The 287,384-nt window shown below is 42.9% G+C and overlaps 6 protein-coding genes across 17 annotated transcripts in view; 3 read left to right on the top strand and 3 right to left on the bottom strand.

Moving 5' to 3' along the window:
* Positions 1-82,989, bottom strand: part of Stim1 (stromal interaction molecule 1) — a 184,083-nt gene extending 101,094 nt beyond the window's left edge. For both annotated transcript variants that reach the window (XM_042687881.1, XM_042687871.1), the window contains exon 1: positions 82,252-82,989. In XM_042687881.1, the coding sequence (XP_042543815.1) occupies positions 82,252-82,390 (139 nt within the window). In that variant the 5' untranslated portion in view covers positions 82,391-82,989. The remainder of the gene's footprint in view (positions 1-82,251) is intronic.
* Positions 82,990-98,708: 15,719 nt separating this feature from the next.
* Rhog (ras homolog family member G) lies at positions 98,709-112,022 on the top strand. 3 transcript variants are annotated; one of them, XM_042687810.1, is made up of 3 exons: positions 98,740-98,792; positions 99,949-99,994; positions 110,812-112,022. In XM_042687810.1, the coding sequence occupies exon 3, from the start codon at positions 110,880-110,882 to the stop codon at positions 111,453-111,455; it is 576 nt and encodes a 191-aa protein (XP_042543744.1). In that variant the 5' UTR covers positions 98,740-98,792; positions 99,949-99,994; positions 110,812-110,879; the 3' UTR covers positions 111,456-112,022. The 3 variants fall into 3 exon arrangements, with proteins under 3 accessions (XP_042543735.1, XP_042543744.1, XP_042543725.1); XM_042687801.1 differs by lacking the exon at positions 99,949-99,994 and having other exon boundaries at positions 98,709-98,792; XM_042687791.1 differs by lacking the exons at positions 98,740-98,792; positions 99,949-99,994 and adding an exon at positions 99,359-99,474.
* Positions 112,023-112,657: 635 nt separating this feature from the next.
* Pgap2 (post-GPI attachment to proteins 2) lies at positions 112,658-131,332 on the bottom strand. 7 transcript variants are annotated; one of them, XM_042687748.1, is made up of 8 exons: positions 131,257-131,332; positions 130,667-130,784; positions 126,790-126,964; positions 115,612-115,864; positions 115,346-115,452; positions 114,014-114,122; positions 113,465-113,619; positions 112,658-113,381 (listed from the first exon to the last, which is right to left on the bottom strand). In XM_042687748.1, the coding sequence occupies exons 3-7, from the start codon at positions 126,952-126,954 to the stop codon at positions 113,489-113,491; spliced, it is 765 nt and encodes a 254-aa protein (XP_042543682.1). In that variant the 5' UTR covers positions 126,955-126,964; positions 130,667-130,784; positions 131,257-131,332; the 3' UTR covers positions 112,658-113,381; positions 113,465-113,488. The 7 variants fall into 7 exon arrangements, with proteins under 7 accessions (XP_042543682.1, XP_042543695.1, XP_042543674.1 ...); XM_042687761.1 differs by having other exon boundaries at positions 115,358-115,452; positions 130,979-131,316; XM_042687740.1 differs by having other exon boundaries at positions 130,979-131,315.
* Positions 131,333-145,806: 14,474 nt separating this feature from the next.
* On the top strand, positions 145,807-265,319 carry Nup98 (nucleoporin 98 and 96 precursor). 3 transcript variants are annotated; one of them, XM_042687605.1, is made up of 33 exons: positions 145,807-145,953; positions 163,775-163,878; positions 166,527-166,628; positions 166,741-166,917; positions 167,227-167,366; positions 171,230-171,337; positions 172,221-172,398; positions 175,142-175,305; positions 181,035-181,172; positions 183,160-183,223; positions 190,357-190,452; positions 194,038-194,178; positions 200,078-200,211; positions 204,686-204,873; positions 206,506-206,622; positions 208,548-208,843; positions 212,958-213,071; positions 214,473-214,611; positions 218,632-218,809; positions 221,454-221,618; positions 231,450-231,632; positions 232,854-233,007; positions 236,415-236,844; positions 238,131-238,360; positions 243,231-243,497; positions 244,330-244,487; positions 247,059-247,202; positions 250,066-250,208; positions 255,864-256,085; positions 260,602-260,843; positions 261,346-261,500; positions 263,879-263,990; positions 264,085-265,319. In XM_042687605.1, the coding sequence occupies exons 2-33, from the start codon at positions 163,803-163,805 to the stop codon at positions 264,300-264,302; spliced, it is 5,373 nt and encodes a 1,790-aa protein (XP_042543539.1). In that variant the 5' UTR covers positions 145,807-145,953; positions 163,775-163,802; the 3' UTR covers positions 264,303-265,319. The 3 variants fall into 3 exon arrangements, with proteins under 3 accessions (XP_042543539.1, XP_042543532.1, XP_042543523.1); XM_042687598.1 differs by having other exon boundaries at positions 183,160-183,247; XM_042687589.1 differs by having other exon boundaries at positions 183,160-183,298.
* A 7,051-nt stretch (positions 265,320-272,370) lies between these two features.
* On the top strand, positions 272,371-279,537 carry Chrna10 (cholinergic receptor nicotinic alpha 10 subunit). Its single transcript, XM_042689756.1, has 6 exons — positions 272,371-272,431; positions 272,763-272,912; positions 274,964-275,109; positions 275,463-275,617; positions 276,639-277,171; positions 278,831-279,537. The coding sequence occupies exons 2-6, from the start codon at positions 272,852-272,854 to the stop codon at positions 279,277-279,279; spliced, it is 1,344 nt and encodes a 447-aa protein (XP_042545690.1). The 5' UTR covers positions 272,371-272,431; positions 272,763-272,851; the 3' UTR covers positions 279,280-279,537.
* Positions 279,538-280,851: 1,314 nt separating this feature from the next.
* On the bottom strand, positions 280,852-286,215 carry Art1 (ADP-ribosyltransferase 1). The gene is made up of 4 exons (XM_042690448.1): positions 286,153-286,215; positions 285,035-285,815; positions 283,095-283,136; positions 280,852-280,946 (listed from the first exon to the last, which is right to left on the bottom strand). Exons 1-4 carry the CDS (start codon positions 286,213-286,215, stop codon positions 280,852-280,854), a joined length of 981 nt encoding a protein of 326 aa, XP_042546382.1.
* Between the last annotated feature and the right edge of the window lie 1,169 nt (positions 286,216-287,384).

The following is a 287,384-nucleotide window of genomic DNA, read 5'->3' as shown; positions in this document are numbered from 1 at the left end:
AGCAGGGGAGGAAGACAGAGAGAAAAAGAACAAAATACCAAAGCCTGAGGAAGGGTAGAAGGTTGCCTAGAATTATTTCTTTTAGCTCCTCATGTTTAAGACTTGCTGGCCCTTCAAAGCCCAGCCTGAAAAATAAAACAAAAACGAAGAACTATTGTACTTAGGAAACCTTTAAGCACTGGAGGCTCTCTGAGACCCCTCTGAGATCAGACTGCTAAGCCTAGGCTACACTTCCCATGCTGCAAAGGCTCTTCAAACCATAAGGAACTCTGTCTCCAGCTGGCCTATTCAATCTTCTGGAGCTGGACTTGAGAGACTCTTTAGTTTCTCGCAAGAACAGAAATAAGTACATTATAATGGCTGAGGAAGGAAAGGAAGATGAACATGTTAGGAATTGTGTGGAATACTTCCACATAAGTTATTCCTTTTACAATTTTGTGAAACTAGTGCTTTTATTATCCCCAATGTGTGGAAACAGGCCCAATATACTAAATTGCTGTCCAAGGTCATACAGATATTGAAAGCAGGGCTAGAACTTGAATACTGTCTGTCTCCAAAGTCTGGATTAGAATAAAAGTATGCCAAGCACGAGTGGCTCAAGTTTTGAAGCCAGCCCAGTCAGGAAGTCCAACAGACTCATCTCCAACTAACTACCAGAAAACCTGAAGTAGCAAGGTGGCTCAACGTGGTAGAGCACTACCCTTGAGCAAAAGGAGCTCATAGAAAGTGCCCAAGCCCTGAACTTAAGCCCCCTAACCGACAAAAAAAAAAGAAAGCAAAGAAGCTCCTTTCCAAGGTAGAGTGTGTGGAAGAAACAGGTTAAATAAAAAGCCCTCCAGGGAGAATAGAAGGTAGGCAGATAGTCACATCCTTCAACACTGGAGTCATAAAATCTCACTAGCTAATCTTTCTGGCTTTTCAAATGAGGAAACTGAACTGTAGGAGAGGTGGTCATTTGCCTGTGGCCACACATCACAATAGAGACTGATACCTTCCCTCCTGCTTCTTGTTTTTTGCCTTCTGCCTCCTGCCTTCTGCCTCCTGCCCCCTGGCCCCCTGCCTCCTGCTTCCTGCCTCCTGCCTCCCAAGTTGGCGCCCATTTTGGCCTACTCTGTACCAGGCTGTGGAGTAAGTACTAGAATACAACCTGTCAGGCCTGTCACTAAGCTCAAAACTCAAAGGCTGTAAACACAGGAAATGGGCTGGGATGAGGTTCAGCAGGAGCAGCAACCTTTGCCAAGTTAGAAGTGTTCAAGGGTTTCCTGTTCACAACTGTTAACCGTCACAGAAACTCTCCAGAAAGCAATTCAAGACAGAAAAAAAAAAAATTAAAAAGAAGAAAACATTCAGGTCTAGGTAGGACTTTATAAATTATTCAGGCCAATTTACTTGTTTTATATATAAGAAAAATGAGGACCACCCCCCCCCCCGAAAAAAGAGAAATAGTTTGTTCCTAAGGACTCTTAGAAACCACTTACTTGGTTCAAATCCTTATTTTTTAATGATGAAAAGCCTGAAACACAGAGAAGACAAGAGCCTCATCCAAGGCCACACAGTCAGATACTGGCAGAACTCAAGTCTTCTACCTCACAGGCCAGTATGCCTCCCCTGGGTAGGGAGAAGCAGATAAAGTGATGTAGTGTTATTTCGGTCCTGGAAAAAATTCAGGTCAGGAAACTCAGTATAAGCAGGATATGCTAATGGTTAATGAAGAATGACAAGAACTAAACAGAGCCTGTTTAAAAGAGCCAAAATAAAACTGCTTCTGGTTGCTTAAGACACTTGGAAAACTGAGAGGTAAAGAAATATTCTGGCTATTTTAGGAACTAAGAGTTCAAGGAAGAATAAGAGGCAGTCAGACAGCAAAAGCCAGAATGGTGGTACATGCTTATAATCCTCAGAAGGCTGAGGCAGTAGGATCATGAGTTCAAGGCCAGTCTAGGCTACACAGTGAGACCTGTCTTAAAAAAGAAAAAAGGGGGCAAGGAAGAAAAGGCTAGAAATGCTAAAGATAATCTTGAGGTACCTCTTCTTTCCTCTCTCCTAAGCCAAGTATACAAAAAATAGCAGCTCACACACAAGCATGCCTAGGTTGAACAGCCCACTATGGGAGTAACACAGTACCTAGCAAATGACTGGGCCCCACACATCACACCTGGCAGGTGGGGAAAGGAATGATATTTAACATACCATCTGGCATTTCATCTGTGTTTGATGCTCACTCCAGCCTCATAAGGATTATGACTCCCATTCAAGAGATAAACTACAGCTTAGAGAAGTCTCTTGCTCATCGTCATAAAATTTGTACATACTGTATACAGCAGATATATTACTCCAATGTATATATTTTTTTCAAGAAATCTTATCAAGTGCCTGCTATACCAACTCTGTGGTAAGTATGATTAATGAAATAAACATAGTCCTTGGAGAAGAGCACTGGTGGCTCACACCTGTAATCCTGGCCACTTAAGATGCTTTAACAGAAATGTTTTCAACCCATAGCTGGTACAGGTAGTATTGGCATTTAAACTAGAGTCTTGCAACTTGAGTCATGCCCCTAGTCCTTTTTTTAAGAAGGAGGGAACTTTAAGTGTTTTGTTTTGTTTTGTTTTAGATAAGTTCTTGTAGTTTAGGTTGTAGGCCTTTTTGCCTAGGCCATTCTGGACCACAATCCTCCTATTTATACATCCATGTAACTGGTGTTACAGCATGAGCCACCATGCATTGTTTCTTAGTTAAGATGGGAATCTTGCTAATTTTTGTCTTGCTAACCTTGAACCATGAACCTCTTATAAGCATGGGTGTCTCCACACTCAGCCAGAACATATTCTTTTTTATTATAATTTTTATTAGTATACACTAAGTAAATGACAGAAAAGTTAAACAGGCTCTGTTAGGAAGCAAAACATAGTGGAAGGGGTGAATGGAGACAGTGAATGAGAGTAAATAAGATCAATGATCTTCCAAGAACAGAGTCCAATGATTTTCTCCTCCAAGGACAGGAAGGTTCTGGTAATGATGGCAACCAGAGGTACAACACTCCTTTACTATACCATCACTTGTTATGCAGAGCTTTCTCATCCAACATCTCACCAATCCTCACTACAGACCATGAAGTCAAACAAGGCAGAGACTGCTGATCACACTTGACACAGAAAAAAATAAATCCCACAGAGCAGCAGTGTTTGTGGTGGTACAGCTAAGTTAGTGACAAAAAACAGTCTCTTGGGCTTCTGCCTTTTGTATGAGTTCACAGCAAGGAAGTCCAAAACATGGTTTAAATAAAACAAAAACAAAAACATGATGCTGAGGAAAAGCCTAACTCTAGCTTTCTCTGACCATTCTCTTCACTTTACCATCATTCCCTTCCCTACCCCTCTCTGCTCCCACCAAACAAAGTTCTGCCTACTTAAATAGACAGAGGTTCCCTCCCTTGGTGTGTCTCCAGAGGTCAGTGATTCAATCAGTGAGTTAATCAGCCCACAAAGCCCTGGCTGCCATTCTAAGCCACGTCCTCAGGGAAACATTCTCCTCTGTCAGCTCATCCACAGCATACAAATCAATTAAAGAAAAGAGAAGAACGCTAAAAAAGGAAAGGCTAGGGCTAACACCCGGTGAGAAGAGAACATTTCATACTATCTTAAGCCTGTACAGAAGATGGAATTTGGCCCCAGCTTTATTTCTATCCACCAAATCAACTGAGCTGAGATTTTAAGCACCAAACAAGAAAAGAGAGTGCTAAAAATCCAACACTAACTTATAGTCTTCATTATTAATATTTGTTCTATATAAAGCCTTTGTTTTGTTAGGTTCTAGAGTCACCCAACTTCATTGCCTTAAAAAAAACTTGACCTAGCCAGGCGCCAGTGGCTCATACTTGTAATCCTAGCTACTCAGGAGGCTGAGATCTGAGGATCTGGTATAAAGCTAGTCCGGGCAAGGAAAGTCCATGACACTCTTATCTCCAATAAACTACGAGAAAACTGGATGTGGTGCTGTGGCTCAAGTGGTACAGCACTTGCCTTGAGCTGAATTGCTGAGGGACAGCATCCAGGGCCAGAGTTCAAGCCCTATGATCAAAAACAACCCCAAAACTTACCTAAGTTAGGATCCAGTGGTTCATGCCTATAACCCTAGCTGCCAAGGAAGCTAGATCCAATAACTAAGGTTCAAAGTCAGCCCAGGTGCTAGCTTTGAATGAAAAAGCAAGTGAGAGCAACAGACCCTAGGTAATGCCATGCTTTGAGTAACTCATTTGCTTCTATTACCTATGTGAACTGTGTGTACAGAAGTGACAATTTGCTTTTTCTCAAGTCAGTGATAAGGCCTATATACTGAGAGAAAGAATTAATGGAAAGTTGTATTACTATTTGTTCCTTACTATACTTCCCCATCTATTCCAGAAAAAGTTTTGTCTTTTGTTTTAGAAATCTGAATTCATGCTGGAGGCATGACTCAGCCTAGGATCTGCCTAGGAAGCACAAAGTCTTCAGTTCAAATCTCAGTAGTGCCAAAAAGGGAAAAAGAAAGGAAAAAGAAAAAATAATCAGAATTACTATATAGCTTTTGGGGGGGGGGGAAATGCTTAATAGTTAATAACTTTTGTGTGTGTGTGTGTTGGTCATGGGGCTTGAACTCTGGGCCTGAGCGCTGTCTCTCAGCTCTTCAGCTCAAGGCTAGTCCTCTACCACTTGAGCCACAGCGCCACTTCCAGTTTTCTGGTGGTTTATTGGAGATAAGAGTTTCAAGAACTTTCCTGCCCGGGCTAGCTTTGAACCGTGATCCTCAGATCTCAGCCTCCTGAGTAGCTAGGATTAGAGGCATGAGCCACTGGCACCCAGCTAATAGTGAATAATTTCTAAATTAAAGTATAACATCTTTCTTCTTAGGAAAAAATAGTTTCTAGCCTACTAGCCTTTACCATCTTGTAGTGAAGCTACTATAATCAAGGGCTATATCAGGTTCTGTGGAAGCAAGATTCCTAACACTCTTGTGGGAATCAGGGAAAGGCTTCCAAAAGAGGTTTTCATAGCTTGACTTAGGAAACATGATACATCTAGTATCAAATGCAACTTTTAGAGGTTTTCATCTTAAACTGGCAAAAGATGAAGGTAAAGCTTTTTAATGCTACATAAATACAGAGCAAATACCTCAAATCCAGTAATCTCTCCCATCCTACCACGCACTAAATTCACATTCTAGTTAGGCTCAAGATAGGTACATAGCACAGACAGCAAAGGATAGAGGAAGGTTTTCAGGCCTTCCTCTAAAGCATTATCCAAACAGAAGAGGGTAGTAGTAAACATGATACCCTTCACACACTGGTAACCCTACCCACAGAATCTCAGCTCAACTTGGTCCTTGTGGAACCCGGAAATGTTGCAAAGAGGCTAGAAAATGTGCTAATCAGGCACCTTAGACCATTTTTCTCAGGAAATAAAGGCTACCTTCATCATTTATATTTTGGAATTTCCACATGTACCTAGATATCATATGGCCATGTAAGGAGCTCTCTGCAGAATTCAGTGGAATACAAAAACTAGGTTGAAATCTTAGTTTGGCTAACTGAATAGATACTACAGTCATTGCTATCACCATGTACTGCCCCTTGCTGATCAAATCCTACTCTACCTTCAAACTCAATCCAACTAGCGCTTCCTAGATCTAAGGGGACCTTCTTGCCTCCTAGTCCTCAGTAATCACTCTATCTTTATTTTATTCACTCTATCACATGAATAGATGTCTTTCATTTTACTTTTTGGTTTTTGTTTTTTTGAGACAGGCCTCATGTAACCCAAGCTGGCCTGCAACTATGTTTCTGAGATTGACCTCAAATTCACAATCCTACCTCAACCTCTTAAGAGTTGGGATTATAGGCAAGAGCCACCAACTCAGCTCTTAGATGCTTTTAATATGGCAGAACTCTTTCTAGGAGAGAGAAAAAAGGCCATTTCCAACTGTCCTTTTGATCAGATTTGTTTGTTTAATACCATTTTGTACAGGCCTCACCTCAGTCATCATGTCGATGACTTTTCATTACCTGAAGCTGATGTGTTCAAACTTCAGGTATCAATTCCTCAGCCAGTGGGTCAGTTCTTGTTTAAATTATCAGAGAGCATCAGGAAGAAATGCTCTTTTTTGGTATAGGTTTGTTTCATTTAAATAATAATTACAACATCTTATGTTTACATAGCATGTGTTAGGGACTAAGCACTTTACATTTGTTATTTCACTTATCCTCATGACAACCCTATAAATTATCATGAGTACATCTCCATTTTTCAAATCAAGAAACTGAGGCATCAAGAAATAAGTCAAGTGATGGTATAAGATAATCTTGCTCTATGGGCTGGGAAGGTAGCTCAGTGGTAGAGTGCTTGCCTTGCATGCATGAGGCCCTGGGTTCGATTCCTCAGCACCACATAAGCAGAAAAAGTCAGAAGTGGCACTGTGACTCAAGTGGTAGAGCGCTAGCCTTGAGCTGAAGAGCTGAGGGACAGTGCCCAGGCCCAGAGTTCAGGCCCCATGACTGGCAAAAAAAAAAAATGAAAAAGATAATCTTGCTCTAGAGTTCAAAAATTACACTACACACTACAAGAAGAAATCTTTTGGGAAGGGAAGGGAATAATTTTCATTGTATAAAACAAGGGTGTTCATTTGACATTTTCATATATGTATATAATGTACTTTGATCATATTCATCACCCCATGACCCTCATCTGTCTCCCTTATCTTACTGGCTCTCTTCTCTCTAAGTAATCAAGAAAGGGGTGTGGAGGGGGGGGGGTGTACTGATCCTGTGTCTGGAAGTTGTCCCTGAACTATTTTGCTCAAGGCTAGCAATCTACCACTTGAGCCGCTGCACCACTTCCAGCTTTTTTTTTTTTTTAAGCCAAGAATCTTCTGAACTTTCCTGGCTAGGCTGGCTTTGAACGACAATACTCAGATTTCAGCCTCCTGAGTAACTAGGATTATAGGCATTAACCACCATTACCTAGCTCAAGAAGAGGTTTTATATACATATGTTTGTATGTGCATGGCTTAAAAATGTCTGTCATTGCTGAGCACAGTGATATACATCTGTAGTTCATGCTACCCTGGAAACTGATGCAGGACGATTACTCAACCTAGAGGTTCAAGAACAGCCTCAGTAACAGAGTGAGACATCATATCTGTCTCTCTGTCTGCCTCTCTTTTTTTGTATTGCTAGAGATGGAACTCAAGGCCTCATGTGTACCAGTTAAGTAACACAGAGCAAATTTCCCAACCCTTGTTTTTTTTTGAGACAGAACCTGTCCATGAAGCCCAGACTGGCCACCTACTCTTGATCCTCCTGCCTCCTCCACACCTATCTAAATGTATTTTGGAGGAAGTAGTAGTGATAATTTGAACCTAATAGCACATGCATTGTAGGTAAGCCCTCTACCACTGAGCTACATCCCCAACCCTGACATTCTATCTCTTAAAAAGAAAGGTGGGGTGAGGAGGTGAGGTGATAGTGGCTCATGCCTGTAATCCTAGTTACTTAGGAGGCTGAGAAGTCAGGATCACGGTTCAAAGAAGCCTGGACAGGAAAGGTGGCTCAAGTGGTAGAACACAAACATACACACACACACACACACACACACAGAGAGAAAAGAAAAAGGGAAGCAGCTGGGCACTAGGGGCTCATGCCTGTAATCCTAGCTACTCAGGAGGCTGAGATCTGAGGATCACGGTTCAAAGCCAGCCCAGGCAGAAAAGTCCAAAAAGTCCGTGAGACTCTTATCTCCAATTAACCACTAGAAAACCGGAAGTGGTACTATGGCTCAAGCAGTAGAGCACTCAACTTGAGCTAAAGAGCACAGGGAGATCACCTAAGCCCAGAGTTCAAGCCCCACAACTGACAAAAAAAAAAAAAAAAAAAAAAAAAAAAAATATATATATATATATATATATAAAGAAAGAAAAGAACAAGAAAAAGGAAGCAATTTGCCACAAAATATATCTTTTAAATAAAATCCAAACTTTCTTTCATGTACCCCTCAACTTCCACCAGACTGACATACTCTGCAGGACCTACCACTACCCCTTCATTCATAGCATGCTATTTTCTCTCAAATTGTTGGTCAAGCTTTCAAGTGCAATTCCTCCAGGAAGGCTCTTTGAAAAAGAACAGGGAAGGATTTACCAAGAGTTTTCTGTATCGCATGTACCAGTCACTGTGTTGGTACTTTATGCCACATTACTTCAGTTAATCTTCACAACCCTGTGATGTGGTTATTATTACTCTCTTTTTCAGATTAAAAAAAAATGGTAGTTCTAAGAGTTATATTTATTTTTCAGTGGCCCACAGCTCTAAAGCATGTGTCCTTTCCACTATATTATGACTTATTCTCCATGTGTAAATACTTATATGTATATATCCTGATTTTACATTTTATTGAAAATTATCTCAAACTCTTTCATTATTTATGTATGTGTTTTATCTCCCTACCTGGATTTTTTTTCTTTCTTTCTTTTTTTTTTTTTTTGTCAGTCATGGGGTTTGAATTCTGGGCTTGGATGCTGTCCCTCAGTTCTTCAGCTCAAGGCAAGTGCTCTACCACTTGAGCCACAGCACCACGTCAGGTTTTCTGGTGGCTTATTGGAGATAAGAGTTTCATGGACGCCGGGCGCTGGTGGCTCATGCCTGTAATCCTAGCTACTCAGGAGGCTGAGATCTGAGGATCGTGGTTCAAAGCCAGCCCGGGCAGGAGAGACCGTGAGACTCCTATCTCCAATAAACCACCAGAAAACCGGAAGTGGCGCTGTAGCTCAAGTGGTAGAGCGCTCGCCTTGAGCTGAAGAGCTGAGGGACAGCGCCCAGGCCCAGAGTTCAAGCCCCACGACCGACAAAAAAAAAAAAAGTTTCATGGACTTTGCTGACCGGGCTGGCTTTGAACCACAATCCTCAGATCTCAGCCTCCTGAGTAGCTAGGATTACAGGCGTGAGCCACCAGCGCCCGGCTTGGATTTTTAAATACCTCTTTCCTCACCCCAAAAGCTTCCCCTATAATCCTAACACATAGTTAGGCACAGTGTTTTATCAATCCATAAGTCCAGGCCCAGCTAGAAGAAAGAACTATGGTGTCCTGCATAATACAATAAAACAACTGCATCTTAACCATATATAAAAATTAGGAATTTCTTTTAAAATGAAGGGAAAAAAACTCTCTTAACTGAGAAAAATCACATAGCCAAGTCTATGAGTCACGCTTGTCAGCAATGATATGAAGATCCCAGAAAACAAGTAACAAAAAAAGAATTTCAGTGGGTGTAGTGTTTTTTCCCTTCCCACTCAGTGGGAAACACAACTTAGATGATGATCTCTAAGAGTACACACAGCTCCAGCTACAGATGAGGGAATCCCAAAGAGAAGATCAACAAAACACAGCCAACCAGAAAGGTATACCACCCGGTATGCCCCAAAGGGGCTAAGAAAAATATGAGAGGAAAAATACTGCCCAAGGAATCACAAAATCTGGGATCCAATTCTGAGTCTTTCATTTATTTAACAAATATTTATTGAAAGAAATAAGAATATTGGCCAATCTGGTATGCAATTTGTACCACATAAATTATTTCCCCGGACCTCAATTTCTTCCTCTCTAAAATGACCTTACTAAGCACTATATTGCCAACATAAGAAAATATTTATTGAGTCAAATGAGAAAGGACAAGCTACTATTGTGGGACAAAGAATAAGGTTGTGGGGCTGGGAAGGTGGCTCAGTGGTAGAGAGCTTGCCTTGCATCCATGAGGCCCTGGGTTCAATTCCTCAGCACCACATAAGCAGGGGGGGAAAAAAGCCAGAAGTGGCACTGTGGCTCAAGTGGTAAAACGCTAGCCTTGAGCTGAAGAGCTGAGGGACAGAGCCCAGGCCCAGAGTTCAGGCCCCACGACCTGACCCCCCCCCCAAAAAAAAAAGAATAAGGTTGTATCTTCTTGTATGTTTGTATATATGTGCCAGTCCTAGGGCTTGAACTGAAGGCCTGGGTGCTGTTCCTCAGCTTTTTTGCTTAAGGCTAGTATTCTACCACTTGAGCCACAGTTCCACTTCTGGCTTTTTTATGGTTAAATGGCTATGTCTCACAGACTTGAAGCCCAGGCTGGTTTCAAACAGTTATCCTCAAATATCAGCCGTCTGGATAGCTAGCATTACAAGCATATGCCACCGGTACCTGGCCAGCTATATCGTTTAAACAACTAAAGTACAAAAGAAATTCATTTTAACAACTGAAAAGACATTAGTCCAAGATGATGATATATTTCATATCCACTTATGTCCAATTTTTCCAAAATACATTTCACTGTCCCTGTGAGTTCTAATTCTGTCTTCTAAAGCCACAAAGAAAAATAAGTTAGTTTTCTCTTCTGAGGAAGAATAGCCTTTCAAGGAAATAAAGACAATGAATTACATTTCTTTCTTCAGGGCATCTAATCCTGGCTCCCTCAGCCCCTTCTCTAATGATTTGATTTCAAGGCCTCTCCCATCTCGATTTCCCCCCCTTCACAAATATTTTGGTCTATCTATGTTGTCTACAACCACACGGCCAGAACTGGCTTGCAGCCTCCTGTCAAGATCACTTACAGAACATGAGACTATCATCTGTTCTCATCCTCTGTACATTTGTACCTTAGTTATATAAGGCTAGAAGCCAGCCCCTTTATCAGATACTATAATCACACTTGTCTTGGCTCCCTAATCCACCCCTTTCTTCATAGGCCTAAAAAGGCAAAGGCTGGACAAAGACAGGCAAGTCTGCCTGATCTTTAAGCATAGTGAATTGTCGGGCTATCTCATCCCTCCTCACTGCCTATCTCTAAACATCTTGTTCTCCAAAACCTTCCTTTAGTGCTTAAGACTTTAAAGGCTAAATCATCTTATTCCTTTTAATGTACTTGTCCATCTGGGCAAGAAGGGCAATGGTTGGACAACAAATGAAAAGAAAAAAATAGTAGAAAAGCATAGTAGTTAAGAATAGAGGTACAGAACTTGAAACAATGGGTATACTTGTAGTCCCAACTATTTGGGAGACGGAGGCAGTAGGATTTCTTGAGCCCAGGAGTTTGACATTTGCCTAGATATATAGCAAGACCCTTCAGAACATGGGATGTAGAGCCTTATATCCAGTGTTCAAATACTAGTTCTACTGCTTACAAGTCACTTAATTTCTTCCTGCCTCAGTTTTCCCTTTTGTATAATGAGTTCAATAATAGTAACTATAGATTTTTTTTAAATCTGTATCTTGATTGTAGGAAAGAACTTGCACAGGATAAACATTTCTCAGAACTCAATACATAAAGTAAGTGCATTTTCTATGTAAATTATATCTGAACAATGTCAATTTTTTTTTAATTAGCAGTGAAATCAATTTGGGGAAAAAAATGGGAAGAGAGGTTTTACTGAAGTTTGAACTCTGGTCTTCATGATTGTTAGGCTGGCAATCTACCACGTGAGCCAGGCCTCCAGTCTTGCTTTTCACTGATTATTTTGAAAATGAAGTCTAGCAAACTTTCCTGCCTGAGCTGAATCGAAACCCAAGTTCTCTATATCTCAACCTCCTAAAGACCTGAGTCACCAGCACTGGGTTGAAGTTTTTTTTAATGTAGTTACTACTCATGGAAGTTTGTGAGGATTAAAATAGAATTTGGAATTGGAAAATATCCAAAACATAGTAAAGAACTCAACAAGTATTATGTATTTGTAGAAGACTTTTCAGTCCCTCACAACTGTGTGTGTGCTGTACTTGCTTCTGGGGAATAAAGAAGAGTGACCTAAAGGCCCATAAGCATTCCCCAGCTTGCTCAGATATGGTACATACCCAGAAGTTTTACTACAGGTCTAGCTTTTGCTAGGTAAAATACTAGCATGACAAACTATAACTCTTCAGTGCTCCAGCAAAGGTTGCACTTGACACAGGGAAAGCCAAAGCACAGGAAATATCATCACAATTAAAGACATTCCAGTGAAACTGGGAGGAATCTGCTTGCATTAGCCTTCCTTGGCTTAGACTGTAAGGTCTTACTTTGTCAACTTTGGCCTTTTGTTTTGTTTTGTTTTTTCTTTGCTGGCCCTGGAGCTTGAACTCTGGGCCTGGGCACTGTCCCTAAGCCATTTTGTGCTCAAGGCTAGTGCTCTACCACTGGAGCCACAGTGCCACTTCCGGCTTTTTCTGATTAGTTTATTAGAGATAAGAGTCTCATGGATTTTCCTGCCCCAGCAGGCTTCAAACTGTGATCCTCAGATCTCAGCCTAGTAGCTAGGATTACAGGTTGAGTCACCAGAACATGGCTCAAATTTGTTTTTTATTCAGCCCTTCACTAAGTTTATCCTGGATGTCTTCTGTGCCCAGATGTATAGGAAGTAGGAGGAGACAGAAGGGAAAGATACCAGGTATCCTGGTTAATTCATCCTCATAAACTTTACCATCTACATTATTTACAAGCAGGGAAAATACAGTGAAGGGAGTGCCTTGCAGAGAGCTAGAAGACCAGTGTCTGGCCTTAAGTGAAACAAGTCAAACAACTTCATGCCCACTGTGAATCTTAGTATCCTCATTTATAATGCAAAGGAAAGAAGATAACCTCACAGCCCATGCCCTAATACAGGTAGGAAAAAAAAAAGTGAAGTGAAGGACCACTTGCTTCAGACTCTCAGGCCTGTGAGAAATCTCAGGCTAAGCAAAATGGACCAACGCAGAAGGGCTGGTCTTAGACCAGAACGTAACTCAGGGAGTGCTTCTTTGTGCATCAGCAACACAACTGCAGTAATAATCTGAAGGAGATCCCTTTCAGCTGCTACTACAGGGAATGGGTTCAGTTCCATTTTCGCACCCTGCATGGCCACACAAGGCCAAGCCTGTGAACCAAAGAGTCAGGCTGCCAAGAAACGCTCATTCCTGGCATTTCCTTCCTACTCATTCCCTGGGCTCAGCCCAGGAGCTTAGAAGAGCTTCACAAGGTAAAAGGCAAGGTAAGGCAAACCAGGCAAGGATAACATCTGTTCTCTTTGGAAGTCAACAGCTGCAATTCATGTTGGGAAGACTGTGGGGCCTTGATGATACACAACTCAGTGAATTATAGAAAAGAATCTTTTTGGTTTATGAAGGTACATGACACAGCAGCACTCAACCATCTGCTTTTAGTTTGAGCATCAGAACACTGATGTGCAGATATACTACAATGAATTGAATTATTCAAACTAGTAATTACTGATATTCTAATCTCTCTCAACCTGAGCTTGCTGAAGACAGATAAAACTAACTCAGCCTCTTATTCTTTTCGGGTAACATTTTTTATGTTTTTATTATCTTTATTAATTGTACAAAGGAGTTGCCATTCAACAAAGCAGTTTATGAATACAGTGTGTGTGTGTGTGTTGATCAATGTTACCCCTTTCAACCCACTCACCTATCTCTCCCAGCCTACCCCTTCCCTCACTTTTCTTAATTTTGAGGCTATAAGAGGTTAAAGATGGCTACATAGCACTGAGAAAGCTGGGGCAGGAGGATTTCGAATTTGAGCTCTCCTGGGCAACACAGAGAGGCCTTTATGGGGTGAGGGGGGGATAACAAAGCATGGGGAGAGAAAGACAGCTACATGAGCAATCATAATATAAGAATACTATAAAGTACTATGGAGGCACAAAAGTGGGTATAACTACCTCCATAGTGGGAAGAGATCAAAGGCAGTGTCAATGAAAAGCTGGCATGGAAACTGGGTCTTGAAGGAATAAATGGGTCTTGAATAAGTTGAAGAAGAGAAGGGTATGCCTGATAAAGAGAAAGTACAGAGAAGCTTGAGATATAAAAAGGTAAGTCATAGTCCATGAACAGCAAGTAAACTAGTAGGGTTGGAACACAGAATATGTGAGTTTAGCATCATGTGCTATATAGGACCTTACTTCCAGGCAAAGTCTTCAAAAGAAAGGAAGAGAAAAAGAATGCTGAAATGTAGATGATGGCATGAATAACACACCCCACATCTTCTCCCATCTTTCCCTGAATTTTGTCTTACATATATATATATTCTTCTCCTGTATCATAGACACTTAGGACACCACCAAAAGGACAGAACCCTCAGTCTAAGGCCAATAGTTCAAGAATCTTTAGTTGAGGGGCTGGGAAGGTGGCTCAGTGGTAGAGCGCTTGCCTTGCATGCCTGAGGCCGTGGGTTCAATCCCTCAGCACCACATAAGCAAAAAGAAAAAAGCCGCAAGTGGCGCTGTGGCTCAAGTGGTAGAACGCTAGCCTTGAGCTGAAGAGCTGAGGGACAGCGCCCAGGCCCAGAGTTCAGGCCCCACGACTAGATTCCCCCCCCCCCAAAAAAAAAAAAACCTAATGGAGCCCAGCACTGCTGGTTCACACTTATAATCCTAGCTACTTGGGAGTCTGAGATCTGAGGATCGTGGTTTGAAGTTAGCCTGGGCAGGAAAGTCCATGAGACTCTTATCTCTAAGCAACCACAAAAGCTGGAAGTGGAGCTATGTAGAGCACTAGCCTTGAGCACAAAAGCTCAGGGATAGCACCCAGGGCCAGAGTTCAAGCCCCAGTACCAGAAACAAAAAAAAATTCAACATATGAATATGGAATTCAGGAGCACAAGCATTCAGCCTGCAGCAGAGTCCTATCAATCAAGGATCTAGTGTGATCCAGGGTTAAGAGAAAAGGCTACAAGTTTCTAGTTGAGGTCCATGTCCTCTCTCCTTGACAGGTGGACCAAACACTCAAGGGCATGTAGTTTCCCTAATGGTGTTAAGTCCTGTCACATGGGACCCAGGAGACTTAGTCCAAGATCTAGGGTGACCTTAGCACCATGGTTACCAAGAAGTGACATCACTTCTCCTGACTGAGTTTCTCCAGGGCAGATAAGAAGATTGTGTCTGTTTTTATGTCCTCAGAACCTAACATGCTGCATTATGTAATACAGATGTAAACAGTTGCTAAATAAATGAACATGGTTTTTATCCTTACTGCCTGGCCTTTCAGTCTTTTTACATATTCTTCTTGCTACTCAGAACTATTTTTCTTGCTGGGTGCTAGTGGCTCATATCTCTAATATGGGAGGTTGAGATCTGAGGATTACAATTTGAAGCCAATGAAGCAGACAAATTGTTGTTATTTCCAATTAATCAGCAAAAAAAAACAGAACTGGAGATGTGGCTCAAGTGGTAAATCACCAGTTATGAGTAAATCCCTGAACTTGGTCCAGTACCAGCACACGCATGCTCACGCGTGCAAACACGCGTGCACATACACACACACACATGCATGCACACACATACAGACACACACACCCATACACACACTATTGTCTTTCTTAACATTTACCTAGCCAGTTCTTCTCAATTTACAAGTCTTAAGTCATTTCCTCAGATAATGTCAGCTCTTTCCTGACACAATAAACAGTATTAAGTTCCCCTGCTACGTGTACTCTCTCATCACATCCTGGATTTCCATTTCATGACATTCATCAGACTTTACTGTGTTTACATATCATGTTTGCCTTCCCTCCTACACCATATGCTCTAGGAGAACAGGAACCATATATGTCTTGTTCATTACACTGATTCCCATTGCATAAGACAGTATCTGGCACAGAGGTAATACCAAATGTTAAAAGGCAGAATAGATGAATGAATGAATGAATGAATGAAGGAATGACAGAACTCTAATCCAAAATAGCTCTAGGATTCAAAACTGTCTGCTCGGTCTGAAACTATAATAGTTCTTTTTTGACTAGAATCCTAACAGCCTACACATACCCATGCTTGAAAGAGGACAGTATATTTAATGAACAACAGAACAAATAGCATTTGTTTGAGAGTAATGAGGGTTATAAAGCAGAAAGCTCACCTCTGAAAGCAGTATGTGCCATGCTAAAGGAATATGACTTATTAACTACAGAATTTGGCTCATATGGACCTATAGTAGTATCTCCTATCTACTGAGCAACTTTTGTAACACACAGTAACAAGCTTTCTTTCTGACCTTTCAGGTTTGCCCCATTTTCTTGAGCTATATGAGATAATTCAATAACACAAGTGTCTCCAAAAACAAGTCTGTCCCAAAATTGGGCCCAATTTTCCTATAGAACATTATAAAGTGAAGGCTGTTGTTTTAAGAATGATAGAATCAAGTCTTGCCAGCTGTATGACATTTGGTTATTTCATCATTCTTTCTGAGTTTTAGAAATCCTGAAAAATAGGAATAACCTATTCAAAACGTTATAGGGAAGACTATGATAACACACACGAATGAAAGAAGAGAAGAAGGAGAGGGGAAGAAAGAGGGAGAGGGGGAAAAGGAGGGGAAAGGATAGCATTCAGGGCATAATTGCATGGGGGTCATAAGGGTATTATTTCCTCCTAAACACTAGGCACTTTCACTTGACCTGAAGCATCACAGAGACCCATGAAGTCAGAAGCTACTCATATAGTCTTGGACCTGCACTGCCTCCTAAAAGGGGATGGGCAGACTGCCCTGTTTCCATTCTGTATCCAGCTGCCAGGGCAATGAAAAAAAAAAAAAAAAAACCTCCCAGCAGGCAGGCTGCTGGGGGCAAAGAGGAAGGAGGATGTGGGGGAAGCTGAGACGCTCCCAGAACTTCACATCTATTATTAGCCTGGTCACGTGTCCAGAGAGGCACAGAACTGTTATCTGCAAACTTGGTAATCTATGGAACAAGACAAGCAATTTAAGACTGGGGTGCATTTCAGAACAAAATTGGAGCTCAGATTCCATCTGAATAATGAAATGTGGGATCAAATCAAAGCAAACAGAAGTTTAAAAAAATATCCAGAAGGGTTACAGTTACATGAGGAAGGTAATGAGTACATTTCCTATTGAGCATTTTTACTCCCTCCTTTGTTTTTCCCCTACTATCCCTTCCTTCCCCATCTCTTCAACTCCTCCCTCCCCCTCAGAAGTTGTAAGGTTCATTTGCAACACAGTATCTTGTACATATCATTGCTACAATGGGCCTCTGTACAGTATCTTTACATTTAAAAAAATTTAAACGGATGGCAAAATATTGTAGTACTGGGGATGCTATATTACACTTCAGAAGCTGAGGAAGGAGGATGACAAATTTGAGGCTAGCTAGGGCTACATGGTGAGATACTTGTTAAATAAATGAATAAAATATATGTGTACATATTTTTAAAAATATCCAGAGGTGTTGGTGCAGGGAAGGAAACAAAGGATTAAACTCTAGACCCTTCCCAGCCCTGCTAGCTTTTTGTACAGTATGCCTCAGGTGGGGCTTAGCCTTTTCTGGGATTTCAATTTGCCTCTAGAAATGCCTTCAGATGCCAGGTGCTGGTGGCTTACACCTGTAATCTCAGGAGACTTTTATCCCCAAATAAGCACCAAAAAGTCAGAAGGAGAGTTGCATGGCAGAACACTAGCCTTGAGTAAAGAAGCTAAGGGACAGCACTCAGGCCCTAATTTCAAGCCCTAGGATTGGCATCCACATACCAAAACAAGTGTCCTTCATGGAGCTGGGAAGGTGGATCAGTAGTAAAGTGCTTGCCTTGCATGCATGAGGCCCTGGGTTCCATTCCTCAGCACCACATAAGCAGAAAAAAAAAAAAAAAAAGCAGGAAGTGGCTCTGTGGCTCAAGTGGTAGAACACTAGCCTTGAGATGAAGAGCTGAGGGACAGTACCCAGGCCCAGAGTTCAAGCCCTACGACACACACACACACACACACACACACACACACACACACACACACAGTGTTCTTCATTTGGGAAGTTGGTCACCCATGAAGTTGAGTAAAAGCCAAGTCACAGATACATATTTGGCAGTATTCATCACTCTACAAAGATGTAGGTTCTATCCAAGAACCTACATCTTCCCAGGCACTATCATAGGTCCTGGAAATACAGTAGTCATGAAACTCTCAACAGGAAAGGACTCAATCTAAGTTCAAACATTCAAGTTGCACTTCTATGACATTTCTGCCCTGCTGTGAGACACAAAAGCATCAGGCTAATGAAGGTGTTCAATCAACTAAGTTGAGAAAAACTTACTCTGCTAGCTCAGCAATTGAAACAGATTCTACCTAAAATGGAAAAATAACTTGTCAAAAGAGTTATTCAAACTCATGTAGAGAAGTGGAAAACCAGAGATGGATGCCAAGAACAACACCTAAAACCAGGTAGCAGAACTAGTTTGATTAGAGCATCTCTCTTCTAATGCTGACCTACACTACCCTAATCCAGGATACCATCACTGCCATGATTGCTCCAAGAATTGGGTCTTGCTACATACATCATTACCACAGCATCCTACTTCTTTGTATCCAAGCTCTTCAAAGAGTCAAAGTCCACAGGGAGTAGCTCAGACTAAAAGAACCTAGAGTAAGCTGAAAAAGAGGTTGAAAGTAATATCTGATATTTTAGCTGAAGAAATTTTTCAGGAAACACAGGAAAGGGTAATAAATATTAGTTTTAGTCACATTAGCATATATTCAAAACAATAAACTTATCTGAGTAACATATCTAATTCAGTCTACGTTCACCACAACCTTTATAATTAGGATTCAATATTGCCATCTCAAGGCAGAAAATATATTAGTCACATTCATATAGATAATCCAGTATGTGATTGTTCTCTCTATAAGGAAAATTGAAAAGCTGACATTTTAGTTTTGTTACATCAGCCTAATGAACTTGGTAAATATGAGATAAATGTTCTCAGTGAATTGTCAAAATCTAAACCTGCAAAAAGTTAACTTTTAATCCTCTCTGAACACTTCACAAGTGCCATATTCTATTCCAAGCATTTAATATGGATTAACTAAGTTTTCATAACAACCTTGTAAGTTGGATACTATTGGTCCCTATTTAATATATAAGAAGAACTGAGATACAAAGTGACTAAGTAAATTTACCCAAGAATATACAGCTAAAAAAAATCAAGGAGGGGCTGGGAAGGTGGCTCAGTTGTAGAGCACTTGCGCTTGCCTTGCATGCATGAGACCCTGGGTTTGATTCCCCAGCACCACATAAGCAAAAAGAAAAAAAGCCGGAAGTGGTGCTGTGGCTCAAGTGGGTAGAGTACTAGCCTTGAACTGAAGAGCTGAGGGACAATGCCCAGGCCCAGAGTTCAGGCCCCACAAACGGAACCAAAAAAAAAAAAAAATCAAAGAAGCAACCCAGATTTTGAACTCAACCTAAGAATAGCTGGGCCCCTGATGCTCTACCTGTAGCTGCTCACAGTAGTGCAATGGCATGTATCTATCATCCCAAGATACATAAGGAACTGAGTCTGAGAGTATAATAGTGCCAGGCCAGGCAGGAAAAGTCTTCAAGACTCTTTCCAGGAAAGGAAGCTGGGCTCAGTGGTACATGCCTGTGATCCCAGCAATAAAAGGAAGCTTAAATAAAGTAGGTGGATTGCTGTCCAGCAGTGGCTCAATAGTATTGCACCAGCACAGCAAGCACCAGGGTCCTGAGTTAAATGCCCCAATACTGTCAATTCTTTTAAAGGAAGGAAAGAACAGTCAGGTAGTCCTGAAGAACAACAAGCTGATGAACTTATAATAGCAAATATCAAAAACACTTACAATAAAAATGTGTATAATGTGGTAGTGGTGCCGAATTTTTTAAAATTACCAATAGAATAAAATAGTCCAAAAATAAACCTACATATATTATCCCCTGGTTTGAAAAAGGAGACATTACAGTACAGAAAGAAAAGAATAGTGTTTTCAATAAATGGTGTTGAATCAACAGAACATCAACACTGTGAAGTACCTTGACTTTTATCCCAATACACACACACACACACACACACACACACAAAACTTCACATTAGACTTCAGATCTAATGTGAAAGATGAAATAATAAAGGCTAAAAATTTTTTAAGTTAGAACAGTTTTATGATCTTGAATGGGGTAAAAGTTTCGTGAATAGGATGCAAAAAGAAAAGGTCTAAACGTTAAAGAATAAATTTATAAACTAAAATGTTCACAATGCATATATGGCCCAGAATGCATAGAAAACATGTTAAGAAATAACCACACTGACATGGAGGGACAAAGGGTGAACAAATGCAGCATGATACTCACTAGACACCATGTTGAAAATGAACTATACAACTTGTGGGTGGGAATGGGAAGAAAAAACTGGGGGAGAAGAAAGGAAAAAAATGTACGTTCAAAAAAAAAATGTACATGGGCTGTGATGGCACACGCCTGTAATCAACGAGGAGTATGAGGCAGGAGGATCACTAGTTCAAAAAGAAATATACTTATTACCTGACTTATGTGGCTGTAGGCCCTCTGTACATGACCTTTATAACAATAAAAATAAAAATTATCAAAAAAAAAGAAACAAACAAATAATCCCCTGGAAAACTTGGTAAAAAAAAAAAAAAAAAAAAAACTTAAAGAGGGCTGGGAATGTTGCTTAGTGGTAGAATGCTTGCCTAGCATGCATTAAGCCAGGGTTAGATTCCTCAGTACCACATAAACAGAAAAACCCAGAAGTGGCACTGTGGCTCAAGTGATAGAGTGCTAGCCTTGAACAAAAGCAGCTCAGGGGACAGTGCCCAGGCCCTGAATTTAAGTCCCAGGACTGGCCAAAAAAAAAAAAAAAAAATCAACAACTAAAAACAGTCCACAAAACAGATGCTGAAGGTATAAACTCAGTGATAAGAGTACTTGCCGAGCATGAACAAGACTCTGGGTTTGATCCTCAACAACAACAACAACAACAACAACAACACACACACACACACACACACACACACACACACACTTTGTTTTTATCTGATGGCTCATGCCTGTAATCCAAACAACTCAGGAAGCTGAGATCTGAGGATAGTGGTTTGAAGCCAGCCTGGGGAGGAAAAGTCCAAGACACTCTTATCTCCAACTAAAACCATTAAAAAGACAGAATTAGAGCTGTGGCTCAGGGGGTACAGGGATAGCCTTAAGCAAAAACCTTAGAGACAGTGTCCAGAGCCTGAGTTCAAGTCCCAGGACCAGCATAATAGTAATGATAATGATAATAATAATAACAATAACAACAAAAAGAGAAAGACTATATCTATCTTATACATATATCATATAGCTAGGAAACTATCATAAAGCTGGGCATGGTAGCACACACCCAAAATTCCAACACTCAGAAAGCAGAGGCAAGAGGATCATAAGTTTCAGGTCAGCCTGGGATATGAATGACTGACTTCCAGGCCAGCTTGGTCTATATAGAAAGATCCTGTCTTAAAATAAAACAAAAATGGAAAGAATAGGAAACTGGAAGGCAACTGCAGGGCAGGAAGAAGACAGGAAGGAAAAAATAAAACTCTTTTTTATCTTTTTTTTTCCAACTGAGACAAAAAGGCAATCACCAAGTCAATGGCCACATACCACATTATAACCTGCTCTAGCAAAGACACCACATTTTTTACAGAAGTCACAATGCAGCTACTAAGTTAAAACTTGCGGTAGTCTAGTCATTCTCCTGGATCAATCCACCTTTTCCGGATAAAAACTAATTGATTAAGTGAAGACATAATAAGGATTCACCATCTTGAATCCTTAAAGTATCCTTAGAGTAACACTAATCTCTGCCAGAAGGTGACGATGATTTTGTATTTGTGTGTGTGTGTGTGTGTGTGTGTGTGTGTGTTCTGGTGTGTTCAGAGCCTAAGTGCTATTCCTTAGCTTATTTGTTCAAGGCTGGCACTCTACCAGTTGAGCCACAATGCTACTTCTGGTTTGGGGGTGATTAATTGGAGATAAAGAGTCTCGTGGACTTTCCTGCGGGGCTGGATTGAAATTGTGATCCTCAGATCTTAGCCTCCTGAGGAACTAGGATTGGAGTTGTGAGCCACTGGTGCCAAGCCATTATATTGATTTTAATTCACTATTGGCAGTACTAGGGTTTGAACTCAGGTCCTGTCATTTGCTAGGCAGGCACTCTGCCTCTTAAACCCCTCCATCACCCCAGCCCTAATTCACTGCTTTAACCAAGAAGCAGAAAAGAATTTTTCAAAGGCTTCTAGTTGGCCTTCTCTACTATGATAGCTACTCAGTAAGCCAAGGACCTGATGTGGATGCTGCTCTAACTGCTGAGGTTGTCAGTTCCAATTACATACTTGAGGATAGGGAAAATGACCACTTGGTAGGTCTAGGGGATAATCTTCTTAACAGTGTCATAAACACAGTAACAAGATAAATATATATTAACACTATATTAAATGAACAAAACCAGACATGATCCTGCTTATATGAAATGCCCAGAATAAGCAAATTCATAGAGGTAGAAAGTAGATTAATGGTTTCCAGGGGCTAGTAAATGGGGAATGACTGCTTTAATGAGTATAGAGTTTCTTTTTGGAATGATAAAAATGATCTAGAATTAGACAGTAGCAATGGTTGTGTGAAGTTGTTTTATAAACCACTGAATTAGGCCTAACATGGTAGTATATGCCTGTAGTTCCAGCACTCAGCAGGTTGAGACAAGAGAGCCTCAAGCTTGAGGCCCAGCTAGGCTGTAACAGAAAGACCCTGCCCACCCCTGAGAAAAAAAAAAGAAAAAAGATTGCAAGTTACATATGTTAAATAATAAAAACTTATGTTAAGTTTATCTAAAAAAATACCGAATAGTTAGTTGTTCACTATCTGATGCTCCGGCTGGTATGCAGGTCGCTTTGACCTCACTCAGTTTATCATAACTGATAGCACATATAGCATTAAACCTTGCCAAACACTTAAGATAGAAGCACATTTCATCACTCACATTAGGCAATGTATTGTAAAATAATTTCTTCCTGTTCTCTTTGAGTTTCTATTTAAAGTAGACTACTTATAGCTTCTTAAAACAAAAACATACAATTTGGGATCAAGACTAAAGGATAAAAAGTTCCTTACTACCTTCAATCCAAGACAGTAGTTGGCTCTGCTATTTCCCTCCCTTTCTCTGATTAGAAAGAAAAGACCATCTCTATTACAAAGGCCAGAGAGATAGAAGAAAAAAATTCAGACACTATCTCACCTCACGCAAATACTCACTGGGTAAACTGTCCAGCAATTTTCAAATTATGCTCTGCAGACTCCTCAGACCCCCTAACAGGTTTCTGGGTAATATCTACTTTTTCAAGTAGAGCAGCTGTACTTTTGTTGAGTTTTAAATATTCGGAACACATTTTTTAATTAATAAAAATGTCTCAAGTAAATAGTAAGATAGTAGACATCTATAAATTTTGTTGACAATTTCCCCATTTCCCATCTCTCTTTCAGCAAGTACATCTTGATCTTCTTCCCATAGGAAACTATCCCTTCCCTACTCTCATTCCACATGGTTTCAGAAAAGCCTCCCCATAATTCTGTTAGCCAATGGTAGACTTGATTCTCCAACCACAGTGATTACTTTGGGGTGGGCACATGGCTAAGGCCAAAATCATATTCAAAATGGTGAGAAAAGAGGTATCAGCTCTCAACAGTAGTAGAAGTACCATCTTTGTCTCTTTCAATTACCCAGTACAAGAAATTTTCAAATCTGTTATATCTTTTACATTACATGGATACATGGATGAACATGTGGGACGAAGGGAGGAAGGAAGGGAAAGGAAGGAGGGAGGAAGGGAGGGAGGGAAGGAAGAAGGAAGGGGAGGGAGGGAGGAAAAGAAGGAAGGAAGGAAGGAAGGAAGGAGGGAGGGAGGGAGGAAAAGGGAGAGAGGGAGGGGAAGGAGGGAGGGAGGGAGGGAAGAAAAGGAAGGGAGGGAGGGGAGGGAGGGAGGGAGGGAAAGGAATGAAGGAAAGGAAGGAAAGGGAGGGAGAGGAAAGAAGAAAAGGAAGGACAGAAGGAAAGGAAGAACAGAAGAAAAGAAAGGAAGGAAGGAAGGAAGGAAGGAAGGAAGGAAGGAAGGAAGGAAGGAAGGAAGGAAGGAAGGAAGGAAGGAAGGAAGGAAGGAAGGACAGACAAGCAGAAAGAACCTACCATTATGATCTAAAAATAGATCTACCTGCTTGGCACCAGTGGATCATGCCTACAATCCTAGCTACTCAGGAAATTGAGATCTGAGGATCATGGCTTTAAGCCAGCCCAGGCAGTCCATGAAACAAACTCTTATCTCCAATTAACCACTAAAAAAGCTAGAAGTGGAGCTGTAGCTCAAGTGGCAGAACACTAGCCTTGAGCAAAAAAAAAAAAAAGTTCAGGGACAGTACCCAAACCCTGAAATTAAGCCCTAGCCCCCCACCTCCCCGCCCCCCCCCCCCCGCCACCTCTGAAAGAAAAAAAAAAAAAACCTTAGCAAAAGCTCTGGGCCCCAACTTCAGGCCCCAATATGTCAATATTGCAAGGGACTGGAGGGGTTGGGGTAAGAGGCTGCATTTAAAACCATAAAAAGTGTTAGAAGAAAACAAGTCTTAAGAATAACTGGACATAGTGCAACATGCCTATTATCCTAGCATCTATAAGTTGAAACAGGAGGACTGTGAGTTCTAGGCCAGACTAGGCTATATAGCAAGTGCTAGCTAGCCCTAGGCTATATTGTGAGAATCTATCTCCAAAAAACAAAAAAAGTAAATAAGTAACACACTACTATTCATCAAAGGAAATTATCAAGAAAGTAAAAGGTCAACCATAGGAAAGAATATTTGCAAATCATATACATGACAATGGTCTAATATGCAAAATATATAATCAGATAGATAGATAGATTAAAGATAGATAGACAGACAGACAGATACAAAATCAAAGCAAGCAACTCAGGGCTGGTAATACGGCTTAGTAGTAGAGTGCTTGCCTAGCATACATGAAGCCCTGGGTTCAATTACTCCATACCACATAAACAGAAAAGGCTGAAGTGGCACTGTGGCTCAAATGGTAGAGTGCTAGCCTTGAGCAAAAGCAGCACAGGGACAGTGCCCAGGCCTGGAGTTCAACCTCAGGACTGGAAAAAAAATTAGCAACTTAACAAAAATTCAAATAGCCTAATTTTAAACAAAGTATCTAATAATACTGAAGGCATTTGTATAACTTCTCCATAGACATGAATAGCCAACTAGCAAATGGAAATATAATCAAAGTCATTAGTCATAAGGAGTACAAATCAAACCACAATGAAATACCATTTATCACCCAATAGGATGGCTATAATTAAAAATAAAAACAAAAAGAAAGAGAAACACCAAATTTGGTGAGAAATGTGGGAAAACTGTAACTCTGATACTTTGTTGATGAGAATGCAGATCAGTATAGCCACTATGGAAGAGTCTGTTGGTCCCTCAAAAACTTGATTACCATATCACTTCACAATTCCTAGGTATAGACTCAAAAGAACTGAAAACACGTGCTAAATACTAAGTGAAATAAACCAAACCTAAAAGGCCAAGTATTATGTGAGTCCACTTCTACAAATATCTAGAATAGATAAATTCATGGAGATAGAAAATAGATTACAGGTTAACAATGGCTTGGCAGGGAGGAAATGGGGAGTCATTGCTTAATGGGTACAGAGTTTCTGTTTGGGATGATGAAAGTTTTGGAAACAGTAATAATTGCACAACATTATAAATATAAATAGCATCATTACATTGTGTATATCTACTAATGATTAAAATGACAGACATATTCAATCACCAAAAAGTATTTTCAAAAGGAATGAAGTATTGATACATTTGTAGATGAACCTCCACACTACTATTCTAAAGTAAAGAAACCAGTCACAAAAGGTACAAACTCACTGATACAAAACACTCAGAAGTAGATGCTAGGGTATAAGAAAATGGGGGAGGGATAGGAAGGTGGCTCAGTGGTAGAGTGCTTGCCTTGCATGCATGAGGCCCTTGGGTTCGATTCCTCAGCACTACATAAGCAAAAAAGAAAAAAACCGGAAGTGGCGCTGTGGCTCAAGTGGTAGAGCGGTAGCCTTGAGCTGAAGAGCTGAGGGACAGCGCCCAGGCCCAGAGTTCAGGCCCCACAACCTACCAAAACAAAAAAGAAAAAGAAAATGGGGGAGAAACTGCTTTGGAGTTTTTGTGTACTAGGTACAACCAAATTTGTTCAATTTTAAATGGCTATTTTTATATTAAAGGAAGTATAACCCCAATAATATTGTGTGGGTATGAGAGAGACACAGACAGACAGACAGACAGACAGAGACAGAGAGTGAGGGTGTGTATATGTGTCAGTCCTTAGGTTTGAATTCAGGGCCCAGACACTATCCCTGAGCTTTTATGTTCAAGGTTAATGCTCTACTACTTGATCCATAGCTCCAGTCCCAGATTTTGGTGGTTAATTAGAAATAGAGACTCTCATGAACTTTTCTACCTGGACTGACTTTAAACCACAATCCTTAGATCTCTGAGTAGCTAGCATTAGCCACCAGCATCCTGCTCAATAATTACTTTAGTATGTAAGGGAATTCAAGGAATTGTCTTGGCATTAGGAATTATGGCTAAGGAACCCAGTAAGCAGTTGAACTGACTGATACCTAAGAATAGCAGCAATAAAAACCAACTTGAAGCTGGTCACTGGTGGCTCATGCCTGTAATCCTAGTTACTCAGGAGGCTGAGATCTGAGGATCACAGTTCAAAGCCAGACTAGGCAGGAAAGCCTGTGAGACTCTTATCTCCAATTAACCACCAGAAAACTAGAAGTGACAATGTGGCTCAAGTGGTAGAGTGCCTTGAGCTGAAGAACTCAGGGACAGTGCCCAAGCCCAGAGTTCAAGCCCCACAACCGAAAAAAAAAAAGCAACTTGATAGTAAAGTGACCTAATGCCTCAGGTGTACTGGTAGGGATAGAGGTAAAACTTCCATTATAAAGAAACTCTTAAATGTACTAAATTAAACCAAATAGATATAATAGTTTGGTGCCAACCAGGTGCCAGTTGCTACTTAGGAGACTGAGATCTGAGGATCATGGTTCAAAACTAGCCCAAGCTGTAAAATCCATGAAACTCTGATCTCTAATAAACTATTCAGGAAAAGCTGGAAGCTGAGCTGTAGCTCAAGTGGTAGAGCTAGCCTTGAGCCCAAAGAAGCTCAGGGACAGTGCCCAGACCCTTATTTCAAGCCCTAGGACTGGCAAATAAAACAGCTTGGTGCTGAGTAGCCTGAGGCTGAGTGAACTTTGCCTTCCTTGCTCAACATTAAGTTTTCATTTCTGGGACCAAAAAAAAAATCAAACAAACCATGCTGTAGTTCTCACCATCTCCCAGCCAGAAGGAAGGGATAAAGGGGTAAGGGAAGCACTGTGTATTCTTTATAATGCCATACCCTAAATAACAACTTCTACTCGGATTCCACTAGTTAGACGTGTAACCATAATTCAGTAGAGCAAGAGAGGCAGGGCAGCTATGTGTTCTGATCATACTCAGGTGTTCTATTCTTAAAGAAAAAAAATGAGTTAATATTTGCAAAGAATCTTTCACACTCACCTCAAATAAACAAACAAACAAACAAGGAAGGAAGGAAGGTAACAAGGAAAAGAGGGTAAAAGGAAAGAGATAAAGGAGGGAGGATAGAAAGGAAGAAGGGAGGGAGGAAAAAGGTACGCTTTCTCTCACAATACTGATCAAAAGCAAAATAGCCTTTTTACTTGATATTATTTATCATAGACATAAAATCTCTGTGGACAGACAGACAGACAGACAGTTGTCTCTATCTCTGCAAGAGTTACTCTCTTCGAAACACTTCCAATCTTGTATGGCAATCATACACAGCAATCACAATGCAGCAAGATAACTAACAGACATATAAAGTAAATGGGAACTGGCTGCTTGCTTTTGAAAACTTTGAAGAGTGGCAACACTAAAACTGAGTGTTACGAGATAAAGAATTTAAGACATTCCTAGCAAAATGGAAAGAAAGCATGAACAAAAGCAGAGAATATTTAGTTTAAAAGACAGTATATAGAATCCAAAACATAAAATGTAATGAACACAGAACAAGGAGCTTGGATTCTATAGTCTCTGGGAATGGGAAAGCAACTGAAACGTCTGAGCAGAAGTGGGCTACCGTTAGACTAATTTGTTAGAAAGATGATTCTAGCAGCCAATTGGAAGGATAGACAAGAAGACATAGCTTGGACTAGCTTCTCTGGTGCTATTCCTGTCCTTAGCTGACCAATGCCACCACGGATAAGCCACTCCTACAAAGACTCAAGAAGGATGAGGCCCTTAGTTTTTGTTTCCAGTGTTTTTTATTGAAGTGAAATTCAGATAACAAATAATAACTATTTTAACGTGAACAATATTGTACATTCACTAAGGTTCTCAGATTTTTGTTTGGAAGCATTTTTTAGAGAGGAACTCACTGTATCACCCAGGTTGATCTCAAATTCCTGTACTCAACTGACTCTCCCATTTCTGCCTCCCCAGTAGCTATGACTATAGATATACCATGATGCCAGGATAGAAGTTCTTAGTTTTTGACAAGGACCTAGGAAAGCCTCTATTGTTTGCACAGGTACCGATTTTATTCCATTCCCAGATATCTCTACTAAGACTAATAGGCCTGATATCCTGGTTTTTTGCAAGCATCTTCCTACTCCTAGACTACCATACCTTTTCTAGCTTTTCCTGATGTCAGCTTCCCAAGGAACTCAGATCATTGTGACCAAAAGCCAACATATATGTGTGTATACATATACATATATATGTATTTAATACTTTTCAATGTTTCTGCGTTGCCCAAAGAATAAATTCTCAAATTCTTAACAAGACCTACAGGGCTCTCTATCATCTGGCAAGTGCTTATTTCCCTGTCCTCATCTCTCAAACATGCTACCCTCACATTCTTTCCTTTCATTATGTTTCTCTTCTTACTCATAGCTGACCAAACATGCTATTTTTTTCCCCTCTTACCCTGGTGATGATGTTGTCACCCCAAATGCCTTTATTTTGCCTGTCCTGGGGCTTGAACTCTGTGCCTGAGTGCTGGCCCTCCCTTAGTTTCTTTTGCTCAAGGATAGTGCTCCATGAGCCATAGCTCCACTTCTGGTTTTCTGGTGGTTAATTGGAGATAAGAGTCTCACAGACTTTCCTATTCAGGCTGGCTTTGACCTGCAATCCTCAAATCTCAGCCTCCTGAGTAGCTGGGATTACAAGCCTAAGCCACCAGTGCCTGCTTGTTTTATCTTGACCACCCCAAACATTCTATCGTTGAGAAAGTCATACACCAGCAACCCTTAGGGATATTACACACTCTGGTCTTGGCTGATAATACACAGAAAAGAAAAAAAATGACATGAAGCAATTGGCCCAAAGTAATTCGAGTATCTTTCCAAAGCAGGCAAAAGGGGTCTCCTTTGGGGAAAGTAAAAAACTTCCAACTAATCAAACTCTGCTGGCTTCATGGGTATACAATTCAAATGTGTCTAATGGTGCACAGGAAGGTCTAACACAAAAGGTCTATAGCTTCTAGATGTAGCAGAGTCAGAGGAAGCAGTGTGTAAAATAAATGAGCACGGTCCAATTTAGGACATTTAGACTTTGGCTTTCCTTGGGTTTGTAGGCCTGTGGACAGCAGAGCAATAATTTTGAGATGCCATCCCTCAATAACATTTTATTTTAACTTGGCAGTGTATTAAACAGAAGAGACATAGGTTTTACAACTTTCTAGTCATGCAATCTTGGGCAAATAACTTTCCCTATTTGTAAAATGGGAATAGCAGTAGTATTCTGCAGGGATCCTCTGAAGAAAAGTAAATACATATATAAATCATTGACAAATATACCTGGCCTACTTAGAGTAGGTTTTCATTCTATTTCTTCATTTATCCAGTAAATATTTACTAAACATAAGGCTAAAAAAAAATGTCAGATGGTGGAGAGTAAGAGAAAAAGGAGTTTCAGTACCCTGAGGAGGGGGACAGATACTTTTTTTAATGGATTGGTGAAAGGTCTTACCTGAAGTAAGTGATCAACTGATCACTTAGATTGGAACTCAAGTCTTCCAATTCTCAGTTCTTTCAATAATACCAAAATAATTCAACTCAAACAAGAATACATATCAGGAAGAGTATTTGTGCCTGCCATGTGTCCTATGCCAAATAGAGTATCATCCTGGCCCCTTCAGGGCTCAGTTATGCTCTTTCTTTATGGTCAAATGGTCTTTCAAAAACACTAAACTACTGGATATGGTGGTACACACCTGTGGTTCCTGCTACTCAGAAGGTGAAGATAAGAGGATCTAAATCCAAAGCCAGCCCCAGCAAATTTAGCACAACATCTTATCTGTGAAACAAACTAACAGCAAAATGGCTTGGGGCAGAATTCAAGTGATAGAGTGCTTACCTAGCAAGCACAGAGGCCCTGAGTTCTATTCGTAGCATCATGAGAGTAAAGTGAGGGGGAGAGACTATGAACAGTCTATAACATGTAGCAGTTGGGACTTTAGACATTAGAAATTACAGAAAGATGGAGACAAAATAAAACAAAAGCCTATAGTCACTAGGACCACCATCTAAGCGAAGAGATGGCAGAGAAATGGCACATCAGGACCTTCCTCTCTTATTACAAAAATGAAGCCATGTTTTCTCCAGGATAACATTAGTTTCTGACCTCTGTCTTTGACCTTCTGGACCACCAATTCCTGCCCCCAGTAAGGATATCTTTAGAGTCTCAACATGAAGCCCCTAATAGAAAAACAGCACTACAAGGCATAAGGCACATGCCTTGGAGTCCTGCTGACCTGATAGAAATTTTGGTTCTACCACTAACTAGCTATATGTTTCTTTTTTTTTTTTTTTTTTGGGGTGGGGTGGGGTGTCCGGTCGTGGGGCCTGAACTCTGGGCCTGGGCGCTGTCCCTCAGCTCTTCAGCTCAAGGCTAGCGCTCTACCACTTGAGCCACAGTGCCACTTGTGGCTTTTTTCTTTTTGCTTATGTGGTGCTGGGGAATCGAACCCAGGGCCTCAGGCATGCAAGGCAAGCGCTCTACCACTGAGCCACCTTCCCAGCCCCTGTTTCTTAACTCATCTGTTTTTGCACCTGGAAAAATGGTGACAATGGTTACTTCTTGGGAATTGTAGTAAACATTAGGTATGTGTCTATACTTAGATAGAAAAATGCCTGGCATGGAGAGGCAAAGCACCAATTAATGCTGCTGTGATGACTTATTATTAAAGACAAGGTTTCCCCAATCTGCCAACACCCTAGCAACAACAGACTTCTGAGAGCAGCATTGTTTAGGGCTGTGTATAATGTTCCCACCATTATATACAGTACCCTGAGAGCAATAGAATCTTCACTGGCTGTATGTTTCAGTCTCTCCTTCTTTGAATCTTTATCAGATCAGGTCTCCACTCCAGTCTCCCAACTTTGAAAAAATAAAACCTTTAAACCTTCCCTGCTTCAAAATGTTTTGGGAAAGTTGATGTTTCTGAGATGCTTATGAGTGGTCAGTGAAAACATCTGCTACTTGGGGGAGGAATGATGGCATATACATGATAATGCAAGCCACTAACCCCTTTCTTTCTTCTTCTCCTACCCGTTCTTCTCAAATGAGAAGTCTCTAGGTGCCTTTATATTCGCACTTCATACTCCCTAAGCCACAGCAGTGTCATTTCCGTCCCCACCCCTCCACAAAAGCTCTTATCAGTAAAATTACCAATGACTCAGTATCCTCATCTCAAAGCTCACCCTACTTGTTCTTTGCTGCAAGAGACACTATTGTTCTCTTTTAGAAACGCTCCTCATTTCTGGCTTCCCAGGAAGTACTTGCTCTGCCTCTTTGATTATTCCTCCTTAGACTGCCTAACTTTTCTGTCTAATCACATCAAAGTTCCTTGTGCTCTATCCACATCCTGTGCTTTTCCCTTTCTTATGAATTTTACTCAGATTATCTCATCTACTTCTATGGTTTCCACTATCACTTACATGCACCATTCCTATATTCATATTCCTCCCCCAACTAGCAGATAGTTTTCTCTGATTGTCACTTGCAAATATTTCAGAAACCTTACCTATAAAACTCTAATAAGTTGTATCTCTAGCTCTCTTCTCTTTCTCACCCTTGTCATATTCCATGTGCTAATAGTATCACAGTCATAGTCATACTACCTCTTCATCATCCAGTCCTACAATTAATTCGCTTGCCATGACTACTGCCTTTGTTTCATTATCATTCGCTACTGCAACAGTGTTCAGTGTTCCAACTGGCTTCCCTGTTTCTACTTACTTTTAATCTTTCCACCCGAAGAACAAGTATAAGGGATATCTTTTTAAAGAACCCTACTTGCCATGTCATCTTTAAGTATCTATAGTAAAGTTCAACTCCAGTAATAATTGTTAAGGTGTTTTTTTTTTTGCATAAAATACAAAGCCATTCAGGATCTGACACTCTCTACATATCCAGGTTCATCTACTGCTGCTCTAAGCACATTGACTCTGGCTCAAGGAACCACTTACCATTCCCCCAAAAGGCCATGTTTTTCTATATTCACACCCTCAGAATTCCCCTACTTCCTTGGCCCTCTCTTCCCAGTATGCTTATGGTCACCCTTAAGATATAGCTTTGACGCCCTGTCTAACACACACATTCCCAGCCCCCTTTCTCCTGTGATATTAGAGTCTGAACCCAGGGCTTTTGCGTGCTACACAAGTATTCTGTCACTTAAGCTATACCTCAAGTCCTTTGTGTTTTGATTTTGAGAAAGGGACTCACTCAAACTAACTTGGCCTCAAACTCAAGATCCTCTTGCCTTCACCTCCCAAGTAGCTGGGATTATAGGCATGAACCCAACCCCCACTCCCAGCTCTTCCCTAACTCTGTCTTGATTAGTATTTAGACCCCCACTTCCTTTTTCTCTGATTTTTTTCATTTTCCTCTATTATAGCATTTGTGACACTGTATTACATGAACGTGCTCTGTACTTCCAGTACAGGGATAGCAAATTCTAGGCAACAGAAAGTCTCAATAGGTTCTACTTCCCCTCTTGCAAATGCTCCCAGATGCTGGACTCAGAGGAGCTATTCCTAACTAAAATCCCACTGTCCTTCAGCCAAGAACCACCTGTGAGACAGAGAGAATTTCCTTAAGATTAAAAATATTGTTGGGACCTCGAATAAAGCCTACAATCCTAGCTACTCACGAGTCTGAGCTCTCGAAACACAGCTTGAAGCCAGTCTGGGGAGGGCAATCCAAGAGATTCTATCTCCAACTAACCAGCGAAAAGAACTGGACTGAAAGTGTAGCTCAAGTGGTAGAACACTGGCTGTGAACAAACAAGCCAAGTGAGATTGCTAGACACTGATTTTAAACATGCCCATTTGGGAAAAAAAAAAGTTAAAATTCTTTGGAAAATAATTTCTGAAATTAGCTGAGTACTGGAAAGACAACTACCAGATACATCTCAGGAACAAATTTCTGAAATAACTTTAAGACATTTATACACCTTCAAAAGCATTGGATGATAATTACAACAGCCTGTGGCTTATCTTGCCTTCAATTCATCCCTTAGGATAGTGGCCTGTATCACAATATTTACAACAAATTACTATAGTAGGCAGAAATCTATGACAACTTCTCATTGCCTAAAACTGTATAACTGAAATTAAAAGCAAAAACTCTGAGACTCTGAAAATGTATCATCTAGGCTTGAATTCCAACTCTATCATCTACTAACCATATGAATTTAAGCAAGTTAATCTGTCTGGACCTCAGTTTTTTTCATCTATAAAACAATGAAACAGTAGTACCTACCTTCAATGGTTGGTATAAAGATTAATAATGTAATACCAAATAATCTAATATAAAGATTAAATTTACCATTAAAATGCTAAGAATTATCCTTGATGCATAGTAAGAACTTAATAAATTATATTGTAAAGCTGTTCATGTTTCAAGACCCTCTGTTATTCATACTCTGGAAAGAGAATTATTGCCTTTCCTATGCCTCATTATACAATCCACCAGCTCACAGTCCTTGTAAGTTCTGATTTCTTTTATAAACCTTTGTCTCTACCCACAACATCCCACAACGTTTGCTATCCACTCAGCTCCTCCCTCCATTGTTAGCTGTAAATTCCCTCTCTGGCAATACTATCTTCAGCTAACCAAGAACTATCTCCTTCAATAATATCCCACATATGATGGCATGCCTAAAAGCAGTAAGCAGAACACCATCTTCTCCTGAGGAGTCTGTTCTCTATGCTCTCTACTACCTGCGCTCAGGTCAAGTTCACTATACAACTATCTCCTTGAGCTTCTGCAGTATTAAAACATTGAACAGACTGTAGGAACTAGTTAAGTGGCACCATCACCAGGAAGTCTACAGTGACTCATATAAGTGTCTGCTGTCCTTCAAGTATTAAAGTGTTAATCTTTTTTTTTTTTTTTTTGGTCATGGGGCTTGAACTCTGGGCCTGGGCACTGTCCCTGCACTCTTCAGCTCAAGGCGAGCACTCTACCTCTGGAGCCACAGCATCACTTATGGTTTTCTAGTGGTTTATTGGAGATAAGAGTCTCATGGACTTTCCTGCCCGGGCTGGCTTTGAACCAAGATCTTCAGCCTCCTGATTAGCTAGGATTACAGGCAAGGGCCACTGGCACCCGGCTTAAAGTCTTAATCTTTAGCATACATTTCCACCTGCATACCATTCAATCATCTCTATTAGATTTAATTCCATAAAGAAGTTATGTCTTCTGTCACTATATCCTCATTACCATAGAAGAGGGAATAGATCATAGTAAATGTTTAATAAGTATTTATTAAATGTAATTAGTCTCTTCATCTTTCTACAAGAAAATCAAGATTCAGAAAATAGAAATATTTCACTAAGAGCAAACTAAAATGGTAAATGCAAGCTCCCAAAACTTTGGAGACACACCCCTGGCTGAACTTAGTATTGTTTCCTTGAGGTAGGACACTTTCTTCACTTCCAGACTCGACCAATTATGGATGATATTAGCTAAAGAACCCGCTATTGAGTCTGAAACATAAGGAAGGGCTGTTGGATTAACCAAGACCTCCAACTTCAAAACCCAGTCTTAGAAAAGAAGGGAATCCCCGAAGGCACCTTGCCAGACAAAAGACAGCTTGCCATATGTTTCTCCAAACCCTGCTAACAAAACACAGGGCCCACAATGTACTCATTGCCTAACTGGGTTCCATGGATCACTGTTGACTTATCAAATGTCAATTAGTAGGGTATTGTGGGATTTTTTTTTGAAGATTTTTTTTTAATCCCATGATCAAAAAAAAAATGGAGGTAATCTTGCTTACTTTTCCTTATCACTTTGAACACTCCCAGGTTCAGAGCTGGAGGCATGGCTCAGCATGAGGTCCTGAGTACAAACTCTAGTGCCACCAAAAATAAAATCGTTTTTAAGTTTTAAAAGCAAAAAAGGGGACCAGGAAGGTGGCTTAGTGGTAGAATGCTTGCCTAGCATGCATGAAGTCCTGGGTTCGATTCCTCAGTACCACATAAACAGAAATAGCCCAAAGTGGCACTGTGGCTCAGATGGTAGAGTGCTAGCCTTGAGCAAAAGAAGCTCAAGGACAGCGCCCAAGCCGAGTTCAAGCCCCAGGACAGGCGAAAAAAAAAAAAAAAGACTTAGATTGGAATTCAGGTTCAGCTATGTCATAGTTTTATATCTTGGGAAAGTGACTTAATCATTCTGAGACTCAGTGGTCCTATGACTAAAATAGAGATTAAATTTTTGACCATACAGTGATTAAAGAAAAAACTAAGCTAAAGGTTAGGAATGTTGCTTAGTGGTAGAATATTTGCCTGGCATGTGCAAGGTTCTGAATTCAATCCCAACACAGAAAAAAATACTAAGTTAAGCACTTTACATAGGGCCTCACATGTAAAAATTGCCCAATTTCATGTATCATCCTTCTCCTTTCCCTTTCTACATATGCTGGCAGAATGAGCACTGGTCTGGAAATCCAGAGTCTAATTATCAATAATCTCAGTTTAAGAACTTCTTCTGACCTTCAACATCCTCATCTGCAACTCATAGAACTGTTACCTCAGAGCAAATTAAACTTTCCAGAGTGGCTAAGTAGTGCTATCATGCTACCTTTCTGGTTTATAAAATCAGTCTTAAAACAACATGCAGAGAATTTTAAAGCTCCAAGCAAAAGACTTAACTCTCAGAGATCTAAAAGATATAAAAGGAGGGTATATTTGCACTGTCACTAAGAGGAGGAGCCAGTCCCACAAAGTAGCTGAGGAATGACACTGCCAAGAGGCTTTGTTCCAGGAGTCCCTAGCTAATTAAGGCCTTGCTCTCTTGCCCTGCCTGTCTATGACCTCTACAAATGCTAGGGAACACTAAGTGCTCCACAGAAGCTCTCCTCTTGGCCAGAGTGACATAAGGCATTGCTGGCTAAGTATCACCCAAATCTATTGCTAAGAAGTCCATGCCCTTGCTCTTCCTTAGAACAGAGTGAAAACAGGGAGCCCTTCACTCCTTTACCTAAGATTACCTACTCAAGATTCCTAGCAAGCCATTAAAACTCATCTACCTGAACCTGGGCCTGGGTCATGTCAGGTATGACACAACTGATGCTAGTACCTTTGGACAGAGGAGGGAGCCATCTTAGGGTGTGGAATATTGAATAAAGAATAGGGTCTGAAGCCAGGTACCAGCCAGAGGCTCACATCTGTAATCCTACTCAGAAAACTGAAAGAAAAGTCTAAGACACTCCATCTCCAATATAACCAGCAAAAAGACAAGCTGGATGCATGGTTCATGTGGTAGAATGTCAGCAAGCAAGCTCAATGCCCTGAGTTCAGACCCAAGTATTGACAGAGAGAGAGAGAGAGAGAGAGAGAGAGAGAGAATAGTCCAGCAATGCTCAGCTAACAGTATCTAAATTTAGTTGCTCCCAAGGTCACTTTTCAGTCTCTTCTGGCTATATAGGCCCTAGGGACTTAACCACTTCCTTTGCTCATTAAAGTGTAATTCCTGCTCCCTTTCCCAAGCCTGGCTCTAAAGTGAGATGGCATCCACTTTCAAAAGGTAACACACGTGGGCTCTTTCTGTTGCAAGGGTTTAACTGTTTGATTGGGAAAGAATGAAGGCCAAAAACAACACACATGAGGAAATAAACCAAGGTTTAAAAAGTTTAACAAGTTAGCCACTGTCTCTGTTTCTATTTCATAGTTCCTGGTTTCTGAGACAATAGTTTTCACAAATTTCTTTTCATGCTACACAGTATTTTATAGCATATGCTACTATACAAAGTGAGAGATGTCATCATGGCATTTCCATACATACCTTGATCATATTTACCCTTTCCATTACTCTTATTTCCCATTTTCCTTTCCTTCTACCTCCCAATTAATCCTCCTTTTACTTTCATGCCTTTTTTTTTATTTTTCCTAAATTCCACAACTGAGCGAAAAATGTGACACTATACACACACACACACACACACACACACACACACACACACACACACACACATCATGTTCTCTGTATCCCTTCACCTACTAATGGACACTGAGTCTCCTAAAGCCATTGAGGGGGCAGGAGAAAAAAGCTGATAGGAAGCTAGGTGTTGTGATACCAACCTGTAATCCCAGCAGGTGGGAGCCTGAGGCAGGAGAATCACAAATTTGAGACCAGTTGAGCTGTATGGTAATATCATACCTTTTAAAAAAAAAAGAGCTGATAGGAAATACTTAAATGAACAGATCAGGATGATAATACCTTAGCTCATTCATTAATCTTCACAAAAGAAAATTAGATATGATTGGACATTCTTTAAAAAATGGGAGGGAAGGAGAAGAGAGAGAAGGAAGAAGGGGGGAGGAAGGAAGAAAAAGATTATAAATCTGATCAAGCCTTAAAATCCAACTGCCAATTTACAGAAAAGACAGAGGACATATTAAATTAAATGACATCATGGAGAGATGATTAGCTAAACCAAGAAATCTAGAAAATCTTCAAAACAAATGACCAGCTTCTTCAATATAAAATTGCAATGAAAGAAAAACTATAAATTTAAAGAGATTTAAGATTTAAAGGCCAGGATATAGCTCAGTGGCAAAGTGCTTAGTAGCACTCACAAGACCTTGGGTTCACACCTGTATCCTAGCTACTCAGCAGGCTGAGATCTGATGATGGTTGCCAGATTCCAACAAGACAGGAAAGTCCATGAGACTCTTAATCTTCAATTAAACACTGAAAAGCTGGAATAGAGCTGTGGTTCAAAGTGCTAGCTTAGCCAGGTACTGGTGGCTCCCACCTGTAATCCTAGCTACTCAGGAGGCTGAGTTCTGAGGATCATGATTCAAAGCCAGCACAGGCAAGCAAAATCCGTGAGGCTTTTTTTATCTCCAATAAACCACCAGAAAACTGGAGTGACACTGGCTCAAGTGGAATAGTACTTACTTTGGGCTGAAAAGCTGAGGGATAGCACCCAGGCCCAGAATTCAAGACCCACAACTGACAAAATAAATAATAATAATAATAACAATAATAATAATCCAAGATGGGCCAGAGGCATGACTAGAGTGGTAGAGCACATCCCCAGTAACAATAATAATAATTCAATACAGTAGGAGAGTCAAGATGAAACAAAACTGATAAGATTGGTCATTAGTACATACTGTAGATGATGACTCATAGACACATGAGGGTTCATTATACATATTACACAACAGTTTTTACATAATATTTATATAACACCTCCTTGGTTTAAAATATGTTTAAATTTGTCCTTAAGGACAAATGGGGCTTTTGGGGGGGAGGGGATGTTTTTTGTTTTTGCCGGTCCTAGGGCTTGAACTCAGGGCCTGGGCACTGTCCCTGACCTTCATTTGCTCAATGTTTTTTGTTTTGGTTTGGTGTTTTGGTGCTAAGTATAGTGGTAGTCAAGCATTCTACCACTGAGCTACATTCCTAGTCATTGTTTTCAGGGCTTTTTTTTTTTTTTTTGAGAGAGAGAAAGAGGTCACTTGCTATGTAGTTTAGGCTGACCTTATAGTTGCTATGTAGCCCAGGCTAGCCTTAAACTCCTTTTCTTCTGCCACTGCTTCCCAGTGTAGAACCCAAGTTTCTAAACGCTTAGTCCCAAATCATAAAACCTAGTAAGAAAAAGGCACTGTGATAAAGGCTGTCTATTAGGGGAAAAAAATACTTAGGCTTAGTGACAGAGTTTAACTGTCTATTCTTGACTAAGAAAAAAAACAAGACTTCTCCATTATCCACACTTAAGTTTATCCTCTACAGCTCCTCGTATTTTGAGGGATTTTGTCTATAAATAAAGTATATTTACTGGCAAAGAATTCAACCTATCCAGCTGTGTTTATTATCACTACTTTTCTCTTAGAAATGTTGATCCAGATTTTAACCAACCATACACAAGTATCAAAGCTTCCTGATAACATTGTTAAGGGCTAATATTGCTAATAAACAAAAAAATGAAAGTAAACATACAAACACTGAAGCATTGGGCTACCAGGTGTTTATTTTGGCTCAATACTTATACTCAGGGTCATTCACTCACTGAACAGGTTTATGTCCTGTCAAATGTCAGGTCAAAGAATCAATCAGCATGGAATTATGTTGGAGAAGTAAACCATTTTGAAGAGCTGTGGGTTCTTCATGTCCCAATAATAGCCCCCTCTACACTTCACTAATTTTTTTAACTTAAAAAAAAGTCTTTTGGTCATTTATGGTGGCACATACCTGCAATCCTAGCACTTCGGAGGCTGAGTCAGGAGGATGGTAAGTTTGAGGCCAGCCTGGACTACATAGTGAGACCCTGTCTCAAAAACAAAAAAAAAAAAAAAAGCCTCCAATAGCCAAGTGTTGTGGAACATAACCTTTGGGAGGCCTTTGGTTCAATACCTAGTATCAAAAGAAAAAAAATTACTAAGAATTCTTGTCTATCAATGTTAGCTAGGTACTAGGGACAAAATTAATAAGACCTAATAGTCCATGGCCTCAGGGAATTCACACAAACATACTGCCCTAGTGATTTCATGGAACCCTAAGGTTCCTGAGACCAGGAGGTGACATGTTTATCCTTTTAGGAACATAAATAACTTGCCAAAAGGCAGCTTACTCCAGAAATTTACCCCTTCAAAATTACAAAACTATCCTGGATATACAAGCTGGAAAATTAAGAAAAGAGTTTCTCCAGCCATGCCTACAATCCCAGCACTCAGAAGGCAAAAGCAGGAGGATTCTGGGTTCTAGGCATCCTAGGTTATGTGGCACAACGGTACCTTAAAAAAAAAAAAAAAAAAAAAAGCCAGGCATTGGTAGCTCACACTTGTAATCCTAGCTGCTTAGGAAGCAGAGATATGAAGATGGAGGTTCAAAGCCAGCTGGGACAGGAAAATCTAGGAAACTCTTATCTCCAATGAGCTGCCAGAAAACTGGAAGTGGAGATGTGGCTCTATAGCACTAGATTTGAGCAAAAGAGCTCAGAAACATAGCGCATCCCTGATTTCAAGCCCCATGACTGACCAAAAAAAGAAGTCTGTACATGAACTGTGTAACAATTTTAAAAATTACAAAACAAGCTGGGCGCCAGTAGCTCACGTCTGTAATCCTAGCTACTCAGGAGGCTGAGATCGGAGGATCACAATTCGAAGTCAGCTCGGTCAGGAAAGGCCATGAAACTAATCTCCAGAAAACCAGAAGAGGCTCTGTGGCTCAAGTGGTAGAGGGCTAGCCTTGGGCTGAAGAGCTCAGGGACAGCACCCAGGCCCAGAGTTCAAATCCCACAATCAACAACAATAACAAAAAAATTACAAAACAAAAAACAGTCAAATGCTGGTGAATCATAATGGTAATCTTAGCTACTGAGGAGGCTGAGATCTGAGGATCCTGATTTGAAACTAGTCCAGGCAGGAAAGTCTGTGAGACTCTTATCTTCAATTAAGCGTCCCCCCGCCCCCCCAAAAAAGCAAGTGGAGTTGTAGCTCAAGTGGTAGAGCACTAGCCTTGAGCAAAAAAGCTCAGGGACAGCACTCAGGCCCTGAGTTCAAGCCCCAGGCCAAGTACTAAATAAATGAGGAGGGAGAAAGAAGAAGGGATAGGGGAGAGAGAAAGAGAGAGGGGAAGAGCGGGAAAAAGGAGAGGGAAGAAGAGGGAGAAGGAAGAGGGGAGGAAAGGAGGAAAAAAGGGATGAAGAGAAAGGGAAAAAGATTTCTGAGATCAAGGTCATTTTCTATAACCCAACAAACATTTACTGAATTTCTATTCTGCCATTGGAGACTAGGCTGTGGCCCCTCAGGACAAATCATCCCAACACCTATTTGGGTTTTTTTTTAATGCTTTCTTTAGTAAGAACAATACCAAATGATTTATTTTTTTAAAAAAACACAAAATTAAGCATCCTATGATTTACAAATACCACAGTTCAGAAATAAAGAAGAAAACTTAAGGCAAAACAGAAGTACACTGAAAAGAATAAACAGCACACAGCCCATATACAAAATCAAAATCAGGACTCAGATCCTAGAGGTACATTTCTCCACATACAATAAACATATGGATGCATTTTTATAAAATGTAAAGCAGTATGTAAATTTAAACTATTATGAATACACACGTTGAATTTTATACAATGGATGCCAGAGCTGCAGTGCCTTGCAAGATCTCTATCTCAAAAAGATTTGTGAGAAAGATGACTTCATCTACCTCTCCGTCCAGTTTTCAGGATCACTAAAATAAATGTCATTTCTAAAAGACAAATGAGAGAGAGAGAGGAAACAGCTGATACTAAGTAAAAGGAAAGAGGTATACATATCACTCGATTTGTAAGAAATAGTTTTACCGATAAAGTTTGTAGAGTTCTAAGCTTTGTAGATTAAGATGATGATTATCATTGTAAAGATTAAAATGTGTTTGTGGCTTTAGCTAAGTATAAATATGAAATTTATGTAGTCAAGTAATCTCAATAAAGAAATATTTGAAGAAAGAGAAATGAGAACGATAAATAAAAAATAAAAGACAAAAAAATAAAAAAAAAATGGCTACATATGATCAAAATGGCTAAAATATACATGTCTGTAGCCGTCTATTTTTTTTGTGTGCTGGTCCTTGGGCTTGAACTTAGGGCCTGAGCATTTTTGCTCAAGGATAGCCAACACTTATTTTTGTAAATAAATTTTTATTGGAACAGAGCCCTACACATCGATTTACTTATTTTCTACAGCAGCTGTCCTGCTACAACTTGGTGTATGGCTCCATCAAGTTCTGAAATACTATTTGGCCCTAAACAGAAAACATTTGTGTAGTCTTTATTAGACTCTGGAGATACAGAAATATATCTGTATGTTGATCTAGAGAGACATTACAGATCTGTATATACTGGTAAAAATTCATCAGGCATTTGATTAATTTTACTGTATTGTTATTGCTATAACAATATGTTTTTTGGTGTTTTTTTTTTTTTGAGGGGGGAGGTAGCAGTCGTAGGGCTTTAACTCTGGGCCTGGGCACTGACCCTCAGCTTTTCAGCTCAAGGCTAGCACTCTACCACTTGAGCCATGGTGCCACTTCCAGTTTTCTGGTGGTCATTTTGGAGATAAGAGTCTCAAGGATTTCCCCGCCCAGGCTGAACAAAAATCCTCAGATCTCAGCTTCCTGAGTAGCTAGGATTACAGGCGTGAGCCACCTGTGCCCGGCCATATAATATGTTTTAATGAAATAAATAGTAATCAGTTCCTGCTCTCTAGCAATTTAAACCCTGGTAGGAAGATATAAAAGTAAATAATTATTTTACAATGGTAGTAAGAATTACAGTTAAGGGCTATGCTAATTTTTGCAATGGCACAAAAGGGAAAAATGAATAACCTAGGAAGGCATGCAAGGCCAAATTTTTTTTTTTTTTGGTCCGGTCGTGGGGCCTGAACTCTGGGCTTGGGCGCTGTCCCTCAGCTCTTCAGCTCAAGGCTAGAGCTCTACCACCTGAGCCACAATGCCACTTCTGGTTTTTTCTTTTTTGCTTATGTGGTGCTGAGGAATCGAACCCAGGGCCTCAGGCATGCAAGGCAAGCGCTCTACCACTGAGCCGCCTTCCCAGTCCAAAGCCAATTTTTATAGACAAGATAGTTAAAGTATACCTTGATAAATGAACAGGTAAATTTTTTTGTTGTTTTTGTCAGTCGTGGGGCCTGAATTCTGGGTCTCGACACTGTCCCTTAGCTCTTCAACTCAAGGCTAGTGCTCTACCACTTGAGCCACAGCACCACTTCCAGCTTTTTCTGCTTATGTGGTACTGAGCAATTGAACCCAGGGCCTCATGCAAACAAGGCAAGCACTTTACCACTGAGCCACCTTCCCAGCCCAAATGAGTAGTAAATTTTTAAATAAGAAAAATGTTAACTAAATTAGTATCTGTGTTACCTAACCAGTACCTGACAAACAAGAATTCTAAAAATAAATGTCTTGAAAGAGCCTGATGAGACAGTAACCATATTATCCTCTTCCTAATGAAGCAACCTGACCCACAAATATATAATCAGCATATATCCATGAATGCTGGAAAGACCACATAACGGATTAGTTTAAAAAGTTTAGGGGGAGCTGGGTGCCGGTGGCTCATGCCTGTAATCCTAGCTACTCAGGAGGCTGAGATCTGAGGATTGCGGTTCAAAGCCAGCCCTGGCAGGAAAGTCCGTGAGACTCTTATCTCCAATAAACCACCAGAAAACCGGAAGTGGTGCTGTAGCTCAAGTGGTAGAGCGCTCGCTTGCCTTGAGCTGAAGAGCTGAGGGACAGCGCCCAAGCCCAGAGGTCAAGCCCCATGACCGACCAAGAAAAAAAAAAAAAGTTTAGGGGGCTGGGAATGTGGCTTAGTGATAGAGTGCTTGCCCTGCATGCATGAAGCCCTGGGTTCTATTCCTCAGTACCACATAAACACCTCAGTACCACATAAACAGAAAAACCTGGAAGTAGCACTGTGGTTCAAGTGGTAGAGTGCTAGCCTTGAGCAAAAGAAGCTCAGGGACAGTGCCCAGGCCCTGAGTTCAAGCTCCAAAGGGGCTGGGAAGGTGGCTCAGCGGTAGAGCGCTTGCCTTGCATGCCTGAGGCCCTGGATTCGATTCTTCAGCACCACATAAGCAAAAGAAAAAAGCCGGAAGTGGTGCTGTGGCTCAAGTGGTAGAGCGCTAGCCTTGAGCTGAAGAGCTGAGAGACAGCGCCCAGGCCCAGAGTTCAGGCCCCACAACTGGACCGCCCCCCCCCCAAAAAAAAAAAACACAGAGTTTAGGGGCCAGGCACCAGTGCCTAATACCTGTAATCTTAGCTACTCAGGAAGCTGAGATTTGAGGATAATGGTTCAAAGCCAGCCCACACTAGAAAGTTTATAAGACTCTTATCTCTAATTAGCCATCAAAAATGTCAGAAGTATAGCTGTGGTTCAAGTGGTAGAATGCTAGCATAGAGCAAAAAAGCTCAGGGACAGCACCCAAGCCTGAGTTCAAGGCCAGGACTGGAAAAAAAACAAAAACAAAAAGCAAAAAACAAAACAAAACAAAAAAAGGAGGCTTTAGGATTAGAACATGAAATTCCAAGTTAGATTTCAGTCCTAGTTCTACCAATACTAGATAACATAACTTCACATTCCCCATCTATAAAATGATATAATAATAATGTCTATGTCATTTGCTGTTATGAGACTTAAAAGTATAATGCTATCTGACAAATATTCTACCTATATTTGGTTTTGTCAGAATTAATCATATTAATTGTCTAATTAGTGGTGAACTTGGTGGTACCTTAAGAATTTCTATGATTTCCTGGTAGTGCCCCCCCAAAAGACCCAAGTTGTACCCATACTGATTATTTTATAAATATAGATTTTTGTTGTTGTTGCTTTGTGGGTCATAGGCTTTGAAATGGGGGCCTGGGTTCTGTCTGAGCTCTTTTGCTCAAGGCTAGCTAACCCTCTACTACTTTGAGCCACAGCGCCACTTCCCCTTTTCTGATGGTTAACTGGAGATAAGAGTTTCATGGACTATCCTGCCAGAGCTGGCTTTGAAACATGATCCTCAGATCTCAGCTTCCTGAGTAGCTAGGGTTACAGATGTGAGCCACCAGCTCCTGGCACAATTTAGACTTTTTTTCCCCCCAGAACTTAAACTTCTATCCCACTGCTAGAAAGGTGAAAATCCAAAGAATGAAGTGCAATCTCTCTTTTCAAACTATACCTTCCAGAGGTAAAATCAAGAAACCATGATCTCTAGTTGACCCAACAAATAATGAAAGAAACCACAGTAGAAAATGTCTTTAAAACTGGTGTGGTGGCACATGCCAGTAATCCCAACCGCTTGGGAGGCACAGACAAGAGGATCTTGAGTTCCAGGCAAGCATGGGTTACACAGTGAGACCTTGTCTCAAAATAAACCAATACACTATCTTCTTGAACTTAAAACCTTAGTGTCAGGCCAGTCATGGCGCTACACACATGTAATCACAGCTACTCAGGAGACAGAAACAAGAGGATTATAAGTTTGAGGCCAACCCAGGCAATGTTAGACTATGCCTCAAAAACAAAATAAAAATGAAAGGGTTAGGGATATAGAACTACACATGCACATACACCACACACACACACATACACACACACACACACATGCACACACACACAGAGTAAAGCCTAGCCACTAGAGTGTCAAGAAAAAACAAGGATTCCGATGAACCCCTCAACATTTCTTTAAAGACTAGTGGCAGGGCTGGGATGTGGCTAAAGCACTTGCCTAGCAAGTGCAATGTCCTAGGTTCAATCCCCAATACCAAAAAAGAAGAAAAGAAAAGAAAAAACAAAAAAATACAGTTTAAAAAAAAAAAAAAGACTAATGGCAATTTAAAGGCAATGTTTCAAACTAGACACCATCTCTGTTTAGGAACTTGGTGGTAAACTGAATATGCACCCTTACATTTCCTATACTACCCATTGAAAGTGAGGGAAGTGTTTCTTCCCTTTAGTACTCCTGGGAAATGGCTGGGCACAAACCCTAGCACACAGGATCTAACAAAAGCACCACAAAAGCATCTCAATCATTCCACCTTGCTGGGCTTAAGGCTGAAAATAGCCCCAAATGAGAAACAAGCCATGTGGACTACTTATCCAATTTCATGGCAAACGTAGATCTTACGCTGGCTGAAGAAGACAATCTCTCACTCCTCAACTCAGAGATAGAAGTCTCACCTGTTTCCGGCCCTGTGGCAACTGGCATAGCTCTGGCAACTCTCAGACTTCATCTTTCCAAAACATCACTGGAGCAAATGCACAACAGGAAATGGCCTTCTGCAGTCCATCCAGCACTGCTGGAAGGCACGATGGAGAAAAAGATTTCTGAACACTGAGCACCAAATCTGAAGTAGCTCAAACCTCAAAAGAAGCATTCTTCATCTTCTTCATTTTCTGGCATTAAGGTTACCTTAATGCCAAAAGAGAAGATGATCCTTTCCAGGCCCTCTCCTAATGCCTACTCAAAAGCAGGCTTACCTAATTCCAAGTCAGTCAGTCTACAGTCTTAAATACCAAGACTACCATTTGTCTACTATACCCCTTGACCTATAACGGTAGAGTTCATTGTTTTCCATAGTACATTAGGCTCTTCTAAAGGCAGAGCCCAAGTTTCATGCCCATGCTTACAGTTCCACCAGTGCAGAGCCAGAGGCTCAGAAAAGATGTTAGTTGTACAGCAAAGCTGAGCAGAAAATTGTAACACGACAGGAAGCACACACATCCTGACATCGCTCCTGGAGACATACACCCTGCATGCTGCTCTAGCTGAGAACAAGTTTCCCTGTCTACTTCTCTTATTATCACAACCATCTCCTTCCTCTTACTGTGCACAATCCTGAACTAGTCTTTCTCTCTCTGTCTCTCTGTCTCTCTCTCTCAATCAGTCCCGGGTCTTGAATTCTGGGCCTGGGCTCTGTCCTTCAGCTTTTGTGCTCAAGGCTAGCACTCTACCACTTGAGCCACAGCCTCACTTCCAGTTTTCTGGTAGTTAACTGGAGATAAGAGTCTCATAGACTTCCTGCCTGGGCTGGCTTTAAACAAACATTCTGAATGCTCAGCCTCCTGAGTAGCTAAGATTACAGGCTTGAGCCACCAGCACCTGATGCCCTTCTCTCTCTTATTGCAGAAAACACAGGAAGTCCACCAATAGCTGTAGACAGATGAGGAAAAAAAATTTCCTTTCAGCCTGTAACTGTTGATCTATGAAAAAGTAATTTAAAAATGTGTCAGCTGGGTACAATGGAAATGTGTCTGTAGTTCCAAATATTCAAAAGTCTGAAGCAGAAGGATCTCTTGAGCCCATGAGTTTGAAACTAACCTAGCAATGTAACAAGATCATGTCTCAAAACCAACAAACAAAATATATCATTGGTATCTCTCACTGGTTGTTCCTGCAGGCTTCAATTATCTTTTCCATTTCTTCAGATGTTCCCAAGGAATTCTCCACAAAGAATTCAGGCCAGGTAGCTTGGAACCTATGTATGGCCTACAACTATATGATACACAAGATGTCATCAGAATGAGATAACAACCTATTCTTCACATCACACAACCTTCAGATTGGTAGAATGACTCATCCATGCCAATCCTTAGCCAAAGGCGGAAAACATTCCCTTGAGCCAGAGTACTATTGCTCTCCCCCTACCCACTGGTGGGCTCATACCTAAAATCATGTTCAGGCTCACATGCAAAACTAGAATAAGGCCAATAAATCCTAATGTCCTAAAGGAAGATCTCCAATTAGAAGAGAAAATAAAATATTATTTCCTACAATTGTGTTAAAATGAATAGGTTTTAGCAGACCCAATGGATCTTTGTTTTTATTGAGCTATAATGCTCACAGTTATGGTTTAGATATGGTTTGTCCCCTACAAATTAGAAGCTTGGTTTCCAATATGGCAAAGTTGAAGTAATGCAACCTTTAAGATATGGGCTCTAGCTAAGTGCCCTGGCTCATGCCTGTAATCCTAGCTACTCAGAAGGCTCAAATCTTAGGACTTAAGTTCAAGATGCCACAGGCAAGGAAAGTCTCTATCTCCAATTATCCAGCAAAAGCCTTAAGTAGAGCTGTGGCACGAGTGATAGATCATCAATCTTGATCAAGTTCAAGCCCTAGGTATAAGCACACACATACCCAAAAAAGCTAGTGAGATCTTATCTCAGACATGGTAGCTCACACCTGTAATCACAGCTACATAGGAGGGTCATTGTCAAAGTCTAGCCTAGAAAAAAAATGCAAAATAATATCCAAAATAGAACTAAAGCAAAAAGGACTTGGAGATATGGCTTAACTACTATTTTCATAGCCAAGTACAGGTCCTGAGTTCAAACTTCAGTATCACAGGAAAAGACAGATAAGATAGATCAATCTAGTATCTAGAAGACTACAATTCAACAATAAAAAGGAAAAAAGCCTAAAAATGGACAAAGGCCTTGAACAGACATTTCTCTAAAGAAGATATAAAAACAAATGGTCAACAGCACATTAAAAGATGACCAACATCATTAGTCATCAAGGAAATGCATATCAAAACCATGAGGCCTCAAAAGCACAGGAAACAGAAGCAAAAATAGAGAGAATTACACAAAACTAAAAGGATTCTACATAGTAAAGGAAACATCAAGAAATTGAAGATACAACCTTCAACAGGGGAGAAAATATTTGCAAACTATTTATCTGACAAAGAATTAACATCCACACTATCTAAGAACATAAACAAATCAATAGCAAGAATAATAATATAATTACAAATGGGCAATAGACTTCAACCAACATTTCTCTAAAGATGAAAAAATATTCAACATCACTAACCATCAGGGAAATGCAAATCAAAACCACAATATCACCTAACTCCAGTGAAAATGGCTATTATCAAAAAGACAAAAAATAATGAGGTTAAGAAGAATGTGAAGCTAGGTGCCGGTAGCTCACGCCTGTAATCCTAGCTACTCGGGAGGCTGAGATATGTGGCTCATGGTTCAAAGCCAGCCCAGGCAAGAAAGTCCGTGAGACTCTTATCTCCAATAAACCACTAGAAAACCGGAAGTGGCGCTGTGGCTTAAGTGGTAGAGCGCTCGCCTTGAGCTGAGGAGCTGAGGGATAGTGCCCAAGCCCAGAGTTCAAGCCCCATGACCAACCAAAAAAGAAGGATGTGAAGAAAAGGGAACTCATATACTACTGGTAGGAAACATTATGGAAAACAGTATAAAAGATTCTGAAAAAATTAAGAGTAAGGGCTGGGAATGTGGCCTGGCCTAGTGGTAGAGTACTTGTGTATCATGCATGAACCCCTGGGTTTGATTCCTCAGCACCACATAAACAGAAAAATCCAGAAGTCGCAGTGTGGCTCAAGTGGTAAGAGTGCTAGCCTTGAGCAAAAGAAGCTCAAGGACAGTGTACAGGAGTTCAAGCCCCAGAACTGGCAAAAACTAAAAATAAAAAATAATGAAGAGTAAGACTATCAAATGACCCAGCAATCATTACTGATATGTGTCCAAAGGAAATAAAATCAATATGTCAAAAAGACATCTTCGCTACTTAGTTTATTGCTGCTCTATTAACAATAGCCAAACAAAGAAAAACAACCAGGTATCAATTAATGAGTAGATAAAGAAATGCTGTACATATGCTATACAGAAATGCTGTAAAATATTATTCAGTCATTTAAAAAGGAATCCTCTAATTGCAAAAGCATGAGTAGTTGAAGTCATTACATGAAAGTGAAAAAAAGAGAGGTACAGAAAGACAAACACTGCAAATTACCAAAAAATATGTGGAGCTTAAGAAAGCTAATTTCGGGCTGGGAAGGTGGCTCAGTGGTAGAGTGCTTGCCTCGCATGCATGAGGCCCTGGGTTCGATTCCTCAGCACCACATAAGAAAAAAGAAAAAAGCTGGAAGTGGCGCTATGGCTCATAGTGGTAGAGCACTAGCTTTGAGCTGAAGAGCTGAGGGACAGTGGCCAGGCCCAGAGTTCAGGCCCCACAACCGGACCCCAAAAAAAAAAAAAAAAAAAGGTGTGGGTTTCCTTTGAAATAATATAAGTGGCATCCAACTAGATAGAGGTGATAGCTACATATTATGAATTAACTAAATGCCATTAAATTGTGTACTACAAGATGGTTCATTTTATATCATCTGACTTTCAAACTCAATTTTTAAAAGAATGACCTTACATGAAAAGGAAAATTCAAGTCACATACGTTTTCTATCTAGCTACCCTTCCCTTCAGGGAACCTAGGCCCTCTCATCCCATAGACATCTGAATCTGCCATTTTGGCAATGACTTATGCTCCCTTGGTTAGAGTTTCTAGTTATTTCCAGTATGTCAGGTAGTCTGAAATCCCGTGAGAAAGAAAGCTCCTTTGTTGTTGCTGTTGTTTCCCAGTCCTGGGCCTTGAGCTCGGCTTGCACACTGTCCTTAAGCTTTATTGCTCAAGGCTAGAGTTCTGCCACTTGGAGCCACAGTTTTCTAGTAGTTAATTGGAGATAAGAACTTCATAAGCTTTCTTGTGGGGACTGGCTTTGAACTGCTATCCTTAGATCTCAGCCTCCCGAGTAGCTAGGATTACAGGCATGAGCCACCAACACTCAGGGAAAGCTCCCTTTTAAACAGGGTCCAAGTGATCCATGTTTGTGTTTCACCCTATTTCCTCTGCAGCACCGACAGGTCACAAATGGGAAAGGAGCTGACTGACCAATCCTAAAGCAGCAGTTGAAAGTCAAATCTGCCAACATCATACAAAGGTCTGGATCTGATTATCTTCCTTTTGGGGAGGGTGGGAATTCAGGAAGCATGGCTTTAGAGCCATATCTAGTTCCAGCAATAACTAAAATTTCTAAATAACAATTAGGTTCTTGACTTTCCAGAAGCAATACTCCTAAAGCTAAAGTCTTTCATTAAAAAAAGAATTTAGCTACCAATGTTTCATGAAACCATGCCCCCAGCTTTCCACAAGCTGTTTTGGTTGCCCTCAAGAGGCATAGGAAACCTTGTAGCCCAAGGTGTCCTTAAATTTGCTATCCTCCTGCCTCAGCCTCTTGAATTCAAGGATTACAACATGTATCTATTACACAATGCCTGGCATTCACTGCTTCTTAATCCTAGCAGTCACAGCCACAAGGACAGAACCTCTCATGGCTAACAGTAACCCAGGACTGACACTGATGCCACTGAGTGACATCTGAAATTGCTATCTAAGCTACTCTGCCATTCCTAGGGTCACCAACCAATCCAAAAGAAACTCACCAAGTTTTCTGAATGGCCTTTGAAGGGGGAAAATCAGGCACAATCACAACTATGGAAAGGACTGCAAACAAAATATTAAACCAGGAATCAATAGAACTAGTTCTGTAACAGATATATAGCCTTGGGAAGTTGCCACCTGTCTTCTTCTAGTTGCTTTTTCCACTATGATATGGAGAAAACAATTTTCTGCTGTCATATCTCAAAGTTGCTGTGGGTATGTTGAACAAAGACCCATCTTGAGTACAGAAGTGCCTGGTAAAGTGCAGAGAACAAATCCATCTGGGGGGTCATCAGCTGGCTGGAGAGAAGATGTCCCTGTGACCAATACAAAGTGAAACAGTAGAAAACATGGTACCAAATTACATGGTACAGACCAAGAAGTCTGAAAAGAGAAATCTCTGGGATTAAACAGAGAAATTACAGAAAAAAAAAAAATGAAAGAATGGACAAGATTGGAGAGTGATGCAGAGCAATGGCAGGAACAAATGTAGACAGGGATAAACAAAAGAGGAGGAGAAGCAGGAGAGTAACAGTGCTGCAGTGGAATCAGGGAGTTCACAAAGAATAGGCAGGGTAAAGTAAAACTAGGGAGTGAAGAGAGGAAGCTAGAGGCTGGTAGAGGGAGGGAGCTACTGCAGATAACATGAGCTTTGGCAGACAGCAGGGCTACATATCATTGCAAACATTTACTGAGTGTCAGCAATGTGGTAGGCATTGTCAAAGGTTATGGGAATACAAATGAAAGTAAGACAAATGTTCTGCTCTCTTGACTCTGCATTTGAATTCCTGCTCTTCCTCCTGCAGAATAACACTGCCATCGAGAAAGTAAGTTTTATAATCAGATAGACCTAGTTTCCAGTATCCTCCCCCTTACCTCATTCATAGTGCTAAAAGAGTGACTCCATTAGTAATCAAAGCTAATTCTATTTTCTTTTTTTTTTTTTTTGGGGGGGGGGGGGGCTGTCCGGTTGTGGGGCCTGAACTCTGGGCCTGGGTGCTGTCCCTCAGCTCTTCAGCTCAAGGCTAGCGCTCTACCACTTGAGCCACAGCACCAAAGCTAATTCTAATGCAAAAAAATTTTCCTCTATTACAGAATTAAAAAAAGAAAACTTGGCATTTGCCTTCCAAGTGCTCAATAAGTAATAATAATTATTGTTATTATTATATCATTTACTAGCTCTGTGACCTTGGAAAGGTTATTTAACTACTCTGAGCTTCAGTTTCATCACCTTTTTTAAAAAATATTATTTCTTTTGGTGGTATTGGGGTTTGAACTCAGGGCCTTGTGCTTGCTATACAAGTGCCCTACCACTCAAGTTATACCCTTAACCTTCATCACTTTTTGAACAAAAGTAATGATATCTACACCTCATAAGACTGTCATTAAAATAAAAGAAAAAATGATATAAATCATCTAGCATGGTAAACAGCTTCCCCTTCTCCCAGTCCAATTTGAGATCTCCCCTGTGACAATACTCAGATCCCCAAGGAGGGCACAGAAGACATACCAGACACTTACTGATCCCATACTTACAGAGCATCAGACCCAGTAAGTCCCAAACCAACTTCTCTAATTTAGCCAATGCTTGATCACTACTATCCAGAAATTTTGCTCATATATTTCTTACAAGTGTCTTCAATTCACAAGCAAAAAGCCCTTTCTGTCTGATGGATAATTCCTCCCTTGCTTATTCATTCTCCCAACATCTAAAATGCTAGTCAGAGAGAAGACAGTAGTCTTCCCAGTACTTTAAAGCTATATGATAAAACAAAGAAGTTGGGACTGGGAAGGTGGCTCAGTGGTAGAGTTCTTGCTGGCATACATGAGGCCCTAGGTTCAATTCTTCCATACCATATAAGCAAAAAAAAAAAAAAAAAGCCAGAAGTGATGCTGCAGATCAAGTGGTAGAGCACTAGCCTTGAGCTGAAGACTGAGGGATAGTACCCAAGCCCCAGAGTTCAGGCCCCAGACCAACAACAACAAAAATAAATAAATAAAATTTGTGGCTCCTTGCTCGAGGGTGAATAAAATTCAATGGAGTTTGTGAGGATCTGACAAAGGCAGGCAATTCTGCCACAGTTCTACTAGTTCCAAGAATGCCCACAAACAGGCCCTGAACCTACTGGAGTCACTCAGGCATGAGGGGGAAATTAGATTTTCACTAGGAAAGGTCAACTCAGAAATACCTGTTAACCCAAGTTCGCTCTAAGTCTTAAGAGAATTTACAGCTCATCCCGAACAGGAGTCACGGTGAACCCACGTTTTCACAGCCATAGCTAACGATTACTGAAAGGCTGGAAGCGAGGGTAGAACTGTTAGTTCGTTTTTCATAAGTTATATAATACTGTGTTTTAGCAAATTCTAGTCATATATAAACCCAGTCCTTATTATTTCCAAAATTTAACCATTCGTGTGTTTGTTTTAACAGAGACCTATTGACAGCTATTACTACATGCCAGGTACTACTCCTGGATGATTATATTGCAACATAGGAGACAGAAAAAAAACTCTCTAGAGTTTTCCTTCTACACCAAGCCACCTCTATAGTTTAGCATGACATATTTAGTGGGTAGATTTATCTCTCACCCACTAGGCAGGCCTCAGTAATAAACACACATTGGAGAAATGAGTGCATCCTTTTCCTTCGCCTCACAGGAATTCCTCTCAGCCACTGCCCAAACAGCATTTAACGGTGTATCCATCAATTCTGCATCCTTCCTTCTTACGTCAAGCCATATCTTAAATCAAAAACTTCCTTGCAGTGTTAGTGAGCTCCAGCCACCGAGTTAGTAAGAAAATAGTACTTCAGAGTTAACCAGATACTTTCACTTTCTCATAAAATTAAACAAGGTAGGTATTATTCCCCTTTATCTGACATCTAGAAAGCTTAGTAACACAAGGACATACCAAACTACAACAGCTCCCCCCAGTTTCAGAATGCATTCTTCTCCCCTTCTCCTAAGAACATTCCGTGACCCTACTCTCCCCATCAGAGAAACCAATGGAGTCTTGTGTCACTATCTAATTCATCTCATTGACTAAACTATTTCAGATTTAATACTGCATCAAAACAAAACAAGTAAAAACAAAAAAGACCCACATTGTTTCATCCTATTGTGAAATTTTCATTAGTATGTTACCACTTTCCTCATTTAAGTGTATTTCACTATGTTCACACTAGACATTTATTCCCAAAGGAACAAACTTAAATTTAAATAAAATTTAAATATATATTAAAAGTTTAATATATACTTAAACATATATTAAAATTTAAATATATGCTATATGCATAGAAAAGGCCTAAAAATACTTTACTATAATAATAATTTTCAAGTCATTGAGAAAAAAAATTCAACTTTAAAAGTGCTTTTACATGTGCTTCCTTTCTCCAAGTAAGCCCTTTTTTTCCTTTGAAGTGATGTGTTCCAGTAGACAAAGGTTACAAAAACTAAAACCCAAATTCTGGATTAAAAACTCAGTGTTGGAGCCAGCACTGGCAACTCACCTGTAATCCTGGCTACTCAAGAGTCTGAGATCTGAGGATTAAGGTTCAAAGCCAGTCCAGACAGGGAAAAGTCCATGAGACTCTTACCTCCAATTAACCACCGAAAAGCTGGAAGTGGAGCTCAAGAGGTAGAGTGCTAGCCCGGTGCAAAAGAGCTCAGGGACAGCACCTAGGCCCTAACTTCAATTCCCAGTATTGACACACACATAAAATAAATAAATAAATAAATAAATAAAAATCCCTCAGTGTTAAAGCCAGGCACTGGCAGCTCATCTGTAATCCTGACTACTCAAGAGGCTCAGATCTGAGGACTGTGGTTCAAAGCTAGCCTGCACAGGAAAGTCCATGAGACCCTTGCCTCCAATTAACCACCAAAAAAGGTAGAAGTAGACATGTGGCTCAAGTGGTAGAGTACTACCTTGAACACAAAAGCTCATAGACAGCAACACCCAGGAAAGCCCTGGGGCCTGCATGCAAACGCACGCACGCACGCACGCACACACGCACACACGCGCACACACACACACACACACACACACACACACACACACACACAAAAGAAAAACAAACAAAGAAAAAACCAAGCTGGGCAACAGGGGCTCACACCTGTAATCCTAGCTACTCAAGAGTCTGAGATCTGAGGATCGAGTTTCAAAGCCAGCCAATTCAAAAAAGTCCATGAGACACTTTCCTCCAATTAACCAGCAAATGATAAAAGCAGAGGTGTAATAAAAGTGAGAGGGGGGAAAAAAGGAAAAAGAAAGAAAGCTGAGCAAGAACACAGGCCCTGAGTTCAGCAACCAAGGCCGAGGCTTTGTCACACCACTCTACCTCTAAGAGCATGAGCCTAGTTTTATTGGTTGCAAGAAGACTACAAGAAAGAAACAAATCCTAACCACAGAGATCAAGAAAAATAATCTAAATGAAGCAATGCCTGCACCTTTAGGAAACCAGAGGCCCCCTGCCAGAAACTCATTGCCTCAACAATAGAGCAGCCCACTGAGCAAATCAGGAAGACACAAGCCTAGCTTTATTCTAGTGGTAGCCAAGACTCATGACACCTAAAATTCCATTGCTACAATTTCATTCTGTTCTTTAACAAATACACCCAGAGTGTCACACCTTGCAGAAATGGGAGTAGTCAGATGAAAAAGGCACAGGAATCGTTTCCTGGCTGAAGGAATTAGAGAATTTTCTGGAGGTGAGAACTTAGCTAGGCTTAGAAGAATAAAAGGACATAAAGTCAGGTATGGGGTAAGCATGCAGTCTCAGCTACTTAGAAAGCTAAGCAAGTAAGAGGATTGTTTAAGCTCAGGAATTTAAGACCAGCCTAGGCAAAGGACCCTGTTTCAGAAGGAAGCAAGAAAGAGAAGGGAGGGAGTCATTTGTACTACCTTAGAAAAACAACCAAAAGCTTGATTTGAATTCTGATTCAGATGTGAACAAAGAATAGGTTTCCTGTAATGATCAAGATATTTTCCTTCTCCAAATCTATTTCCTCATCAGTAAAATGGTCATTATGAAGCATACTTCAACCAATAGCTGTGTAAACTACTAGCCACAACCTGGCACATGATAAGGCATAATATCTTATCTACCCTGGTTAGAACAGGAACACATACTAGGGAAGGATACTCCAAGACAATAGAAATGATCTGCAAGCTCAAAGATTAGGTCACTGGGGTTAGGTGGGAGATGAAATAGGGAATCAACCAAAAGGTCTCTTAAATGTCTGGAAGTAGTAAATGCAGACCATATCCAGGTAATAGCCAACACTACTCTCCACCACCAGATGTTTGGCAGTCCACTCTGAAAAGTGTCACCTCACAGATGAAGAAATCTCCTCAGCTCCACAGGAAAGACAGCCCTGTACCAACTGCTGATATTCCAGGAGGCTGGAACAGAACCTAGTGCACGGAAAGTATTGAGTCCAGCTGCCAACAGATTTTAATTAGTCCAACCTCAAAAGTCTATAAACATAAGAGATTAAAAGGAGTCCCCCGGGAAAGCCTCTGCCCTTCACACAGTTCAGTCAATTAGATCTATTCAAGTGCCCTAATTTTCACCACTGAATTCTTTGGGGAATAAAACTCACCAAGTTCTGAAATCTGTCTGAGAATACAGGCACTTGTTCAGCTCAGGAAGAACAGCTGGCTATAGTCTATTAGGTAGCATAAAGTATGCCCTGAGGCACTGGCATCTTTCCTGTACAGGTGAAGTGGACTAACAGAACTTTCCTTTTGCCAGGCTCTATCCCCCGAATGCAGAGTCCTGCTGTGACCCATTCTCCCAGTAACTATACACCAGCCTAATTCATATTAAAATGATAGCAAAGGCAAATGTGAATCCTCAAATCAGAAGGAAATCTCAACACAGTAATACTTGCATTTTAAAAGGGTTGGGGGGAGAGGTAGTATCCATCAAAAAAAAGTGAATTCAAGACTCAAAAGAAGCATAGTGATAAACTTGGTGACAGATGTGAAAATTGAGGCATAAAGGGGTACAAAGATGTGTTCAAGTTAATAATAAGACATATTATGCCAAAGCCAATGAATTTTATATTTCCTCCAAGTTGTAAGTCTACCCCTTTCAACAAGACCACTGTTACTATACTTTTCCAATTATTAAAAATTTAAAAACAGACAGATAAACCAGGTACCAGTGGCTCACACTTATAGCCCCAGCTACTCAGGAGACTGAGATATGAGGATCAGGTTTTGAAGCCAGCCAGGGCAAAAAAAGTCCACAATACTCTCATCTACAATTAACAAAAAGCCAGAAGTAGAGCTGTGGCTCAAGAAGTAGAGAGCTAGCCTTGAGTTCAAAAGTTCAGGGATAGCACCCAGGCCCTGAGTTCAATCCACAGGATCAGCGTAAGAAATATTAATAATAAAATAAGGCAGGCAGTGGGCAGATGTTGTGGCACACACCTAGAATCTTAGCACTAGGGATGCTGAGGCAGATAGGTAAAGAGCTCAAGACCAAGGCCACACAAGCTACATAACAAGATTCAGTCTCAAAAAACAAAGGGCTGAGAATATACCTCAGTGGTAGAGTACTTGCCTAGCACTTGAGGACTTGATCTGATCCCCAGCAGTGGATGGATCAGGGCTAGGGGTAGTGAAGAGTTAAAAAAAAAAAAATCAAGGCTACATGAAGTAGGAAAAGGACTGGGAATGTGGCTTAGTGGTAGAGTGCTTGCCTAGCATGCATGAAGTCCTGGGTTCCATTCCTTACTGCCACATAAACAGGAAAAACCAGAAGTGGTGCTGTGGCTCAAGTGGTAGAGTGCTAGCCTTGAGCAAAGGTCAGGGACAGTGCCCAGGCCTGAGTTCAAGCCCCAGCAAAAAAGCAGGAAGGAAGGAAGGAAGGAAGGAAGGAAGGAAGGAAGGAAGGAAGGAAGGAAGGAAGGAAGGAAGAGAGGGAGGGAGGGAGGGAGGGAGGGAGGGAGGGAGGGAGGGAGGGAGGGAGGGAGGGAGGGAGGGGTGCCGAGAGGGAGGGAGGGAGGGAGAGGGAGGGAGGGAGAGTGAAAGAAAAAGAAATAGAAAAAAATCAAATGGTTGAGTCAAATAATTGTGAAGAATAAAGTCAGATAATGGAGAGAAGGAAAAGTGGATGATGATGATGATGATGATGATGATGATGATGATGATTGATGATGATGATGAACTGCTCGTATAAGACTAAATGCTTGGGGCTGGGAAGGTAGCTCAGTGGTAGAGCACTTGCCTTGCATGCATGAGGCCCTGGGTTCGATTCCACAACACCACATAAGCAAAAAAAAAAAAAAAAAGACTAAATGCTTGTTACATTACATCATAAGATCTGCAAATATCAATCTTGTAAGATATCCCCACAATACTTAGCAAGGTTGAGATCTGGACAGGTCAATTACATCATAATCCATATATCTACCTAACTATTTCTACCTAACTCCAAATCTAGTGGTCTTTTTTCTTAACTACGTATTCTTCCAAGAAAACTGGGAAGACTCAAGAAAACCAAGCTAAGAAGAAAAATTCAAGAGAAACAAATGGAAAAAAATTTAAACAGAAGCTACAAGAGAATAATCGACTATTTTGTTAATTAAAAAATCTTCTTGTAGGGGCTGGGAAGGTGGCTCAGTGGTAGAGCGCTTGCTCAGTGGTAGAGCGCTTGCCTTGCACGCATGAGGTCCTGGGTTCAATTCCTCAGCACCACATAAGAAAAAAAGCCAGGAGTGGCGCTGTGGCTCAAGTGGTAGAACGCTAGCCCTGAGCTGAAGAGCTGAGGGACAGCGCCCAGGCCCAGAGTTCAGGCCCCACGACCGGACCAAAAAAAAAATCTTGTAGCTGGGCATCGGCCGGTGGCTCACGCCTGTAATCCTAGCTACTCAGGAGGCTGAGATCTGAGGATCACAGTTCAAAGACAGCCAGGGCAGGAAAGTCCATGAGACTCATCTCCAATAAACCACTAGAAAACTGGAAGTGGTTCTGTGGCTCAAGTGGTAGAGTGCTAGCCTTGAGCTGAAGAGCTGAGGAGCAGTGCCCAAACCCAGAGTTCAAGCCCCACAACCAACCAAAAAAAAAAATCTTCTTGTATTCCTTCTCTCACACAGAAACACAGAATGTATGTGACTAGATATCAGACATAACAGTCATTTTATCCCTATTCAGATGACAGAGAGCTGAGATAATCACAGCCATAGTGCCTAACAAGCAGCCTACTTGACTCAGAAACCAGTGTATTAAGCCAAAGAGATGATCACACTAGTCCAAGTCCCCAGAATGACACCAAAAAAATTAATAAAACAAGTTCTACAAAGTACCTTTCTTCCATTGCCTCCAAGTGGTAGGGATTTATACAATGTGGACACTGAGGTTCAGAGAAAAAAAGTAACCTATTCAAGAATTCATAAAACAGCAAATAGCAAAATTGGAGCTGAACTCAATTTAACTATCTCTAAGACTTCTCTCTCTTATATCCTAGAGTGAAGAGAAGACCCAACTTTGTTATGAAGCTTAATAGATAAAAAGCAGAGGCTTGGATTCTCAAGCTTAAATTTTCCCTTATTTGCAATAACTAGTATATGTCTGAGTCAAGCAGAAAAGGTCAGATAAGTTGATGTTAGGGGAATGGACCCCAAGATAAGGACTCAAATGTTTTTTTTTTCCTTTCATGCAATTGTTTCAAACACATTTTTTTTTTTTTTTTTTTTTTTTTTTTTGGGTCCGGTCGTGGGGCCTGAACTCTGGGCCTGAGCGCTGTCCCTCAGCTCTTCAGCTCAAGGCTAACGCTCTACCACTTGAGCCACAGCGCCACTTCCGGCTTTTTTCTGTTTGCTTATGTGGTGCTGAGGAATCGAACCCAGGGCCTCAGGCATGCAAGGCAGGCGCTCTACCACTGAGCCAACTTCCCAGCCCTCAAACACATTTATAAGATGATTTCTATGTTGCTTTGTATGTTCCTCCCCCACGGTATAACCCCTGCTTTCACTGTATTTGATGTTGGTATAATTTGTGGAGGGGAAGGGCAAAAGCAAATCGTTTAACTAGGGATACAGGTGGACCCATTGTAACAGTAAGATGTACAAATCATTATGCCAAAAAATGAACTTTACAACTTTGGCTGGGGCGGGGGTAGGGGGAAAGGGGGTTGGTGGGGAGATGGGAAGGGATGGGAAGGGGAAACAAAGAGGAGGCAACAATGCTTGATAAGAAATGTACTCGTTATCTTGCCCATGTAATTGAAACTCCTCTGTACAGTATTCACACAATAAAATAAATAAATAAAAATTTTACCATGGAGTTACTGTATGATGTTTAGGGAAAAAAAAATCACATCATTTCTTTGGATGCCAGAAAACTTATCTGCAAAAATACAGCAATATGAAACAAGCACAGAAAGAATTGTTTGGTTCCCAGAATACTATGGAGTGTGACCCCTGGCTTAGTACTTTAAATAAGGTCAACTACTCATTGCCCCTTGACACTTGACCCTTGGACTGTCATACATTTTTTGTTAATGGTACCACCAATCCCTTATTACCATACTCAAAACACTGATATAGGGCTGGGAAGGTGGCTCATTGGTAGAGCGCTTGCCTTGCATGCTCGAGGCCCTGGGTTCGATTCCTCAGCACCACATAAGCAAAAAAAAAAGCCGGAAGTGGCGCTGTGGCTCAAGTGGTAGAGTGCTAGCCTTGAGCTGAAGACCTGAGGGACAACGCCCAGGCCCAGAGTTCAGGCCCCACGACCGGACCAAAAAAAAAAAAAAAACACTGATGTAGCTTTAACTCTCCTTAAATCCTACTGACTCTGCCTCCACAATTCACTCTGATCACTCTACTCACAATTTTGAAGTCTCCTCTCTAGGCTCTTGCCTCCGATCTTCTACCAGTGCATTATGCATGTTCTGTAAGATTTAATCTTCCTAAAGCTAAAACTCAGATCATGTCACTCCTCTGCTTAAAACCCTACTTATTACCTACATAATAAAGTCTAAACTATTTACCTGACATTTGGGGCTCTCTGTAATCTCTCTTCAATTAATCTTTTGACCTTATTTTATAGCATTTTTCTGCAGATACATACCTGCCTGAACTAATGTCCTCCAAGAACTCTTCAGTTTTTCCCTTTCCATACCTTCATTTGAGACATTTCCTCTGAAATATTTCTCTCAGCCTTTCTTATATTTCTGCTTAAAGTACTAGAAGATTTAACTAGGCTGCTACTTCCTCCACAAAGCTTTTCTAACTTCTCTAGGCAGAAGTGATCCTTTATGCTTTCAAACAGAACTAATAGTATCAACCATAGGACAATGAACCTAGACAATGCCTTGCACAATAAGCTATAGAATAGGAGACCTGTTTTAAGGATTAAATATTATCATGTATGCAAGAGTACTTACCCAGTCCTTATATAGTATAGGTTCACATTAAAACAGAACTCTTGTTATAATGTAAAATTTAGTTATCAAGCACTTCATTTAGCAGCAAGGTATCATTATATAGCCCAGGTATGCATCACAATGCTCAGCTTAGATATACATCTTAACCCTTGTATTGAGTCCTTCTAATGGGGCAGGGATTGTCATATAACCAATAGCAAACAAGCTAAATGCTGATAGAGGAGGTAAAAGAGCTACATACTCAGAGCCCCGTCCCAAGGGGAGCTCAACCAGAGTGCTATTTTTGGAAGATACAAACTGAATATACACAACCCTGTAGCCAAGTGCTTCACAAACATGGTATGATCCACTCACAATTCATAGGTGAAATACAAACCTTCTTTCTTTCTCCTTAACCCCCCCACCAACTCTAATTCTAGATTTTTCCAAGCCACTTATAAGATGGACTAAACAAATGCCACTAACAGTTCTATAGTTTCTAATTAAAATGTGTATCTCTATCTAAATTCATATAGCTGCTTCTTTCCCATTCTGCAAGTTTTTTTTTGTTTGTTTTGTTTTTTAAATTTTATTTTATTTTATTTGAGAACATACTGTACAGAGGGGTTACAATTACATGGGCAGGATAATGCATACATTTCTTACCAAGCATTGCAGCCTCCTCCTTTGTTTACCCTTCACCTCCCTTCCCAGCCTCTCCCCTCCCCCCCACCCAATCATACCCTCCCTCCCCCCCCCACCGACATTGTAAAGCTGGTTTTGACATGACATTTTGTACTTCTCATTGTTGCAACAGGTCCACCTGAATCCTTAAACGACTTGTTTGTCCCCGTCTCCTCCACATGTTATACTGACATCAAATATAGTGAAAGCGGGGGTTACACTGTGGGGGAGGGGCATTCTGCAAGTTTTGTTTTGTTATTTTTTGTCTGTCGTGGGGCTTGAACTCTGGGCCTGGGCGCTGTCCCTCAGCTCTTCAGCTCAAGGCGAGCACTCTACCACTTGAGCTACAGCGCCACTTCCGGTTTTCTGGTGGTTTATTGGAGATAGGAGTCTCACGGTCTTTCCTGCCCTGGCTGGCTTTGAACCGCGATCCTCAGATCTCAGCCTCCTGCGTAGCTAGGATTACAGGCGTGAGCCACCAGCGCCCGGCTCCATTCTGCAAGTTATTAAACAAAAAGAGAAGCAGTTTTGGTTTGGGGATCAGATATAGTTCAATTCAAATCCTGGGTCAGCCAACTTTGGGAAAAGTTATCTTAAAATATCTTAAAAGTTATCTTAAATTCTTGGAGAAAATTATCTTAAACTCCTGAAGAAAAATATTGACCTATAAGAGTTGTCCTATACTTGTAAAGCACTTATCCAGTTGCTCAAAAAACTGTAGCTATCATCATTATTCTTATCATTAAAGTTACTTGAATATGTATCACTTTAGAAGAGTTCAAGTGACCTTTGCCCTGATCAGCAAAAGTCTCTTGAAACAAGACCTCCACAAATCTGACCTCCCCCCAAAATAAACACAAACCAAAAGGAAAACACTGTTTGCTAATCTGTATATGTATATTGTATCTGAGGGGCACCCATCCTCCCTGGCTACTGCATTTCAGAAGCTGGCTCTTAGAGCTTGGCAGATATAGACACATTTGTTTTAACATGCGCTGTAGTGATGAGAGTTCTGAGAGCTTCCTAAGAGGCCTGAGATAACCCAGAGAGGCCAAACAAGAGCAAGCTATTGAATCACACTTCAAAATTTAGAGACACATGAGATTTGTAGGTCTGTCTGACTGCCAGCCAGTGAGATTTCTTGTCATTACCTAGGCCAGAGCTCAACATGAGGCAGCTCTGTAAATAGGCTAAGAGAGGAAAAGAAGAGATCTGTCCTGCATAGGCTACATTGACAGGATAGTTTGACTCTTACTCATTGACCTCTTCTAACAAGTCTGGAAAAAAGATCCTCCTTAATGCCTTGAAGAAAAGCTAGTGGGATTCTAACTCTGCTCAAGCTGGCATTCTCAGAAGCTCAGGGAGTTCTCAGCAGCAGAGATAACTTTTTTTTTTTTTTAAGCCAGCTACCAAAAATAAAATAAAAACTCAGCTATCTTGCTAGGCACTGGTGTCTCAAACCTGTAATCCTTGCTACTCAAGACAGTGAGATCTGAGGATCAAGGTTTGAAGTCATCCTAGGCAAAAAAAATCTGAGAGACTCTAACCTCAATTAACCAGCAAAACAGTTAGAAGTGAAGGTGTGGCTTAAGTGGTAGAGGACCAGCCTTGAGTGAAGAAGCTAAGCAAGAGTGTAAGGACCTGAGTTAAAGCCCTGAATATCAGCACACAAAAGGAAGGAAGGAAGGAAGGAAGGAAGGAAGGAAGGAAGGAAGGAAGGAAGGAAGGAAGGAAGGAAGGAAGGAAGGAAGGAAGGAAGGAAGGAAGGAAGGAAGGAAGGAAGGAAGGAAGGAAGGAAGGAAGGAAGGAAGGAAGGAAGGAAGGAAGGAAGGAAGGAAGGAAGGAAGGAAGGAAGGGCAGACAGACATCATCCCAAGACTATACTATCTCCCTGCTACACAAGCCCAGCAGTGGGAACCAGAAAAGGTTCCTTCCTCCATCCCATAAGCCAGGCTAAGAAAAGCAGTTAAAGTTCATTCTGTTCATTTGGCTGCCTCAAGTTTGACCTGAGGTAAACCCATGTGGGCTGTGGAACTAAAGACAGGGAGCAGCAGCATCCAAGGAGGCCTCGCCCACAGGTGTCAAGTCTTTCCTTACTCCACTCATAATGTAGCCACTTGCAGAAGCCACTGAGGTAGTGTACAAAAATGCCAGCCATTCCAGATGCTGTTGGCTCACATCTGTAATCCTAGCTACGCAGGAGGCTGAGATCTGAGGGTCTCGGTTCAAAGCCAGCCTGGGCAGGAAAGTCTGTGAGACTCTTATCTCCAATTAACCACCAGAAAACTGGAAGTGGTGCTGTGGATCAAGTGGTAGAGCACTAGCCTTGAGCTGAGGAGCTAAGGGACAGCGCCCAGGCCCAGAGATTGAGCCCCACAAGGTGGGGAGGGGGCGCGCACGCATGGGAAAATGCCGGCCAGAGTCACTAGCCAAATAATTCCATAGTGTGATTGAGAACTATCAATGAGCACAATAAGTAGTTGCTCAATAAAAGGATAAAGTAGGGCTGGGAAGGTGGCTCAGTGGTAGAGTGCTTGCCTTGCATGCATGAAGCCCTGGGTTCAATTCCTCAGCACCACATAAGCAGGAAAAGTCGGAAATGGTGCTGTGGCTCAAGTGGTAGAGCACTAGCCTTGAGCTGAAGAGTTGAGGGACAGTGCCCAGGCCCAGAGTTCAGGCCCCACAACCAACCAAAAAAAAAAAAAAAAGGATAAAGTAATAGGTCAGATAGAAAAATCATCCCCACAAAACTTCTCAGAAGGGCTAGGAAGGTGGCTCAGTGGTAGAGCGCTTGCCTTGCATGCTCAAGGCCCTGGGTTCGATTCCTCAGCACCACATAAGCAAAAAGAAAAAAGCCAGAAGTGGTGCTGTGGCTCAAGTGGAAGAGCGCTAGCCTTGAGCTGAAGAGCTGAGGGACAGCGTCCAGGTCCAGAGTTCAGGCCCCACGACCGGACCCCCCCCCCAAAAAAAAAAGCAAAAAAAAAAACTTCTCAGAAGCGGGGCACTGGTGGCTCATACCTGTAATATTAGCTACTCAGGAGGCTGAGATCTGAGGATCTCTGCTCAAAGCCAGCCCTTGAGCTAAAGAGCACAGGGACAGCACCCAAGCTCAGAGTTCAAGCCCCACAACCCACAAAAAAAAAAAAAAAACTTCTCAGAAAATCCATCATGTTCAGTTCAATCAATACTGGAAAAAGTAAATAAGCAAATTTGTTTAACAAATACATCTCTTGGGCAGCACACATTCTCTGACCAATACTGTGTAATACACTGTGATAGAGTATAAATACTGCAGTGGTAGAAAAACTAACATGGTTCCTGTCCTGTAGAGAAAGGGAAATGTATAAACAAAAGAACTTTAAACTTTATACAACCCTCTCATACACAGTAACTTTTTATTGTTTTTTTTGTTTCTTGTTTTTCATATGTAACTTTTTAATATAACTTTATTGTTATTATTAAAGTATAGTACAGTGGAGTTACTGTTTCAAAATTCAGAGAATGTATACATTTCTCTTTTTGACAATTTCACCTCTTCCTTCACTTCCCTCAGTTTCCCCCTCCAGTTCCAGCCTACATTGTTCATTTTCTACATAGTGTATACTTGACATATGTAACTTTTTTATCTCCATTTTTCAAGTGAGGAGAATCTGAATCACACTCTCAGCAAGGTCTAAAGCCATCAAACTGCCTCTCACTGAAAGGCCAAAGCAAGTCATCAAATGCAGACTACTGCAGACAGTAAGTACCAGAAACTAATCAAAGATGAGAGGATAATACTGAGAACTGAGAGATTGGGGGAAAATAAAGAAGGATGGAGAACACTCAAGAAGGAATGTAAATTGACAGGAAAAAAGGAGTAAAAGAAACATAAATAAGCTGGGCGCCGGTGGTTCATGCCTGTAATCCTAGCTTCTTAGAAGGCTTAGATCTGAGGATCGTGGTTCATAGCCAGCCAAGGCAGGAAAGTCCATGAAACTCTTATCTCCAATAAACCACCAGAAAACTGGAAGTGGTACTGTAGCTCAAGCAGTAGAGCACTCACCTTGAGCTGAAGAGCTGAGGGACAGCTCCCAGGCCCAAAGTTCAAGCCCCACAACCGACAAAAAAAAAAAAAGAAGAAGAAGAAGAAGAAGTATAAATAAGCCAGGTGCAGATGGCTCACGCCTGTAATCCTAGCTACTCAGGATGCTGAGATCTGAGGATCACGGTTCAAAGCCAGTCCAGGCAAGAAAGTGGAGCTGTGGCTCAGTGGTAGAGAGCTAGTCTTGAGCTGAAGAGTGAGGGACAGCACCCAGGCTCAGAGTTCAAGCCCCACGACCAAAAACAAAAAAAAAAAAGTCTTCAGCTCTATTCCATTGGCCCTCAGGTCTGTTCTTGTGCCAGTACCAAGCTGTTTTGATTACTATGACTTTGTAGTAGAGTTTGAAATTTGGTATTGATATTCCTCCAGTTATTTGGGGGTCTTTTATTGTTCCATATGAATTTTTGGATTGATTCTTCTATTTCACTGAAGAATGAGGTTGGGATATTGATAGGTATCACATTGAATTTGTAGATAGCCTTTGGCAGTATTGCCCTTTTCACAGATAATCTTCCCAATCCAGGAGCATGGGAAGTTTTTCCATTTCCTTAGTTCTGCTTTAATTTCCTTTTTCAGGTTTTTAGTTTTCATCTATTGAGATTCTACCTCACCCCAGTTAGAATGGCTATAATCAAGAAATCTATTAACAACAGATGCTGGAGGGGATGTGGCCAAAAGGGAACCCTACTACACTATTGGTGGTAGTGTAAACTTGTTTAACCACTCTGGAAAAAAAGACTACACATAGAGTTCCCCTATGACCCAGCAATCCCACTTTTGGGCATTTACCCAAACAGTCACAAACAAGACCATACTAAAGCTACCAGCACAACTATGTTTATCACAGCATTATTCACCATGGCTAAGATATGGAATCAACCCAGATGCCCCTTAGTAGATGAATGGATCAAGAAAATATGGTTTGGGGGGCTGGGAAGGTGGCTCAGTGGTACAGTGCTTGCCTTGCATGCATGAGGCCCTGGGTTCGATTCCTCAGCACCACATAAGCAAAAAGAAAAAAGCCAGAAGTGGCACTGTGGCTCAAGTGGTAGAGCGCCAGCCTTGAGCTGAAGAGCTGAGAGACAGCGCCCAGGCCCAGAGTTCAGGCCCCATGACTGGACTCAAAAAAAAAAAAAGAAAAAGAAAAAGAAAATATGGTTTGTGTGTGTGTGTATATATACATACATACACAAATATATATATATATATATATATATATATATATATATACACAATGGAATTCTATGCTCCCATCAGAAAGAATGACACTGCCCCATTTGTTAGGAAATGGAAAGACTTGGAAAAAATTATATTAAGTGAAGTAAGCCAGGCCCAAAGAAACATAAGTCCCATGGTTTCCCTTATTTGCAATAACGAGTATACGTCTAAGACAAGCAGAAAAGGTCAAACGCTATGTACATATGACTATATAAGATGATGCTAAGCAAAATGAACCCCAAAATAGGGACACAAGAGGTTTTCTCTTTCTTGCTGTTATTTTTAATGTACTATGTGATTTTTTTTATTTCTTTTCTACTTTCTTCCTCCATGGTGTAACCCTTTTTCACTGTATTTGATTCCAGTACCCTGCATCTTGTATGTACATTTTTCTAATTTGAGGAGGGGAAGGGAAATAACAAAATGCTGAAACAAGGATACAGGTTGACCCATTGTAACAATGAGATGTACAAGACACTATGTTCAAAATGAACTTTACACTTTGGGGGATAGGGAGAAGTTTGGGGAGGTGAGGAGGGAAGAGATGGTAGGAGAAAAACAAAGGAGGGGGGTAACAATGCTTCATAGGAAATGTACTCTTTACTCATGTAACTGTAACCCCACTGTACAGTATCTTTACAATAAAAAACATACATTAAAAAAAGAAAGTCAGGGGGGTGGGGGGGAGGATGGGGGGGAGGATGGGAAGGGATGGGAAGGGGAAACAAAGGAGGAGGCTACAAAGCTTGATAAGAAATGTACTCATTATCTTGCCCATGTAATTGTAACCCCTCTGTACAGTATTTTCACAATAAAAAAAAAAAAAAAGAAAGTCGGGCACAGGTAGCTCATGCCTGTAATCCTAGCTACTCAGGAGGCTGAGATCTGAGGATCACGGTTCAAAGCTAGCCTGGGCAGGAAACTCCATGAGACTCTTATCTCCAATAAACACTAGAAAACCGGAAGTGGTGCTGTGGCTCAAGCGGTAGAGCGCTCGCTTGAGCTGAAGAGCTGAGGTATAGTACCCAGGCCCAGAGTTCAAGCCTCACGACCAACAAAAAAAAAGAAAAAAAGAAAAAGTAAAAAAGCAGTATAAATAATGGTGTGTTCTGTAGAACAAGTCCTATATGAAAAAGAAAAAAAAAAAACTGGGCCACCAAGAATGCAGAAAGTAACAGAGAAAGATCAAGTAAGTAAGTGTTCTGTGGTTAGAACCCTGAGATTTTGGAAAAGCAACCACTACCCAGCAGAAAACAAAGTTGCTGTAGAGTACTGTTGGCTCATTTCAGGTTTTTCTTTACATGGCCTTTCACACAAAATGAATCTGTTTCACTGATAAATATGACAGACACACAGCCATCCCTATTCAAATCTCACCTGCCCTGGAGAATTGTCTCCACACCATTCTCAGTACCCAGAAAGCTTCCATTGGCATTTTCCGGGTGGCCACAAGTAACTCCACAAGGCTTTAGATACACTTACCTTGCCTGTGGAGACTCCAAATCTGTAATACAACTTGCATATGGCATATGGCATGTAAGACATGTGACATAAGGCTCTGACCACATCCTTCAGATGCTAACTCAGATGCTAACCCAACAGGGAGGGATCTCTCATTCCTCAGAACTGATAATGCCAAAAGAGAGGCACAGAGCTGCCATAAGCAAAGGATATTACTGGGCATTTTTTTCTAACATAAATGCTCCCTAGCTGGGACCCTAGAAGCACCAATTTCTGTGAATATAATGCAATATTATGGACAGCTTTTTTTTTTTTTTGGGGGGGGGGGGGTCCGGTCGTGGGACCTGAACTCTGGGCCTGGGCGCTGTCCCTCAGCTCTTCAGCTCAAGGCTAGCGCTCTACCACTTGAGCCACAGCGCCACTTCCAGCTTTTTTTTTTCTTTTTGCTTATGTGGTGCTGAGGAATCGAACCCAGGGCCTCATGCATGCAAGGCAAGCGCTCTACCACTGAGCCACCTTCCCAGCCCCTATGGACAGCTTTCTGCTTCTCTTCTATGTAGGTCCCAGACCCTAAAAATGCAAAGTGTCTACATTATGATAGATAGAAAGGCTCTACAACCAAGTAGGGACAACAACAACAACTGAAAATCAGAGAAAAGTAATATCCTAGCCCTCACTTAGCAAAGCCTTGGGAAAGTTTGCTCTTCTCATATGTACAGTGAAAAGTTTGGAAGAGATGGCCTCTAAAATCCCTTCTATCTATGACATATTGGAATGTTTCATTCCAACACCTAATACCAAGCAAGGGTCTAAAGAGTCATGGATAGCCAGTCTCAGGCCTGCAATCCTAGCTACTTAGGAGGCTGAGCTATGAGGATCAAAGTTTAAAGCCAGCTAAAGCAGGAAAAGTCTGTGTGCGACTCTGACCTCCAATTAACCACCAAAAAACTGGAAGTAGCCAGGCACTGGTGGCTCATGCCTGTAATCCCAGCTACTCAAGAGGCTGAGATCTGAGGATAATGGTTTGAAGCCAGCTTCAGCAGAAAAGTCTGCACAACTGTTATCTCCACTTATTCACCTAAAAAGTAGAAATGGAGCTCTGGCTCAAAGTGGTAGAGCACTTACCTTGAGTAATAGAGGTCAGGGACAGCACCTCGTCCCTGAGTTCAAGCCCCAGGACCAGCCCAAATGTAAATAAATAAATAAATATTTCCCTTTTCTTTCTTTTTTTTCTTTTTTGCAATTCTAGAGATTGAATCCTAGGCCTCATACGTGTGCTAAGCAAGAACTCTACTACTTGAGCCACATCCCCAGCTCTGAGCAAGTCTATCATCTATTACTGTATGAATTCTAACACAATGCCATCTGTAAGTCTAATTTTCAGAAGCCAAGTAGGACTGGTAAAGGCTCCAAGATCAATAGCTATGCAAGAGACATCATAATCAAGGTTATCAAAAAAGAAGTTGAGAGACAGGACTAAAGCCTACTTAAAACTAATTCAGGATTGGGCTGGCTTCAGGAGAGACTAAAAGACATAGAGGGAATATAGCAAAGCAACCAGTGGCATGATACCAAAGAAATACAGAGAGATTTCATGAAGCTCTAAGAAATAAGCAAAGTAAAAAAAAAAAACACCTGAAAGGTCACAATACTTAGAAGCTATTGTCCCCAAATGAATGGTTCTGGTAATACTGGGGGTATTGTTTAAAATGGCTCCAGTAATTCCTGCCCTCCTGGTGTTGAGTGACCTTATTATGTAATCCTATCTCCTTGACTCTGAAGTGGACTTACTGGCTTGCTTCTGACAAACAGAATATGGAAGAAGTGGTAGCATACATATTTCAAGATTAGACAATAAAAAGACTGGGACATTCATCTCACTCTCTCATGCTCTCTTGGATCACTTATTTTGGGGTTAGGAAGCCAACTGTCATGTCATAAAGCAGCCCAGTAGAGAGGTCCATGTGGCAGGGGACCAAGGCCTGCCAACAACCATGTAAATTAGCTTGAAAGCAAATACTCTTTCCCTAGTTGAGTTTTCAGCTCCAGCCAACAGCTTGACTGAAATCTCATGAGACCTTGAGCCAAAAATGCCCAGGTAAACTGCACCCAGATTCCTAATCCACAGAATCAAGGAGATTTAAGAAAAAAAAAAAAGTAATACCTTAAACCTCTAATTTTGTCATAATTTGCTATGCACCACTAAATACCAACCCAAGTGGGGACCTGGCCCATCTGCTCAGCCATTTCAAGACCACAGGTGGGACTAAGGAAGCGGTTATATACAGAAAAGTGAAAGGAGTGTAGGCCAGAAATTAGGTTAAATACTAGCACCTAGACTTTATTAACAATTTTCCTATGGTCTAGAGTAAGCCTTGAAGAAAAGCCTGGCTTGGCATACCCAAAGCCTATATATCCAGTGGGTATACTTGAAAAAAAACAATGGAACTACAGTAATTCAGAACGCAACTACCCTCAGAGACTGGTACTATAAGCAGATATATAAATTCTAAGCTTTTTCGGAAATGAAAAAAAAAGGCTGAGATGACTCAACTACCTATGTATCATTTTATAAAGATCCTTCATGAACATTGTCTTTTTTGGGGGGAAGGGGTCTGGTTGTGGGGCCTGAACTCGGGGCCTGGGCGATGTCCCTCAGCTTTTCAGCTCAAGGCTAGCACTCTACCACTTGAGCCACAGTGCCACTTCCGGCTTTTTTTTCTGCTAATGTGGTGCTGAGGAATTGAACCCAGGGCCTCAGGCATGCAAGTCAAGAGCTCTACCACTGAGCCAACTTCCCAGCCCACATTGTCTTTTTTTATCCTCACCTCACCACAACTTTTTTTTGTCCCTGTGCTAGGGTTTGAACTCAGAAAATGGGTGTTTTTTCTCTCAAAGCTGGTGTTCTACCTCTTACGCCACACCTCTACTTCTGGCTTTTTGCTGGTTATTTGGAGATAAGAATCTCATGGACGGGCTGGGAAGGTGGCTCAGTGGTAGAGCACTTGCCTTGCATGCTCAAGGCCCTGGGTTCGATTCCTCAGCACCACATAAGCAAAAAGAAAAAAGCCGGAAGTGGCGCTGTGGCTCAAGTGGTAGAGCACTGGCCTTGAGCTGAAGAGCTGAGGGACAGCGCCCAGGCCCAGAGTTCAGGCCCCACAACCGGACCCAAAAAAAAGAATCTCATGGACTGCCTGGGTTTGTTTCAAACCTTTATCCTCAGATCTCAGTTCCTGAGTAGCTAGGATTACATGTGTAAGCCACCAGCACCTGGCAAGCCACTAACTTTATTAGTTAATCTTATTCCTTTTTTACAAATGAAAAGTCTTATATACAATGTTGAAAATGAACCATACAACTGTGGACAGGGATGGAAAGAAAAAACTGGGAGAGAGAGAGGGAAGAGGTGACACTGTCCAAAAAGAAATGTACTCTGACCTGACTTATATAACTGTAACTCCTCTGTACATCACCTTTATAATACCTTTATAATAATTTAAATTTTTTATAATGACAATACAAAATTTAAAAACAAAACAAGAAAAATCTAAGGTTGAGAGAGATGAAGTGATTTATCATCCACTGGATAAGCAGGCTAATAAGGAAAGGGTCTAGAATTCTAAAGCTTTCAAGAAATCAGATATTTATATGGGTGTGGCCACCTTAGACCTTTCTGTAAACCAAAAGCAACATCACACTTTATACGTCTAAGCTTCTATCCAGCCATTTCCCCTAATTTCCCAACTTCCTAAAATAGGTCTTCTGGAGAATTAAAGTTTCACAGATGCCTTTTTTGTTGTTTTTTTTTCAAACAAATACATCCATATTACATTCATCAAGCATCAGTAGTAAATAATAAATAAATGTAAAGCCTATTTTCACCTAACTCCTTTCAAAGGAAGTATTTTTCAACTTTCAATCAGATACTTCAAAAATTATAATAGAGTCAGAAAAATAGAGTCAGAACCAGATAATATATACAGTTTAACTCAATTCTACAGACTTTATAGTACATGAAATATGCCACATGCAAAACCTTGTGCTAGGAGCTTCAGTAAAAAAGTTGAACATCCAAGGGAAGGATTGACATTATTCAAAAAGAAATATACTCTTTACCTGACTTATATAGTTGTAACTCCTCTGTACATCACCTTTATAATAACAATTTTTAAAAGCTGAACATCTAGGGCTGGCAAGGTGGCTCAGTGGTAGAGCGCTTGCCTTGCATACATGAAGTCCTGGGTTCGATTCCTCAGCACCACATAAGCAGATAAAAAAAAGCCGGAAGTGGTGCTATGGCTCAAGTGGTAGAGCACTCGCCTTGAGCTGAAGAGCTGAGGGACAGCGCCCAGGCCCAGAGTTCAGGCCCCATGACCGGACCCCCCCCCCCAAAAAAAAAAAAGCTGAACATCTACTAACCTAACTCTTGAGGAGTTTAGGGTGTAGAAGAGCAGGCATGCAGGCAGGTACATAAAGAGGTAACCGCACAGCATAGCTGCTAACGCTATAGAATCAATTATCTATCCTCCAAAGCAGCACTGCTTTGTAATGAGTGACTTTGCTATTCAAATATCTTTGTCCATACAGGTATGGACAGACTATTGAGGACTGAGGCTTTGAGTGCCAGATCTTTCTTTAGGTTATGCTGTCAGGTAATATGTTTTGGTAAAAATAACACAGGCTAACTCCACTGATCCTGCCACTTTTTAACTATGTCATACAGAAAACAATCTCTCTGCTACAAACTCATCGACTTTAAAATGGCAAAAATCAGAGTTTAAAAAAAAAGTTGAAAAGGGATAGGCAGACATAAACTTAATGCCAAGCACCCTGGATAAAAAGCAATATCTCGGAGCTGGAAAGGTGGCTCAGTGGTAGAGTGCTTTCGATTCCCCAGCACCACATAAGCAAAAAGAAAAAAAGCTGGAAGTGGCGCTGTGGCTCAAGTGGTAGAGCGCTAGCCTTTTGCTGAAGAGCTGAGGGACAGCGCCCAGGCCCGGAGTTCAGGCCCCACGACCGGACCCAAAAAAAAAAAAGCAACATCTCCAAAGACTGAGAAAAGGCCCCAAATGTATTCTAAAACATCAAATAAAGGAGAGAAACTAAGATCTATTAGACTTAATTGCAGTTTTTCAGCAAATTGTAACAGAAGTGAGACAGGACACAATCCACCAAGATCTCACAATTCTGAAGGAGCAGATATATAGAGAACGTGCTATGTGTACATCAGAAATTTATACAAAGTGTTCATGGGGTAATAAAGAAAGCTCTGTATTTTTATTTTATTTCTTTTTGTTGTTGTTATTCATGGGGCTTAAACTCTGGGCCTGGGCGCTGTCCCTCAGCTCTTCAGCTCAAGACTAGCACTCTACCACTTGATCCACAGCACCACTTCTGGTTTTCTGGTGGTTAGTTGGAAATTAGAGTCTCACAGATAAAAATATATATATTTCCATACCATATATTGTTGCAAGATATCACAAAAAGCCGGCACTTGTGGCTCATGCCTGTAATCCTAGCTATTAAGGAGGCTGAGATCTGAAGATCATGGTTCAAAGCCAGCCCAGGCAAGAATGTCTGTGAGACTCTTATCTCCAATAAACCACCAGAAAACTGGAAGTGGTGCTATGGCTCAAGTGGTAGAGCGCTCACCTTGAGCTGAAGAGCTGAGGGACAGTGCCTAGGCCCAGAGTTCAAAAAAAAAAAAAAAAAAAAAGATATCACAAAATATTGACATTCATCTTAAAAAGTAAGGCAATTGCCCAACATCAGTGGCTCATGCCTATAAGCCTAGCTACTAAGGAGGCTGAGATTTGAGGACTGTGGTTTGAAGCCAGCCTGTGAAGGAAAGTCCGTGAGACTCTTAAATGCAGTTAACCACCAGAAAACTGGAAGTGGTGCTGTAGCTCAAGTGGTAGAGTAGTCGCCTTGAGCTGAAGAGGGCAAGGACAGCGCCCAGGCCCAGAGTTCAAGCCCCACAACCGACAAAAAAAAAAAAAATTGAGGTAATTATTAGAATCACCACTAAATTACACATGACTGCAATCATCCTACCTGCAGGTACTCATGTGAGGTAGTTAGCTAACAGTGAAGTAATTCTGCTCAGTTACCAGCCACTAAACAGTGAACTACCATATGATGATACTAGTAACTCCAGACATCTACAATACCTGACTGACTCCTGATTCTCTTCTGCCTTCACCAAACCTCTCACTCTAAAAAAGTCCTCCTTAGCCATCTTAGCCTAGCTCAGCCCATATAAACCTCTTTCAGCCCTTTGCCTACATTTCAATAAGCTTAGGCATTACATTATATTTATTATTTCCTAAATATATATGGCCCTACAAGACTCAGATTTCTTTGGTAGACCTAAGTTTCTTCCACAGTACAAAGCAAGCAACATTCATTTTTCTCACTTATAAACTCAGTAACTAATTCAGGATCCCTATTCAAATGTCTAGTCTAGTGTTCTACCATTAACCTACTATGAAACTTGTATTTAATGCCTAAGTATCAATTTCCTCACACATAAAAACAAGTAGGCTGAACTGATATTTCAGTCTCTTAACTTTTTAATTAAATGGCCTATTTTTTTTTTTTTTGTTGGTCCTAGGGCTTGAACTCTGGGCCTGGGCACTGTTGCTCAGCTCTTCAGCTCAAGGTAGTGCTCTACCACTTGAGCCACAGCGCCACTTCCGGCTTTTTCTGCTTATGTGGTGCTGAGGAATCAAACCCAGGGCCTCATGCGTGCAAGGCAAGCGCTCTACCACTGAGCCACCTTCCCAGCCCTAAATGGCCAATTTTTATCACCTCGATCACCTCAGGATCTTAGAAAAATGATAGGGGAAACTATAGAGCCTCCCTCAACTCTCCCAGATACAGTCACTTGTTCCTCCGGGCTTCCCACAGTTTTCTGTGTATGTACGTATGTATGTATACATACAATACACCTAAAACAGCATTATCACAAAGTTTTGATAGAGTTTCAGGATATAAAGGTTAATTGCTGAAGGAGAGGTAAGGAGACTTCCTGGACTCAGTCTCTGACTCTCTTTACTAACTGTGTAATCTTGGGCAGTTTTTAACCTTACTATGACTTCATTTTCTCAACTATAAAATGAAAAGAACATCTATCACACAAGACATTTGTTGATAAGAGTGCCTGTCACATAATAAGCAACAAAAAACTGTCAGCTTGTTAAGATTATTTTTGATACTACTTTACTAGACATTGAATGCTAGATCTCTATTTCTCCCATTTGTGTTGTTTTCCACACCACAATATGCATATATGTATGTGTTTATTTTCTGTCTTCCCAATAATACCAACTTCTAGGAAGGAGGGAAGACATCTGCTTTGTTCATCCTTAACTCTCCACAGAAAACATAGATAGTAGCTGACCCAGAGCAGTCACTCAAATACTTGCTGAGTAAATAGGCCATGAGCTGGCACTGTTCTCTGCTTGCTGAATCAAATAACCCAGCTAAAGGTGATTGTCAAAGCTGAGGCCTTCAAACAGATATATCCAGGCTGTTCCAGGATTAGGGTGTCCCTCTCCCCAGCTGTGTTAACTTCAGGCAAGCCCCACCTACCTGCTCTTGGCCCCATCCCAGTTCTAGGAACAACCCTCTGCTAAAATTAGCATAGCTACCAAGATGGCCAACCCATTTATAGCCTTGGAGGCAGCAATAACTAACTGGGTAGGCAGACAGGCTCGAGCCTGACACTCCATCAGATGATTGAGAAGCTAGACTGCACCATACACACTGCCTAGAGTCCTATCTTCCGATACCTGCTTCTAGCTAAATGAACCAAACCACAGTTTCTGATTAGAGATTTTCAATACTCCAACAATGGCAGCCACAACTGCAGATGTTCCTTAGTCTTCACATATACTCTACAGAAAATATTTTTTAGTTTCTAGAAGCAATGAGCCTACAGAGTAACAGGGGTTCCAAGTACCCATTTCAAGTCATCCTCAGAAATGTAGGCACTAAAGTAGTAGCCAGGCACAGTTTGTTTTTTGTTTGTTTTTTTTTTGTCAGTCGTGGGGCTTGAACTCTGGGCTAGGGCACTGTCCCTGCGCTCTTCAGCTCAAGGCGAGCGCGCCGCTTGAGCCACAGCACCACTTCTGGTTTTCTAGTGGTTTATTGGAAATAAGAGTCTCACGGACTTTCCTGCCTGGGTTGGCTTTGAACTGAGATCCTCAGATCTCAGCCTCCTGAGTAGCCCGGCACCAGGCACAGTTCTTTACTGAGAAAGCAATTTAGCACAGCTAAGTGTGAAAGTATAAAAAAGACAGCAAGTGTCAGGGTTCTCTTCTGCCCAACAAGACAGTCTTCAAGCAGAGTCATGGGTTTAACAGTATTGAGTTTATGCAAGAGAATTTCACAAACATTTGTATTGGTGAGGAGGTTGGTATGAGGGACTAAACCCACAGCCTTTGCATGCTAACCAAGCACTCTGCCACTGAGCTATACCTCCAAGCCTACCATAAATATTGAAACTAAATCTTTTTGGGTGGTTTGTTTTGTTTTGTTTTGTTTTTTTTAACGGAGGAGGCACTACTGGGCTTTAAACTCAGAGCCTCACACTTGCTAGGGAGTTGTTCTACTAATAAGCCTTATTTCCAGCCCTTTTTATGCACTGGCATAAACTCTGGGCCTGGGCACTATCCCTGCGCTCTTCAACTCAAGGTGAGCGCTCTACCACTTCCAGTTTTCAGGTGGTTAATTGGAGATAAGAGTATCATAGACTCTCTTGCCTGGGCTGGCTATGAACCACAATCCTCAGATCTCAGCCTCCTGAGTAGCTAGGACTATAGGCTTGAGCCACTGGCGCTCAACTTATTTTATTTTTTGGCCAGTCCTGGGGCTTGAACTTGGGGCATGGGCACTGTCCCTGGCTTCTTTTGCTCAAGGCTGGCACTCTACCATCTGAGCCACAGTGCCACTTCTGGCTTTTTCTGTGTATGTGGTTCTGAGGACTCAAACCCCGGTCTTCATGCATGCTAGGCAAGCACTCTACCACTAAGCCACATTCCTAACCCCTGGCTATTATTTTTAAGAGAGAGTCTTGCTTCCTACCTAAGCATGCCTGGACCTATTTTAGCTCCCTGTCGTAGCTGGGATAACAGGTGAGTGCCACAATGCCCAGCTTCTTCTAAACAATGGCAGCCACAACTGCAGCTATCCCTCAGTCCTCACACACATTCAAGAGAAAATGTTTTTTAGTTTCTAGAGACAAAGAGCCTACAGGCTAACAGAGGTTCCAAGTATCCATTTCAAGCCATCTTAAGAAACGTTGGAGATGGGGGTCTCGTGGGCAACTAAACTTTTTTAAAAATCAAATTTTGTTAAAATTAATAGCCAAAAAAATCAAATTTTGGGGCTGGGAATGTGGAATAGTGGTAGAGAGCTTGCCTACCATTCATAAGGCCCTGGGTTCGATTCCTCCGTACCACATAAAAAATAAATAAAAGATGGGCCTAAGAATGTTGCTCAGTGATAGAGTGCTTGCCTAGCATGCATGAAGACCTGGGTTCAATTCTTCAGTGCCAAATAAGCAGAAAAAGCCAGAAGTAGCACTGTGGCTCAAGTGGTAGAGTGCTAGACTTGAGCAAAAGCAGCTCAGGGACAGTACCCAGGACCTGAGTTCAAGCCCCAAGATTGGCTAAAATAATAAGAAAGAAAGAAAGAAAGAAAGAAAGAAAGAAAGAAAGAAAGAAAGAAAGAAAGAAAGAAAGAAAGAAAGAAAGAAAGAAAGAAAGAAAGAAAGAAAGAAAAGAAAAGAATACATTAAAATGAGTTTTATTCAAAGTGGCGTGCACAACCTGCATTCCGGTAAAGAAGGAAGGTTTGTGACACCTTGCTGTGCCCCAATAAACAATACTAACCTGCTTAAAAAAGAAAGGAAAAAAAATATTTTTAAAAATCAAATTTTGCCACACAACTCATGCGCTGAGATGGTAGGGAGAAAAGGAATAGGAGAGAATAAGAGAATAGATGATACTATGCAAAAGAAAGGAAATGTACTTATTACCTGACATATGTAAAGGTAACCCTGTTATATATCACCTCTAAAACAATATATTTTTTTAAATCCAATTCTGGGCTGGGAAAGTGGCTCAATGGTAGAGTGCTTGCCTTGCATGCATAAGGCCCTGGGTTCAATTGCTCAGCACCACATAAGCAGAAAAAGCCAGATGTGGCACTGTGGCTCAAATGGCAGAGCACTAGCCTTGAGCTGAAGAGCTATGGAGCAGCATCCATGCTTAGTTCAGGCCCCACAACAGACAAAAAAAAAAAAAATCAAATTCTGTAACTGACTAAAAGGAAATAGATGAGTACAACATATTTTTTTTAATTGATGTTTTTAATATAGTCTCACTGGGCACCAGTAGCTCACCCCTGTAATCCTAGCTTCTCAGAAGGCTGAGATATGAGGATCATGGTTTGAAGTCAGCCTGGGCAGGAAAATCCATGACGCTTTTGTTTCCAATTAACCACCAGAATGCCAGAAGTGGAGCTCTAGCTCTAGTGGAAGTACACTAGCCTTGAGCAAAAAAGCTCATGGACAACACCCAAGCCCTGAGTTCAAGCCCCAGAAATGGTGCTCCCTAAAAAATGTATTCTCTGAATCCCTAAACACACTTTCCAGTGGAGAAAAGGGCAACTCTATTCTAGGGTCTCAGCTATAGTGTTACCGGTCCTGCCTGATTACCAGAAGAAGAGCAATATTCTCTAGGCCCCACCTAGCACTCCTTTAACAGGACAGGACATGAGAAGATGGAAGAAGGCCAAGACTTAGCATCAGAAGACTTGCCTACAAGACCAAGCACAGGACCCAGTTTTTTCACCCCTAGAAATAGGAATATATTATCTAGCCATACATTCTAATTGAGACATTGTGAAGTTCTATAGAAAACTTGAACAGAAATGTTCAACACATATTAAATATGACTTAGAAAATGGTAGCTTTAGGAGCAGTTACAACTTCTGTGTTCTAAAGATAAAAAGGGGTGGCTCAAGTGGTAGAGCACAGTCCCTGAGCAAGCAAACCATGAGCATGAAGTCCTGAGTTCAAGCCCTAGTAACAAGCACAAAACAAAACAAAAGTAGGGGAATTGAAAAGGTCTATAAGAGGTTCTAGCTGCATAGAAGTGTTTCCCTCAAAACCCTTTTGCAGAGCCTGGTCTGTGAGCCACCTCTTGACAAAAGTAAGTCTGAGTCAAAGCCCCAGAAAGAACGAAAGGGATAACCTACCAGAACCACAGTGGGGACACACAAGTTCCCACACAAATCATAAGCATTCTCCTACAGTCTCTGTCCAAGACGTTTTCTGCCCTGGAATTCACTGTTATTGTAACAACAGGAGCCAGTTTCTGAACTGAGAGAGTGGAAAAGAAGAAAAAGTCCATTTTTCCTTGTTTCATTCATCCTGTTACTGTGATCTCTGCCCAAAGCTGTGACATGCAGAGCGGTGGCGGTGGCGGTGGAGCAGTGAAGAGGACAGCACGGTTGTCTGGATGATGGGCTGATTCTAGGTGGTGGAATCAGCAGAGCTAGGTCCCTGAAATATGATGTGAGTGCTGTCCCTATAAGCTCAACCTCTGCAATATTCCTAAGAAATGCCAGACTGACTCTCTAGGTAAAACTTAAAACATACACACACACACACACACACTTCCTAATAGCTGATACCTAAAATTCAAAACTTCATCCCTTTAGCTCATGTCTAAAATCTAAAACACCTCCTCTGTCAGGCATTCATATTTTAAAGTTTAAAATATATATATCAGCAAAAATAGTTGTCACTGGGACAAGAGAGATGCTACTCGGGGCCTACATAACAGTTCCACCTGTCTTTCCTTTCACAGTCCAATGAAACCAAGCTCTGAGCTGGGTTTCAGAGGCCTGAGCAACTGCAAGGTTAATTTGTAAGAATGATCTATCTTGAACTCAACAGACTGAGTGCTACATTAGTACACAAGCCTCATTTGAAAGTCTGTTCTTGGGGGAGATGGAATCATATCCAGCCCAGCCATGGAAACTAAAGGGTGGCTTCCCAAGAAAAGGTCTACCTCGAATATCAGCCTCCGGATCCATACATGAGACACCTCACCCATGAAGACCTGAACTTCCTTTTCCTACTTCTATCAGCAGATACTCAAAGAGACATTCCCTCACTTGAGCTTGCTTAATGTCAAAACAATCCACTATAAACTCTTTCCCCACCCTACTTATACCTCCCCCACCTCTACCCTCCCTAACACACACATACACACACACACACACACACACACACACACACACATCTGCACAATACCGTTCTTCAGGCCACAGCTTTGGGCAGATCAGTTACAGGATGAAATAACTGAGAAAAGATCAACTACATGTTCTGCTATATAACTGTATTTTAAAAGGGCTCCTTTCTACTTCAAGCGTATACCAGGGATCCAAATGCCTGACAAGGCTTCACAAGTGTAGAGGGGAAGGAAATCAGGACATACGAAAAATAACACGGAATTCCCTACTCTGGCAGAAGAACCAGAATAAGTCAACAAGTGGTCCCAAGAACTATACTATGTCAAAGTCAAAAAAGGCCATTTCACTCCCTACTGGTAAATAGGATTCCATCTAAGGACTTGCTTTGATATTTCATACGGGCAGAGCTAAGAGACAGCAGATCTCCTTAAGGGAAGGGAAGGACTACGATTCTCATAGTAAGAAGGATTAGAAAGGCACACCTGAACGATAGGCAAGAAGCCCAACATAGCTGGCCCAACCCAAATGTTCTAGGTCCCTGCCCCCCCCCCCAGCACACTCGTGCTCCTAAGTGCTAAAACTTGGTGGGGGGCGGGGAGGGGGGAAGGAAGGTATCATCTGGACAGGGCATTCTTTACACAAGTAGTCCTGAGTGGGGTCTTGCCTTGCTGATCTGCTACAGGGCGATGTGCCCCCAAAGGCTTCCCACCGCCAACAAAAGGCATTCTGAGGAGGGATGCAGAAAGTTTATTCGGGAGACACACGTACCATTAGCCAGTGCAACGAAACAGAAAAAGAAAATAGAAAAAAACAAAACAAAACTTCTCAGACTAGGACTAGGCAGGGCCATGTGTGGACCCTCCACTAACCCACGGGTATCCATGTAGATTCCAACGGCCCGCTTCAGGTCACTGGGCTGGGAGTCAAAGCCCCCAGCCTCCGTCCGGCCCGCGCAGCAAGGCCTTCCTTACCTGCTGCAGTGGACTCCTCGTTAGTCGCCCCGGAACCGGCTCCTGCCGCCTTCTCGCTGTGGCTGTGGCTGAGGCTCTGGCCCTGGTGCAGGAGGAGCCCCCAGAGAAGCCACAGGGCAAGACGGGCGCACACCTCCATGACCGTCGGTCTCAGTCACCATGCGCCTGGTGTGGACACCTTGGGATCCCGGAGGCAAAGCCAGGAGCCCCGGGAGCGCAGCCCACAGTTCCTAGGCAAGCTGCCCTCGCCGCGCCGCAGCTGTCCAGCCACCTGCGGGCCTGCCTCCTCCGACAGCCAAAGGTCAAGTGCTCCCAAGTTTGGGCGCAAAGAGGGTCCCACGGTGTGGGTCGGGCCGGGCTTGGGCGGCGGCGGCCTCCACTCCGGCCGCTTCCGGAGAGTTAGGACAGGGTGGCCGCGGGGCCGCAGTCGGCTCCGCAGCCGGCCGACGCGGGAAGGGGCGCACGGGCTCCGCCGGGGTGGCGGAGGAAGCGCGAGGGAGACGAGGTGCGAAGCGGTGGCACCTGGCCTCGCCCCGCCGAGGAGGAGTCCGAGCCACGGAAGCTCCGGAGGGAAAACGTGCGACCCGCAGGCCCCCCAGGGGGCGCGGAGGTGCCCGGGATCCTCAGACTCCCGGGCCGAGGTCAGTGCACTCACTCAGTCCCGTGCCCAGTGGGCCCGCGCTGCCCCGCTCCAGCAGGCGGACGCACACGGGCCAGGCCCGGGACAGCGGCTCTCGGGCGGGCCGACAGGCGGGCGGGCGGGCGGGCGCGGGCCGGGCGGGGCGGGGCGGGGCGGCCCGGGGCGGCCGCGGGCGGGCGGGGGCGTGCTCTCCGTCGAACCCGCCCCGCGCCGCCCGGCCCCCGGACAAGCCCAGACCCGCCCCAGGGCCGGGGCTCAGCGAGGAGGAACCTGTGGGAGGCCGGGATCTCCTGACCGCCCCCCCCCCCACCCCACCCCAGCTCAAGATCTTCGTCCGGACCCCTACCTCAGCCTCCCTCCGCCGCCCCCCGAGTCTCCCGCGCTAACCGCCCGCCTATCGGAGGGCCCGACACGCAGTTGCTCAGGTAACCTAGGCCTGCGGTGGCGGCGGCGGCGGCGGTGACAGCAACTGCCCCGCCCAGATACCCGGGCCGCGGTGCTGCTCCACTCGCCTCAGCGCTAGATCCCAAGCTGGACCAAGGACCCCACGCAACGAGAGTCGGCCCGGGGCGTCGCGGGAGGTGACTACGGCCCCGCTGCGTTTGGCCTGGGGGCGCGCTCCCCCAACCCCCCCCACCCACCCACCACCCCTACTGGCCTTCCAAGCCCCGCCCTCCTTACGACCTCACAACCAATCGGCTTCCGTCTCTCTGCGGCTTTGGAACCAGTGCACGTAGGCTCCCGTACGTAGCGACCTCTGGTGGGAAATTCTAGGTACTGCAGTCCAGATGAGCTCCCGGGAGGCCCGGGGTCTCTTGGCAGAAAGGGTTGAGGTGAGAAACTAGGATCCGCCCCTAGAGGTTCATGAAGAGTCTGCGAGTCTTTCCAAAGGAAATTATTGCAAAAAGCCAACTAGAATGTCCAGACCACTCTGGATAAAGTTCCACTTATACAACTGCCTTCTTGACACCCCCCAACCCCCCCCCCCCCGTTCCCTCCTTTTCAAGCTAAATCGGATGCCCTTGCTTAACACTCCCTGTCCGTTTTCCTACCTGCCCCTCAAGGCTCCACCCTCTTGAGGTTTTTGCGGGAAGGGCCTGTGGCCAGTTCCCCCATGCATCTCACTCTCCCTGCCCATGGAGCCTGGTGGGGGGAAGTGGCAGCGACTTGAGAATGAGAGCCCCAGGAAAGAGCAAGCCGGGCCTGAGCCTCCTTCAGCAAAGCTGCATTTCCTGCTCTCAAGCACACCGTCAGCAAATCTTTACGGAAACCTCTGCGCCCTACCCTGTCCTTGCCACCGAAGGCAGGAGAAGGAATCAGGCCCAGTCGTTCCTCTGACAGTAATAAACCAGCTCTTGTTCTAAGGAAAGCCTTTGAACACTAGAGCGTGGATTTGTCCAACAGCTGCCTGGCTTAATGGGTAGGCTGTTGATATAAAAATACATATCCAACGTCAGCTACTACCACTCTCCCCACTCTAGCTGGCCCTGACACTGACTTGCTGGCTGGCTGGCTTGCTCTCACTCTCTTGCTCGGTCTCTTTCTCTCCCCTCCCTCCCTTTCTTCCCTAGTAGTGCTGAGGATCCAAACCCAAGCATCAGGCTTGCTAAACAAGCATTTCACCACTGTGTCACACCCCCATCCTAGAGCCTTCTGTGAAGTTGCCAATGCACACCTAACTCTTGGTGCATTCACAGCCTCGATTTCTGTGTGCAGCTGCTTCTGCCTGAAACTTTCCTCCCTATCCTGAAGCTCTTCATATAGCTGTTCTTCCTTTGAAACTGCACACCTTCCGTGGCAGGTGGCTTCCATCAATAATCTTTAGCTAGCATGGAGGCTGAGATCTGAGGATCAAGGTTAGAAGCCAGCCATGTAGGAAAGTCAATGATATGCTTATGTCCAATTAACTAGCAAAAAGCCAGAAATGAAGATATGGCCTGTACACACAAAAGAGGGAAGGAAAGGAAGGAGAGAGGGAAGAAGGAGAAATGAGCAAGTGCTGAGGTTGTAGCTCAACTGGTAGAACACTTGTCTAGTAAGTGCCAAGTCCTGGGCTCAATCCTCAGTACCACATCAAAAAGAAAAGAAAAGAAAAACCATTTTGTTTGCTGTGTTGGAACATCCCTGTAATCCCATCACTCAGGAAGTGGCACCAGAGGATTAAAAGTTTGAAGCCATCCTGGATAACAAGACCCTATCTCAACATAACAAGACCCTATTTCAAAAGCACCAAAATAGAAATTTTTTATAAGTGCAAAGTAAAGCATGCTTAACACAACTTCCTTCAAATTTGACTACATCATTTCCCTTAGCCACCGCATGATTTCTTTGGGTGTATGAGTACATGACCTACTTGGCACAAAAAGTCTGAGTCTTAGAAACAAGAAACCAGGGTCAGCCAGTTACCAATTTACATCAAGACTTTGAATTTTTCAGAAATTTTTACATTTCCTGTGAGGCAAAAAATCACATTTTCCATCTAAAAATAGAATTAGCAAAGATCCAATTTATATTCCTTTGGGTGTATACCTGAAAGTAGTGAAAGTTGGGTTTCAAAGAAATATTTGTACAACCATGTTCATAGCAATATTATTCACAAAGCCAAATATTCAAAGTAACCCCGGAATCTATAGGGAAAGGACAAACAAAATGTTAAGTACATACAGTAGAATATTGTATAACCTTAAAATTCTGGTACAGGGGCTGGGAAGGTGGCTCAGTGGTAGAGTGCTTGCCTTGCATGCATGAGGCCCTGTGTTCGATTCCTCAGCACCACATAAGCAGAAAAAGCTAGAAGTAGTGCTATGGCTCAAGTGCTAGAGCGCTAGCCTTGAGCTGAAGAGCTGAGGGACAGTGCCCAAGCCCAGAGTTCAGGCACCATGACTGGCAAAAAATAAAAAATAAATTAAATAAATAAATAAAATTCTGGTACAGTAAATTCTGGCACATGATAGAACATAGATTAGGAAAAGTAAGTAAATAAGTAAATAAGCCAATCACAAGAGAAAAATATATCATGATTCCAACTCCAACCCCTGTGGCTTACGCCTGTAATGTTAGCTACTCAGGAGGCTGAGATCTGAGAAGAGAGGTTGGCACCAGCCCAAGCAGGAAAGTTTGAGATGCTTATCTCCAAATAACAACCAAAACGCTGGAAGTGAAGCTGTAGATCAGGTGGTGAAGGACCAGCCTTCAGAAAAAGCTAAAGGACAGTGACCAGGTCCTAAGCTCAAATCCAGTACCACACACACGCAGAAAAATAATACTCATTTTTGGCTTTTTTGCTTAAGGCTGGCACCCTACCACTTGAGCCATGCCTCTAGTTCTGATTTTATGTTGGTTAATAGGAGATGAGAGTTTCTGGATTTCTGGGATTTGTCTGCCTGGGCTGGCTTTGGTGCCCAGGCAACCTCATCTTCTTCCTTTTTTTTTTTCTTTCCTCTTGTTGGTCTAGAACTTAAACTGAGGGTCTAGGCACGATCCCTGAGCATGGCTGAAGTGGTAGGGTGCCAGCCTTAAGCAAAGAAAGCCACACAAGAGTATCAGGCCCTGAGTTTAATCCCTAGTACTCAAAAAGAAAGAGAAGATGGAAAAGGAAGAGGAAGAGAAGACTCAACTTTAAAAATTCATCTGTTTGCTTTGGGGCTTTTTATGGGGAGTAAAGGAAGGGTACAGAAAGGGAAGGAAGAAAAGTGAACAAATGCAATCATGCTATTCAGCATACAGTATGTGGAAAATGAACTATGTAACTTGTGGGCAGGGACAGGAGGAGAAAATGGGGGAAAGTGAAGGAATCGGCATCATTGTCTAAAAAAAGAAATGTACTCCTTACCTGACATGAAGCAATAACTATTCTGTACAACACAATAACAACAAAATTATATTAATTTTAAAAAGAATTCAATGTATATCCTACAAAATTAAGAAGAATGATGGGAGGAGTGGGGAGGGAAGGGATGTGTGAGAATGTTGAAAGAAGTGACATTGCTCAAGATGCATGTATTCACAAACTGCTTTGTTGAATAAAACCGCCTTTGTCTAACTACTTGAAGATTGAAAAAATAACTTAGGCTGGGAATGTGGCTTAGTAGTAGAGTGCTTGCCTAGCAGGCATGAAACCCTGGGTTCCATTCCTCAGTACCACCTAAACAGAAAAGGCCAGAAGTAGCATTGTGGCTCAAGTAGTAGAGTGCTGGCATGGAGCAAAAGAAGCTCAAGGACAGTGCCCAGGCCCTGAGTTCAAACCTCAGGACTGGCAAAAAAAAAAGCAAAAAACCTTTAAAACATCATCTGTTCCTTTGGTATCTTCCCAAACTTGTCCTATCTCTTCAGACTTCTGCTATATTTTATTGTTTTGTTTTTTGGGTTTTTTTTGGGTCCGGTCGTGGGGCCTGAACTCTGGGCCTGGGCACTGTCCCTCAGCTCTTCAACTCAAGGCTAGTGCTCTACCACTTGAGCCACAGTGCCACTTCCGGCTTTTTTTTTCCTGCTTATGTGGTGCTGAGGAATCAAACCCAGGGCCTCATGCATGCAAGGCAAGCACTCTACCATTGAGCCACCTTCCCAGCCCGTCTGCTATATTTTAGAGTACTTATATAACTGGTTTATTTTTTAGGTAGTTGTATGAAGGAGTGCCATTCAAAAAAACAATGCATTTTGGTCAATGTTATTCCTTTGAACATTCTCACTCCTCCCTCCAATTCCACCCCCCTTTCCTCCCTTCTCTTAATTTTGTAAGATATACACTGAATTTTTAACTGCATTTTCTACCCTTCCTTCTCTTCATTTGACTTGATTAGCTAGTATCTATCGCCTCCTGTCAGCCCCTGAGCTCATAAAGTACTGCATTTCCTACATCTTTATATTCTCATAGGCTATGTTCCCCATACCTAGCAGGTACATAAACATTTTGCTTAAAGTATGGACAAACGATATGCTCTATACAGCAAACTAAGTGTCCTTCCTCTATACCGCAGGGTTTCTGATTATCCTTTAGAAACAGAAGAAGTGTTGAACAGGAGATTACACTTGATTAAAATAAAGAGATTCAGGCTGGGAGGTGTAGTTCAGTGACAGATCACTTGCCTAGTATTTCACAGGCCTTAAGTTTGGATCCCTAACACCATAAACCAACAAAAACAAAACAAAAAGTGTCCTACATCTATCTGCTCAGACAAGTTTAGGAATTGTTGTTTGGGCAGCATTATTACTGGCGCCCCTTGCTGTCCAAATGAAAGAATAGCTGTTACTGGGAACGTGCCCAAGGTCTGGCTTATTTAGCTTCCAGAAACTGAATTATCTCCCCTTCTAATACCACATCTAGAATCTTACTGCTAATATTCACTCATTCATTCATTTAATATCTACTGGTTATCTATTTATGAAAATCTCATTCCTGCCATCAAAGCAGTTTTATACATACATATATGAGGAAACAGTACTTAGTGATAATGTTTTGAGAGATAAAGGGGTAGATAATGGATCAGAGGGTGGACAAACTGCTAAAAGCAGCCAAGGATACTGTGCAGGGACACAGATTTCATGTGTGTTGGTGTGTGTGTGTGTAGGGGAGGTCTGGAATTGGACTGCCTAGATTCCCATCTAAGCTCTGATGTTGATCCTGAGGAATCTATAAACCTCTCTGGCCTCAGTTTCCCATATAAAAATGGAATATTCTGTAAGCTTAGAATATCTGTAAAGCAATTAGAATAGTGCCAAGCATAGAGTGATATGCTCAATAAATGTGGACTCAATATTCTGCAAGGAATTTAAATTGGAATCTTTACCAGGCATCCATGGCTCCTTCCTATAACCCTAGTTACTTAGGAGGCTGAGATCTGAGGATCATGATTTGAAGCCAGCCTGCGCAGAAAAGTCTGTTATATTCTTATCTCCAATTAAGCACACACACACCCCCCCAAAAAAAAAAAAAACAGAAGTGGAGCTTTGGCTCAAGTAATAGGGCACTAGCCTTGAGCAAGAAAGTTCATGAACAGCACAGGCCCTGAGTTCAAACCCCAGGACAGACACAAAGAGAAAGAAAAGGAAAGAAGGAAGGAAGGGAGGGAGGGAGGGAGGGAGGGATAATTAAAAATAGAGAGAAGAAGAAGGAAGGAAGGAAGAGAGAGGAAAGGAAAAGAAAGGAAAGGAAAGAAGGAAGGAAGGAAGGAAGATGGAAGGAAGAAAGGAAGGAAGGAAGAAGGGAGGAAGGAAGGAAGGGTTGGACACTTGACTGTCCCCCCTCCCAATGTGGAGTATGGCTAGCCAAGATCCTAGCCTCAACAATACACTTAGAATCAGGAATCAGGAAGCCCCTGAAAACTCTCCATCTCCTAACAATAATAACCCTGAATAACCATGGACGACCTAGGTTTATCAAAAGCTAAAGTCACAGACTCCTCGACCTGTGAGCACTAGAGGACTTGAAATTCCTCTTCAAGAAAACACACCGTTCAGCCAAGCACACTGGTCACAGTGGCTCACACCTCTAATCCTAGATATTCAGGAAGCAGTGATCTAAGGATCGCAGTTCAAAGCCAGCCCATGCTGGAAGATCTGTAAGACTCTTAAAACCAATTAACCACCAAAAACTCCAGAAGTGGATCTGTGGCTCAAGTGATAGAGCACAAGCCTTGAGCAAATAAGCTCAGGGATAGTGTCCAGGTTCTGAGTTCAAGCCCTAAGACCTCCACAAGAAGAAAAAGAAAAGAAAAGAAAGAAAGAGAGAAAAAGAAAAGAAAGAAAGAAAGAAAGGAAAAGGAAAAGACCAGATTCACCCTGATATTTGCCCAAATTATGTACTTTGAAGAAGAACTTTATCTTCAGGTCCTGACCATCTGGATCCTGATCATGATGTGGCCGCCAATCAGTGGAATTGCTACTAAATGAACTTCCCAGGGGTTTCAGCCTGTGCTCCCAAGTGCCTGGAATCTTACTAACATTGTTCATAGAGAACAACAGCTCATACATCTGACAACTTACAGCCTCCTCCTCCTAGGGACAGAGCAGGACCAGAAACTGGATCACTAATAGAAGCATGTGGGTTTTTCCCCCCTGTTTCACTCTGTGAGAATCTAGTGGCAAACTCAAAAATGTAAAAGGCCATCCTACGACTGGACCCCAGAGTTTCTAACTCTCAAGTACGTGTACAGTGAGCCCCCAGAAATTCAGAGCCTGTGAATATGTAGCCTTAACTTGGTAATCCTGATGTGGTGGAAGGTCCTTAAATGTAGAAGAGGAAGCAAAAGAGCCATTAAAAGGGGGTACAACAGAGGGTGGAGCTTAACCTGCCATGGCTGCCTTAGAAGATGTAAAGAGCCATGGGTCAGAGAATGAGAATAGCTTCTCCAAGCTGGGAGAGCTTCAGTTTCCCCATTGTGGTGAGTTGTAACTAAAGGTTAAATTGAAAGCGCTTATAAGTGAGTCTCTCAAATATTCTAGACCTTGGGAGACAAAGCCGCATGACTGCTTTTCTGGTTTGGCCTAATTAATTCTCTCTTCATTGGTATCCTTTGATTCACATATTTCAAACATATAACATAATAACCATTTTCTATTTTAAAAAAAAAGAGAAGAAGATTTACACCAAAACTGACTACTTGTAATTTGGAGAGATCGTTCTAGAGATAACACTGAGAACAGATCAGAGGGGATTTCAACCTCACAGCCCCACAAATCACTTGGTATTTGTCATTTCCTTTTAAAAATGAAACTAAGCCTGAGAAGTTGGCTCTTAGAGCATTCTGCTTTTATATGATGGAGACAAGTGAGGTGGTCAGACAAACCTGGGCTAAAAACCAAGTTTATCTTCTTATTAAAAGTATAATCTTAGGCAAGACCTGAGGCATAATATGAAGTCTAAGCAATAGTAGTTTGAACAGAGGTGTTTCTCCAATTTGAGAAACAGACGGTGATTAATTAGCTAACCAGGTGAGGAATGAAGATGAATCATGATTATAATAGCTGTGACTTTAGAAAGTACCATTATGTACTAGGTATTATGTTAAGCATGCTAAGTTCAATTATCCATTCAATCAATGCAGGGAATTTATATACCAGGTACTATCCTAGGCACTGGGGGGAATGTAGCACTATATCAAGCAATATTTCTTGATCTCATGGAATTTATGTATTATCTCATATAATTAGTGTTTACAGAAATCTGATGTTGTAACATAATTTAGATCCATCTTATAAAGGATTAAAATTAAGACTTTTTTTTTTTGATTGGTTGTAGGGCTTGAACTCAGGGCCTGGGCACTGTCCCTGAGCTCTTTTGCTCAAAGCTAGCACTCTACCACTTTGAGCCACAGTGCCATTTCCTGTGTTCTTGTAGTTAACTGGAGTTGAGTCTCCTGGACTTCCCTGCCTGGACTGGCTTTGAACTACTATCCTCCGATCTCAGGCTCCTGAGTAACCAGTATTACAGGCGTGAGCCACCAGTGCCCAGCAAAATGAAGACTTCTCTGAGTCTAGGAAGTCATGCTGTGGCTCAAGTGGTAGAGTGCTAGCCTTGAGCTGAAGCACTGAGGGACAGTGCCCAGGCCCAGAGTTCAAGCCCCATGACCAACAACAACAACAGAAAAGACTTCTCTGAGTCTAATGTTCTTCCCACCTTTTCCCCACTATATAACTGCAGATAAAACCCAAGTCTGCACACTTGCTAGACTTGCCACCAGCAGGAAGTGTTTTTAATCCATCAAATAGAGGTTATAATATCTGCCTCATAGAGTTGCTACTCAATAAGTGTAACACATATTTGTGTTGCCAGGGACAGGTGCCTCATGCCTGTAATCCCAGTACTCAGGAGGAGATCACAGTTCAAAGCCAGCCCAGGCAGGAACGTTCATGAGACTTTTATCTCCAAATAACCACCAGAAAAACTGGAAGTGGCACTGTGGCTCAAGTGTTGGAGTGCTAGCCTTGAGCTGAAGAGCTGAGGAATAGCACCCAGGCCCAAAGCTCAAGATCTACAACTGACAAAAAAAAAAAAAAAATTGTTAAAATGTGCAGTAATACCAGGTTCTGGTGGCTCATTCTGTAATTCTAGCTACTCAAGTGGCTAGGATCTGAGAATTCTGGTTTGAACCTAGCCCAGGCAGCAAAATTCTGGAAACTGTGATCTCCAGTTAACTACCAAAAAGCTAGAAGTGAAGTTGTAGCTCGAATGGTAGAATGCTTTCCATAGCACAAAAGCTCAGGGACAGCACCTGGGGCCTGAGTTCAAGCCCCGGGTATGGCGCACACGCACACACACACACACACACACACACACACACACACACACACAAATTCAATAATGTTCTCTTAAGGGGACGTGGCTATTCATGCCATATTCATGCTGTTCATGTTATATCATTCCAGATAGTCAGGAGGCAGAGAATAGGAAGATCACAGTTAAAGGCCAGCCCAGTAAAAAAAAGTTGTTAGTCAGACCACCATATCAACCAATGAACCAGATAATAGTAGTACACATCTATGATCCCAGCTACTGAAAGCATTGGTAGGAGGTTCACTGTCTCAGGCTAGCCAGGCAGAAAGCAAGACTCTATCTGAAAAAAAAAAAAAAAAAAAATCAGCAAAGAGGGCTGGGGAGGCCGAGAATGTGAGAATGTGGCTTAGTGGTAGAGTGCGTGCCTAGCATGCATGAACCCCTGGGTTCGATTCCTCAGTACCACATAAACAGAAAAAGCCGGAAATGGTTCTCTGGCTTGAGAAATAGAAGCTCAGGGACAGTGCCCAGGCCCTGACTTCAAGCCCTAGGACTGGCAAAAAAAAAAAGGGGGGGGGGAGTGGGGAAGGGACTGGAGATATAGCTCAAGTGCTATGATACCTCCTTTACAAGCCCAAGGCCTAGCCCTGAGTTCAAAACCCATACTATATATATAAATTTTAGTCGGGTACCAGCTGTAATCCTAGCTTCTCAGAAGGCTGAGATCTGAGGATGGTGGTTTGAAACCAGCCCAGGCAGGAAAATCCATGAGACTCTTACCTCTAATTAACCACCAGAAAAACAGAAGTGGTAGAGTGCTCACCTTGAGCTGAAGAGCTGAGGGACAGTGCCCAGGCCCAGAGTTCAAGCCCCACGACTGACAAAAAAAAAAAAAATTACAGAAGGAAGGGAAGAGACAGGGAACATGAATCATTTAGACATCTATAGAGGTGAGTTGTTCTTGGAACACCCAGACTGAAGGAGAAGGAATTTCACAGAAGGGATTATGCAAGATAACCTGGGTACCACCCAGTTTGGAGAATATCAAACATATACAGACGTTTTAGTAAACAGGAAAATTATTGTACTGCCTGCCTTGGAGGAGGGACTGCTGCTCCTGAAGGACAGGACATGACTATTGGTTCCATTCCCTCCATCTTCTTAGTTCCTCATGGAAGTCAAGAACAATGGATTCGGGTTAGGAATGTGGCTTAGTGGTAAGAGTGCTTGCCTAGCATGCCTGAAGCCCTGGGTCTTCCTCAGTATCACATGAATAGAAAGAGCCAGAAAAAGAGGTAAGCGGGGCTGGGAAGGTGGCTCAGTGGTAGAGCGCTTGCCTTGCATGCCTGAGGGTTCGATTCCTCAGCACCACATAAGAAAAAAGAAAAAAGCCGGAAGTGGCACTATGGCTCAAGTGGCAGAGTGCTAGTCTTGAGCTGAAGAGCTGAGGGACAGCGCCCAGGCCCAGAGCTCAGGCCCAACGACCGGACCCCCCCAAAAAACAAAACAAAACAAAAATAAAAACCCAAAAACAGAAGAAGTATGGCTCCAGTGGTAGAGTGCTTGCCTTGAACAAAAGAAACTCAGGGATAGTGCCCAGGCCCTGAGTTCAAGCCCCAGAACTGACAAAAAATAATTTTTTTAAACAATGGATTCAAGGATGTTTAACTTGTCACTTCCCTTATTAATACTTACTGCTGTTTCCTGTCTTTCCTATCAAATCCCATAGAATGAAACATCAAGCTCATCTTTGGCAGTATCTGTAGAAGAGTAATAAAGGGACTACTTACTCTTCAGAAAGGCTGAGAGCCCGTGGTGGCTCCCATCTATAATCCTAGCTACACAGGAGGCTGAGATCTGACCATCAAGGTTCTAAGCCAGCAGAGGCAGGAGAGAAAACTCTTATCACCAATTTAACCACCAAAAATCCCAAAGTGATGGTATGGCTGGAATGATAGCCAGACTTGAGTTTAGAAAGCTGAGTCAGCACCCAGGCCCTGAGTTCAAGCCTCAGTATTGACAAAAAAAAAAAAAAAGCTGAAAAAAATATGATAAGGGGATCAAGAAGAGTCCATGAAGCCTCAGTAGAAACAAGAGAAGAATTCAGACTTAGTATCAGAAGAGGCTAGGGACTAGGGCTAAGCCGAAGACTTTTGTGGGCAGCTGGTAAACTATAAGAACTAGAGCTCAATTGCTCACTAGGGCTTGGAACATCTATTTGGGTTTTGTTTTTTTTGTTTTGTTTTGTATTTTTGGGTCCGGTCGTGGGCCTGAACTCTGGGCCTGGGCTCTGTCCCTCAGCTCTTCAGCTCAAGGCTAGCGCTCTACCACTTGAGTCACAGCACCACTTCCGGCTTTTTTTCTGCATATGTGGTACTGAGGAATCGAACCCAGGGCCTCACGCATGCAAGACAAGCGCTCTACCATTGAGCCACCTTCCCAGCCTGGAACGTCTATTTGGAAGCCAGCAGAGAACAGGTGAGATCACACAAAGCTTTTCATTCACTCCTCTGCCTCGGTCCATACTTCTCTTTCAGAGAAATGGAGTCAGATTGATTTAGTGCTGGTACTGGGGCTTGACCTCAGGGCCCTATGCTCTCGTTTGACCTTTGCACACAAGGCCATTTGAGCCATACCTCCACTTCCAGCTTTTTGCTGTTTAATTGGAGGTAAGAGTCTCACAGACTTGGATCAGGTGGTAGCGCACCAGCCATGACTGAAAGTAGTAGATACCAAGTTCAAGTCCCAGTCTCAGGGGAGGTGGGAGGGGGCAGGGAGAGATGGAGGGAGAGAGAGAGAGAGACAGAGAGAAACAGAAAGAGACACAGACAAACAATCTCACAGACTTTTCTGCCCAGGCTGGCTTCAAACCACAATCTTCAGATCTCAGCCTCCTGAGTTGCTAGGATTATAGGTATGAGCCACCATCAACCTGGCTGAGTCAGCTTAAGAGCTTTCATTTTGAGAAAAGGAAAGGAAAAAGTGAAAACATCATGAGGGTGTGGAAAGTCATGTTCAGTTGTTGTAGCATTGGGGAATTTATTAGCCATTTCAAATGGATAATTTCACTTAATCTTACAATTCCACAAAGCACACAGGGCTTATCATTCCGTGTGTGTGTGTGTGTGTGTGTGTGTGTGTGTGTGTGTGTGTGTATGTGTGTGTGTGTGTGTAACAGTTCCAATACCTGAACTCAGGTCCTTATGTTCTCACTGGGCTTTTTTCCTCATAGTTGATGCTCTACCACTTGAGCCAAATGTGCCACAAAAGTTACTCCAAGTAGGGGGCTGGGAAGGTGGCTCAGTGGCAGAGTGCTTGCCTTGCATGCTTGAGGCCCTGGGTTCAATTCTTCACCACCGCATAAGCAGAAAAAGCCAGAAGTGGCTGGCTCTGTGGCTCAAGTGGTAAAGCGCTAGCCTTGAGCTAAAGGGCTGAGGCCCCCTGACTGACAAAAAAAAAAAAAAAGGTACTCCAAGTTACCTAGACGCTAGTGGTTTTACACATATTAGTAATTTATTAAAGTAATTTAATTCCATAGATGTTTACTGAAATTAAATGTTTGCTTGGGCTTGCCTATGGCAGGCCCAGTGGGTGGACACAGATGAATCAGACCCAACCTCAAAGGATTCACAGTCAGTAAGCTAGACAGACATTAGACACAGATACAATTTACTACTGTACAAAGCACAATGACTTAAGTGATATTAAAGGACTATGAGCAGTATGCTCTATGCATAAACCTTAATGACTTAATTATTATTCTCCACTGTATATCATCGAAGGTCAGAGCTCAAAGGTATCATCTAGTTTAATCCTTGTTTTTCACTGGAAGAAGCTGAGACCCAGAGACAGTCATAGGATCTAGCGTAAGATCTTACTAGTCTAACTGGCTGAGCCAAGACTAGACTCCTGAAGCTCAGCCCTGGGCTCTTTCCTCCTGTGGTAGCTTCATGTGCAACAGTCCCATAACCCACTAAACCTTGAGATCCTGGAGTAGTTCTTCCTCCTGAACTAGGGGGATGGGGGAGCCAAGCCTATGACAGAGGCTCTAACCTTAGACTGCCAATCCATTCCATCTTCCATCTTTCCTTCCTGATGGGATTACAGGTGGATATCACAAAGTATACACTGCTCTCACTGCTATGACCCCTACATGGATTTTTCATATACAAATATATTCACATATATATGCTTAAATCTTATTGTTTTCAGTGCTAGTACACAGCCTTGTATGTGCTAGATTACTGAGTTACATCTCCTGCTTGACTTTCAAATACTTGTTTGAGGAAAAAAACTGTCATGAGCTCTTTAATCAAGATACCAGGACACTGGATAAAGGGGAAAAAGTCCAGAGCCTATTATTTTCCTCCCTATTTTCCCTACTTTCCTATTGTTTTCTTCAGAAAGAAATGGTAAAGGAGGGGGCTGGGAAGGTGGCTCAGTGGTAGAGTGCTTGCCTTGCATGCATGAGGCCCTGAGTTCGATTCCTCAGCACCACATAAGCAGAAAGAGCTGGAAGTGGCGCTGTGGCATAAATGGTAGAGCGTTAGCTTTGAGCTGAAGAGCTGAGGGATAGTGCCCAGGCCCAGAGTTCAGGCCCCAGGACTGGCAAAAAAGAAAGAAAAGAAAAAGAAAAAAAGAAATGCTAAAGGATACAAGTCCTGAGAAGGACTGTAAGGAACACAAACTCAAAACTCTTTGAGCAAAGCTGGGTACTGGTGGCTCATGCCTATAATCCTAGCTATTCAGGAGGCTGAGATCTGAGGATCAAGGTTCAAAGGCAGCAGAGGCAGGAAAGCCAAGAGCCTCTTATCTCTAATTAACTATCAGAAAACCGGACATGGTGCTGTGAGTCAAGTGCTACAGCACTAGCCTTGAGCTTCTCAGGGACAGCCCCCAGGCCCAGAGTTCAAGCCCCACAACTGACAAAACAAGGAACAACAATAACAACAAAATAAAACCAACTCCTTTAGCCAGCATGGTGGTATATATACCGGTAGCACAGCTATTTGGGAGGCTGAATAGGGAGAATCACTTGAGCCCAGGAGATGAAAAACAGCCTGGGTTGGGTAGCTACATAACATAACAAAAATAACAACAAAACACCCTAACTTTGTTGTAAGACATAATTTTTAATGGTTTCATAGAAGCCACTTAACTGTGTGGTCCACCTCTGAGCCCTTGTTATTTTATGGGACTTAACAATCTTCTCTTCATTAAACACCAACACTAAGTCCGTAAAAGGTCCCTCTTGTTCTTCCTGTCTTCCTTTTCCCCCAGGGAGGAGTGTGAAGGGTTTTAAAGACCAGAATGAGAGAGCAGCCCACAGGCTGCTTGGGAGGGGAGAAGGCTCCGGAAGAATGCCTTCATCTACGCAGCTTGCATCTGATCCAGCCTTTAACTTCACTTTCTTTACACTAGCAACACACTGACCACCCTCAGACGGAGAAGGTATGATTATTACCCAGGACAGAACGGCTCAACTATTTAGGAATGGATCTTCATCTTTATGTAGAAAACTTCTAGAAGACAGGGACCCTTGTCTTTAACTCTCAGTTTTGTGGGTGTTTGGTTGCTTTCCCCCCTCCTCCCCCCTTTCCTCCACTGCACCTAGCACCGAGCTCTGCACGTGGTTGGCGCTCACTCAGAAAGTTCGTGCAGTACCCAGGATGTGAATTGTCAAGTCAAAACTCCGCGCGCCAGGAAGGCGGGGACGCAGAGGCGGCAGAGGGCGCCCACGAGGCCGCCCGCCCGCCAGTCCCCGGGGCCCAAGCCGGACCTCAGGCCTGGGTGCGGCCCTCCTGCTCCAAACATCTGCCCCCCCAGACATCGAAGACAGGGACCGCGAGCGAGGACAGCCCCCCCCAACCTCCCGACCTCGGTCCGCCCCGTCCCCTCCCCCGAAGAGCGCCGAGTCGCGGGGTGCGGAACCACGACGTGACATCCTGTTTTTGGGGCTCGCGGCTCCGCCTGCGCCTCTGGCTGATCAAGCGCTGACGACAGCTCCCCTGCCCCCCCCCCCCCGCCTCCCCACCCTCCCCAGGGGTCTGAGACCTACCCGTTGCTGAATCACACTCCCCCCACACACGCACACACTTCTACCAGCGCTCCCCGGGGATCCGAGCAGCGGGGTGGGGACTGCCCCGGCCTGACCCAGGACGAACGTCCCCTTTCCCTGGCCAGCCGCGGCCACCGCTGGGGCTCGGCGGCAGACACCTAGGCCTAGGGACCGGCCTTTCTCTGCCTTTCCCGCGGAGGTTGGTGGGGTGAGATCCAGAGGACGAGGACAAACGTCCAGTGCCCAGTTTAAGGCCCGGGCTGGAGGCAGGATGGCCAGGCGGAGGCGGGGTGATCTGACCTTGAGAGGCCCGATCTGAAGGATCCCCGGGGCCGCCCGGCGCGGGGTGAGGTAGTGGGAGGGGAAGGGGGAAGCGGGGAGCACAGGACTTTTGTTTGAAGACTTGGGGGGGCGGGCGAAGCCTGCAGAAGGGGCCGGGGCGGAGAGTGGCGGGGAGCGCGCCCGCCGACTTCCTGGTTGCGCCCCGCCCCGGCCCGCCTCCGCACCCCGCCCCGGCCCACCGGCCCGCCCGCCCACCCCCCCACTTCCTCCAGCCTCCCGCTCTCACTTCCTTCTCGAGCCCGGAGCTGCTGCCGCCGCCCCCAGCTCCCCCGCCGCGGGGAGGGCTCCAGGTGAGGCCCGGCCACGGCGGGCGGCAGGCAGGGGTGGGGGGGTCTGGCGGAGAGCAGTCCGACCCACCGGGGATCGGGAGCCGAGCGCGGGCCGGGAAGCTCGTTTGCCGGAGGCCGCGGGGCGGGAGGGTTTTGCTCCCCCCCCCCCCCCCCCACTCGTCGAGCGGGCGCGGCCGGCCCGGCGGGCGGGCAGGCAGGGCGGAGATGGGGCGGCTCGGAGAGTCGGGGGTCCTGGCGCCTTGCCGAGGGGTCCCGTGACCGCAGAGGGACCCCTAAAGTTGGAGCCAGGAGAAGGGTCTTTAAAAGTGGGAAGGCTCGGAGCTGGGAGACGTGGGGCTCCAAGGCGAGGTGCCCTAAAGTTGTGTGTGTGGTTGGGGGGGGCGGTGTTCATTAGTGGGTGAGGGGAGCGGGCCTTTGGGCTGGAGGGGGGCGCTGCTCCCGCCGCCCCGCGGTACTGACATTTGCAAGGCTAGGAAGGGGGCTGATGTCTGGGGTTTGGGGGGAATTTGTTGTTTTTTTAACCTTTCCCTGGGAGATGGATGTCAAACCTCTCAGGCTGCCACCCCAAGGGTCCCTGGCAATCCGGAGGACTCGGTGGGAAGCGCTGCCAACCTGCCTCCTCCTCGGGAGTGTCTTGTTTTTATGAGCTCCAACCTCTTCATCCCTGGAAGCCAAGCAACAGGTATTTAGTGCCTCACTGACCTGAGCCTGGCCTTGTTCTTTGGGGAGTAAACCAAGGAAGGAAAAGGCCTGATCTTGCCTGGTATAAGGGGTTGGAGGGACTCATGTAGAGATATTGAGAGTTACAGGGCTTTGGGGGAGGCCCCAGAGGCTCTGGCCTCCTGGAAGGACTTGACAGCCATCTCCTAGTGTTTTCTCTCCTATTCAGTGACAGGATTCTACAGATGTCTATCTTGTCTTCCTCCACCCCTTTAATGTCTACCCACTCTCTTCCCTTTCGGTCTGTTTTCCCACCTTCCTTCCCCCCCCCCCCCCCCCAAATACACAGACAAACTAGGCCTTGATGGCCTCTCAGTTGTCCCTCTGTTCCTCTTGGTCCCCTGCAGCCTCCCTTTCCCCTGCCTCTGGTGTAGCACACATGCAGCCTCTTCCCTTCATCTCTCAGCCTGTCACCTTCTGTCTCCTTCCCTTTCAGCCACTTATCTCCAGCTTTGGGGTCAGAAATTGCTGTAGAAGACTTGGTGAGTTGTGTGTGTGTGTGTGTGTGTGTGTGTGTGTGTGTGTGTGTGTGTGTGTGTGTGTGATTTTGTTCTTCTAGTTTGCTTTTTGGAGACAAGGCCTCCATAGCCAAAGCTGGTCTCAGCCTCTTCATCTCCTTTCAGCCTCTCAAGTGCTAGGATTACAGTTGTGAGCCACCACACCTGACTACTTGGGAGTTTGAGAGACTTTTCAAACCTTTCTAGTGTAAAGAGGTAGGCTGCAACCTTAGTGATAGAGATGATTAAAGGGCTGGCAATTTGTGTACATGCATGCAAGAGCATGAACATGCAAGTGCTTGTGTGTCTATATCTGTATCTCTTGGAGACAAAATAGCTGCCCTCAGCCTTGAGAGGGCCCAGAAGCTAACAGAGTGAAAGGGACTTGGAGTGGGTGACTTTGTGGTTAAGTAGGAGGAAACTGTAACAGTCAGGGTAGGGTAAGACAGGAATAAAAGTGATGAGAGAGGCCCTGGAAAATCAAAATTACCCCATTTGGGTGCATGATAAAGAAGAGGCTTTGACTGGGGGCTGGGAGAATAGACTGCAACACCTACTGGTTTCAGTATTGTCTGGTGGTGGGTAGACTGGGCAGAAGAACATTCTGGTGTGGTGAAAGGAAAGACATAGGGCACAGATGGGGATTCTAGAGGGAAGACTGCAGCTGCTCTAACTTTAGTTTTAACTTTGAATCAGGAAAAGAAAGATAGGAGGTAAAGGTGTCTGTCCCTTTTTCCCTGCCGATTTCTGGGGCTTGTCCCAGCTGGGTACCCACATATTCTTATCTGCTTTAGGGCTAAGGTTACCAGGAAGCCCTCTGCTGACCTTTGTTCCTTTAGGCATCCTTAATATATCCTCTGCCAAGGACCCTCTCTGCCCTCTCTCTGAAACATTTCTCCTAAGTCTAACTTGAGTCTCTCCTGGCTTTTTCAAGTGCTTGTCTACATTCTAGAGCTGCTCCCTCAAGCCTTTGGGCGGCATGCTTAGAGATCTTGTTTCTCTCCACCTCCTGTAACCTCTGTATTCATTCCACTCCACTAGAAAAAAAAAGAGGGAGAGAGAAGTGGAGGGGACCAAGTGAAACATTTTGGGGATCTCTAAGGCACAGCTAAATTTAAGAGCTATCCTCCTTCATCCTATCCTCTTACCATCTCACAGTTGTTCCTCTCCCATAAATTGTCCCTTCTTCCAATCCTGCCCTTTACTCTTTTCTGGGATGTACAGAGAGAGGTTCAGGCCCAGTAGGAAATCCAAGGGATCTGTATTAAATCCCAGCTCAGGGAATTTGTGTGCATACAAGGCACTTTCCCAGCATCACAGCTCAATAAAAATCCCCAGGAGTCCTGATTCCCAGCCTAGCAAACCTGTACTTATTTTAGTATTCGGCATAACTAAGCAACCTGCTGAACTCTGAGAGTGAAGATAAAGCAGAAGAAATAGATTTTTTTCCTGGGCTTCATTGAAAATTTGAACCAATTGCCAGAAAATCAGTGCTGGAAAAATATGACCAGAGTGAAAGGGATCTAAATAGTATGTTACAACTGAGTATGAGACTGCTGTGGAGGACTTAGCTAAAAAAGTAGGATTGATGGTCTGGGAATGTGGCTTAGTAGTAGAGTGCTTGCCTAGCATGCATGAAGCCCTGTTCCATTCCTTAGTACACATAAACAGAAAAAGCCAGAAGTAGTGCTGTGGCTCAGGTGGTAGAGTGCTAGCCTTGAGCAAAACCAGCACAGGGACAGTGCCTGCCCAGGCCCTGAGTTCAAGCCTCAGGACAGGAGAAAGGGAAAAAATAAATAAAAAGTAGGACTGAGATTGTGACACTTCATGAAAACAAAGTAGTGGTGTGAGATTGCTACATATCCTGCTTGGGAAGCTAGGATTTGGAGAGTTATTTCTAGCAAGAGGTTAGGGCAGATGGGGTGTTTGCTCTGAGCTTTTAGGTGGTGATGAGCGGGAAGATAGGAGAAGCTGCAGCTATAGTGAGACGATTGTGACTATATTAGGCTGATAGTAGCTGGGGAACTGTAAGTAAGAAAGGGGACTGGACTCAAGCCAAAGACCCTTTACTCTATATGCAGTGTGGATCCATTAGAAAGGGAAGGGTTATAGGGGTCCGTGAGAAGAGCTGAGAAGGGAAACTAAAGACAAAGCGTGAGCCACCTCCCCAGATCAGACTGGTTTTCCTGTCCAGGGTCCAGCTTCCTCTTTTGTCCTCATCTGATATGGGGGGAGGTCATCTCCCCAGGAGCTAAAGGCCAGAGGAGGAGCTTGGCTGCAGCAGGGCCAGGATAGCTGGCTGTCCAGTCATGATAGTGCTAACTCATGAACACTACAGGTTGGGCTAACCATGGTGGCCTAGAAACTTAGAAGCCTAGAGCTCAAACATAGGCTAACCTGCCTCCTTTGGCCCTTTTCACAAACCATGGTAGGGCCCTCTGAATGAAGTCAGAGGGATGGTGGGTCCGTTTCCAGGCTAGAGTAACACATTTTCTTTGTGGAACTCAAGGTTAGGAGATCCAGGACTTGTCCTGGGCTTACGATCAACCGTGTAAAATTTACTTTCTCTTGGTTCACTGTCAACAGTGAAGAGTTGGATTATCAATACTTCCAAAGTGCACAGTGAAAGCTTTGACTTTCCCTTCCCACAAAAGATTCCTAATAACCGCCCCCCCCCTCCCTCTCAATACCTCTTCCCCCCCCCCACCTTCCTTCTCAGTTAACCTTGATCTGCCAGGCCTCTATGTATATGTCAAAGGCAGAACTCTATGGCTCTTTCCCCAAAGCACAAGGATTAATATGAGGTCAGGCAGAGAGTGTTGGGGATTTCACAGGGGACAGCAAGATTGGGGAGTACCCTGTCCCACTGACCGTGGAAAACAGATAGTGGAGTTTCCTCCCTGATGTTATTTTCCCTTGTGGAAAGCCCCCTCAGTCCTTGGGTAAGCCTAAAGAGACTGGGCAGCCCTGGGTTTCTCTGTGGGTATTTTCGGCTAGCGGGCACAGGATTTGGTAGTCTGTGTAGCCTTGTGTGTAATGAGGAAAGGCAAAGGAGGTGCCACTTCACAGGCCTTTCATGGGGCCCAGGGACTGCTGAGCTGCAGCTAGGGGGGAGAGGGGAGGAGAAGAGCTTTTTTCTTGGTGGTTTGGTGGGGGGAGGGAGGAGGAGTCTCCCCGGCTTCCCCAGCCAGTGCTGTCCTGGCCCTGATGCTCCTCACTTTTTGTAGAACACCCAGAGCACTAGGAGGGCCAGAGAAAAAGGAAGGGATTCGAGAAAGGATCTCAACTCCCTATATCTTGGTCAGGGACACCTGACCAAGTACCTAAAGGATGGCATCAACTTCTCTTCCCCTAGTGGCTGCAGAGCAGGATCCTCTGTAGGTACTGAAGGATGGAAAATGGGAACATGTAGTAGAGTCCTGTAATATGAGAACTAAGCTCTCTTGAGTTCTTCCCTGCTTATGAGAAGGGGAAGAAAAGAGAGACTCAGCCCTTGGCCTGGTCCCAGCCCTACACTGACCTCATGTCTCCCCCGGCCGCTTCCTCCTCCCAGTCCAGCTGCAAGCAGCTGCAGCCCCTGTAATTCTCCTTGTGTCACCTCTTCTCTTTCATCCCTTCAAAATAAACAAATTTGTAGAACCTTTCCAAGAGTGTTCTGTCTCTACCATAAGGGTCTTCAGACATTCTAATCCAAACCTTAGCTTTTTTCCAATCTTCAACCCTAGCTCTGACTCCTTTGCCCCTTATTCTTCAAGCTGAAGACAAAGTAAACTAGCTTACATGTTGTTCATTATCCTAACTTCATGCTCCTCTGAGTGAGGAAGAAGTTGACAACCTTTGTCCTGTGTCTTTTGGTCATAGAGAATTTCCTTATTCCCAGCTTCAATGTCTGGATTGATGGAAGAAGAAGAGGTGTATGTCAGTCCACAGTTTTTGCTTAGCCCTCTGCTTAGTCCTATGAATTAAAATGACAAACTCTCCTCTCTGTGAAGCATCTAGTTAGTTTAGCACAATCATCAGAAGGAAAGGTACGCAGAGGAGAACTGAGCCTTGGAGGGCAGAAAAAAATCTGAAGGGACAATCAGCATTTCAGAAACAGGAACAACCTCGTGTGAAGACAGAGGACTGGTTGAGTTCACCGAGTTATTTTACTGAGCCCAGCCTATGTGTGCTGGGCTTATCCCAGGGAGATAGAAATTAGCCAGGACCTTGCCTTCTAGGCTCTCCCAATGGAATGACAGGAGATAAGGCTCAGGTCAGAGCCCTGTGCTGGTGGCTCATACCTGTAATCCTAGCTACTCAGAAGGCTGAGATCTGAGGATCATAGTTCAAAGCTAGCTAATCAGGAAAGTCTATGAGACTCTTACCTCTAATTAATACCAGAAAACCAGAAGTGGAGCTGTGGCTCAAAGTGGTAGAGCCCTAGCCTTGAATTGAAGAGCTCAGGGATAAGGCCCAGGTCCAGAGTTCAACTGACAAAAACAAAAAAAACCTAAAAATAAAAAGATTCAGATCAGTCTCCCAAGTGATCCAAGTAAGTACCTGTGAGAGAGAGACAGGCATCAGACATTGGATAGGATAAGTCATGACATGGATAGTTTATAAAAAATTTTCCTGCAGCAAGTAGCAGTTGTTTGGTTCTATGAATATTTCTACTTGTGTTTAGGGAAGAGAATATGGAAGCTACCTTGTAGATCAGGATGGTGTGGCCAGAGGTAAGGGTTGGAATGTCTAGAGGTATATTATGGTGAGAAAGGTGCAGGGAGATCTGCAGAGGACCTCTAGAGTAGAGGCAGATTAGAAGGCTGTAGTAAGTTCCCATGTCATAGAGCCCATCCTTCCCCTCCCCCACTCCCAGTTGGGACACTTCCCCTGCTCTAACCGCCACAGAGATCTGGCAATCAAGAACACTTCAGTGCTTCCTTTTCCTCCTCCCTCTAGGTCTGCCTGGGCTACACCCCAGGGCCAGGACTAAGTAGATGTAAGCTGGGCATCAAGGACCCCACTCTAGTAGGGTTGCTTCTCCTCTCCCCGCTCCATGAGCTGTGCTCCCGCAGACTCTGCTGGAACTAGTTTAGGAAGAGTGACTTGCCCATCCTTGCTCTCTATTAAGATTTAGCATTTCTGGGGCTGGGAAGGTGGCTCAGTGGTAGAGTGCTTGCCTTGCAGGCATGAGGCCCTGGGTTCGATTCCTTAGCACCACATAAACAGAAAAAGCTCTACCACTGTGGCCCAAGTGGTAGAGCAGTAGCCTTGAGCTGAAGAGCTGAGGGACAGTGCCCAGGCCCAGTGTTTTGACCCCATGATAGACTAAAAAAAAAAGATTTAGCATTTCAGGTGTTTAGTTTTGGGTGCCAGAAGGGGTCTGTTTCCAGGCCTCAGTTATGAAGATAGGTGGTAAATCACAGTGTTTTACACTCCTGTGTGTCCCACTATATAGTCATAGCTTTTTTTGTGAATGAGTTGAGAAAAGCTAGGCCTATTATTTAAGGATATCCACAGTTGGGTAACTTTATATGATTCTTGGAGTTATAGGGCTATATGATGGAAATTTAAGGAATTCAGTAGCCTCGTGGAATGATGAGACTTAAATTAGGCCTCCAGGAGTCCGAATGTTAGAGAAGCAAGAGGGATTGTCAGCAGAGACCTTGAGGATCCCTCGGGAGCAAGATGGGAACCCACTTACAAAATATCTACATTGAGCACATATATTGTATATTAATGCATTTAATCCTCATAGCAACCCTATGAAATAGGTACTGTTGGGACTCATTTGAAAGCTGAATTGAAGCTTAGAGAAGTAACCCTTCATAAGTTCAAGGTCACACAGCTGATAAGTGGCAGAACTATGACTTAAACCTTTGGCATCTTTGTGACTCCAAAATTCCTTTCAGAATATGAACAACTTTGAACAACAAAATGATATGAATTAGGGGCTGGGAAGGTGGTTCAGTGGTAGAGTGCTTGCCTTGCATGCATGAGCACCACATAAGCAGAAAAAGCTGGAAGTGGTGCTGTGGCTCAAATGGTAGAGCACTAGCCTTGAGCTGAAGAGCTAAGGGACAGCACCCACGCCCAGAGTTCAGGCACCATGAATGGCAAAAAAAAAAAAAAAAAGATATGAGTTAAATTGGAATAAATACCAGAACAAGTTTGGCTATACAGTACAAATCTGCAAATATCAACTTATTTGCTAGACAAAAAAAAATTTTTTTTAAGTTAGTGATAAGTCAAAACACAAGCTCAGGCAGGCTACTCCTAGTTCAGCATTAATACCCCTTCTTCCTATCTGGCAGCTTTAGCATATGAACTATGGGAACTTGTTGAACCCAATTCCTGCCAAAGGATTTTAGAGAAAAGAGTTGTCTTGGGAGAGAGGATGAGGGTCTGAACTGGATCTGAATAGGGAGAACTGGACTGATGCCACCACTCAGACATATGCAAACTCCGTGCTTCCTGCCTCTTGGGATGAAAAGCTTGCTACAGTCACCTCCTGTGTTCACAGCACATCACAACTTACAAAAGCAAATTCATTCTCATTCTTAGTTAGGATCCTCAATGCAGTCCTGTGAGACTGGCAGGGCCAGCTACTGTTATACAGATGAAGAAACTAAGGCTTCAGGAAGAAGAATGATTTAACTTGCTCAAATTCACACAGTTGGCTGGTAAGGGATAACTTGGAGCTGTGTGATATATTGAGAAAAACATAGGACCTTTGGATCACAAAACTGGGTTTGTGTCCTATCCTCTCATATTAGGTAGCTGTGTAACATTGGATTAACTACTGAATTTGTTTCTTTATTTGTAAACTGGTAGTAAAGATTAAATCACATAATACTAGGCTAGCTAGTTGTTGTTGTTTTTTGTTTTGTTTTAACCATATGAGGGCTTTTTATCAAGGGTGCAGATCAGAAGATGTGCCCAGGTCAGATGCAGGTATTTGGTGCTCTAGCTTTATACCACACCTTGTTTTGGACATACCTCATTCATAATCCTTTTCCGGTGTCAGTCCCTGTTCCTTTGCCAGCTAGGAAACTACCCTCTTCCCTTTCCCATCTCCTTTGAACATTGATTTACTGATGGTTGGTTGATAAGTACCTTCCTAGAGCCTGTTGTACTTTCAGTCTTGAGCCAGAGTTCCCTCCATGCCTTCCTGCCTGGGCCAGCCCTCTGCTGGGCTTGTCTGGGAGAGGTCTCAGGCATACTGACACACCCACTCATTCTATGGAACTAAAAACTACAGCCTCTTGGCCACCCCCACCCCCTCCCAGTTCTGTGGGATGCTAGGCCCTCCCAAACAATCCACTGTATACAAGTAAAGTCTCCTAGTGTTTTTGTCATAGGCTGTGTGTGTGTGTGTGTGTGTGCCCCAGTTCTGAGGACTGAGCTCAGTGCTATCCCTGAACTTTTGCACAAGGCTAGCACTCTGCCACTTAAGCCACACTACCACTTCTGGCTTTTTCTGAGTAGTTTATTGGAGATAAGAGTGTGAAGGACTTTTCTGCCTTGTCTGACACTGAACCGCCGTTCTCATATCTTGTCTCTTGAGTAGCTAAGCTTACAGACATGAGCCATCGGTGCCCAGCTCTTTTGTTTTTTTTTTGTTTTTTTTGTCGGTCATGGGGCTTGAACTCTGGGCCTGGGCGCTGTCCCTCAGCTCTTCAGCTCAAAGCGAGCGCTCTACCACTTGAGCTACAGGGCCACTTCCGGCTTTCTGGTGGTTTATTGGAGATAGGAGTCTCACGGTCTCTCCGGCCCGGGCTGGCTTTGAACCATGATCCTCAGATCTCAGTCTCCTGAGTAGCTAGGATTACAGGCGTGAACCACCAGCGCCCGGCTTCTTTTGTTATTTTTTTTTAAAGGCAAGGTCTTACTACACAGAACATATATAGAAGGATCTCCAACACATGATCCTTCTACCTCAGCCTTCCCAGTGCTGGGATTACAAGCATGTGCTTCCATACCCAGTTTGTTATTTTCATTTCCTGAAAGGAAAACAAACTAAGACGCAGAGAGAAAAAGTGTCTCAGTGAGGCTGGGCATGTGGCTTAGTGGTAGAGTGCTTGCCTAGCATGAATGGAGCCCTGGGTTCCATTCCTCAGTACCACATAAACAAAAAACGGCTGGGAGTTGTAGCACAAGTGGTACAGTGTTAGCATTGAGCAAAAACTGGAGCCCAGGCACTGAGTTCAAGCCCCAGGACTGGCAAAAACAAAAGTGCCTCAGTATCTTAAGTTTGGTAGTAGTCAACAGAGCTGAGGCTCAAACTTGGGTCTTTGAATTTCTTCCCTGACTACTCTCTAAATGTCTAAATGACATGAAGTTATGCATATACACAGCACACTTTTTAATGCAAATAAGATGAAAATAATGTTAATGGGAATCAAAAGAGGTAATTTCATAGATTGAAATCATTTCCCTTCCAGCTAGTCCCACAGGAAGCTGTGGCTTTTAGGACAAGCTTGTGTCATTTGCAGCCCCTACACCACCAGTGTTCGTTTTCTGCTTCGGTAGGGGATTCCCCTCCACTGTTACACTTGCACACTGTCTGATTTTTTTTTTTCAAATTTTTTATTGTGATTAAGTGGTTACATAATTTCCCAAATTTCACAGTATTGTGGGATAGTGATGCTCAGTTAAAGTCACAAACACATTCTAACTTTCCTGGAGCAAATTGTCTATCACGGTCTATAACATTTATGAGTTCTATGAGCTTTGCCATAGTTATTTCTTCCACATTGGGTGGTATGTACATTTCTTTTGTTTTGCATAACATCAGCTGTTCCCTCTTTCCCACTTGTTCCCTCCCTCCCATCACTGTCATTAAGTTTCTTAGTTCATTTTGGTCAATGTCCAGTGCAGCTGATGGGTCACACTGTTATATGTTTTCCCCTGATTCCCTCTAGTTCTGTGTCATCTTCCTGGTTCCCCTCAGGTGTGCACATATATACCATACATGTGATCAGAAGCATGGGGTTATTTAGTAGTGATTTGACTAGATGAGTGGAAGTCCTTTGTTTCTTAAATCCTGTTAATTTTGTTGTATCACCTAACATTTTGGATTTAACATCCACTTATCAGGGAGACCATGTACCATTTGTCTCTTTGCTCTTGGCTTACCTCGCTCAACATGATTTTTTCTAGCTCCATCCATTTCCCTGCAAATGCCATTATTTTGTCGTTTCTAATGGCTGCATAATATTCTATTGTGTATAGATAGCACAGTTTTAGGACCCATTCATCTGAGGTGGGACATCTGGATTGTTTCCATATCCTAGCTATTGTGAGCAGTGCTGCAATAAACATGGAGGTGCACGTGTCCTTGTATACTGGTTCCTGTTGTTCAGGATAGATGCCTAAAATGGTATGACTGGGTCATAAGGGAGGTCAATATTTAGCTTTCTGAGGACCCTCCAGACTGCTTTCCAAAGTGGTTGTATAAGTGTACATTCCCACCAGCAGTGTAATAGGGTTCCTCTTTCTCCTCATCCCTTCCAGAATTTGTTGTTGGCTGACTTTAGGATGTGGGCCATTCTGACTGGGTAAGGTGGTATCTCAAGGTTGTCTTTATTTGCATTTCCTTCACAGCCAGGGATGGTGAACATTTCCTCATGTGTTTCTTTGCCATTTTTATCTCTTCATCTGAGAAGTCTCTTTAGGTCCCCTTGCCCATTTAGTAATTGGTTTGTTAGGTTTGGGAGGGATTAGTTTCTTGAGTTCCCTGTACATACTGGATATTAATACCTTGTCTGATAATATTGCTGGTAAATATTTTTTCCCAATTAGTTGGTTGTCTTTCTAGCTTGGTTGCAATAGCTTTAGCTGTGCAGAAGCTTTTTATTTTAAAGTAGTCCCATTTGTCGAGTCTCTCTCCAATTTGTTGTGACCCTGGGACTCTATTCAGGAAGTTCTTTCCTGTGCCTATAAGTTCAAGTGTCTCTTCTACTCTGTCCTGCAGTAGTTTCAGAGATTCAGGTTTAATGTTAAGATCTTTAATCCATTTTGAGTTGATGTTGGTGCATGGGGATAGGCTGGGGTCCACTTTTAGTCTTCTGCATGTGGCTGCCCACACTGTCTGATTTTTGAGGTTTCTGAACCAATGATGAGAGATCAAGCTGGTGGAATGGGTCTACTCTCTACACTTGGGCACCCTCCTTTGTCTATACTGCCTAGGGAAATGGAAAAATGGCTAATATTGTGGGGAGCTACTGGGGCTCAAACCTGTAAAACCTAGCTTCTCAGGTGACAGAGGTCTGAGGATCATGGTTTGAATTCATCCCAGGCCAGTAGGTCCATGAGACTCTTACCTCCTAGTTAACCACCCAAAAGCTCAAGGACAGTGCCCAGGCATTGAGTTCAAACCCCAGGATGCATGTGTACACCCCTCCCCACCCAACAATACTCTTTGACCAAGTATTCTAAGTGCTTTACCTGTATTAATGTATATTATCCTTATAACCAAATGAGATAGGTATTACTTTATCCTCATCTTACTGAATTACAATAGGCATGGGGAGGGAAAGTGATTTGCCTACTGTTACAGCTGAAAAATAGCAGAACGAGGATTTTTCCTTTGGTCTGGCACTTGACCCTGTGTGCTTCCTGCCACATTATACTGCGTCTTTATAACATCTTGCTCAATACCTATCAATGTCTGTCTGTCTCTCTGATGTCTGTCTTACTGAGATTTTGGAATCCTGTCAAGTTAACAAAACAGGAGTTGGTTTCTCTCTGTAGCCCCAATTTTTCTTTGCAATATGTATCGAAGCCTAATTAGGAGTGTCTTTCTTACCTCTTCACAGGTCATTGCTTCCAGAGGGGCCCAAGAAAGGGAGGAGGCACCGCCTCCCCTACAGCAACTTCACCCACAATGCAGAGCATCAAGTGTGTGGTGGTGGGCGATGGGGCTGTGGGCAAGACATGCCTGCTCATCTGCTACACAACTAATGCCTTCCCCAAGGAGTATATTCCTACGGTGTTCGACAATTACAGCGCCCAGAGCGCAGTTGATGGGCGCACAGTGAACCTGAACCTATGGGACACTGCGGGCCAGGAGGAGTATGACCGCCTCCGCACACTTTCCTACCCTCAGACCAACGTCTTTGTCATCTGTTTCTCCATTGCCAGCCCGCCCTCCTATGAGAATGTGAGGCACAAGTGGCATCCAGAGGTGTGCCACCACTGCCCTGATGTGCCCATCCTCCTGGTGGGCACCAAGAAGGACCTGAGAGCCCAGCCTGACACCCTTCGGCGCCTCAAGGAGCAGGGCCAAGCACCCATCACACCCCAGCAAGGCCAGACACTGGCCAAGCAGATCCACGCTGTGCGCTACCTCGAGTGCTCGGCCCTGCAGCAGGACGGCGTGAAGGAAGTGTTTGCTGAGGCTGTCCGGGCTGTGCTCAACCCCACACCGATCAAGCGTGGGCGGTCCTGTGTCCTCTTGTGACCCTGGCCCTCAGCTTAAAGGCTGCCCCTGCCCCCCCACCAGTTGTGCCTTGGCGCCTTGTCTGCCCCCAGCTGTGCCTTAAGGACTAATTCTGGCACTCACTTGCCCCCGGGAGCTCCTGGAATGCCTTTTTCTCCTTAAGGAGGCCTACAGGGAAAGGGGCTTTGGGCCCTGCCCCAACCTGCTTGGGAACATCAGGTATTCTCATGAGCTTACCCAGGCCAAGGTTGATTCTCCCAAGAGGCCAACCCAGTGCCATCCCTCCACTTTCCGCTACTGACCAGTTCATCCAGCTTTCTATGACATGCCTACTGTGGTGCCTCCTCTCAGGTTAGGGGCTCAGCCATCTCTAACCTCTGCCCTTGCTGCTCTTGGAATTGCCCTACCCCAAACCTCGAAGTGCTCTCCCTTCATCAAGGAAGGAACTACAAGACCTGAGAAGATAAATGTGCCCTAACCTGCTCAGTGTGTCCAAGCCTTACGCATCTGCTGACTGACTCAGCCCCCCGTGCTCCTGGGGGCCTGTCCTACCCCCATCAGCATCAATAAAACCTCCTGTTTTCAGTGGCCCTGCCTCCTCCCTGTTGTGCTGGGCATTAGGGGGTGGGCATGGGCTAGGGCTCCCCAGAGACTGGGAGTCTTTTGTTTGCACTAAGAGGGGACAAGTGACAATAGACTTCATTGTTGATCTCCCCCAACCCCCAATTTTCCTAACAAAGCTCTGAGCCCAGCCACTGATGCTATAGTGAATTAAGATGCAAAGCTTGAAGAAAGACTTCCTGGTTTAAGACTCAGAAAGAGAATGGGAGCCATTAGCTTGAAACCAGGTGCTCATGCATCTGAACTGTCCCGGTAATATATACTTCTAAGAGGATTCATGGTGGTGGGGGTTCTAGGGCTTGAACTTAGGACCTCACACTTGCTAAGTAGGCACTCTACCTCTTTTCCTATTCCCCATCCCCTTCCATGGGACAGATCTTAACTCTGCCTGAAGTCATTACAGTCACTCCAGTCACGATCACTAAAATGGAGGCTTATATTAGCCTTAAGAGACAACCAGATTAAAAGTGGGGGCCAGGGTGAGTGATGGGTGCCAGATGGAATAAGACCAAGGTGGACTTATTCACTCCCTTCTGGAGCCCATCACCTACCTCAGGTCCCATTATGGAAGTGGGCCCCAAGACTTGCATGCTTGGCCTAGATTGTTGGCAAAAGAAAAAAAAATTTATTGTTATTTGCAATAAAATGTACAACCAAAAGAGCTCAGAGTTGGTCTGAGGCTGTAGGGAAAATGGAGAAACACCAGGGAACCCATTAGGAACTATGCCTCTGACCCATCTTCCTTTGGAGAAGAGGAAGAGTCCATAAGCCAGTGACTTCAGAAGGAAAGGGAAATACATGCAGTGCTTGGGTTCTTCTCTGGGATGGGTCATCCTCCAGGTACAGAACACCTCCATCCGATGAGGTTAGAGCCACACGAGCAAAGCCTTTGGCTATTTAACAGCCCACCTTCCCCCATCGTACACAGGGATAGACATAATGAGAGGCTGACAGGGAAAGGTATACACCCTGGAGCCACACCAGATCAAAGTGGTGAAGTCAGAGCTGGAACATGTAGGGACACTCAGCAGAGCACTATGGCCACAGGCCTGGATGCACACAGTACCTCATTAGACACAGTTAAGTAAATGACCTGGAGAGAAATGACTGGTTTTCAGGTAGCAGCCACTGCTCAGTAGTCTCATACTCAGTCAAAGGTTTCTATAAAAAGGCCATAAACTAGATGGTGGTCATGAGCCTCAGGACTTTGTTGTTGTTGTTGTTGTTGTTTAGCACCAAATGGTGGAGCTTTTGTGCCAGTTTAGCTTCTTAGGGCTTCTCAGTTAAGGGTGATGTTGCTTGAAAGCCTCTGTGCCTAGGTGAAGGCTGAGAGAAGCCATCATTACTGGGGTCAGCCTTGTCTTATACCCTTCTCCCTCGCCCAGTTTTGTTTCTAAACAGTTGTATACCTTTTCCTAGCAGCATAGAAGGATTTAGAATCTTTTCTCCTCAGGTTGAGAGGTTACGAGCAGCTCTTTGTTCCCGAAGTCCCACCAGGCTGTCATGTGGAATGCCATGTTGGTTAGGACAACAGTGTACTCCAGGACAGCAAAGATGGTGTACACTGTTGTAAGGACACAAGGAACAGAATGGTGAACCTTCTGTTACCCTCTTTCAGGATCCTCTTAAGACTAGCCCACACTGGGGTTGAACACACTGGCGGCAGCCATTGCCCGCTATCCAAAATCATCACAAGTGCTGGTGCCTAGGGCTCATGCCTGTAATCCTAGCAACTCAGGAGGCTGAAATCTGAGGATTGCTGTTCAAAGCCAGCCCAGGCAAGAAAGTCCATGAAACTCTTAAATCAACCACCAAAAAAAAAAAGACAAAGTGGAGCTGTGGCTCAAGTGGGACAGTGCCAAGGCTCTAAGTTCAAGCCTGAGAAAAAGCATGAATGAATGAATACATCACAAGTACTCCATAGTGATTTATGATTATGGATGCTAGTCTTGTCTCACCTCCAGCCTCACAATACATGTTGTGCCGAAAGTAGACAGCCAATGCCGAGAAGAAGGAGACGAAGTTGATGATGAAGAGCCGTTGTTTCCAGCTGTAGGACTTGCGATCCTGGAAGAGGAGCTATCTGATCACACTGTAGCTTGTTGGGTATATATGGGTAGCCTTCCCTCTCACCCCAGCTTCTAAGGGACCAGGCCTTCCTCCCTTAGTTCCCACAGCAGTCACGGAACGGGGCACAGGCAGCGGGAGTGATAAGCATCTTCACATCCCTGCATTCGGGGAATGATGAGGAGCAGTGGCATTTCTCCCCTCCCATTTCAGGGAGACAGAGTATTAAAAGTACTTAAAGTGGGCTGGGAAGGTAGCTCAGTGGTAGAGCGCTTGCCTTGCATGCATGAGGCCCTGGGTTCAATTCCTCAGCACCACATAAGCAAAAAGAAAAAAGCCAGAAGTGGTGCTGTGGCTCAAGTGGTAGAGCGCTAGCCTTAAGCTGAAGAGCTGAGGGACAGTGCCCAGGCCCAGAGTTCAAGCCCCACAACCGGACCCCCCCCCCCAAAAAAAAAAAAAAAAGAAGTACTTAAAGTATGACAGGCACTAGTGGCTCACATCTATAATTCTAGCTGTTCAGCAGGCTGACATCTGAGGATAATGGTTCAAAGCCAGCCTGGGCAGAGAAGTCAGTGAGAGACTCTTATCTCCAATTAGCCACCAAAAATTTGGAAGTGAAGCAAGCTGTGGCTCGAATGATTAACCAGCTAGTCTTTGTTTGTTTGGGTTTTTGTTTTTTTTTTTTACTTTATTTTTTTTGTCTTTTTTGGTACTGGGGATCAAACCCAGGACATTGCACTTGCTAGGCAAGCGCTTTGCCACTGAGCTACATCCCAGCCCAGGCAGCTAGTCTTGAGTAAAAAAAGCTAAGCGATAGCACTCAGGCCCTGAGTTTAAGCCCTAGAAGTGGCACCAAAAAAAAAAAAAAAAAAAAAAAGCACACACAGAATGACCCACCAACCAACACCTCCAGGTACTGTGGAAAGAAAGGAACATAAGTGGGTGGGGTATTACTTCTACAGCACAGTGTTCCTAACCCACAGGGGCCTGGCTGTTATCTCTCTTTCTACCCCCATTTGGAGCTCTCATCTCTTCTCCCATACTGCCCAAACACAGTCCTGGACTTTGACAAGTCAATCCCTTCTACTTGTCCCCCACCCAGTCCTCCTCTGCCAAGGTACCCAATGGAACCCCAGTGCCCATCTCGTCATTACCGGTATCCAGAGGATAGATGTCCTTGATTTGAACTGGGCCACCTGGTGCCCAGGTGGGGCAGGCCGTACCTCCTGACTTACTGTGTGCTTCTTGGTGAGCCGCCAGAGAATGCAGGTGAGGAGCATGTGACTGAGGGATGCTGCGATGAACACAATGAAAGCATTTTCGTGGATGGCTGGAGGGGAGAAAAGGAGGGTGGAGAGTGCTCATAGCGGGCAGCGCCCTCACCCCTACGCACGAAGGACCATGTGTGGGAAGGAACAGGATGTGTTCCTGGTTCCCCCCTTTCCCAATCCCTTCTCCCTCCCTCCCCCTGTCTCATCTGGGCACCCACTGAAGTCCTCGGAGGAGGAGACATAGGTGAGCACTAGCAGTGCGAGGTTCTCGATGACATTGAGGATAAAGTTGAGGCGACAGAGCTGGCGGTAGCCAGGACATGGTGAGGCACAGCTGAGGTAGTGGTTCCAGTAGGCAAAGGCCGCCAAGAAGCGGGGTGCTGAGTGTAGGCCGATGCAGAAGCGCCACACGTAGCGCTGGGGCACCTCCCCGCCGATGGCCGAGCTCACTGACGGCAGGTAATTGGGCACCTGGAGAGAGTTATGAGGGGGTCTAGGTATAGCCTTCACCAGCCCCTCCCGTCCCCTCGCACCAGGAGACCCTTCTCCTCCCCATCTGTCTTCAAAGTCAATGACCTTCAGGAAGGCTGTCTCAGCCCCTTCCCTTTCCAGGAGTCCTTCAGGTCACATCTAGAGCTCTCCCAAATCCTGCCTGTAGCCACTGTGCGTGATTCTCATTCCCAAACAGACCGGGATTTGTGCAGGGGCAGAGTAGGCCTTGTCTATCTAACCCCAAACTGGAACCTATGTGTTTGGGCAGGCTGGTAGCTCATAGCTGGCCTAAGAGAAGATCCTGTGGGAGTCCCTGGAATCCCAACACACTAGATTCAATCCTGAGGACAAGGAGGAGTCACAAAGATGAGTCCTAGAACACCTGACCTTTAGAAAAGTAGTGCTACCCACCTGAACTGGTATTTTTACAGCTCCCCACTTCATTCATTCCCCTGAGTACTGTGAGATCCTGGGAGCTAGGCCAAAGACTACCCCTATCCTGGTCAGGTTTAAGGACTTGAGTGATCCTAACTTTCCGTATAGTTTGAGAAGTCCCTGGTCTTATACATCATCTCTATTCATCTTTGAAACTCATTCCTTAAGGTGCTGTAGCCTCACTTTTTTTTTTTCTGTTGGTCATGGGGCTTGATCTCTGGGCTTGGGCGCTGTCCCTCAGCTCTTCAGCTCAAGGCAAATGCTCTACCACTGGAGCCACAGCTCCTCTTCTTGAGTAGTTTATTGGAGATAAGAGTCTCACAGAGTTTCTTGCCTAGGCTGAATTTGAACCGTGATCCTCAGATCTCAGCCTCCTGAGTAGCTAGGATTACAGGCATGAGCCACCAATGCCCAGCTGTAGCCTCACTCTTCAAGAGAGGAAGAGCTGGGGCTAGTAGCTCACACCTGTAATCCTAGCTACTCAGGAAGCTGAGATCTGAAGATCAAGGTTCAAAGTAGAACAATCGGTATGACTCTTATCTCCAATTAACCACCAAAAATACAGAAGTAGAGCTATGGCTCAAGTGGCAAAGCACCAGCTTTGAGTGAAAAAGCTAAGGGATAATGTCCAGGCTCTGAGTTCAAGTCCCACTATCAGCAAGAGTAAAATATGAAAGAAGACAAACAGGACTGGTATTGCTTAGCTAAGAGGTGGACAAATGGGGTAGTTCAGATGGGGCCGGGAAAGCCAGTGCTTTGCAAATTTTAAAATACACATAATTCACTAAGGGACTGTGTGAAAATGCAAATCTTGAACCTGAGAATCGGCACTTTTTAAATACTTCAACAGGAAGCTGCCAATCCAGTACTCACACTTTCCATAGATTATTTTTAGACCGGGGCAGTGCTAGAGCCCAGCAACCCAGCAAGGGAATGATCCTGTTATATTTATGGAGGGACTGGTGTTCAGAGATAGATCCCTTCCTTTCTTTCAATGGAAATATCGAATGGGTATCTGGAAGCTAAGAAAGTAAGCAATATGGGAGGTAACTCATATTGAGCCAGGATGGGCATGATGGAGGGTCGGCCAGGCACTTCACAGCTCACAAAAAAGGAGCTAGGTTCTCTTCAGCACTGTTAGAAGAAGCTAAGTACAGAGTTCTCTAAGAGAAAGCACTGCCCTCAAGATCATGTTTGAGGTACCATGGCTTGAAACCAGGCTCATTCCCAAACAGTAGTGTGGGGGCTTTGGATCCCAGCTCTGCCTTTAGTAGCTGTGTGTGTGTGTGTAGTAGTAGCTCTGTGCGTACACGTGTGTGTGTGTGTGTGTGTGTGTGTGTGTGTGCTGGTCCTAAGGGTTGAATTCAGCCTGGATGCTATCCCTTAGCTATTTTGATTCAAGGTCAGGACTCTACCATGTCTACCACTGGCTTTTTCTACTTCTGGCTTTTTGGTGGTTAATCAGAGATAAGAGACTCTGCCAGAGACTCTTTACTTTCCAGGCTGGTCTTGAACCTGAGCCTTAAATTTTTGCCTCCTGAGTAGCTAGGATAACAGGTGTGAGTCATCAGTGTCTGTCTAGAGCCTGGTGATTTCAAACAAGGCACTTCATCTCTCTGAGCTCCAGTTTACTCATTGGCAGCACTGGTATAACACATCCTGTCTTGCAGAGTGAATCAATTTTAAATACATTTTGTGTGAAATACCATCAGTGTTGGGCATACAGTGGGTACAGTAAGTATTGGCATTAGAGGCAGACTTCCCTACAAAGACACTGAGCCACTTGGCCACTGAGCACAACAAAGGTACTTACAGGGGAGAGGGAGGACACCAGACATAGTAGAATCTGTAAGTCTCCATACTTAATTTTTCAACCTCTGCTCCCCAGAGTGAAATGAAAGTGAGAGTGCTACCTCTACTTCCTGGAATATTTGCTCTGAAGACTGCTTCCTCTACTCAGCTGCTTGTGAGTAGCACTCATGGCACTTGTGGCTCACGCCTGTAATCCTAGCTACTCAGGAGGCTGAGATCTAAGATCACATTTCAAAGCCAGCCTGGGCAAAGAAAGACTGTGAGACTCTTATCTCCAATTAACCACTAGAAAACCAGAAGTGGCGCTGTGGTTCAAGTGGTAGAGCGCTCGCCTTGAGCTGAAGAGCTGAGGGGCAGCACCCAGGCCCAGAGTTCAAGCCCCACAACCACACACACACACACACACACACACACACACACACACACACAAACAAAAAAGAAGAAAAGAAAAGAAAGGCAGAGCCAGACATCTTAGGACAGCACAAAACATTCAAGGGCACTGAATCCTGACTGGTTCTGGGAACAAGTATTGAGCAGAGATGATATAGAGTTGGGGGACCTCAGAAGGAACAGAGTTAGGATTCTGTGACTAGCAGTCAATCTTCATAAACTTCTCTCTGATTAATAGTGGGGGCAGAATTTTAAGAACAGGGCTTACCATGTCTGCCCATTATGTGCACACAGACAGACAGACACACACACACACACACACACAAAATCCAATAACTAAACCCCTACTTCTACTCCCATCCCTAGCATGTAAGTTTCATACTCACCAACTGGGCCAGCAACAAGAAACATTAAGAGCTATTAGAGACTAGATTCATACACAGCTTACTCCAAACCTCCCCATTAGCCCAGTACTACAAGATGGGTAGACAAACCCCTTTCTGGCAGGGCAAGAGAAGTTTATAAAAGGAAAATAAAAAATGACAACAACAACAAACAATCTTATATCTGATAAGATTTTATCACTAGAATCATTCCTTTGGCCACTGATGAAAGTAGTCTCAAGTTATAGATGACTTCTGTTCTCTCTACTCCTTGCCAAATGGACCAAAACTCCTGTCAATTCTACTTGCTACTTTTCAATGGACTCTATCCTTTCCTCTTTTTTTTTTTTTTTGGTCAGTTGTGGGGCTTGAACTCTGGGCCTGGGTGCTGTCCCTTAGCTATTCAGCTCAAGGTGAGCACTCTACCACTTGAGCCATGGTGCCACTTCCAGTTTTCTAGTGGTTTACTGGAGATGAGTTTCATGGACTTTGCTGCCTGGGATGGCTTTGAACCGTGATCCTCAGATCTCAGCCTCCTGAGTAGCTAGGATTACAGGCGTGAGCCACCAGTGCCCCGCTATCCTTTCCTCTCTATCCTCACAGGTCTCCAGCAATATAAGCCACTGCACGAGGCTGGGAAGGTGGCTCAGTGGTAGAGCACTTGCCTTGCATGCATGAGGCCCTGGGTTCGATTCCTCAGCACCACATAAGCAAAAAGAAAAAAGCCAGAAGTGGCGCTGTGGCTCAAGTGGTAGAGCGGTAGCCTTGAGCTGAAGAGCTGAGGGACAGTGCCCAGGCCCAAAGTTCAGGCCCCACGACCGGACCTCCCCCCCCCCCCCAAAAAAAAGCCACTGCACTAACCTCCTCACTGGTCTTCCTAACTCTTGTCCCTACCCTTAAATCTATTTTTCAGTCAGAAAAGCTGGAATGATCTTCTAACATCTTTTTTTTTTGGTCATGGGGCCTGAGCTCTGGGCCTGGGCGCTGTCCCTCAGCTCCTCAGCTCAAGGCTAGTGCTCTACCACTTGAGCCACAGCACCACTTCCTGCTTTTTCTGCTTATGTGGTGCTGAGGAATCGAACCCTGGGCCTCATGCATGTAAGGAAAGCACTCTACCACTGAACCACCTTCCTAGCCCCTCTTTTATGATCTTATTACATCTCCTTTCCTGCTTAGAATCTTTCCAAAGCTCTCCACTGCCCTCAGGATAAAATCCAAAATGTCAGCCTGGCATTCACACTGATCCTTCTTCACCTCCACCCTCATCTTCTAGCAACAAAAGCCTCTCCTCCAGGAAGTCTTCACCAATATCCAAGCTGGGTTAAGTATCTCTTCTGAACTTTACAGTCCTTGCATTCATTCCCTTTTATTTTTTTTTCATTCCCTTTTAGTACAATAAAAATCTCAATTCATGCTGTGCACTCGTGGCTCATGCCTGCAATTCTAGCTACACAGGAGGCTGAGATCTGAGGGTTGTGGTTCAAAGCTAAACAGGTAGAAAAGTCCTTAGGACCCTTACCTCCAATTAACCATCAAAAAGCTGGAAGTAGAGCTATGGCTCAAGTAGTATAGCACCAGCCTTGAGCAAAAAATCTCAGGGAGAGAGCACAGGCCCTGAAATCAGGCTCCATGACTGCATACACAAAAAGAATCCCAATTCACTATGTTGTGACTGTCTAAGGACAGTCTCTTGCAGGAATGAGAATGCTAAGGGCAAGTCCACAATCAACTCCATGCTTCTGACATAGAACCTTTACCCCTAGGCTGTCAGGAAAGACCTAATGGACAGATAGATATGAGAAGTTCTGGGTTTCCAGCTAGCAGAACTCTGGGCTAAAGCTGCCAGTAGGGGGCGGGTGGGTGGGGGAACAACCTATGGTCCCCAAAGAAGGGCTATGGATATTCCAAGGAAAGTCTACTGATCTGGTCTAAAGCCATTCCTCTCCTGGCCTTATTGAATCTCCTCAGTTTTGGTTTCCTATCCAATCTGGTTTTTCTTCAGCCTCCTCTTCCCTCTAACAATTTCTACTGTTGGGTCCCAACCCCTTCTCTTCTCTCCCCACTTCCTCCCACTCCTTTACACCTTCTATAATCCTTTTCTAATCCTTTTTTTTGGGGGGGGGGGTGGGGGGGAGGTCGGTCATGGGACCTGAACTCTGGGCCTGGGTGCTGTCCCTCAGCTTTTCAGTTCAAGGCTAGCGCCACAGCGCTGCTTTTTCTGGTACTGAGGAATCGAACCCAGGGCCTCATGCATGCGAGGCAAGTACTTTACCACTGAGCCACCTTCCCAACCCATTTTTCTAATTCTTAAAGGATTGTGTCTCTATGCTCTGAGCTTCTGCCCCCAAATTCTTTAACCCTGACTTGTCCTCCCAATCTTCTTGTGCTGTTTCTTTCTCTGACACTCTCTTTTCTCCTGCTGTCCCCTGACCTGGCCTTGACCCAGGTGCTGCGGAGCCTGGCACTCACCCCACAGTCAGTGGCCACCGTGTACTCAAAGTGGAACAGCAGGGACCAGATGATGCAGAAGAAGAAGCCGAACATGGGGAAAGTGATGACCCACAAGACAAAAGTTGTGAAGCGGAGCCGGAACACGGTCCCATCGGAGTCCAAGGGTAGGGAGGCCGCAGAGAACATCCTGTAGGGAGTGACCCAGGCAGGGCGAGGGACTCAACTTGGGGTGTGATGAGATGGTTGGGCCTGGAAAAGTGGAGGCTTTTCCAGAGCTGGCTCCTCAGAGTAGGAGGGAAAAGCAGAGTAGAAGGAGAAGAAAGGAACTCTGTGCAGAGGAGGAGGAACAGAGGAAAGTGGGAAAGTAGCAATAGAGACAGACAGGGACAGCTCTTAGGAATCCCCTGGCAAACTAGCCTTCTCTCAGGTCCTCCTTCTGAAGAGGCTGGACAAAGGAGGAGGCTCCCAGGGATCTGGACAAAGGAACTCAGGGCTCATCTGGAATGGGTATTTCTACTCCACAGGAGAGTGACTGAGGCCCAGAATTGGGCCAGGATTGGATGGGAGGGGTACTAATGCCTCTTGCTTTGTGTAGCCTCTTGCTACATGACAGCTTAAGTCAAGGTTTCCTTCAAACCAAGTAACCTAGACAAAGGACCCTTGGTTCAAACTGGCTACGGCTCTCTTCCTACTGACCCTGTCTGACTACATTCCTCCTCCTCAACCATGTTCAACTAGGAACAACAAGAGTACGCTAGAACCTATGTTAGTGGGGTCACAAGCTACTAGTTATCCCACCCCCAGGGTCTGAATGAGCCAAGCCTCAGGCCAGCAGCACCTTGATCCTGAAATATAAGGGTCCCTGTCGAGGCCTAGTCCCTCAGTGCATTCTCCTCTCAGGAGACTACATTACCTAAAGTATGGAGGAATCTGAGGGTCATGGGAACCTTCTCTACTTAGCCTCAGCCTGCTATTCTTGGCCAGATCCAGGAAGCTTTTGTCCAGGTTGGATGCAAACTAAGGAAGCTGGGCTCCCAGTATTAGGTAAGCTGGGGAAGATCAGAGATGGCTTTGTATTAAAAAGCCTACAATGGAACTTCCCCCTGCAACTCACCTCCCTCCATTAAGGAGACCCCAGTCTACCCCAGTCTAATCCAGCTCCTCTTCTGGGATAGGTAGAGGGAGGGGGCTCACCAAGCAACACTCACACTGGGTTCTGAAGAATCCGGGGCTTGGGTTGAGGACTCCAGCCAGACTGAGACTGCTCCAAGATGAGAGGGTCCCACCCCCAGCTTCTCCAGGCCTGCCCTCCCGCCCACAAAGCCCAGTTCTCCACGCCTGCCCAGGCACACAGCCTTCCCAGAATCAACAAGGCCACCTCATAAATCCCAGAACACTCTGAAACTGTGAGAAGTGATAGTGGTTGAGGTCAACTCATGGTAGCTTCTTTGCCAGGGGTGGGGGTGGGAACCTTTCTGAGGGCTATGTCCAGGGACACAGACAGGTTTCTAGAAAGGGAAAGAAAAACAGAATGGAATAATCCCGCTCCTTTCTCTTTTTTTTTTCTTTTCTTTTGCCAGTTCTGGGGGTTTGAACTCAGGGCTTCGTGCTTGTTCAGCTGGTGCTCTACCACATGAGCTATGTCTCCAACCTAGCTTTTTTTCTTTGGGGGGGGGGGGTCCGGTTGTGGGGCCTGAACTCGGCCTGGGCGCTGTCCCTCAGCTCTTCAGCTCAAGGCTACCTCTCTACCACTTGAGCCACAGCGCCACTTCTGGCTTTTTTTCTTTTTGCTTATGTGGTGCTGAGGAATCGAACCCAGGGCCTCAGGCATGCAAGGCAAGCGCTCTACCACTGAACCACCTTCCCAGCCCCTCTAAACTAGCTTTTTGCTGTTTATTTGGGAGATAGAATCTCCTGGACTCTTCTGCCTGGGCCAGCCTTTAACTGCAATCCTCCTGAGAAGCTAGGATTACAGATATGAGCCACTGTCGCCTGGCTGATAGGGCCCATTCTGATTAAAGCAAGACTAAGTATATTTGTTCAGCTACATCAGAGAGTGGCCTAATCCTGTGATAATAGAATGAGGATCCAAATGATATTTAGTCAAGCATGAGTATGAGATATTAATGCGTAGCCTGTAGCTGTGCAGAAACAGCTAATGGCAACTCAGTGCATCAATAGAACAAACAATACTGTTTCTTTTTCTTTATTCTGTCCTGCCCAGGCCACCTGGAGTCTGATGCCCAGAAGGACCAGCTTAGAGAAAATAGTTACCAAATGGGCCAAGTCCAAGTCTAAGAACATATTCATGCTGGGCGCTGGTGGCTCACGCCTGTAATCCAAACTATTCAGGAGGCTGAGATCTAAGGATCGCGGTTCAAAGCCAGCCCGGGCAAGAAAGACCGTGAGACTCCTATCTCCAATAAACCACTAGGAAACCGGAAGTGGCGCTGTAGCTCAAGTGGTAGAGCGTTCGCCTTGAGCTGAAGAGCTGAGGGACAGCGTCCAGGCCCAGAGTTCAAGCCCCCACAATTGTCAAAAAAAAGAAAGAAAAACAGAACATATTCATGATGAGGGCGAGGATGAGATTAAAGACTCAGTCCTATAACAGTTGCATGAAGAGACTAGAGTTACGCTAAGACAAGGCTCAGAAATCTCCACTATTGCTGCCTATTTTTTTGGTCGGGCTGAGCTAAAGTCAGAAGGAAAAAGTAGCTCCATGACTATCAAAACAGAGCCAGAACCAACCACAACAGAGATTCATTTAAAAAAAAAAAAAAATTAAAAAGTCTAGCTGGAGCTGGGTGTCGGTGGCTCACGCCTATAATCCTAGCTACTCAGGAGGCTGAGATCCGAGGATCACGGTTCAAAGCCAGCCTGGGCAGGAAAAGTCCGTGAGACTCTTATCTCCAATTAACCATCAGAAAACCACTGTGGCTCAAGTGATAGAATGCTCACCTTGAGCAGAAGAGCTGAGGGACAGCGCCCAGGCCCAGAGTTCAGGCCCCATGACCAACCAAAATAAAAAAAAAGTCCAGCTGGTGGCAACTCAGGAGGCTGAGATCTGAGATCTGAGGATCTAGGTTCAAAGCCAGCCTGGGCAGGAAAGTCTGTGGGACTCTTATCTCCAATTAACTACTAAAAAGTTGGGCTGGGAAGGTGGCTCAGTGGTAGAGTGTTTGCCTTGCACGCATAAACCCCTGGGTTCGATTCCTCAGCACCACATAACAGAAAATGCTGGAAGTGGCGCTGTGGCTCAAGTGGTAGAGCTTTAGTCTACCACTGAGGGACAGTGCCCAAGCCCAGAGCTCAGGCTCCACGACCGACCAAAAGAAAAAAAAAAAATCTAAAATGCTGGAAATAGCACTGTGGCTCAAAGTGGTAGAGCACTAGCTATGAGCAAAAAACAAACTCAAGGACAGCGTCCAGGCTCTGAGGTCAAGCCCCAGAATCAGGACAAAAACAAAAAACAAAACTGTATTCATCTTAAAAAACTGATTGATAATTGCTAGTTAGTATACCTCTTTAGAATAGGACCTAAAGCATCACTAGAGATGTGCAAGCAGAGGCAAACTCATCAATTATAGATGTGTTGGCTGAGCATGGAAGAGCAAGCCTGTAATCCTAGCATTTAGAAGGCAGAGGCAGGAGGATCACAAGTTCAAGGTCAATCTGGGTTACATAGTGTGTTCCAGGCCAACTTGGGCTTCATAAAGAGACTGCATCTCAAAAATAAACACAAAGAACTTATAGATGTGTTAGCCTAGGCTGCTTCTAGCCTCAGGACTCACACTGGCCATTCTGGGATATTCTAGATGGGAAATTGAGAGCATATATGAAAAGCCTCAAGTGAACTCAACAGAAGAATTCTAGGGAGTGAGGCTAAAATATTCCCAGGGTCAATATGTCTAGTACTACTAAATGGGGACCTTCCTATAAAGGAAGCTTGCTGTGAGCCTTCTGAGTACTTGCTGAGGTCAGCTCAAGGGTTATATCCAAGCCTTACCTATTTTCCACCTACAGCCCTAGGCTAACTTCATCTCCTGCCCTGCCTTCCAGCCTGACAGTCTCTTTCTTCTCCTCCTCCAGCTCTTTATCTTTCATACTCCCAAACCACCTTCCTGTCCTTCCTCTATGTGGACCACTATACTAGCTCTGGAAAGGAACAGAACAGGAATTACTGGCCTCACCATAGACAATGGGAAATTGAAGTTCAACAGAGTTGGTGTGAATGAATTGTACAACAGAGGTCAACACAGGTCTCACCACATTTACTCTAATATTACTCTGATATGGAGAATGGATTTGTGTATCTTTGTGTGTGTGTGTGTGTGTCAATCATGGGGCTTGAACTCTGGGCTTGGGCACTATCCCTCAGCTCCTTAGCTCAAGGCAAGCGCTCTACCACTTGAGCTCCAGCGCCACTTCCGGTTTTCTGGTGGTTTATTGGAGGTAAGAGTTTCACAGACTTTCCTGCCCGGGCTGGCTTTGAACTGTGATCCTCAGATCTCAGCCTCCTGAGTAGCTAGGGTTACAGGTGTGAGCCACCGGTGCCGGGCTGAATTTGTGTATCTTTCTTCGTGGCCCAGGCACCTATATCTCTGCCAGAGATGGACAGTAATCTATAGAACTTTGAAGAGTATGGGCCCTACCTACAAACACAAGTACAAAAATCAGGCATAAGCCGGGCGCTGGTGGCTCACGCCTGTAATCCTAGCTACTCAGGAGGCTGAGATCTGAGGATCCAGGTTCAAAGCCAGCCCGGGCAGGAGAAACTGTGAGACTCTTATCTTCAATAAACCACCAGAAAACCGGAAGTGGCGCTGTAGCTCAAGTGGTAGAGCGCTCGCCTTGAGCTGAAGAACTGAGGGACAGCGCCCAGGCCCAGAGTTCAAGCCCCACGACCGACAAAAAAAAAAAAAAAAAAATCAGGCATAGATATGGTTTTCTCCTCTATATATATCTCACTTAAAGCCATTATATAGTCATATCCCTTACAATTACACACACACACACACACACACACACACACACACACACACACCTATATAATCACATTCCTATAAAAACAGGCACAAACCCACAGGCCCATATGTGACCCAAATGCCCTGTAGTCCAGTCCCATTCTCTCTCTACCGTTCGAAAATCCGAGGGCTCCTAAATTTGCCCTCTATGAAATAATTATTGAGTCTGGGTTTTGAGGTCATTGAAGTGACCTCAACCCCTAGAACATCTGCATGGAACATGGAGGAAAACCACACTTGAGATTACAATTTGCAAGCATCCTACCCTCTTCCCTGCCACTAGCCCAGTATGTTTAACAGACTCCTCTGCAGAGCTGGCTAATCCTGTTAAAAGTGAATCAGAATCCCCCCACCCCAAAAAGATCTAGATAGGCCTGAACCTGAAGCAACAGTGTCCAGTAGGCCCTACCCCACAGTGTGTAGACGTTGTCTCCTTGAAGTGGAAGAGCAGGGACCAGAGGATGCAGAAGAGGAAGGCGACAAGTGGACAGCAGACTGTGACCAGGGCCACCATGGTGAAGCGGAGCCGGAACAGAGTCCCTTCCCGGTCCAGCGGCAGTGGGACCTGGTACATCTTGTTAGACCTGGAGATGGAGTGGTGTGCTGTCAGGGTCTCAGGCATTGTGGCTGGGAATCAGTGATAAAGTCAACCTTTGTGCTCAGTCCTACATGTAGCTGTGCTATAAGGCAGGGAATCTAATGAGAATGTCTTCTAAACTTGAACAGCTCTTGCCCTGGGTGAGAAAGATTCAGAATCCCAATACAATGTTCAACTTGAATTTCAGGGAGAAGACAATAATCCCAGTCTGTTAACAGGATGAAACAAATAGATTGGGAGATCTCTCCCCTCTAACCTCTCTTGACAGACCTAAGACTGCAGAAGCTAGTTTCTCACTGTTTCAAGAACTAAACCTAAACTCAACCAGAGGACAAAATGGTCCATCTCCTCCCCCAAGTCTCTGGGCCTCAAGGCCTCCTTGCTTCACCCACCGGGCTTGGGGGTACTCCTGAACCTTCAGCCCCTTCCCAGGCTCTGTGTTCTGTGTGGGAGCCCAGCAGTCCATTGTAGCAGGGGCTCCATGGAAGCTGACAGAACCTTGAACCTCTGGTTTTCTCTGACTGCTGCCTCACGTGCTCTGAGGGTGAAAGGCTTTGCAGAATCAGGCCTGACACTAGCCTGGGCTTGCTGTTTGCCGGATAGAGCTGCTTGGTCAGCTTCTGGAAGTTTCCCAGTACCCAGAGGCTTGGTTCACCCCCCTCCTGAGACTAGGTAAGAGCTTTGAGCACTGTGATTTCTCCCTCAGACAAGGGTATCTAAGGTGGAGAACTTTAACACCAGCAATCCCCCCCCCCCCCCCCCCAGAGTATAAAAGGGAAAACAGGCAGAAACCTAGTCAGGGTCACACAGCAAATAGAAGAACCATCAGTAGGAAGATGTGAGGGTCAGAGTTATATACTGAAACTGGCCTGCCTTGACCCTCTTCTCTCTGGGCCTGAGCTCTGGGCAGAAAGGACAGATTAAGACTGGAGAGGGGGAAGGACAAGAAATTTTAAAAAACAAACAAAAAAACCCCCAAATCCTACAAGGGCTAGTGGTTCACACTTGTAATCCTAGCTCCTCAGGAAACTGAGAGCTTAGAGGGTCATAGTTAGAAGCCATACCAGAAAGAATAATCCATGAGATTCCATCTCCAATTAACCAGAAAAATGCCAGAATGGCATGATTCAAGTGATAGAATGCCCGCACTGAGCAAGAAAGCCAAGAGTATAAGACTGTCAGTACCACCACCAACAAAAATGAAATAAAAAAATTTTAAATAAGTTGAAGTGCCTGTTGGCCTTATTCCCATCGTAAAGATGGAGAAACCAAGATGCAGAACTTTCCTCCAAGCTGCTGAACTCGAAGGAAAATCAGAAAACCTGGAGTTTAGGTGTCTGGGGGTTTAGGCTTTTCGGTGCCAAGACACAGCTGGCTCCGGAAACATAAAAAACCTGCCCTTCTGGTCTCAAAGTCCTTGCCAAATTGAGTCATAATCTTCCTGGCCCAGCCCTCAGGAAGAACTCTGACCTCAGATAGGCTGGCTTCTTGGCATTCCGGAACAAACCAGGTGAACACACCTCTGCAATTTCATCTACCCTTACCACCTGCTTCTCCGCCAGACCAGACAAGTCAGCTTCCCCCATTCCTCAAGTTTCTCTCTCCCTTTGAGAGGGGGTACTGGGAAAGGGAAATTGGAAATGGCACTAGTGATCCTCCCAGATACAATACTTCCTTGGGCTCATCCCTAAATAAACTCCAAGCCTCTCAAGGACCTAAATGGGAGGACCTTCCTTGCCCAGCTAGAGTAGACCTAGTCCCTTCTCCCAATGTATTTCCCCGAAGCCAGCATCTCCTGGGATACTCTAATGGAAGACCAGATCTTCAGGGAATGAACAGACCCTGACCCCAGGTAGGTGGCTAATGAGGAGAGAAAGAAGTAACCAAGACCAGGCATAGTGGTAAATATCTGTAGTCCCAGCACTTCGGAGGCTGTCAGGAGGCATTCAAATTCAAAGTCAACCTAGGCTACACAATCAGACTTGAAGAAGGAGGAGGAGGAGGAGGAGGAGGAGGAGGAGAAGAAGAAGAAGAAGAAGAGGAGGAGGGGAAGGAGGAGGAGGGGGGAGAGGAGGAAGAAGAAGAAAAAAAAAAGCCGGATACCAGTGATTCATGCCTGCAATCCTAGCTACTCAGGAGACTGAGATCTGAGGATCACTGTTTGAAGGCAGCCCAAGCAGAAAAGCCTGTGAGACTCTCATCTCCAATAAACTACCAACAAAGCTGAATGTGAAGCTGGGGTTCAAATGGTAGAATGCTGCCTTGAGCAAAAGAAGTTCAGCAATAGCACCAAGGTCCTGAATTCAATAGCATCTAGGCCCTGAATTCAAACCCCAGGATAGTCTCTCTCTCCTCTCTCTCTCTCTCCCTCTCTCACACACACACACACACATACACAGAGCCAAGTGCCCATGGCTCATGTTTGTAACACTAAGCTACTTAGGAAGCTGAGATCTGAGGCACACAATTTTTTTTTTTTTGGGTCTGGTCGTGGGGCCTGAACTCTGGGCCTGGGCGCTGCCCCTCAGCTCTTCAGCTCAAGGCTAGTGCTCTACCACTTGAGCCAAAGTGCCACCTCCAGCTTTTTTCTTTTTGCTTATGTGGTGCTGAGGAATCGAACCCAGGGCCTCAGGCATACAAGGCAAGCGCTCTACCACTGAGCCACCTTCCCAGCCCCTGAGGCACACAATTTGAAGCCAGCCTGGACAGGAAAGTCTGTGAGACTCTTATTTGGATTAAAAAACAAAAAACAAAAAACAGGTTTTGCTGGATTTTTTTGTGTTTGTTTGTTTTGCCAGTCCTGAGGCTTGAACTCAGGGCCTGGACACTGTCCCTGAACTTCTTTTGCTCAAGGCTAGCACTCTACCATTTGAGTCACAGCATCACTTCCGGCTTTTTCTGTGTATATGATACTGAGGAATCCAACCCAGGGCTTCATGCATGCTAGGCAAGTATTCTACCACTAAGCCATATTCCTGGCCACCACCACCCCTTTTTTTCTGCCTTTTCTTTTTTGGTACTACAGATGGAACCCAGGACATTGCACTTGCTAAGCAAATGCTTTGCCACTAAGCTATATCCCAGCTCCCATGAGACTCTTATCTGTAGTAAACCACCAAAAAGTTGGAAGTGGAGCTGTGGTTCAAGTGATAGAGCACTAACCTTGAGGAAAAAAAAAAAGAAAAGCTAAGCCTTAATAAACAAACAAACAAAAGACAGTTTGTACTACTGGAGGATAGAAGCCAGAGATCTTTCTTTCAGCTGTGTAACCTTGAGCAAGTGACTCAACCGCTCTGGGTTGTTTCCACAGTTGCGCAACAGGGGATCCTGTTCACATTACTGAAGTTCATCTTACTGGTCAGGCTCTTCCAACTTGTTGACTCTACTCCACATCTGAGGACTGAAGGATCACTACATGAAGTCCGGCCCCCAGACAGCTTTAACCCCCCTCACAGGTATAACTTAGCTCAAACCTGTTTTCTTAGTCCTATTCCAGCTTCATCGCATGTCCTTAAAGATGTCTCACTGGCCCAGGCAGGCTGAACAGATCCACATCGTGATACACTTCATCCATTAATACACACTTGTCTTTTTAAATCTTAGAATTCTGGGAAGTAGGGGCCATACTCTGTGTTTCCATTTTACAGAAGAGCAAACTAAGACTTACCCTGCTTAAAAAAACACTTACTCAAAGTGACCGGCTAATCAGTGCAGAGCTGGAGCTCGAATCTAAGCGGTGGGGATCCAAGGCTCCCCCATGCCTCCATCCACCGCACCTGGAGGAATGCTGACCCTCCGGGCAGGCCCTGCGGAGTAAAGAAGGGCGAGCTTAGTCCCAGCACACATGGGCAGCCTACCAAGGAGAAAGCAGGGCGGGGGCTCTGTCCTGCCTGCGGAACGCCAGCAGATCCCCCAGAGCTTGAGGCCTGGCCCGTGGAGGCCGGACCGCATGGCCGAGCTCCCCAAAGGGGCGGCGCGGAACAGCTACCCCCATACTCACCCAAGCGGTGGCGGTGAGGAGGGCCTTTCCTGCGCAGTCCGGGATCTGGGGGACCCCCGGGGAACCCGGGTTGAGCTGGAGGGGTGCGGGGGGGGGGCGGGTAGCAGCCGGGGTCGCGCTGGAGCGGGGAACGCCAGGGCGGGGCGGGGCTGCGGGCCTGGGGCGGAACTTCGGGAGGAAACTGAGCCTGTCTGCAGTGCGGGCTCCTCCCCGTTTCGGGGGGACCCCCGACCCCCTTACTTCTTTCCCCCTTAACTTGGTTTCTGCTGAATCCAAACCTCCGCAGCTCTGCTCGGCCCCCGCTGACTCTGGCTGCGTCGGGCACCGGAAGAGCGCGGGACCCGGGATCCTGACTTGTTGGGTAAGCCTCCTCCGGGTCTGCCCACCTCTCGCCCGCATGCCGTCACCTGTTGAAGGACACACAGAGATCAGTGCGACACGACCCTTATTTCTCACCTCCTGGTCCCGAGGGTCTCCTGACCTCCACCCCACACCACGTTCTAACCGAATTCTCCAGCTTCGCCCTGGCGTAAAACATGAGCCATTTTTGCCGCAGCCTCGACAAACTTGGCTCCTCCGTGCGGGGTTGCGGCATTGCAGCCAGGGTTCTCAAGATAGCATCTTGCAGGTTAGTGGGATCCTGGTCTAAACGCCCCCTCCCCTCTTTCCATCCCCCCCCTCGCCGTCCCCCAAACTGAGCCAGTGCTGGTCCCACCTTTGATCAGGAGAGGGCGCCCTCTCCCATCAAACGTAGCAAGGAGAGCCTATCTCTGGCCTCAGCCTGGGGGGCGGGGGTCTCTTCATAATCAGAAAGGGTTGATCCTCAGAAACTAGCTCCCAGAGTTCTCATCCTGACCTTGACCAACCCATAAAGGGGGACCCTTTTCCAAAGGTCATCCTGCCCCCAACAAGGAAGCACTGTGAAGGGACGAAAGATCCCTCCTGCGGGAATCTTGGCGACTCCAGAGACCAGGTGACATACTATGGAGCTAGACATGGTTACCATCAGACCTCTCCCATTTAAATCCCCACAGTAATAATGAACATATTCTGAGTACCTCCTATATCCTAGGAGCTTTTCATGTTAGTTCATAAAAGTCCTATGAGGGATATGCTATTAGTATCTCCACTCTACCAATGGAAACCATAGAAGGTACATTACCTGTTCACACAGTAAATATCTGAATCAGGATCGAAACTTTACACAAGGTTATTTCCTTAATTACTATATATTGTTCATCCTTAATGACTACAGATTGCTCATCTCAATGTTGCTAGTTTGCAAAATAGGAAATGCAGGCCCAAAAGTGTTAACTTGCCAGAATTCTTTCATTTCATTAGTGGCATTTAAGTCTGGAGCAAAGGGGTCTTACTCTAAAAAACATCTCTTGTTTGAATGCTCCCATATACTGTTCTTTAGAGTTGCAGGATTAGTAAGAGTTTTGTTTTTGTTTTTGTTTTTTTGAGGTGTTTTGTTTTGCTGTCCTGCAGGTTGAATCTAGGGCCTTGTTCATGATAGGCAAGTAGGTAAAAGTTTACTAAAAATAACTTCCAGCAGGGTGTACTGACACATACTATAATCCCAACTATTCAGGAGACAGAGATAAGAAGGATCTCTTCCCTTTTTTGGGGGGGGGGAGGGAAGGGGTCCAGTTGTGGGGCCTGAACTCTGGGCCTGGGCGCTGCCCCTCAGCTCTTCAGCTCAAGGCTAGCGCTCTACCACTTGAGCCACAGTGCCACTTCCAGGTTTTTTCTTTTTGCTTATGTGGTGCTGAGGAATCGAATCCAGGGCCTCATGCATGCAAAGCAAGTGCTCTACCACTGAGCCACCTTCCCAGCCCCATCTCTTCCCTTTGAGGTCAACCTTGGTAAAAGGTTAGCCAGGTCCCCATCTTAACCAACAGCTGGGTGTGATGGCACACACCTACTATCCTAGATATACCGAAGGCATAAATGAAGGATCATGCTCCAGGACCACTGGGCAAAAAAAGCTGTAAGACCCTATTCTCTTTTTTATTTTAATTTTATTGTCAAGTGATGTACAGAGGGGTTACAGTTACATGAGTAAGGTAGTGATTACATTTCTTGTCTAACTTGTTACCTTCTCCCCCATTTTTCCCCCTCTCTCTCTCCCCTCATCCCCCCCCCCAAGTTGTACAGATCATTTCAAACATATTGTCTTGTGAGTATTGCTGTCCCTTTGTCCCTTGTCTTAGCATTTTGTTGTTCCCCTTCCCTTCCCTAGTTCAGATAAATATACATACAATAGCCAGGGTACCAAAATCGAGTACAGCGACAAGAGGGGATAAACTATAGGGGGAAAAACACAAAAGAAAAAAGAAATCAATACATTAAGAAAGGTTAGCCAGGGGCTGGGGGCTTATGCCTGAAATCCTAGCTACTCAGGAGGCTGAGATCTGAGAATCACAGTTCAAAGCCAGCCCGGGCAGGAAAGTCCGTGAAACTCTTATCTCTCCAATAAAAACCACTAGAAAACTGTAAGTGGTGCTGTGGCTCAAGTGGTAGAGCACTTGCCTTTAGCTTGAAGACTTGAGGGATAGCACCCAAGCCCAGAGTTCAAGCCCCACGACCTACAAAAAATAAAAACAAAACAAAACAAAAACAAACAAACAAAAAAGGTTAGCCAGGTCCCCATCTTAACTGACAGCTGGGTGTGACAGCATATACTTATCCCAGATATACCGAAGGCAGAAGTGGAGGATCATAGTCCTGGACCACTGGGGAAAAAAGCTGTAAGATCCTATTCTAAAAAACAAAACAAAAAGAAAAGGACCACAAAGTAGTGCTGGGATATAGCTGAAGTGGTAGAGCACCTGTCTAGCAATCATGAGGCCCTGAGTTCAAACTCCAGTACCACCAAAAACAAGAACAAACAAAAAAACCCAACTACTTTTACTTAAGTGATGCACAAAGTCCTCCATTTATCTATAATAGCCATAATGTGTAAACCTATTGAGACAGAATGTGGATTGGTGGTTATTAGGGGCTCTGGAGGAAGAAAACATGAAATAGTGTTTAGTGGATAAGTAGGTTTGTCATTAAGCAAAGAAAATGTTTAGAATTACAAAGTGATTGCTGTAGAACATTGAAAATGTACAAATAAGCCAGGTGCAGATGGCTATAATCCTAGCTACTCAGGAGACTGAGATCTAAGGATCACAGTTCAAAGCCAGCCCTTATCTCCAGTAAAACCCCAGAAAACCGGAAGTGGTGCTGTGGCTCAAGTGTTAGAGCCCTTACCTTGAGCTGAAGAGCTCAGAGACAACACCCAGACCCAGAGTTCAAGCTCCACAAAACACTAAAAAAAAAAAAAAAGAAAGAAAGAAAGAGAAAAGAAAATATACAAATACCACTGAATTGTTTTCTTTTTAAAATGCTTAACTGAAAAGAATTTATTAGCCAGGCACTGGTAGCTTACTCCTGTAATCCTAGCTGCTCAGGAGAGTGAGATCTGAGGATCACAGTTCAAAGCCACCCCGGGCAGGAAAGTCTGTGGGACTCTGATATCCAATTAACCACCAGAAAACTGGAAGTGGCATTGAAGCTCAAGTGGTAGAATGCTTGCCTTGAACTGAAGATATCAGGAACAGCACCCAGGCCCAGAGCTCAAGCCCCACAACTGAAAAAAAAAATTATTGTAGGGCTGGGAAGGTGGCTCAGTGGTAGAGTGCTTGCCTAGCATGCATGAAGCCCTGGGTTTGATTCCTCAGTACTACATATACAGAAAAAGCCAGAAACGGCATTGTGGCTCAAGTGGTAGAGTGCTAGCTTTGAGCAAAAGAGGCTTAGAGACAGTGCCCAGGCCCTGAGTTCAAGCCCCAGGACTGGCAAATCTATCTATCTATCTATGTAAAAGTGATGTACACAAGAGTTACAGTTACATGATCCAAGTAAAGAGTACATTTCCTTTTGAACAGTGTCATCCTCCTTCTAAAATGCTCAATTTTATGTCATATTAATTTCATTTCCGTATTTAATTTTATTTTTGTGCTGGTACCATGGCTTGAACTCAGTGTCTGGCATTCTTGCTTAGCTTATTTGCTCAGGGCTGGCACTCTACCATTTCAGCCAAGCCTACAATTCCTCAATTTCATAAAAATGAAAAAAAAAATCAACATGCAAATTTTAAAAAGCATTCAACAGCTGTGAGAAAAAATGCTGAATATAGCATTACCACATATCGCAGCATTTCCACTCTTAGATATCAAGTCAAGAGAATAGAAAATACATGTCCGCAAAAAGCAAAAACAAAACCTGCAAACAACCCAAATGTTTACTAATAGACAAAAAGTGGTATGTTCATAAAATGGAATATTAGTCAACTATAAAAAGAAATGTAATGTAATAGATACATGCTATCCATATCGATGAGCCTTGAAAACATTATGCTAAGTGAAAGAAGTCAGACACACAAGCCATGATTGATTCTATTTAAATGAAATTACACAACAGGCAAATAAATACAGAAAGGAGATTAGTGGGTGGTTGTTGGGCTAGGGCAAAGGGCTACACAGTGATTGTTAATGGATCTAGGATTCTTTTCAGGAGTTAAAAAGTAAAAAGTGTTCTGGAATTAGATAGTGGAAATGGCTATACAACTTGGCGACTACGTTAAAAATTATTGAATTCTAATTTTTTTTCTTGTCAGTACCAGAGTTAGAACTCAGGGTTTTGTGCTTGTTCAGTTTGTTTGCTTGGTTGGTGCTCTACCATTTGAGCCATTCCTTCAACCAGCTTTTTACATATTATTTTGGAGAGTGAGTCTTGAAGCCTTTTCTTCAAGACTCGCTCCAAACTGAGAACCTCTAGCCTTGTTATTAGCTAGCATTTCAGGCATGAGCTACCAGTACCTGGCTTGAATTATACACTTTTAAAAATGTACACCTAGTGCCTGTGGCTCACGCCTGTAATCCTAGCTACTCAGGAGACTGAGACTTAGGATTGTGGTTCAAATCCAGCCTGAGCAGAAAACTCTGTGATACTTATTTCCAATAAAATACTCAAAAAAGCCAGAAGTGGGGCTGTGGTAGACCGCTCACCTTGAGCAAAAAGAAGCTCAGGGACAGCACCCAGGCCCAGAGTTCAAGCCCCAGGACTAACACACACACAAAAAAATATAATGAATTGGAGTTTATCTTAATCTACCAATAGATGGGCCTCAATAAATGGAAGCTACTATTACAAAAACTAAAATGAGAGAATAGGTTGAGCAGACAAGTATAAAATGTTAGATGAAGCCGGGCGCCAGTAGCTCATGCCTATAATCCTGCTACTCAGGAGGCTGAGATCTGAGGATCTCGGTTCTGGGCCTGGGCACTGTCCCTCAGCTCTTCAGCTCAAGGCTAGTGCTCTACCACTTGAGCCACAGCGCCACTTCCGGCTTTTTTCTTTTGGCTTATGTGGTGTTGAGGAATCGAACCCAGGGCCTCATGCATGCAAGGCAAGCACTCTACCACTGAGCCACCTTCCCAGCCCTCCCTGAGACTCTTATCTCCAATAAACGACTAGAAAACCAGAAGTGGCACTGTGGCTCAAGCAGTAGAATGCTCACCTTGAGCTGAAGAGCTGAGGGACAGTGGCCAAGCCCAGAGTTCAAGCCCCACAACCAACAACAGCAACAAAATGTTAGATGAACTTCTGTGTATACCAGCAAATTTATTAAATGCAAAGGGCTAAATGTTCTGGTTCAAACTCAAAGGTCAGCCTGGCATCAGTGGCTCATGCTTGTAATTCCAGCATAGGTGGCTGAGATCTGAGGATCATGTGTCAAAGCCAATGTAGGCAGGAAACTCTTTGAGACACTTATCTCCAATTAACCACAAAAAAAAAAAAACAAAAAAAAAACACAAGTAGAGCTGTGGCTCAAATTGTAGAGTACCAGCCTTGAGTGAAAAATCTCAAGGACATTGCTCAGGCCTTGAGTTCAAAACCCCAGTACCAGCACACAAAAAACCTCAAAAGGTTTTCCCTTCTAAAGGATTCCTGAAAATCAAATAATAAGCTACTTGTGAATGTCACATTTTCTAATCAAGTTATGGAAAAAGAAGAGATCAGCAATTGTTGAGTTGTTACTATTGACCAAACATGTCCTCAGTGCTTTTGCAAATTCCATTATTTCATTTGACCCTCATAATTAGCTTGTAAAATATAAAGAATTGTGCTCATTTCTTAGATGAGGAATATAGGGTATAGTTAAATATTTTGTGAAAGATCTGAAAGTTAGCCATTCTAGGATTTGAACTTTGTGTGTGTGTGTGTGTGTGTGTGTGTGTACACGGGGACTTCAACTCAGGGCCTGCATGCTATCTTAATGTTTTCACTGAAGCCTTGTGTTGAGTCTCTTGAGCCATCATTGGAGATAAGAGTCTCAGGCTTTCCTGCCAGCTTGGCTTTGAACTGCAATCCTCAGATCTTAGCCTCCTGAGTAGCTAGGATTACAGGTGTGAGCAATGGGCACCTGGCTTTAGCTCTGTTTTGACTCTGGTTCATATAAGAAATCCATCACTTCAGAACTACAATTCCATGGTCCTAACATGGTCCAAATCTAAAGATGGGAATATGAAGGATTGACACTCACCCTATTATTCCAGGCACATACAGATGCCAGGCAAAATCCCAGGTATGTGCAGACTGCCTGACACCTAAGTCTAGCTGTAAACATTCCTTTGTGGGGCCAATGGAAAATCCCCCACCTCCTTTGGCTTGTTTAATTTTTAAAATTTTATTTTATTGCCAGTCCTGGGGCTTGAACTCAGAGCCTGGTCACTGTCCCTAAGCTGCTTTTGCTCAAGGCTAGCACTCTACCACTTGAGCCAAGCACCACTTCTGGCTTTTTCTGTTTATGTGGTACTGAGGAATCAAACCCAGGGCTTCATGCATGCTAGGCAAGCACTCCACCACTAAGGCACATTCCCAGCTCCATAATGGCTTTTTCATTAACCTCTGCCTCCTTGCTTAGACCACATAAAAACCCAATTCCTAAACCCTCTCTTGGCATGGTCTCCAAGCCCATGGAAAGGCTGGGCTGCTGGCTGTTCTAGACTGTTGAAGATGGAGTCTGGCTTGTTTCCTTCCTTTCTCCTGCATTTTCCTAACAATGAGCACTAATGTTTTTCAGCTACACAGGATGAGTTCTCATGTTACATATGTGAGAGGCTTAAGTGCTCCTAGGACAAAGCTGGCCAGAGCAGAGTATTATTCTATTATTCTTCAGATATCTGGGCTCCTAATGTTTGGAACCAAGGTTTGGCTCAGAAAGCTTTTGTACATTTGATCCAATTTCCTTATCTTTAGAGTGGAAGCAGAAGATTAACAGTGTGTGTGGGCTAGAAAGCCCTGGTTCCACAAAGATGTATTTCCCAGTCAGAAGTCCCTGGGAATGATGACCTATAGGCCACATGCCAGCCCTAAGGTCAAGACCCAGGATTGGCACAAAACAAAAACAAAAACAAGGATCCTCAGAAATCACAGTGGTCACAGGAAGTTCTTCCCTAAAGCAATCCTCCTGGGAGAATGGTAGAATGGGTGACATTGATCAGGATGCATTGTATATATAAATTGACATGTTGAGTCACAATTATTTATTATTGCACAATTATTTAAATATAATAAGCTGGGTGCTTATGACTCATGCCTGTAATCCTAGCTACTGTGGAGGCTGAGATTTGAAGGGTTGCAGTTCAAAGCCAGTGAGCTCAGGCAGGAAAAGTCCTAGAGGCTCTTACCTCCAATTAGCCACCAGCAAACTGGAAGGGGCACTGTGCCTCAAAATGATAGAGCAAAGGAGCTCAGGGACAGTGCCCAGGCCCTGAATTCAAGCCCCATGACAGACAGAAAAAAACCCCAACAACAACAACAATAATAACAACAAAGCAGTCCTGTTGCCAGGGGCCAGTGTTTCATGCCTATAATCCTAGCTACTCAGGAGGCTGAGATCTGAGGATCACAGTTCAAAGCCAGCCCAGGCAGGAAAGTCCATGAGACTTTATCTCCAATAAACCACCAGGAAAGGAGAAGTGGTTCTGTGGCTTAAGTGGTAAAGCACTAGCCTTGAGCTGAAGAGCTCAGGGACAGCATCCAGGCTGAGTTCAAGCCCCATGACTGAAAAAGAAAGAAAGAAAAGAAAAGCAGTCCTCTAGTCCTTTTCTAGTCTTCTGACCAATGTGCACTATTTGAAGAATCTAGTTTCTACATACTTATTACTACTTTGAATGTGCTCATCTTCTCATTCATTCAAGACATATTTCTGAGCTGTGTTTCTTATTAAAACCCATAGCTTAGACTATTTATAATGGCAGTGCCTTGGCTTTTATTTATTTTTTGGTGGTACTGAAAAAGGGTGATTGCGTCTGGCCAGTGCTATCTTGGCCACATGGTGGATGGTAGGGTCTGGAATCTTATCTTCAGGTGATGGAGGCAGGGGTGGGGACTTGGCTGATAGGTTATTAAACCTGTCAGTCCAGTACCTAGTATTGGTAGTTTCTTGTGACCCTGCCCCCTGACCTGACCCTAATTAGGCCCAGACCAGCTCAGAAGTGAGGATGCCGTGCCACATGTCTACATGTTTGTGACCTGTCTCCTGTCTCTTCTCCAGTCACCATTGTGTCTCAATCCAGCTCTCCATTGGAGCTGAATTGGTTTGTTGGTATTGTTTTTGTTCTTTTCTTTCCTCTCTGGCCATCATGGCTCAGTTTCCTAACAGAGTTAAGTATATTTGCTGGCTGCTGGTCTTTGAGACAGAAGTCTACCATGCAGTCACTGGCCTTTTAATAAAGACTCCAAAATCCAACCTCTCAAAATGTGGCTTCTCTGTTACAACACTATTGGAGTTTGAACTCAGGACCTTGAACTTATAAGGCAAGTGTTCTACTGCTGAGCCATGCCTCTAGCCTTTTTTTATGTTGGTTGTGGGACTTGGACTTTGGGCCTTGGCACTGTCTCTCAGCTCTTCAGCTCAAGGCTAGCACTCCACCACTTGAGCCACAGTGCTACTTCCAGTTTTCTGAGTGGTTTATTAGAGTAAGAGTCTCACAGACTTTCCTGCCTGGGCTGGCTTTGAACCGCGATCCTCAGATTTCAGCCTCCTGAGTAGCTAGGATTACAGGCATGAGCCACTGGAGCCTGGCTGCCTCTAACCTTTTTTTTTTTTTTTTTCATTGATTATTTTGAGATAGGGTCCAGCTTTTGGCCCAGGTTTGTGCCTGAACCCCAGTGTACTTATTTTATACTTGCTGTTGTAGCTGGGGTGACAGGCAGTGCCAATACACCCAGCTTATTCTTTTGAGATGGAATTCCACAAAAGGGTTTTTGTCTCTTTTTGACTTGGACTGTACTAGAACAGTTATATGTCTAATTTCAGCTTCAGTGTAGTGGAGATGACATGAACCACTTCATCCAGCTATTTCTTTCTTTTTTTTTTTTCTTTTGTCGGTTGTGGGCTTGAACTCTGGGCTTGGGCGCTTCCCCTGCGCTCTTCAGCTCAAGGTGAGTGCTCTACTGCTTGAGCCACAGTGCCACTTCCAGTTTTCTAGTGGTTTATTGGAGATAAGAGTCTCGGAGCTGGGAAGGTGGCTCAGTAGTAGAGCGCTTGCCTTGCACGCATGAGGGTCTGGGTTTGATTCCTCAGCACCACATAAGCAAAAAGAAAAAAGCCGGAAGTGGCGCTGTGGCTCAAGTGGTAGAGCACTAGCCTTGAGCTAAAGAGCTGAGTGGACAGCACCCAGGCCCAGAGTTCAAGCCCCATGACCAGACCCCCCCCCCCCCCAAAAAAAAAAAAAGTCTCACACACTTTCCTGCTTGGGCTGGCTTTGAACTGCAATCCTCAGATCTCAGCCTCCTGAGTAGCTAGGATTACAGGTGTGAGCCACCGGCGCCCAGCCTCATCCACCTATTGTTAAGAAAACCTCTCCAGTGTTATGGCTACACTGGCCTCAAATTGTGACACTCACAAATCTTAGCCTCGGCATGAGCCCACTGGCATAGAGCTCAAAATGTTTTCTGTGAGTTTTTTTTGTTGGTCTTGGGGCTTGAACTCTGGGCCTGGGTGTTGTCCCTGAGCTCTTCAGTTCAAGGCTGGTGCTCTACCACTTGAGTCACAGCATCACTTCCGGCTTTCTGGTGGTTTATTGGAGATAAGAGTCTCGCAGACTTTCCTGCCTAGCTGGCTTTTTTTTTTTTTTTTATTGTGAAAATACTGTACAGAGGGGTTACAATTACATGGGCAAGATAATGATTACATTTCTTATCAAGCATTGTAGCCTCCTCCTTTGTTTCCCCTTCCCATCCCATCCTCCCCCTGCCCTTCCCCCCTACCAAAGTTATAAAGTTCATTTCAACATAATGACTTGTACATCTCATTGTTGCAATGGGTCCAACTGTATCCCTATTTAAAGGATTTCTTTTTTCCCTTCCCCTCCACAAATTATAACAACATCAAATACAGTGAAAGCAGGGGGTTATACCGTGGGGAAGGGACATACAAAGCAACAAAGAAATAATCTTATAAATGTGTTAGAAACAATCGGATGAAAGAAAAAAAACATTTGAATACATATCTTAGGATTCATTTCCCTAACATCAACTTATCTGACCTTTTCTGCTTGACTCAGACATATACTACTTATTGCAAATAAAGAAAACTATGGGCTAGCTGGCTTTGAATTGTGATCTCAGCCTCCTGAGTAGCTACGATTACAGGCGTGAACTACCAGCACCCTGACTTTGTTTTGTTTTGAATTATCTATTTAACATGCTTTCCAAACATATATAGCTATCACATGGGGAAAAGAATATATTTTAGGTGCTGGGAAGTTGGCTCAGTGGTAGAGCTCTTGCCTTGCATGCCTGAGGCTCTGGGTTCGATTCCTCAGCACCACATAAGCAAAAAGAAAAAAGCCGGAAGTGGTGCTGTGGCTCAAGTGGTATTGCACTAGCCTTGAGCTGAAGAGCTGAGGGACAGCGCCCAGGCCCAGAGTTCAGGCCCCATGACTTGATCCCCCCCAATAAAAAAAAAAGAATATATTTTACTGGGTTCTCAAAAAATAAGGGAATATGATATCAGATTTCTTCTTTACTAGGGTCTTTGCAATTAGTGAATTTCATATTTTTAAATAGTTTTCCCATGTTATCTGTACAAATACAAGACAGAGACAGATTTTAGCATCTAATAGATTCTCAGTAATTATTTAGTAATTGACATGTGGATTGTACCACTTGAGATTGTTAATATTAGATCAGTTGAAAATTGGCTGTAATTATTAAAGTATATTTCCAGTTGTACTACTCAGAATTTATGATATTATGATCTTAATTTTCTTTGATTATAGTTGTTTTCTAGAGAAATGAATAATATAATAGCCTCAAAAATTATCAAAATCATATCTATCACTTATTGAGGACACTCTGTATTTAATTTCTTAGTCCAGTGAGGCAAGCAAAATTCTAAGTCCCACTTTACAGAATTGAAATTCAGAGGGGTTAGGAAATTTGCCCACTGTTCATACAACTAAATCATGATTGGACTCAGATTTAAACCCAAGGTTCTCTGACTCTAAAATCTACTACTACTATCACTCACTTATGCATCAAACATCTAAAGTACACCCACTGTGTGCCTGTCCCTACAGATACCAAAATAAATAAGTAGAGGATGGTTTAAACATGGTTAGCTTTGAGCCCAGCACTGGTGGCTCACTCCTGTAATCCTAGCTACTCAGGAGGCTGAGATTGGAGGATCGTGGTTCAAAGCCAGCTGGGCAGGAAAGTCTGTGACTCTTCAATTAACCATTAGAAAACCTGAAGTGGTACTGTAGCTCAAGTAGTAGAGCACTAGCCTTGAGCTGAAGAGCTGAGAGACAGCACCTAGGCCCAGAGTTCAAGCCCCACCACCGACAAAAAAAACCCAAAAACCAAAAAACATAGCTAGCTTTGATAGATTAGAAATCAAATGTTTAAGATTGAAGTGGAGAAAATACAGTAACTAGGGAAAAGTAATAGCTTTTTTTTTTTTTTTGAGACTTTGTCTGGAAGAACTGTAACGTAGAGGCTGGGATTGTGGCTTAGTGGTAGAATGCTTGCCTAGCATTCATGAAACCCTGGGTTTGATTTCTTGGTACCACATAAACAGAAAAAGCCAGAGTGATGCTGTGCTAGCCTTGAGCAAAAGGAGCCCAGAGGCAGTGCCCAGGCCCTGAGTTCAAGCCCCAGGACTGGCAAAAAAAAAAAAAAAAAAGTAGCCTGGGTTAGCCAGAAACTGAAATCCTCCTGCCTTAGTTTCTTGAGTGCTGAGATTACGGTATGTACCTCTTCACTCAACAAAGGCAGGGGAAGGTGGTAGGGAAGCCAGGGGTGTTTGGACAGAGGAGTAAAGTGAGTGTGGCTATAGTTAGGTATTTAAGTTAGCCTTCCTGTTTGGTTCTCCATACATTACATTTACTTAATACCTACAATGTATTATATGTTTCCCACTGTCTTATCTCTACAATCTCTGTGTGTGATCTTGGGTTTGAATTCAGGACCTTGACCTCACTTATCTTGCTTGCTTGGCTGGTGCTGCTCTACCATGTAAGCCAGTCCTGCTTTTTGTTTGTTATTTTGGAGGTGGAATTTCATAGACTTGTCTTCCTAGAGAAGCTCTGAACCTTGGTCATCTGGATCTCAACCTCCTGAGTACTTAGGATCACAGGCACGAGCCATTGTCATCCAGCAACCATTCCATTTTTTTTTTTTTTTTGTCGGTTGTGGGGCTTGAACTCTGGGCCTGGGCGCTGTCCCCCAGCTCTTCAGCTCAAGGCGAGCGCTCTACCACTTGAGCTACAGCGCCACTTCCGGTTTTCTGGTGGTTTATTGGAGATAGGAGTCTCACGGTCTCTCCTGCCCGGGCTGGCTTTGAACCGCGATCCTCAGATCTCAGCCTCCTGAGTAGCTAGGATTACAGGCGTGAGCCACCAGCGCCCGGCTAACCATTCCATTTTTAACAAGTAAACCATCTCTCTCTCAATTTATTTTTGGTAGTACAGGGGTTTGAACTTAAGGGTTGGTGCTTGCTAGAGAGGAATTCTACCACAGATGCCATTCCAGCCCCTTTTCAAACTTTAGGTTTTCATGCATTTGCTCTATTTTCTTGATTGCAGTCCTCCTACTCATGGCTACAGCTGGGACCAAAGGCACCTCTTGTCTAATGCATATTGGTTGAGATGGAGATGGGTGGTCTCTTTTTCCCTGTGCTAACAGCTTGTACTGTAATCCTCCCAATGTATGCTTCCCAAGTAGATGGATTATAGATGTGAATTACCTTGCTACCATTGAAAACCAGCATTCCAAATTTTGGGAAAAGTTAATTTTGTGTTGATATTTCAGGAGGTGGTGGTGAAGCATCACACATTTCAGCTATTTTTGTGTGTGATCTTTGGCTACTAATAAGGATTTTATTTATTTTTTGTAGGTAGTGGGACATGAACTCTGGGGCCTGGGTGCTGTCCCTCAGCTCTTCAGCTCAAGGCAAGCACTCTACCACTTGAGTCACAGCGCCACTTCCAGTTTTCTGAGTGGTTTATTGGAGATAACAGACTCATGGATGTTCCTGCCGGGGCTGGCTTTGAACCCTGAGCGTTGGACCTCAGCCTCCCCAGGAGCTAGGATTACTGGCGTGAGCTACTGGCGCCAGGCAAGATAATTAATTTCACACCCAACCCACCCCCTTATACTACCAAGTTTCTGCTCTAGGCTAAACCACAGGAAGAAAGGGTCTCTACGAGAGTAATAATGTGGTTGGGAAGGCCTGCAATCCTGGAAGCTGGGCAAGAGTATCTCAAGTTTCAGGCCAGCCTAGGTACAGGACTCTGTTTCAACAAAAGTAAATAAAATTAAAAAGAAAACAAAGCTCTAACTTCCAAGACCCCAGGGCACAGAATACAGAAAAAGAATGAATAGGATACAAAGTGACAAGGTTCTAACAGAGGCCTCCACAAACATTAGCTCAACTCAGATGAGCTGTCAAATCATATCCTAGAAATGACAACATTAGAACCATTCCTCACAGAAGCTCCAAGAATTCTCATTTGCATCAGGCTCTATAGCAGACCATTCCCTAGGGCATTTCTAAAATGCAGGAAATCAGTGGGGTGTGTGTGTGCTGTGGCTGGCAGGGGTCGGGAGCAAAGCAGGCGGCGATTTGGGGCCTTAGAGCCACCACAGACAAGGTACATAGTCAGATGAGGCCTCCCAGGACTGTCTGTCAGTCCCGCACGTGGTCTAGCCAGGAAGCTTGTGGAGGGTGACTAGGAAGCCTTCCCGACACCGCCCGCGGACTGGGGCAAGAGAAGGGTAGAATAGTTACCATGCCATCCTCGAGCCTTCCCTCTGATTGGCCGGAGCTTCTGCAGCCCGGAGTCTGAGCGCTCCAATGAAGGGGGCGGGGCCTCCTTACGGCGTAACCACTCTTTTTCCACACCCCGCCCCTGCGCACGCCAATCTAACCACTCACCAGTCTATTTCGAGGGCCTCTCTGTGACGTCACCACGCTCCTCCAGCCAACCGCCGCGGCGAAAGGGTGGGACTCCATGTCCCTCCCACGGCTCCTCCCTCTTTCCTTCCCCTTACTCCTGACGCCCCTCCTCTTCCTCCTCGCTCCTTTTCCCCCACCCCCAAGGCCGCCTTCACGCTCCGTTTCAAAAGACTCGTTGACCAATGAGTAACGGGAAAGTCCTAGAGTGGCGGCCGCGCCTGCCAACGCGCAGACGATAAGGGCGGAGCTCTGAGAGCGAGCCTCTGACGGCGGGCTGCGTGTGACGCAGTCGGGCCCTCTGCGCGCTACGCCCGAAGCGGCGGTCGGTAACGGTGGTGGCGGTGGGCAGTGGCGACGGTTTCCTGGCGGCCGCGCGCTGCTCTGTGAGCGGCGGGTGGCGGTGGGGCCTGAGCCCTCACTCCTGACGCTCCCCCTCCCCCAACGCCTCACGGTGAGTCTGGGGCGGAACGGCGGCGCCGGGTCCGGCAGGCTCCTCCTCCCCTCAGGGCAGGCGGGTGCGCGGGGCGTCCCGGGGCCTCGGAGCTCCCGAGTCTCGCGCCCCGGCACGCACCTTCTGGCTTTGGGGAAGGGGCGGGGCCCGCGATCCCGCGGCTGGGCTCGTCGGGGCTCGGGGCAGGGAGTGGACACGGGTGGGGTCCCGACTCGGGGAAGGGGGGGGTTCCTCCAGTGTCAACCCACGCCGTGGGGGCGTCCATTTCTCTAGTAGTGTTCATTCATTTGCTGGGTGGAGACTCGAGGAGCCCACGATGGGTTAGCCTACGCGGGGGCTGCGCTTTGGGTCCCGAGTTGGGGTCTTCCCTCGTGTGTGATGGGCTTGAAATTCCTGACTTCTCCGTTGGAGGTTTGAGGACAGCCCGAGCGTTAGGATGGGTGAGTCTGAGTTCATTAGTTTTTCTGAGGCTTAAATTTTGAGGTCTGATCGGTAAGGGAAAAAAAAAAAAAAAAATATATATATATATATATATATACATATATATGTATATATATTTCCTGTTCTTCAAAAAGTAAGTGGGTTTCTAGATTACTGTAACCAAAAGGGCCTTAGAAATTTATTTTAGCCAATTCTCCTACGCTACATCCCCCGGTAAGTTTTGAAGAGGAAGATGAGGAGGCCCAGAGTAAAGAGACAGGATTAACGAATGTTCGATTTCCACGACTAAAGTCTAGAAAATTTTCTACTATTTCACTTTGTTTCTGTATTCGGTATTCTCCTTGGTGGGGGGAAAGTTACAGAGGCGTTTGATAGATGTAGACTTGGTCTGGAGGAGCATTTCTTCTTAGTTCTTAGCATCTCTGTTCATGTTAAGGTAGAAGCGACGTTAGTAAGTTGGTACCAAAGCTGTATTTTGAGATTGCATAAAATTAAGTACAAGTTGGTTAAAGAATGTCAGTTTGGTACAAGCGCCAGGTCGCTCACGACTGTAATCCTAGCTATTTAGGAAGCTGAGATCTGAGGATTGCGGTTCAAAACCAACCCGAGCAGGAAAGTCCGTGAGACTCTTATTTCCAATTAACCAGCAAAAAGCCTGAAAAGTGGGGTTGTGGCTCAAGTGGTAGAGTGCCGGCTTTGAGGGGGGCGGGGAAAGCTCAGGGCCGCTTAAAGCCCTGACTGGGGGGAAAAAAAAGTTTTAATGTTTTGGAGACAAATCAAGTCTTTGTTTCGTTTCTGGTTCAAAACGTCAGTTTCTGATTTGTGTCAGCTGCTGGAGACTAAAGGAGAGTCCAGTTAGTGACAAGACTTAAAAAGCTAGGCAGTAGTTACTTTGTATTTGTACTTTGGAATTCATGGCTACATTCAGGTCAGAATTCAAAAAGTATTGTAAGTTTTAAGTTCAGGAAATTAAAATCCATTTTGTAGGAAGAAACTAGAAGAAAGAAAAAAAAGTGGGGCGTATTCTCTAATGACAGTTAAGAAATTTAGATAGTAATGCTAGTTAACTGGGTGAATGTTTACATGATAGAAGTGGTTAGGACATTTAAAAAGCAAATCCAAGCTGGGAATGGAAGGTGTATTGTAGGGCCAGCTACCTGGGTTTCAGGAGGGAGGATTGCTTCAGTTCGGGAACTGGAGGACAGACCCAACATAAATAAGTACAAACTAAAAGAAAATTAGAGTTTGGATAGAAGTACATTGCTAGATGAAATCATTTATGACTGAATTAATTTAACTTTGAATTTAAATTTGGTGACATGAACTTAGTTGCCATTTTAGTCTATATCACATTGTCACTTTATTGTTACTATAACAAAGCATTGTTTAAAAACTAACAGTGCCTAAGAGAAGAAGAGACCTGCTTTCTAAATATTAAAATGTGAGTAGGGTATATTTTGTCTAATGTTTTCTCAGTTCAAGCATCACCCTCTTCTGGGAAGCCTTTCCTGGCATTTTCCCTTATACATTTTCATAACACCCATTTGGTATTTTTATTTATAACACGTTATTTGTATTTTCTCTGTTTTTATTAGATTATGGTAACTTGTTATTTTTATAGGTTATATGGCACAGAGTAAGTAGGTCCATAGTAAGTTGTGTTTGCTGGAATGAATAAATATGGAGAAATTGAACCTAAAAAATAGTAAAGATGCAAGATATTTGTGAGCCGAAATATGTGGCTCTTGGATAAAGGGACCCATACTGTTTATGTTGCATAGTATTTTGTATCATTGTTGACTCCCAGTAGCTCCTAGATAACTATGCAAGTAGAACTTGTAGTAAACCAAACACAGTTTGGAAAATATTAATGATATTATGTTGTGGTAGCTAATCTAGAAAATATGTAGTTGTACTGATTTGATTTCTAATAGAAAAATTAATTATGCAATTTGTTGGAAGATTAAAGAAATTGAAAGATTGAACTATCAAAATTAGTTTTAGAGGCAAGGTATGAAAATGTTTTCTGAAAATTTAGTGCATTGTGTTTGGAATTCATCTATGTGTTTGGTACATAATATATCTGTAGAGCATGATTTCTTAGCTTTGGTACTATTATATTTGGGCCAGATAATTCTTTAATATGGATCTTCCTTGTGTTTAGCAGCTTTCCTTCCTACCTGAGAGATAACTCATGTCTCCATGTTTTAATAGCCAAGAAAATTCAAGAAATTGTCAGATTGTCCCGGTTGAAAAGAGTGCTGTAGGGATAATATATTTCCAATATTTTCTTTTTTTTTGGGGGGGGGGAGGGTTGGTCGTGGGGCTTGAACTCGGCTTGGGCGCTGTCCCTGTGCTCTTCAGCTCAAGGCGAGCAATCTACCGCTTGAGCCACAGCACCACTTCCGGTTTTCTAGTGGTTTACTGGATATAAGAGTCTCATGGACTTTCCTGCCCAGGCTGGCTTTGAACCTCGATCCTCAGATCTCAGCCTCCTGAGTAGCTAGGATTACAGGCGTGAGCTACCGGCGCCCGGTTTATATTCCCAATATTGTAGTAAAACCTCAGCTTCTCTAGCTTTTGAATTTTTAGGTGTGCATCACTATATTGACTTTCATGAACACTCCCCCACCCCCCCCTGTTGTGGGGCCTGGGCCTGGGGACTGCCCCATAGCTCTTCAGCTCAGGGCTAGCTGTCTACCGCTTTAGCCACTGAACCACTTCTGGCTTTTGCTGCTTATGTGGTACTGAGGAATCCAACCCAGGGCCTCATGTAGGCAAGCACTCTACCACTGAGCTACCAAAACCTTTTTTTTTTTGTCTTTTTTTGTTGGGCATGGGGCTTGAACTCTGGGCCTGGGCACTGTCCCTCAGCTCTTCAGCTCAAGACTAGCGCTCCACCACTTGAGCCACAGTGCCACTTTCTGTTTTCTGAGTGGTTTATTATGTGTGCAAACAAAAACACCCCATGTTAACAAAAGTAATTTTATGAAAAAGTTTAGTGAGGGCTGGGAATGTGGCTTAGTGGTAGAGTGCTTTCCCAGCATGCATGAAGCCCTAAGTTCAATTCCTCAGTACCACATCATAAGAAAAACCCGGGAGTGGCGCTGTGGCTAAAGTGGTAGAGCACTAGCTTTGAGTTGAGGAGCTCAGAGACAGCATCCAGGTCCAGAATTGAAGCCCCACAACCGACAAAAAGAAAAGCCAGAAAAAGTTTAGTGAGAAAAAGCCTAATCACTGATGTATCAAATCTTAACAGTTGACATGTTTTTCTTGAAGTGTGTGAAGCAAACAGCCTCAAACTGATTAGTTGGAGAGTGGAGGAATATATATATATATATATATATGTAATTTGTATATAGATAGATACATACATACATACATATAAAATATTCCCTCTCTCCCCCATGGGGCGGGAACTCAGAGCCTGGGCCCTGTCTCTAAGTTCTTTTGCTCAAGGCTAGAGCTTTATCACTTTGAGCCACAGCACTATTTCCAGTTTTTGAGTAGTTAATTGAAGACTAACAGTCCAACAGGACTTTTCTGCATAGGGTTGCTTCAAACCACAATCCTCATATCTTAGCCTCCTGAGTAGCTAGGATTATAGGCGTGAGCCACTGGTGCCTGGACGAGTATTTTAATGATCTTTTTGATAAATATTTTTTGAAAATATAATTCAAACCTTTGTATAGATTATTTATTTTTTGTTCCTGTCGTGTAGCTTGAATTCAGGGTTTTGGCACTACCCTTGAGATTTTTTTTTTTTTGTCTTTTCTTTTTTGGTACTGGGGATCGAACCCAGGACATTGCACTTTGTAGGCAAGCGCTTTGCCACTGAGCTACATCCCAGCCCCCTTGAGATTATTTTTGCTGAAGGCTGGCATGCTTATCACTTGAGTGAAAGCTCTACTTCTGGCTTTTTGGTGGTTAATTGGAAATTAGAGTCACCAACTTTCCTGCCTGACTGGCTTCAGCCCCCTACGTAGCTAGGATTACAGGCGTGTAATCCTATAATACTTAATCTGAAACAAAGATACTGAATTTATGTGTAATCTACTTTAAAATTTATTGTCCCTGGGCTGGGAAGGTGACTCAGTGGTAGAGCACTTGCCTTGCATGCATGAAGCCCTGGGTTTGATTCCTCAGCACCACATAAGCAAAAAGAAAAAAGCTGGGAGTGGCACTGTGGCTCAAGTGGTAGAGCGCTAGCCTTGAGCTGAAGAGCTGAGAGACAGCGCCCAGGCCCAGAGTTCAGGCTCCACAAGCAAACCCAAAAAAAATAAATAAATAAAATAAAATTTATTGTCCCATTTTGCACTTTGTATCCTTACTCATACATGATATTATAACATCATGTATTGGGTCATTTGGAAATACTAGCTCATTTCGTTACAGATTTACATGTTGACAAATTATACAGTTGTTGCTATTTCTGTCTACCTCATCAGTTGTTTAAGATTTGGAAAGTGGGACAAGTTTGTGGTGACAATTACAAGTTTTTAAAATACAGTTTTTGCATTAAATCTTAGTAACCATAGTTTGTCAAGCATTCTGTGAAATGTTCTACGAAAAAAGAGCTAATTCAGCTTTCAAAAGTTGATTCCTTGAATCAACCCTTGCTTCAGTATGCACAAGTGCTTTTTGAGAACTTTTTCTTTAATCCTAAAGAATAATCATACTAAGTCTTAAAAAGAAGTGCACTGAAATGTTGAGAATTGATACAATAAGTAATTTTCACTGCTACATTGAGGACATTCTTTTTTTTTGGGGGGGGTCCAGTCGTGGGGCCTGAACTCTGGGCCTGGGCACTGTCCCTCAGCTCTTCAGCTCAAGGCTAGCGCTCTACCACTTGAGCCACAACACCACTTCCGGCTTTTTTCTTTTTGCTTATGTGGTGCTGAGGAATCGAACCCAGGGCCTCGAGCATGCAAGGCAAGTGCTCTACCACTGAGCCACTTCCCAGCCCCACATTGAGGACATTCTTAAGTGAAAGGTTTTGTACTGTAAGTTTTTGACAGTGAAGAATTCAAGGGCCTAGTACAGTTTGGAGCCATTTCCTTGATTGTTATTCAAGGTCCAGCATTTTTTTTTTTTTTTTTTTTTTGGGTCCAGTCGTGGGGCCTGAACTCTGGACCTGGGCGCTGTCCCTCAGCTCTTCAGCTCAAGGCTAGCGCTCTACCACTTGAGCCACAGCGCCACTTCCGGCTTTTTTCTTTTTGCTCATGTGGTGCTGCGAACCCAGGGCCTCAGGCATTCAAGGCAAGCGCTCTACCACTGAGCCATCTTCCCAGCCCAAGGTCCAGCATTTCTTATACCCTACTGCTTTTTTTTTTTTTGGTGCCTGTGTTGGGCCTTAAACTCGGGGCTTGGGTACTATCCTTAAGATTTTTTGCTAGGGGGCTGGGAAGGTGGCTCAGTGGTAGAGCGCTTGCCTTGCATGCCTGAGGCCCTGGGTTCGATTCCTCAGCACCACATAAGCAAAAAGAAAAAAGCTGGAAGTGACGCTGTGGCTCAAGTGGTAGAGCGCTAGCCTTGAGCTGAAAAGCTGAGGGACAGCGCCCAGACCCAGAATTCAGGCTCCACGACCAGACCCAAAAAAAAAAAAAAAGATTTTTTGCTAGGGCTGGGAAGTTGGCTCAGTGGTAGAGTGCTTGCCTCGCATGCATGAGGCCCTGTGTTTGATTCCTCAGCACCACATAAGCAGAAAAAAAAAGCCGGAAGTGGCGCTGTGGCTCAAGGGGTAGAGCGCTAGCCTTGAGCTGAAGAGCTGAGGGACAGCGCCCAGGCCCAGAGTTCAGGCCCCGGACCCAAAAAAAAAAAAAAAAAGATTTTTTGCTAAACTTCTGGCTTTTTGGTGGTTGGTTCAAGAAGAGAGTCTCATGGACTTTTCTGCCCCTCTTGGCTTCAAACCAAGATCTTCAGTTAAGCTCCCTGCATAGATAGGTTTACAGGTGTGAGCCACCCAGCCTTAAACTCTTTTGCTTTTGCATCACAGTTTTTTGTTTTTTTCTTGTTTGCTTTTTTTTGGTTGGTCATGGGGGCCGAACTCTGGGCCTGGGCACTGTCCCTCAGCTCTTCAGCTCAAGGCTAGCGCCCTACCACTTGAGCCACTCCCGGTTTTTTTCTGCTTTTGTGGTGCTAAGGAATCGAACCCAGGGCCCCTGCATGCAAGGCAAGTACTCTACCACAGAGCCAACTTCCCAGCCCTCTTGTTTGCTTTTATTTTGTAATTTATGAAATGGGATCTTGCTGTGTTGCCCAGGCTGGTCTTGAATGCCTGGTCTCAGGAGAGGATCCTCCTTCAAGACTTCAAAGTAGATAGGACTACAGGCCCTGGACATAATAACTGGCTTACTGTGTCTTAGTTTTATTATGAAAATAATTTTGGCTTTTTAGATCAAGTGAAAAGGAATCTTGGGTACTTCTAGAGGTTTGGGGGTTCTACTTTGAAGATCACTAACCTAGAACAGTGATTTTTTTCATGCCATTTCATGAGCCCTATGCTTCTTTGTAGGGCTGAATTAATGCAGTTTTATTGAATACCCACCATCCTTTAGCCAGAGGAGCTTCTTCTTGTTTGTTTAAAATTTTTTTTTTAAATTTTATTGTAAAGGTGATGTACAGAGGGGTTACGGTCACATGAATAAGGTAATGAGTATATTTCTTGTAGAGCATTGTTTCCCCCTCCTTTGATTTTCTCCTATCCCTTTTCTCCTCCTCTTGTCTGTTTTATGTGTTCGGTTCCATAGCTAAAAATGTTTGAAAATCATTGGTTAGTGGGTGAATTGAACACTTGAATTAGGGCTGTCTACTCATGAGAAACTACCATAAATATGTATTGGAACTACTCATCACTTAGCGCTTCTTTTAGTCCTATGACAGAAAGGTCAATATATATATTATATATATATATATATATATATATATATATATATATATATATATATATATATATATATAAAATGTGTATACTTTTTTTTTTTTTTTTTTTGGCAGGGGAGTTTGAAGGTTTTAACTCAGGGTCTTGAGCTTGTTTGTCTCTCCCTCTGCCAATTGAGCCAGGACTCCAACCCAGTTTTTTATTGGTAATTTTTTTTTACACTTTTTTAAAAAATATATTTTTATTGTGAAAATACTGCACAGAGGGGTTACAATTACATGGGTAAGATAATGCCTCCTGCTTTGTTTCCCCTTCCCGTCCCTTCGTATCCCCCCTACCCTGTCCTCCCCCACCAAAGTTGTAAAGTTCGTTTTTCGACATAAAAACTTGTACATCTCATTGTTGCAATGGGTCCTCCTGTATCCCTGTTTTTACAATTTGTTTTTTCCCTTTCCCTCCACATATTTTATTGGTAATTTTTGAGATTAGGTTTTTGCTCATGATGCCCTACTTTAGGCCTATGTCTTTTCTGGGATCGTAGACATAAGCTACTGTTTCCCTTCTTGGATATGAAGTCTTAAGACTTTTCTGGCCTAAATTGTGATCATCCTAATCTTAGCCTTTTACCTAGTTTGGGATGACCAGTGCATACAACTGTACCCAGCTATGGGTTGAGAAGGGATCTCATGAATTTTTTGCTTGGCTGGCCTCCCATTCCTAGCCTCCCAAGTAGCTAGGATTACAGGTTTGAACCACCTGTGTCTGGTTAAGGATTATTATTATCTTTACATCTATCTGTACTATTATCTGTACATCAGTACTCTTCTACTAAAGTAGACTTTTTTTTTTGTCCTGGGGCTTGAACTCTAGCCCTGGGCGCTGACCCTCAGCTCTTCAGCTCAAGGCTAGTGCTCTACCAGTTGAGCCACAGCACCACTTCCAGCTTTTTTTGTTTATGTGGTACTGAGAAATCCAACCCAGGGCCTCATGCATGCAAGGCATGCGCTCTACCACTAAGCCACCTTCCCAGCTCTAAGGCATAAGGGAATTAATTTATAAGTAAAAAAAGGTAGATAATTGGGAATAAGGATAGAAATGTTAGATGAATGGAGTTTGTAAAAGAAAATGATGATTGAGAATAAGGATAGAAATGTCAGGTGAATGGAGTTTATAAATAAAAAAGACAATTGGGAATAAGGATAGAAATGTCAGATAAGTAGAAGAGAATAAGCACAGAGTAATCAGAGTATGTGTGAGAGTGGGTTTGAAGATTTGTTTTTTATTGTTTACGGTGGTGATTTGTGATTGCACTAAATGGTTAATGAATGACACCTGCTGGAAAATTAGAACCCATTGTGTGTGCAGTTATAAGTAGGCACTGATAAACCTAGGTTTAGAGTAAAGGGGAAATTATTATGCTTTTCTAATTGTAGAATATCTGTTGAAGAACTAAACAACCCTGCTTTTATTTTTTATTTATTTTTTGTCGGTCGTGGGGCTTGAACTCTGGGCTTGGGCGCTGTCTATGTCCTCTTCAGCTCAAGACGAGTGCTCTACCACTTGAGCCACAGCACCACTTCCTGTTTTCTAGTGGTTTATTGGAGATAAGAGTCTCACGGAGTTTCCTGTCCGGGCTGGCTTTGAACCTTGATCCTCAGATCTCAGCCTCCTGAGTAGCTAGGATTACAGGCGTGAGCATCTGGCGCACGGCTCAACCCTGCTTTTAAAGAGTTCTGTTTGAGCCAGCTTTGTCCTGACAGCCTGGAATGTAGGCTGTATGAATCCTTGTTTAGAGAAATTGAGGTCTAAGGGATAAAAATCTCACGACTTGATAAATTATACAATAACAAATGTCAGGGTTTTTCTTTATTTTTTCTTTATTTTTTTAAACTAATTTTAGATTTATGGACAGTTTTAAATGTAGTAGTAAGTAGCAGAGAGTTTTAAGCATAGATTTGGGTTACTCCAAAGCTAATATTTTCATTGTTTCTAAAATGACAAGCATTATGTAAAGCCTTAACAGTTAAGAGGATAAAGTGCTATGAGAAAGATATTATGAATATTTAGCATTAATTTATGCATCATTGAACAAAGTCAAAATGCTTTTTATCAGGGGGGCTGGGAAGGTGGCTCAGTGGTAGAGTGCTTGCCTTGCATGCCTGAGGCCCTGGGTTCGATTCCTCAGCACCACATACGCAAAAAGAAAAAAGCCAGAAGTGGCGCTGTGGCTCAAGGGGTAGAGCGCTAGCCTTGAGCTGAAGAGCTGAGGGACAGCGCCCAGGCCCAGAGTTCAGGCCCCACGACCGGACCCAAAAAAAAAAAAAATGCTTTTTATCAGAGCAGCAAACAGCATTACTTTCTCAAGTGTCAGGTACAACATTAAATATATTTCATAACTAAGAACAGCTGGGAGATACTAGTTTATGTAATAGGTGTGGAAAGGGGGCAGGGAAGGGGAAGTGTTTTTATATTGGTAAGAGCCTAAAAGGTCAATCTGAAACAGTCTCATGAAGCAGGTGGTGCTTGACCAAAAGTTTTTAGAAAAAAAAAAGGAACAACTTTTAGAAAGGACAATTGGTATTTCTAATCAAGGTTGCAGCTTGACCAAGGGATTTATCAAAGGAAACAAGAGGTTAGCAGGTAGTATCAGGTGATCAAGACTGGGCTAATTTCTTCAGGAATACTGCCCAGCCCTCTTTTCTACTCTTGTATTTCTCATCCATGGCAAAAATTACAAGTCATATTTTCATTTAGTTTAACTGCAAATGGTAATTCCTGCCTTTCTTAGTATTTTCATGAAGATTAGAGAATATTTGAGAATGTGATTTGTAAAGTGGAAATGACTCTACTTGTCCATTCACCTAACAAAAAGTTATTGTTTATTCTTTCTGTTGATTTTGGTGAAATGGGAAGAAAAAAATTACTTTCCATTTGTATAACTTTCTGAAGTTACAGAGCTACAAGCTAGAATGTTCTAGAAAACTTGCTTAGTCACTGAGATATAGTACTTAAGGTTAGCAGTTGCTTAAAAAAAAGGTTGCATTAGTTTTCTTCCCTTTCTCTTTCTTTTTTTTTTTTTCCGTCAGTTGTGGGGCTTGAACTCTGGGCCTGGGTGCTGTCCCTCAGCTCTGAATTCAGCTCAAGGCTAGCACTCTACTACTTGAGCCACAGCACCACTTTCATTCCTTTTCTGTGCAAAAAACTAAGTGTGTGAGCTTTTTCATTCAAGGCTAGCTCTACCACTTGAGCCATAGCTCCACTTCTGGCTTTTTATTGGTTAATTGGAGATAAGAGTCTCATGGTCTTTCAAATGGCTTTGAACCATGATCCTCAGATCTCAGCTTCCTGAGTAGCTAGGATTACAGGTGTGAGCCATGGGCGCCCAGCAGGTTTGAATTGTTATATGACATTTTTCCCCCCTGCTGGGGTGGAGGGCCTCATGAATGTTGGACAAACAGTCTACCACTGAGTATCACATACTCCGTATCCATAATGTTTGTTGTCTTAATGAAGTTGGCAACTGGAACCTATGCATTGAGGTAGGAAGTGTGACCTTGGATTAGACAGTCTTCAATGGAGGCATTTCTGGCAAGAACTGACAGCTGAGGGCTGACTTCTGGTAGTGTTTTCCAGCAGCTGATAAAACAGATCCTCCAGAAACAACGGAAAATTTGTGTTTTATTGTATTCATTATAGAGATGTTGAGTTGGGGTCAGGATATATAGAAAGAGATCATCGGGGCTGGGAAGGTAGCTCAGTGGTAGAGCACTTGCCTTGCATGCCTGTGGGTTCGATTCCTCAGCACCACATAAGCAAAAAGAAAAAAGCCGGAAGTGGCGCTGTGGCTCAAGTGGTAGAGGGCTAGCCTTGAGCTGAAGAGCTGAGGGCCAGCGCCCAGGCCCAGAGTTCAGGCCCCACGACCAGACCAAAAAAACAAAACAAAAAAAAACCCATAATATGCTGTGGAAGTTCAGGGGATATCTTTGTTAAAGGGATGTCTTGAGGAATATGACATTTGAGCTAGGGTTTTGTTTTTGCCACCCTGGAGCTTGAACTCAGGACCTGATTCCTGTCCCTGAGCTTCTTTGTGCTCAAGGCCAGCGGTCTACATCTTGAGCTACCACACCACTTCGGCTTTTTTGAACAGTTTATAGGATTCTCACAGGGATTTTTTTCTGCCCAGGCTGGCTTTGAACCATGGTCCTCAGATCTCCGCCTGAGTAGCTAGGATTATAGACGTGAGCCACTGGCACCTGACCGAACTAGGTTTTGAAAATGATTTAGAAGATTGTTGGGGGCAAGAGCAGAGGGGGACAATTTTCACTGGGCCAATGACATTTACATAATATATTTACATAGTAAGGATAATGAATAATTTGAAGAGCACAGGAACTACTATCTATTTTAGCTTCTATGGTGGTGACCAGAGGTTTTCCCCAAAATGTTGATTTGCTTCCCTGTGATAATTTTAGGAAAATACCCAATATGAGATAATGGTAAGTTTACCTTTGCCAGAACTAAGAGGATAGGCTGGGTTTGAGTGAGAGGCTTTTTCCCCCCTGCATGAGTCTATAAATTGGATTTATTTCTTTCATTGGGGTCTGGAATAAATTTGTTGCTTATGAGCTAGGATTGAGGGTGTCCATGGGAAGTTAGTATGTAGATTAGAGTTCCACTTGCTTACTTTTTTTTTTTTTTTGTGCCGGTCCTGGAGCTTGAACTCGGCTTCTGCACTGTTACTGAGCTGCTTTTACTTAAGGCTAGAACTCTACCACTTGAGCCACAGCATTTCTTCTGGCTTTTTCTGTTTATTTAGTATTGAGGAATTGAACCCAGGGCTTCATGCATGCTAGTCAGGCACTCTACCACTAAGCTACATTCCCAGCCCCTTACTTACCTTTTTGAATTTATAAAACTTGTTAAATAGCTTATCCATGGTACAAATTGTGATGCCTAATACCAACAAACTTTAAAAAAAAATTGTTGTCGACTTGATATAGAGGCTTGTAGCTACATGAATTAGGTAATGAGTACAAGTATTTTTTTTTTCCCCCTCGGGTCTGGTCGTGGGGCCTGAACTCTGGCTTGGGCACTGTCCCTCAGCTCTTCAGCTCAAGGCCAGCACTGTACCACTTGAGCCACAGTGCCACTTCCGGCTTTTTTTTTTTTTTTGTCGGTCATGGGGCTTGAACTCTGAGCCTGGGCGCTGTCCCTCAGCTCTTCAGCTCAAGGCAAGCGCTCTACCACTTGAGCTACAGCGCCACTTCCGGTTTTCTGGTGGTTTATCGGAGATAGGAGTCTCACAGTCTACCCTGCCCGGGCTGGCTTTGAACCGCGATCCTCAGATCTCAGCCTCCTGCGTAGCTAGGATTACAGGCGTGAGCCACCAGCGCCCGGCCTCCGGCTTTTTTTTTTTTTGCTTATGTGGTGCTGAGGAATCGAACCCAGGGCCTCAGGCATGCAAGGCAAGCGCTCTACCACTGAGCCACCTTCCCAGCCCATGACTAGGTTCTTATATATTTATCTTATATATTTATCTAGTGAATGTGCAATACCAGCAACTTTATAGTTATTGAGTCAATGTATAAAATAACTTGTAAAGATTTACTACTACCTATTAAATTGTATGTAATAAGAAGTTTCATCATAGCTTTTTTTTTTTTTTTCTCCCTTTGGGTTCTGGTCCTGGGGCTTGAACTTAGGGCCTGGGCACTGTCCCTGGGCTTTTTCACTCAACACTGGCACTCTACCACTTGAGCCACAGCTCCACTACTGGCTTTTTGGTGGATAACTGCAGATCAGAATCTCAGGACTTTCCTGTTTGGGCTGGCTGCCATCCTCAGATGGTTAGGATTACAGGCATGAGCTATAGCTCATCATGACATTTTTTTGTACATGAATTGTACTTTGGTCATATTTATTCTATTACTTTCCATCTTTCCCTTTCCTCATCCCCTTTTACTCTCATAACCTTGATTTTGTTTTTGTTTTGTTTTCTCCTAGTTCCCACAAATGAGAGTAAACGTGATACTAGTTTTATGGGACTGGCTTATTTAACTTAACATGCTAACCTCTCAGTTCTGTACACTTGCCAGGAAACAACATAATTCTTTACAGCTGAATAAATTTCATTAAATATAAATACCACATTTTCTGTATCTTTCTATCCATTGATTAGCACCTAGACTGACTCCAAAATGTGGCTTTTGAGAATAGTGGCATGATTAATACGTTATACAGGTATCTCTATAGTGGTTGACTTAATTCTCTGAGTCTACACGGAAGTGGTATGGTTGAATCATGTAGATATTATAGGCCTGCCTGCCTGCCTGCCTGCCTTCCCTCTCTCCCTCCCTCCCTGCCTGCCTGTCTTCCTTCCCTCTTTCCCTGCCTGCCTGCCTGCCCTCCCTCCCTCCTTCCCTCCCTCCCTCTTTCCCTTCCTTCCTTCCTTTCTTTCTCCATCCTTTCTTTCTTTCTCCCTCCCTCCCCTTCCTTACTTCCTTCCCCCCTCCCTCTCTCCCTCCCTCCCTTCCTTTCTTCCTTTCTTTCCTTTCTCTCTTTCTCCCTTCCTTCCTTCCTTCCTTCCTTCCTTCCTTCCTTCCTTCCTTCCTTTCTTTCTTTCTTTCTTTCGTTCATTCGTTCGTTTGTTCTTTCTGGATCCTGGGGCTTAAACTCAGGATCTGGGACCTATCCCTTAGCTTTTTGCTCCTGGCTGGCTTTTTACTACATGAGTCACAGGTCCATTTCCAACTTCTTTTAGTGGCTAAGCTAATTGGAGTAAAAGTCTTAAGGACTTTCTTTCCTGGGCTGGCTTTGAACTGTAATCCTCAGATCTTAGCCTCCTGAGTAGCTAGGATTACTGGCACTTGGCTTATTTCCTTTTTTTTTTTTTTTTTTGCTCCTCTTGGAGCCTGAACTCAGAGACTGGTACTGTCCCTGAGCTTCTTTTGCTCGAATCTAGCACTCTCTAGCACTCTATCACTTGAGCCACTGAGCACTTCTGGCTTTTTTTATATTTATTTATTTATTTATTTTTATGGTACTAAGGAATCAAACCTAGGGCTTCAGGCATGCTAGGCAAGCACTACCACTAAGCCACAATCCCAGCCATTTCCAGTTTTTTGAGGTGCTTCGAAACTAGCAGTTAATAATAAGATGACCTCCAATTTGTCTGTTTCTTGATTGTTGCCATTCTTATTTTAGAGTAAGGTGGAATCTGTAGTTTTGGCTCATGTTTCTCTAATACTTAAGGATTTTTTTCCCCCTCACATATTAGCCAGTTTATTTGCTCATTTATTGATTGGTCCTATAATAATACTTTACTACTACTACAAATATGTGAAATGTATTATTAATTGTAGGTTTCTGTTTTAGGGTAAGATTATTAAAAAACTACAATTGAGACTGTAGGAAAGGCTTATGGGTAGAATTGCCTGCCTTGCCAAGCTCAAGCCATGAGTTCAAATCCCAGTACTGCCAAAAAGTATGCATTTGATAAATGTGGAATAAAACATCTGTAAAACCTAATATATTCAGACCCCAAGTTAGTGCTCCCTATTGTATTACTCAACTTTTGAATTGTGTCAGGAACCCTGCACAAAAAGGTGTCACATTTGCATGAACAGATATCTGTTAATTGGGATAAATAAGAAAATGGATGGAAAATTGAACATTACTAGATTATAGTTGAATGTTTTTATTTTACTGATATTAGATCCAAACTCTTAGTCAATACCAGAATTTGAACTCAGTGCCTTATATTTGATAGCCAGATGCTCTAGTACTTGAGCCATGTCCCAAGCTACAACTATCAATTGGAATGGACTGTTGAAAAGTCAGTATAATAGAAGTGTAGACTTCTGTCAAGTACTTCCAAGAGTATTTCCCCGGGAATGGGAGTCAATGTTACTTTGTAGTGTGTAATAAGTTGGGAAGTCAAGAAACTCAAGGTAAATCTCATTAGATACAAGATGATTATATGAAATAAAACCTTGAGTTATGAAGGCATGCTTTAGTCACTTGAGCCTTTCCAAAATGCATGTCTGCATTCCACCCTGAAATTTTGGTTCAGTCCCTCCTTTTGTCCTCCCCATACTACATTTGAACTCACGGCCTCATACTTGTTTGGTCATACTTGCTGGTATTTTAGAAATACAGTCTTAGACTTTTCTGCCTGGGTTGGCCTGAAACTGCAATTCTTGATCAGCCTCCTGAGAAACTAGGATTTCTAGGCATGAGTCGCTGGCACATGGCTTGGTTCAGTATTTCTACAGTGGGACCTAAAAGGTTGTATTTTGAAAATCTTGCCAGCTAATTCTGTTGTGGTACTCTACTAGCTAGTATATTTGAATGAGCTTTGGCCTTACCCCCTAGGATATTTTAGAATGTCAGTTTTCTATAAAGGATCATAAATTTTAAGGGACAGCCCCCTCTTTTTCAATGTGCACAAAGTATTATGAGTGTTATAACATCTTGAAGTGCTTTTTTTTTTTTTTGGTCAGTCATGGGGCTGAACTCTGGGCTTGGGCGCTGTCCCTCAGCTCTTTAGCTCAAGGCTAGTGCTTTACCACTTTAGCCATAGCGCCACTTCCAACCTTTTCTGTTTATACAGTGCTGAGAAATCAAACCCAGGTCCTCATGCATGCAAGGCAAGCGCACTACCACTGAGCCACTTTCCCAGCCCAGCAGCTTTTTTTTTTTCTTTTTACATACTGTCCTGGGCTTGAACTCATAGCCTAGCTACTATCCTGAGCTTTTTTGCTCAAGGCTGATGCTCTACTGTTTGAGCCACAGCTCAACTTCATGAGCTTTTCCTGCTGAAGCTGGTTTTGTGGTTTTTTTGTTTGGTTTTGTGGTTTTTTTGTTTTGTTTTGTTTTTTGTCGGTCTTGAACTCTGGGGCTTGAACTCTGGGCCTGGGCCTGGGGGCTGTCCCTCAGCTCTTCAGCTCAAGGCCAGCGCTACCGCTTGAGCTACAATGCCACTTCCTGAGGCTGGTTTTGAACCTTGATTCTTAGATCTCATCCTCCTGAGTAGCTAGTATTATGGGTGTGAGCCACCAGGGCTCAGCAAAAAATATAATCCAGACTATTCCATTATGTGCTTATAATATAGAAAGAATGTTCTTGTCTCAAAAGTCCAGTAAATATAACTGACTCTTTTTAGGTTTGATATTACAAAGTGCTTCACTTATTTTCTTGTTAGCAAGTAAATGGCAGCATGTATCTTAACTTTTTTTTTTGCCAGTCCTGGGGTTTGAACTCAGAGCTTGGGCACTGTTTCTGAGCTTCTTTTGCTCAAGACTAGCACTCTACCACTTGAGCCACAGCTCCACTTCTGGCTTTATCTGTTTATGTGATACTGAGTAAGTGAACCCAGGGCTTCATACATGCTAGACAAACAGTCTACCACTAAAGCCACATTCCCAGCCCCATATCATAACTTTTAATGAATATTTATTCAGGGAGAAAGATCTTTTTTGTTTGTTTGTTTAGAAGAACATTTTTATTGTTGGAGGGTGTCCAGACAAAACATAGGGCCAGTTCAATATTACATTCAGTAATTCAGGGAATTACCATTTAGAATATGTCTGAATGAAGCTATTACATTTGAATAAACTATACTGGTAGTTTGCTTTTATTCAAAGCAAATGGGAAAACCCCTCCAAACTTCCTTTTACAGTTGTTGGAATAGTTTAACCCAATTAAATGTCTAGAGCATAATTTGGATACTAGAGGGAAATCATGTATATGAAATGAGAAGTTTGTTTTTGCTGGTTTGTTATTTTGTTTGATTGGTTGGTTGTTTAGGTGCTTAGGGTTGAACACAGGACCTTGTACATGCTAGATAAGCAGTCTAGCATTGATCTATATACTCAGACCTAGGGGGATTTTATCACAGAATTTCGGTGATTAATGTTCTCAGATGTTGAAGACGAGGGACCATATAGAGAACAGTATTTATTATGCTCAGAATATCAGGGATTTGGATAGTTTGGCAAACATTTTTATTTTAATATAGAAAAATAGGAAAAAATAACAAAAGCTTCCTAATATCAAAATTTGGTCTTAGACTAGAAATCTTTATTAAAAGCATAAGTTAGGTTAAAAGCAAAACCAACCACATTGTGGGCTGGAGCTATAGCATAGCTCAGTGGTACAGCATTTACCTTGTACTTTTGCGGCCTTGGTTTAATTCTCAGCAACTCCACCACCCCCAAAAAAGTTAAAAAAACATTTTTAAGGTATGGCTGTGGTTGTTGCTAAGAACTGGACTTTAACCTCAGATTATAATACTGGCCATCTCAAGAGCAGCATGGATTAAAGAACATTATATAACACGTAGAGTTTTAGAACATTTAATAAAAGTATATGTTGTAGTTTCTGGAGGCCTTACTAAATTTCTAGAATGATAGGTTTCTTTCTTTTCAGAACAATAGCTTTCTTGGAACCATAGTATTGTGTGGCCTTTAAAAACTGATATTTTTTTTTTCTTTTTTCTAGCTTTCTGAAGCAAAGACTTATTTTGAAGATGTTTAATAAGTCATTTGGAACCCCCTTTGGGGGTAGTACAAGTGGCTTTGGTACAACATCAACATTTGGACAAAGTAAGTTTTTAAAAAGAATTGAAGGGGAAAACTTAGCCTGTTTTGAGTTTTCCTTGAGAGAAGGGGACAGAAGGGAAACATTATCCAGACTTGGTACTATTTAGTATCAAACTTTCCAGTTCTCTGTGTGTGTGTGTATGTATGTGTGTGTGTGTGTGTGTGAGAGAGAGAGAGAGAGAGAGAGAGAGAGAGAGTGTGTGTGTGTGTTTGAGTGAGTGTCAGTATGTGTTAGTCCTGGGGCCTGAACTCAGAGTGTGAATGCTGTCCCTGAGATTTTTTTGTTCAAGGCTAGTTCTCTACCATTTGAGCCACAGCTCTACTTCATGTACTTTTCCTGCCCTGGCTGGCTTTGAATTTTGATCCTTAAATCTCAGCCTCCTGAGTAGGATTACAGGAGTGAGCTACTGGTCCCCAACTCCATTTTTTTTTTTTTTTGGGTGGGGGTCGGTCTTGGGGTTATAACTCTGGGCGCTGTCCCTCAGTTCTTCAGCTCAAGGTGAGCTACAGCACCACTTCTGGTTTTCTGAGTGGTTTATTGGAGGTAAGAGTCTCATGGACTTTCCTGCCCAGGCTGCCTTTGAACCTTGATCCTCAGATCTCAGCCTCCTAAGTAGCTAGGATTACAGGCATGAGCCACTGGCGCCCAGCCCAGCTCCATTTTTAAAAATTGTTATTAATGAGACAAAGAAACATTAAAGTATAACTCATATATAGGAATAAGGAATAGACTACAGAAATAGCCATTGAGAAGACCCAGTTGTTGGTCTATCACATAAAGACAGAACAACTACTGCAAGTATTTTTTAAAGAAAGGGAAACTATGCTTTGAGAAGTAAATGAAGCTGGCCAGGACAGGAACGTCTGTGAGACACTTTATCTCCTATTAACTACCAGAAAACCAGAAGTGGCACTGTGCCTTAAAGTGGAAGAGTGTTAGACTGGAGCAAAAGAACTCAGGGACAGTGGCCCAGCCCCCAAGTTCAAGCCCCATAATCGACCAAAAAAAAAAAAAAAGAAGTAAATGGACCTGTGATTCAGGAGGCCATGATTGAGGATCTCAGTTTAAAGCCAGCCTGGGCAGGAAACTCTATGAAACTCTTACCTCCACGTACCACCAAGAAGCTGGAATTAGAAACTGTAGTTCAAGGGGCTGGGAAGGTGGCTCAGTGGTAGAGCGTTTGTAAATTTTATTTACCATTCCAGTTCTTATCATTTGTTCCTGTGAATATCAGTGGTCACCTGCTGTCAATTTATGGTGTGCTACTTTTCTCATCCAACTCTTTTGTATTTTTTCCCCCAAATATATTATGCCTTCCTTCCTATGTAATAAACCCAGAAATAGACAGGTAAATAGCTAAGAACTGCTTTTTTTTGATGCCAGTACCAGGGCCTGAACTATGGGTTCAGCTTACTGTACAAAACTGGCACTTTACAACTTGTACCATATCTCTAGCCCTGCTTCTTGCTGGTTAACTGGAGATGGATCTGACATACTTTTTCTGCCTTGGCTAACTTCAAATATTGATTCTCAGAATCTCAGCCTTTTTAGCCATCAGTGCTCAGCTTAAGAACTACTCTTCAATAAGGAAAGTAAAGGAGAAACCTATAATTTAAAATTTCCCTAACAAGGGGCTGGGAAGATGGCTCAGTGGTAAAGCGCTTGCCTTGCATACCTGAGGTCCTGGGTTCGATTCCTCAGCACCACATAAGCAGAAAAAGCCGGAAGTGGCGCTCTGGCTCAAGTGGTAGAGAGCTAGGCTTTTGGTTTTTGGTCGTGGGGCCTGAACTCTGGGCCTGGGCACTGTCCCTTAGCTCTTCAGTCAAGGTTAGCGCTCTACCACTTGAGCCACAACACCACTTCCTGTTTGTTCGTTTGTTTTCTGCTAATGTGGTGCTGAGGAATCGAATCCAGGGCCTCATGCTTGCAAGGCAAGCGCTCTATCACTGAGACAACTTCCCAGGCACCCCCCCCCCACGTCCCCCCCTCCCCCTGCTTTTTTTTTTTGTCATGGGACTTGAATTCTGGGCCTGGTCACTTGAGCTCTTAAGCTCAAGGCTAGTTCTCTACCACTTTGAGCCATAGCACCACTTCCAGTTTCCTGTTGGTTAATTGGAGATAAGAGTCTCACTGACATTCCTGCCTGGGCTGGCTTTGAACCATGATCCTCAGATCTTAGCCTCCTGAGTAGCTAGGCTTATAGGTGTGAGCCACTATTGCCCAGCTTTCCATTAGTTCACATTAGTTGGCGAGAGGGAGGGGTTATTGTGACATTTTCATACCATGGATTCAACGTATATGGATTAAGCTTACCCCTTTTTATTATTCTCCCTTATCTTCCTCTTCCCCTTTTTGTTTAGTAATACTTTGAGGAAGTTTTCAAATCAGATAATAGTCCTATTCAGATGCATAATGTTAAAGATACTGAAACTAGCTGGGCACCAGTGGCTCATGCCTATAATCCTGGCTGCTCAGGAAGCTGAGAATCTGAGGATCTTGGTTTGAAGCCAGCCCAGGAAGGCTCTTTTCTCCAATTAACTAGCAGAAAACCAAAAGTGGTGCTCAAGGTAGAATGCTAGCCTTGAACAAATTACTTACCTGGTTTAGCTTTTATTCTAAATTCTAAGTATGGGATTTGATTTGTTTTCAGACACTGGCTTTGGCACCACTAGCGGAGGGGCATTTGGAACATCTGCATTTGGTTCTAGCAACAATACTGGAAGCTTATTTGGAAATTCACAGACCAAACCAGGTAAGATATTTCTTTTCTTACTTTGTTTAAATTCATTTATTGTTGGTACTTTATTTAGTAACTGATCTGTTTTGTTTTTTTCCCCCTCTCCTTCTATCACCTATCTCCTTAGGAGGATTATTTGGTACCAGTTCATTTAGCCAGCCAGCTACCTCCACAAGCACTGGTTTTGGGTTTGGTACATCAACAGGAACATCAAATAGCTTGTTTGGATCTTCAAGTACAGGGACCAGTCTCTTCTCATCCCAAAACAATGCCTTTGCACAAAATAAACCAACTGGCTTTGGGAGTAAGTAGGACATTATTGGACTTGTGCACCTGACAGTTTGATTTGTATATTGATTTTATACTATTCTTTCTTTCTTCCCTATGTTCACCAACTTGATTTTCCCCTAAAGTGTCAAAAATATAGAAACTTCAAATTTTGGGGCTTGTATGTTTGATTGAATATGTATTTGCTTAAGAAAATGCAAAGTTAGAAAATTTGAGAATATGAAAGTACTGTTGCCAGTGCTATAGTCCATTTCCAGAGTGTCTTGTAGATACTTAAAAGTATTTACTCCTCAGTTTCATTTTTTTTTTTCTTTCTAACTTACAGATTTTGGAACAAGTACAAGCAGTGGGGGACTCTTCGGAACAACAAATACCACCTCTAATCCTTTTGGTAGTACCTCAGGCTCCCTTTTTGGGCCAAGTAGTTTTACAGCAGCACCTACTGGGACTACCATTAAATTTAATGTAGGTATTTCTCCTAGTGTTTGTGCAATATGTTTCTTTCTCATTTTAATTTTTTAAATACTTTTTATTATAAAGATACTGTACAGAGGGTTTACAGTTACATGAGTAAGGTAATGAGTACATATCCTATTAAACATTGTTACCCCCTCATTTTATTTCTTTGTAGGATGAACTATAAAATCACTCTCTTCAGTTATGAGTATAGCTCTTCTTGGAAGATTTTTTTTTTTTTTTTTTTGGTCCAGTTGTGGGGCCTGAACTCTGGGCCTGGGCGCTGGCCCTCCGCTCTTCAGCTCAAGGCTAGCTCTCTACCACTTGAGCCTCAGCACCACTTCTGGCTTTTTTCTTTTTGCTTATGTGGTGCTGAGGAATCAAACTCAGGGCCTCAGGCATGCAAGGCAAGCGCTCTACCACTGAGCCACTTTCCCAACCCCTTCTTGGGAGATTTTTAAATAAAGTCTGTAAATACTTATACAGTACACAGGAAAAGTTGTAAAACACAAATTTAGGTTGTGATATATATTTGAATAGCAGTAATCTCAGTCAGATTTGTATGTGGAAGATGAATAGAATAGCTATTTAGTGTACTTATTTAGAGTAGCTCTTGGGGCTTGAATTTGGGCACTGCCCCTAAGCTCTATTGCTGAAGGCTAGTGCTCTTACCACTTTGAGCCACAGTTCCACTTCCCGGTTTTCTGATGGTTAATTGGTGATAAGAGGCTCATGGACTTTGCTGCTTATGCTGGCTTTGAACTACGGTCCTCAGATCTAGATCTCTGCCTCCTGAGTAGCTAAGATTATAGGCATGTACCACTGGTGCCCAGCTAGAGTAGCTTATATGAGATAAAACTTTATTGTGTTCATCATTTATCCTCTGATAATTTTTTTTTATGTGTGTGCCAGTCCTGGGGCTTGAACTTAGGGCCTGGGTATTATCCCTGAGCTTTTGTACTCAAAGCTACTGTAAACTACTGTTACCACTTGAGCTACAGCTCTTATTTCTGGCTTTTTAGTGATTAGTTTGTACATAGTCTCAAGAATTTGTCTGCTGAGCTGGCATCAAACTCTGATCCTCAGATCTCAGCATCCTAAATAGGGTAGGATTATAGGCGTGACCACCAGCTCTTGGTTTTTTTAAATAGAAATACATAATAAAGGGCAAAGCATAGAAAAACAAAAATGAGGCTTTTTTGTTTAAGGAGATATATGAGCTAAGTAAGGTAGCTATTGCAGAGACAGAGATCATGAGGATTATGGTTTAAGGCCAGCCAAACAAAACCTTCAAGATATACCTCTCCCAACCATTTCAGCCAATAAAAGGTAGATGTGAGTCAAGTGCCTGTAGCTCCCACCTATAATCCTAGCTCCTTAGGAGTCTGAGTTCTGAGGATTATGCTTCAAGGTCAGCCTGGGCAGAAAAGTCTATGAGACTGTTATCTCCAGTAAACTACTACTCAGAAAAAGCTACAAGTGGCACTGTGGCTCAAATGGTAGAGCATTAACCTTGAGCACAAAGATGCTTGGGGATAGTGCCCAGGCCCTGAGTTCAAGCCCCAAGACTGGGGTAAAAAAAAGGTTGGGGGCTGGAAAGGTGGCTCAGCGGTAGAGCGCTTGCCTTGCATGCTCGAGGCCCTGGGTTCGATTCCTCAGCACCACATAAGCAAAAAGAAAAAAGCTAGAAGTGGTGCTGTGGCTCAAGTGGTAGAGCGCTAGCCTTGAGCTGAAGAGCTGAGGGACAGTGCCCAGGCCCAGAGTTCAGGCCTGACGACCGGACCCAAAAAACAAAAAGGTTGAGTGTGGTGGTGTGCACCTGTCAGCCTAGCTACACAAGATAAGTAAATTGGAGGATTATTGTCTTGACTAGTCAAGGCATAAATTGGAGAACCTAATTGATAAAGTGAGATGGCCCAAGGTATTTGGCTAAAGTAGTAGGGTGCCTGCCTAGCAAGCAGGAGGCTTTGAGTTCCAACCCTGATACTAGAAGGGGAAAAAATTTTAGTAAGTTATGTAAGGTGATTCATACGTAATAATATTTCAAGATAATGCCTAATATTAATTTTAGAATTTTGACTTTAAAGTTAAATATGACAGATAGTGAAAATTACCATATGCTGAAACAGTAGTTGAGAAAACTGGCCATGTAAGTAGGAACCTTTATTTTTTTTTATTATTATTGTAAAGGTAATGTATAGAGGGGTTACAGTTACATAAGTAAGGAAATGAGTTCAATTCTTGTCAAACATAGTTGCCCCTTCCCTCATTTTCTCCTACTAGCCCTCTCCCTGGCTTTTTCTGTTTATGTGGTGCTAAGGAACCCAGGGCCTCATGTATGCCAGGCAAACACTCTTACTGCTGAGCCACCTTCCCCACCCAACCTTTTGTATTTAAGTGCAGTCAGTCATGAAATGGGTGGTAGAACTTAGATGTAAAAGTTGACAAGTAAGGGTCTGGGAAGGTGGCTCAGTGGTAGAGTTCTTGCCTAGCATGCATGAGGCCCTGGGTTCGAATCCTCAGCACCACGTAAGCAGAAAAAGCTTGAGGTGGTGCTGTGGCTCAAGTGGTAGAGTGCTAGCCTTGAGCTGAAGGGCTGAGGAACAGCACCCAGGCCCAGAGTTCAAGCCCCACAACTGATTAAAAAAGAAAAAGAATTCAAGCCCCATGACCGACCAAAAAAAACAAAAAAGAAAAAGAAAAAAGTTGATAGGTAAATCTTGAGTAAATTGGTAAACTTTTCTTTCTTGCTTTCTTCTTTTTTTTTTTCCGGTCATGGGGCTTGAACTCTAGGCTTGGGCGCTGTCCCTGAGCTCTTCAGCTCAAGGCTAATACTCTACCACTTGAGCCACAGCGCCACTTCCGGCCTTTTTTCTGCTTATGTGGTGCTGAGGAATTGAACCCAGGGCCTCATGCATGCAAGGCAAGCACTCTGCCTTCCCAGCCCTGGTAAACTTTTTCTATGCATATACATATACATATGTTTTATTATATATATTTATATAGAATATAAATGTGTATAGAATATATACATATATATATATATATTCTGTACATATATTTTAGCATGTAATTCAGTGATATAGGTTATGGGATTAATCCTTGGATTTGTTATCTATTCTGATAAGCTGGATACAGAATGAATTGAGAAATGCAAAATACTGTAATCAAGCACCCTTGAAACCAGCTTGTTTTTTTTTGTTTTTTGTTTTTTGGTCCGGTCGTGGAACCTGAATTCTGGGCCTGGGCACTGTCCCTCAGCTCTTCAGCTCAAGGCTAAGCGCTCTATCACCTGAGCCACAGCGCCACTTCCGGCTTTTTTCTTTTGGCTTATGTGGTGCTGAGGAATTGAACCCAGGGCCTCAGGCATGCAAGGCAAGCGCTCTACCACTGAGCCACCTTCCCAGCCCTGAAACCAGCTTGTTTTAGGTGTTTTTTTTTTTTTTTGCCTAGGGTCCTAGGGTTTGAATTCAAGGCCTGGGCAGGGTTCCTGAGCTCCATTTTTTGCCCAAGACCAACACTCTACCACTTGAGCCACAGTGCTACTTTTGGCTTTTTCTGTTCATGTGGTACTGAGGAATCAAACCCAGGGTTTCATGCATGCTAGGCAAGCACTCTATCACTAAGCTACATTCCCAGCCTAGATTTTGTTCTTGCTTTGTTGCTCTGGTTGATCTTGAACTCTTGGGCTCAGCTGATCTTTCCTCCTCAACCTCTAGTATATCTGTGACTAAAGTATGTCCTACAGCCAGCACCTGGCCACATTTGGTATTAAAAGTTCTAGTTACTGGTTTTATTATAATTCAGAGGTTAGGGAATTGTGTCTGTGGAAGTAAGCTTAGACTTAGAAAATGTATTTCCTTCCTTTGCAGCCTCCAACTGGTACAGATACTATGGTTAAAGCTGGAGTTAGCACCAACATCAGTACCAAGCACCAGTGTATTACTGCTATGAAAGAATATGAAAGCAAGTCACTAGAGGTCAGTAAAACACAGTATAAAAAAGTCATCCTAACATTTCTATTCTATTGGAAAGCAGCTTTTTAAAAATATTTTTAAGATTAAGTAGGCCTAAGTAAAAATCTAACATTAACCAAAAGATTTTGTGTTACTTATAGATTCCTTTTTCTCTCGTACACTAGGATGACATTCACTTCATTTATATCAGTGTTCCCTTGTAATCGTCTGTTATGATTAAAAGTTGTTTACATTACATTGGGCGATATACCTGTGTTTATGCACATGAGTTTTTAGTAAACTTGTTCAAATTATAAGCAAAAGGGTTCAAATTAAAAATAGTATAGCCAGTCATTAGTATAGTCCCATGTTTCTCTTCTTCATTGTCCCTCCTTATAGTCTTCTTCGAGAAATAGCCACTGTCTTGACTGCCCAGGTTTTGCTCACTGTTGAACTTTTTATAGAGAATCTCTGTCATTCAACATTACAATATTTATTCTCATTCCTCCATAATAAACTGGTTTGCATTTTGACTGTCACTGTTGAATGTAGCAGTAGTTGCTTCTTATATCCCAAATTGCTTGTTTTACTCTGAAGTGCTCAGAAACTACTAAATTATGAAACAAATTACTAAACTTCTTTCCCCTAAATTTTCTGAACCTCCATCCTTTATCAACTAGGATTATATACTTAATATGTAATACGTTATGTATAATATATTAGATATACATATATAGGGAAATACATAACATATATATATAGAAAAAATATAGAGAGCGTGTGTTTTGGGCTGGAACTGTCTTTACAAAATCATACTTGCTATGTAAACATAGAATTTGAATTTCATTTAGCCTCCTAAAGGATTTTGCATATTAATACTGGAATAATACATTTCACCTATTTTCAGGAACTTCGTTTAGAGGATTATCGGGCTAACCGGAAAGGTCCGCAGAATCAGGTGGGAGCAGGGACCACAGCTGGCTTATTTGGATCTTCACCAGCCACCTCCAGTGCAACTGGACTCTTCAGCTCCTCCACCACTAATTCAGGCTTTGCATATCCGAACAAAACTGCCTTTGGAACTAGTAAGCACTTTATTGGACTGTATTAACGAAAGAAAAGCAAAATAATACATAATTGTCATTCTGTGATTAAGTCCTGTGGAGAAAAGTATTTTATGGATACTAGAGGAATAATACCTGATATGTATGTACGGGGTGGGGAGAAACAGATTTACCTTTAAAAGATGACTTTTGAGCAGTGGTCAGGTGAACACAAGTAGCCATAATTAAGTTTTTGCCAGAGAGCTAAGGGTAAAGATACAGAGAGGTGTTCCCATGGGATATGAAAGATATTTTTAAGAGATTTTGTGGGTCTGTATTAAAACTTTTTTATTTGATTTGGGAAGAGTTGTTTTGGAAGAGAACTCATAATAAAACAATTGTTCTGAAGGCCTTTGTGTGAGAGTAGATTATAAGGGGATAAACAGATTAGTTGAAAAACAATTTTATTATCCACGTGAGAGATGATGGTGTCTGGACAAGTATAATAAGTCTGAGGCTAGAGGCTAGCTCAAATATAAGCCTCGACATGGATGAAGCCCTGATTTTATTTTATTTTTTATTAGTTGTGAGGGTTGAACTCGGGGCCTGGTTGCTGTCTCTGAGCTCTTTTGCTCAAAACTTGAGCTACAGCTCCACTTCCTGTTTTCTGGTGATTATTGGAGATAAGAGTTTTATAAGGTTGAATGCTGGTGGCTCACACCTGTAATCCTAGCTACTCAGGCTGAGATCTGAGCTGATAAAGGTTCTGTGAGACTGGTCTCCAACAAACTACCAGAAAACGGGAAGCAGCACTGTGGCTCAAGTGATAGAATGTTTGTCTTAAGCTGTAGAGCTGAGGGACAGCCCCCAGGCCCAGAATTCAAGCCCCACAACTGAAACAAAAAAAAAAAAGTCTAACAGGCTTTCTTCCTGAGCTGGCTTTGAATCATGATCCTCAGATCTCAGCCTCCTGAGTAGCTAGGATTACAGACATGGGCCACCAGTGCCCAGCTAAGGACCTGCTTTAAATTCCCAATATTAAGAGGAAAAAAAAAGATTCCAAACTTTATTCAGTTTTATAACTATTTTGATTTAATAAGAGATACAGAAGACAGTATGTCAGGATGATGACTGAATTACTTTCTAAAAATACCACTATATAACCAAGTATGTTCTTTTCCTATTTGCCTCACTTAGCTACCAATTTTTCTCTGTAGAGACTAACAAAAGTTACATTTTTTCATAGCTTTTTTTTTTTTTTTTTTTTTTTTTGGGGTCTGGTCGTGGGGCCTGAACTCTGGGCCTAGGTGCTGTCCCTCAGCTCTTCAGCTCAAGGCTAGCGCTCTACCACTTGAGCCATAGCGCCACTTCCGGCTTTTTTCTTTTTTCTTATGTGGTGCTGAGGAATCGAACCCAGGGCCTCAGGCATGCAAGGCAAGCGCTCTACCACTGAGCCACCTTCCCAGCCCTTTTTCATAGCTTTAAGAGAATACTTAAATATATACTTATATATAAATATGTTTATTAAAGTGACATTTAATATTCTTTTAATCAGTATTTTTTGTAACAATTTTGGTCTGGTTTTGAAACAGAGTCTCACTGTGTAGGATAGGTGGGCCTGGAAATTGATTGTCTTTTTTTTTGGGGGGGGGTTCGGTCGTGGGGTCTGAACTCTGGGCCTGGGCACTGTCCCTCAGCTCTTCAGCTCAAGGCTAGTGCTCTACCACTTGAGCCACAGCGCCACTTCCGGCTTTTTCCTTTTTGCTTATGTGGTGCTGAGGAATCGAACCCAGGGCCTCAGGCATGCAAGGCAATCGCTCTACCACCTTCCCAGCCCCTGGATTGTCTTCTTAAATGCTGAGATTATACACTATCTTACCTATAGCACTTACTTATTCTTAAGTATTTTGTGTCAGACTCTATGCTGGATAAATTAAGTCTCATTTTCAAGAATGATTAAATGTAAAGAGATTAAAACAACATAGACTTTTAATATGCTCTTTTTATTTTTGGCAGAGAAAGTCTAATTTATTATTTTCTTTGCTGTGCCCAGAAAACCTGTAGTAGGAAGGGCAGCCATTAGGATTCTTTCTTTATATTTAAGTAATTGTTATGAAACTATTAAAAGACTGAATAGGGGAAACATTAGGGTTCGTGGGCACAGATAGAAACTTTCTGAGTAAAGATCCAGAAGCACAGTAAATTGAAGAAAGACTTGATCAAACTAAAATGTTGCTGCACAGCAAAGGATGTAGCGTAGCCAACAATCTATAAAGATAGCCTACAGGGCTAGGAAGGTGGCTCAGTGGTAGAGTGCTTGCTTGCCTTGTATGCATGAGGCCCTGTGTTCGATTCCTCAGCATCACATAAACAGAAAAACCCAGAAGTGGAGCTATGGCTCAAGTGGTAGAGTGCTAACTTTGAGCTAAAGAGCTGAGGGACAGTGCCCAGGCCCAGAGTTCAGGCCCCATGACTGACCAAAAAAAAAAAAAGACGAAAACTACGGGCTCATAAAGGAAGATCATTTTCCCTAGTTAGGGTTCTTGGGGTCACAGCATTACTATAGAAATTAAAAGTTTCATGCTAATATGGCTCCATTTGGAGAAAATAAAGTGAAAAGGTAATTGGATGTAGAATAATTTAGATAATATCAGATATGGTAAAGTTATTGCTTGATTATTGGATAGTAGAAGTTTCCATCTTTTTGTATAGTTTTTAAAATAGTTTTCATTGATTTTTTTTTTTCCTTTTGTTTTTTTTTTTTTCCTCCTTTTGTTCCTGTAAGGTACAACTGGATTTGGAACAAATCCAGGTGGTCTCTTTGGCCAGCAGAATCAACAGACTACCAGCCTCTTCAGCAAACCATTTGGCCAGGCCACAACTACCCAGAACACTCCCTTTTCCTTTGGTAACACCAGCACCCTTGGACAGCCAAGTACTAATACCATGGTAAGGAAACAAGCCCTTTGTTAGCTCTAGGTCTTACTTTAGAGCTAAGTTAATAGAACTTCATTATGCCAAGCTAGTAAGTTCTATTTATATTACAGCTAATTAGAACTGAGGTTATTTATTTATTTATTTAGCTGGTCTGGTCATTGTCCTTTAACTTTTGTGCTCAAGGCTAACACACTTGAACCACTTGAACCAGAGCTCCACTTCAGGCTTTCTTGGTAGTTCATTGAAGATAAGAGTCCTGTGGACTCTTCCTACCTGGTCTAGCCTCAAACTGCAATCCTCAGATCTCAGTCTCCAGAGTAGGTAGGATTACAGTTGTAAGCCATCAGCACCCGGAAAGCTGAGGCTATTTATTTATTTATTTATTTTTGGGTCCGGTCATGGGGCTTGAACTCTGGGTCTGGGTGCTGTCCCTCAGCTCTTCAGCTCAAGGCTAGCACTCTACCACTTGAGCCACAGCGCCACTTCTGGCTTTTTTCTTTTTGTTGATATGGTGCTGAGGAATTGAACCCAGGGCCTCATGTATGCAAGGCAAGCGCTCTACCACTGAGCCATCTTCCCAGCCCCATGAGGATATTTAAAAGAAAGAAGAAAGGAAAATCTTTTAGTGATTAACAGCTAGATTTGTTAGGTTTCTACTCTTTATTTATTGCGAGTCTTATTGGTTGCCTTAAATCTTCACCTGTGACATTGACTCCAGGCATGCTATAAAGTTTTGGAGAAAAATAACTTGTCAATTACTAGCTATTTTTCAAAATGTTCTTTTAGGGACTGGGAATGTGACTTGATAGAATGCTTGCCTCGCATGCATGAAGCCTTGGGTTTGATTCTTCAGAACCATATACATAGTAGAAGCCACAAGTGGCACTGTGGCTCAAGTGGTAGAGAGTGCTAGCCTTGAGCAAAAGAAGCTCTCAAGTCCCAGGACTGGCAAAAAAAAAAAAGTTCTTACAGCTTGTTTCTATAGAATCAGACAAAAGGGCTGGGAAGGTGGCTCAGTGGTAGAGCACTTGCCTTGCATGCCTGAGGCCCTGGGTTCGATTCCTCAGCATCACATAAGCAAAAAGAAAAAAGCCGGAAGTGGCGCTGTGGCCCAGAATTCAGGCCCCACAACTGAAAAAAATAAAGTAAAACGAAAGGAGCCAGTCACGAAAGACCACATTTTCTTTTTTTTTTAATTGTAATTAAGTGATACATAATTTCCAAAATTTCACAGTATTATGGGATAGTGATGCTCATTTAAAGTCACAAACTCATTCTAACTTTCCTGGAGCAAAGTATCTATCACGGTCTATAACATATAACGGTGCACACATATACACCATACATGTGATCAGCAGCATGGGGTTATTTAGTAGTGGTTTGACCAGATGAGTGGAAGTTCTTTGTTTCTTAATTCCTGTTAATTTTGTCGTATCACCTAATATTTTGGATTTAACATCCACTTATCAGGGAGACCATGTACCGTTTGTCAAGACCACGTTTTCTATCCTCCTCATATTGAATGTTTAGACCAATCTGTGGAAACAAAAAGTAGGTTAATTTGAGATTTGTAGTGACTGCTATTAATTCTGAGATTTCTTTTTGGAATAGTGAAGATAGGTTCTAAATTTATACTGGGGATGTTGCACAACTCAGATCATATAGAAAAAAAATCATTGAAGATCTGAGACTCACATCTGCAATTAACCAGCAAACAGCTACAGCTGGAAGTGTGGCTCAGGTGGTAGAGTGCCAGCTTAAAGAGATAAAAACTGAGGGAGATAAAGGCCCTAACTTTAAGCTCCAGTACCAACAGAAAACAAACAAAACCATTGATGATTGGAGGCATGTTTCAGGTGGTAGAAACCTTCCTAAAAATCACAAGCCATGGACTTCAGATCACAAGCCCAGAATTCCAGTTCTGCAAAAAAATCAAAGACAAAATAGTCTAATGCACATGAGTGATTTTTATGGTATGGCAGTTAATGTCTTAATAAAGGTGTTTAAAAGTTGGGCTAGGGTTATAGGTCTAGCTTGTTCAAGGTCTGTTTGATTCCTAGCTGTATAAAAATAGAATATAAAAGAACTTAAAATTGGTCACCTCAACAGTAGTTCATTGGTAAATTATTATTTAAATATTATAGTTCAATAACTGTACAAAGGCATTTCTAGAAGTCAGGCAATGAGTTCAGTGCAACTTGGTTAATGTCATCTCTTCCACCATTCTCCCCCATTTTTCCTGCCAATCCTACCTTCAAGTTACATAGTTCAATTTTTATATAATGTACATTGAATACAATGACTATATTTGCTCAACTGTCTTCACTCCATTTGTATGCCTCCTCCCCACCCCAAACATGTTTACACTGCCTAATTTTCTTTTTTTTTTAATCATTTATTAGTTGTTCAAAGGAATTACAGTTGGACTCCTCCCCTAAGTATACTTAAGTCAGTTTGTGTGTGTATGTACACAGCCCTGTATATATATCATCATATGTGTTTGTGTATTATATTTAACTTCCATACAGGAGAGTAAAAGTGCCATTTGTCTCTCAGAGCCTGACCCATAAGAAATTCACATAACAAAATATTTTCTAGGTCCAACTATTTCCCTGCAAATAATTTTTTATACTGATGAATGAAATTCCATTTTATATATATGTACCACATTTTTTAAAAATTTGCTAATCTATTGTAGGGCATCTGGGTTGTTTTCATAACTTGTCTCTAATGAATAGTGTGACAGTGAATGTGGACATTAGACATGCAAGTGTCTTTACTATATCCTAATTTGTAATATTCTGGGTGGATTTCCAACAGTGGTATTGGAGGATTGTAGGGTAGTTCTCTATGTATTTTTTGGTTGGTTGTGGGGTTTGAATTCTGGGCCTGGGCGCTGTCCCTCAGCTCTTTCAGCTTAAGGCTAGCACACTTGAGCTACAGTGCCACTTCTGGTTTTCTGGTGGTTTATTGGAGATGAGTTTCACGGACTTTCCTGCCCAGGCTGGCTTTGAACTGAGATCCTCAGATCTCAGCCTCCTGAATAGCTAGGATTACAGAAATGAGCCTCCAGCGCCCAGCTCTTTGTTTAATTTTTTAAAATTTTTTTAATTTTTTGTTTTTGGGTCCGGTCATGGGGCCTGAACTCTGGGTCTGAGCGCTGTCCCTCAGCTCTTCAGCTCAAGGCTAGTGCTCTACCATCCTTGAGCCACAGCACCACTTCTGTGTTTTTTCTTTTTGCATATGTGGTGCTGAGGAATCAAGCCCAGGGCCTCATGCATGCAAGGCAAGTGCTCTACCACTGAGCCACCTTCCCAGCCCCATTTGTTTAATTTTCTGAGCAATCTCCAAATTGCCTTCTATAATGGTTGCACTAAATCACATTTCCATCAGCCGTTTCATAGAGTTCTCTTTCCCCCCTCATCCCCACCAACATTTTTGTTGTTCATATTTTTGATGATGGTCAATCTTAACCCTGGTGTTAGTTAGAATCTCAATTTTTTTAAATTTATTTTTTATTTTTTGCTGGTACTAGGGCTTGTACTCAGGGGCTGGGCACTGTCCCTAAACTTCCTTTGCTCAAGGCTAGCACTCTACCACTTTAGCCACATTGCTGCTTCCGGTCTTTTCTGTTTATGTGGTACTGAGGAAGCCAGCACTTCATGCATGCTAGGCAAACACTCTACCACTAAGCCACATTCCCAGCCCCCTTATTTTATTTTTTAATGCCAGTATTGGGGCTTTAATTCAGAGCCTGGTAACTGTTCCTGAGCTTATATAGTACTGAGGAATGGAACCCAGGGCTTAATATATGTTAGGCAAGCACTCTATCACTAAGCCCCTCAAGGTTGTTTTGATTTGCATTTTCTTTATGGACATCCATGTTTCTGTATGTATTTATTTGCCATTCTTGCTACTGCTGCTTCTGAGAAGTTTCCAGCTTCTTTGCTCATTTACTGAGTTCCTGCTATTGGAGGGCATTAGGTTCTTTAGCTCCTTTTTGTATATTCTGGATTTTAGGCACTTGTCTCTGATGATATTTTCCCATTCTGTAGGCTTCCTTTTTAACTTAGTAAACTATGTCCTTAGCTGTAACACCTTTTTAAAAAAAAAAAAAAAATTAAGTAAAAGAAATAAAATACATGGCTATACATTAAGTAAAGTACACTTTCCTCCAAAAAATGAGTGTTGTTTTCTCATTAAGAATATGACCACTGGGCTGGGAAGGTAGCTCAGCGATAGAGTACATGCCTTGCAAGCATGAGGCCCTGGGTTCGATTCCTCAGCACACATAAACAGAAAAGGCCGGAAGTGGCACTGTGACTCCAGTGGTAGAGCGCTAGCCTTGAGCTGAAGAGCTGAGGGACAGCGCCCAGACCCAGAGTTTAGGCCCCATGACCAGCAAAAAAAAAAAGAATATGACCACTGGCAGGGCGGGGCGGGGGGAGGATGGGATGGGAAGGGGAAACAAAGGAGGAGGCTACAATGCTTGATAAGAAATATACTCATTATCTTGCTCATGTAATTGTAACCCCTCTGTACAGTATTTTCACAAAAAAAAAAAAAAGAAAAAAATATGACCACTTGAGAGCTTGGTGCTGGTGGCTCACGGTGGCTCAAACCTGTAATCCCACCTTCTCAGGAGGCTGAGATCTAATGATTAAAGGTTCAAGACCAGCCCAGGCAGGAAAGTTCATGAGACACTTATCTCTAACCAGCAAAAGTCTGGAAATGGAGCTGGATTCTGGTGGCTTATGCTTGTAATCCTAACTACTCAGGAGGCTGAGATCTGAGGATCACAGTTTGAAGCCAGCCCAGGCAGGAAAGTCTGTGAAATTCTTCAGTTAACCACCAGAAAACTGCAAGTGGCGCTGTGGCTCAAGAGGCAGAGGGCTCACTTTGAGCTGAAGAGGTGAGGGATAGCGCCCAGGTCCAGAGTTCAAGCTTCATGACCAAAAAAAAAAAAAAAAAAAAGAGTGCTAACCTTGAGCAAAAAGAAGAGCTCAGGGACAGTGCCTAAGCCCAAGTTCAAGCCCCAAGACTGACAAAAAATCTGAAAGTGGGAGTGGCAGTTTTCCTCAAGTGGTAGAATATCAGCTTGGAGCAGAAAAAACAAGCAAAAACATGATGCCCTTGTGTTCAAGCACTAAGTACTAGCACAAAAAAGAAAAAATTAGAAAAGAAAAGAGGCCATTTAATATTATGCTACTATTTCTGCTGGTATTGATTTGACAGTTTTCGGCTGACTTTTCAGTTACTTGATTCAGAGTCCATTCTCCAGCTCAGTATTGATTTATTCTTCTTTGAAAACCAAGTACTATGTCATTTGGCCTCCCATTTTGTAACCCTGATAATGTTTAGGGAACAGCAGTTCCCATAAAGTTTTACTGATACCTAGGGACTGAAAGCTCATCTCTCTATTAAACAGTGGGTATATGAATTTATGGTCCTCTCACTAAAGAAACCTGGGAATACTTCACTATTCTGAGCTTTGTAGTCTTTTGGCAATGGAGAAACTATGCTCCTTACTTTTCAAGGTTGTTAGAAAAGAAATACTACTTGTAAAACATTTAGCATTGTATCTGTCATGTATGCTTTTCAAAAAGTAACAATTTTTAGGGGGCTGGGAAGGTAGCTCAGCGGTAGAATGCATGCCTTGCAAAAAGTAACAATTTTTATTAATCTAAGACTCTTGGAAAACTATTACTGTATATTTTTTAATCTAGATTACTTTTTTGTAGGGTTTATTTGGAGTAACCCAAGCCTCACAGCCTGGAAGTCTTTTTGGAACAGCTACAAACACCAGCACTGGGACTGCTTTTGGAACAGGAACAGGTCTCTTTGGGCAGACCAATACTGGGTTTGGTGCAGTTAGTTCGGTAGGTGCTAACAATTGAATGTAATTTGAAGAAGTGTGTAAGTCTGTTAAAAGAATTTATAATATAGTGTCTTCAAAGTGCTCTATTGAGCATGTTATATGATTGATATTAAGAGCAAATAAAAGCCTTCTGATAAAAAAAATGAAGCTAATATCAATAATTAACATCAGTTAGGTTTTTTGTTTGTTTGGTGTCAGTATTTGGGCATGAACTCAGTTCCTGGATACTGTCCCCTAGGTTAATTTTGGTCCAGGCTGGCATTCTACCTTTTTTTGTGTGTGTCAGTCGTGGGGCTTGAACTCTGGGCCTGGGCACTGTCCCTCAGCTCTTCAGCTTGAGGCTAACACTCTACCACTTGAGCCACAGTGCCACTTCCGGTTTTCTGGTGGTTTATTGGAGATAAGAGTTTGATGGACTTTCCTGCCCAGGCTGGCTTTGAAGCAAGAGCCTCACATCTCAGCCTTCTAAGTAGTAGGATTACAGGCGTGAGCCACCGCTGTACAGCAGCCCTAACTTTCTTGACAAATAATCCATATACCATCTAAGATACAATTTAGTGTGTTTTTTCTTTTTGTTTTTTTCAATTTAGTGTTTGTTTTTTGTTTTTAACACCACACTGTAAAGCACAAGCTCATTCTCATTAACATTCTCCAGAATCATCTTTTGTGACTAGTTTCATTCACTTAACATAGGTCAAGCAAGGTTTATAATCTTGTTCAAAAAATTTTTTTCTCAGGAGGCTGAGATCTGAGGATCACAGTTCAAAGCCAACCCAGGCAGGAAAGTCTGTGAAACACTTTATCTCCAATAAACCACCAGAAAACCAGAAGTAATAAACCACCAGAAAACCAGAAGTGGCGCTGTGGCTCAAGTGGCAGAGTGCTAGCTTTGAGCTAAATCGCTCGGGGGCAGCGTCCAGGCCCCAGAGTTCAAGCCCCATGACCAAAAAAAAAAAAATTTATTTTTTTCTTCTTTTTGATATCCCAGTCCTAGGACTTGAACTTAGGGTTTTATTGCTCAAGGCTATCTTCTGCTAGTTGAGCCACAACTTCACTTCTGTCATTTTGATTGTTTATTGGAGATAAGAATTTTATGGACTTTTCCCCTGAGCTGGCTTTGAACCATGATCCCAGATTTCTGCCTCCTGAGCAGCTAGGATTTACAGGCATGAGCCACTGACTCATGCCTATATACAAGCACCTGGCTTGTTTAAATTATTTAGTGTACCATTTCTCTTGGCAAATATCTGCTATATTTCTGTTAACAGTTAAAGCATTGGACATGGTGGTACATGCCTGTAATCCCAGCACTTGGGAGGCAGAAGCAAGAGAACAGTAAATTTGAGGACAGTCTGGGGTACACAAGAGTTGAGTGCCACACTAAACTATATAGCAAGACACTCCAAAAAACTGAGTACTGTGTATATATAGCTCAGTGTAGAGCAACTTGCCTTAGCATGCTCAAACCTTTGGGTTTTATCATTACGCCCCCTCTCCCAATAATCATAAAACCAATGACTTGATTTTCTTTTTGTTTTTTTTTCTTGATATTAATGCAATCCTGTATTTGCTTTAGCTGTTACCATTAGCCTTTCAGACTGGATATTCTTTGTTTATATTTTTGCTCAGGCTAGTTTATATTTTTGATAGCCGTTTATTCATTTGTGTTCTGACTATAAATTATGACGTCTTTTCTCCCATACCTCTAGTATATTATACTTACTTATTTATTCATTTTTAACAGTCCTGAGGCCTGAACTCAGGGCCTGGGCACTGTCCCTAAGGCTAGCACTGTACCACTTGAGCCACAGCACCACTTCTGGTCTTTTCTGTTTATGTATACTGAGGAATTGAATCCAGAGCTTCATGCATGTGAGGCAAGCACTCTACCACTAAGCTATATTCCTAGCCCTATACTTGTTCTATTTGCTGTTTGAAATGTGTCTCTATAAAATTATTTAAAATTTCTTGTATTCTGTTCTTTTTAGACCCTGTTTGGCAATAACAAGCTTACTACATTTGGAACCAGTACAACCAGTGCTCCTTCATTTGGTACAACCAGTGGCGGGCTCTTTGGTAACAAACCAACCCTGACTTTAGGAACCAATACAAACACTTCCAATTTTGGTACATATAAAAAGCAGGTTTGACTCTCTTAAAGTTACACTGACTATACCACACATCATTCTCCTGATTCATATGATTGGAAATATTTTAAAATTCTCAGGTAAGCTGTAGCTTGTTGTGTGAGGTACCAGTAGAAACTGTTAGAAGGCATAGACCATGGCTTGAGAATTTAGTTATCAGTGTAAATTGGCTTTCATTTTCTTTGAATTACCCTACCAATAGAAACTTTAAAACACTTTAGATTGAAGTAACACTTATGTAGTTTTCAAATGAAGTAATGAGTACAGAAGAATCTTGAATTTTTTTTTCTTTGAGCGGTCAAATCAGGAGTCTATTTTTTTTTTACATTAAAAAAAAATTATTATTACCTTCAAGTAGTTGTATAAAGAAGTTCCCATTCTACAAAACAGTTTATGAATACAAGGTGTCTGACAACATTGTCACCCACAGATTGGGAGTGTTTATTAGAAAGCCAGTGACTGCAGCTGGACTCATGCCCCATGGAACCTGCAGCCTGATGATTCTTTTTGAAAATGAAAACCTTTCTGATTTGGAGTTTGGGCAGTTTCAAAAATTTTACTTTTGATGGGAAGGGATGGGAAGGGAAAACAAAGGAGGAGGCTACAATACTTGATAAGAAATGTACTCATGCCGGGCGCTGGTGGCTCACGCCTGTAATCCTAGCTACTCAGGAGGCTGAGACTCAGGAGGCTGAGATCTGAGGATCGCGGTTCAAAGCCAGCCCGGGCAGGAGAGACCGTGAGACTCTTATCTCCAATAAACCACCAGAAAACCGGAAGTGGCACTGTAGCTCAAGTGGTAGAGCGCTTGCCTTAAGCTGAAGAGCTGAGGGACAGCGCCCAGGCCCAGAGTTCAAGCCCCACGACCGACAAAAAAAAAAAAAAGAAATGTACTCATTATCTTGCCCATATTAATTGTAACCCCTCTGTACAGTATTTTCACAATAAAAAAAAAACAAAAAAAAAACAAAAAAACAAAAATTTTACTTCTGATCAAGGACCAGTAGCTCAGATTTATAATAATCTTAGCTAATCAGACAGATGAAACCTGAGGTTCTTAGTTCAGAACCAGCCCAGGCAGACAAATCCAAGAGACTCGTTATTTCCAGTTCTTTTTTTTTTTTTTCACTGTAGACTTTTTTTTATTGAAGTAGGGAATTACATTTTCTTATATATTCTGAGCTGTTTTTGCTCTTATTCTCCTTGGTTCTGAGACCAAGTAAAAAGCCCTAATACTGCCACACAGACACACACAAAATAATTACTTTTGAATTCATGTTCCTTTTAAGAAGTTCAGCAAACAGATAAATTTGCACCATTAAAAATAATCAAGCCAGGGACAGGGAAGGTGGCTCAGTGGTAGAGTGCTTGTCTCGCATACATGAGGCCCTGGGTTTGATATCTCAGCACCACATAAACAGAAAAATCCAGAAGTGGCTCTGTGGCTTAAGTTGTAGAGCACTAGCCTTGAGCTGAAGATCTGAGGGTCCAAGAGTTCAAGAGCACCCGGGTCCAGAGTTCAAGCCTTGACCTACAAAAAGAGTTAAAAAAAGTCAAGCCAGGTTTTTGTGGCTCAAGCCTGTCATCCTAGCTGTTTAGGTAACTGAGATCTGAGGATTACAGTTCAAAACCAGTATGAAAGTCCTTGAAACTCTTCTCTTATCTCCAATAAATGCAGACAAAGCCGGAAGTGGTATTGTGGCTTAAGTGGCAGAGTGCTATCCTTGAGCAAAAAGGATCAGAGACAGCATCCAAGCCCAGAGTTAAAGCCCCACAACTGATACCACCCTCCTTTGCCCTCTCCCCTTCTGGTTCCCCAAATCATGGATGTGTTAGAGAAATTTAAAAGTTTATCAGAAATATTTTCAGTGTCATCTATGCATAATTAATTTTTAAAACAAATTCAATACATCTGGACAAGGGAAATACTAGTTAAAATATTTATTGAAGATTTTGTTTGACATAGGTTAGTAGCTAAACAATTTTTGAATGTGTTTTTTAATTTTTGTTTGATTGTTCTTTTTTGTTTGTTTTTGTTGGTTGTGGGGCTTGAACTAGGGACCTAGGCACTGTCCCTCAGCACTTCAGCTCAAGGCGAGCACTTTACCACTTGAGCCACAATTCCACTTCCAGTTTTCTGGTGGTTAATTGCAAATAAGAGTCTGAGGGACTTTTCTGCCTGGACTGGCTTTGAACCATGATCCTCAGATTTCAGCCTCCTGAGTAGCTAGGATTACAGGCCTGAGCCACTAGTACCTGTTTGATTGTTTTTGTTTGTAGTATGAGAGTTGAAACCCAGGGCCTAGTTAAGTTCTCTACCCTGAACCTTCATTTCTCAAGCCCATTTTTAAATGATCTTGTACTAGGGGGAGAAACGTAAGCATCCATTAGAAGTTTAATTTGTTTCTGAAGAAGATAAATAAATCTTTGTTTCAGGTACCCATTCATAATTTTATTTGGGTTCTCATTTCCCTTCTTACTCTATCAGTACTGGGGCTTTCAGTCCAATCTTTGTACTTGCTGGATGGATGCTCTACTTACCTCTTGATCGATCCCTTGTTTTCTCCCTTGTATTTTTGAGATAAGATTTCTCAAACTTTTCTGCATAGGTTGAACCATAATCTTTCACTCTGGGCCTCCTAAATAGCTAGGATTATTGGCATTAGCTCCCAGCTTGATTTGATTTTTATAACTCCTTCTACCCTTAGTAACGATTACAGTTCTACTTGGAATTTTTCTTTTTTTTTTTTTTTAATATTTTATTTTATTTGAGAACATACTGTACAGAGGGGTTACAATTACATGGGCAGGATAATGCATACATTTCTTACCAAGCATTGCAGCCTCCTCCTTTGTTTACCCCTCACCTCCCTTCCCAGCCTCCCCCCCACCCAGTTACTTGGAATTTTTTCTGGTTGTACTCTTTTGAAAAAAACAGCTTGAGGTAGTGAACTTGGTTAGCATGGGTAGAATAATCTGATTTGTGTACTTGTTACTTCTCTATAAAACCAAGAAGACAAAGGATTAAATTGGTGTTTCTCAACTTTTTCTATTAAAAAAAGAAATCATTATTGAGCTGGGAAGGTGGCTCAGTGGTAGAGTGCTTGCTTTGCATGCATGAGGCCCTAGGTTTAATTCCTCAGCACCACATAAGTGGAAAAAGTCGGAGGTGGAGCTACTTAAGTGGTACAGTGCTAGTCTTGAGCTGAAGAGTTGAGGGACAGCCTCAACTAGAGTTCAGGCCCCAGGACCGACAAAAACATAACAAACATCATTATTATTCCTCCTTTCTCAGTAGAGTCTTTGTGGACCATTTTTTCTTATAAATTTGTTTTTTCTTGAAAACTAAGTATTTTCTGGAGATAGGGTTTTACTATGTTGGTCAAGCTAATTGAGTTTCTGGATAAAAGTGATTCACAGCTTATATAACTATAATTGCAAGTACATATCATCATGACTAGCTAATGTATTTGCTTATTTATTTTTGGGTCCGGTTGTGGGGCCTGAACTCTGGGCCTGGGCGCTGTCCCTCACCTCTTCAGCTCAAGGCTAACACTCTACTACTTGAGTCACAGCACCACTTCTGGCTTTTTTTCTTTTTGCTTATGTGGTGCTGGGGAATGGAACACAGGGCCTCAGGCATACAAGGCAAGCACTCTACCACTGAGCCACCTTCCCAGCCCCCTGAAATTTTAATATAGCAAAATTGTTTATCTTTTTATGCTCTGAATCTCTTCGAAGAACCATAAACCATTGCAATCTGAATTTAACCCTTAAGAACTAACTTTCATTCCCCTTGAAAATGCATTGTTTCATAAAGGCTTTATCTATAACATTTTATATTCAGAATTAAATGTTATTTGCATCTAACTAGTGTACTTCATAAAAATAAAATAAGATTTACTTTTTTTTTTTTTTTTTTTGGGTCCCTTCGTGGGGCCTGAACTTTGGCCCTGGGCGTTGTCCCTCAGCTCTTCAGCTCAAGGCTAGCACTCTACCACTTTAGCCACAGTGCTACTTCAAACTTTTTTTTTTTTTCCTGCCTATGTGGTGCTGAGGACCTCATGCATGCAAGGCAAGGGCTCTACCACTGAGCCACCTTCCCAGCCCAAGATTTACTTTTAAAATACATTTGATCCTATTTCATGTCAGATAAATATATTCACACTCATGCTCACTGACCTCATGCTCACTGACTTGAAAGTTAAAAGGTCTTACCTCTATCTTACTAGCGTCACTTGCATGCTGAATTTGTATTAATTTTAATTTATAAAATTAAAAAAAATACCAGTTGATAAACTTGTCAATAAAAATGGAGGAAATGTGTGGTATAAACAGTGTAAGCTGGGACTTAAATCCCTTCTATGGGTTTGAGCTAGTTCATGAGTTTTCTGCTATAACAAGGCTGTTGAGGTCCTTGCTGGTTAGATTTTTTTACTCAAAAAGAAAAAGGAATGTCTCCAAGTACATCTTCTATTTGTTATTTTTTCCTTTAATGAAAGTTGATTGTGCTTGAGTAGGTATCGCTTCATTTTTGTGGCGTAATTATTAGCACAATTTAAGAAAAAATTCTTAAATAAGATTTTTTTGACTAGTATACATTATCTATGTACAAGGGAGATTCCATTGTGATTTTACCATGCATATATATTATAAATTCCAATCAGTCCTCCCCTTCTTAGATGAGATAGAATCTGGTTCTGTAGCCCAGCAAGACTGGAACTCAAGATCCTTTTATCCCTATTCTGCCAAGCCTACCTCAGGAAAGATTTAGTGAATATATGAATCAGATGTGTTAAGATTAAGTCAGATTACTTGTTTTAAAATTATATGAAATTTAATTCTGAATTTTGTATTAGCCTTTTTCTTGACCTATTTCATTAAAATCTTCAGTGTTTTGTTTGGGGTTTTTATTTTTTGTTTTGGTCAATTATGGGACTTGAATTCAAGACTTTGAGCACTGTCACTGAATTAGTGCTCTACCGCTTTATGCCCAAGGGTTAGCACTGTACCGCTTTGAGCCACAGTGCCACTTCAGGTTTTATGGTAGTTAATTGGAGATACAAGTCTCATAGACTTTGGTGCTCGGGGTGGCTTTGAACTGTGATCCTCAGATCTCAGTCTCCTGAGTCCCCTAGAATTATAGGTGTGAGCCACAAGCAGACCTGACTTTTTTGTTTGTTTTGGTACAGAGGCTCATTATGTAGCCTACTGGCTTGGAACTCTCAGTCTCTCTGCTTCCCTAGACCTGTAATAGGCATGCAGCCATCAACCCCAGTTTCCTTGAAGGTTTTAATGACTTCGTTTTACAATTAGGATTTTCTGGCTTTTGATGATGTTCTTGTAGCATGAGAAGTTAATGATGTATCAGTTGTACTGTTAATATTTACTTTCAAAAAGAACACTGAAACTTTGTGGATACATCCCAACAAAAAAAAATTACAGCAATACAATGAATTTTTAAAAGGAAATTACAAGATTTTCTCTAAATGTGATGCTTTGCTCTATTTCCCATCTTTCTTAGTAGAAGAAATCATTCAAGTTATTAATAGGTTAGCCTCTCTTTTTAGTATTGATTAGCTGAATCCTTGAGAGTTCTTATGAGTTCATGATGATGTCATCAAAGCTCCTTGTGTGACCAGCCATTTTATCTGTGTCAGATTTGTTTGAAAGTAATTATGTAGGTAGTATTTTGTATAGGTCTTTAATTTTAATTTTTTTTTTTTTTTTTGGTCCAGTTGTGGGGCCTAACTCTGGGCCTGGGCGCTGTCCCTCAGCTCTTCAGCTCAAGGCTAGCGCTCTACCACTTGAACCACAGCGTCACTTCTGGCTTTTTTAATTTTTGCTTATGTGGTGCTGAGGAATCGAACCCAGGGCCTCAGGCATGCAAGGCAAGCGCTCTACCACTAAGCCACCTTCCCAGCCCTTGTATAGGTCTTTTAAAAAAATTGTTGTTGCTGCTTTTTTTCAAGGTGGGTGCCAGTGCTGGGGCATGAACTCAGAGCCTCTCAGTCTCATTTCCTTGACCTTTTTGTTTATACCTGGCACTTTCCAACTTTACCCATACCTCTAATCTGTCTCAAGCTTACTTCAAACTGATCCTCCAGATGTCAGCACCCTGAGTAACTAGGCATGATCCACCAGCTCTCACCTCTGTTGAATTTTTTTTTTTTTTGGTTGGTTGTGGGGCTTGAAGGCTGGGCTTGGGCGCTGTCCTGGTGCTCTTCAGCTCAAGGCTCTTGAGCCACAGCGCCACTTCCAATTTTCTAGTGGTTTATTGGAGATAAGAGTCTCATGGACTTTCCTGCTCGGGCTGGCTTTGAACCATGATCCTCAGATCTAAGCATCGTGAGTAGCTAGGATTACAGGTGTGAGCCATTGGCACCCGGCTATCTGTTTTTTCGTTTTTTGTTGTTTTTTTTTTTTTAATTTTTTTTCCTATTGATTTTTATAGATAACTTTTACTCTTTTTTTTTTTTTTTTTTTGTGGTTAATTTGGTAGTTAATAAGGAGTCTCACAGACTTTCTTGCCTGGGCCAGCTTTGAACCAATCAGCCTCTTGAGTAGCTAGGATTACAGGCAAGAGCCACTGGCATTTGGCAGTTTTTGCCTTCCTTAGCTTCAGTAAAATGTGTGTGTGTGTGTGTGTGTGTGTGTGTGTGTGTGTGTGTGTGTGTGTGTGTGTGTGTGTGAATTTAAGGAGGAATATGCTTTTCTACTTGGAAATTAGAAGCATGCATTGAGTGCTTAGAGTCTTGAAAGAAGCACTAATAACTCAAGCACATTAATATTGGATATTCGGAGTTGAATTGATAATTCAAAGCTGATTATGTCATTAAGACAATAAAATTTATTTTCAAGTGTCAAATTTTTTTAGAAGTCAAAACTAGTCTATAATTTTAGGGTTCCTAGATATTACTATTTATAAGTAAAAAAGATATAAAACCTTAAGGTTAGTCTTCTTTGTTTTAAAATCCCTTGTAGAGAAAATTGAGAGTTGTGTTAAAAGTTTAGTCACTCATTTCTTTTTCTTCTTAGGTTTTGGCACAAATACCAGTGGGAGTAGTATTTTTGGAAGTAAACCAGCACCTGGGACTCTGGGAACTGGTATTGGTACAGGAGGATTTGGAACAGGTAAGGAACTGCTATCATGAGTTTTAGGAAGTAATGTATTTGTAAGCGCCATTTGATCATCTACTCAGAAATAAAGAGGCCTAAGTTTTCCTTTTTTCTTTTTTCTTTTTATTTTATTTTATTTATTTTTTTGGGTCCGGTCGTGGGTCCTGAACTCTGGGCCGGGCGCTGTCCCTCAGCTCTTCAGCTCAAGGCTAGTGCTCTACCACCTGAGCCACAGCACCACTTCTGGCTTTTTTCATTTTGTTTATGTGGTGCTGAGGAATCAAACCCAGGGCCTCATGCATGCAAGGCAGGCATTCTGCCACAGAGCCATCTTCCCATCCCCTGAATAATTATTTCTTAGTATACTTGAAAATAAGTTTTTCCTGTTTTAAATAATTGTAAGAGTGATAGTTATATAATGGTTGTTGCATTGTATACAGTTAAGATTATTTAGGCATATAATTTACCTGTCTTTGTAAGTCATCTGGTAATTGATGTGATCATTTCCTGCTAGTTTCTGATTCAACTGTCCAGTTAATCTGGTCTCTTTGCTTCTGTGATTCAATCAATATACCATTTTCTTAGTAAAAGGTTTCTCTTGTACCATGATTTGTAACCTTTCAATTTCTTTTTCAAAATTAAAGATACAATGGGCTGGGAAGGTGGCTTAGTGGTAGACCACTTGCCTTGCATGCCTGAGGCCCTGGGTTCGATTCCTCAGCACCACATAAGCAAAAAGAAAAAAGCCGCTTGATAAGAAATGTGCTCACTATCTTGCCCATGTAATTGTAACACCTCTGTACAGTATTTTCACAATAAAAAAAAAAATGTACTCATTACCTTGCTCATGTGATTGTAACCCCTCTGTACAGTATTTTCACAATAAAAAACTTATTTTAAAAAAAAAAAGAAAAGAAAAAAGCCGGAGTGGCGCGGTGGCTCTAGTGGTAGAGTGCTAGCCTTGAGCTGAAGAGCTGAGGGACAGTGCCCAGGCCCAGAGTTCAGGCCCCACGACCAGACCCAAAAAATAAATAAATTAAAGATACAAGTGCTAGTAAAATGTTTAAAATAGTTATGGACATTTTCAGCTTGTTTAGTGAAGTAACAAATATTGAAAATTTAGCATTTATCTTTTCAGACCCCTTTCTATGTTTCTCAAAGATGTTTACACACAAATATTTGTATATGTTTTATACACAGGTTTTATAGTAATATTCTTTTTTTTTTTTTGTCAGTCGTGGGGCTTGAACTCTGGGCCTGGGCGCTGTCCCTCAGCTCTTCAGCTCAAGGCGAGTGCTCTACCACTTGAGCTACAGCGCCACTTCCAGTTTTCTGGCGGTTTATTGGAGATAGGAATCTCACGGTCTCTCGTGCCCGGGCTGGCTTTGACCCACGATCCTCAGATCTCAGCCTCCTGAGTAGCTAGGATTATAGGCGTGAGCCACCAGCGCCCGGCTATAGTAATATTCTTAAACAGAACCCTACTCTACATGAGTAATTCACATATCCATACAGATACATATACATGCTCACACACATGCCTGTGCGCACACACAATGTATATAATTTTTACAGTCATTTATTTGGTTCCAATACTGGGGCTTGAACTCTGCCTCATACCATTTTCTGCTCCAAGATGTCATTTTGCCACTTGAGCTACACCTCTACTTTATGCTTTGTGTTCATTAACTGGAGGTAATAGATGTTTGTCTGTTTAGCTTTTTCAGCTAGGGCTGATATTAAATCTCTATTCTCAGATCTCAGCCTCCTTGGTAGTTAGTATTACAGCTATTAGCCACCAGCACTCAGCTTTAAAATTTTTTTTTTATTTTTGTGGTTACAGGAAGTGAACCCATGTTTTCATCCTAGTAGCTAAAGCTTGCTGCTACAAATCTAGTTTTTGTTGTTGTTGTTGTTGCAAGGAATGCACTTTTATCACCTGAGTCATATTACCAGACATTTTTGCTTTATATCTTGCATAGGGTCTCATGTTTTTCCTGGACAAGACTGGACCCTTGATCTTCCTATATACACTTCCTTCAAATGTTGGGGTGACTTGCATATACCACCATGTCCAGTTGAGATGAGATCTCAGTGATTTTTTTTGTCCATTCTGGCTTTGAATCTCAATTCTCTCAACGTATTCCCCTTAAATAGCTGGGAGCCACCATAAGAAGCCCCTACTACTCTCATTTTGCAGATGAGAAAACTGTAGGTTTGATAATTAGATCAATGTCACAAATGTTGTTAATGGTAGAAATGAAGCTCAAATGTAGATGTTTCAGACAATAATATAATCAAAACTGCTATTCTACAGTAAAACAGATTCCCAAAGAACTAAAACATCAAACAATTCTTTTTAAATTTCATATACATCAAAATATCCAGCTGGTTCAATTACAATGTCATCTTAATCGTATCATATTATGAAAATTAGAATACTACACATATTTGGAAATACCACAAGGAATCAATCCCCTTATACAACTAATAACATTTTAAAATCCTAAAACAAAATCTGATTTAGCTAAATAAGCTCCTTTTACAAAAAACTAAAATGTTTTGTAATTCAAACCCCAGTACCATCAAAAGGAGGAAGGGAATAATAGTATCTATCAGGCATATAAACTAATATTTAGTATTTTATGTACTGTACATCTTCTAAAAGCTATTCATATGTTTATTTTAATCTTAGGATGTGTTCTGGTTGAGGAAACTGAGATGACACAGATTTTTGCCTAGGATGTGTGTAATTGTTAATCCCAGTAATGAAGTTTGCATTTGTAATACTCTTGTTTAAATGACTGGTTATTACAAAGTTTCCAAACACATTTTATTTTATTTATTTATTTTTGTCAGTCGTGGGGCTTGAACTCTGAGTCTGGGCAACAGGCTTTCCCTCAGCTCTTCACCTCAAGGCTAGCGCTACCACTTGAGCCATAGCACCACTTCCAGTTTTCTGGTGGTTTATTGGAGATAAGAGTTTCAGGGTAGCCAGGCGCCAGTGGATCATGCCTGGAATCCTAGCTACTCAGGAGGCTGAGATCTGAGGATTCTGGTTCAAAGCCAGCCCAGGCAGGAAAGTCCGTGAGATTCTTATCTCCAATAAACCACAGAGAAAACTAGAAGTGGAGCTGTGGCTCAAGTGGTAGTGCTCTAGCCTTGAGGTGAAGAGCTGAGAAGGGGCAGCATTCAGGCCCAGAGTTCAAGCCCCATGACCCACAGAAAAAAGAGTTTCAAGGACTTTCCTGCCCAGGCTGGCTTTGAACCACAGTCGTCCTATCTCAGTCTCCTGAGAAGCAAGGATTGCATTTTATTTTTATCAGTAGTGGACCTGAACTCTGGGCCTGAGTGAGCGCTGTCCCTCAGCTCTTCAGCTCAAGGCTAATGCTGTACCACTTGAGCCACACTGCCACTTCTGGCTTTTTTCTGCTTATGTGGTGCTGAGGAATCAAACCCAGGGCCTCATGCATGCAAAGCAAGCACTCTACCACTGAGCCACCTTCCCAGCCCCTGCATTTTATTTTTAAGTAGCTGATTTCTGGCAAAATATTCAAAGAATCTTCTGTGGTGCTTTATTCTTTACTCTTGTTTCCATAGCTCTTGGTCCTGGACAGGCATCTTTGTTTGGGAACAACCAACCTAAGATTGGAGGGCCTCTTGGTACAGGAGCCTTTGGAGCCCCTGGATTTAATACTACAACAGCCACTTTGGGCTTTGGTGCCCCCCAGGCTCCAGTAGGTAAGTGTCAGTCACTTTAGAAGACTTTACTTACGTCTTGTTCATACATACTTCACTTGCTGACTTTAATTTTCCACCTGTTAAATCCCTACCAGAGCAATGTGTATGTACACATTGTTAAACAATCACTTAGTATAGAAGGGCTTGGATCCTGGCCTTCCCTTTTGTCCCAATCCTAGGTCTAGTCCTTCAATAAAAACCACTTTTAATTCATCTGCTCTATAACTTAAGCTTATATAGCGAAATGATTTATATTTTCCTATGTTTTGTTTTATTAACTTATCATGGAAGATGGAAATTTGGCTTATCACCTCTGCCTTTTTGTCTATTTAAGTGTTTTGTGCCTTCCTAGCTTTTGCATCACCTTTATTTCTAATTTACAAAAATTAACTTAGTTTTTTAATTCAAATATGGTTTAATAAGAAAACTGTTCTATTTGAAATGAAAACAGTATCACCTGGTTATAAACTGTGAGACAGAAGATTGAAGGAGAGAAATGAGTTGATTTCTCTGCTGCTGAATTTTCATTTGTTACACTATCATGATATGTGGTGAATATTTGAAAAACTTCTACACATTCGAGCTTTATATGTCCTATAATTTTTTATTTTATATATATGTCTGTTTGCGTGTGTGTGTGTATATATATATATATATATACATATATATATATACACTTTTTTGAGGAGAGTGTGCTAAGGTATGAACTGAAGGCCTGTACAGAATTCTGGACAGGTGCTCTTCTCACACCCCATCGTGTCCTTTACTTAATTTAATCAACTAAGTGATGGTGTTTCTTGTTACCTTTGTCAAATTGGGAGGGTATAAGTAAGTGTCTTTCCTTCCCTTTTCTTTTCCTTCTTCCTTTCCCATCTGTCTAGTTTTATCTTGATAAAGTTGGTATGTTCTCTCTTGTAATTATTAATGTTTTTCATTCTTTGTTAAAGATTAAAAGTTTACATGAACTCAGCATATTCTTCTGAAAACATCTGTGCCTAGCCATGTATACCTTCCTCTTACAGCTTTTTCCCCTGAAATAGCTATTCTTTTACCCCTTTGTGTTAGCAAACCAAACCACTTGCTGGTACTGGGGCTTGCTCTTTCACTTAGTGCTGGTGCTCTGCCATTTGAGCCATACCTCCTCTGCTTTCATCTTTTTTCTTTTTTTTTGTCGGTCTTGGGGCTTGAACTCTGAGCTTGGATGCTGGCCCTGCGCTCTTCAGCTCAAGGAGAGTGCTCTACCACTTGAGCCACAGCGCCACTTCCACTTTTCTAGTGGTTTATTGGAGATGAGTCTCCTGCCGAGGTTGGCTTTGAACCGTGATCTTCAGATCTCAGCATCCTGAGTAGCTAGGATGACAGGCGTGAGCCACCAGCGCCCAGCTGCTTTCATCTTTTTGTTGGTTAATTGGGGTAAGAGTGTCATGATTTGTCTGCCTGTGCTGGCTTTGAACTTTATTTTCAAATCTCAGCCTTTTGAGTAGCTAGGATTATAGGCATAAACCACTAGTTTATATCACCTTCTTAATTATTCCAAATTGTTTAGAACTTTATCCCAGATACATCATTTTCTTCTGCTTGCCCCCTTCTTCCCCCTAGTTTCTTCTCTTTCTATGTCTCACTGGGTTTGATCTTAGGGCTCCCAAGCTTCTTAGGCAGGCACTCTTGACAGTTAAAGTATTTCTCTGGTCCCAGATTTTGCACTTTTTTTTTTTTGGGTCCAGTCATGGGGCCCGAACTCTGGGCCTGGGCACTGTCCCTCAGCTCTTCAGCTCAAGGCTAGTGCTCTACCACTTGAGCCACAGCGCCACTTCCAGCTTTTTTTCTTTTTGCTTATGTGGTGCTGAGGAATCGAATCCAGGGCCTCAGGCATGCAAGGCAAGCGCCCTACCACTTAGCCACCTTCCCAGCCCAGATTTTGCACTCTCTATACCCTCTTTTTTTCATACAGTAGTAAGGACTCTGATTAGGCCTTTAGCATTATACCAGAATTCTCCTCAAGCTCAGTCATAACTGTAGTGTCTTGGACTTTTTTCTCTTTATGAATTTACTTAATGTTCTAAAATACATCTTCATATGGCATATATATGAGAGGTAAACTGAATACTTAACTGATTAAAAATAATTTGTTCAATTTGTTTTATAGAATTTGAATGTGAAAATTACCCTTTTTTTTTTTTTTTTGAGTCCAGTCGTGGGGCCTGAACTAGGCCTGGGCGCTATCCTTCGGCTCTTCAGCTCAAGGCTAGCGCTCTACCACTTGAGCCACAGCGCCACTTCCGTTTTTTTCTTTTTTTGCTTATGTGGTGCTGAGGAATCGAACCCAGGGCCTCAGGCATGCAAGGCAAGCACTCTACCACTGAGACTCCTTCCCAGCCCTTTCTTTTCTTTTTTTTAAATAATTTTGTGTCTGTTGTACAGAGGGGCCACCATTTCATAAGTTGGGTAATGAGTATATCTCTTTATTTGGACAGTGTGACCTCTTCTTTACTTTATTACAGTTTCCCCCCTCCCATCCCTGCCCACAAGTTATAAGATCTTTCCCACATAACATGATTGCTTTGTTCACTCTTCTTCCTTTTCTGTGCCTTCCCTTTAACTCCCAAAAAGAAAAAAAAAATTACCCAAAGTAAAAACAACACAGTCACCACCAACAACAACTAAAAAAAACTGTTTCCTTTTCCTGGAGTTTGTTTCAATAAATAGTATTTTAAATGTTCTAGGAAGTTACACCTTTGTGTTCTTCCCCTATGGATAACCCCCTTTTAGTCTGATTGTATATAAATGCCTAGAAACCTATATAAGTTATCATATCTATTTTAGATCTAGTTTCCATATAAGAGAGAAACCATGTATATCTCTCTGAGCTTGGCTTACCTCACTTAATATGATTTGATCTAGGTCCATTCATTTTCCTGTAAATGATACAATCTTACTCTTTCTAATGGATGAATAAAATTCCATCATGTATATCCCACATTTTATTAATCTACCCATCTGTTCTAGGGAATCTAGACTGTTTCCATAGCTTGGCTGTTGTGAATAGTGTAGCAGTGAACATAGTGCACAAATATTCTGACTTGTAATGATCTGAATAGATGCCCAGGAGTGGTGTAGCTAAGTCATAGAGAAATTTTAAAACAGCTTTTTTTTTTTTTTTTGCTGGTCTGGGCCTTGAACCCTGGGCTGGAGCCACTGTCCCTGAGTTTCTTTTTTTTTTTTTTTTTTGTGTCCAGTCGTGGGGCCTGAACTCTGGGCCTGGGCGCTGTCCCTCAGCTCTTCAGCTCAAGGCTAGCACTCTACCACTTGAGCCACAGTGCCACTTCCGGCTTTTTTCTTTTGGCTTATGTGGTGCTGAGGAATCGAACCCAGGGCCTCAGGCATGCAAGGCAAGCACTCTACCACTGAGCCACCTTCCCAGCCCTCCCTGAGTTTCTTTTGCTTAGGGTTAGTGCTCTTAATAGTTTATTGGAGATGGGCCTGTCACAGACTTTTCTGCTCAGGCTAACTTCTAACCCTGATCCTTAGATTTCAGCCTCCTGAGTAGCTAGGATTATAGGTGTGAGCCATCCCTCCTTGGCATATAACAGCTTTTGGAGGAACTTCCAAGCCATTTTCTAAAGAGGCTATACTACTTTAATTCTCACCACACATCCCCACCAACATTTTTTTGTTCAAATTCATGATGATGGCCAATCTAACTGGCATGAGATAGAATCTCAGAGTTGTTTTGGTTTACATTTATTTCCTTTATGGCCAGGGATGTTGAGCATTTCCTAATATGCTTTTTACCACTCATACCTCTTCTAAGAAGTCTCTCCTTTACTCCCTTGGTATTTAGTGATTGATTTATTAGCTTTGGGAGGGGTTAATTTCTTGAGCTCCTTGTATATTTTGGATATTAGGCCTTTGCTTGAAAGTATTGCTGGTTAAGATCTTTTCCCAGTTTGTTGGCTGTCTTTCTAGTTTAGTAACTATGTCCTTAGCTATTCTGAAACTTTATTTTGATGTAGTCTCACTTACATTCTTTCCTAGCTGTTGTAGCCCTAGGACTCTTCTCAAAAAATTTCTGCCTACTCCTATAAGCTCTAGTGTTTCTCCTGCTCCCTCTTGTAGTAATTTGCAAGTTTTATGTCTGACGTTGAGGTCTTTGATACATTTTAAGTTGATATTAGTGTATGGTGACAAACAGGGATCCACTTTTAGTTTTCTGCATAAAGATGTCCAGTTTTCCCAACACCAGTTATTTTTCTTTTTTGGGGGGGAGAGGGGTCCAGTCGTGGGGCCTGAACTCTGGGCCTGGGCGCTGTCCCTCAGCTCTTCAGCTCAAGGCTAGTGCTCTACTACTTAAGCCACAGTACCACTTCCGGCTTTTTTGCTTATGTTGTGCTAAGGAATCAAACCCAGGGCTTCATACATACAAGACAAGCACTCTACCACTGAGCCACCTTCCTGGCCCCATTGGCCATGACTTTTAAAATAATAATAATTTCTAAATCCTTATTATTCAATCCTTTAATTTGCATTTTCTGCTTGGGGAGCAGAATTTTTTTTTCCCTCTTTTTCTGTTTCTTCCTACTTCAGCCCGGTTATACTAAATTCCTTGCTAAAACTTCAAAACAATTCCTTATTACCTATACATGCAGTAAACAATTTGAAATGTTCCTTTATAGTTCTTTTTTTTTTTTCTCTCTTTCCTTTTCATTGTTTCTTTCCCCAGTTCTCCTCATGACTTTGTTTTTTTTTGGTTAGTCGTGGGGCTTGAACTCTGGGCCTGGGTACTGTCCCTCAGCTGTTCAGCTGAAGGATAGCATTTTACCGCTTGAGTCTCAGCACCACTTCCAGTTTTCTGGTGGTTTATTGGAGGTCAGAGTCTCACGGACTTTCCTTCCTGGGTTGGCTTTGAACTGTGATCCCAGATCTCAGCCTCCTGTGTAGCTAGGATTACAGGCACCAGGCTGTGCTTTACCACTTTAAGCCACAGAGCCACTTCAAGGTTTGAGTGGTTAATTGGAGGTGAGAGTCTTCTAGGGGACTTTTCTGCCTTGGTCTGTCTTTGAACCATGATCCTCAGATCTCTCAGTCTCCTGTGTAACTACATTTATAGATGTGAGCCACCAGCACCTGGCACACTTTAACATTTTTTATATAGTTTGTCCGTGATAGTGAGGTATGTATGAAGCCATTCTTCCGGACTGTTCTAATTTGCACTTACTGACAGTGAATGCTTTGTTAATTATTTGTAATATCTTATGAGATGGTTCTTTATGTCTTTGATTGGTTTCATTTAGTTCGTGATTGTTTTAAACTTACAAAAGGGTTACAATTACATAGTCAGGTAAAAAGTACTTTTTTTTTTTTTTTTTTTTTTGTCGGTTGTGGGTCTTAAGCTCTGGTGGTTTATTGGAGATAAGAGTCTCATGGACTTTCCTTCCCCCAGCTGGCTTTGAACTGCCATCCTTAGATCTTAGCCTCCTGAGTAGCTAGGATTACAGGTGTGAGCCACCAGCACCTGGCCAAAAGTACATTTATTTTTGGATAGTGTTACCCTTAGTTGATTTTTTTTTTCAGTTTGCTTCTCATTTTTCCTAGTAATGCTATTGAGATCTCTCATTTTTAAGATTTATCCCAAAAAGAGAGTTAAATTCTCTAAGTTTATGTTGAATCCTTTGACTGACATTGATTTTTCTCCCCTTCTCTCTCCCCCTCTCCATCTCTCTTTCCCTCCCTTTCTCTTCTCTTTTCTCCCCTCTTCTCTTCCTTCTTTCCCTCCTCTCTAACTCCTGCCTTCTCTTCCTTTCCCCTTCCCTCTCCCTTCCATCTTGTCCTCCACTCTTCTTTTCCTTCCCCTTTACCCTCCCCTGTTATTTCCTCCCTTCCCCTCTTCTCTCTCTGAAAGCCTTGACAGATCCAAATGCTTCTGCTGCTCAGCAGGCTGTTCTCCAGCAGCATCTCAATAGTCTAACATATTCACCTTTTGGAGACTCTCCTCTCTTCCGGAATCCCATGTCAGACCCCAAGAAGAAAGAAGAGGTAAATTCATTCTTTCTGTCTTTGATTTAGAGGAGTCTAAAAGAAAAGTGATTTATCCATCATTGCCATAGAAGTGCCGTAGTTAATGGCATTTCTAAGTAAAGTGTATTCTCTATAGTTCTAAGTAAAGTATATGTTATATGAGAGCACTGCTATTGTTTTGTTTTGTTTGTTATAAGACTGTTGTTTAATCTCAGGATATCTTGCTTGCTAGACATTACTGCTTGCATCACTCTGTGAAAAAAAAAGTCAACAACCCTTTTTTTCAAATACAGTCTCATTCAAATACAGCCTAGATCTTGTTCCTCATATTTATGTTCCCCATGTTGGATGGCAGGCAGGTGCCACTATATCTAGCCTTTTCATTTCATTATGTATTGTTTTGGTACTAGTATGGTTTTTAACTCAGCCTTATGCTTGGTAGGCATTCTACCACTTGCCATCATCACTTTTTATTTTCATGACTTTCCGAATAGTCTCACTTTTTCCTCAGGCCAGCGTGAATTGCAGTTATCCTACTTAATGCTTGCCCTGTAGCTCGGATGATAAATGCATAAACACTATATACCCAGCTTTTTTTTTTTTTTTTTTAATTGATATGGACCCAAGTTGACTTCAAACTGAAATCTTTCAACGTAGCTAGGATTACAGATGTCAGCAACCATGTCTGGCTGAGCAGTACACTGTAACACTTATAGTTGTACATTTTTGTATATAGACAGAGACAGCATGTTAATGAATAACCTATTAGGAAGTTCTGGTATTTTGTCCTTTGGGTCAGAAATGACGAACCCTAAATCTCTTGTAAATAACAGATTCCCAAACTTCTTTGTCTTAGAGCTTGTAGCCCTGCAATGTCTTTAAGCCTGAAGCTACTCCAGATTCCTTAAGGGCACCCCTTCTGTGAACCTTAGATAGGGCTCATGGAATGCACAAAATTGGGCTTACATTCTAAAAGATGAATAGCTGTAGGTTTTATGTCGTTTATTTACATAATTTTTGTGGGTAGGTACCAAGGCTTGAACAGTCAGGGCTTTGTGATAACTTGGCTTGCTTGCTAGGCAGGCACTCTATCCCTAGATCCATACCTCTATCCCCCATGAAGTATTATGACATGTCCTCAGTATGGTCTGTTAGGATAGTACTTTGGATACAAATCTCCTCTGATAATTGGTGCAATGCCTTTTCCAGAGCTCCAGTGATGCCTGCTTTCTACCCAGGTCTTACTGTCCAGGTCTTAAAGTTCCAAGAGGCACAGGTCTGGTTCATTGCTTAAAGAATGGAAGGTTGAGCTTACTGCATTCTTCAGATGCAAAATGCTGGGCTTCTTGAATATGTGTCCATGTCATAAAGTGGTGGGATGGTCCAGGAAAACTATACTAATTATAAATAAGGTTAGAGGACATCTCAGAATTCAAAATGTTATGGATTCATTGTGCTACTGTTTCTGACCTGCATGTGCAAATAGCATCCTTATTTTGTTACTGGGAGCTACTTTTGACCTTCCTGCTTAGGGACAATTAGACAAGGATAGATAAAGGGGGGGGGGGGGTGTACAGTGTACATCGCTAAAACACGAAATCCTTCTCCATTCCCACTTTCTTCAGTCTTGTGCTCACCCCATCTCACCCTGACCACTCAAGCAAAAAAATATAGGTGAGGAGGCAAGGTGCAGTGGAGATGATAGTTATGTAGATCAAAGTGGAAAAGTGCCATAGACTGGTTCAGCTGACATTTGTAATCCACTTTAGGCCCTGTTTGGGTTCTGGTGCACAGTAGCCTTCAGGTACTGTCTGATTCAGATCCCCCTGTCTTTAGGTACTCAGAGCAACATTAGAGTTCTTACAAAGTGGGCTTATCAGATAGGCTCTGGGACTCATTTTGGGGATCCAGGTCAATCTCCTTGGTACCCCAGGGTTGGCAATGAAATACCTTTGGCCCTAACACAGAAAATCATCAGTTAGATCTGAGAAGTCAAGTCAGAGTTGGATCTGAGCACAGAAGAGATAAATTTCAGGATGTTTCTGTAAAATGCCTTCTTATGGAAAGAAATGTACAAAATGTGCTTTTAAATAATTTAAGAGATTAAAATTAGATATAATTAAAAAATATTTTGAGCTGGTACTGGGACTTGAACTCAGCTAGTGGGCACTGTCCCAGAGCTGTTTTTTTGTTTGTATGCTTGTTTTTTTTCCCCAAGGCTAGTGTTCTACCACTCGAGCCACAGCTCTACTTTAGACTTTTTATTGGTTATTTAGAGATGACTCTCATAGCCTACTGCTGTGGCTGGCTTTGAATAATGATCCTCAAATCTCAGCCTCCTGAGTAGCTGGGATTACAGGTATGAGCCACTGGCACCCAGACAATGTAATTAATTTTTGAATCTTTAATTTTGGTCAGTCGTAGGGCTGGAACTATGGGTCTGGGTGCTGTCCCTTAGCTCTTCAGCTCAAGGCTAGCACTCTACCTCGTGAGCCACAGTGCCACTTCCTGTTTTCTGGTTGTTAATTGGAGATAAGAGTCTCACAGACTTTCCTGCCCAGGCTGGCTTTAAACCATGATCCTCAGATCTCAGCCTCCTGAGTAGCTAGGATTATAGATGTGAGCCACTGCACCTGGCTGTAATTAATTTTCAAAGGACCCATTAAAAAAATGCTTTTCACTAGGCCAGAAAACAAATTATTTTTGCTGTATCAATGAGGCAGAATAACAAACAATGGAACAGTTATTTGACTGGAGGTCAAGGCTCAGGGTTTTCATCAGCCTTAAAGTAAAGCAGGTATTTTCCTTTAATAATTAAGTAAACTAAGGTTGAGAGAAGCTGAATTTGTTGTTGTTGTTGATCATGGGGCCTGAACTCTGGGCCTGAGCGCTGTCCCTCAGCTCTTCAGCTCAAGGCTAGCGCTCTACCACTTGAGCCACAGTGCAACTTCCAGCTTTTTCTGCTTATGTGGTACTAAGGAATTGAACCCAGGGCCTCATGCATTCAAGGCAAGCACTCTACAACAGAACTACATACTAAGCCTAGTAATAACATTATAATTTGGTGCTGGTCCTAGGGCTTGAACTCTAAGGCCTGGTTGCTGTCCCAGACTTAAGGCTTACCACTTGAGCCACAGCTCCATTTCTGACTCTTTGGTGGTTAATTAGACATAAGAATGTCAGTGAGACTTTTATTTACAATAAACTACTCAGAAAAAGCCAGAAGTGGTGCTGTGGCTCAAGTGGTAGAGTGCTAGCTTTGAACAAAAGAAGCTCAGGGACAGTGGTCCAGGGTTGAAGCCACAAGGAACCCCCCTCCCCCCAAAATGTATTAAAATAGTAAATTTAAACCTCAGCTTCCTGGGAGAGATATAGATACTTAGGGCAGGAGGCCAACTCAGGCAAAAAGATAGTAAAAATTGTCTCAATGAGCCTGGTATGGTGGGATATGTCCGTAATCTCAGCTACACGAAGGGCTGTAGGTGGATTATTATTCTGTGCTATCCCCAGCCAGAAACATGGTGCTGTGGCTCAAGTGGTAGAGCGCTCACCTTGAGCTGAAGGGCTCAGAGACAGTTCCTAGAGCCAGAGTTCAAGCCCCACGACCAACAAAAAAAAAGGCAGGGGAATGGCACATATGAAAGAGTGTTTGTCTAACAAAGCATGTAGTCCTGAGTTCAAATTCTAGTACTGACAAAAAACAAAATGTAGCTGGGCCCAGTGATTCATACCTGCAATCCTAATTACTCAAGAGACTGAGATCTAAAGATCATAGTTCAAAGCCAGCCCAGGCAGAAAAGTCCTGAGACGCTTATCTCCAAGTAATTACAAAAGCTGTAAGTAGGGGCTAGGAAGGTGGCTCAGTGGTAGAGTGCTTGCCTTGCATGCATGAGGCCCTGGGTTCGATTCCTCAGCACCACATAAGCAAACAAACAGAAAAAAGCCGGAAGTGGCTCTGTGGCTCAAGTGGTAGAGCGCTAGCCTTGAGCTGAAGAGCTGAGGGACAGTGCCCAGGCCCAGAGTTCAGGCCCCATGACCGGACCAAAAAAAATAAACAAAAAACAAAAGCTGTAAGTAGAGCTGAGAGACAGTGTGCCCAGGCCCTGTGTTCAAGCCCTAGGACTAGCACAACAAAAAAAATTACATATGATATTGGTAAGAGCATAGGCATTTGGGTGATATTGGTGATTGGACGTCAGAAGGTGTATCCTTTAACTTTGATATGTACAGGGCAAAACACACGAACCAAAGATACCAAATTGTAAATGATCACAGAAAACATCTTAACAGTCATTACTGGCAAAAGAATAATAAATTGTGATAGACTTTATATGCTAGTCATCATTATTTAAAGTGAATATATAATTTTATTATATACTGTTTAGGAAAACCAATTAGATCATCTTGAAAAATGCTGTAGAAACATTGGAGAGATACAATTAATTTAGTTGTGACTCTACTAGCTTAAATTTTTTTTCATGCTGTTTTTCAGAGATTAAAGCCAACAAATCCAGCAGCCCAGAAGGCTCTTACTACACCTACTCATTATAAACTGACACCTCGACCTGCTACCAGAGTCCGACCAAAGGCTCTGCAAACAACAGGCACATCCAAATCCCATCTGTTTGATGGGCTTGATGATGATGAACCATCCCTTGCGAATGGAGCATTCATGCCCAAGTGAGTTTGTTTGTTAACATAAATATTGATACAAACTAAATATAAAATACTACATAATTGTTTCTTTAAATGTACTATGGAACTTATGAAGCCCAAGTTAGCCTTAAATCTCAGATCCTGGTGTGTCAGCCACTCAGGTGCTTTGATTATAGGCTCTTATACCAGCTTTGTTTTTGTGCCCATACCTGGGCTTGGATCCAAGACTTTACACTCTCACAGCTGCAGGTGCTTTAACACTTGAATCCCACAGCTCCATTTCTGGCTTTAAGGTGTAGAGATAAGAATCTCTCAGGGCTGGGAAGGTGGCTCAGTGGTAGAGCGCTTGCCTTGCATGCATGAGGCCCTGGGTTCGATTCCTCAGCACCACATAAGCAGAAAAAAAAAAAAAAGCTGGAAGTGGCACTGTGGCTCAAGTGGTAGAGCACTAGCCTTGAGCTGAAGAGCTGAGAGACAGCGCCCAGGCCTAGAGTTCAGGCCCCACGACCGGACCCAAAAAAAAAAAAAAGTACTCATTGTCTTGCCCACGTAGTTGTAACTCCTCTGTACGGTATTTTCAGAATTAAAAAAAAAAAAGAATCTTAGATTTGTCTGCTCCAACTTGCTTCAAACCTCAATTCTTAGAACTCATCCTCCTCAGTAGCTGGGATTATAGGTGTAAGCCACTAGTGCCCAGCTTCATTTTATTTGAGTTTGAAAACGCAAGAGGTCTTGGAGAATAAAAATAGTTTAGTTCTTCCCAGAAACAATCATAATTACATAAAGTACTTGGTGAATAGACTTACAGTTTTACTTCTTATATATGTTTTATTATTTTTTTTATTTTTGTGCTTGTACTAGGGCTTGATCTCAGGTCCTCTAGCTCTAACTTGGCTTTTTTTTGCTTTAGGCTGGCTCTCTGCCACTTGAGCCATATCACTACTTCTGGCTTTTTCTGAGTGGTTTATTTTGGAGATAGTCTCACAGACTTTCCTGAAATGGCGTCAAAGTGAAATCCTCAGATCTCTGCCTCCTGATTAGCTAGGATTACAGGTGTAAGCCACCAGCATCTGGCTAATGTGCCCTTTTAATATTTTGTTTTTGTCAGTTATCTTCCTGTAGAACATAAGCTCTACATAGATAAGGATCTTTAATTTTTTTTCTTGTAATTTAAATGCCTAGAAAGATTTCCTTATCTTAGTGATTAATGAGTATTGAACACAACTGGGCCTTATGAAATATACTTGCCAGTAGAGCTGAACAATAGAGAATCTGCCTTTACTTCCACAGGTACTCATGGAAGAGAGCACCTTAAAAATGTGGTTAGAGCCAGGCAGTGGTTCAAGCCTGTATTTCTAGCTACTTAGGAGAATGAGATCTGAGGATAGCATTTCATAGCCAGCCCAGGCAGGAACATCCTTGAGACTCTTATCTCCAGTTGACCACCAGAAAAACCTGAAGTGGCACTGTGTCTTAAGTGATAGAACACTAGCCTTGAGCTGAAGAGCTCAGGGACAGCACCGAGGCCCAGAGTTCCAGCCCCAGGCCCAGAGTTCAAGCCCTACAACCAACCTCCCCCCCCCCCCCCCCAAAAAAAAAAAGGTAATTATCTAAAACCAGATCACTTTGAGAAATTTTTTTCTTTTCTCTTTGTAGGAAGAGCATTAAGAAATTAGTTTTGAAGAACCTTAACAACAGCAATCTCTTTTCTCCTGTTAATCGAGATTCAGAAGATCTAGCTTCACCATCTGAATATCCAGAAAATGGAGAGAGGTAAAATGAATTCTGTTGAGTTTTTTCTCTTAAAGAGCACTCAGATTTAGCATGCTAAACTCTTTGCCAGCCCTAGGGCTTGAGCTTTTTCTGTGCTCAAGGTTAACACTCTACCAATTGAGCCACAGTGTCACTTTGGGCTTTTTCCGCTTATGTGGTACTGAGGAATCAAACCCAGGGCTTCATGTATGCAAGGCAAGTACTCTACCACTAAGCCACATTCCCAGCCCTTTTTTTCCTTTTTGGCAGTATTAGAGTTTGGGTTTGAGCTGGGAAGGTGGCTCAGTGGTAGAGTGCTTACTTTGCATGCAGGAGGTCCTGGGTTCCATTCCTTAGCCCCACATAGGCAGAAAAACCCAGAAGTGGTGATGTGGCTCAAGTAGTAGAGCACTAGCTTTGAGCTGAAGAGCTGAGGGACAGCTCCCAGGCTCAGAGTTCAGTCCTCAAAATTGGCAAAAAGAAAAAGAGTTTGGATTTGAACTTAGTGTCTACACTTGATAAGCAGGTGCTCTACCACTTGATCCATGCCCAGTCTTTTTTTCCCTTCCATCTCCCACTAGTTGTATAGTTCATTTTCAACATAGTGTTTAGTGAATACCATTACTGCATTTGTTCACCATTTGTCACTCCCATTTCTGTGCCCCTCATAACCCTCCCAAAGACATAAATGAACAAATAAGACAAAAAAAGAAAATAAAAACAGCAACAAAAAAAAATCCTCTTTTCCATTTCCTGGAGTTCATTTCAGCAAATATTATTTTGTATGATCAGAGGCACATAGGCATTGTACCTTGGTGTTCCTCTCCTAGGAAGAGTATCCTCCTTTGATCTCACTGTGTGTGAATGCCTAGAGTCCTGTATCCTTTATTATGCTCCATTGTATTTTAGATCTAGCTACCACATGGAGATTCCAGCCCTTGGTTTTGTTTTGTTTTGTTTTGTTTGTTTGTTTTTTGGTCACTTGTGGAGCCTGAACTCTAGGCCTGGGCGCTGTCCCTGAGCTCTTCAGCTCAAGGCTAGCACCCTACCACTTGAGCGACAGCACTACTTTTGGCCTTTTCTGCTTATGTGGTGCTGAGGAATCGAACCCAGGGCCTCATGCATGCTAGGCAAGCACTCTACCACTGAGCCACCTTCCCAGCCCCCCCAGCCCTTGTTTTTAACTGTATATTTTTTGTCTTTTCTTTCTTGGTACTGGGGATTGAACCCAGGACGTTGCACTTGCTAGGCAAGTGCTTTGCCACTGAGCTATATCCCAGCCCCAGCCCTTGTTTTTAAAAGAGATCTGAACCTAAAATTTTATGAAACTTTATGAAGATTAGTGAATGTTGCATAGAAGTATTACTGCTTAGAGGCATCTAGCTGTATGTGTATATTTTTGCTTATCACCTTGAGTCATACCACCAGTCTCTTTAGTACTTTGAACTTTAAAGTATTTGGAATTCTGGTTTAGTTCTGCAGAACTATTTTGTATATATCTGTATTGTTTTAGACAGGGTTGTAACACATTTGACGCTTCTCACTTTGGTAAATTATATTTATTTTGTCTGTGATGATTACTAAAATAATAGCCAAATTAAAAAATTAATATAGTGTTTATGGGCTGGGAAGGTGGCTCAGTGGTAGTGCCTTGTATGCCTGAGGCCCTGGGTTCGATTCCTCAGCACCACATAAGCAAAAAGAAAAAAGCCGGAAGTGGTGCTGAAGAGCTGAGGGACAGTGCCCAGGCCGAGTTCAGGCCCCATGACCGGACCCAAAAAAAAAAAAAGAAAAGAAAAGAAAAAGAAAATAGAAATAATAATTATGACTTATTTCACATGATTATTATGTATTAATTTTAATATATGAAATTACAGACTAATGCCAGATATTTAGTAAAGGTAACTTTATCGTTGTTATTACTGCTTTTTTCTCTTCCTTTTCAGATTTAGTTTCCTGAGCAAACCTGTTGATGAAAACCATCAGCAGGATGGAGATGAAGATTCTCTTGTATCCCATTTTTACACTAACCCTATTGCCAAACCAATTCCTCAAACTCCAGAGAATGTTGGCAATAAACACAACAGCAACAGTGTGGATGATACCATTGTTGCACTGAACATGCGAGTTGCTTTGCGAAATGGCCTAGAAGGAAGTAGTGAAGAAACTTCCTTCCATGATGAGTCACTGCAAGATGACCGAGAGGAAATAGAAAATAATTCTTACCATATGCATCCAGCAGGTCAGAGCACATACTTCTTACACATTTGGAATATGTTTAAAATAATGTCTTTAGCTGGGAACCCATAGCTCATGCTTCTAATCCTATCTACTTGTGGCTGAGATCTGAGGATCTAAGATTTGATAAACAAATCTGTTTTTTTCCCAGTCCTGGGGCTTGAACTCAGGGGCCCGGGCACTGTCCCTGAGCTTCTCTGTGCTCAAGGCTAGCATTCATTCTACCACTTGAGCCACAGCATCACTTCCAGCTTTTTCTCTCTATTTTGTACTGAGGAATCAAACTCAGGGCTTCATGCATGCTAGAAAAACACTACCACTCAGCATATTCCCAGCCCCTGTGAGATTCTTATTTCTAGTTACCTAGTGAAAGCCAGAAGTTGAAATGTGGCTTTATTGGTAGAGTTGAGCGTAAAACCCAAATGAGAGCATAAGGACTGGAATTCAAGCTCCCCAGTAAACACACGAATACAAAAGTTTGTTTGAGTTGTCTTAATTACATATTTATCACTTTAGAGAGGAAGTTCAGGTTCATGTGACTTTTGCCCTTAGTAGCAAAAATTTCTTGAAATAAGACTTCCACAAATTTGACCTCACATCATCATATACAAAGGAGCACATTGATTTCTAACTTGTATATGTATATTATAGCTGAAGAGCACTTCATCTTCAGAAATGGAGTGGCCTCTGCATTTCAGAAACTAGTTGTAGACACATTTTTCATTTGATAATAGTCAAGCAAAATCTGAAGGCCCCGAGTTCAAGCCACAGTACTGCCACAAAGGAAAAAATGCTGTTTTTAATTATCTTAAGAGTCAGTAGCCCATTTTATAGCCAAAGGAACTATTCCTAATTTTATAAATTAAGATGGATTACTCATTACATTCTAAATTAAAATAAGAATGCTAATTATGTTCTTCTCTGTAGTTTAAAGTATTTGATAAGAATACTTACCATGTATTACATTGAAATAGTAACTGTTGCTGTAATTATTTTATTTAATGACCCCAGTTCTATACATTCTCTCAAATACCTAAACTACAAGTTTGGGGTGTCTTCCATCTTTTGCATTTTTTTCTGTATGTATGCAGTGTCTCATTTTGGTTTAAGTAAAGGCCATTACTTTTTTTTTATCATTGGGGTTGAACTTGGTCTGGGCATTGTCCCTGAATATTTTTGCTTAAGGTTCACACTCTTAACACTTTGAGCCACAGCTCTGCTTCCATTTTTCTGAAGATTAAATGGAGGTACAAGTCTCATGGACTTTCCTTTCCAGGCTGACTTTGAATCATGAGCCTCAGATCTCAGCCTCCTGAATAGTTAGGATTATAGGCATGAGCCACCAGTACCCAGCTCTTTCTTTTTCTTTTTTTAACTGAGATAAAAATTTATAGGTAAGGAGTGCATCAATTTTAAGTGGTTCATTTCAGATAATTTAGACCCGAAATAAGATAAAAGCCTCTTTCGGTTTCATAGATTTCTTTGCCTATCCTTGACTTAATGTAAATGCAGTCATACTACAAAGACTCTTGTTTGTTTGTTTTAGATGGGGTCTTGCCCAGGCTAAGCTTGAACTTCTGGTTTCAAGTGATCCTCACCTCAGCTTCCTCAGTGCTAGGATTACAGGTGTGTGTAACCACACCCAGGCATATTAAACTACACTCAACCATATGTTATTTCTTTCCTTTCTCTTTACTACTGGTGCTTCATCTCAGGACCTCAAGATACTAGGCAAGCACTCTACCACTTGAGTTATGACCCTAGTCCTTTTTTTCCCTTCGAGTACTAGGGCTTGAACTCGGCTGGGCTCTCTATACCTGAGCTTTTGTGCTCAAGGGTAGTATTCTACCACTTAACAAACTTTTGGCTTTTTTAGAGGTTAATTTGTGATAAGAAACCTTCCTACTCAGTATGGCTTTAGATAGTGATCCTCAGGTCTGACTCCTGAGTAGGTAGGATTATAAACCTGAGCCACTGGCCCACAACTTTATATATTCTTTGGACTTAATAAATTTTAATGAAATTTCATTTGAGTAGCATATATTGATGGTTGGTTCCTTTTCATTACTTTGTAGTAATTCATTATATAAATATGGTATACCTTTCTTTGTTAACGAGCATTTAGGTTGTTTTGCAGTCATTATTGAAATGTAAATTTTTTTAATTCAGTTATTTGTTTCCTTATAGATCTTTTGGTGCCCTTAGAAATAATTAAAATTGCAAGTAGTAATATTGGTGAATTTTTAACCAAGTAGATTTGTTACAGTTATTATGCCTTTGTTTGTTTTGTTTTGTTTTGTTTTGCCTTGCCGGTCTTGGGGCCTGAACTCTGGGTCTGGGCGCTGTCCCTCAGCTCTTCAGCTCAAGGCTAGTGTTCTACTACTTGAGCCACAGAGCCACTTCCGGCTTTTTCTGCTTATGTGGTACTGATGAACCAAACCCAGGGCCTCATGCATGCAAGGCAAGCACTCTACCACTGAGCCACCTTCCCAGCCTCTGTCTTTGTTTTTAAATACCCAGTTAATGCAGATTGTTTGCTGCCACCCACTTCGTGTGTGTGTGTGTGTGTGTGTGTGTGTGTGTGTGTGTGTGTGTGTGTGTGTGTGTGTGTGTGTGTGTGTGTGTGCTAGAGCTTGATCCACTTAAAGATATCTGCCTACAGATGGGACAGAGGGCAACTAAAACAAGCCCACTAAAGATTCTTTTTTTTTTTTTTTTTTGTCGGTCGTGGGGCTTGAACTCTGGGCCTGGGCGCTGTCCCTCAGCTCTTGAGCTCAAGGCGAGCGCTCTACCACTTGAGCTACAGCGCCGCTTCCAGTTTTATGGTGGTTTATTGGAGATAAGAGTTTCATGGACTTTACTGCCCTGCCCGGGCTGGCTGGCTTTGAACCGCAATCCTCAGATCTCAGCCTCCTAAGTAACTAGGATTACAGCGTGAGCTACCAGCGCCCAGCTCACTAGAGATTTTTGAGTTCTTTAATTTTCTTTTTTGATGTTTTCTATGGGACTTGCTTATATATTATTTTTTATATCACTAAAGTACAGCTGTTAGGCTAGGGAAGATTATTTTTCACTCTGGACTTTAGATATCCTGTGTATAAGATAAAAGAAAAAATGGAGGGGCTGGGAAGGTGGTTCAGTGGTAGAGCGCTTGCGTGCCTGAGGTCCTGGGTTCGATTCCTCAGCACCACATAAGCAAAAAGAAAAAAGCCGGAAAGTGGCGCTGTGGCTCAAGTGGAAGAACACTAGCCTTGAGCTGAAGAGCTTAGGGACAGGGCCCAGGCCCAGAGTTCAGGACCCACGACGGGACCCAAAAAGAAAAAAGAAAAATGGATAGTGCAAGGTTTTATTACTGTATGTTCAATGAAGTGCCTTTCATACTATAGAATGTTAGTGGATATCCCTCTTACTTTTGGCTGGTACTGGGGCTTAAACTCAGGGCCTAGGCTTGTTCCCTAGCCTCTTCATTCAAGGCTGGCACTCTTATCACTTGAGTCTAATGGACTTTGCTGTCCTAGTGGGTTACAGGCATGAACCACTGGTGCCCAGGCAATGAGTGACTTTGGAAAAGAAGATTCTGTGGTAAATTAAGTATGGGAAACACCAAACTAAGCAAAATTAAATAGACATCATTATCTTTTTTAGAGTCCTAATAATCGTTAGTATGTTACTCAGACGTATTTGTTCATGAAGCCTTTTTGAAAAAATATAGTTTGTCTTGTTACTGCTCCATAAACTAGTTTGGAAAACATTCCTTATTGCTATCTATTTTTCTTTTATATGATAATATGCTGAATATTTCTGGTAATATAAAAAAATTGGTAGGGCTGGGAAGGTGGCTCAGTGGCAGAGTGCTTGCCTTGCATGCATGAGGCTCTGGGTTTGATTCCTCAGTATCACATAAGCAGAAAAAGCCAGAAGTGGCGCTGTGGCTGAAGTGATAGAGCACAAGCCTTGAACTGAAGAGCTCAGAGACAGGGTTCAGGCCCACAACTGACAAAAAAATAAAAAAATAAAAAAAATTGGTAGGAAACTTTTTGAGTAAAAATAATAAAATATTGAGAAGTGCTGCACCCAAGAATAATTACAGTTAATATACTTTTTTTTTTTTTGGTCAGGCATTGTTCTCACTAAGATTGGTTACTATACTATTCCATCTATGGATGACCTTGCTAAAATTACGAATGAAAAAGGAGAATGCATCGTCTCTGACTTCACTATTGGTCGTAAAGGTGAGTGTAAATTTAGGAGTTAATATATAAACTAGACATTTACACCTTTCTTTTCTGATTTAAGACTTAAATTGTGTAACTTTGGAGAGGTGCTTAGGTATACCTGTTTGTGGCTGGGAATTATTATTTGGCACATTGTAATTTTTCACAATTTACTGGAAATATACTAAATGAGAATTAACTAATAGGGTATTAGTACTTAGGTCTAATTTTGTATTGAATTATTACTTAAAATTGTACATATAACTGCTTATATTTCCTAGGAGAGAAATTTCACCTCACTATATATTAAAAAAGGACCTAGATGTTTTTATGGCAAACAGAGTATTAAAATTTGTTCTGTGGCTACATTATATATACTTGTGAAGAAATTGAAGAGTATTTTGGTCTCACCTGTAATCTTAGCTACTCAGGAGGCTGAGATCTGAGGATTGCGATTCAAAGCCAGCCCAGGCAAGAAGATCCCTGAGACACTTATCTTCAATTAACCACCAGAAAACCAGAAGTGGCACTGTGGTGGCTCAAGTGGTAGAATGCTAGTTTTGTGGTTTGTTTTGTTTTGTTGTCGGTCATGGGGCTTGAACTCTGGGCTTGGGTGCTGTCCCTCGGCTCTTCAGCTCAAGCCTAGAGAGTGCTAGTTTTGAGCTGAAGAGCCCAGGGACAGCTCCAGGCCCAGAGTTTAAGCCCTACAACTGACCCCACCTCAAAAAAAAAAAAAACCCAAAAAAGGCTATTTTATATTAAAATTTATCCTATTTATTAATTTATTTCACTCCAGTTCTTTTTTCTTTTTTTTTTTTCTTTTTTTGCCAGTACAGGTCTTGAGCTTGGGGCCTGGGCTCTGTCCCTGAGGCTCTCTGTGCTCAAGGGTAATGCTCTACCAATTGAGCCATGTCACCACTTTGGGTTTTTTCTTTTTTCTTTATTTTGGTCTGCCCTGGGTCTTGAACTCTGGGCCTGGGCGCTGTTCCTCAGCTTTTCACCTCAAGGCTAGTGCTCTACCACTTGAGCCACAGTGCCACTTCTGGTTTTCTGAGTGGTTTATTGGAGATGAGTTTCCTGCCCAGGCTGGCTTTGAAATGTGATCCTCAGATCTCAGCCTCCTGAGTAGCTAGGATTACAGGCGTGAGCCACCTATGCCTGGCTACTTCTGGTTTTTTCTGTTTATGTGGTACTGAGAAATGGAACCCAGGGCTTCCTGCATGCTAGGCAGGCACTCTACCACTGAGCCACATTCCCAGCCCTCCATTTGTTCTTATATTATCAAGAATTCATAGGTGATTTAAAATACTATTGTTTAAAGCTGCTTGTTTTTCCTGATGGTTTAATCATTGTACAGATAAAAGTAGGAATTTTCTTTCTGAATATTAGGAGTTTTTAACTATTTGTTCTGACTTACAGGTTATGGCTCAATCTATTTCGAAGGAGATGTGAATTTAACAAATCTAAATTTGGATGACATTGTGCATATCCGGAGGAAAGAAGTTATTGTCTACTTAGATGATACCGAAAAACCACCTGTGGGTGAAGGGCTGAATAGGTATGAATTTATTTACATCTAAAAAATTATCAATTAAATCACAATTTTTTCACTGTAAACATAAATGTGTTTATATATGTGTATATATACACACACCTATATATATATACTTAAACTTTTGTAAATTACTATGAAGTATATCAGTTGCTCTACTTTTATTTGAAAGCATAGCTGAAAACAAAACAATATACTATAACATTTCCAATATTAACAGATCCAACTTGAGGTTTCAGAATTTGTTTCTTTTCCTTGTTTCCACTGTGGTCATACTTAATGTCTATTTCTTGTAGGCAGATGAAACATCCATAGTTAGGATGTTTATGTTTGTGAGTTGGAAGGTTTAATGTTATTAGATGCTAGTATAATTGTCTTTGATATCTATATGGAGACCCCACCCCCATGAATATCAGTTTTTTGATGTTCACATTCGTTACATAAAATACATAAAAAAGCATGATATTTCCATATAAATTATGCATGCCTCCATGTTTTAGATCATCTAGAAAATGTTCTGTAGTTTTTACATAGAGAATATTTACAAGAAAAATATTCTAATGTACAATTGCCATTGGTTTTTCCCTGTGAATATTTTTGATCTGTGCTTAATTGAATTCATGGATGCAGACCCCTAATACAGAGCACCAACTATGTTTCCAAAATAATTGAGAGCAGGGCTGGGAAGGTTGCTCAGTGGTAGAGTGCTTGCCTTGCATGCCTGAGGCCCTGGGTTTGATTCTCAGCACCACATAAGCTGAGAAAGCTGGAGATGGCACTCTAGCTCAAATAGTAGAGAGCTTACCTTGAGCTGAAGAGCTGAGGGACAGTACCAGGCCCAGAGTTCAGGTCCCAGGACTGGCCAAAAAAAAAAAAGAGCAGGATTATGAAGCTTTTGCGTACTCCCATTCATGAAAGCACGGTTCATAATAGTCAAGAATTGAAAAAGAACCCAAATATTCATTAGCCAGTGTGTGCATAAAACAAAAATGAGGTAAATGCAAGTATGCCCTAGAAAGGATACATACCCTTGAAAAGAATGGAAGTTAAAGAGTCAGGAAGATACCAAGCTTGAGGTCAGGCTGAGCAACATATTAAGACTTTGTTTAGCATAGTAATAAGAATTTTTTTTTTTTTTGATCGGTCATGGGGTTTGAACTCTGGGCCTTGGCCAGTGCTCTTATTACTTGAGCCACTTGGGTTTTCTGGTGGTTTATTGGAAACAAGAATTTCACAGACTTTCCTGCCCAGGCTGGCTTTGAACGGCGATCCTCAGATTTCAGCCTCCTGAGTAGCTAGGATTACAGGCGTGAGACCAGAGCCTTAGCTTAAAAGGAAATTCTTACATGTATGCTTCTATTCATCTCTTTGGCGATAAAAGTCTTATGGACTTTACTGCTCAGGCTGGCTTTGAACTACTGTTCTCAGATTTCAGCCTTCTTTTTTTTTTTTTTTTTTTTTTTTGCCGGTCATGGGGCCTGAACTCTGGGTCTGGGCGCTGTCCTTCAGCTCAAGGCTAGCTCTCTACCACTGGAGCCACAGCACCATTTCCAGCTTTTTCTGTTTATGTGGTGCTGAGGAATCGAACCCAGGGCCTCATGCTTGCAAGGCATGCACTCTACTGCTGAGCTACCTTCCCAGCCCCTCTCAGCCTTCTTAAATCACTAGGATTACAGGAGTGAGCCACCAGCACCCAGCACTCCATTTACACAGTATGTAGACGGAGTGAGTTACAAAGGAAAGGAGGTTTATTTTCTCTTAAGGTTCTGGGAGGTCTAAGTCCCAAGACTGGGCAGCACATTGATCATAGCCTTCTTCCTGGCAGAGCCCCAAGTCAATGCAAGAAAGCATATGGCAAGGGCCAGGGAGCACAAGTATGTATCTGGTCTCTCCCTCTACCCTAATGACCTTATTTAATCCTAATCATTTTCCAAAGGCTATACTTTTTTTTTTTCTCTGTCGATCATGGGACCTGAACTCTGGGCCTGGGTGCTGTCCCTCAGCTCTTCAGCTCAAGGCAGGCACTCTAGTACTTGAGCTACAGCACCACCTCCAGCTTTTTCAGTGTATGTGGTACTGAGGAACTAACTTTACCCACTACTAATATCTCAAAGTGGGGATTAAATTTTTTAAAAACACAGAAAATGGTAGTATACTCAAACTATGTGCAAATAAGAACAAATGGGCAATAAAATTCAAACTACCATAGTTATATCCTTAAAAAAAGAAAAGGAATATAACAATGTGGATGTATACCTTAAATGTCCAGTTAGAGTTGGGTAAGATAATAAATTTCATGTCAGGTCTTTTTGTCTTTTTTTTCTTTTGTCTTTTTGAAAAGAAACAGCCAAGGCACTCTTGGCTCATGCCTTTAATCCTAGCTACTCAGAAGACTTGAGCTCTGAGGATCACAGTTCAAAGCCAGCCTGGGCAGGAAAGTACATGACACTCTCATCTCCAATTAACCACCAGAAAACCAGAAGTGAAGCTGTGGCTCAGGTAGTAGAGCTTTGAGCAAAAGAGTTCAGGAAGAGTGTTCAGGCCCTGAGTTCAACCCCAATGACCTACAAAAACAAAAACAAGTCATGCCAGGTGCTGGTGGCTCCGCTACTCAGGAGACTTAAATATGAGGATTGCAGTTCAATACCAACCTAGGCAGGAAAGTCTGTGAGACTTTTTTCTTGTTGTTATTGGTCATGGGGCTTGAACTCTGGGCCTGAGCGCTGTCTCTCAGCTCTTCAGCTCAAGGCTAGTGCTCTACCACTTGAGCTACAGCGCCACTTCTGGTTTTCTGGTTGTTTATTGGAAACAAGAGTTTCACAGATTTTCCTGCCTGGGCTGGCTTTGAACTGCGATTCTCAAATCTCAGCCAACTGAGTAGCTAGGATTACAGGTGTGAGCCACCACTGGCACCTGGGTCTGTGAGACTTATCTCCAGTTAACCAGTAAAAAGCTGAAAGTGGAGGTGCGAATAAAGTGGTTGATTGTTAGCCTTGAGCGAAAAAAGCTCAAGGACAGCGACCAGGCCTTGTGATCAAGCCCCAGGATTTGTACTCCCCCCATCCCCCCTCCCTACCCCTCCAAAAAAAAAATAATTAAAAAAGCCATCCAATGGGCTGGGAAGGTGGCTCAGTGGTAGAGTGCTTGCTTTGCATGCAAGAGGCCCTGGGTTCGATTCCTCAGCACCATATAAGCAAAAAGAAAAAAGCCGGAAGTGGTGCTGCTCAAGTGGTAGAGCGCTAGCCTTGAGCTGAAGAGCTGAGGGACAGCGCCCAGGCCCAGAGTTCAGGCCTCACTACCGGACCTAAAAAAAAAAAAAAAAAAGCCATCCACTGCTGGCTGGCTCACACCTGTAATCCTAGCTACTCAGGAAGCTGAGATGTGAGGATCACTGTTCAAAGCCAGCCTAGGCTAGATAGTCCATGATATTTTTTAACTCAGAAAAATCCAGAAGTGGTGCTGTTAGTTAGGTAGAAGAGTGCTAGCCTTGAGCACAAAGAAGCTCAAGGACAGCACCCAGGCCCGGAGTTCAAGCCCTGGGACTGGCCAAAAAAAAAAAAAGTCATCCACATAGTCATGTCATTGTCCCTCTCCTAGGTACAAGACATACAAAATGATAGAAACTTGAACTTTGTATTGATAGAGATGATGCATCATAGCTATTGTAATTATCTTCATGATCATTATTTAATGGCCAATACTTGTGTTCTTACTACTTTATTCTACAAGTATTTATTATTAATAAACTATAGTTACTGTTTTTTGTTTTGTAAAGCTAAGGGCCAAGTAAGCAAGTACTATACTATAACTTAAGTAATAGTATAAACATAGTTTGAAATGATGCAGTCTGAGTTGATGTGGGAGTGACTTATTTTTAAGCTCGGCTACTGTCAAGGCAAGACTTAAGTTCATGAAACAGCTGTAGGATAATTGCACATAATAAAGCAGCTTTTTTACTTCATGTAAATGTTGGCTTTTTATTCATAAATATGAAGTATTTAAATTTTACTTTGCTACACTTTACAGAAAGGCTGAAGTTACATTGGATGGAGTTTGGCCAACAGATAAAACATCACGTTGTTTAATAAAGAGTCCAGATAGACTTGCTGACATCAACTATGAGGGAAGATTGGAAGCAGTTTCAAGGAAACAGGGAGCCCAATTCAAGGAGTACCGGCCTGAAACTGGTTCTTGGGTGTTTAAGGTATGTCCTGATAGGCCTTTTGGTTTTTTTTTGTCAGTTGTGGGACTTGAACTCTGGGCCTGGGCACTGTGCCTGAGCTCTTCAGCGCAAGGCTAGCATTCTACCTCTTGAGCCACACCACCACTTCCGGTTGCTTGATGGTTTATTGGAGATAAGAGTCTCACTGATTTTCCTGCCTGGGCTGGCTTTGAACTGCAATCCTCAGATCTTAGCTTCCTAAGTAGCTAGGATTACAGGCGTGAGCCACTAGCGCCCTGCTCCAATATGACTTTTATGATCTATAGATTGAGTCACAAAATGTTTGTAATTCATTGTGCAGAATTCGTCTCTTAATAAATGAGATCTTCCTAAACCATTTATACTTTAAAACACTTGGAAATGAAGAAACTGACTTCATTTTATCTTTTTTTTTTTTTTTTTTTTTTGTGAACATACTGTACAGAGGGGTTACAATTACATGGGCAGGATAATGCATACATTTCTTATCAAGCATTGCAGCCTCCTCCTTTGTTTACCCTTCACATCCATTCCCTACCTCCCCCCTACCTCCCCACCACCCAATCTTCCCCCTCTCCCTCCCCCCCCTCCCTTGTACCAACGTTGTAAAGCTCGTTTTCGACATGACCTTGTACTTCTCATTGTTGCAACAGGTCCACCTGTATCCTTAAACTTGTTTTTCCCCATCTCCTCCACAAGTTATACTGACATCAAATATAGTGAAAGCAGGGGTTATACTGTGGGGGAGGGACATACAAAGCAACAAAGAGATAATCTTATAAATGCGTTAGAAACAAATGCATGAAATAAAAAAGCATTAAAATACATATCTAAGGGTTCATTTTCCTAACATCACATTATCTGACCTTTTCCGCTTGACTCATACATATGCTAGATATTGCAAATAAGGGAAATCATGGGACCTATGTTTCTTTGGGCCTGGCTTATTTCACTTAATATAATTTTTTTTTCTTATACTGGTCATGAGGCCTGAACTCAGGGCCTGGGGGCTGTCCCTCAGCTCTTCAGCTCAAGGTAGCACCCTACCCCTTGAGCCACAGCTCCACTTCTGGATTTTTCTGCTTATGTGGTGCTGAGGAATTGAATCCAGGGCTTCATGCATGCAAGGCAAGCACTCTATCACTAAGCTACCTTCCCAGCCCCATTTTATCCTTTTATCCAGAAGTTTCTTCCTCTTTTAGGCTTTTTTTTTTTGCCAGTCCTGGGGTACTTTTTTACTCAAGGCTAGCACTCTACTGCTTGAGCCAGAGTGCCACTTATAGCTTTTTCTGTTTATGTGGTACTGAGGAATCGAAGCCCACGCTTCATGCATTTGAGGCAAGCACTATACCACTAAGCTACATTCCCTGTCCCTGATTGTATAATTTTAACTAGATAAAGGCCCTATGTAGATAGCATTTGGGTGACATGTGTAACATTTTCCTGTATTAGTCATTACATTTACAATGACATGTGTCATGTATCTGTGTCCTGGGTCTTGAACTCAGGGCCTGGGCTCTATCCCTGAGCATCCTGCTTAAGGATACCACTTGAGTCAGAGCTCCAATTCTGATTTTTTCCGTAGTTGAGTAGAGGTAAGAAAGAGTCTCACAAACTTTCCTGCCTGGGATGGCTTCAGACTTTGATCCTCAGACCCTGAGAAGATAAGATTACAGGTATGGGGCTGGGAAGTTGGCTCAGTGGTAGAGCGCTTCTTGCCTTGCATGCCTGAGGCCCTGGGTTTGATTCCTCAGCACCACATAAGCAAAAAGGAAAAAGCCAGAAGTGGTGCTGTGGCTTAAGTGGAAGAGCTCTAGCCTTGAGCTGAAGAGCTGAGGGACAGCACCCAGGCCCAGAGTTCAGGCCCCACAACCGGACCCAAAAAAAAACAAAAACAAAAAAACAAAGATTACAGGTATGAGCCACCAGCACCTAGCAAAAGTGACATTTTTGTGTACATTATTTAATCTATATTCATTATAAGTACTACTGCTGTATACACTAAGCATCACCTGAATCTTAGAAATAGTGCTATACTAGGTGTGACATTTCATTTTTATATTTGGCTTTTTTAAAAATAGAATTTTATGGGGCTGGGAAGGTGGCTCAGTGGTAGAGCGTTTGCCTTGCATGCCTGAGGCCCTGGGTTCGATTCCTCAGCACCCATAAGCAAAAAGAAAAAAGCTGGAAGTGGCGCTGTGGCTCAAGTGGTAGAGCGCTAGCCTTGATCTGAAGAGCTGAGGAAGAGCACCCAGGCCCAGAGTTCAGGCCCCACAACCAGACCCCCCCTCCAAAAAAATAGAATTTTATTATTGTTGAGGTGTTATACAGACGGATTACCACTTAATAAGTCAGGTAAGGAGTTATATGCCTTTTTTGCACAGTATCATTTCTTCCTTTACTTTGTCCCAGTTTTTCCCTCCCATCTTTGCCCACAAGTTACATAGTTTGTTTTCCACATACTGGATACTAATAACATGATTGCATTTCTTCACCCTCCCTCCTTTTCTTTGCCCCCATCAAAAATAAAAACCCAAAAGCAAAAACAAACACCACCACCAACAACATTAGCAAGAACAGAAAAAAAATGTTTCTATCTCCTGGATTTGTTTTGATAAATAATATTTTAAATGTTTGACTTCTTTAGGTCTCCCATTTTTCCAAATATGGCCTTCAGGATTCTGATGAAGAGGAGGAAGAACACCCATCCAAAACTAGTTCAAAGAAGTTGAAGACTGCCCCTTTGCCTCCTGCAGGCCAGACTACCCCTTTCCAGATGGCTCTTAATGGCAAACCTGCATCTCCACCTCAGGTAGAGAAAGGACATGAATTTGAATGGAATTCGTGATACAGAAGTTCAGAGCAAGCCATCTCACAAAGCTGTTTTATGACCCCAGGAACTGGGACCAGTACAAATAGATTGGCATTCATAGTGACACAAGTACAAGGGAGGGGAAGGCATGAGGGCATCTAATTTTTACTTGAGAAAATTAAAGACTTCTCTTGCTGATTGGATTATTCTTCTATTATTTTCAGGCACTTCCCTCTGTCATTTAGACTTGTAATTCTGGTCAGTGTTGAAGTTAAGATGGCAGTTTACTTGTGTGGGTTGATGCAGGGTAAATCATACTTCTATTTACCACCTGCTGTGCAATTTAATCATGTTTTTTCCTCCATGCCATGGTTTTTTGAAGCTAAATTAGTTTTTAGCAATGGTTTTTAACTGCTTTTTGAAGTTACTTGCTTATAATTTAGGAAAACTCTTGATATCTTTATTTTATTATGGAAAGTGACAATTTTAGAATACAAATGTATTATTTAGTTTTGGGAGAGTAGCGACTACATTTTGTATTGCAATTATTTGTATTATGTGCTTTTTCAGTATTGTTGTGCCAATATGAACCTTTATCCTTATAAGAAAAGGTTAATAATTAAATATTAGGTAATTCTTTTTGAATGTCAACTCATGGTATAATTTTTTATAATTTGGCTGTTTATTCAATCGTTATAGAAACTTTTTTTCTTGATGCCATACTCTCAGAGTTCTTGATCAGAGACATCTTTGTTATTTGTTTTTGTTTTTGTTTTTTGGTTGGTCGTGGGGCTTGAACTCTGGGCTTGGGCACTGTCCCTGAGCTCTTCAGCTCAAGGCGAAGTGCTCTACCACTTTATCCACAGTGCACTTCCGGTTTTCTAGTGGTTTATTGGAGATAAGAGTCTCACGGACTTTCCTGCTGAGGCTGGCTTTGAACCACAATCCTCAGGTCTCGCCTCCTGAGTAGCTAGGATTACAGGCATGAGCCACCGGCGCCCAGCTAAGAGACATCTTTGTAAAGCATCCTCTACCTCCTCTTAACTGCTAAAAGGAGGACCTTTGGAATTTCTACTGCTATAATTGTTACGGCTGCTGAACTGTGATTTTTTTTTTTTAATGATTTATTAAGTAATTTCTTGACAGGCATTTTTGGGGGACTGTTGTGTTATATTTGCACACATGGGGATGGTAGACATGATAAAAGTGAGAAAATCAAACTGTTAACTTGTAGGTTTATAATCTGTGTAGAATTTGGAATAACCCTAGGAAATGTCTACTTAAGAAATACAGTAACTAGTATAATTTTTAATTTATCCATGTTTGTTTTGTGTAACTCATAAGCCTTAAATAATCTTCCTTTGGTAACTTTTTTAAAACCTTACATCTCACACACACACACACATACACACATTCTCTCTCTCACACACATCCACACACACCCGTCTCTATATATTTCTGAAAGAGCCTATTTCTTGCTTATAAAAGTAATATGAGGCTGGGCACCAGTGGCTCACACCTGTAATCCTAGCTATTCATGAGGCTGAGATCTGAGGAGTGCACTTCAAAGCCAGCTTGAACAGGAAAGTCCATGATACTCTGATATCCAGTTAACTACCAAAAAGCTGGAAGTGGAGCCTGTGGCTCAAGTGGTAGAGTGCTAGACTTGAGGGGGAAAAAAGTCCAGGACATTGCCTGACCCCAGGACACACAGGTACTTGAACACAAATACACACATAAGTAATGTGTCCTGTGCTGGTGGCTCAAGCCTATAATCTTGACGAGTCAGTAGGCTGATTCCTGAGGATTGAGGTCCAAGGCCAGACAAGGCAAAAAAGTCCTAGAGACTTGTCTTCAGTTAACCACCAAAAAGCTGGAAGTGGAGCTGTAGCTCAAGTTGGTAGTATGCCACCGTTGAGCAGCTAACCATGATCAGCACCAAGTCCTTGTATGTGCTGAACCAGCGCGCACGCACACGCGCACGCACGCACGCACACACACACACACACACACACACGTAATGTGTAAGTTCCTAAAGATGGCAGCTGCAAAAAAGAATACCTTTATACCTTTTCAGTAAAGACCTGGCATTTAGTTTTTATTTATATAATTTTCGACTCTAGAGAAATCCCTCTTTTATACATCCCAGTGACATATGTGAAGTGAAAGAGAAATGCCACTTGTTATTAAGAATTAAGACCCAACATTTTATTTAAGACTGAGGAAAATACCTGAGCCTTCTGAATGTACTGACTCCTTATTTGGAAAGATATTGTTATCACATTATTACCTTGCCCCTAGGAGATACTGATTCCTGCTATGGCATTTTTTTTCCTCCTGTGTATAATAATTTCAGACTCTTAACAGAAAAATGTATGAAGAGGACGCAAGGTTGTTTCTTAGCTGTTTAGGAAAGTTTGCATTTTTCTTTAATAGTCACATTTTATTTCCCTGCCTTTAATACAGTACTCTCAGTTTCATCTTTCCAGTTGCCTTTCCAAAAGCCTTGCATTTGCTCCTAAAAGAACAGGTTTGTCTAAGCAACCAGAAAACATAAGGGTAACTTAATTTTCATCTGATCTTCTTTCTTATACTTAGAGAGAATGTTCAGAGATGGACCTTAGTCACAGATAAATTTTGTTTTGTTTTGTGATTAGAACATAGCTTTAAACTCCTAGTCTTGGCATTCAATTTCTACCTGGCAGTTAACAGTATCTGAGTGAGACTGACATTAATCCCTTAGGTCTACCATGACATTGATCCTATAGATTTAGCATGGACTGAGGCATTTCTTTGAAAATGACTTTTTGAGTAGAAAAATAAGTTTTTCAAATCATTTAACATGCAAAACCTCTCCTTTCTTTCTATATATAATGTATAATATATTTGTAGTCATTTTAAATTTAATTAGTATTGTTTGTGTTGGTTATCTTCTTCCAACATATAGTAGTAGTTGTTAAAGACAGGATTTTTCTTTGTAGCCCAGGTTGGCCTTTAAACTATTGATCCTCCTGCTTCAACCTCCGAAATGTTGGGATTGCAGGCATGGCTCATGTTGCCTAGTAGCTTAAGCAATCTCAATCTCTCTCCCTCCCTCCTTCCCTCCCTCCCTCTCTCTCTCTCTCCCCCTCCCTCTCTCTCTCTTCCTCTCCCTCTCTCTCTCTCCTTCTCCCTCCTCCTCCTCCTCCTTCCCTTTCTCTCCCCTACCTCCCCCCTTCTCTCTTCTCTTCTCTTCTCTTCTCTTTTCCTTTTTTGTCAGTTGTGGGGCCTGAACTCTGGGCTCTTCAGCTCAAAGCTAGTGCTCCACCACTTGAGCCAGAGCACCACTTCCAGCTTTTTCTGCTTATGTGGTGCTGAGAAACTGAACCCAGGGCCTCATGCATGCAAGGCAAGCACTCTACCACTGAGCTACCTTCCCAGCCCTCCTCCTTTCTTTTAAATTCAGTTTACTTCCTAAAACTAACTTTTATATCCTAAGTCTACTGGGGTTTCTCTGGAAATATGTAGAGAAGTTTTAGCAGTAGTTTGTAGTCAGATATACTTTAATCAAATTCATATACTTAGGGCTTTCAGGAACCAGCTAAGTCATCATGTAATTATCTTCCACCTTGTTCCTTTCAGGGGTGGGGAAGCTTTTTCTGCCAAGGGCCATTTGGATATTTGTAATCATCAGTAGGCCATACAAAATTATCAATACAAGCAGATGGCCATGAGTAGCAAACAAGAAACCTACATGTCTATCTTGTCATGTACCACATGATTTTATTGGCCTGTTGAGCTAGACATTTAACAAGATCATAGCTTATAGCTCTGCTTGCAGATGGACAAATAAAACCTTGAGCATTTTTCATGAGTATATGCCGAGTTCCTGTGGTTTCTGAATATTTAAATCCTCCCAATTTGGGCTGGGAAAGTGGCTCATGGTAGAGTGCTTGCCTTACATGCATGAAGCCCTGGGTTCGATTCCTCAGCACCACATAAGCAAAAAAAAGCCGCAAGTAGTGCTGTGGCTCAAGAGGCAGAGTGCTAGACTTGAGCTGAAGAGCTAAGGGACAGCGCCCAGGCCCCAGAGTTCAGTCCTGACCAAATAAATAAATAAATAAATCCTCCCAACTTGCCTAAACTTGTAGGTAAGAAATTCTTTGCTTTTAATGTTACTCTTTTGTTGAATAATGTAATAAGTTGGTGCCATTCTCCCTCCTTCCTCTTTTATCCATCTGCATTGTTGCTTTTTTGTTGTTTTTTAATTTTGTGTCAGTGCTAGGGCTTGAACTCATGGCTTGGGCACTATCCTTGAGCTTTTTCACTCAACACTGGCCCTTTACCACTTGAGCCACAGCTCCACTTCTGGTATTTTGGTGGTTAATTGGCAATAAGAATCTCACACAAACTTCCCTGCCCCCACTTGGCTTTAAGATAGCAGTACTCAGAATAATAAGAGTTACAAGTGTGAACCACCAGCACCTGGCCCTGGATTTTTAATTTGTTCTATTGTCTTGTGCTGACCCTGCTTGGGATTTGAACTTAGCCTTGGCCTGTCCCTGGGCTCTTTTTTTTTTTTTTTTTTTGGTCTTTTGTGGGGCTTGAACTCTGGGACTGGGCGCTGTCCCTCAGCTCTTCAGCTCAAGACTTAAGTGCTCTACCACTTGAGCCACAGCACCACTTCTGGCTTTCTCGTGGTTTATTGGAGATAAGAGTCTCATGGACTTTCCTGCACAGGCTGGCTTTGAACCACAGTCCTCAGACCTCAGCCCCTTGAGTAGCTAGGATTACAGGCGTAAGCCACTGGTGCCTGCTTTACTTTTGGCTTTTAAGTGGTTAGTTGGAGCTGAATCTCAGGGACTTTTCTGCACAGGCTGGATGTGAAACATGATCCTCAGATTTCAGGTTCCTGTGTAGCTAGAATTATAAATTGCTTTTTCTGTTGGGTGCCAGATACTGCATTAGGGAGAAAAAAATAAAGCAGAGTTTCAGTAAATGTTGAGCTTAACTGAATGAAGTGCTTGGTTGTTAGAGAAAACAATAAACTATAATCCCTGTTTTCAAGCATTGACATTCTGGTCTATCAGACACATAAGAAATCATAAGTTTTGTTGACAGATTATATGCAGTAAGTATAGACACAGTATTATAGGACCAAGCAGAATAAGATACCCTGGTAGATTAGCATAGAATGGGGAATACCAAGACTTTTCTTTCTTTTTTGTTTTGTCCCATCCTGGGGCTTGGACTCAGGGCCTGGGCACTATCCCTGAGCTTCCTTTGCTCCAGGCTAGCACTCTACCACTTGAGCCACAGCACCACTTCCAGCTTTTTCAGTGTATGTGGTACTGAAGAATCAAACCCAGAGGTTCAGGCATGCTGGGCAAATACTCTACCACTGAGCCACATTCCTGGCCCACTTTTCTTCTTTCTTTCTTTCTTTTTTTTCTTTCTTTCTTTCTTTTTTTTTTTTTGGTTGGTCGTGGGGCCTGAACTGTGGTACTGTCCCTCTGCTCTTCAGCTCAAGGCTAGCGCTCTACCACTGAGAGCTTCTACCAGCAAGTATATGGTTTGTTAGAGAAGATAGATTTAAAACTCAACTGACAAAGGAATGTCCACAAGCTGTGGGAGCATGGAAAAGACCATTCTTCATTAAGAATCCTTTTTTCTTTTCTGTCCTTTTCTTGACCTCCTCCAGTAAGAATCACAATTAGCCTGCTTTTTTTTTTTTTTTTTTGGTCGGTTGTGGGGTCTGAACTCTGGGCCTGGGCACTGTCCCTCAGCTCTTCAGCTCAAGGCTAGCCCTCTACCACTAGAGCCACAGCACCACTTCCAGCTTTTTTTCTTTTTGCTTATGTGGTACTGAGGAATCGAACCCAGGGCCTCATACATGCAAGGCAAGCACTCTACCACTGAGCCACCTTCCCAGCGTCCGTCCTTCCTTCCTTCCTTTCTTTCCTCCTTTCTTTCTTTTCTTTTTTCTTCCTTCCTTCCTTTCCCTCCCTTCCTTCCTTTCTCCCTTCCTCGCTCCCCCCCCCTCTTTCTCTTTCTTTCCTTCTTTCTTTCATTCTCCCTCCAGTCCTGGGGCTTGAACTCAAGGCCTTGGGCACTGTCCCTGAGCTTCTTTTGCTCAAGGTTAGCACTGTACCATTTGAGCCACAGCACCACTTCACCTTTTTCTGTTTATGTGGTGCTGAGGAATGGAACCTAGGGTTTCATGCATGCTAGGCAAACACTCTTACCAGTAAGTCACATTTCCAGCCCCAAAAGGCACTTTCTTATTTCATCTTTTTTGTTGTTGGTGGTGGTAGTGGTGGTTGTGAGGCTTGAACTTAGGGCCAGCATATTGTCTCTGAGCCTTTTTGTGCTCAAGATAGTGTTCTAGCCCTTGAGCTACTATACCACTTCCCGGACTTTTCTTAAAAGTAAGTCCTGAATTTTAGTGTTAGAGGCATGTATACCACCCTGGGTCCCACTTCAGCACCCAAAAGAGAAGGTACATTGTTTAGTTAAAATGCACATATTAGGAAACTTTTTATAATGAAAAATGAGATCATCTTTAGTTAAAGATTAATCCCAGGATTTTAACCCACCTTCCTATCCCTAGCCCCTACACTAGAGATGGAACCCAGGGCCTTGCACATGCCAGGAAAGTGCTTTCCCATTGAGCTATGCCTCTTAAGCTCTCAGCTTTGCCTTTAGACCACAGTCAAATTTTAATAAGAGTAGTTCCTAGGTAAGGCGTATATCTGTGTGTGTGTGTGGTTTTTTTTTGGGGCGGGGGGAGTCCGGTCATGGGGCCTGAACTCTGGGCCTGGGCACTGTCCCTCAGCTCTTCAGCTCAAGGCTAGCATTCTACCACTTGAACCATAGCACCACTTCCAGCTTTTTTTTTTCTTCTGATTATATGGTGGTGAAGAATTGAACCCAAGGCTTCATGCATACAAGGCAAGCTCTCTACCACTGAGCCACCTTCCCAGCCCAAGGCGTATATCTTTAATGAGTATCCTAACCCTTCACTTTTTCTGCAGTTGGTGCTAGAAACTCATTCTTCATCCTTTTCAGTAAGGATATTTGTTAAAGAAATACAAGATAGTAATAGCTAATGTCCAATTTACTTTTTTTGTCCAAAGAAATCATGAAAAGTGCCAAGAGCTCTAGTGGCTTATACCTGTAATCCTAGGCTGAGATGTTTGAAGCCAGCCTAGGCAGGAAAGTTAAGACTCTTATTTCCAATTAATTACAGAAAAATCTGAAAGTAGGGCTGGGAAGGTGGCTCAGTGGTAGAGCGCTTGCCTTGCATGTCTGAGGCCCTAGGTTCGATTCCTCAGCACCACATAAGCAAAAAGAAAAAAGCCGGAAGTGGCACTGTGGCTCAAGTGGTAGAGTGCTAGCCTTGAGCTGAAGAGCTGAGGGACAGCGCTCAGGCCAAGAGTTCAGGCCCATGACCGGACCCAAAAAAAAAAAAAAGAAGAAAAATCTGAAAGTAGTGCTGTGGCTCAAGTAGGAAAGTGCTAGCTTTGAGCAAACGGAGCTCAGAGATAGTGCCCAGGGCCATAGTTCAAGACCTAGGGTGGGCAAAAACCAAAAAAAGAAGAAAAAAAAATAAAACTACCTGAATTTACTATGCATTGATGGCTAATCCCTGAAATCCTAGCTACTCATGAGGCTGAGATCTAAGGATCATGGTTCAAAGCCAGCCCAGGCAGTAGTGTGTAAGACTATTTCCATAATCATCAAAAAGCTGGAAGTGAAGCTGTGACTCAAGTGATAGAGTGCTATCCTAAGCTGTATGACAACAACGAGAAACCTCAGGACAGAGAGAGAGACACACACACACACACACACTCACTTACATACACTCTAAACTTTATTTACAATGTATATACAATAGCATCTGTTTGAGGTTTAGCATATAATTGTTCACTCTTGAAAAATCAAGAAATTGTCGAAGGATAATCTGTAGGTTATATCATAATCTATAAAAATAAGTTTGTTATTAAAAAATAATATGTTTAGATCATAGATTTTGGCTTGAAAATGTCTAATAAATTGGCTCAGTCATTTATTAACATGTTATCAGGTTATATTAACACATATTATATGTGTTAAGACAGTTTGTACTTTAACCAGTTATTTTATAGTATTTTGCAGTGTACTTCAGCTTTATGAACATTTACTTTTTGTAAACATAAATTGCCATGGTTATTTCTGTTATTTTTTGTTAGTCCTGGTGCTTGAACTCAAGGGCTAGGCACCTCTGAGCTTCTTTTGCTCAAGGCTAGCACTCTACCACTTGAGCCACAATGCCACTTTTGCCTTTTATTGTTCTGCCTTTTATTGTTTATGTGATACTGTTTATGTGGTATTTAGGGCTTCATGCTTGCTGGACAAGCGCTCTACCACTAAGCTACATTCCAAGCCCTCTGGGTTATATCTTTAAAAACTGCTTAATAGCCAGGCACTGGTGGCTCATGCCTATAATCCTTGCTACTCAGGAGGCTGAGAACTGAGGATCACAGTTCAAAGCCAGTCTAAGCAGGAAAGTCCATGAGACTCTTAGAATTAAACAGCAGAAAACCAGAAGTGGTATTTTGGCTCAAAGTGGTAGAGTGCTATCCTTGAGCAAAAATGCTCAGGGTCAGTGCCCAGGCCCCAAGTTCAAGCCTCACAAACAACAACAACAACAAAAACTGCTTAATAAATACCATTCTTGACTTTTTAAAATATATATTATCCCCAGATTAAAATTGTTACTTAGTATTTTGTTTATATTTGAGGGAAATTAGAGTAGATGTTTCTTATCTTACATAGTACTGTACAGATCGAGCCAAAGTTAAATTTGCAGATTCAAAACTGAACTAGAAACTTATTTCTAATTCTTTTCTTTTAAAAAAATTTATTTATTTTTTGGTCCGGTTGTGGGGCCTGAACTCTGGGCCTGGGCACTGTCCCTCAACTCTTCAGCTCAAGGCTAGCACTCTACCACTTGAGCCACAGTGACACTTCTGGCTTTTTCCTTTTTGCTTATGTGGTGCTGAGGAATCAAACCCAGGGCCTTAGGCCTGCAAAGCAAGCACTCTACCACTGAGCCACCTTCCCAGCCTCTTTTTAAAAATTTTAATGTAAAAGTGATGAACAGGGGATTATAGTTAGGTAAGTTTGTCATGACCTAATTATTTTCTTTAAAAAAAAAAAAAGCAAGCCAGTTACCAGTAGCTTAAACCTGTAATCCTAGTTTCTCAGGTGGCTGAGAGCTGAAGATCACAATTCAAAGCCAAACCTGGGCAGGAAAGCCTGTAAGACTCCAGTTAACCACCAGAAAACTGCAAGTGGAGCTGTGGCTCAAAGTGATAGAGGAGTACTAACCTTGAGCACAAGAGTTCAGGGATAACACCCAGGTCCTGAGTTCAGCATCTACGACTGGCCAAAATAAACAAATAAATAAAAAAGGCAAAGTTTCCTAACATTTTGATGTTAGTATATTTTGTTGCTTTTTTAATGGTTTCTGGCTATAATATCAAATCAGAAAACCGTAGTTGCTAGCTAAATCAGGTAGGGAATAATCATTTCCTCTGAAAACCACTATTTGCTTCAGTATGGGTATTGGTTTAGACCCCAGACCATAATATTAGGAAAGGAAGATTTCACAAATCCTTAATTGTAGATCCAAGTATTAATAGATTTAGGGAGAAGGGTAATTAATGTTAGCTTGTCTGATATATCTACTACTTCATGATAGAACTAAAAAATTCTAATGGTGCTCTGTCTTCTGAATATAGCCGATCTGAGCTAGAAACTATTTGATGAAATTTAATACTGTTTCCCTAATCTGTCTACTGTCTACAGACTCAGAGCCCAGAGGTGGAACAGTTAGGGAGGGTTGTGGAGCTGGACAGTGACATGATAGATATTACCCAGGAGCCAGTTTTGGATTCTGTGTTAGAAGAAGGCATGCCTGAGGATCAAGAACCTGTGTCTGCTTCAACACATATTGCATCTTCACTGGGAATTAATCCGCATGTCTTACAGGTAAAGTTTAACCCACCTTTCTTATGGCAGAAAGGCAAACTAATACTTTCTCTTATACCTCTTCCTGATAAGTTGCTTAAAGCCTTTGAGTGTTCAATCAAAAATAAATAAATATAGATAGATACTGGATAGATAGGTAGGTAGATAGATAGATAGAAATGAGCTGGGTGCCAGTGGCTCACGCCTGTCATCCTAGCTACTCCGGAGGCTGAGATCTGAGGATTGCAGTTCAAAGCCAGCCCAGGCAGGAGAGTCTATGAGACTATTATCTCCAATTAACTACCAGGAAACCGGAAGTGGCCCTGTGTATCACGCTGTAGAATGTGTTTGCCTTGAGCTGAAGAGCTCAGGGACATTGTCAAGACCCAGAGTTGAAGCCCTACAACCTACCTCCCCCCCCAAAAAAATATATATGTATATATGTATATATGGCTAGTGTTTGGGTCTCATTTTCCCATTCATGGATGAAAGACTATTGAAATCAGAAGACAGGGCTTTGGGTTTTTTTGTTGTTGTTGTTGTCGTCGGTTGTGGGGCTTGAACTCTGGGCTTGGGTACTTTCCCTGAGCTCTTCAGCCAAGGCTAGTGCTCTAGTACTTGAGCCTCAGTACCACTTCCAGTTTTGTAGTAGTTTTCTGGAGATGAGTCTTATGGCCTTTTTTTGCCCGGGCTGGCTTTGAACCGTGATCCTCAGATCTCAGCCTCTTGAGTAGCTAGGATTATAGGCATGAGCCACTGGGACCCGGCTGGGTTTTTGGTTTTAACTGTATTAAAATCAGAAGACAAAGGTTATAATCCACATTTTATAATTTTAATATTAGACAATTCATACAGTTATTGAGAATTATTTCTCTATAAAATAATAATTTGCCTATTTCAAGGTTCCAGAAAGTTTTTCGTGAAACTTTAAAAAAAGGAGTAGACACAGGTTTTCTTAAGTTTTTGTTTGTTTTCCCTGCTTATGGTTGATATTAAAGTCATTTATTATGCAAGTATAAACAATTGCTATACGCTAGGATCTGTCAGGACATAAATACAAAGAGTAGAGTTATGACTTAGCCCTTAAGAAATATATAGTAGTAACTATCACACAGATGTTATACCATGGACAGCAACCTTTTGAAAGAACCAATGCTTTTGGCTGCTTGTTATAAGCGACATTTTCCTTTCATGGTCTTTTTCTTTCTGGGTAACACATTCATTCTGTGAATACTTTTTTAGATTATGAAAGCATCATTGCTTGCTGATGAAGAAGATGTAGACTCCATGGATCAACGCTTTGGTCATCTTCCTGCCAAAGGAGATATTGCTCAAGAAGTCTGTTCTCCCCGACTCCCCATTTCAGCATCCCATTCATCAAAATCCCGTTCAATAGGTATGTATAAAATGTTCTGTTTCCTGGGTGCTGGTGGCACACGCCTGTAATCCTAGCTTCTCAGAAGGCTGAGATTTGAGGATCGCAGTTCAAAGCCAGCCTGGGCAGAAAGTCCATAAGACTCTTATCTCCAATAAACCACCAGAAAACCAGAAGTGGTGCTGTGACTCAAGTGGTAGAGCACTAGCCTTGAGCTGAAGAGCTGAGGGACAGTGCCTAGGCCCAGAGTTCAAGCCCCACAACCGACAAAATAAATAAATAAACGCTCTGTTTAACAAAAAAGTTCTGGAGTTGTCAGGTATTGCTTTTTAAGATGTGGTTAGTTTTGTTATATTTTTTGGGTTTTGCCAGTCCTGTGCCTTGAACCCTGGGTCTGGAAGCTGTCCCTGAGACTCTTTGTATTCAAGGCTAGTGCTCTACCATTTGAGCCACAGCATCACTTCAGGTTTTGTCTAATTAATTTATTGGAGATAAGAGGGATGCCAGCATCTGTATGGTCCAGGGCAGACCTTACAAGTATCACAGACTTTCCTGCCCAAGCTGGCTTTGAACCGTGATCCTCAGATCTCAGCCCCATGAGTACTTAGGATTACAGGTATGAACCACCAGTGCTTGACAGGAGTGGCTAGTTTTTAAGAATGGTAATTTTATTGGTGCAGATGTACATATTATATCGAGGCAAACAGTTATGATTGATCGGGGTCTTTGTTAGCTTTCATGTATTCCTAACATTATCTTACTGCGATCTAGAAGGCAGTGATTGATGAACAAATATATCAGATTGCTACCTTTTCCTAACACTTGTCATGATTTTATCTCTGAGTAACTGTCAGTTCTATTGTTGAGTTTCTAGGATTCCTTTAGTTTGGGGTATTTTTTGTTTGTTTGTTTGTTTGTTTTGTTCTTGTTTTGGTACCAGTTCTTGAGCTTGAAATCAGGGCATCATGCTCTCTGTAAACTTTTTCACTCAAGGCTGGTGCTCTATCATTTGAGTCACATGTCTGTTTCCTACATACTTCATTTTAAAGCTTTCTCTTTTGTGGTGGGATTAGCCAATGAAATTGATGTCAGTGAAAAACTTGAGCAGATGTTAATTTCATAATAGTTTGAAGGACAAAGAACTACCAGTGAGAGATTTATGTTGCCTTAAAAAAATTCAGTGTTGGGGCTGGGAAGGTGGCTCAGTGGTAGAGCACTAGCCTTGAGCTGAAGAGCTGAGGGACAGCGCCCAGGTCTAGAGTTCAGGCCCCACGATTGGACCCCCCCCCCCCCCCAAAAAAAAATTCAGTGTTGCCAGGCACAAGATACTCAGTAGGCTTGAGATCTTAAGATTGAGGTTCAAAGCCAGCCTGAACAGAAAAGTCCATGAGATTCTCATCTCCAGTTAACTAGAAAAAAGTAGGAAATGGAAACGTGGCTCTCTCTGCAAATGAAAAAGCTCAGTTCAGTACCCAGGCCCCAGTACTACCATTCAAAAAAGTTAACTAAGGGTTAACCTTTCAATATTTTGTCACTTGATTTTTTTCTTTTGTTGCTGATATTAGGGCTTGAACTCAGGGACTTCCACTCTTGCTTAGATTTTTTTGCTTAAGACTGATGTTCTGTCACCTGAATCACACCTCTACTGGCTTTTTACTAGTTAATTGGAGATGAATATTGGAATTTTGTGTGCCCAGGCTGGCTTTGAATTGAGATCCTCAGATCTCAGTCTCCTGAGTAGGTAGGATTGCAGGCATGAACAATTAGGACTCAGCCATTTTCCTTTGTTTTTTAAAACACTTTCTTGTATTTTTCTTTTTTTTTTTTTTTTTTGGTTGGCTGTGGAGCTTGAACTCTGGGCCTGGGCGCTGTCCCTCAGCTCTTCAGCTCAAGGCAAGCACTCTTACCACTTGAGCCACATGGCCACTTCTGGCTTTTTCTATTTATGTGGTGCTGAGGAATCAAACCCAGGGCCTCATGCATGCAAGGCAAGCACTCTACCACTGAGCCACCTTCCCAGCCCATATTTTTCCTTTTCTTAAAAAACATTTTAAATAACTTTTTGCATAATGGACACTACATGAAAATCTCACATTTTAATAACTGTGTTCATGTGTTCATGTACTGGGGTTTAAAGTCAGTACTCCTAGATGATTGATGGACTATCACTGTATCACACACACCTCCAGCATGGTGCTGTGTGTGTGTGTGGGCGCGTGTGTGCGTGTGAGCGAGCGTGTGCAATACTAGGGCTTGAACTTGGGGCCTAGGTGCTGTGCCTGAGCTCTTCTTGCTCAATACTAGCTGCAGATCTACTTCCAATGGTTAATTGTAGCTAATTGGAGATAATAGTCTCACAGACTTTACTGCCTAGTCTGGCTTTAAACCACAATCCTCAAATCTCAGACTCCAGAGTATCTAGGATATTATAGGCATGAGCCACCAGTGCCTAACCAGAATGGCTTTTTGCTGCTTATTTTGAAGATGGAGTCTAGCAAACTTTTCTTTCCAGGCTGGCCTTAAATCAATATCTACTAGATCTCAGCTTCCTGAGTAGCCAGGATAACAGGCATGAACCACCACCACTCTGTCATTCAGAAAAGCACATGTGCAGTCATAAGATGCCTGTATATGTTTTTGTTCCTGAAGTCTAGCATTCAATATTAAGGCAGGAACTTGAGTTTTGATTTCTATCGGGGTGTTTTGTTTTGTTTTGTTTTTTGGGTCCGGTCGTGGGCCTGAACTCTGGGCCTGGGCGCTGTCCCTCAGCTCTTTAGCTCAAGGCTACCGCTCTACCACTTGAGCCACAGCACCATTTCCGGCTTTTTTCTTTTTGCTTATGTGGTGCTGAGGAATCGAACCCAGGGCCGCAGGCATGCAAGGCAAGTGCTCTACCACTGAGCCACCTTCCCAGCCCCTTTGTTTTGTTTTTTAATTAACATGATTATTCATGGATTTACATACAGAATTCTAATTAGGACATGAAACTTGATGCTAGACTTACCTGAGCTTACCTCCTTATCCTGTCACCTAGTATCTTTGTGGATTTGGACAAGTCATTTCCCTGAGCTCAGTTTAAACTGAGCTCAGTTTAATCACTTTTAAAATGGAGGTGTGATGATGCTTATTGTTTAAAATTACTGAAAGGTGAAATGAAATGTACAGAAATGGCTTATACAGTCTGCTTTAAATAAGTGCTAAGTAATACTAATAGTCATTGTTGGAAGCATCATCATCATTAGAATTCTTGGCTTGGCTTCCTATTGAAAGAATAATTTCTGCAAAAAATATCTTAAGTTGCTGCTAGTTATCCTTGTCATTAGACAAGGATGAAAGACAAAATATTGAGTGGTATCATCCTTGCTGATTTTTGTTGATGTTCAAGAAACAGTAGATTATGTTAAGAGCCTTTTTCCTCCTCATTTCAGTTGGTGGGTTACTACAATCAAAATTTGCAAGTGGCGTTTTTCTTTCACCAAGTGCCTCTGTGCAAGAATGTCGAATTCCCAGAGCATCATCTATGATGAATATCTCATCCCCTTCTCCTTGGTCTGTCCCTCCACCCCTGACCACAGTGTTTACAGTGCCCAGTCCAAGTCCTGAGGTTCAGCTCAAGACAGTGGGAACACGCAGACAACTAGGCCTAGTCCCTCTTGAAAAGTCTGTCACGTATGGCAAGGGAAAACTCTTGATGGACATGGCCCTATTCATGGGACGCTCATTTCGAGTTGGTTGGGGCCCTAACTGGACTCTTGCTAATAGTGGAGAACAGCTGAATAGCTCTCATGAACTGGAAAGTCATCAGGCTACCGATTCTATGGAATATGGATTCTTGCCCAATCCCGTAGCTGTTAAATCGTGAGTTACACTTTTTGATGCTTTTTTTGAAAGCGCTATGGTAATTTAGGGGAAAAAAGTATTTATAAGCTGGAAACCCAAGGCTATGACCATATTCTTTTGTGATCTCTCTAGATTATTCTTAGCACAATTTTAGGAAGATACTTTTATAAAAAAACTACAATGATTAGGTCTTTTTTAACTGTTAAATTATGAAAAGTTAATATTATCAAACTTTGGTTGACAAAGTAACAGATCCAAAGTGAACACTGCATCATTCCTTGGGTTTTCAGCCTTTTTATTGCATTAGCATATTTATTTGTTTCTTTGGTATTGTGATTTCTTCATGTATAAATGATGTTCTCTACAATGTTTTCCTTGTCTTAGACCTCCTAAGATAGATACATTAAACTATAGATAATTAATCCATGCATAAATATTTGCTATATGAATAGTGACTTGTTCATATTAATTTAGACTCTAGCTGGCTTGGCGGTACATACCTGAAATCCCAGTATTCAGGAAGCATATTTCATAATATCCAAATATACAGTAAAGCCAGTTCTGTATCTAACTATACTGATTCTCATGCTTGTTATAAACTGGCCTGAAGAAGCCTGTGTATTTTAAATGAATGGCTCAGATAATTTTTTTTATCTAGTATATAGCAGATAAATTCAATACAGGTTAGTAATAGGAACAGAATTCTTTACAACCATAGTGAAATGTTTTGCATTCTGTTTATAATCATAAAAGAAACAGGGGCTGGGTGCCAGCTAACTCCTTAGCAGGCTGAGATCTAAGAATCAAACTCAACCTACCCTGAGAAGAACAGTCTGTAAAATTCTATCTCCATCTAACCAGCAAAATGCAGGACTGAAGGTATGGGCCGAATGTTAGAGGGCTACCCTTGTATAAGCAAACTGAGTGAGAGCATGAGGCCCTGCATTCAAGTCATGGTACCAGCAAACACAAAAAAGTTAAGTTGTAGGGAAATCTTTTAGGGGCTGAGGATTCAATACTTCAATTTGAACTCAAGGCTTTATGTTTGCTAGGATGGCACTCTATCACTAAGCCGTACTCCCAACCCTTTTTGCTTTGGAGATAAGTTATCAGGTTTATAGCTAGGATGACAAGCATGTACCATCATACCTAGCCTTTTATTTGTTGAGATTGAATCTCCCTACCTTTTTTCCCTGGCTAGCCTTTGAACCTCAATCTTCTGATCTCCATTTCCAGGTGTAAGCTACCTTGCCCAGCTCTCTTATGTTCATTTTCTATCTTGTTCTTTGTTATTCCTTATATAGCCTGACGGAATCCCCATTCAAAGTTCATTTAGAAAAACTCAGTTTGAGACAAAGGAGACTGGATGAAGATCTGCAATTATATCAGACACCTCTGGAGCTCAAATTAAAACGTAGCACAGTCCATGTGGATGAACTGTGTCCTCTCATTGTCCCCAATGCGGGAGTTGAGGTCATTCATGATTATGCTAACTGGGTTAAGGAAGCATCCAGAGATGTATTGGAAGCACAAAGTGAGTATATATTATGCTTCTAACCTTTGATGCCTCAGGAGTTAAGGTCATTAGCAAGTGTTTCTAGGACAGACTTCCTTACATCAATATTATAAGTGAGTGCCTGAGCTTATATATTTTTATAGTTGAGTTGTAATGCTAAGAAGAAATTGTTACTATTTCTTCTAAATTTGTAGGGACTTAAATGCCATTATTTAGATAAGAGATGCAATAAATAGCATGTTCATGAGAATAAATAAAACTCTTAACTGACAGATGACAAAAATTTAGTTACAATGCATAGTTGTGTGCAGTAGTTTTAACTATGATTATATCTCTGTAAAATATCATGGAATTTTTGTTGTTGTTGGTGGTGGTGGTCTTGGCACTTGAACTCTGGGCCTGAGTGCTATCCATCAGCACTTCAGCTCAAGGCTAGCACTCTACCACTTGATCCACAGCACCACTTCCGCCTTTTCAGTTTATATGGTGCTGAGGAATGGAACCAAGGCCTCATGCATGCGAGGCAAGCATTCTACCACTGAGCCACCTTCCGGAAGCCTTATCATGGAAAATATTCTTATTTGTCCTTTGCTTGTTATTATCAGCTTAATGATATAAAGTAATAAGTTTAATTTTGATATATTCTTATTTATTTTTGCCAGTACCAGGGTTTAAACTCAAGGCCTTGATATCTAGCTAAGCTTTCTTGGCTACAAATGGTACTGTACCACTTGAGCCATGCCTCCTGCCCTTCATTGTGACATTCTCATACATGCATGTATCATATTATATCATCATATTTACCTGTTACCCTATTTCTCCCTTCTCTCTAATCTGCTTCCACATCCCTTATACTTCCATCTCTTCCAGATTCTTATTAGAGAGAGAGAGAATGAATGAATGAATGAATGAATGAATGACTGCATGCACAACCATGCTGGTCCTGGAGCTTAAACACAGTGCTTGGATGCTGTCCCTGAACTTTTTGTGCTCAAGGCTAGTGTTCTACCACTTGAGCCACACCTCCAGTTCTGGCTTTTTGGGGTTTTTTTTGGGAGGGGGGTCCAGTTGTGGGGCCTGAACTCTGGGCCTGGGCACTGTCCCTTAGCTCTTCAGCTCAAGGCTAGCACTCTACCACTTGAGCCACAGCGCCACTTCCGGCTTTTTTTTTTTTTTTCCTGCTTATGAGGTGCTGAGGAATGGAACCCAGGGCCTCATGCATACAAGGCAAGCGCTCTACCACTGAGCCACCTTCCCAGCCCCTTGGTGGTTATTTTGAGATAAGAATTTAAAGAACTTTCCTGCCCAGGCTGGCTTCAAGCATGATCCCCAGATCTTAACCTCCTGAGTAGCTAGGATTACAGGCATGAGCTATTACCTGGCAGTAGTTATACCTTAAGGGCTCAATCTCCCCTTCCACTTAAAAAAAACAGCATCCTGCAGTAGCATCACAGAAAATAGATCATTTATTTAAATATACTAAAAACACAATTAGAAACAACTATACTCCCGGTAAGAATTGAAAAGAAAGGCACTAAGATAATACAGCATACACTTGGATGTTGAAAATTAGTAAAGGTGAAAGAAGAGAAGGGAAAGGGAGAAAAGAAGAAGCAAAATGTAAGAGCAAAAATACAGGATGAAGGCATGAGTAAAGAATAGTTAGTTAGCCGGGCGCTGGTGGCTCACGCCTGTAATCCTAGCTATTCAGGAGGCTGAGATCTGAGGATCGCAGTTCAAAGCCAGCCCGGGCAGGAGAGACCGTGAGACTCCTATCTCCAATAAACCACCAGAAAACCGGAAGTGGCGCTGTAGCTCAAGTGGTAGAGCGCTCGCCTTGAGCTGAAGAGCTGAGGGACAGCGCCCAGGCCCAGAGTTCAAGCCCCACGGCCGACCAAAAAAAAAAAAAAAGAATAGTTAGTTAATGGGGGACTGGGAAGGTGGCTCAGTGGTAGAGCACTTGCCTTGCATGCCTGAGGCCCTGGGTTCAATTCTTCAGCACCACATAAGCAAAAAGAAAAAAGCTGGAAGTGGCGCTGTGGCTCAAGTGGTAGAGTGCTAGCCTTGAGCTGAAGAGCTGAGGGACAGCGCCCAGGCCCAGAGTTCAGGCCTATGACCAGACCCCCAAAAAAATAAATAAAATAAATGGTTGTTCCTTGTTGAACTGCTTATACTAATTTTATCTCAGGACTTCCCTCATGCCAGGCAGGTACACTAACACTTGAGCCACTCTACCAGCTTTTTGTTGTTGTTAGTTATTTTCAAGATAGGATCTCACTTTATGCCAAGTCAGCCTGTACTGTGATCTTCATAGTTGTGCTTCCTATGTCATTGGTATGCATCACTGCACCTAGCCATTGGTCAAGATGGAGTGTCACTTTTTTTTTTTTTTAGCGTTGGCTAGCCTTGAAATCTGATTCCCTGATTCCTACCTTTGCATAGCTGGGAATACAGGCTGAACCACCACATCCACTGACAGTTCTCTTGTTTTCTTAGGCTTCTGGAAACAGGGCAGTAAGGATTTTTTTTCCTCTCTCAGGACCAATCAGTTCAAACCTGAAAGGGCTATATGGAAGGCAAGCCTGCCGTGCTGTCTTGCCCACTGGGACGAGAGCTAAGTTAGTGTTTGCTGCTGGGGTGAATTTTGCCATTGATCTACCATGCCTCAAGTGCAGGAGCTGCCCTTAGGTAGCCCCCACTCACTCACTAATCCTGAAAATGACTTAGTTGGATACCCCCTTTCACCAAAGGTGCTCTTATCAGTGTACTCATGGGCATGGGAAATGCCCTCACAGGGGCCAGATTTCCAACAACTGTCTCTGGGGTTCTACGAGTGGAGAAAGTAGTTAAACTAAAGCAATCTAGGATGTAGGAAGAATATAAGCAATCTTGCCTGCCCAGTCATACCAGTTTCTGTCCTAATCCCTTCTCCTACCCATCCACAGAGATAATCATACTTCTCTTAATAGAGGTCTGGCAAGCCTTCCCTAATGGAATCACCCCAAGTCCCTCCATTAGGTTGCCTACATTTCCCACTATTAGAATTAACTCTTTCAGTCTGCATGGAAGTCACAAATAGCTGCCTGGGTCCACACTAACACAAGGTGCTTGCTTGCTTAGCTAGTGGAATAGAGATCAGTAGGTTTGAAAAATACTAGTGCTACCGTGTGTCGGTGGCTCATGCCTATAATCTTAGCTACTCAGGAGGCTGAGATCTGAGGATCATGGTTCAAAGCCAGCCCAGGCAGGAAAGTCTGTGAGATTCTTATCTCCAATAAACCACTAGAAAACTGGAATTGGCACTATGGCTCAAGCGGTAGAGTGCTCTCCTTGAGCTGAAGAGCGCAGGGACAGTGCCCAAGCCCAGAGTTCAAGCCCCACACTGACAAAGAAAAATAATAATAATTAGTGCTATGGGCTGGGAATATGTGGCACAGTGGTAGAGTGCTTGTCTAGCATGCATGAAGTCCTGGGTTTGATTCCTCAGTACCATGTAAACAGAAAAAGCCGGAAGGAGCACTGTGGCTTAAGTGATAGAGTGCTAGCCTTGAGCAGTGCCCAGACCCTAAGTTCAGGCACCAGTGGCTCTTGCCTGTAATCTTAGCAACTCAGGAGGCTGAGATTTGGAAGATCACATTTCAAAGCTAACCCAGGCATTAAAGTTCATAAGACTTACTATCTCCAACTAATCACCCAAAAAATGGAAGAAGTGAAGCTGTAGTTCAAATGTTAGAACACTAGTCTTGAGCAAAAAAGCTCAGGGACAGTGTCCAGGCCCTGAATTCAAGCCCCAGGACTATAGTTTGATATAAAGAACCACCACTCCCTTGCCAAGTGCCAGTGGCTTACACCTGTAATCCTAGCTACTCAGGAGGCTGAGATCTGAGGATTGCATTTTGAAGCTTGCCCAGGCAGGAAAGTCCATGAGACTCTTATTTCTAATTAACCATCAAAAAACTGGAAGTGGGGCTGGGAAGGTGGGTCCGTGATAAAGTGTTTGCCTCACCTGCATGAGGCCCTGGGTTCGATTCTTCGGCACCACAAAACAGAAAAAACTGGAAGTGGCGCTGTGGATCAAGTGGTAGAGTGCTAGCCTTGAGCTGAAGAGCTGAAGGACAATGCCCAGGCCCAGAGTTCAAGTGCCAAGACCAACAAAAAAGAAAGAAAAACTGGAAGTGGAGCTGTGGCTTAAGTGGTAGAGTGCTAACCTTGAGCAGAAAAAGCTCAGGGACAGGCCCAGAATTCAAGCTCCAGGACCAGCCAAAATAATAAAGAACACCCTCCCACCCCCCTTCTTAAAATAATAGCCTGATGGGGGAACCAGTGAGTAAGTAGGAAATACTGGAATAAGTAGGCAGTGCTTACTAGCTTGCTACATGTATTACAAATGGCCCATCTACAACTGTAATTATTTAGAGTGCCAGCTTCTGGGCGTGTGGAGCTTGCTGTTAAGAGAATGAAGTTTCATTATCTGTATTTGAATTCTGACTGTTAATATAGCCCACAACTTGGGGCAAGTCAGTTAATTCCCTATACCTGTTTATTCAACTGCAAGTACTGTTAACTACTACATAGTTACATTGTATATGTTACAGTTATTTTTCTCTTTATTGCTTGTTTTAACTCTTTGTGCTTATCATCTAAAATGGTATTAGTGGAGGCTTAGGGTTGTATTTGTTAACCTAAGTACCACAGGTACATAGAGTGAGCTAAAGTAGCTAAATCATACCACTGAAACTGGTAAGCAAAGCTAAGTAATTCATTCAGGATAATCAGCTTAAGTGTTCCTGGTGTTTATTCATATATTTTAACACCACAATTAGAATAATGGCCTGACTGGTACAAGAAGACTTTGTGTCATAGCATTGCTTTCTTGTCTTTCCATTAGTTGTGAAGCCCTGGAGCCTCACATGGACATTATGTGAAGCCCTATGGGGTCACCTGAAGGAACTTGACAACCAGCTAGATGAGCCCATTGAATACATTCAGATTCTGGAACGAAGAAGAGCTTTTTCTCGCTGGCTATCCCATACTGCTGCACCTCAGATTGAAGAAGAAGTTTCCTTAACCCGAAAAGACAACCCTATAGAGGCTGTCTTCAGCTACCTCACAGGCAACAGGATCAGTGAGGCCTGCTCTCTTGCACAGCATTCAGGTAAGCAGTATGGTTGTTTGTGCTACTACCTACTTCCTACTCACTGCCCCTCAGAAATCACTAGAAGAAATCACTAGAAAGCATAAATTGGAATTCCTAGCCTTCTACATTCTTTTTTTTTTTTGGTTGGTCTGGGACTGGGCGCTGTCCCTCAGCTCTTCAGCTCAAGGCTAGCACTGTACCACTTGAGCCACAGTGCCACTTCCAGATTTTTCTGCTTATGTGGTACTGAGGAATCCAAGCCAGGGCCTCATGCTTACATGGCAAGCACTCTACCACTGAGCCACCTTCCCAGCTCGCCTTCTACATTCTTGTTAGAATTTTTTTATTGCCTTTACCCCTTGCCCTTAACAAATTTTAGAGATTATTGTGCTTATGGGAATAAAAGATCCACCCATTCACTTTATAGCAAGCATACATACATTTTGTCTCTAGATTTGAGTTTCCCAGTTCTCTGTGTTACCACATAGTACATTCTAGTTATGTTTTCAATTATGTCATTTCTTTTTTTCCCTACAGACCTTTGAATTGTATTTTTTCTTTTGTTTTATAAATGCACTGTCTTGTATAAGGTCACAGAACTTATTTTGTGAATCAGTCTATTAATTTCTATATGCTATGTAATTATGTAATTTAGGTTCAATTATTTTTCATACTTCTACTTGAGCAGAAAATGCTGTTATCAGTATTTTGGCATTACTCCTGGAAATGATTATAGATGTTAAGTCCTGGATTATAGATGTTAAGGGCTGGAATAAGAATATAATACCCCAAGTATCTAAGACCATAAATCCTTCATAATCAACAGAGAACTTTTGTTTCTCTTACACAGGGGATCATCGCCTTGCCCTTCTTTTATCTCAGTTGGTGGGTAGCCAGTCAGTCCGGGAGCTACTCACCATGCAGCTGGCTGATTGGCATCAGCTCCAGGCTGACTGTTTCATCCAGGATGAGAGATTGCGCATCTTTGCCCTCTTGGCTGGAAAACCGGTATTATCTCCTTTACCATACTAGGTTAATTTCTCACAAATTCAAAGCTAGTAAGGTAAAAGCAAAAATATACCTCTGCATACTGTTACCTATAACTGGCCCTTTTTGTTAATTGACACTAGAAATATTTTCATATTGAAAAGGTAGGTATGTTAATCCCAGCCTCAGGAGACAGTGAGGATGGAGAGACCGTATCTACAAAACAAAACAAAAATCTAATTATAACTGGGCATTGGTGGCCTGTAATCCTAGCTACTTAGGGATCGGATATTCAAAGCCAGCCAGGGCACGAAAGTTCATGACAGTCTTATCTTCAATTAACTACCAAAAAGCTAGAAATGGTGCTATGAGTCAAAGCAGTGAGCACTAGCCTTGAACACAAAAGCTCAGGGACAGCACCCAAGCCCTGAGTTCAAGCCCTAGGATGTGCATCTCCCAAAAAAAAAAAAAAAAAAGTTACATAGAAACCAAAAAATTAAAATATGCCATACATAATAATAAGTATAAGTAACTTATCTACCTGGACATTTTAAATCTATATGTATTCATAGTTATGTGTTATTATACAAAACAATTATACATAGTAATTCTGCAACTTTTTTTATTTACTATGTATAGACTTTTTTTTTTGTCAGTCATGGGGCTTGAACTCTGGGCCTGGGTGCTGTCCCGCAGCTCTTCAGCTCAAGGGGAGCGCTCTACCACTTAGGGCCACTTCTGGTTTTCTAGTGGCTTATTGGAGATAAGAGTCTGACGGACTTTCCTGCCCAGGCTGGCTTTGAACCACAATCCTCAGTTCTGAGCCTCCTGAGTAGCTAGGATTACAAGCTTGAGCCATTCAGGCCTGGCTCTTGTTTTTATTTTTATTGCCCAACCTGGCAATAGAAGTTTCTGAAAAATTCTGATAAGAGTTTGTTAACTTGCTGGATTGGTTGCTTGGTTGCTTGGTTTTTGGGAGTGCTGATGTTTGACTTTTGTGCATGCTATAAGCTCTGCCACTGAGCTACACCCTCAACGTAGCATCATTATTAATTTTAGCTTACATTTGGTATACAGGATATGATTTCATTGTTACACTTACACTGTATTCCAATCAATCTCATTCCCTCTTATCATGCTCACTGCCCCATTTCCCAAAACAATTTCAACAAGTTTCATTGCTGTATTTTCATAGTAAAAAGTAATCCATTTCAACAGTGTTCAGCCTCCATCATCCTCCCATGTTAGCCATCATTCTTTCTGCATGCCTGTAATGAATGATAGAATACAATTAAGTTCTCTATTGTTGTCTACCTCTTTGTTACTGTGTGTACGCATGTATGTTGCATATGTAAAAGTATGCACAGGTTTGCATCATTACTGGGGCGTGGACCTGGGCGCTGTCCCTTAGTTTTTTTGCTCAAAGCTAATGGTCTACCACTTGAGCCACAGGTGGACTTCCAGCGTTTTGCTGGATAAGTGAAGGTTAGAGTCTCAGATTCTTTTCTGCCTTGTCTGGCTTCAAACTATGATCCTCAAATCTCAGCCTCCTGAGTAGCTAGGATTATCACTGTAAGCCACCAGCACTCAGGTGACTACATTCTTAAAACCAATTTTTAGAAATAAAATAGCTGATAAGAATTTATGCTCTTAAAAAACATAGGCCAAGAGCTGGTAGCTTGTGTTTATAATCCTACCTACTCAAGAGGCTAAGATCTGAGGACCAAGGTTCAAGCCAGCCCAGGGAAAAATGTCCCATGAGACTCGTTATCTCCCGTTAACCAGCTAAAGACTGGAAGTAGAACTCAGTTGGTAGAGCCCCTAGCTTTGAGCCTATAAATAGCTGAGACAGCCCCCAGCCCCCAAATTCAAGCCCCAAGACCAGCACACACACACATACACACAAAAAAGTATAAGCAGTGAAGACAATGAAAAAGAACCTACTCTGCTCTGATCTCAGCAAATCCATCTTTTTTTTTTTTTTTGGTCATGGGGCCTGAACTCTGGGCCTGGGCGCTGTCCCTCAGCTCTTCAGCTCAAGGCTAGCGCCCTACCACTTGAGCCAAAGCGCCACTTCCAGCCTTTTCTGCTTATGTGGTGCTGACCAAATCCATCTTTTTAATTAAAATATTACTTGAATGTGTTAGTTTCTTCTGTGATAGAATACTTAAGGAAAACTTTTTAAAGAAGAATAATTAATTTTGGTTCATGATCTCAGAGATTTCAGTCCATTATCAGCTAGTCCAGTTGTTTCTGGGGCAAGGTAAGGCAAATCATGACAGAGATCATTTAATTGGACAGAGCTGCTTACTTCATAGCAGCAAGAAAGCAGAGAGAAGGAAAGGTTCTGTGAACAAGGAAAAGATCCCCAAGAACCTGTCCCCAGTGATCTGATTCCTCCCACTGGACCCCCACCTCCTGAGGTTCCCACCATCCCTCAAAACATCACTACTACCTAGGGACCACGTCTTCAAACATCTATGGGAGACAGTTCATATTTCCACTATAACATTGAATAAATGAATAGCTTGAAGACATCAGGTGTAAAAAGATGAAATATAGTAGTTGTGGTAATGATTTTGTCTCCTGCAGGTATGGCAGCTCTCAGAGCAGAAGCAAATCAATGTGTGCTCTCAGCTGGATTGGAAACGTTCCCTTGCTGTACATCTTTGGTATTTGCTTCCACCAACAGCCTCTATTTCCAGAGCACTCAGCATGTATGAAGAAGCATTTCAGGTAGGCATATACAGTATAGAACCAAGCAAGAATCCTGGAAGGTGTCCTGCTTTGCCGTAGGAGTCATGCAGAGAAAGCTATCATCACCTTTTTAAATTAATTAATTATTTTTTGGTCAGTTGTGGGGCTTGAACTCAGGGTCTGGGAACTGTCCCTGAGCTTTTTTTATTCAAGGCTAGTGCTCTGCCATTTTGAGCTACAGCTCCACTTCTGGTTTTCTGGCAGAATTTTTGCTTGTTTGTTTTTGTTTTTAAATTATTATTGGAAAGATACTGTACAGAGGGGTTACAGTTCCAAGAGTAAGGTAATGAGTACATTTCCTATCAAGGAGCATTGTTACCTCCTCCTTTGTTTTTCCCCTACCATCCCTTCCCTCCCCAACTCCTCCCCTTGAGGGATGGGGTAGTTAATTTGAGATAAGAGTCTCTTTATTGCTGGAGCTGGCTTGGAACCATAATCCTCCGATCTCAGCCTCCTGAGTAGCTAAGATTACAGGCATGAGCCACCAGTGCCTGAGTTTACATTTTCATTATACTGTACTTTTTTAAAATTTAATTATTGTCAAGGTGATGTGCAAAAGGGTTACAGTTACATAATAAGGTAGTGAGTACATGTCTTGTCGAACTTGTTACCCCTTCCCTCATTTTTCTCCCACTTTCCTCCCTGCCAGTCCTCCCCCTACCCCCAAGTTGTACAGTTCATTTCAAACATATTGTCTTGTGAGTATCAGCTGTTGCATTGGTTTGCTCTTTTTCTTTGTCTCACCATTTTGTTGTTCCCCTTCCCTAATTCAGATAAATGTATATACAATACCCAGGGTACCAAAATAAAATACAGTGACAAGGGAATAACCATAGTAACCATAGAGAAAAAAAACACAAGAAAAAAACAAATCACATAGTACATTAAAAACAACAACAAAGGAAACCTCTTATTTCCATGTCTAGGAAATAACTTTTATAGTCATATGTACATAGCTGTACTGTATTTTTATTACTATTTTTTTTTATTCTTTCTTTAAAAGAACTCTAAACTTGAAATGGACTGTGGAGACCTGATGGGAAACTTCATCCTTTATTCTTGCCTCTAGAGTATCTGTCTTCTCTAAATATCTGCTTTCATTTATTTACAATGATGGGTTCCCACAGTTAACTTTCCCCCTTTCCTTTCTTCTTTCTTGTTTTTGTTGTTATAATAGTGGTACTAGGAAACCACTGGCCCCATCTCCACAGATATCTTCTTTCTACTAAGTTACTGCTTCTTTGGTCAGGGTTCTTCATTTCTAATACTGTTTTATCCTTTGGAAATTCCTTGCTTATATAGCCTGACCTCAGGTTTGATTTTGCCTCTGATTAGTACTTCAAACTTTCAGTCCCCTGTGTATCAGTGTTTAGATTAAAGTATCATAGATTTTGTTTTGTTTCAGTTTTTTGTGTGTGTTGGGCCTGGGGCTTAACCTCAAGGCCTAGATGGTGTCCCTGAGCTTTTGTGCTTAAGGCTAGCACTCTGCTACTTTGGCCCACAGCTCCATTTCCAGATTTTTGGTAGCTAATTGGAGGTAAGAATCTCAAAGACTTTCCTGCCTGGGCTGACTATGAACCCTATCATCAAATCTCCCCTCCTAAGTAGCTGGGATTACAGGGGTGAGCCATTGGGTGCCGGCTTATTATCATTTTGGTGGGGGGGGGGTTGTTTTTCATTTTTTGTTTTTTAAATAGGGCTTGAACTCTGGGCCTGAGCACTGTCCCTCAGTTCTTCAGCTCAAGGCTAGTGCTCTACCACTTGAGCCACAGCACCCTTTCCGGCCTTTTCTGCTTATGTGGTGCTGAGGAATCGAACCCAGGGCCTCATGCATGCAAGGCAAGCGCTCTACCACTGAGCCACCTTCCCAGCCCCTTATTATCATTTTTTTTGGGGGGGGGGAGGGTCTGGTCATGGGGCCTGAATTCTGGGCCTGGGCGCTGTCCCTCAGCTCTTCAGCTCAAGGCTAGCGCTCTACCATTTGAGCCACAGCACCACTTTCGGCTTTTTTCTTTTTGCTTATGTGGTGCTGAGGAATCAAACCCAGGGCCTCAGGCATGCAAGGCAAGCGCTCTACCACTGAGCCACCTTCCCAGCCCCCTTATTATCATTTTTTAAAGAAAATAAAGTATATGTACACATGATCTGTTACTCAACAATGTTCTCTTCAATGCTGTCATTTTTTTGTTTTAAGATATAGGATATGTATATTTTGAGACAGGACTATTAGGTAGCTCAAGCAAGCCTCACACTCATTGTTCTTAGCTGAGTATTGGTTTACAAGCATCTGCTACCATGACCAGCTTGCTATCTTTAATTCTCACTGGTTCATTAAAGACAGTGGAATATGTCATTGACCAGAAAATCTCCCGTAGATATCTTTGGATTATCACACCCTTTTTATTTATATTTACTTTTTGTCATTTAATTGGGTTTTTGCTTTGCTTTTTGTTTTGTTTAAATACTAGGGTTTGAACAAAAGGTGTTTTCCTGGCAGTTCTACTGCTCATTCCAATTTTTGCTTTCATTATTTTTCAGGTAAGGTCTTGCTTTTATGAATGGGCTAGTGTGAACTGTGATCCCCTTATTGACATTCCCTACAGAGTTGAGATGGCAGGCATGCTTTGCTGAGCCCAGTTGTTTACTGATTAATAGAAGCGTCTCAAGAACTTTTTGCCCAGGCTAGCCTCTCACATTCTACCTCCCAAAGAACTAGGCCTACAGGTGTGAGCCACACTTCACCTCCCAAGTAGTTAGGCCTAAGGCATTTAAATCAAGACATGATAATCTCTAGTGAATGACACTAACAAGCTGATTGTTTTATCAAATTCTTCCCCTTCAGAATACTTCTGAGGGTGACAGGTATGCCTGTTCCCCGCTTCCTTCATACCTAGAGGGTTCTGGCTGTTTGATAGAGGAGGAGCAAGACTCGCAGAGACCACTTCAAGATGTTTGTTTTCACCTTCTAAAACTCTACAGTGACAGGTAACCCAGGACTAGGCTTTATAGTTACTTGAGAATGCTCTAAGACCCTATAGAATCCTTCCCCTCTCATATACCATAAGTTGCTATAAATCTATATAATTACCAAATAACTTGTAGTTGGGTAGAAAGAATACCCTTAAAATTATTTTAATCAACTTTGATGAGATAAGACTTAAAAGTGTACAGTTTGAAGCTAGGTGCTGGTGGTTCACGCCTATAATCTTAGCTGCTCTGGAAGCTGAGATCTGAGGATCTCATCTCTAATTAACCAGAAGTGGAGCTGTGACTCAAAGCCATAGAGCACTAGCCTTGAGCAAAAAAGCACAGGGACAGAGCTCAGGCTCTAGGTTCAAGCCCCGTAACTGACAAATAAATAGTATGCAGTTTGATGGTAATTACCAAAATGTCACATTATTACAACCAAGATATTTCTCTTACTCCACAAAAAAAAAAATCCCTAATTGCCCTCTGGGAATTAATACTCAGCTTCAAACATCCTTTTACTGGCTTTTCTGTTACAAGTTAATTTTGCATGGGGGCTGGGAATGTAGCTCAGGAGTAGAGTGCGTACCTAGCATACATGAAGCCCTGGGTTCTATTCCCCAGTACCACATAAATAGAAAAAGCCAGAAATGGTGCTGCAGCTCAAGTGGTTCTAGCCTTGAGCAAAAGAAGCTCAGGGACAGTGCCCAGGCCTTGAGTTCAGGCCCCAGGACTGGCAAGCAAAAAAAAAAAAAAAATTTTTTTTTCTTTTTTCTGATTCCATGTGAGTAAGATTCTGTGTGTTCTTCTGTGCCTGGCTTCTTTCACTGAGCATAATGATCATGAGATTACCTTTGTTAATATGTACAGCAGAATTTTGGTTTTGGAGGTTTTTGTCCTTCGGTTTTTTTATTTTATGTTGATTTTTGCATAATTCATGTATCATTTCTTAATGAACAGTTACTGTTGACTTTTGCTATTATGGACAAAGCTGCTGTAAATATTTTTTATTTAAAAGTAGTGTTGAGCTGAGCCTGTGGTGGCCCAAGCTTGTAGTCCTAGATACTTGAGAGGCTGAGGCAGGTGGTTCACTTGAGCCTGTGAGTTTAATTTGTATTTGTGAGACAAGGTCTAGCTGTATAGCCCATACTGGCCTGGAACTTCTTATGTAGCATAGCATAGGCTGAACTCAGACTCCTTTCTTAGCCTCCCAAGCTTGACAATTAAAGAAGTATGCCATAAGCCAGGCGCTGGTGGCTCACACCTGTAATCCTAGCTACTTGGGAGGCTGAGATCTGAGGAGGAAGGCTGAGATCTGAGGATTGCGGTTCAAAGCCAGCCCAGGCAGGAAAGTCCTTCAGACTCTTATCTCCAATTAACCACCAGAAAACCAGAAGTGGCCCTGTGGCTCAAGTGGTAGAGCACTAGCCTTGAGCTGTAGAGGTCAGGGATAATACCCAGGCCTAGAGTTCAAGCCCCACAACAACAACAACAAAAAAAAAAGTGTGCCATAAAGGTGCACAGAAAACACAGAGTGAACTACTTAAAATATAACTTCAAAGCTGGGTGCTAGTGGCTCACTTCTATAATCCTAGCTACTCAGGAGGCTGAGATCTGAGGATCACGGTTCAAAGCCAGCCCGGGCAGGAAACTCCATGAGACTCTTATTTCCAAATTAACCACTAGAAAACCGAAGTGCCGCTGTGGCTCAAGTGGTAGAGCACTCGTTATGAGCTGAAGAGTTAATGGACCACACCCAGGCCCAGAGTTCAAGCCCCACAACCGACAAATAAATATATATATATAACGTCAAAAAAGAAAAAAACAATATCTAATAGTTTTATGTAATAGTAATACATAATCATCTTTCAAACCTTATTTTTTGCTTTGTATTTCAATAATACTAAGGACTTTTTTCATGTGCTTATTCACCATCTGTACATTTTCTTGCTAAAGTGTCTATTCCCATGTTTTTCCCATTTGTAAACAGTGCTATCTTGTTATAGTTTATATTCTGATTATATATTGATGTAATTTAAAAATCAAGACATATTTATATTCCTCCAGTATAAAGGCTCTGTCAGTTTTGATTGCTTCCTTTCTTTTTATTTGGTATGTTTCTTTCTCTCTTTTTTTTTTTTTTTTTGTCAGTCCTGGGGCTTGAACTTAGGGCCTGGAACACTGTCCCTGAGCTTCTTTTGCTCAAAGCTAGCTCTCTACCACTTGAGCCACAATGCCACTTCCGGTTTTTTCTGTTTATGTGGTACTGGGGAATAGAACCCAGGGCTTTCATACATGCTAGGCAAGCACTCTATCACTGAACCACATTCCCAACCCTGATCATGTTTCTTTAAGGGCATTCCCTCCACCAGAGTCACCAAATTAAAGTGTAAAGTTAGCCAGTAACTATTTTTTTTTGGGGGGGTCCCGTTGTGGGGCTTGAACTCTGAGCCTGGGCACTATCCCTCAGCTCTTCAGCTCAAGGCTAGCGCTCTACCACTTGAGCCACAGCGCCACTTCCGGCTTTTTTCTTTTTGCTTAAGTGGTGCTGAGGAATCAAACCCAGGGCCTCGAGCATGCAAGGCAAGCGCTCTACCACTGAGCCACCTTCCCAGCCCCCTAGCCAGTAACTTTTAATTCCTGTAATCCCAGACTTCGTCTCTAAAATAACCAGCTAAAGGGGGGCTAGAGGCATAGCTCAAGTGGTTGAGTGCCATCATAGCAAGAACAAGGCTTCCTGCTCTTGCTTAAATTTTCACTCAATGCTGGTGGTGCTCTATCATACCTCTGTGTCATTTTATTTTGTTAGTCATGGGGCTTGAACTCTGGGCCTGGGCACTGTCCCTTAGCTCTTCAACTCAAGGTGAGCACTCTACCACTTGAGCCACAGTGCCACTTCCAGTTTTCTGGTGGTTAATTGAAGATAGAGTCTCATGGACTGTCCCAGCTGGCTTTGAACCGCAATCCTCAGATCTCAGCCTCCTGAGTAGCTAGGATCAGAGAGAGGTCTGAGCCACCAGCACCAAGTAAGGTTAGTTACTTTTTTAAAAAATAGAAATGATATATTTTGGTTAACAATTTAGCAGCTTCTGGGCACAGGTGGCTCATGCCTGTAATCCTAGCTACTCATGAGGCTGAGATCTGAGGATCACAGTTCAAAGCTAGCCTGGGAAAGAAAGTCCGTGAGACTCTTATTTCCAATAACCCACTAGAAAACTTGGAAGTGGCGCTGTGGCTCAAGTGGTAGAGCGCTGAGGGTAGAGCTGAGGGACAGGGCCCAAGCCCAGAGTTAAAGCCTCACAACTGACTAAATAAATAAATAAATAGCAGCTTCTTAAAAGTTAAACAGAAACCTACAATCTGATTCAGCCATTCCACTCCTGGGTAATGAAAATGCATGTGCATATATTAGTATTTGTAGTAGCTTTATTTGTAAACATCCAAAACTATAAATAACCAAAATTTCCCCATCAGCAGGTAGAAATTAGATAGTAAGTTGTGATATAACATATTTTGGAATCCTAGTTGGCAGTAAAATAAAATGAACTATCAAGTAGTTACAAAATGGTAATTTTGGAAGAAGCCAGACCTAGAGAGATTAAAATAGTACCTATTATATGGAAAATGAAAACTATAATGTCAAAAGCATGTTAATTGCCTGGTAATGGTGGGTATTAAAAATGGAGTGGCAGGGCTGGGAAGGTGGCTCAGTGGTAGAGCGCTTGCCTTGCATGCATGAGGCCCTGGGTTCGATTCCTCAGCACCACTTAAGCAAAAAGAAAAAAGCCGGAAGTGGTATTGTGGCTCAAGTGGTAGAGTGCTAGCCTTGAGCTGAAGAGCTGAGGGACAGCGCCCAGGCCCAGAGTTCAGGCCCCATGACCGGACCCAAAAAAAAAAAAAGAAAAGAAAGGAAAGGAAAGAAAAGAAAAATGGAATGGCAGGACAGAGGACATAAAGTAACTTTTGGAGGTAATAGGTATGTTTTACAAGTATATAATTACTGACATTGTATGTAAGGTTTTAAGCATACAGAAAAAAAGTTGTACACTAGTCACCCTTTTGTTATTATGCTACAGTTCCTGACCTTAGACAGGTTAAAAGGCAGAAGGAGTTATTAAGGCTTATAGTTTCTGATATTTCAGTCCATTATGGCTGGGAGGGTATGGCCGAGCATAACAGCCCACATCATGGCATCCAGGAGTTAGAGAGGAATGCCTGTACTAGCTGGCTTTCTCCTTTTTCCCCTTTTTCACCTAGGCCCCCTAGCCTGTGGAATGGTGTCACCCACATTCAAGGTAGGTCTCCCTCTCCTTAGTTAATACTCTCAGAAGTGCCCTCACAAGCCCACCTAGAGCTATGATTACTAATCTCTAAGGTACTTGTCAATTCATTCATTTAGAAGACCACAAAGGGCTATTTTAAAGCCCTAGAAATGGAGAAGCCAAAGTCAGACTGGGATACTGAATATACACTTGTCTCAGGAAAGGTAATTGCTTTGACTAAAACCTTTACATAAATTCCACACTATAGATTTTTTTTTTTCTTTTTTTGGTCAGTTGTGGGGCCTGAACTCTGGGCCTGGGTGCTGTCCCTCAGCTCTTCAGCTCAAGCCGAGCACTCTACCACTGAGCCACCTTCCCAGTCCCTTACACCTTAGATCTTAAAAATGATCTGGAACTGTACTGTCCAGTAGAATTGTCACTGTTTTACATATACTTTTGGGAGGGAAGTGGGGAGGGTGCCAGTCCCCTGGCTTAAACTCAGGGCCTGGGCATTGTCCCTGAGCTATTTTTGCTCACTTCTGGCTTTTTCAGTGTTTATTTGGAAATATTGGAGTCTCACAGACTTTCCTACCTAGTCTGACTTCCAACGGTGATCCTTAGTAGCTAGAATTACAGACATGAGCCACCAGCACCTGGCTTAATTAGAATCTTTTAATCTAATAACTCACTTTAGCAACATTTCAAGGCATATTAGTCAAGGCAGATAATAGAACTTTTCTTAATAACACTGTATTTACAATCACTGATCTAGAAAAACTTGACTTATTACTAAGGGAAGTAATCAGAAGGAATAAAATGTCTGAGCTCTTAATTAAAAATGAACTTACTGGTTGATAATCTAAGCCCCAGATCTTTAAAGCTTGCAGGTATAGAACCTGAGTTTATACTATTCTCATGTTTGTGAATTGCAAGCTAGGGATTTATCAATGGTCCAGCACCATTGAAATCCCTGGGCTCTAGCAAAACTGTACAGGGACACTTTTAAAGCCCAAGGCACTTGGATTCCTATACAAAGAATAATATAATATTCTTTTAAGGATAAAAATCAAAAGTAAAAACTACAAGATGTACAAGAAAATAACCGAGATAAAGTTGTTTCAACAGAAGAATTAATACCCCAAAACTTCAGGTAATAGAAGGGTAATCATGCTTAAGAAAGGCAATGAACATTATATTTTTGATAGATTGGAGAGTGAAAACTGTTAAGATTCCATGCATTGGAATGATAAACCTGTTGCTCAGGCAGCCTCATATGGGTTTTTGTAGGAGCTATAGTCTAGGTGAAGCTGCTGTTCATAAGATGATGGGTATCTTCTGAGACATAGCCAGAACAGCTGACCTTTTCAGTGCTAGCTTGGTGTAGTAACTCTCAACACTTTTTCCTCTGCAGACATTATGATCTCAATCAGCTGTTGGAGCCTCGAAGCATAACTGCAGATCCTTTGGACTATCGCCTAAGCTGGCACTTGTGGGAAGTGCTGCGGGCTCTTAATTATACCCATCTCTCAGAGCAGTGTGAGGGTGTGCTGCAAGCCAGTTATGCTGGCCAACTGGAAAGTGAGGGTCTCTGGGAGTGGGCCATCTTTGTTCTCCTGCACATTGAAAACTCAAGGTGAGACACTATTGAACCCACTGGGTACCTCTACAGGGAAATGCCAAAGGATTCGGTCTTTTAGGGCTCCATTCAGCAAGGGTTAGAAATATAGCTTAGTAGTGAGCACCTTGCATAACATAAGTAAGGATCTAGATTTGATTCCCAGTACCAAAAATGCAAACAAATAAGTGTTGAGATTGTACATGAGATTCAGCTATGTGATAAACGTTAAGACAATTTTGTCTTTAACACAGACTGTGTTATTTGAACCAATGGAAAATGATTTTGTGATTACATACAAAATTATATTTATCACAAAGCTCTCTGAATTGCAATGATCAAGGGGCATCTAGAGATAAGCTTCAAAGAGGTCAGCCATGACCAAGCACAGCAAGTTCCAGTACAACCTGAGCTTAGTATTAATGAGACCCTGTTTTGGATGCTGGTGGCTCACGCCTGTAATCCTAACTACTCAGAAGGCTGAGATCTGAGGATCATGGTTCAAAGCCAACCCAAGGCAGAAAAGTCTGTGAGACGCTTACCTCCAATAAACCACCAGAAAACCAGAAGTGGTGCTGTGATTTAAGTGGTAGAGCCCTTGCCTTGAGCTGAAGAGCTCAGGGACAGCGCCCAGGCCCAGAGTTCAAGCCCCATGACAACCCCCCCCCCCCAAAAAAAAAATGAAGAGAAAAGAAAGGAAAAGGTATAGGATATGAGGAGAGCAGCAACATTAACTTAGGCAAAGTAGTGCTGGCTGAACTGCTTTAGTGGATCTCTGAGAGAGCAGGAAGAGTAGTCCTGCTTTTTCTTGGTTTACTGCCTTTTTCCGTCCCTTATCATCCACACCCATTTGTTCAATTTGTATTGTGTTGTATTTACCAATACAACCTTATGGTATAGAGATGGGGAACTTCTTTCCTATTCTGAAAGAATACTAGAGAAACATCTTTTCTCACAGTGGTTTGAACAATGTAAAATTTCACTTTGGTTTAGTTTTCTCTGTATGTATGCTTGTCTTGGGGCTTGAACTCAAAGCCTGGGCACTGTCACTGAGCATTTCTGCTCAACATTAGTGCTCTTCCATTTGAACCACAGCTCTACTTCTTGCTTTTTGGTAGGTAATCAGAGATTGATTTCACAGACTTTTCCTGCCCAGGCTGGCTTCAAACCATAATCCTTAGATCGCAGCCACCTGAGTAGTTGGGTTTACAGGCATGAGAAGCAACACTTGACTGATTTAGTTTTTTATAATGGTGGCCACACAGTATGAACAATAATAATAAACATTTATATGGTACTTGACTATTAGTGTTTTTATATGTTTATACTCTTTTCCAAGTATGTTACATATATTAACTCATTTTATGCTAATAATAAACTTATGAAGTAGATTGTCTTAAAATCCCTATTTTTTGGGGGGGGGTCCGGTTGTGGGGCCTGAACTCTGGGCCTGAGCACTGTCCCTCAGCTCTTCAGCTCAAGGCTAGTGCCCTACCACTTGAGCCACAGCGCCACTTCCGGCTTTTTTCTTTTTGCTTATGTGGTACTGAGGAATCGAACCCAGGGCCTCAGGCATGCAAGGCAAGCGCTCTACCACTGAGCCAACTTCCTAGCCCCTTAAAATCCCTATTAACAGGGCATGGTGGCGTACCTATAATCCTAGAATTAGCTAGGTAAGAGGATCATGGGTCTGAGACCAGCTGGACCTTATAGAGTGAAGCTCTGCCTCAAAATAATATCATTGTCATCGTCTCTATTTTAAAGATAGGACTAGGAGTTAACTTTTGCTTTAGGTTGCACAACTAGTAAATAACAAATTGAAGTGTCTAACTCATACAACCATAATGTAAGACCTTCTGCTTTGTTAGTTTCGTTTTTTTGGTTGGTTATGGGGCTTAAGCTCGGCCTGGGTGCTATCCTGCAGCCTTTCAGCTCAAGGCTAGCGCTCTACCACTTGAGCCACAGTGCCACTTTGGCTTTTTCTGCTTATGTGGTGCTGAGGAATTGAACTCCGGGCCTCATGCATGCAAGGCAAGCACTCTCTACCACTGAGCCACCTTCCTAGCCCCTCTGGTGGTTTATTGGAGATCAGAATCTCATGGACTTTTCCTGCTAAGGCTGGCTTTTTGAACCTCAGATCTCAGCTTCCTGAGTAGCTGGGATTACAGGTGTGAGTGCCCGGCCTGCTTTGTCACTCTTAAGTGACAAAAGTGACAGTGACTCACACCTATAATCCTAACTATTCAGGAAGCTAAAATCTTAAGGATCACAATTTGAAGCCAGCTAGGACAGAAAAGTCTGTGATGAGACTCTTACCTCCAATTAACTAGCATAAAGCTAGAAGTGAGAACACAATGCCCTGAGTTTGAACCCCAATACTACAAAAAGGGCAGAAGAAAAAAAAAGTATATGCTCTAAATCACTATTTGAGGTTTTCAGTCAGACTTGCTATGTAATTCTAGATCTTTAACTCTGGGTTAAAGATACTGTCTAATGTTCTTAAAACCACAAGGTGATTATGGAATTAAAAGTGAAAGTGTAGGGCTGGGAAGGTGGCTCCGTGGTAGAGTGCCTGCCTTGCATGTATGAGGCCCTGGGTTCAATTCCTCAGCACCACATAAGCAAAAAGAAAAAAATTGAAGTGGCGCTGTGGCTCAAGTGGTAGAGCACTAGCCTTGAGCTGAAGAGCTGAGGGATAGCACCCAGGCCCAGAGTTCAGGCCCCATGATCAGACCCAAAAAAATAAGTGAAAGTGAAAAGCTTTTTGGGGGGGATGGGGGGGGCAGTCATGGGGCCTGAACTCTAGTAGTGAAAAGCTTTTAGCACAGTTTTTCTCCTTTTGCCCTTTAACAGAAAGTAAAATGACCCCAGACTGTTCTTTTGAGTTTACTCAGGGGATTCCAGTTGGTAAAAGGCTGGCTGATAAGATATTTCAGAGTTGAGGGGCTGGGAAGGTGGCTCAGTGGTAGAGCGCTTGCCTTGCATGCCTGAGGCCCTGGGTTCAATTCCTCAGCACCACATAAGCAAAAAGAAAAAAGCCGGAAGTGGCGCTGTGGCTCAAGCGGTAGAGCGCTAGCCTTGAGCTGAAGAGCTGAGGGACAGTGCCCAGGCCCAGAGTTCAGGCCCCATGACCGGACCCAAAAAAAAAAAAAAAAAAAGGTATTTCAGAGTTGGCTTTGGGGAAGGAGGTCCCATTTCCTATAAAAGAATATGAGCCAGGCACCTGTGGCTCATATCTGTAATCCTAGCTATACTCAGGAGTCTAAAATCTGAGGCTTGAGGTTCCAAGCCAGCCTGGGCAGAAAAGTCTCCATGAAACTCTTTTATCTCCAGTTAACCAACAAAAACTGAAGTGGAGCTATGGCTCAAAGTACTAGAGCAGTAGAGCTCAGGGACAGATCCCAGATCCTAAATTCAAGCCCCACAACTGACACCCCTCCCCACCCTGTAATCCTAGCTACTCAGTAGGCTGAGATCTGAATATCATGGTTCAAAGCCAGTCCAAGGCAGGAAAATCCAAGAGACTCATCTCTTAAAAACCACTAGAAAACCAAAAGTGTCACTGTGGCTCAAGCCTTGAGCTAAAGAGCTCAGGGACAATGCCCAAACACTGAAAGAAAAAAATATATATTTTGTGTGTGTGTGTGTGTGTGTGTGTGTGTATGCGCGCGCGCGTGCGCGCATACATATATATACATATATATGTGCATATATATATATATATATATATATATACAATATATATTATTATGTGTGTGTATGATATATAGTCTTTTCAGTCCTTGGACTGAGGAGTTCAGAAAAGAGACCAAGATTTTTTTTCTGAAAAGGACTACTTAAGGAGCCTTAGTCTAGAGAGAATTAATTAGAAAGGCTGGTAACTTGGAAAAGGGAAGCCAAGTCCTATAAGAGACTTTCCATATAAAAACTATTTTTTGTGTCTCAGGGCCTGGATGCTGTCCATGAGTTTTATGGCTTAAGGCTGGAGCTCTTCCACTTGAGCCATACATCTCCTTCCAGCAATTTTGGCAGTTAATTGGAGATAAGAGTGTCATGGACTTTTCTTACTACAGCTGGCTTCAAACCACAATCCTGAGATCCTAGACTCCTCCTGAATAGGCTAGGTCTACAGGCGTGAGCCACCAGCACCTAGCAGAAACTACTTTTTATTTATACTGACCATGTTGGAAAGAAGGAACATACTTGGACTATGGGGAACTGCTTTATTCCCTGTCCTTAATCCCCTAGGTGGGAGCAACAGTTACTGAACAGGAAATAAAACATCCTAGCTGAAAAAGATCTCCTGAGGAAGATGGCAGCCTTCCTTCCCTAGAGTATTGGGATTTTCATAAAGAGAACATTGTATGCTTAGGTACTCTTCTATCTCATTAAACTATGGTGTGATGGGTTTTGTTTTGCTTTTAAAGTGAAGTTTGAATTGCTCTACAAAGGATCTAGACCTCTAAAGAGGCTGCCCCAAAGCAGTTTTCCATAACTGAGGATAGTATTTATTCCAGCTTCTCTCTTCCTGTAGCATGCGCGAGAAGGCTGTTCGAGAGCTGCTTACCCGGCACTGCCAGCTGGTGGAGACCCCTGAATCTTGGGCTAAGGAGACATTCCTTACCCAGAAACTTTGTGTACCTGCTGAGTGGATTCATGAGGCCAAAGCTGTGCGAGCCCACATGGAATCTGATAAGCATTTAGAGGCTCTCTATTTGTTTAAAGCTGGTCACTGGAACCGCTGCCACAAACTTGTCATCCGACACTTAGCTTCTGGTGAGTGTGAGGGCCCAAACCTCCTGGAATAACTCCAAATTCTTCCAACTTTCAAGCCTTCTGATAATCCAGGCCAGATGATGCTCAGTACAAGACCTGGAGAGCTTGAATCAAATCATGCTTTGAGAAAACCCTGCAGAAGAAGCTTCGCTAGGATGAGAATCTTAAAAGGAAGAGAAGATAACAGTTGCAAGGCTTTTTTTGTTTTTGTTTTTTTTTGCAGAAATATCTCTCCTATGCACTGATAAGATTAAGCTCTTTTCACGTTTATGGAAATTTTGTGTTATACCAGAAATACCTGCCTGGTGACCTACACCTGAAATTCTTCACATTTCCCTTTGGAGGCTTTTATTTTTCAAGTTCTGTCTCCTTGTAATTCTCAAGTCTCACCCAACATGGTTTTTTGTTTTTTTTTCTTCTCACTTCCTTAGTTTTCTTGCAGGTCCTCTACCCTTTTTGTAGACACTGTACAGACATTATACTCAATATTTTGTTTTTCCAGATGCCATCATTAATGAGAACTATGACTTTCTGAAGGGTTTTTTGGAAGACCTGGCACCTCCAGAACGCAGTAGCCTAATTCAGGACTGGGAAACATCTGGGCTTGTTTACCTGGACTATATTCAAGTCATTGAAATGCTCCATCATATTCAGCAGGTACCTTAGTTCCTTAAGCCACTACCCAGTTTTCTTGTTCCTTGACCTTTAAAATTTTAGGGATCTCCAGAGACCCTCCTATGTATTTGAGCTCACTGGTAGAGAGAGAGCACTGTCATTGCAGGTTGGACATTTTAGTAAGAATAATTTGATGTGGCTATTTTGACAGCTATATAAAAACTGTTTTTCTTTTCCTTTTTTTTTTTTTTTTGGTCGTGGGGCTGAAACTCTAAGCCTGAGCACTGTCCTTCAGCTTTTCAGCTCAAGGTGAGCATTCTACCAGTTGAGCTACAGCACCAGTTCTGGTTTTCTGCTGGTTTATGGGAGATAAGAGTTTCACAGACTTTCCTTCCTGGGCTGGCTTTGAACCATGATCCTCTCATATCTTAGCCTCCTGAGTAGCTAGGATTACAGGCATGAGCTACCATTGCCTGGCTTCAGTTAGACTTTTTTTCAGTGAGACTTTTCTACAGAACTAAAGATAATTCTGAGTGAGTGCTGGTGGCTCACGCCTGTAATCCTAGCTACTCAGGAGGCTGAGATCTGAGGATTGACATTTAAAACCAGCCCAGGCAGAAAAGTCCATGAAATTCTTATCTCTAAATAATCACCAGAAAACCAGAAGTGTCACTGTGGCTCAGAGTGGTAGTGTTAGCCTTGAGCTAAAGAGCTCAAGGAGCCAGGTGCTGGTGGCTCACGCCTATAATTCCAGCTACTCAGGTGGCTGAGATCTGAGGATCTCAGTTCAAAGCCAGCCTAGGTGGGAAAGTCCATGAAATAAAAACCTCCAATAAAAACCACCAGAAAACCGAGGAGCTGGGAAGGTGGCTCAGTGGTAGAACACTTGCCTTGCATGCATGAGGCCCTGGGTTCGATTCCTCAGCACCACATAAGCAAAAAGAAAAAAAGCCAGAAGTGGTGCTATGGCTCAAGTGGTAGAACACTAGCCTTGAGCTGAAGAGCTGAGGGACAGCGCCCAGGCCCAGAGTTCAGGCCCCACGACCGGACCCCCCCCCCCCCCCAAAAAAAAAAAAAACACCAGAAAACCAGAAGTCGTGCTGTAGCTCAAGTGGTAGTGCGTTAGCCTGAGCTGAAGAGCTGAGGGACAGCACCTAGGCCCAGAGTTCAAGCCCCACAACTGACAAAAACAAACCACTGGTGGCAAAAGGCTGTATGTTGGTGGCTCGCTCCTGTAATTCTAGCTACTCAGAAAGCTGCTGAGAATCATATTCAAAGCCAGCCTGGACAAACAAATCTGATAAATTCTTTTTTTTTTTTTTTTTTTTTTGGGTCCTGTTGTGGGGCCTGAACTCTGGGCCTGGGCACTGTCCCTCAGCTCAAGGCTAGCGCTCTACCACTTGAGTCACAGCATCACTTCCAGCTTTTTGCTTTTTGCTTATGTGGTGCTGAGGAATCGAACCCAGGGCCTCATGCATGCAAGGCAAGCGCTCTACCACTGAGCCACCTTCCCAGCCCAAATCTGAGAAATTCTTATGTACCTCCAGTTAACTAACATAGAGCCAGAGCTGGTGACATAGCTCAAGTGGTAGTGCTAGCCATGAGCAAAAAAGCTCAAGCCCCCAGTACTAGCAAAAACAGAACAAGACAAAACAAAACCCTGGATTCTGGTTGATGAATAGAATAATACTTGTATATACAGAAGATTGCAAGCCCCTTAAAAGTGGATTTAATGATAGATATTGGAAGGGTTGAGTCAGCCATTTAGGGAGGAGGAAGTGATGGGAGACTAGTTCACTGTGAAGAGTTGTATTTGAGCAGATGGGATAAAATGCTTTGAATAGGGAATGAGGTCTTGGGTTCTAGTCTAGTTCCACCAAAATTAAAAGGTGTCTGGAAGTATTCGGAGCATAAGTAATAGATAAAAATATGGATTTTGATGGGTGCCAGATAGTTCATGTCTCTAATCATAGCTACTCATTAGGCTGAGATCTGATGTTTATGGTTCAAGCCAGGCTGGGAAGGAAAGTCCATGAGACTCTTATCTCCAATTTTTTCTGCTTATGTGGTGCTGAGGAATCGAACCCAGGGCCTTAAGCATGCAAGGCGAGCGCTCTACCACTGAGCCACCTTCCCAGCCCGAAATTTTATACCATCTTTGAATCCAGATTTATCTAGATTTTAGGTGCCATATTAAAGCTTGCTAATTATATGGTTCAGGAATCATGATTTCAAGACCTTGCCACAAGGCTCTGAGCACTGCCTTCCTATATGTTACTGCTTTGTCTTCAGCAGTTTAGCTGTATGCTAGCTAGCATGGAGTTTTCTCCTTGGCTGCCTTATTACTTTGTTTTTATATATTTATGGATTAAAATGATAGAAACTTTTCTTGGCTAATTGGTTTCTCTGCTTCTCTGTAGGTGGATTGCTCAGGTTATGAACTAGAGAAGTTACATACCAAAGTGACGTCACTGTGCAACCGCATAGAACAGATCCAATGTCACAATGCCAAGGATCGTCTAGCTCAATCAGGTAAGCCTGTAGCCTCTGCCCTTCCTGATGGCCCTATCAGTACCCACTCTTCCCCAGCCCCATCCTCAGTACTCATTCTATCTTTTCTCTCTAGACATGGCCAAGCGTATAGCCAATTTGCTGCGAGTGGTACTGAGCCTTCAGCATGTCCCTGATGCAACTTCAGAATCAACACCAGACCCTCAGCGAGTCCCTTTACGCCTACTGGCTCCACACATTGGCCGGCTGCCCATGCCTGAGGACTATGCCTTGGATGAACTGCGCAGTCTCACACAGTCCTATCTGCGAGAACTGACTGTTGGGAGCCAGTGAGCCCCAGGCTCTTGCTACCACACTCACATGCTCATTCACACTCACGACAAAGCAGTCTCCAGCAGTGTTTTGACTGACACCAATTGCCAATCTCTGAGTTGGCTATGGAATCTACTCTCCCTTACTGCTGCCCCAGGCAGATTCCTCCAATTGTTCAGGGCTTTTCTTAATACTGAACATAGCATAAGGGCTTCTGGAACCAAAAAAGAGACAAGTCTTTTGCCATCCTCAAGACCATTCATTTTTTCCTCTTAAAAAAAAGGTCAATAAAACTCCTTTGCAGATTCTTCCAGAGAACCAGGGAGTTCTTTTCTACCCCCAGGCATTCTGGACCTTGTGATTCCCCCATGCCAACATTGCTACTCTACTCCCTCTTCAGCTCTTTTATACCAGGACTCTTTCAAAGAAACAAGAACAAACATATTGATCTGCAACTGTTCTTCCTTAACGGATGAACTATCCACAGCAGGAAGGGAATTTGTCTCTAGACAGGTTAACAGCTTTAAAGGCAAACGAGGGTTGGACGAAGGAAATAGAATGGGGTTTTTCTACTTCTCTACAGTCCCAGGTTACATATCACATGATATGATTCACATAGGAAGCTCCCAGAACTTAGTTGGTCCCTGTTTATCAGTCATCTTTCTGAAACTCCTGTCTGGATTATCCTGAAGAGTTAGGTTTTTTGTTTTCTGGGTTTTTTTTTTTTTTTTTTTTTTTTTAAGGGCAAGTTGGGTAGCTTTCCTTTCCCTTCCCATTTTAGCCCTAGAGCATTTCCTGCCTTTCAACCACCTTCCCCAAAAGGAAAAGTCATACTGAGGTAGGCAAGGGCTGGACTTTGGGGCCAGGTAGAGGGCCTTCACTGCATTACTGCCGGCTATGGGAAGCCCCAGGTATTGGCCTAAGACAACTGGTATTAAGACTGTCACAGACAACGTGGCCACCCCCTGGGTCTTTATGCATGAAGATTATGTAAAGGTTTTTATTAAAAATATATATATAAATAAATAATCTAGATTATTTTCCTCTTTTTCTGAAGCTACTTTCTTAAAAAAAATAAAATGTTTATAGCACTTTTGGTATTGGCTTTTCCCTTTGTGGCTTTTTGGGGTTCTTTGGTTTGTTTTTACGTGCTGGGGATCTACCTCAGAGTCTAGCACATACTAGGCAAACATTGGGCATAGGTTTGCAAAGGCAGATTTAGGGGCAAGGGAGTTATTAATCTGGAAGCACATATATCTATAGATCCAGATCCTCAGTTGAAGCTCTTCAAGTTGGCCACTTAAATTCAAAGCCTTACTGGATCTTCTTGTTTGGCTTTTTTAATCTACCATTAACAGGTTCACTGAGTAATGCCCAGATAATAATAGAAAAAGGAGTAATTAAACCAGTGGATATATTCTGGCTGGTGGACATATTTACCAGTGAACCAGCTAGCACTGACTTAGATACGCACATATGGAGAAAAACCACATTATAAAAGTATGAAGCCAAGTTCTTTAATTTGTTGCATTTTGTCTTTTTTGGTTTAAACAGAAGTAAGAGTAATTCTGCTTTTTCAAGATAAAGCTTGAAATATGCTTATGATCAAAGCTATGGTTTTGTATATGTTTACTCTTTCTGGTAGTTTTCCACTACACAAATTCCAGGCACCATGTCTACATCACTTCTGTATCACCAGCCTCTGGCATAGTGTGACACAAATAATGAATGCTTTCCAAAAGAAAAAAATTCAGGATTTTATCATTACCTTGAACTAAAAGTCTAACCTTGGGGCTGGGAAGGTGGCTCAGTGGTAGAACGCTTGCCTTGCATGCCTGAGGCCCTGGGTTTGATTCCCCAGCACCACATAAGCAAAAAGAAAAAAGCCGGAAGTGGTGCTGTGGCTTAAGTGGTAGAGCGCTAGCCTTGAGCTGAAGAGCTGAGGGACAGCGCCCAGGCCCAGAGTTCAGGCTCCATGACCGGACCCAAAAAACAGAACAAAAAAAGTCTAACCTCAGCCAGGTGCCAGTGGCTCATGCCTGTAATCCTAGCTACTCAGGAGACTGAGGTCTGAGAATTGCAATTCAAAGCCAGCCCAGGCAGGAAAGTCTGTGAGACTGTGATCTCCAGTAAACCACCAGAAAACCAGAAGTGGTGCTGCTGTGGCTCAAGTGGTATAGTGCTAGCCTTGAGCTGAAGATCTAAAGGACAAGCACCCAGACCCAGAGTTCAAGCCCCATGACCAACAAAAAGTAAGTCTTAACCTCTATAATGCAGTGGTAAATATTTGATTAAAACTCTTTTAACGCTGCTAATCACTTCTATAGCATACTTTTCTTGGAGGGAGGGGGGGGTGCTGGTACTGAAGCTTGAACTTGGCTCTTGCCTAGAAACTGTCCCTTAGCATTTTTGCTCAAGGCTGGCTCTCTACCACTTCAGCCACATCTCCTTCCCAGCTTTTTGTTGTTTTTGTGTGTGTGGTTTTTTTTTGGGGGGGGGGTCCGGTTGTGGGGCCTGAACTCTGGGCCTGGGCGCTGTCCCTCAGCTCTTCAGCTCAAGGCTAGTTAGTGCTCTACCACTTGAGCCACAGCACCACTTCCGGCTTTTTTCTTTTTGCTTATGTGGTGCTGAGGAATTGAACCCAGGGCCTCATGCATGCAAGGCAAGCGCTCTACCACTGAGCCACCTTCCCAGCCCCTTCCCAGCTTTTTGGTAGTTAATTGGAGATAGAATCTCATGGACTTTTCTGGCTGGGCTAACCTCAAACCATGATCCTCAGATCTAAGCCTCCTGGGTAGTTAGAATTACATAGGTGTGGTTCACTGACACAATATAGTGTACTTTTTGAAAGATAAAAAGAGACTTGAAGAAAGTGAGTTGAGAATTCTTTGCTAGGAGTCTAGCCATGCTCCATGATTTGCTCAGAGTTTACAGTTATAGAGGAATTCCCAGTTGACTACCCCCGATCTCAGGGGCCCAAGTTAGAGCCCCACTAAGTAACAGGACAGACCCACTCTGATATAACTCAAATTCTTCATCAAATTCCTTGTCATAATCTAAAGAGGAAGTGGCTCATATCTTCAGATCAAAGTTAAGACCTGAATAGGATTCACATTGCCCATTTAATCCCTCTAAAAAACAGTCTGTGTAAAGGTGCAACATCAGGAATATTAAAAGTATATCTGAGGGCTGGGAATATGGCCTAGTGGTAGAGTGCTGGCCTAGGATGCATGAAGCCCTGGGTTTGCTTCCTTGGCACCACATAAAAAGAAAAAACAGGAAGTGGTGATATGGCTCAAGTGGTAGAGTGCTAGCCTTGAGCGAAAGAGGCTCAGGACAGTGCCCAGGCCTTAGCCCCACTACTGACCAAAAAAAAAAATGAGCCTTTTTGTAGGCCAATAATGTGCAAGCAGAATGGAAAATTATGAAAACCTCATTTGCAATAGCCTGCGGGGGCAGGAGAGGGGGGGAAGCCTAGTAATTAACCTAACCAAAAATGTAAAAGATCTTCGGAACAAAAACTATGAAAATCTAAGAAAATCAAAGAGGACATCAGGAAACGTAAAGAACTTCCACATTTATGGATAGGTAGAATCAATATTGTGAAAATGGCCATACTGCCAAAAATGATGTACAAATTCAATGCAATCCCCATCATAATCCAAATGACATTCTTTACTGAGAGAAAATAATCCAATCCAAAAACTAATGGAACAGCAAAAGATCTAGAATAGCCAGAACAGTTCTAGGCAAAAAAAAAAAAAAAAATTCAAGCAATATCACAATACCAGATTTCAAACTACTGCAAAGCCACAATAGCAAAAACAGCTTAGTTTTGACACAAAAATAGACCCAAAGATTAATGGAACAGATTAGAAGACCCAGAAATAAGGCCACAGTCATCTGATATTCAAAAAAGGAGCCACAGACTGGGCACCAGTGGCTCACGCCTATAATCATAGCTACCTCAGAAGGCTGAGATCTGAGGTTCACAGTTCAAAGTCAGCCCAGGCAGTAAAGTCCATGAGACTGATCTCCAATAAACAATCAGAAAACCGCAAGTGGTGGTGTGACTCAAGTGGTAGAGTAATCACCTTGAGCTGAAGAGCTGAGGTACAGCATGCCAGCACGCAGACCCAGATTTCAAGCCCCACAACCAACCAAAAAAAAAAAAAGGAGCCACAGACATACAGTGGGAAAAACAGCCTCTTCGACAATTGATGTTGGAAAAACCTGAGCAGCCATATGCAGAAAACTAAAAGTGAATCCCTGCTTGTCACCATGCACCAACATTAATTCAAAGTGGATCAAAGACCTCAATGTCAGACAGGAAACTCTGAAACTCTACTTCAAGAGAGTGGGAGAGACATTAGAACTTAAAGGAACAGGCAAGAACTTCCTGAATAGAGTCCCAGGGGTACAACAGATAGGAGACAGACTCAAGTGGGACTACCTTAAAATAAAAAGCTTCTGCACAAGCCGGGCGCTGGTGGCTCACGCCTGTAATCCTAGCTACTCAGGAGGCTGAGATCTGAGGATCGCGGTTCAAAGCCAGCCCGGGCAGGAGAGACCGTGAGACTCCTATCTCCAATAAACCACCAGAAAACCGGAAGTGGCGCTGTAGCTCATGTGGTAGAGCACTCGCCTTGAGCTGAAGAGCTGAGGGACAGCGCCCAGGCCCAGAGTTCAAGCCCCACGGCCGACCAAAAAAAAAAAAAAAAGCTTCTGCACAGCTAAAGGCATAGTTACTAAACTAGAAAGGTAGCCAACCAATTGGGAAAAGATCCTTTTTTTTTTTCTTTTTTTCTTTTCTTTTTCTTTTTTTGTGATGGGACTTGAACTCTGGGCCTAGACACTGTCCCTCAGCTCTTCAGCTCAGGGCGAGTGCTCTACCACTTGAGCCACAGCACCACTTCTGGTTTCTGGTGGTTTACTGAAGATAAGAGTTTCACAGACTCTCCTCCCCAGGCTGGCTTTGCATCGTGATCTTCAAATCTCAGCTTCCTGAGTAGTTAGGATTACAGGCATGAGCCACTAGTGGTCGGCTTTTTTTTTTTTTTTTTGCCAGTCTTGGGGCTTGAACTCTGGGCCTGGGCACTGTCCTTGAGCTTCATTTTGTTCAAGGCTAGCACTTTACCACTTGAGCCACAGAACCAATTCCAGCTTTTTCTGTGTCTGTGGTTCTGGGAAATTGAACCCAGGTCTTCATGCATGCAAGGCAAGCACTCTACCACTAAGCCACATTCCCATTATACTACAGTATTATAGTAACAAACACAGCATGTTACCAATACATACACCAAAATAAACAGACATGAAGACATATTAAATGGAACACTCAGAAGTAAAACCACACAGTTCAAGCCATCTGATTTTGGGCAGTAGTACTGAAGTTTGAACTCTGAGCTTCTTGCTAGGCAGGCTCTACTACTGCTGAGCCATACCTCCAGCCCTGTTTTCTACTGGTTATTTCTGAGATAGGGTCCCACTTCCTGCTTGGGCGTGTTCCTAAGCATGATCTGCCTTTAGGTATCCTACTGTAGCTAGGATAACAGGAGTGTGTTCTCTGTTGAGAAGTCTCATGAACTTTTATTTTTTTTTTTTTTTTGGTCGTGGGGCTTGAACTCTGGACCTGAGCACTGTCCCTCAGTTCTTCAGCTCAAGGCTAGCACTCTACCACTTGAGCCACAGTGCCACTTCCAGTTTTCTAGTGGTTTATTGGAGATAAGAGTTTCATGGACTTTCCTGCCCAGGCTGGCTTTGAACTGCAATCCTCAGATCTCAGCCTCCTGAGTAGCTAGGATTACAGGCGTGAGCCACTGATGCCTGGCAACTTTTTTTTTTAACTAAGCTGGCCTTGAACTTAGATCCTTCCAATCTCAAAATCAAACAGTAAAAGAATATTCCAATTAATAAATGGACAAACAAATTGAATGGACAGTTCACATATGAAATACAAATGGCTAAAAATAAAAACCAAGAAGAAATGTTCAACCCCCTTATCCATAAAGGAAGTACAAGTCAAAAGCACACTAAAATTTCATCTCACCCTAATCAGAATGGTAATAATGAAACAAACTACAAATGCTGGAAAGGATGTGGTGAAAAAGGAACCCTTCTATACTGCTAGAGGGAATGTAAACTAGTGCAACCACTATGGAAGTCAATATGAAGGCTCCTCCAAAAGTTAAAATTAGATCTACCTTATGACCCCACCATACCTCTCCTGGGCATACACAAGAAAGATGCCTGCACACCTATGCTTATTACAGTTTTGTTCACAACAGCCAAAAGGTAGAATCAGCCAAGTTACCCAACAACTGATGAATGGATAAAGAAGTTGGTATGCACATACCATGGATATTACTCAGTCATAAAGAAAAGTAAAATTGAGACCATCATGTTGAGCCAGATAAGCCAAGCCCAAAGAGCAAATATTCCATGTTTGCAGAATCTTGACTTTAAAGACACATATATACATATATTTGTATGTATACATGATTATGAATACTTACATACTTATATAATTAGTATAAAACTGTAACTATGGGGCTGGGAAGGTGGCTCAGTGGTAGAGTGCTTGCCTTGCATGCATGAGGCCCTGGGTTTGATTCCTCAGCACCACATAAGCAAAAAGCAAAAAGCCAGAAGTGGCGCTGTGGCCTCAAGTGGTAAAGCGCTAGCCTTGAGCTGAAGAACTGAGGGACAGCACCCAGACCCAGAGTTCAGGCCCATGACTGGATTCAAAAACAAAAAACAAAACAAAACTGTAACTATGGTATTTTCTGAGATAACAAGAAAGAGGGGAAAGGGAAAAAGAAAATGATGGAGGATGAATAATATCAAAATTACTTCAACTGCTAGGCGCTGGTGGCTCATGCCTGCACTCCTAACTCCTCAGGAGGCTGAGATCTGAGGATCACAGTTCAAAGCCAGCCTGGGCAGGCAAGTCTGAGAGACTCTCATCTCAAATTATGCACCAGAAAACTGGAAGTGGTGCTGTGGCACAAAGTGGTAGAAGTGCTAGCCTTAAGCAAAGAGCTCAAGGACAGCTCCCAGGCCCCGAGTTCAAGCCCCACGACCTAAAAAAAAAAAAAAAAAAGAATTTCAACTATGTTTGAAGATGGCACAGGAAATTGCACTGAAAGCTGCTAATAGAATATCAGTCATGCAGGAAAAGTAATAGAGGATATTACTCTAATTAAAATATATGCAACTGACACTGGTGGCTCATGCTTGTAATCCTAGCTACTCAGGAGGCTGAGATCTGAGGATCATGGGTTGAAGCCAACCAGCTCAGGAAACTCTATGAGACTGTTATCTCCAATTAAGCTCTAGACCTCCAGAAAACCAGGAAGTGGAGCTGTTGCTCAATGTGGTAGAGTATATAGATATATACGTGTGTATTTATACATATATGTGTGTGTAGAATGCACGTTAAAAAAGCAGAGCTGAAAGTGATTCTAAAGCTTATGTTTTGTCTATTACCTCACACTCTCCAGTGACGACACTGTGAAAAACTTGTCTCCAATGGGAATGACTGCAGGGACCCGCTCTGTGGGCCATCTGGAGTGGCCTGAGGTGTCAGCACCACTGCCATCAGGAGGGCAGAGCCTGCATGGCAAGCCGGCATGATGTGTTCACTCTTCACTGGGAAGAGCTACAGGACTCTTAACGGATTCCAGCAATGGTGGGAGTGCTTGAGGGGACATTTCCAATCTACAGGTCCTGCCCCTGCACTCCCTGAAGTCCTAGTCTTCTACGTATCCCTACTCAATCATGCTTTGGACTCTATTTATTGCAGTTTTGTTCACGATAGCTAAGAGATGGAATCAACAACTTGTGAATGGATAAAGAAAATGCGGCACATAAGGATATGTAACGTAAAATTATCTCATTATCTCCAAAGGGTTGAGTTGAGTCTGAGTATTGCTTTACAAAATATAAATAATTTAGGTCCCAACAGCCTGAAGTGTCAGTTTCAGTTGCTGTTTCCATGGGTACAGGTGTCCCAATCATGTAATTAAGCTAACAGGAAGTGCCAAGAGGGAGAGGCCACTGTCTTGTGCCTCACACTCTTTGGGACAGAGAAGAGTTCTTGGTCTTGTTCTGCTGAGAGCAGCAGGCTCATTGGCTCATCCAAGGCCGGGGTATGAGGCACGGAAGATCAAAGCCAGGGGTCTGAAATAGAAAGAAGTAGGAGAGAGGAGAAGGGAAATAGATAGAGACCAAGATGGTTATAGAGGAAAAGACAAAGAAAATTGAGAGAGCAAGAGGTAAACAGAGGTGCATGGCATAGGGAAAGGGCCGATGTTGAGGCCAGAGAGGCAAGGACTAGAAGAGGAGAAATGGCAGATGGTAAGAACCGAATACTAATATTTGCAGGGCAGGTACAAACAGTAGGGTCAGATAACTAGAAGAGTTTAGGGACTCCTTAGAGAGTATCCGGGCCCACCAAAGATCTGTCTTTCTGATTTCCAGGTACTGTCTACATTATCCTTGCCATCAGGGCCTGATGCTGCCCTAGGTCTGACTAGGAGACCCACCTCACCTCTGGCTGTGTCAGGACCATGAGGACTGGAAGCCACCGTCTCCATCTGGCCTTTCTGTTCCTGTTGCTACTCCCTGCAGGTATGAGCCAGCCCTGGCCTCCCCTGGCATTGCTGTTATTCCTATCCAACACAAATCTCTCTCCACAGTCTTTGTTAACTTTCTTTTCAGTAGCTGTGCTAAGAATAAGCTTTCCATCTGGGGAATGTGGAGGAGAGGGGTTACTTGCATGGCTGAAGTGGGAGCAAGGACAAGGAAACTTCCAGAATTATGGCTGAAAAGTCAGAGAAGCAAATCATAAAGGGCCCTGAATGCTAGGCTAGTGCTTTTACCTGCACCCACTGGGACCCTGGAAAGTTTTAAGCAGACCTTGCCCTAGTCAGATTTAGTCAGTTTAAAAGACTGTGGGATGGGCTGGGAATGTGGCTTAATGGTAGAGTGCTTGCTTAGCATGCATGAATCCCTGGGTTCAATTCCTCAGTAACACATAAACAGAAAAAGCCGGAAGTGGTGCTGTGGCTCAAGTGGTAGAGTGCTAGCCTTGAACACAAGAAGCTCAAAGATAGTGCCCAGGCCTTGAGTTCAAGTCTCAGGACTGGGAAATAAAAAAGACTGTGGGAGCCCCTAGGTGCTAGGACTCATACCCTGTAATCCTAGCTGCTCAGGAGGCTGAAGATCAAAGCCAGCCCAGGCAGGAAAGACTGAGATTCTTATCTCCAACAAACTACTAAAGAGCCAGAAGTGGAGCTGTGGCTCAAGTGATAGAGTGCTGGCCTTGAGTACAAAGCTCAGGGACAGCACCTATGCTCTGAGTTCAAGCCCCAGGACCTGTGCACGTGGGTGTGTGGGTGTGTGTGCCAAACATGGTGGTGCACACTCATAATCCCAGCACTGAAGAGGTGGAGGCAGGGAAATCAAGAGTTTGAGGCCAACCTGGGCTATATCTCTAGAAAACGAAAAAAGCAAAGCAAAATAAAACAAAAAATTGAGAATAGACAGGAAGTGAGGATAAGCTCCAGGCCAGGGGAGTAATGACAAGCTGTTATTGTGTAGTCTGAGTGAAGGAGGAAGAGTTTGGACTAGAGAGGTGATAGAGGAGAGGGAGGAAAGGAGAGGGGAGGAGAAAGAGGATGGAGGGAAGGAAGGAAGAGAGGAAGGGAAGAAGGGAGAGAAGGAGGAAGGAGGGAGGGAGAGAGGAAGGAGGAAAGGAAGATGGGACAGGAGATGGAGAAGGGAGGAGGGAGAGACTAAATGAAGAGGACAGGGTTTTGGTACACATTATTTGCATCAGGGACTGAGAAAATGTATGTCATAAAAGCCTAGGAAGAGTGTGTTTTTAGAAAATGGCAGGTACCCATAATCCCAGCTACTTGAAAGGCTGAAGCAGGATGCCTTGAGCCCAGGAATTTGATACCAGCCTGAGTAACACAACCAAAACCTGTCTCAATAAAATAAAATCCTAGTGGCTAGTTGCGGAACATGGAATGCTCCATATATAGAAGCTTTGAGGAACCGAAGGAGAAGTAAAAACAGGCTTGAAAAATGAGGACAGGGTAAATGGAGTTTAAAATACTTAGGTGAAAGTCTGGACTCTTGTGGGCTATTTGGGTCCCTCTAGTTTTAAGGCATGACAGACAGAATCCAGGTCCTTGAAAAGAGTGTAAGAGGCCAGTATCGCTCTGGAAGATAGTACAAGGCCTTTAGCTCATTCACCCCTTAGAGGTGACCAAGAAGAAACCAGAGCTGCCAGGCACTGGTGGCTCATGCCTGTAATCCTAGCTACTCAGGAGATCTGAGGATTGCAGTTCAAAGCCAGCCCAGGCAGGAAAGTGAAACACTTATCTCCAATAAACCACCAGAAAACCAGAAGTGGTGCTGTGGCTCATGTGGTAGAGCACTCGCTCTGAGCTGAAGAGCTGAGGGACATGTCCAGGCCCAGAGTTCAAGCCCCACAACCAAAAAGAGAGAGAGAGACAGAGAGAGACAGAGAGATAGAGAGACAGAGACAGAGAGAAACAAACCAGAGCCACAGCCAGGACAGAGGACAAGCATAAGGAGACCATCAAAAGGCTGAGACAGTGGAAGCAGATATGGCTGAAGGGTATGCACAGAAGCCCTTTTGACTGATACAGAGTGCCTGGGAGCTGAGGGCAAGCTGGCTCACAAGCTGTTCCGTGACCTATTCACCAACTACAAAAGTGCCCTGAGACCTGTGGCAGACACAGACCAGACTCTGAATGTGACCCTGGAGGTGACACTGTCCCAGATCATCGACATGGTATGTTGTGGTAATGGTTCTGCTATGGAATGTTTCTGTAACAGTGTTCCAGGAAGAGGTAAGAGAGTGTGGGACTGTTCTTTTCCTGTGTTAAGATTAACAATAATAACAGCCACTAACTGTTAGGTATGCACTGGGTGCCCTGCACTTTACACACTTGAACTTATTGACTCCCTGCTAAGCGTGTTACCACCTCATGCACCTGGGAAACTGAGGCCCAGAGAAGGGAAGAATCCAGCAAGGTCAGGCCTGGGAGGGAATCACTGTACGGACAAGTTGGGTTTGTAGATGTCTGCACTGAGGAAAGTGTGCACATATACCGACGTCCCCTCCTTGTCCCCTCCCCCCACCAGGATGAACGGAATCAGGTGCTGACCCTGTACCTGTGGATCCGGCAGGAGTGGTCTGATGCCTACCTACGATGGGACCCAGATGCCTACGGTGGCCTGGATGCCATCCGCATCCCCAGCAGTCTTGTGTGGCGACCAGACATCGTACTCTACAACAAGTACTGCCTGCCTGGGTCCCTCCCTCTCTTGCCTCTCTGTAGAGTTGCCCTTAGCTCTGAACATGCACTGAGACCCCTCCCCACCCCAACCCCACCCCAGTCTGGTTACCCTGCTGCCCTGGAAACTTTCCCCTGGTACCAAAAGGAAAGCTGCCAAGAGCTCACAGCAACCCCACTTTAGGTACAGAAGGCCAAATCAGGCTGAATGTCTACTGAGAGCCCTACTCTCTCTCCTAGTATGGGGATGTGGTGATAGGATTCAAGGGATAAGAGTGCTTGCCTACCTCACACTTGCATGCATGAGGCCCTGAGTTCAATCCTCAGTACCACCAATAAATGAGTGAATGAATGACAAGTCTGGGATGTGAGTACCTCTCTATGGTACCTTACCTGTTTCCAGACTAGCTCTGAGGTTCAGGGCTGGCTCCCTCTGGGCCTCCCTCAAGGACATTCCTTTCTGCCACATTAACCAGTTCAGTGCCTCCCATTTAATGTGTAGTGCTGCAAAGCTTCCTGGGTCCCTCTAATGAGTTTTGTAGATGATTCCCAAGGTGACACTGACCTGCCCATTACTATCACCAGGTGTGTGTGTGCGCGTGCGCACGTGCGCATGTGTGTGCACTGGGGCTTGAACTCAGGGCCTGGGAGCTGTCCCTGAGCCTTTTTGGGTAAGGCTGATGCTCCATTATTTGAGCTACAGTTCTACTGGTGGCTAATTAGAAATAAGAGTCTCATAGATTTTTCTGCTTGAGCCGGCTTCAAACTGTAATCCTCGGATCTCAGCCTTGGATTACAGGTCTTTCCTGAGGCTTTTCTACTCTGCCCAGGGCTAGGCCTGTGTGCCTTCTAAGCCCCCCCACCCACCCCTGGGCACTACCCCAGCCTCCAGGACACCTCCCCTCAAAGAGCTCCCCTCCCCCCCCCACCCCCCCCCACCCCCGTCCCGCCCGGGTTTCTGACATCTGCCCCCAATGACCCCCTCACCGCCCCCCCCCCCCGCCCCCGTCCTACTCGTCTGCAGGGCAGACACGCAGGCGCCAGCGTCGGTCAACACGAACGTGGTGGTGCGTCACGACGGCGCGGTGCGCTGGGACTCCCCGGCCATCACGCGCAGCTCGTGCCGCGTGGACGTGTCCGCCTTCCCGTTCGACGCGCAGCGCTGCGGCCTGACGTTCGGCTCGTGGACGCACGGCGGCCACCAGCTGGACGTGCGTCCGCGCGGCGCCTCGGCCGGCCTGGCGGACTTCGTGGAGAACGTGGAGTGGCGCGTGCTGGGCATGCCGGCGCGCCGGCGCGTGCTCACGTACGGCTGCTGCTCCGAGCCCTACCCCGACGTCACCTTCACGCTGCTGCTGCGCCGCCGCGCCGCCGCCTACGTGTGCAACCTGCTGCTGCCCTGCGTGCTCATCTCGCTGCTCGCGCCGCTTGCCTTCCACCTGCCCGCAGACTCCGGCGAGAAGGTGTCGCTGGGCGTCACCGTGCTGCTGGCGCTCACCGTCTTCCAGCTGATCCTGGCCGAGAGCATGCCGCCGGCCGAGAGCGTGCCGCTCATCGGTGAGGCCGGTGCGGGGGAAGGATGGGGGCCGGCGCCGAGAGTCCCTCTTTCCTTGAACGGAAAGGTCAACTCTAGCTACTTGGGAGAGTGAGATTGGTTCTAGGCCAGCCTGGGCCGAAGAGTCCCTGAGATCCCCATCTCAAGACGCTAGGGGCTGTGGCACGGGCCTCTTAAGCTGCCTATTAGCGGCCAGAAGTATGTCCGGCCAAGAGGATTGCCGTACACTACCAGCACGCCCAGGAAGCAAGATCTTGTTTGTTTGTTTTGTTTTGTTTTGTTTATGTCGGTCGTGGGGCCTGAACTCTGGGCCTGGACGCTGCCCCTCAGCTCTTCAGCTCAAGGCCAGCGTTCTACCACTTGAGACACAGTGCCACGTCTGGAAGCAAGATCTTATCTAAAAATCAAAACAAAAACCAGAACAGGCACCGTGGCTCACGCTTGTAATCCTAGCTACTCAAGAGGCTGAGATTTGAGAACCTTGGTTCAAAGCCAGCCTGGGTTGGAAAGTCAGTGAGACTCTTATCTCTAATTAACCACCAAAAAACCAGAAGGGGCGCTGTGGCTCAAAGTGGGAGAGAACTAGTCTTGAGCAGAAAAGCTCAGGACAACAGTCAGGCCCTGAGTTCAAGCCCCACAACCAACAACAACAACAAAAAAGTGTAAAAAAGGATGGCATAGAAGATCTACCTGGCAAGTGTGAGGCCAAGAGTTCAAATCCCAGAATTGTCAGGGGTTTGGCAGTGAGGTAGAGAGAGATAGGAAGATCTGTGTGTCTTGGATGTAACCGTAGTCGAATGATTGTGTGCCCTTTGCATGCTAAGCATTCTCCTATTTGATGTTTATTAGCTCAGGTAAGCTCCACAAACCTATGATGCAAGTTCTCTGGTTATTCTAGATGTATAGAGAATACTGTTTTGTTGTTGTTGGGTTTTGTTTTTAATGCTAGTCATGGGTCTTGAACTCAGGGCCTGAGCAGTGTCCCTGAGCTTTTTTGCTCAAGGCTAGTGTTCTAGCACTTGAGCTATAACATTACTTCTGGCTTTTTTGGAGTGTGTGTGTGAGAAACAGTGGGGAGGGGGAAGAGGCAGAGAGACAGAGACACTGGGACTCTGATACTTTCACTCATTGGCAGTCACCCTACCACCTAAACCACAACCTCTAACCTCTTATTTGGAAATAAGACTCTCAGGGACTTTTTTGCCTTGGCTGGCTTCAAACTGATCCTCAGATCTCAGCCTCCTGAGTAGCTAGGATTATAGGCATGAGCCACTGACACCTGGCTTTTGTTGTTGTTGTTGTTTATTTCCTTATTTATTTCTATTGAGCTTTGAACTCAGGATTTCATGCTTGTTGGCAGATGCTCTATCACTTAAGCCACACTCCCAGCCCCAGATCAGTATCTTACCCAGTTAAACCCATACCATTTGAGTCTCCAGTAGTAGCAACAATTTGAGAACAGGTAGATTCTGAGAGCACTAGTAGTGATGAGAAATAAGGAGAACTTGGCTCTTAGCTCCTTCCTTTTTCTGCCCATTGGACTTGAAGGGTCCTGAGAGCCTCATGGTGAGCTTCTTCGTAGTTGTGGGGAGGTATCTAGGAAGCTGAGGATCCTCAAGTCATTGCTTTGGGCCCCAACTGGCACTCTGTCTGTCTTGCAGGAAAGTACTATATGGCCACTATGACCATGGTCACATTCTCCACAGCGCTAACCATCCTTATCATGAACCTGCATTACTGTGGTCCCAACGCTCGCCCGGTGCCAGCCTGGGCTCGGGCCCTCCTGCTGGGACACCTAGCAAAAGGCCTGTGTGTTCGAGAACGAGGAGAACCCTGTGGGCATTCCCAGCCAGCCAAGTCATCTCCTAGCCCCCTGCTTCCTACTGTCCCCCCAGCAGGCCCTTGCCACGAGCCTCGGTGTCTTTGCCACCAGGAAGCCCTCCTGCATCATGTAGCCACCATTGCCAGCACCTTCCGAAGCCATAGGGCTGCCCAGCGCCGCCATGAGGACTGGAAGCGCCTGGCTCGTGTGATGGACCGTTTCTTCCTGGGCATCTTCTTCTCCATGGCCCTGGTCATGAGCCTCCTGGTGCTGGTACAGGCCCTGTGAAAGGCTGGAGCACCTCCAGGCAGGGATGGCAAAGGCCAGGTTAGTTGTTGGTCCTCAGATAGACTAATCCCTCTCTACTGCTGTTAAGAATCTGGAACACCCTGGCCCAGCATACTAACTTCACGACCCATGAGAACTCTTGTTGTCTACAAATTCTAACTAAGGGAAATCCAGAGCCTGCCACCCACTAATTCCTAAAGTGTAGCCAGGCGCTGATGGCTCATGCCTGTAATCCTAGCTACTAAGGAGGCTGAGATCTGAGGATCATGGTTCAAAGCCTACCAGAGCAGAAAAGTCCATGAGACCCTTATCTCCAATAAACCACCAGAAAACTGGAAGTGGCACTGGGGCTCACATGGTAGAGGGTTCGCCTTGAGCTGAAGAGCTAAGGGACAGTGCCCAGGCCCAGAGTTCAAGCCCCACTACCAACACAAAAAAAGCTCTAAGTGTAGACTTGGAGGGACGAGAATCATTGTTCATTAGAGCTCTTAGTAGAGAGAGTGCTGATTATTATGAGAGACAGAGCTGCTGTATTTCCTGTCTCCCTACGCTGTAGCTATTAGAGACTCTGCCATGGTTCTTTCTGCCGAGACACTTAGGAAGGGAAATTCATGGTCTGATTTCTAGATCAAGCCATGAGGACATTTCATCTCAAAGCTTCAGCTTATAATAAACTAAATGTGTGCTTCAGTGTCTTGTCTTCTTCTCAAGATCCATGATGGTGGAAGTTTGTGGATCCAGGTCTGTCTCCAGAGGCAGGAACTCGTGGATCAGCACAGAAATAATCTTTTCTTTTTTTTTCACAGGACTAGGGTTTGAACACAAGGCCTCAGACTTGATACCACTTGAGGTATGCCCCACCCCCCAGCCCTAGAAATGATATCTTTGTTGCCAAGAAAATGACCAGGCGTTAGCAACTGGCCTTGGGAGAGGCCCGAAAGCTCTCTCTACCATTTCTCCAGCTGTCCTTCCTCAGAGATGACACAGACTATCGCATCCACGCACAATGATAATTGGAGAGCTCAACAGTGTCCAAGATAGGGCAATGCAGTGACCAGCCATTCATATTGGTTTCTTCCTTTCATACAGTTCCCCCATCTCTGCCCTGAGGAAGCTTACAATCTGACATAGGAACTCCCCGAGTGACCCATGGGAGCAGAGAGTCTAGGCCCCTAACCCAACCAGATGGCAGAGGTCAGAAAAGCCTTCCTGGAGGAATAAATGAGAGCTCTCCAGATGAATAGATGAGGCATTGGAATGACATCAGCAAGTCCCGTGGCCTAGTGCTCTCCTTCCAGTGCTCTCCCCAACCCCTCGTGTTGCAGTTGTCTGTCTCCACATGAGTCACTGCCTATCCTGGGAACCTTCCAACCCCTAGCCAAAGTCTCAGTCTTAGGAACCAGGAAAAGGTCTAGTCCCCACATTCCCTCCTGTTTCTCTACTGGCAGGTCTGGCAGCTGCCAGAGAAGGTCCAAGATGGGTCTACCAGAGATCTTGGCTCCACTTAAGCACACAGCTGGCTGACGTCTTCCAGTAGGCAGAGGTGAAGGTGGGAAGTTCAGTGTCTGTGGGTCAGAGGAGGCCTTGACCTTCTGGAAGGTCCAGCATAAGGAACAAGAACAGCAGCAGGAAGGACCAGATGGTAGCGAGGGGGCCCTGGCCCATCGCTGCAGGAAAGACAGAGACAGGAGAAGAAAGAGATTTGGTGTTTTTGTCAGTCATGGGGCCTGAACTCTGGGCCTGAGCGCTGTCCCTCAGCTCTTCAGCTCAAGGTGAGCGCTCTACCACTTGAGCCACAGCGCCATTTCTGGTTTTCTAGTGATTTATTGGAGATAAGAGTCTCATGGACTTTCCTGCCCTGGCTGGCTTTGAACCATGATCCTCAGACCTCATCCTCCTGAGTAGCAAGGATTACAGTAGTGAGCCACTGGTGCTCAGCAAAAGATTTTTTTTTTTAATTTCTTTTTGCCAGCCCTGGGGCTTGAACTCAGGGCTTTGTCCTTGAACCTCTCAGTGCTCAAGGTGAGCGCTCTACCACTTGAGCCACAGCACTACTTCTGACTTTTTCTGCTTATGTGGTACTGAGGAATTGAGCCCAAAGCTTCATGCATGCTAGGCAAGCACTCTACCACTAAGCCACACTCCCAGCCCAGAAAAGAGAGATTTAGGAGCATAGTGAAGACATGAAGATACAAGCTGAAAAGGGACTTATACACAAAATAGGAAAAGAGATAGGAGAAAGAGCAAGAACTCAGGAAGGAAAGTAGACAGAGTTGAGACCAAGTAGAGCCCCAGTTCTTGAAAGGTTATCAGATGCAGCGCCCTGCCTCTGTAGACCAACCAAAAGAGATGTAGGATGGGGTGGGATATGGGGCAGATAGGAAGGGGATTTAGTGATGCTGAATTTGGCTCTCCTTCCCACTTCCTGGAAGACGATGTACTGGGTGGAGTGTGAAGGGGAAATCCTAAACCTGAAATTATACATAACCCAAATTCAAAGAGGCCTAAGCCAGGCATGCTGATGCAAGTCTATGATCCCAGCACAAAGAAGGCTCAGGCAGGCTTGCAATTTCCAGACTAGCTTTGGCTACCTGGAAAAAAAAAAAACTGTCTCAGAAAACAAAAATTTGTAAAAAGATGGCATGGTGGCACATGCCTGCAATCCTAACCACTCAGGAGCCTGAGACAGGATGTTCATAAATTAAAGACTAAGCAGAGCAACTTAGCAAGCCCCTGTCTCAAAGTAAAGGATGGCTGAAAGTGTAGCTCGGAGGTAGAGCACGTGGCCAGCTTGCACTCATCACTGGGGTTCACTCCCACATACCACGTTAAAAATATAAGGCTTGGGTTGGAGCCTGGAGACCTGACTTCTGATCTGCCACTTACTGACTGTGTCACTGTGGGCAAGCCATTCCTGTCTCTGGTTTCACTTCACTATAAGAGGGTAATATTTACATTCTGCCTCTTTGCAATAGACTATAGTTCCTAACGTTGAAATGATGTCTGAGGAGGGTGGGAGCTGTCCTAGTAGAGTGGTTCCGAATGTTACTGCAGAGCCCAGCTGTCTGGATTTCACACCTTACTAGCTGTGGGCCAGGGGCTGTTGGTTCTCTTTGGATCCTGTCCTCTCTAGAACAAGTGGTACTATTATCTACACTCTTGGAGTATGGTGAAGCTTTCACAGCATGATGTCTCTGGAAGTCTTGAGTATTATTTTGTAAGGAAGATGAAGAAACAAAGAGGCTGGGGATGCTTCTTTCCCACTGTTCACAGAGTCCTGAGTAGGAGAGGAAGGGAGGGAGGGAGAGAGGGGAACCCCACTGCTTGGAATGGGAAAGCTACTGTTTCTTCACTGGAAATAGCCATTCCTGCCTAGAAAAGGCCTGGCACAGCAGATGTGCAAAGAGAGAGGAGTCACAGCTGAAAGGGAACTGGAGTTATCTGGTTCTGTTTGCTTATTCCAAATAGTGAAACTGGGACCTAGAGGAAGAATGGATTAGTCATGGAGAAAGTTAGGGGAGAGCCTGGACTAGAGCACCTGAGGACAATAGACAGTGGGAGGTCAGCAGGGAGCAGCCTGGGACTCTGGATCTGGCAATGGCTGTCTACTGTGATGGGAGTGGAGGGGGGGCGTGAAGGGGCGTTGCTGGAGAACAAGTGGATTTACTGCCCCGGATACCCAGGAGAAGATGGAGGCTCCTGCAGCAGTCTAATTAAGAGGGTCTACTTTTCTGATAAAGAGGTAGTTTTCCTTATAATTTAGGGAAGGGCTTGCGCATCCCTGCACTGTGGCCCACAATGCCTGCAGTCCTTACCTGAGCTATCCAGCTGGCAACGCCCAGACCTGCACTTCTTGTCTGTAGGAAAGAAACAGGAAAGTATGACAGCTTCAGAAGCTCGCAGGGCAGGGAAACACAGTGCTCTCCCTGATTCTCCTTTAGTGTCAGATTCTCTAGGCTACATTTGACTTGACTGTGAGCAGTGGGGCCAGAGGGGAAGCAGCCATCCAGGCCAAGGTCCCTTCCAGGCTATTCCTGTTCCCTGGTCTGTAACTTCTTCTCTGCCTACACACCTCTCCTGTCCCACGCCTTGTTCCAGGCAGAAAGGGGCTGGGTTATGTTATCGATCCATCTTCCTTATGATCAGCTCTTACCCAATCGTGATATCAATTTAAGATGGGATGTGAAGCCACATGGATCACCTCTCATTTTCCCCATGGTCTCAGTTTGGACCAATTCTCTGCCTTTTACCATGAAAATTAGGTCTTACTCCGCTGGAAACAGCAGCCTAGACCCTTCACAGACTGAGAATGGGCCCTTCCTCATGGCTCCTTCTCTGGCCAGCCTGGTACATGGAGAAGCTGACACCTGTCAGACTCTAGCCTGGACTGATTAGGGGCATAACACCTGTCTCACTCCCACCCCCTTCCCAGCATGCAGGACAAGAAATAATTCCCACTGTCTCATAAGTATCCTCTTCCCAGAAACTCAGTTTGGAGCTCTAACTCATTTCTGGAAACAGCAGCCTGAATGTCAATACTGTGGCTAGGAATAAATTCCCTTCTAGCTTCCCACCAAGAGAAGAGCCTGACCAGCTCCAGTAGCTCCACAATCCCTTGGTAGAGGAAGACGAACCCTTGCCAGCTTCTTAGCCTCTCGACAAGAGGGACAAAGCATCTTTCCACTTTAGAAGTCATATGACTTAGCTCATGGTGGCTCACGCCTGTAATCCTAGCTACTCAGGAGCCTGAAGTCTGAGGATTGCAGTTCAAAGCCAGCCCAGGCATAAAAGTCATTGAGTGAGATTTTTGTTGTTGTTGTTTGGTTGTGGGTCTTGAACTCTGGGCCTGAGTGCTGTCCCTCAGCTCTTCAGCTTAAGGCTAATGCTCTACCATGTGAGCCACAGTGCCACTTCAGGTTTTCTAGTGGATAATTGGAGATAAGAGTCTCACAGACTTTCCTGCCCAGGCTGTCTTTGAACCGTGATCTTCAGATCTCAGCCTCCTGAGTAGTTAGGATTACAGGAAGGAGCCACTGGCACCCACCCTTGAGATTCTTTTTTGCTGTTGTTGTTGGTTGTGAGGCTTGAACTCTGGGCCTGAGCACTGTCCCTCAGCTCTTCAGCTCAAGGCTAGCACTCTACCTTGAGCTACAGCAGGCCACTTCCGGTTTTCTGAGTGTTTATTGGAGATAAGACTTTCACGGACTTTCCTGCCCAGGCTGGCTTTGAACCAAGATCCTCAGATCTCAGCCTCCTGAGTAGCTAGGATTACAGGCGTGAGCCACCAGCGCCCAGCTCACCCGTGAGATTCTTATCTCCAATAAATCACCAGAAAACTGGTGACCAAAACAAAAAACATATGACTAGTGCATCTCTCTGGCGGTCTACTGTGTGTGTGTGTGTGTCTGTCTGTCTATCTGTCTGTCTGTCTGTCTGTCATGGGCTTGAACTCAAGGCCTGACACTGTCCTTGGCTCTTTTGCTCAAGGCTAGCACTATACCACTTTGAGCCACAACTCCAGTTTTCTGGTGGCTAACTAGAATAAGAGTCTCATGGATTTTCCTGCTTGGGGTTGACTTTGAACCTCAATCCTCATCCTCCCAAACAGCTAGGATTACAGGCATGAGCCACTAACTAGCTCCTGGCTGATGGTCTGCATCTAATACTTATGTATGAATCCTCTGGCTGGAAAATGAAGGCTTGTATTTGCCAAAGCTCACCTTCTCCATAGTACCGCCCCGCATACCAGCCTCACCTTTGATGTACTCACAGTTGTATGTACTAAACTTGTCAACAGCCCGGAGATAAATGCGAGCAGGGCCCCAGGTCGGTCGGCTGGCGTTAACCACCTGGAAGGTCTCAAAGGGGGGGATCAGCACCTCCTCCTCTCCAGGGAAGAAGGAGTAGCCCCTGATGGGAACCCCAAGGCAGGTCCAGATGCCAAAGAAGGTGTCCTGTCCAAAATTCTGGGCCGCAACTTTCTGCTGGGATGCAGAAGCAAAGCCCCCCAGTCTCACAATGGCTCCCTGCCCTACTGGCCGGAAGCGCAAGCCATGCATCCCTCGGTACACCTGGTGGCACTGGGGCTGATGCCCGGCCCTGGCCAGCAGTTGCAAGGCCTCTGTGAGCAGAAAATGCAGTGTCTTGAAGGAGAAGTGCTGGAGGTAGTGGGCCCGGGAGTGGCCTGCCTCGCGCACAGCTTTGTTGAACTCTTTGTGCAGAGGACTGTTGGCTGTGTAGGCCAGAAGGGCCACCCCATGCTCATCCCGGAAGCCAGGGGGGGACGGGGGCAAGCGAGTGGGCCTCAAGCCCCACAAAGCTCCCCACCCCCGGCGCTCCTGCCATTTGCTGCTCGCCAGTGCCCAGCCTTCTGCATACACTTTGTTGGTCTGGAACTCTGTGTGGTTGAGATCTGGGAGGGCAGCTGTCATGGCTGCTGCACAGCCAGCATACTGGTCATCAAAGGAGGTCAGAGCCATGTCCAGAGGTGTCTCTAAGGAGAAGACGCTTCGTTGTACAATGGGGTGACCCTGGACCTGAGGAGGAAAGAGCAAAACCAACTGAGAAACAGCCCCAGGGGGGATATGGAGAATCCTATCATCTAGAGCTCTCTTCACCCAGGTGGAGCTTGTACTACTGAGAAAGGCAGGGAGGACCCCAAACAGGAGGAGAAGGTGGGGAAAGGAAAGGGACTGGGAAATACTGGCTGGCTGCAAGCTTCCCAAGACCAGTGCCTGGGATGTCACCTGATGGGGCAAACCTCCTCCTCCTTCCTGAAAGGAAGTATCAGGCATTCCCTCTGTTCCTCCTTCCAGGCTTAAGAAGGACAGCTCAGATCCCTGCTGGGGTAGGGGCAGTAGAGGATGGCCATACCTGAAGTGCATCCATGAGGCCCACAGACACAAGAAGCAGAGACATCATGGCAGGAATCTGCATGCTGAAGGTGAACCTGGGTAAGCTGCTGTCTCCTTTGCCTCAACTGGAAAATGGCGATGCTAATCTCAACAGTTTAACACATATTTTTTGGTGTGTGCTGTATTTTCCAGAAAAAAATTCCCGAATACCAGAATGAGATTCAGACACATAATCAAGCGAGGATATTTTATTTTTCCATGTGGGAAACACTCTCTGTCTTTTGGGGGACAAAGAGCAGCATCCCAGCTGAAAACCAACTCATGTTATATAGGCAAAAACCACAACATGCAAGTAACCCATTTTTGCAGAGCAGAAGCTAGACAATTGTGGTTAACTTGATTGGTGGCCACTGAGCAAGTGAGCAACCTAGTAGACAACAGAGGCATGATGTGTGCAGTTAGCTTTGCAAAATTTGTGTCTCCAGCTAGCAACTAGCATCAAATGTCAAACTGCATACCTTCTGAGAATTCACTTTTGTCTGTCTTTACTTTCTGTTACCTTATCTTCATCATCCCCTTCCTTCTCCCCCTCCCCTTGCTCTGTGTCCTAGTCTCTTTTCCTTAGGGTCATGTGCCAGTTCTGGAGCTTCAGAACTCATGGCCTCAAACTCTCCCTTTGGCTTTTTTTGCTCAAGGCTGGCACTGTGCTACTTGAGCCACATGTTCACTTCTAGCTTTTTGGTGATTAATGGAGATAAGCCCAGGCTGGCTTTGAACTGCCATCTTCAGATCTCAGCCTCCTGAGTAGCCAGGAGCCCAGACATAAGCCAGCAGTACCTGGCTGGTTTAATAAAGTAAACTTTTATTAAGCTGTGAGACTCTTACCTCCAATAAACCACCAGAAAGCCGGAAGTGGCGCTGTAGCTCAAGTGGTAGAGCGCTAGCCTTGAGCTGAAGAGCTGAGGGACAGCACCCAGGCCCAGAGTTCAAGATCCACGACGGACAAAAAAAAAGAAGAGGTATAACAACTTGGTGTCAGGATTGGAACAGTTTCTAAGCCAGTGTTGCTGTTATTGCCTTATTCTTTTTTCTGTTTATTTTACTACAAAAAAATGCAAGTAATAATAATAACCAACCCTTGAGATAGGGACTAGTGGTTCACACCTATAATCCTAGATACACAGGAGGCCGAGATCTAAGGGTCAAAGTTTGAAGCCAGCCCAGGCAGGAAGGTCTGTGGGACTATATTAT

Source organism: Dipodomys spectabilis, unplaced genomic scaffold, assembly GCF_019054845.1.
Source record: "Dipodomys spectabilis isolate Male_0828 unplaced genomic scaffold, ASM1905484v1 ptg000003l, whole genome shotgun sequence".
In the NCBI taxonomy this organism is placed as follows: domain Eukaryota; kingdom Metazoa; phylum Chordata; class Mammalia; order Rodentia; family Heteromyidae; genus Dipodomys; species Dipodomys spectabilis.
Note: the sequence above shows the minus strand (reverse complement) of the source record. Positions and strands in the feature narration are given on the sequence as shown.

Bases quoted from the DNA above. Each gene is read 5' to 3' on its own strand.
- Nup98 (XM_042687589.1), top strand. From the start codon at position 163,803: ATGTTTAATAAGTCATTTGGAACCCCCTTTGGGGGTAGTACAAGTGGC. The intron at 166,629-166,740 runs GTAAGATATTTC...CTATCTCCTTAG, and splicing joins AAATTCACAGACCAAACCAG to GAGGATTATTTGGTACCAGT. The intron at 263,991-264,084 runs GTAAGCCTGTAG...TTTTCTCTCTAG, and splicing joins GGATCGTCTAGCTCAATCAG to ACATGGCCAAGCGTATAGCC.
- Art1 (XM_042690448.1), bottom strand. From the start codon at position 286,215: ATGCAGATTCCTGCCATGATGTCTCTGCTTCTTGTGTCTGTGGGCCTC. The intron at 283,137-285,034 runs GTGAGGCTGGTA...TCTTTCCTACAG, and splicing joins CAACTGTGAGTACATCAAAG to ACAAGAAGTGCAGGTCTGGG. The intron at 280,947-283,094 runs GTAAGGACTGCA...TCTTTCCTGCAG, and splicing joins TTGCCAGCTGGATAGCTCAG to CGATGGGCCAGGGCCCCCTC.
- Chrna10 (XM_042689756.1), top strand. From the start codon at position 272,852: ATGAGGACTGGAAGCCACCGTCTCCATCTGGCCTTTCTGTTCCTGTTG. The intron at 272,913-274,963 runs GTATGAGCCAGC...TGACTGATACAG, and splicing joins CCTGTTGCTACTCCCTGCAG to AGTGCCTGGGAGCTGAGGGC. The intron at 275,110-275,462 runs GTATGTTGTGGT...TCCCCCCACCAG, and splicing joins TGTCCCAGATCATCGACATG to GATGAACGGAATCAGGTGCT.
- Pgap2 (XM_042687777.1), bottom strand. From the start codon at position 126,954: ATGTACCAGGTCCCACTGCCGCTGGACCGGGAAGGGACTCTGTTCCGG. The intron at 115,865-121,374 runs GTGAGTGCCAGG...AACTCTCTCCAG, and splicing joins CGGTGGCCACTGACTGTGGG to GTGCCCAATTACCTGCCGTC. The intron at 114,123-115,345 runs GTACGGCCTGCC...CTCCTCTTCCAG, and splicing joins AGCACACAGTAAGTCAGGAG to GATCGCAAGTCCTACAGCTG.
- Rhog (XM_042687791.1), top strand. From the start codon at position 99,435: ATGAGCTCCAACCTCTTCATCCCTGGAAGCCAAGCAACAG. The intron at 99,475-110,811 runs GTATTTAGTGCC...ACCTCTTCACAG, and splicing joins CCCTGGAAGCCAAGCAACAG to GTCATTGCTTCCAGAGGGGC.